The following is a 288,358-nucleotide window of genomic DNA, read 5'->3' on the forward strand; positions in this document are numbered from 1 at the left end:
TACAGCTCCAACATTGATTAAGATGTTAATTTGAATTTGCGGGCCTGTCTGTCATGACCCTACTGATTTTAGAATAGTTGCATCTTCTGACACTACGTGAGACTCAAATAATTCTGAAATTACAATTTTGCAAACTGAGTTTTAGACAGAATCAAGAAGAATATAAAAAGGTTTCATATTCAAAGAATCAAAAAGTACAATGCTGAATTATTTTCTTAGACTTCTGGTGTTTTGTAGAATCTCTCACCTGAAGAACCTCAGACATTCTGCTCCAAGGTCTATGCTACAGTTAAGCTGTCAGATATATGTACCATGCATGCCTTATGTCAATACTGTCTGATATACTTCAGCTTTCTTTTATCAGCTCCTCAATAGTTGGAACATGAACTTGCTACAATATGAATTACAGCTGCAAACCCATGCAGCAATGCTTCAGAGCACCAAAAGACTGCACCATTCCACTAGTCTCTGAAATTTCCTTTGGTCTCAGTCTGAGTAGGATTACCACTAGCCCAAAGAATGTCCAGCCAGGACATAACCACAACAATGGCGCCACATTGATTTTGAGCTGATAACCATGCTATCTGTGCTGGGGTATATTCAGAATGGACTGCTGAGTGAGGTGTTTGGTGCTGATGATATTAAGAATGTTAATGACATATTATATTTGGCATGAATACCAAGTGAGAGATAAACAAAGTGAACTGTATTGGAATTCTGGTGTCACAGGTGCACCTAAAACTCTTTTCTGATCAAATACGTTTACACATTTGCTTACACTGTTTTTTTTATATAGTAACAAACAGGAATCTACACTTTACCCATGAAATCTTGCTCCTCCTGATGTGCTTCAGAATATCTCTAGACCACAAATGAAGAATATTGTCAAATAAAAACAGAGAATGCTGAAAATACTCAGCAGGTTAGGCAGTGTGGAAAGAGAAAAAGGATGAAGGATCATTGACCAGGAATTTTAATCCAACAACCTTCATTTTTACTTCAGATTTCCAGCAATATTTCATGCTTTTTGAACACCTTGCTCTCATTGTTCAATACCCATGACCTCTGCTTTCCTTTCCTTCCATTCCCTTTCTCTTCTCTGTTTGTCTTCCTCCCTCTCTCTATTTTTCTTTCTTTTCTTCATTTCTCAGTCTCTTCCTCTACCCTCTCTCTTTGAGGGCTGATACTATATACAGGAAACCTTGAAAATGCAAACCTTAGTTTTTAAACCTGTACAGTTCCACGAATGAATTTTCCACATTGATTACAGTAAGTGCGGTGGGGAAACAAGACTGAACAGAGATTTACTTTACCAGCTGTCTGATATCACTACCAGGATATCCTGCTAATTGTAACAACAGGCAATAATAGTTACCAAAGCTGAGTAAATACTTATTATAGGATGTAAATGATTAATTCAACTGATGGGACATCTTTTCTTTTTTTGGAGATGATCATTGTTTGGCATTCAAGTAGCATGACTATTCCTTGTTTCATTTGCTGATGAGTTGTGAATGAAATTGAACATTGGGTAAATATTATTAAACATCCCCACTTCTGATCTTGTGATGGGGGCAGGTTACTGGTGAGGTAGCTGAAGATAATTGGGCCCTAGGACACTTCCCCCTAGAAACTCCTGCAGTAATATCCTGGGGCTGGGATGATTGATTCAATTTATCAGGGCTCCTTGATACCGTACTCATTTAAGTGCTGCCTTGATGTCAATGACAGTTACTTCCAAATCTCAACAAGTCAGCTGTTTTGTTCATGTTTGGGCCAAGGGTTTAATGAAGTCTGGAGCTGAATGATACTGATAAAACACATTCCAATCATTAATGAGCAGGTAAGGGCTGCATGATGGTACTTCTATCAGTTTGCTGATGATTGAAAGTAGACTCACAGTCCCAACACAGTAACTGGCTAGATAGGAATTATCCAGTTCTTTGCAGTCAGGACGTTTCCACATTTGTTGGGCAGATGCCTTTGTTGTAAGGGTAATGGAACAATTTGGATAGAAGCATGGCTGTTCTGGAGCACAAATCTTCAGCATGACACAAGTGATATTGTGTGGTCCCGGGGTCCTTACTGTATCCTGTGTTCTCAGCCATTTCTTGACATCACAGTGACTGAAGAGTGGCTTCTGTAATCGCAGTGACCACATGACTCAATATGGGAGGAGAACAGAACTTTGTTCTGATCTGCTGGTTGTGGGATTGCTTAGCTTTGTCTACTGCTTGTGGTTCTGCTGTTTCTTGTAGTCTTCTGCTGCAGCTTTCCCATGCTGGTACTTCTGTTTTAAATAAGATATCTTTATTAGTCACATGTACATTGAAACACACAGTGAAATGCATCCTTTGTGTAGAATGTTCTGGGGGCAGCCCACAAGTGTCGCCACACTTCTGGCGCTAACATAGCATGCCCACAACTTCTAACCCGTACGCCTTTGGAATGTAGGAGGAAACCGGGGCACTTGGAGGAAACCCATGCAGACACAAGAGGAGAACTAATGAACTTCTTACAGACAGTGGCCAGAATTGAACCTGGGTTGCTGGTGCTGTAATAGCATTACACTAACTGCTACACTACTGTGCCAGTGTTACTCCTGGCACTCCCATCTTCATTTGATTGGTCCCCTGGTTCAGTGAAAATGATAGAGTAAAGAAACGTCAGGCCATGATATTAGATAATATTTCTGCTGCTGATGGTCCACAGAACTTTGTGGGTACCCACTTCTGAGTTGCCTTGACTTATTGCATCCAACGCAGTGGTGGTGGTATTCAACCTAATTTACAGGTTTTTGCAATTTGCACATGTCTCATTCAATAGATAATACAGTCCTATAGTGGATATGCAGCAGAAGGTGATATTGCTGCCATACAGTGTCATATTCTGGAAAATGTACCAGAACTATGATCTTTATTGAACTTACAGGGTTTTACTCAAGTTATCAAGAATATCAATTATTTTAAGGAAAATGAACAGGGCTGATGAATAGTTTTATAATCTGCAAATTTATGAGGAAAAATAAATGTAATTTAAGTGTATTAATTTTTAAACAACTGCAGATGTTGCAGATCTGAAATATAAAACAGGAATTGCTGGAAGTAATCAGAAGGTTGAGCTGAAACAAGAACAGAGAATGCTGGGGATGCTCCACCAATCAGACAGCAGAGGGTGGGGTGGTTGGGCAAGGTTGGCGTTTTGGGCCAATGACCATTCTAGGTGCGGTGGGGGACGGGGAGGAGTTTTCGGCATGAAACATCAGCTGTTTCTCCCTGTGCAGGTGCTGCCTGGCCTGCTGAGTGTTTTCAGCACCTGCGGGTGTTTGCTTTTTAATCCTGAGTGAGTCCTAATGTAATTCAGCTTTTTGTTCCTCCACAGATGTTGCTTGTACTGCTGAGTTTTTGCAGCTTTCTTTATTTCAGATTTCCAGTAGCTTTTCTGTTCTGTACTGGACAGTTCCAGTATGTTTTTCTTTTGTTTCACTCTACTTACACCTCCTATAAACTGTTCAGCTGCCATTAACAAGACTTCTTCACTCTCCCTCAGTCGATACCAATCCACCATTTTCCCTTCATCTCCTCCTATCACAGACATCCTCTTTGTCCTCCCCACCCACCTCATTACTCTGCAACTTAAAGCGTGACTGCTATTGATATTTTCTGTTCCGAGGACCCGAAATATGAAGCAACAAGCGAGATGCTGAAGGGACTCAGTGGGTCAGGCAGCACCTGTAGAGGGAAATGGTCAGTCGACGTTTCAGGTTGAGACCCTTCATCTGGACAGCATTCCTCAGCGGATGCTGCCTGATCTGCTGAGTTCCTCCAGCATCTTATTTGTTGCTCCAGATTCCAGTATCTGCAGCCTCTTATTAACTCTGTTTCTCTCTCCACAGACCTGCCTGACCTTAATTTATTCTAGAATGTTGTGCTTTATTACAAACACACACACACACAAGCAGAAAAACAGAATATATGCAGGAAATAAAATAAAAACAGAAAATCCTGGAAATATTCAGCAGGTCAGGAAGCATCTATGGGAAGAGAAACAGAGTTGAGGTCTCAGCACAACTAGTTTTAATTGAGAGAATCCTGACGGTGGCACCCTGGAAGCTCCGCTAATTGTGTCCTGCAAAGCAGTTAACAAGTTTTAAAAAGCATGGTTGAATTGGTTAGATCTGACTTTGCACAGTTGCCAGAAAAGGCGGGCAGGGAATGCAATCGATGCCGGGAGCCAGGGGTTTCCGCCCTCGGCGGGGGCGTGGTTTGAGGGTGAAACTGACAAGCGAGCAGAAATTGACTACAAATCCCAGGTGTCCCCGGACGAGGCGGATGGAGAGGATAATTCTCCCCCTGTCGGAGGGAATGGGAACCTCAGCTCATCCAGAGCAGGTGTTGGCTCGTCCGCCTCCGACACTCTGCCAACAACCTCTCAGCCCCTCGTTTCCGTCTCAGTCCGGTGCTCGAGTTCAAGCGCCAGCGGCTCGGCGGGGAAGAGGGCGCGGGCTGACCCAGTGCAACCGGCTCCCCACCATCGGTCGCCACGGTGCAGGATGTTCCCTGCATTTTAATCCAGCAATGATCCCCGAGCAGCGCAATCATGTTGCCACCATCGAGAACATCCCAGCCGAAGCCATCAACGCATCGCCCCCCCTGCTGCAGAGGATAAGAAAAGTATTCACAAGGTAAGAAACCAAACCCCCCCCCCCCCCGCCCCTCTCAGAAAGAGTCCCGTCCAGCCGCAAAAGACCTCCCACTCCCCAAAATCTCTCTCAAAGAGACCGCAGTGAATCATGTAGCTGGTAACACTCACACTCAACAGCTGCTGTACCGGGCTCCCTCCGTCACCAACAGGGGAAAAAAGTTGTCGCCTCCTAATAATTATGAACATAGCTGTTCTTAATCTACCATCGCGCTCAGTTTTGTTTCACGATATTTAGTCACCGTGATCTGAAGAGACGCGTACACCTATGGTTATATTTCTTGGATATCCTGTTGCATCGATTTTAATTGAAATTACACAGACGAGTTAACAGTGTTTCAGCATCCCTTCGATATCTTCAACCCACTTCATATTATGCCAGTGATTAGGGATTGTTTGTGGGTACCGAGCGTGCTTCTATTGATCTAAGGTTTATGGAAATATGCTCATTTAAAAAAATATTACGTTGAGGAGAATTTCGGTCTTAGCTTGGACTTTCCTACTGTGAGATTATTTGAGGTTAGAATCGTGGGTGTATTTTTATATATATATACAATGTGCCCCTTTCAAGTCTGAGGGAGCGAAGCCGAAAGCCGGCGACGATCACTAACGCTCTTTGTGAGCTCTCTTTTCCCTTTCATCGCTGGCTGTGTGAGGGTGTACCGTGAGACAGGCGAGTGAGGCGGTGGAGGTACCCCCCATCTGAAATAAAAACCCCGGTCGAACTCGACCAAACACCCATCAGTATATCTTGCACTATTCCTGTAAATTCAAATCTCTTAAAACAAAAGGCAAATTATTTCAAAACAGGCGAAGCTCAGGTACAGACACAATATTCCCAGTCATTTCTTCATTACACTAAAATAGTCTTTCATTGTGAGTGCAATACCGTGCAATGATGTGGACATTGTCCAGTCCAGATTTTCTTTTGCATGTGTATTTGTCTAATATATTTTCAAGTCATTTGTCTAAACCAGATAAAAAAGTATCCATTTTGGTCATACCAAAAGGACTGTGTGAGGAACGTGCCGTGTATGATAGACTCCATTGTTCGCTGTAGTTATTGATGTATGGGAATTGAATTGATGGTTACAGTTACAACACATGAATAACTGAGAATTAAAGCATCATTCGAAAAGTCTTGATTTGTGCTTATACTGTCAATACAGTAGTTTTTCTACGTTTCTATTTTTCCATTTAAAAACTCTCTGATAACTGATCTATTATTTTAATAGAGAATTTGACATATGACTAAATAACAGGGTTGGGAAGAAATTGGAATAAACCAGTTGTCCTACAGGAACAGTACAAAATTTGTCTGCACTGAGCTGTTTCTATACTCCCTCCTGAAAGCACGTGATTTTTTAACGTTTCTATTCCAAATAAACAGTGATTTAAACAACTGGATATGGACTGGTATGAGCTAAAGTTCAACATTTAAATGAGTTTCCAGAAGCTGAGAATCTAGCTTGCAAAAACTTGTTCAGTCATTGGGCAGTAGGAGTTTTCATTCTTCAGGAATAAAGTTTTCCTCTGACTTGACAAACATAGCCTTCACCCCATTCAAAACCGGTAATATTGGTTACTTCAAGATTTGGGACCATTTCAGGATTTTGACACCAGCACTGTTGACTTTGGAATGAACTGTTGTCAGCAGTCCTGTTCAAGATTTCTGAACACCCAGGGCATCACATGGTTGATAAATCAAGTTTCAAATGGAGCTTGAAGTAATTAATTTTAATATGTTGCATTGTTTTCAGATAGCGAAGTGTAGTTAAAATTAGTAAACCACATTATTTGCATAGATCTGTTGTAACTGATGTGCTGTCGTGATCTTTTGAGGTTTGCATCCAATGATCAAGAATGACATTGCGTGCTCTTGTGTAGGAATAAATGACTATTTAACTTTTTTTTACCTTTCCATTAAAAATGCAGATTTGAAATGTATTTGCGATATGCTATTTCCCCTTGTGTTTTGGATAGTTCTCCATATTTTCATCCGCTTTTATGGTTGGAAGGATTCTTTTTGCCACCGAACACATACGCTTATTTGTTTTGCTGCAGATTTTGTCCAACCACTATGAGGCAGACTTGAGTAATATGGGGTGATCTGTACAACTGTCATCTTTACACAACCATGTTATTGCCTTCTATAGAAGAGCATTAGGTGTAAAAGGCTATCATGAGTGGGATTTAAACCTGACACTATTACTGCTGGATTGTGGGTATTAATGGTGCCAAGACCCCCGGTTTATCAATCTCAAAAGGGAGCAGTGGGTGTGACCAAGCTTCTTAGTCAAGAATTGTTCTTAATTGAATGAAATTTCCATAGACAGTTGTTAATACTCGGAAGGAAGCATGATGGAACAATAGATTTTTTTTTGATTTCTTTGCATATTGTTTCGTAACATAAATATACAGGCTCACAGCTTCCCTGGAACAATTTGTTGTATTCCTCAGTGAAGACTGTGACGTGTAATTAGACTTTTGCTTTAGGAAGTGAACGTATTTATACATTTTTTAAATTTCCTATGTATAGCAGGAAACTCGATACTTTGCTTGCATTTTTCATGGATAGGAAAAATAAATCCAAGTATGAACAGACAAATAGTATATAATTCTTTAAAAAGCTGAGAACAGTCACATTTGTAGAATCACTGACGTATGTGAAAAGGGCAACTGCATAAATGTGTTTATTAAGTTACTAAATCAAGTCTAGTTTCTTAGCATTAGGTCATTGAGGCAGTGTGTGTGAAAACTGAGGTAATTTGGTAATGCAGAAGTAAACTGCATGAATATGGATTCACTTTGAAACTTGTAGTTCTTTAATAGGGGAAAAATGTTTTCAGTCAGTATTGTTTATTCTTATGGTCCCAGATGTAGGAATAAAAATGAAATTTGCATATTATGATTCGCAGTGCTTTCTTGCAGTGACTAAATAATGTATAAATTTGGAATCCTGTATTAGGTTGTTGTAGCTGTATTAGGTCACCTATCCCCTGCCTGCGTGCACTCCTTCCCCCCCTCCCCCCCCCCCCCCCCCCAACCTTCCTATTCAGACCTGATGAAGGGTCTGGGCCCAAAACGTTGACTGTTTATTTCCCTCCATAGATGCTGCTTGACCTGCTGAGTTCCTCCAGCACTTCTTGCGTATCACTTAGGTTGCTGTGAGTTCAGTGCAAAATGTTCAGACTTGTTATGAACATAGGAACAGATTGTTCATCCTAAGAAACATAAGAAGCATATTTATAGAGAATCATACCATAGAGAAGTTGCTCCTTTGGTCCACCATGTCCATGACAACTATCAAGTACCCATCTGTACTAATGCCATTTGCTGTTAGTTGGTCTGTAGCCTTCTAGTGTTTCACCTTACAGACTTTTTTTGGTATTTACAGATATGATTTCAACTTTCTTGATTAGAAAGGCGTACAAAATGTCAACTTTGTGACACCCGTTACCAGTTGTTTAGAGTTCCTATGCAGTTTATCCTAAAATTATTCTTGGATAAACATTAACAATTTTTCTCTGAAAATATCACTGATCAATGACTGCAAAAATTTTCAGTGTCAGTGCAATGCCTTTGAGTAAAGAGCACACTATAGAGAATTGTGACTCCCATTAGTAAGTTTAACTGCATCTTGTCTCTTTAGATGGTGTATTGGTATCTCCCACCAGATTCTTACTATTTGTATGGTTGAACCACTTTCTATTCAATGGCTGTGCAGCTGGCTAAAAGTGCCATAATTGGCCACTTTTAAAGCCACTGTAGAATTCCTAGTTTACTCAGAACACTAACTGTAGAATGTTAATTGCCTACTCTGTGCTAGTTATTGCCTGGCAATTATGTCACTTGTTGGTTAGCGTGGTTTAGCTGCCATTCAACATTTCAAATCCATTTGAAAAGTTTTGAAGTAGTGGGTTTAGGCATTTTAAATATCAAACCATTTTTTTCTTCTTCCAGTTAGAATAGAGTATGGAGTATTGTTTGAATAATGTGCACATTGGGTTTGCAGTGCCCAGAGATTCCTGTAACATTGGGTTTTCCCACAATTGTTGTGTGATTTTAAAATCCAATTTGTTGGTGACATTCCATTTATTATTGGCAAATTTAAATGATGTGATAGATTTTTGATTATCAAAATTTGTGATGTGTATGGTATTGGTTACTGAGACTGTAGGGTGGCCAATTTCTGTTATGCAAAGTGCATGTGTGTGCCTCAAGCAATCTGTGGAAGGTTCAATTTACTGCAAATGTGCTTCATCATTAACATTTCATAAAGATTTCTCTATAGTTTTCTCAATATTTCATTACGCCATGTCTACTCCCTAATGACCTTGCCTCTTTCCCCTACCACAAGCAATAAAACATCAGAGATTGTATAAGTGCTGTTTTTGTTGGAATCTGAAATATTGAAAACTCTGGTTAATTTATGAAGTTACATTACACCTTGCACCTTAACTAATAGCAATGAGGAGGATACCAATTGGATTAGAGCAGAATTATTAAATGATAATACACTGAATTAAAATAATTATTAATTATGTTAAGTGAACTTAATGGAGCATGAAATAAATGGTAGAATGATGCAAGTTTCCTGTACGTTGCAAGAAGGCAGAAACTGATTTGCTTCGTGTCTGGGAAACATTTACCTTCCCTTAAAGAAATTAAAATGTATGGAATCCTTATTTTTTTTCTGTGTGCAGGTAAAAATGAGGAATGGCATCTGTGAAAAATATTGCTTGCTTGCCCCCAGTCCCCATCAGCTCATTTTTACGATACATAATTGCTCGCACTGGGAATCGGTATCAGTAATGAGTGGTTTGTCTGCTTCTGCTGCTGACTGCTGCTCTTTATTCTTGCTCCTTGCTTTGTGGCAGGCAGGAACTAGGAGGTAAAGGGCGGAGGCTAGTTCGAAATAAAAGTATAGGGTTACCCATATCCAGTCTCCTGCCAGTGTAAAATCAATACAGCCAGAAGCAGAGAGCACAATATTAGTAAAGGCTGGCAAATTCCTACTAAATGTGTGGGGAAAAATGCAGCCTTAAATTCTGATTACAGAATAATGTGCCTTCCATGTTAAAACTTGCACCATGCTGTTCGCTGTTTCTAAACGCTCATACCACACAGGATTTTCACAGTACAGCAGCTTCACTGGGAGTGTTTCATCATTTTTTATTATAAACGCTAATGACAAAAAGACAGTAAAAAAATTGGAAGGCAGGCGTTTAAGGGATTATCTGACGAGGGATAGTATCACTCGATCGATGCTTTTTTAATGATTATGCTTTTTATGTATAACAGAACGTTTTAATGACTTGGAGAAATACCATTCAATTTTTCGGTGACAGAAAATGGTCTGTCAAATTTACTGCAATGAAATTAATTTCTGGCTTCAGTTCTTTGAAGTGAGGGAAGTGCCGTTCAGTTTGCTCTTTGAGCACGGGACAATAGCGGGGAATGAGCCAGTTCCTAGTTAGCAAAGCATGTGATGAAGAGCAGCGGAGCCAACCCCCCTCACATTTGAATTTATTCGGGGATCTCTGTTATGTGACGGCGTGGAATGCGGGTGGGTGAAAGGAGCAGTAAACGTGCAGCTGCGGTTGAATGTTGCTGGTGCAGCGACTGCCAGCTGGCGGCCCCGTTTCATGCTGCTTTCTGTCCGTTGCAGAGCCATCTGCTGCAGTTTTAATGAATGGACCTTTTTTTCGCCCCGAACAATGGCTTCGGGGATGTGATCTGCATTCTAATGCAATCCACCGCTCAATAGGGACAAACCGTTCCACCTTTGTTGTGAACGTTAGAAGGGGAGGGAGAGAAGCTGCTTCTGGTGGAAGTTACAGGCATTGCTCTTCTTTTCCAGACTGGCGATATTTCCTTTACCGAGACAATCTGCAGTTTAAAACGCAGGAACGTTTTAAGAACTTATAGAGGGCGAAGAGATTAAATTGCAATGCAACGGGTCTTATCATTTAATATGCAGTTCAAGTGAGCCACATATTCTGTCCTTTTTATTTTGTTTATAAACTAATTTAATTCCGAAGGAGCACAAGTAAGGGTGAAACAATGCTCTGGATGTTCCCATTCATTAAAAAAACGGGCCCTGTGGTGGCACGGCCCTTTCGTGCTGATCTATCCAAGGTCACTTTTGGAATGGTGGCGTGGATTTTCAGCAGATATTTTCGCCTAATTTTAATTTGCTTCCTGTAGTATCGCAGGAGTGTGTGCTGTTCATAAAAGAGGAACTTCGATCTCTTTTTTTTTCCCTTCAGAGGATGCACACATCTATTGTGTTTCCCACGGCTATAAATGAACGAGACTTTCGAATCTGATGGTATCCTGAAATAAATACGAAGAGATGCCACTCTGTGACGGATGATTATTAAACATTGTTTTAAGCGGGAGGTCATTTAATAGGTGTCATGATAACTCAGTGTCAGGGTATTACGTACTCCCATTATTTCTGCTGCTGTGGGGATGCTCATCTCCGTCCATTTAGTTACTATCACAGATACTGGAATCCCCTTTATATTACTTCAATTATTATGGTCAACATTGTGATGACAAATAGTCTCTTTCACATAATTTTCAATTTTGTATGGTAGAGTATAAAAGATATTCCGGATGATATTGTATTGGGCTTAAAAAAAGATGTTTTCAGTTTTTGGAATAGGGTTTCACTTCCTGGGATAGGGATGAGAAAGGTGAAGAAATCTGTAAGGAAATTTCCATTAATGTTATTTTACTTAACAACAAACTGGCATTAGATATCCCCACAGAAACCATGACTTTTATGTCGTGTCTGTAACTGGAGAGAGAGAGAGAGAACCAGAGGAAAGCAGATGCCAAGAGATCTGGGAAGAAGTGACCCAAAGCTTAGTCAAAGAGGGGTGAATTTTAAAGAGGATTGGGCCTAGGTTGTTAGAGGAGAGAGGGATGTAAAAGGCATTCTCAGCATTGAAATCACTAAGTTCTGTTAAGATAAAAACAGGAAAATGCTGGAAATAGGAAATATTCAGCAGGTCAAGCAGCATCTGTGGAAAGAGAAACAGAGTTAACATTTTAGGTTGAAGACCATTCTCTTCAATGTGAAATGCTAACACGATGCCACTTGGCTTGCTGAATATTGCCAGACTATTCTGTTTTTGTTTCAGATTTCCAGCATCTGCAGGCTTTTGCTGTTTCAGTTCTGGTGAGATGCTGTAGGCCAGGATGAGTTTACAGTGATTGGGAAAGGCAAGACCATGACCATAAAAGCATTTGAAAACAAGTGTAGGTTATTCCTCCATGCAGTGGGTGAGCAGCATTCAATGTAGGTAAAGATATGGGAAATGGAGTTTTGAATGAACTGAAATTTAATCTCAGAGGATTAGAGGATGACAGGAGCACATTGGAATAATGGAGTCTGCACGTGGGAATGACTTGGATAAAGGTCTCAACGAGACTTGAAATTAGGTAGCTGATGTAAAGAAGGTGGAAAGAAGAGGCTTCTGTCATTGAGAAATTATAGCATGGATTGTTCCGTCTTATACTGTGCTAGATTGAAACATTGTGGCTTGGTTTTATCGAGTGAGCAATCGAGCTACAGAGACCAATAATTAAAATATAAGAAAGATAATAATGGTTGTATTTACATTTTGTCTTTTGTACAATGAAATAGCAGCAGCAACAACTTGCATTTATACAGGCTTTTTATGATAAAGTAGTATCTTAATGTATTTTCTCTGAAACTACTTAAAATAACGAATTATCTTTTAGTCTGGTGACGGTTGCTATTTGGAAAAATGCAGTAGACATTTTGTGCCAGCAATGTTCTACTAACAGTAGTTGGGCAAACAACCAGTCAACTTGTTTTCAGATTATTTAAGGGTTAAGTCTTGGCAGGACATAGGGAAACTTCCCAGCTGAACTGCCTGTTTTTCACTGAATGATGCAATAGAAATTTTAAGTTCCATCTGAACCAAAACAAGAGACAAGCAGGTTTATTGTCTTATCTGAAGAATGAACTCTTCTGCATTGGGTTGTCAGCATAATTAACAATTCAAAATTTTGTGAGGGGTTCAAACTATAACCTTCTGATCCAAATGAAGTCAAACCAAAAACAGGATATCCCAAATCCAGTCTTTGGCTGGAGAAGTTTCTTGCTCTCGCTGGGACAACTGAATTTGAATCCATTGGGTTAGTTGAAGGGGAAACTGACAAAAACCTCTGAAAACATGCATGTGCCCACATTAGGTTTTGATAAGATTTTTAATGAGCACTGACACCATGAATGCATTGCACTGGGCAAAGCTGGTGGGAATATTAGAAACCTTTTGAAACACAGCCACATTTTTAAAAAAAACAAGTTGAATCCACAGCAATCCAGGATAGAGCACTTGTAGAAGAAACTTGTAAAATAATAAGAAAGAGACTGGTCATAAGACTGAGCGAGGTGACAAATGGAGTGAGGATCACAGTTGTTTTCTAATCCATATAAATGGCCATGTTTCATAAGAAGGGGGAATATTGCTATGTTATGATAAGGGAGGAAGATTGCAAGTAATGTTAAAACAAATTCTTATAACTATATAATGAATGTGATGAAATAATCACAGGATGAGCAGAAGAAGTAGGAGTAATATGCAGAGAATTTGGCAAAATTATTAATAAAAACCAATAGACATTGGATAATGCAAGTAAGTTGTACGGAGGTCCTCTTAATGCTTTGCAAAGTACAAGTCAAATTATATTTAGCCAAGCCATATTGTGGCAACCATGCTACAGAGGATTAGCTACAACTTAACAGTATTGAACTCTATGACCTAGAAGAAGATAGGTTTAGTCCACAATACTTCAAAGTGAAACAAGAAATTATGACCAAGGAAAATTTAGGTTAGCAAAGAGGACATTTGAAAAGAACAATGCTCCATGTGTTTGTAAGAAATTCTTTAGTTAACATTTGGAACAAAATGAAGAATCCATTTACTTTAAATTGATTTTATACAGATTTGTAAATACATTTGTTAGATATTACACAGTAGTTTCAACCCTAAAAAAACATGGATGTTTGGAATCATCTAGTAGACAAAGGAAAAACAGGCTCAATCAAATTGCAGCTGATGTTGAGATGGGAAAGTTGAGGTGGGGTTGGAACTGTATGTGGTGCAGGCAGATTACAAAGGAGTAAATAGCTATTTCTTGCCTTTGGCTTTACTTAGATAGAAAATTACATACAGGAATTAAGTGGTACACTTCTATGTACCTCAACTTCTGAATATGTTTAAATGCAAATAATATTTTTATCTTTGCAGATAATTTTTTTGACTAAGATGTATTTGGAGAGTCCAAATTTACTCTTTTGGATAGCTACAATTGCTATCTCAAAACTACAAGCAGTAGATTCTCTTGTTCCTATGCCTTGGGGCCCAGAATGGAACCCAGATGATTTTTTTCATTCAATTTGGTGAGACATAGAATGTAATCTCTTTTACGGAGGATCCTAATGGAAACTTATTCAGATAGATTTAACTTGTGTTTTATCCATACCTGTGGTCCATTCTTCAATATTAATAATCTTAATGGTGATTACCACAAAATTATCTTCATTACAAGGAAAACTTTCAGAGAAACAACCTTGAAGTGTTTATTATTTAAGATGACTTTAAGTCCTTTCTTACTTATTTTACATTCATTAATCTTATTTTGACAGAAATACTCTTTCCCATACTGGAAATTACTTTTTTTCAGATAAATATCTCTGAAATAATTACTCTATGTGAATACATCTCCAAACCTGATCAAACTGCCGCCCAACATAACACAATGAAGATTGCAGGATATTTGTTCATGCATGTCATTAATCTGCTAAACTCATTAATAAACAATTGTGAATCTGTCCATTTCGTTCTTTTATATTTCTGCAATTGGGGCTCCATTTTTGTCCTGAATGAAGATTTTGATGTTTGAAAGGCAAAGGATTAGTTACTTTAATAAAGTACCTGAAGTATTTCTTTCATTGGTCATTCTAATTAATATATTTACAGGATTGCAAGATATCACAGAAGCTAACAAACTATTTGTTGAATTGATTCTGATATGTGAGTCAATTGTGAAGTGCAAATCCCCTTCCCTAAATCCAAACACCAAATTACTAATAATTTAACAACAACTTTTCTGAACTATTCATGGTTAAAAAGCATGTTCCTCTCGAATCACTGCTGGTCAGAAGCTGAATGTTCAAATGATAAAATAACACATTAGAAAAATACATTTGCACTGAGCTAATCAGGAAACAAGCTGAAATAGGGCAAGTTATTGGAGACTGGTTATTAATGCCAAAATATGGTCATATATATTTAACAATGCCCTGTAAACATTATACCTAACAAGTATATGGGGTGAGATTGGAGCTGAGAAAAGGACTTTGTAGCCCTTTCTCCTTTTGGACCTAGACTTGAATGTAACCAGATTAAGGGGAGAGGAAGTTTTCACTTGGATTTAATGATGCTCAATGAAATTTTGTTAGAGTTTGAAGCCATTTCCCAAAGGAGCAGGATGTAAAGTTAGCTGTTTAAAAAAACATGTTAAGTTTATATTTCATTAGGCATATAAATTCTTCTCTTTGCCAGATACACAGGATATCACAGAGGCTAACAAAATAACTATTTGTTTGAATCTGCTAGCTGAGCCAATTGTAAATGTGCCCTTGGAGTCACACAAAAATAAATAATTTAAAACAAAGATCAAAAAACTTTCAATATGTCAGATGGGACCATAGGATGCAATATTTTCAGAAATAAGAAAGATTGTTGTTCTTCAGTAGTTAGAGAGGTACAACATTTGCATCATTTGCAGATATCTAATTCCATGTCTTAATTTTGGGTATGAAACAAATGAAGATTTGTTTGGCTGCTTTTGCAAGATTTATTTGAAGAGGCTTGGAGGGTCTGCTTAATGCACTAAAACAAGTAGGCACACGTATTGCTAATTGTCAGTGCATTTCACCATCTTTGCTGCATATCAGGGAAAATAGCCTTGCTTAGGCTAATTATTACTTTAAATGGCTGATGATGCCCACAATATTGAATGATTGTTTTAACTATCATAAAAAATCACCAATTACTAGTTCCTCTGGGAGACCAGGGCCTAGAAATTGAATCTGAAAAAACATGTATTTATGCACTTGTAGGATTGAATTATGGGGTAAAATCAATTGCTAAATGTAATTAAGATCTTGTAGTGTGGATTGTGCACATTTGAATTATTGGATTGCACAGATGTGTGCTTGATGTGCACTAAACAAAGTAACTTGGCCACTGCCTGGTGTTGGATGCACTTTTCATGCCGTTGCTACCATATTGGATTATGCATGTGTTGTACTGGAAGCAGACATGCTCTGGCAGTACTTGAGTCCATGTTCTGGAGTCCTGTACCACAGTTTTTGATGGAGTCGGCTCAGTTGAAATGATGGAGCTGCTTTCTTTTTTTTAAAAAACATGGGTGAGGCCTACTAACCTTCTGAGTTTTCCTCCTCATGTGCTTCAATCCTCTTTCCAGGTGCCCACCTCTGCCATCACTATCTACATGTCATTGTCAGAGAAGCAAGGTGCCCTCTCTCATGCCTGTCTCACCAAAAGTTGCCCAGTGACTGACAACAGCAGGGTCAGTGAGCACTACCTCTTTAAGAGATCCAGCAATAACATCACACTGCATAGGTTTGTTCACTGTGAAATGCACAAAACTCGAAGTTAATCTGCACGGTTGTCTGTGAATGGGGGTGCTTATGAACAAAAAAAAGCCTTGGGCAGAAGGTGGTAACAAAAAAACTTTTCCCCTGTAGCACTGCAACAAACTGGCCTGGGTCCCTCATGTAAAGTCATTTGTTCCATGTTTCAAGTGAGAATGAATTTCTGCACAACATGTGTTTTTTTTTAAAAGAACATCTTAAATAAATCTACAGATATTTCATCAGAATGAAATGTGAAATACTGGAAAAACCTACCATTGTATTGTCACAGAATTCTGGCTATAACACAATAGGTTGCAGAAACATTTGTGCAAGTTGTATATTTCTGTTCACACTGTTTCAGCAATGGATTGCCATACAAAATTTCTCCGTTGTGTATAACTGAACAGTACAAAGCATTCAGCAGTTGTGCTATTCTGGGTTTTGATTGAGTTGGAAATGAGCATTTTGAGCTACGTAATAATGAGCTGATACATTCTAGTTTATAAGTGAATTTTTCCAGATAATATTGAAGCTTACTGATACCAACATATAATGGAGCTAGATTACTCCGCAAATATAGTACATAAATTTAATTAATGAAATTAAACCTCATGCTATGTTATGCACAATACATAATAAGGGAAAATATTGTTTAGCTCTGTGTGAAAAATCTTACAAATTCTTAATACGCAGTTTAAACAGGTTAATGTTGAAGTCATTGAGACTATGAATCATGCTGTTCTTATTCTTTTAATTTTGAGTTATGGCATGATCCTAGGCAGATGCATAGGCACAATGATATTTAAGGAGAGAATGAAAAGAACTAGAAGTGATGGCCGTTAAAGCAGACAGTTGCACATCTTCCCATCTCTTTCGCACTTTGACCACTGTGGTCCATTGTGGAACTGCCAGGTTTATGACACAATAGATGAAAATGTACACTATTATGCTATTTTACAAATGCTTGAAGCATCCTTTCTCGACTGCTTTCCTTGCACAAAAGCCATCTCCCTAGGTTGAACCTGTTGGCTGTGTGCCAGGGTGCACTTGATTAGCAATCAGTTTGGCAATTTGTCTCCAAATTGGGCTCCTCTCTTGGCCCTTCAGCTTTTCACTATCAAAGATAGCATTTTTGTTCTCATGTCTGCTTTGTCACTCTGAACAATCATACTACTCTTCTGCCAGCATCACATCCTGTCCTTTAATTGCAAGCTGCAGCTCCTTCAGAGCTGCTTCCCCATTAACTGGCACAGATTTCTAGACAAGCTTTTCTTGTGTTAAGGTCAATGCAAGTTAAAGGGCAAAAGTTTCATTGCGAATTTTGAGTTGCTCATTGACAGGCCAACATTATGCTTCAACACTTTTGTCAAACTTGAAGTTCCTATAGAAGTATATAAAGTTATGAGATGCATAGTTGGTGTAGATTGTCAGAGTCTTTTACCCAGGGTGAAAATGTCAAAGGGCATAGGTTTAAGGTGAGAGGGAGGAATGTTTAAAGGAGATTTGCGAGGCAGGTTTTTTTTACACAGAGAAGGGTAGGCGCCTGGAACTCTCTGCTAGAGGAGGTGATAGAAGCAAATACAAAAGCAATGTTTGAGAGCCATTTTGACGGACACATGTATAGGCAGGGAATAGAGAGAGATGGGCCATGTGCAGGCAGATGGGATTAGTTAAACTGGCATCGTGGTCAGTGCAGACATGGTTGATGTGTCTCTTTCTCTGTTGAAATGTTCAATAAGCTGATCTTATGGTGCTGAAAAATGAGGGAATCTACTTTGTTGCCTTGCCCCACTCCTGGCTCTCTGAATTACCCTTACCTTCTGCCTGTTATGTTCCCATGAATCTCTGCCTATCACCCACAACTCTCGTCATATTGTCATTAAGGATGGCTATATAGATAGCCTGTCTGGTAATAAAGCACATATAAAGGTCATGTAAACTTCTTCTCCAAGCCTACACTATCTCCTATGATGCATTTTACAGTTCATGTCATCACTTGCTTGAAAGTGCTATCATGTGTGTAGTGTGCTAATATATTTCCCTCCACCTCTCTAGTAATGTCTCTTTTTACCTTTTTACCTCAACAATCCCTTCCAGTTCTATGTCTCTGTGCTCACCTCTGTCCCCTAGGAAATGGTTTACTATTTATTCCCCAGATCTTCTCTCCAACCATCAGCAACTGCTTGGCCATTGAATTTAGACCTCTGTTAATTATTCCTAACCCTTTTACTAAACATTATTTTGCATTTTGGATTATTCTTATACGCGCAGCCCAAGTTCCGGAACCTTCAAGAATTTTAATCAGTGCTTCAAGGCTTTTGTAAGCTTCTTGTAACATGTTCAGAATAAAGACAGCAATCTCTGTTTTGCTTCTAGATTTATGAAACATCTCTGCAAAATCTCATTTTAGATTTCAGAAGTGATTGACTAGAACTTCAGATCTCATTTGAACTTAAAACTGTAATTTAATATACTTTATAAGAACAAACTAATGAATAGTTAAAATTATGTAATATGTGGTTATATTTACTCTCATAAGACAACCTTCGACTGCCTCTTAAAAATAAGATTGTAACTCTAAAATCTATGTTAATACTTTTGCAAATAACTTTTGAAGAGCACAGTAGTTCTTTGGTTCCTTTGATTTCTTATCACTGGAAGACCTATTTTAATATATGCTGTTCTTGGAAATGTTAAACATTTTTTTCTCTTTGTTAGGAGTTTAAAATTCTACAATTGCTTAGGATCATAGAGAATAATAGAAAAGTACAGCTCAGTGTTTGGCCTGTCACTCCTGTGCCAGCTTATGCAAAAGCTTGAGAGATTTTCCAATTTACTTTCTTCTTTCCAATATTTTTTCAATCTGTTTCCTGTGATCCAGATGGAATTGAACTTTTATATCTTGGAGATAAAAGTTACTGGTTCTTTTGGAGAATGGAGATGTAATTGGCAAATGAATTTCAACACAGATAAAAGTGAAGTATTTGGCTTTGACGAGAAGAGTAAAATGGTTACATATAACTTGGGAAATAAGATTATAAGTGGGGTAGTGCAATGAGAGGATCCAAGAGCAGAAGCTAGGAACACGGGTTAATCAGGCATTAATAAATGCAAACCAAGAAACAGGTGAATGAAAATGTAGAAAGGTACTGCTAATCTTATACTAATCAGGGTGTAATAATTACCAGCTGCTCTGGATGAGGAAAGAACAAAGGCATTGGAACCTGTACCTGCCATAAGGATTTCCCATCTTTTCGCTTAAAGCAGCCTGGAGTCCTGTCAGCCCATGCAAATTGGGATCAGCAAAGCAATTTCGAGGTCATAGGGTCTTAAAGAAGTACAGCACGGAAGCAGGCCCTTCGGCCCCACGAGTCCATGCTGACCAACTAGTAGAGTATATCTGTGCAGCTTCTGAAAATTGACACGTGTTCAGTGATATCACCAGCCACACTAGAGCAGGCCACTGTAAAAAAAGAAAATAATCTGTGGAGAAGTTCCATAGGATTACAGGCACCAATGCTCCTTTCAACATTCTCACCTACAACTGACCCTTTGGGGGTCATTCTCCCATATTCCCTGCCCCATTTTTGCCTGCTGCAATGGTGGCTTGTGTTGGAGACTTGCAATTTCCACTCTCCACTGCGCTGTTCCAAAAATGCTAATGATACTGTGAGAAAATGCTCTTTGAAAGTGGTACCCAGTAGGAGTGCTGATCAGTAAAGGCCATGATAATGGTTTGGGTCCTGGGAGTGTTCCATCAGGCAGTCATGGGATAAATCCACCTACCCCACAACTGGAAGAGATGGACACAGAAAAATCTGCCTAAGCCCTTCAGAGTTAAAATCTTTCGCACTCTGGTAATTCTTGTAATCATCATTCTCTTTTCTAATTAGGTTTTCATTGAGCTTTCTTCAAAATGGGATAATTAACAAGGAATCTTGCAATAGTATGAATGATAGGCTTCCTTTAAATAAGCAACACCCTAGCTGTGCTTGTGATGATGCAGTGTAGGCAATATAGTGGATCAAGTCAGTGCAAGTATAACACTTCCTACATTAGATACAGCATGAACAGCCTACTACGTTGTACAGGTGACCTTGAGACTTTTCATGAAAAAATAATGAATAAATGACACATTGATTTGCATTATGTTGAATCCAGAATATTTTAGCCATTTGCTTCTTCACTTTGCAGATTCAGTGTCGTATAAACAGCCAGTGTTGGCAGTATAATTTGATCTATATTATGAATAATCCAGAACAATTATCCCATTTATCCTGGAAATAGTTTTGAAGTGACCATTACTTCCTGATAACTTACAATATGTTATTGAAATCGGCATTAATCCCTCGCCTGAATTAATGGAGATTAATGTGTTTGTTGTTACATAATGATTGCTGTTTCACTTAAAGTGGTCAAGGAATGTACAAGGGTAATGATACTTGTCCCAAGGCATTTAACCTTGTATAGCAAAACTGTAACTGGGAACACATTGTACAGTAGTATTCTATGGTTGCTTACCCATAAAAGAGAAGTGCTCTCTATTACTCAGCGAATGAAAGACTCTAATTGTGCGCAAATGATCTCTGGAAATACTACCCTAGTCTCTAACAAGAACAAAGACTGAATTTACTAATGATGTGGTGATCTCACAGTTTCTTGATGCTCATTGCAGTCTCTCTTGTCTGCTGCATGAATTCTTCTTGTTTATCATCAAATCAACCAACCTCTGCACTGGAAGAAGTCCCTTGGGGGTACCCATGTTTTAAGCCTTTGAGAAATTGTAATGCATGCCACATTCCATCTGGAGGTACACAATTATAATGTAATATTATTCGTAGCACAGTGGTGAGTGCAAGTAAGCTTTTTGGTTCCTTATTGGCTATGGAATAAATGTTTGAAAAGTGAAAGTACTGATGGAACAAACTGCAAAATTCTTTCATGGCTACTCACTACTTATACAGTTTATAGAGAATAGTAGCATTATTTTATGGAAAAATGAGCTTTTGAGCACAGTTATTTACAATGCCAAGTACTGTCCCTTCAGCAGATGATGAAATTCACCACATATATGATATGCTGTTTGTTTAAAATTCCACAGCCTTGTGCAGCAATGTGCTCAAAGAAATATTGTTCAGAGCATTATAAAACCTCGTTAAATGGGAACAAGTTAAAATAAAAGTACTTGTTTCTTGTATGTAGCTTGGAAGTTATACAGATGGAGTCATGAAATGGGAAATGGCTTTTGTTCTCATAATCCTGAGAGATGCTCAGGACAAATCATCAGAGATTTATGTAACTCTATGGGGCCAGTAATAGAAATAAATTCTCAGACGGGAACAAACTGATCAACAAAAAGCAAAAGTCTACTGATGCTGCAAGTCTGAAATAAAAGCAGAAACTGCTGGAAATACTCAACAGGCCAGGCAGCATCAGCAGAAAAAGGAACAGGGTTAACATTTTGGGCCAACGTCCTTTCATCAGAACCTGAATACATTAGTTATTTGAAGAACCAGGGATGGAGGAGAAAGATGACCAGGTGTACGTTTAGCACACATGGTGTGTACATAACAACATAACTACCAGAATCTGCTATCTTTTTACGTTTCAAATTCCCAAGGTATTAGCAGTGGTATTTTCTCCCCCTCAGTTTTTGTTTTGGTTCATAACTTTGGGCAGAGTCAAATATTGCGTGTGTATTCTGTACAACTCGTTTTGATGGTGATATTGAATGATTGATTATAGCTCCAATACTGGCAGAAAAAAAATCAAGTTATAGATGGCACAGTGCTGTAGCAGATAGAGTTGCTACCTCACAGTTCCAGTGACTCGGGTTCAATCCTGACCTCTGGTGCTGTCCGTGTGGAGTTTGCATGCCCTCCCCGTGGGTTTCCCCAGGTGCTCTGGTTTCCTCCCACATTCCAAAGATGTGCAGTATTGTAGACTAATTGGCCATTGTGAATTGTTCCCAGTGTGTAGTTGAGTGGTAGATTCTGGAGGAAGTTGATGAGAATATAGGGTAAATGAAATGGGATTAATGTAATTAGGTGCTTGATGGCCGACACAGACTCAGTGGGTTGAGGGGCTGTTTCCCTGTGGTTTGACTCAATGCCTCTGTTTTATAACAAAGTGGAACAGGAATTTAACTTCATTTAAACCAATGGAGGAGTGATTAGTCTAAAACCTGTTTGTCGGATATTACTGCTGCAGAAATCTTGATTGGTTATCTTTATTATAACATCACTGCATTTTGAAGGTGTTTCTTTTTGTACAAAATATTGAAATGTTTGAAAGTGAATATTCTGTCTGTGGACTGATTATTAACAGATACTTTACAGCATATTATGTGCAGCATTTTTCAGGCGAAGGTTCCCTTCGAAGTTCTTTGACTTAAAATGTTTTTCTCTTTAGACACTGTCTGACCTGTGACGTATCTCCAGCATTTTCTGTTTTATTTCCTGTCAATGTAGCTGGGTTTTGATTGTGTTCATTTTGTTCAGGTTTTCTCTTTATTGATCACAATCTGTTTTCATATTCATATATGCCATTTAGTCTTACAAATGCTCATCATCAGAACAAGGGGATTATTAATCCTGACACCTGGATTTTGGACTTTCTGCTCTATGGGACACTTAAACTACTTGCTTCAGTTTTAAAAATTTCAATGTGTAAATCATTGAACAATCCTTGCTGCAGTACTTTTAAGGTACAAAATGCTGGCAAGAGCCTTCTCCCCTCCCCTCCACCAATATTTTATAAGAAAATGAACACTTTCCACAATTAACAGCTGCACCTTCAGAGACTTGAGTTTCACACTTTGAATTCCTTTCCTAAGTTGCTGCATGTCATCAACTCTGCTCAATAAAATGAGGAGAGATGTAAAACTTGTTGCAACTTACTGTCATCCATATTGGACTATTTCACAGGGTTGAGATCCACCATAAATAATAAAAAAAAAAGTGGAAATGCTGGAGATACTCAGCAGGTCAGGCAGCATCTGTGGTGGGAGAATCAGAGTTAACATTTCAGGTCCATGAACCTTCATTAGAACTACCTCTATTGTCTCTAGTTAGGGTATATTGTGGATTGGGTCCAGAGGAGTTCTGTACCAGGGCAACGACAGATGGAAAGATGGAAGTATGAACCACTGAGGTAATGTTTGAAGAAATAATGAATTGGCTATTTTGCCAAGAAGTTAAATGTCACATTATTTTCCATAAAGCAAAATCAGTAAATCTAAAAGTAACTACAAATAATCCTATATAATTGTTTCTGGAAAAACTGAATATTGTCTAGGTAAAATGGGGTGGAACTATAAAGCACAATGGAAAGGCGGACTAAAATGGTAATGTGCAATGGACCAATGCCAATTTCTACAGGGGTTTTGTGGGAGGAATTTTGTGCACAAGCCTTGCAGTTCTTGAATCTTCAGTGCAGTTATGCATAATAACCACATGAAGTGTCACTTGCAGAAGGCTAGCTAATCGGTGTGATCTCCCTCTACCTCGGGAGATTTCAGAGGAACATTTCTCAATGGGAGCCTTGGCTTCAAGAAATGGGGTTGAATCTGGTAATCCAAGCAGGGGTTATGGGAAGGACACCGAAGTAAGGATCCTGCTTCTCTGGCAGCCAGTCAGACTTAATGGTTTTGGAGGTGGACACTCAGGGGAAGCATTAAGGCAACTAGGGCCTTGCCCAAGAGGAACAATTTTACTTGCAATTTGCAGGGATATCTTTTCTGTTGGGACTATGCCACAGTCACCTTCAGAGACACACTCCCTGACAGTGGCTCTATTAAGAACTGCCTCTCTTCTTATAGTCGAATAAGTCTTTATCCACTGTTAAAGCCTACTTTCTCCTTGGAGGCCCAGGCTCTTTCTGCAGTGGATATGCATGCTTCAAAGTTGCACCGGCAACATCAAATGCAATGATTAATGCCACAGCGGTGTACCCAGTACTTTTGGTGCTGCCTGCAATCTATTTTCTACTTCCGTTCAGTCATAAAGCACATAATATTGAATTTCACTGGAAGCTCTAGAAACATGCCACCAATTGTGGGCCATCAATATTTGGATTTGTCTTCTAGTCTTTCATAGATTCTCAAGATCAGTTTGAATTGAATTGGCTTATTATTGTCACTTGTACCGAGGTACAGTGGAAAAACTTGATTTGCATACTGTTCATACAGATCAATTCATTACACAGTGCATTAAGGTAGCCCAAGGTAAAACAATACAGAATGCAGAGTAAAGTGTCACAGATACAGAGAAGGTGCAGTGCAGGTAGACAATAAGGTGCAAGGTCATAACGAGGTAGATTGTGGGGTCAAGAGTGCATCTTATAAGACTATTGAATGGTTCCTTGGTGTTATAACAGTCGTACAGAAGCTGTCCTTGAGCCTGGTGGTACATGCTTTCAGGCTTTTGTATCTTCTGCCTGATGGGAGAGGGGAGAAGAGAGAATGTCCTGAGAAGGTGGGGTCTTTGATTATGCTGGCTGTTTTACTGAGGCAGCAAGAAGTAAAAACAGAATCCATGGAGGGGAGGCTGGTTTCCATGATGTGCTGAGCTGTGTCCACAACTCTCTGCAGTTTCTTGCAGTTCAGAGCAGAGCAGCATCAATAAAAGTTGGTGAGTGTCAAGGGGGGCATGACAAATTTCTTTAGCCTCCTGAGGAAGTAGAGGCACTGGTGAACTTTCTTGGCTGTGGCATCTATGTGATTGGGCCAGGACAGGCTATTGTGATGTTCACTTGAAGCTCTCAACCCAACATGCCCTGGCTAGTGGAAACCGGGAGTCAGTTAATATATTGTGAGTCTTATCCATTACTTCCTCACCCTGATCTCACTAACCATACTCTTAAATTGCAGGCAGCAAGAATTTCTGTTCCAAAGTTATCACAATGCTCCTTAAGTATGCAGATAACGGTCTGATCTTATGATCAGAGTCAATCTACCATTTTTTAGCTCAAAGGTCTTAGTAAAAGATGTGCTAGCACTGGAGATGCTGCAGGTAAGATTAATCAGGATCTTGCCTGGGATGGGACATTTTGGTTATGAGGAGAAATGGGGAGTTTGGGTCTGTTTTCCTTGGACTGTAAGAGGTTAAGAGGGGACATGACTGAATTATATAAAATTGAGGGATATAGGTAGGGTAGACTGCAGGAAACTATTGCCCATATCAGAGGGAGATAAAATTAGAAGGGTAAGGGGTAAGATATTTAGAGGAGATCTGAGGGGAACCTTTTTCACCCACAGTGGTGAATACCTGGAATAATGAGCATTTGAATTACCTAGGCATAGAAAGCTATGGGCCAAGTGCTGGAAGATGGGATTAATTCAGTGGATGCCCACTGTTCGGCATAGATGTGGTGGGCCAAATGGCCAGTTTCCATGCTGTATGACTCTCCATAAGTCAACAGGAATGGAAACCAGGCAGACAAGAGGCTCAGTAGTGAAGTGTTAAGTTTTATTTTTGATTTCCTTGTTGGCCAAGAGAAGCAGCAGCACTCTCCAAGTCCCACAAGAAAATCCTTGCCCTCCCTGGGTTCAGCAGTAGAAGCAGCATCCTTCCACTTGATCTTAACTGGCCAAAGGGCTTCCTTGCACTGAAGCCAGGAAATGGCATTCTGATGTAGCCTGGCCAGTAGAATTGCTTAGTGCCCCCTGATACCACAGCCATGTGGGCAAGCTACTCGCTTTACTCCATTCTTTCTTGGGACTTGAAATGAGTTCCACCATTTCTTTTCTTCAGTGCAGTGAAGGAATGTTGGCCATATCTCCAACTTAAGTTATAAAGCTATTGGAATGACATGTTTTCACAGGTGGCAGCCTTATAAGAGTCCTCCGTGATGTTTTGAAGATGGCATGAGCTTTTCTTGAGGCTATTCGTCATTGTTTACTGTTTCTTTGGTTTGATTTAGCATCGTTTAAACTATAATACAGGCCTTGTCACTCTCCTCTTCCATCACTGTTATTTTCTTTGGTGGAAGCCTTCAGCCCTTGGGGTTTGGCTTCACTTCCAGTGAAATAATATAAAATAACAGTTTATAAAGTTACGTGAGGCATAGATAGGGTGGACAATCAGAATAATTTTCCCAGGGTAGAAATGTCAAGTACTACTGCATTTAAGGTGAGAGAGGGAAAGTTTTTTACACGGAAAGGAATGGGCTGCCAGGGGTAGTGGCGGAAGCAGATACATTAGTGGCTTTTAAGAGGCTTTTAGATAGACGCAGGAATGTGCAGGGAATGGAGGGATATGGATCGTGTACAGGCAGAAGAGATTTAGTTTAATTCGGCATTGTGTTGGGTGCAGACACAGTGGGCCGAAGGGCCTGTTCCTGTTCTATACTGTTCTATGTTCTGTCCGCAGAGTGAGAACAACTCTGAGGAATTGGTTTGCTAAGAGTTGAGGATAATAAGATAAGATACCTTTATTAGTCGCATGTACATTGAAACACACAATGAAATACATCTTTTGTGTAGAGTGCTCTGGGGGCAGCCCACAAGTGTCGCCATGCTTCCAGCGCCAACATAGCATGCCCACAATTTCCTAACCCGTATGCCTTTGGAATGTGGGAGGAAACCTGAGCACCCGGAGGAAACTTGTGCAGACACGGGGAGAACGTACAAACTCCTTACAGACAGTGGTCGGAATTGAACCTGGGTCACTGGTGCTGTAATAGCTTTATGGTGTGGCAACCTGAGTTTATTGTTACAATGGTGGAAACCAAACAACAACCTGTGGATCTCACACATACAGCTGAAGGCAGAAATTCAATAGCTCCTGGCAATGGTTTTTCTGCTCCTCTATAGGGTATTTTGTTGCAACCTTCTCCAGGACATCCAGCCAATTAGAAATTCCATAACTAATCCACATTCACAATGAAATTTCCCCAAGCAAGTTAGTTGACTGAAAAATATAAGGATATGACAAACCATAATTCCTGCTTAACAACCCCTGTCCTTCTCATTGGTTTTCCCACCCACTAATTGATGCTTTCACCTAATTTTGGTTTCTATTCAATGTGGTTTGACAAAGATTAGAGTGGGCGTGGTTGGCTGGCAGAGAGAGGAAAGCTGTTGCACACAACCAGCTGAATTTAATATTTGAAAGAAAATAGTCCTTGAATAAAAGTAGATAGCACAAACTATAAAATATCCCTTTTTATCTATCTGATTCTCAAGACATCAAAGCAACTATAAGAAATTTAGTTTGGAGTCTTACTGACTTCAAAGCTTGTACATCTATCTATTTCAGCTGCTCCCTCTCTGCAAACAAAGAACATTTTTACAAAGACATCTTTTTAAGTCTGTAACTAGCACAGATTAAGTTCTTTCGTGTTTAATACCAAGAATTAAATAACTAAACAATAAAACTCAGTGTACCGATCAAGTCCTTCAATTCTTTAATAATATTTTGAACAAAATGTTATGTATATAATTAGATTTATGACTTTGAATTTGTATGCTAACATTTTGTAGCACTGTATGTACTTTCAACTGATGTTTTGATTGTGTAGAATCGGATATCAGGAAACCATAATCAGTAGCCTTCAAAAAAATATTTCCAATCAACACTGTATGAAGGTTGCCTCAATAAACACAATTTGTCTTGCAGAGTGTTTGTTCGAGCTTTTGTTTCTCAGTTACTGTAAATTTACGTTTCCTTTAACTTTTTGTATACTTCCAGGAAATGTATCTCCCAAATCACAGTATAGCTTTTTTTATTGTTAGTAAAACAGTGTCAATATAAAAGACCCTGCTGTTGATGATTAGAATATGTAGAGGTGGAATAATCAGCCAGCATATGGCTGTTGAACAGAATCATTCCCACTGTAAACAGCAACCTGGACCATCTGTGCTATGCAGATTACCCATTAAGTCTCTTACCTTTTAAATATTTCTGTTTCCATTAGAAAACGGTCAGGAGAATTCAGGCAGAATACATAAAACATTCATATGGGGCTAAGGAGTAATAAGACAGAAAGGTTGCTCAAAAATGGTTTAGTGTGGCAGCAAAGTTGAAAGAACCCAGACTTCGGGATGTGAATCGGTGAAACGTCCCTCAACAAATTACAAGGATATTTACGATTATGTGCTGAGGAGGTGGGAATAGCTTCCCCTGTTATAATTTTTCTGGCTCTTACTTTCATTTTGATGTAATGGAATTTAAATCTAAATCATTGTTAGGACAGAGTAGAGCATGACTGTGAGTCCACCCTGGATACTCCTGTGAGGTACTAATGGACTTGGGAGTATGGACAAGGCTAAATGGTAACATTAAAAAAAATAAACATTGGCTTATGTGGCAGTAACTAGCTTCCCAAAGAGCTTGTCAGCATTGCCTTTTTCAAGAAGCCAAGTTGCACCCTTGAAAGTCTAGGCATCCACCAAATATATTTAAATATGATAATCACACCTGACCCTGGATTTTATTAGAAGGATTATAAATGAAGGTTGGGACTTTATTTTATACTCTGGGATCTACTAATAAACCTACTACAGGTAGCTATATTCTTTACCTGTTCTTTGTTTACATAATAAACGATTAATGTCTTAAACCTAAAATGTGCCCTGACATGATGTTGCACTGCTCCAAAGAGCACTCCTGGGGAGTGTACAGTAAATTGTAATAATCCAAGAGTAATTTAAAAGGATTTTTTTATCCCAAGTATGTTATTGAAAACTTATCTAGACTTTCAAAACATTGTCTGTGGGGACGTACTGACAGAGGATACAAATTGAAATGCCCATGAGCCAAGGCAGATGTGGTTTGTTGCATTTAGCCATGAAACTAAAGGAGCCATTTTCTTGTCTATTTTGGTATTAGACTCATAGAGCTATACAGCAGGGAAAATATGCCCTTTGGCCCAACTTATCCATGCTGACCAAGATGTCTGTCCAACCTAGTCTCATTTGTCTGCATTTGGCTCATAACCTTCTAAACCTTTTCCATCCATGTACCTGTCTGAATGGCTGTTAGATATTGTAGTTATACCCATCTCAACAATTTCCTCCGGCAGCTCTTTTCATATACCCACTATCATCTGTGTGGAAAAAGATTCCCCTCAGATCCCTTTTAAATATTTCCCCTCTCACCTTTGATCTATGTCCTAAAGTTTTAGACTTCCCTGCTCTGGCAAAATGATTGTGACCAACCACCTTATCTATGCCCCTCATGATTTTATATACCTCTATAAGGTTACCCCTCAGCCTCTTACACTCTAAGAAAAAAAGGCCCAGCCTCCTCTTATAACTCGAGCCCTCCTGACTTGGTTTATTTGTCTATATTGAGAACGTATTGAGTTTTCCCAAAACAGAAGCCCTGGTTGAACCAGGAGATTCAGTCTGCTGAGGGCTAGATCTGTCGTGTTCCAGAATCCTACAAGAAGTCCAGGTATGACCTACAGAAGGCCATCTTGAGAGCAAAATGGCAATTCCATGTGAGGTTAGAGACGCAGTCAGATGCATGACAGCTGTGGCAGAGTTTGCATGCCATTACTTCCTATAAGGCAAAACCTAACAGCATAAATGGAAGTGATTTTTCACTCCCCAATGAGCTCAATGTCTTTTATGCACCCTTTGAAAGGGAGAACACCACTACACCTGTGCGAACCCCACAGCATCTGGTGACCCTGTGATCTCTGTCTTGGAGGCTGATGTCAGAACATCCTTCAAGAGGTTGAACCCTCGCAAGGCATCAGGCCCCAACAGTGTACCTGGCTGGGTACTGAAAACATGCTGCATCCCATGGGTAGGATTAGCATAGGGGCCAAGTGCAGTCAGTGGGTTGGATGAAGCGTAATCCAGCCCAATGTAACAAATGGTAAAAACAATGATGACAGAGAAGCTGCTGGATTGTCAGGAAAAAAAAATCTAACTGGTTCATTAATTTCCTTCAGTGACCAAATCTTTCAGTCTTACCAATTTGCAACTTTAGACCCACTGTAATATGATTGACTCTTAACTGCTGAATGAAAGAGCACATGGATTTGTTGGTAGAAGGTATGCTGTATCTGTAATAGAGTTTTCATCTGGCTGTTTATTTCACTGATTCTTGGTTTATTGTCTTTGATATTGGTTGTTGATTGAAAATTTCAACAGGCAATATTTTGCCTGACTTTGCAGTACTCCCCCTCCCTTCCTTATGCCTTTGCCATAAAAACTGGCTTTCTAGAACTAACTTTAAAGCATTTTGAATGCAAAATAAGACTTCACTATTTAAAGTTAGAACTCAAGCGCTTTGTGGCTCTCACACAATAACAGTAGGAAGATATGATATGCTATGATTGGCTTCTTTCTAGTATTTGAAGCTGATTGTTTTAATTGGGTGCTTTAAACTTCCAACAAGCTTATGTACTCATCAGCTGGAACAAATGCCTATGTTTGAAGTTGAAGGGTTTGGCTTTATTGCAAAGATTCTTCCGATTGCCCACTGCGACTTTGCTGAAATATCTGAGGAAGACATGGTGGAAAAATGTGAACACACTTTATGGTCTTTTCCCAGGCTTTCTGAATATTTTTCTGCTAGAGATCTCCAGGCAATCAGAATAACCCAGATGGAATTCAATGATGCATATCGTTTTACTTTTAGATGCCTGCTGGCAATAACAATAGTTTGTCATATTTAGAAGAGATTGGTAGTAAAATTACAAATTATTTTAATAATAACTTACAAGGTTTTTCTGGTGAATGATCATTCTAGTTCTCCAAGCCTTATGATGACTGGGACCATATTTTCACTTGTTTTGAAATAGTTACATGCTGAAATGTAATCTTATGTACCCTGAAAATACACAGCCATTCCAGCTTTCTCCCACCGCAACTTTGTCGGGAGTGTGTGTTTTGTCTGAACCAAAAACTTCAAAGGTGCCCTGTTGAGTTTACCCCAAACATATTCACCATTGCTGGGATAGAAATGCTGAAACTTCCTGGCTGTTGTTGGACAATGAATCACTAGGTCGGATCATGCTCCTCACAATTTTCCTACTCCCTCTGAAGTAGTTTAATGGGAATCAAATTTGGTATTAACAATGATGACCATGATGCTTCTGATATTTAAAACAAAAGATCCAACTTATTTATGAAAGTCCTTCAGGGAAGAAAGTCCATCAGCCTTACACACTCTGATGTGGTTGAGATTAACTGTCCTCCAAATGGGCCCAATAAACCATCCAAACATAGTGCAGGATAAGTACTAGCCTTGCCATTTACATCCATGTACAAAGAATGAACTTAAAGAAAATATTTTCATGTCACCACAAGTCATCTGAATGTTCTGTGTCCTATTTACTGAGCTCTCTGTGTCTGGTGACGAAATTACTAATTTTCAACATCTCTCTGGTCAATGGCCATTTCTCCATATAACTCAGTCCCTGACCCTTGGTAAAATTCCCTTCTGCTCCCTCTCATCCTTGGGATTCTTTCTAATGTGTGGTGCTCAATATTAAATACAACACTCAGACCAAGGCCTGACTATGTCTTGGTGGTTTTAGCATAATTCCCATACTTTTGTACTCCATGCTTCTAATATTAAGTCAAGGATCCCTTTTTACAAAAGTAAAGTAGTGCAGGTGCTGGAAACCTGGACTAAATGTACAACATGTGGAAACACTGAAACATAAAAACTGGGAATACAAATAGGACATTTTGCCCTTTGAGCCTGTTCCACCATTCAGTATATTTATGGTTGATCATTCAAATTCAGTACCCTGCTCCAACCTTCTCTCTGCATTACCTTGATCTCTTTACCCTTTGGTACTGTATCTATTTCTGAGGTAGATATAATATATCTAATGATCATGGCTTCCACTGTCTTCTTTGGTAGAGAATTCTACAGGTTCACCATTCCTTGGGTGAAGAAATTTCTCCTCATTTCAGTCCTAAATGGCTTACATTGTATCCTTAGGCTGTGACTTCTCCTGGATCTGGACTTCCCTACCACTGGAAACATCTTTACTGCATCTAGTCTGTCCAGTTCAGTTAGGATTTTCAAAGTTTCATTGAGGTCCCCTCTCATTGATCTGTGGAGAGAGAAACTGAGTTAACATTTCAGGTCAATGACCTTTCATGAAAGCCATAACTTTTGTTTCTCTGACATCCTGAATACTTAAAGAATTTTCTGTCATTATTCAAAGGTCTCATAAGCCTTTCCAATGGCTTTTCCATCTGGTCCTGCCAACTTTAAAGATATGCACTTATACCCCCACATCTCTTTTTCTCCTGAGCTTCTTCAATATAATACTGTTTAGTTTACATTGCCTCTTACAATCTACTGCTTCACACTCACCTAAATATCACCTGTTCTTCGGCCCATTTCACTGGTCACATTCCATAATTAGAGTTACCAGAAAATGTCTCTCAGCCAATTTTGTATTCATGATGCCAATATGCCTTTAATCCTGTGGATTTAAAGATTGTTTATTCACCCTTGTAGTAAAGAATTGGCTCAGGCTAACTTCGTTGATTTTACAACAAAATGTATAATTTTGATCACTTGATACTGTGTGCCATGGAGATATGGATCTTCCACAGAAATGAATAAACAAAAGAAGAGACCAGATCTTATTAATAGATTTGGGACTTTTCATCACTGCATTATGCAACAGGGCATTCACATTCAGCTCGGATCTTGCACAGTTAACATTGTCGAATTTTAAGTAGCTTAAAGCAGAGGTCCCATGATCACTTAACCATGCAGAATTTATTCACTTGTGACCCTAAGTGACCAGAACAGAGTTTAGTGACCTTCACCACCCAGCTGGTGTGCTGGGAACTTGCAAGGGTGGTCTTCATTATGCTCCATTAACCTGCTGCTCTGCTTCCACAATTGAATGAATAAAAGTCAGTTTGGTTACTGTAGCATTCTAAGAAGTTCTGAAAATTTCAAAATAAAATAAGGCTCTTTATTTGAAGCTAGTGTCTTTTTTTTCTGACCACTATTTTGCCTGAATTGAATAGATGCAAAATTTTATTCCTTAAATAGCAGCATTTCTATTAATTTTGGGGGGGAAAATACTTTTGTAAGACAGTAGTTCATGACTGGGTGACACCATGGCCTGGCTTTTGTCCACTTTTTAGCCTTGATATTGGGCAACAAGTAACAAGTAACATAAGCTGCTGTTCTTTGGAATTTTCCTGTTTTTCCAAAAAAGGAATAATGGAGCTCCGGATACTATGCACCCAATCTGTAAACTCAGTTTAGAAATAAAGATGAGGTTCCAACTCACAAGCAGTCCATTCATCCCATCTTGTTTGTGCTTGCATTTATCCTCCATTATCCTCATTATCCAGTTTTCTCTTTTTTTGAGTGCTGATGAAAGGTCACCGACCTGAAATGTTAGCTCTTTCTCCCTCAACTGGTGCTGCTTGACTGGCTGAATATTACAACATACTCAATGATCTGACAGAGGAACGGGTGCTATTTTGGAGGCATGAAGGATTTTGGGAGTGTGGAAAGGAGCAATGAAAGCAGATTGAAGTGATGAGCAAAGCATAACCCAGGAGAGAGAATTGTTAATGATCTCAATCACCATGGGAGCAGGAAGGGAAGCTCTGCAGTCAGGTGGGAATAGAGTGAAAGAAACAGGAGGTGGGGTTCTTGGACAAGATGAGGTTGGTGAGGTACAAGGGGAAGCAGGGGAGGGTGTGAGTTATGGCCTATGATGTGGGGTTCCTGAGAAGAAGATTGGCTGGAGCATGGAACTTGTGGTAGAGGCAGCTGATGGAGTCTCGGTGACAGAGATCTGTGAGTTTCTTGCACTTGGAGGTGAGGGTGAAAGAGACAGTAGAGAGGTTTAAGAATATAGTTTATAGTAAAGAAACTGGTGGTTATATTTGCATTCCAGGATATCCTGGAATAATGAACCATGTTTTTGTGGAAGTGAGCAGTGTTCCATCGTGTTTTGAGGGAACACTGAAATCTAGAGGTGAAAAGCTAAAACATTTTAATGCTATACTTGCCCAAACACTAAATACCTTGGATGTCAGGGAACTGAGGTGGAAGCTGATTGGATGGAATGGACAATATTGCATTATCAATGGCATTGTATTTCATGTGAAACACCTCTTAGTCCTCAAGCTTAGTGCTGATGGCCTGGCCAATAATTATGCCAATACCGATACCAATTGAAAGCAGCTTACTTGCCAATGGCAATACTGAAGTATACGCACAAATTGGGTGCCGCATTATACTCCAAACATATTCAAGGTACTTTGGGATGGTCTGCGGCTGTGAAAGACGCTAAGTAAACACAAATTTTACTATCAAACTATAAGGCAGTTTTGCCCTCTGGTTCCAAGCTCACAAGAAACCATGGCTGAAATTAACTTTGCATTGGAAATCTCCTGTCATTCTAATGATCCGGCTGGATGTGATGTTGGTGACAGAAATAATCCACTCCATTGAACCATGCATTGTGAAAGGAAATATGTCTGCATGCTAAGGTTTGCTGTTTCTGTGTCATCACTTCGTGATTAGTTTTGTTTAATAAGGAGCCTGTTGGTAATGTGCCTTTTGAAGTATACCTTACAAGCAACCCAAATGTAGATCAATGAGGTCTTGGCTCAAATTCTAACCTATTTTTCATTCCTAAGAAACTATCCAGATGGATGAGTTAATGTGACAGCTAACAATCGCGAAACGTTTATGTTGCAATAATAATCATTACTACTGTAAATCTTTCCAGTTCCAAATGAAGTAATATTCTTTAAACTGGATGTACAGTCTTTGTTACAATATTTATTTATTCTTCCAGGGAATTATAGGCATTGCTGATGAGACCAGAACTGTTGCCCATCCTGAATTACCATTGAGAAAGTGGTTGCAAGTCAGGTTCTTGTAACACTGCTTTCACTGTGGTGAAGATGCTCCTGCCTTCCTGGTGGGCAGGGAATTCCAGGAATCTGACCAGTGACTATGAAGTATTCTATCAAGTTTTCTAGAGCAGACTAGTATGTGACTTATTGGGATCTTGAATTTGGTAACATCCTCTTCTCCTAAACAACAGGAAATGTTTTTTGGAAACTGTCACAAAAGCCGTTGTGAGTAGCTCCAGTGGACCTTTGAGAGAGGACTTGCAGCAGTCACAGTGTATCAGTGGTGAGAGGGTTAAAATATGAGTTACTCACCCCAGGATATACAGTTCCCAATCAGTTCTTGTAACCACTGGTATGTATGTGACTGGTCCAGTTGGATTATCTAATGGAAGATGACCCCAGGTTGACAATGGGAAACTTGGCAATAAATGCAATTGAATGTCAAGAGCAGGTGGTCAGGTTCTGACTGGTTGGAGATGGTCATTGCTTGTTACTTGTGTAATATTAATGATACATGTCATTAATGCTACACAAGTCTAAATGTTTTCCAGGTGTGGTTGCATGCAGGCATGAGTTGGTTCATCACCTGAGGACATGCTAATGGCACTGAATTGTACCAATGAACATCCTCACTATTGATCTTACAATGGGAGGAAGGTCATTGATGCAGCAGCTGAAGATAATTGGGTTCAGGACAGAGCATTGAGGAACTTCCACAATATCTTCTGTAGCTAATTGACCTCTGACAACCACAGAAATCTTCCTTAGTGCTGAGCGTGATTGCAATCAGAGGAGAGATTTCTCCTTGATTGTCATTGATTTCAGTGTTATCAAGATTCTCACCCAGGTCTTGATGAATGGGGCCATTTTGCCTCTGATTTTCAGCTCTTTTGTACATGCCTGGAGGACTGAAAAGAAGGATCAGCAGCATTGTGTTAGCAGATTTGTTATGGAAGTGTAAACATTTTGAAACAGTGCATTAATGTATTATTGGATTAATTTCATGATCTCATCTCATTATCCTTGTGTGCAAGTCATTTGTGCAGAGGTTTAGCTGCATGTTAACTGTTTTTATAGCTAACCAAAGTACTTTAAACGTTACTTACAACACAAATTTTGTATAAAATTGAATTGCTGAATAGAACTGATGGAAAGTTATTACTGAATTTATTGCATTAGCTTAATTATTACTGCCTGTTTGAGGCTTCTTACTACAAGGGCAGAAAGTGGACTTTTAACCGGAAAAATGAAGGTTCAACCTTTTTGTATAATTGTTGATCATTTGTGAAAGCCAGACAAAGACCCGACCTCCCACCACCAGTGAGCTGAAGTAGAGCAAGAACTTGGTCTCTCCCAAAGAAGATTTGATCAGGCTACATGGCTGGGCTATTAGTAGTGTTCCTTCTAGGATAGTGACAAAATTTCCTCTCCATGGGCTACATTGCTGACTTGAACCTCTACAACCATATTATAGCCCTAGTTCCAGTGAGGTCTCTTTATTGATGGAATACTGTTGGAGTGGGTATGCCCATCTGAAAGAGCACACTATGGAAATAATTGAAAAATGGTGTACGTCTGCTGTACAAGTAGAACACAAACTGCTTGTGTACCTACTCTGGAAAAACAATTGGATTAAGTGAGTGGTATTGATTGTTGTTCTGCTGGAATACATACACATCAGGTCTAGATTATTACTTCATGGTAGAGTTAAGGTAAATGATTTAGGGACCAGCTCCGAATGATGCAAGGATCGTAAAAGGAAAGTGCTAACATCATTATTAACTTTGGGTCTCACTTTTGAGATGTGCTGTTTGGGTGTGAGGTACATTCGCCATCCCAACAGTAGTTCAACAGGTCTCCAACTTTTTTTAAGAAAACATTAGAATCTTGCATACAGGCCCTCCCTGGGGTATAAATGCCCCACTAATGGACAGCCCACCAGTCCCTGCATATAAATGGGCATAAGGAGACTGGTGGGATAGATTTGCCAGTTGCTGCAGGGCTGCTGGCATCTTCTGCCCTGTGGGAATGGGGTATTTTCACATGCCTTCGGCCTCGATGACCCTCTTCCCTCCCGCCACACCAACCCCCCCCCCCCCCCCCCACCCCGAGCTGCAACAATTGAGTCAAGCTGGGAGTGATGAGCTCGATGAGTCAGTGAGGCCAGCTGGCAGCTGCTCTTCCCATGCCTGCTCACTCTCCCGTCACGGCTGTTTCTGTGATCCTCTCCCACACACTTTTTGTTCATTTCTGACGTAAGAAATAATTCAGCTTACGAACAGTTTTCAGGAATGGAATCCTGTGGTAACCCGGGAACTGCCTGAATGTGATTATGTGTTAAGCTTGCCTTGAGTGGATTTGAAATACCTTCATGCATAAAACAGGAACAAGCAATATTCTGAACTGATGTGAATTTATTCTTTCTTGATGTGAAAAAGCAGAGTTATGTTAATCCCCTGTGCCAAACAGAATGAACTGTGGCTGGTAAATTGCCTGATGGTAATGCTGCAGTAAATTGAAAATCAGTGTGCAGAATTGTGGAAGGAGATCATTTGGCCCATCAAGTCAAACGTTCCTATAATTGTGGACTACTGGAGCTATATGTAAGAGCACTCCTTCACTCTTGTTCCATGGTCTTGAAAATTCTTTGTTTTCAAATACTTTTCCAGCTCCATTTTTGAAGACAGTCACTTTTATTCTATGTTCCCTAGCTTTTGACTGCTCCCCAGTGGATATAGTTTATCTCTAGCTACTTAGTCTATACCCCACATTAGATTAGATTCTCTTAAACTCTGTTCCAAGGAGAACAATCCCATCTTCCCTAAACTATTCACCTAAAGAAAGTATGGAATCACCTCATCCTTGGGAACATTTTAGTAAATCTCTTTTGCATCTTATGTTAGGGGATTGTACATCCTAATGGAACTACTGCTTGTGCAACTAATAGTTTGGAGAAATCTCAAACACCTACTTTTGAGGTAGTAACCTAGGTATTCTAAAATCTCATTTAGAAACATTAACAATGTTTAAATAAATCTGAGGATTGGAGATAGGATAATGCAGTACTTCATAACTCTGAGGTAAGTGGAGTTATTGCCAGGTTTTTTTTGGACATCATTGTCCAAGAGAGCAGCCTAGTTAGAAATATAGATCCTTTTGAATGACTTAAATTATCATAATCACATTGTTTTGGGGTTAGTAATCCAGAAGCTTGAACTAATAATATAACTATAGCTATTTGAACCAAAATTTGAATGAAAGTAAAAGGTTGATATCACCATAAAGATCACAAAGGAATTGATTTGTCACAGAAGTCATTAGGCTCATTTGTATCATTTGGGGAAAGAACTCACCCTCGTGAGCTGGATGTCCATATGCACTAATGCCTTCAGGTTTTATTTCACTTTCGGAGTCTGGCTCTGTTGATATATGATTTTACGTAGCAAATATGTATAAAAACAAAACTGACATAGTACTTGCACATGAATTAAGTGAAGTTACAGCTGTAACGTGGGTGGATTTCCCTTCAAATCGAGCAATATTAAGGTAGTAAATGAAGGAAGAATGGATGGGGAGTCTGATTGCCATATCCCTGTTATTGACAGTGCTAGTCTATTTTCTTCCCCTCTGTCACAAGGAAATTTAATTCCCCTGGCCCTGAGTGGTCTCAGAGATGTCAGTGACAATGGGGAGAGAGAGTTGCCTGATTTACCTCTTGAATGTTTCTGTACTGCCATCCCATAAAGGACTGTTGGTGGTTCCTGCTAATCCTGGTCAAAAAAATGTTGGTGATGAAGGGCCTGGCAGAGGCTTTTCTCCCTCCCCTCAGAACTTTTCCTCCTTTGAATAGTCTATCTGCTTACACAACCATAATTTAAATATTGGTTAAAGTTGTCAGTGCCTTTTCCCTTGAAGTACCTTCTCACTAGGACCTGCCTTCCACTGACGGTGGAAGGGTGTTCAGCCTATTTACATCTAGTTTCCTTTTGTAGCCTCCTGCAATTGGCTTGGATTCCACAAAGTCTGGAACAGCACGTGATTTCTTGCCCACATTTCATTAAGTTGTACCAGCTGCTCACTCAATGTATGTTATTGAAGGTGAATATAGGAACCTACCCAGATTCAGTATTTGGTATTCGTTGTACTGGACCTACACTGCTATTTCCATCAACTGTGCGGAAACTGTACTGGTGAACAATGCCTCTTGTTACTTTTCTAGACGTTTGGAGTATGTAGTGGTGAGTGGCAGAATCTCAAAGGATAATAAACCCAGGAACTGCTGGAAAACTCAGCAAGTCGAGCAGCTTCTGTGGAGTGAGTTAATGTTTCAGTTTGATCTTTCATCAAGATGAGGAAAACATAAAACAAATTTTAAGTTGTGCAGAAAGGGAGGAGAGATGGAAAGTACAAAATGGGGAAGTGTGTGATTGGGTGGAGAATGGGGGAGACCGAATGACACAATTGGTGGTGGTACCGACTGAGAGAGGTGGTAAAGGTTAGTGAAATAACATAAGATATTTTATTATTCATTATTGGGATCTGTGTGTCTATTCCTGATTTCACTTGAGAAGTTTCACTCTTGAACTCTTGCAGTCATTCTGCTTAAGGTTCTCCCACAGCGCTTTTGGGGAGGGAGCTCTCGAAGTTAGACCAAATGATAAAAAACAACCTACAAATAATCAGTCAGGCTGATGCTGAACTTGCTGCTTAACCTGCAGGTGATGGCATTTCCTTAGAGGATGGGGGGGGGGGGGGGGTGTGTTGTCAGATGTTGTCATAGTCAAGTAACCAGAGTGTATTTTGTAGAAGGTACATACTGCAGCCACTGGTGGTGGAGAAAATGGATGCTTATCAATCAAGCAGGCTGCATTGCCCTGGGTGGTGTTGACCTTCAGAGTTGCTGGTGCTGCACTCATCCAGGTAAATGGAGAGTATTCCATTGTGTTCCTGATATGCCTTGTAGATAATGGAATGGCTTTGGGGGTATGATGAGGTCAGTCACTCTCTGCAGGATACCTATCTGAACTGCTCTTCTAGCAACTGTATTTATGGAACTGGTTTAGTCGAGTTTTTGGTCAGTGACTCCCAGCATGTTGATGGTGGGGAACTTACTGATGGGAATGCTATGGGATATCAAGAGTAGGAGGTTCGACAAATACTTTCTTGTTGCAGATGGTATTGCCTTTGTGCTGTAAATATTATTTAGCCCATGCCTGAATGTTGTCTAGATTTGGTTGGATGCAGGTATGCATTGCTTCTTTTGCTGAGGATTTAAGCATTGTCAGTGAAATTCTCCATTTGAGTTTATGATGGAAGGGAGGTCATTGATGAAGCGGTGATGTCCTGGGTCTGGGATGATTGATGTCTGACAACCGCAGCCTATCTTCCTTTGTGCATGGTGTGACTCCTACTGCTGGAATGATTTTCCCTTGATGCCCATTGACTTCAGTTTTATCGGGGCATTTTAGTGCCACACTCGGCCAAATTCGGCTTTAATTTCCTAGCTTATCTTTAGAAATCAGCTTTTTGGTTCATGTTGGGACCAAGGCTGTGATAAGGTCTGTAGTTGAGTGGTTCTGGCAAAACCAGACTGAGCATCGATGATAGGTTATTGCTACTTGATAGAACTGTTGATGATGGCTTCCGTTATTTTGGCGGTGATTTAAAAATAGACTAATTGGGTAGTAATTAACTGGATTAGATTTCTCCTGCTCTTTTTGAATGGGATGTACTTGCACAATATTCCACATTGTTGGGTAGATGCCAGTGCTGTAACAGCTTGGCTGGAGGCGATAGTTTGGCTAGTTCTGGAGCTGAGTGCTGCAGTCCAGTCCCGTGGCCTTTGCTGTATCCAGTGCCTCTCAGCCATTTCTTGACATCATGTGGAGTGAATTGAATTAGGGGAAGACTGGCTCTGTGATGGTGGGGATCTGACGACAAAGTTGAGATGGCTCATTGAAATTCATATGAGGCATTAATGTTTTTAGAGCACAAAACAAGCTGCTGTAGGAACTCAATGGGTCAGGCAGCATCTGTAGAGGTAAAGGGATGGTCATCATTTTGGGTCGAGACCCTGCCTCAGGATTCAGAGTGTAGAGGGAAGATGGCCAATATAAAGCAGTGAGAGGGAGGGGAGAGATGATGGCTGGTAGGTGATAGGTGGAATCAAGTGAGGTGGGATGATTGGCAGATGAATCCAGGTAAAGGGAGGCAGGAGGACAGGTAGGCCAAGGGAGAAGAAACCCATGTAGATAGATGTGTGGGTGATGGTTAGATGGGGAGGGTAATGAGTCTAAGTAATGAAAAAGGGGGGAAATGGAAAAGGTGAACCAAGGGAAAGAGAACCTCAGAGACACAAGAGATTGCAGATGTTGGAGTCTGGAGCAACAAATAATTTGTTGGAGGAACTCAGCGAGCCAAGCAGCATCAGTATGGGGAAAAGGAATTGTTGATGTATCAGGTCGAAACCCTTCATCAGGACAGGAGTGAAGCTAGGTTGACCGATTGGAGTGGGAAAGGAACATAGTGGGTGTGGGTTACTTGAGATTGGAAAGTTCAATGTCCATACCATTGGATGGTAGGTTATCCAAGCAGAATATGAGGTGTTGTTCTTCTAGTTTGCATTTGGCCTCACTGTGGCAGTGGAAAAGGTCGAGGGCAGACAGGTCAGCGTGAGAATGAGGAGGGGAATTTAAATGATGTGCAACTCCAAGCTCAAGATGGCTGTTGCAGACAGAGCATAGGTAGTCTATGCCTGGTCTCATCGATGTTGAGGAGGCCACATCAAGAGCACTGAATGGAATAGACGAGGTTGTAAGAGATTTCTGATTGGCCCATAGTGTAATTTTTATATTCACTGAACAAAATCATCTGGTCTGCTTATAAATGACTAAACAAAGTTGTATTCCATTTGAGGTATGTTGAGGCTGACTTACCTGATTTCACTTTTGATGTCATATCCATTATGCCAACTTTGGAACATGGGATTGACAGTTCAAGTAAAATGACCAATATTCTTATGTCAAATCAAGACATAATAAGGAACAGGTTGTGATTGAAAAGTTGCTTAAACTGCTCATGAATAAATAGATAGCTGGTGCTTGCATTTATATAACATTTGGAGGTTCAAAGCACTTTACACCCAGTGAAGTACTATACTAAAGTACTTCACTGGGTGTAAAGTGCTTTGAACCTCCAAATGTTATATAAGAACAGTGACTACACTACTGTTCTAATTCAACAGATGGACCAGTCAATGTATGCACAGCAAGTTCTTAAAGGAATTGTGTTATAGTGACATTGGTTGGGATGCATTGATAAGGACTTCCTAAAATAGTGTTGGACCAGCTTTTATGTGGCAATTGGAAAAATCCTAGCCTTCAGCTATTGGGTTTCTAGTCAAAATGTTGGTTTCTTTCCACTCATGTTGGTCAATGCCAGTTTGTTGGGGTGGTTAAAAGAAATATCCATTGTTGCTGGTGTTTCTCATCGGAATGATATTTGATGAAAACATTTTAGCTCTTTCTGTGATCTGGCAGATTCATGCACTTTATAGACAGCAAATGACCCATTGTTTAATATAATTGTTCAGCAGATATATGCTTTATGGATATGAGAAGGAAACTCTACCCTTTTTGGGAGTGTAGAGTGGTTCTGTGTATGGAAAGTCTCATCATTAGAGCAGATACAATGGAGACAAAGCAACTTGGAGAATGGAACATAGTCCTTGAAGGAAACAGGCTGGGTATCTGTGGGAGTTGCTGGGCTTATAGTGGATTTTGGTAGCTGGCCAATCTTCTGAGATGGAGTTGGTGTGGTTAAGAAAAAGGGAAGAGTCATATACGGACCATGTGAAAGTGAGAACGGAGCAGAAATCAGCAGCAAAGATGATTTTTTTTTAGTTCTACACAAATACAGGAAGCAACACCAATACAATCATAAATGTTATCAAGAAAGAGGGAGCCCGAAAAGGACTGATGCAAGGTATACAACACAAATCTAGAATGTAAACATAGTACAGCACAATAACTCACTCTGTAGCGCACAATGTCTGTGCCGACCATGGTGCCAAATTAAACTAAAATTATCTGCCTGCACATGATCCATATCCCTCCTTCCCCTGCATGTTCTAAATGACCCTTAAACATCACTATTGCGTCTGTTTCCACCACCACCCCTGGCAGCACATCCCAGACACCTACTACTCTCTCTGTAAAGAACTTAAAATGAGCTTGCCCCACACATCACCTTTAAACATTCCTCCTCTCAACTTAATAAAATAGGGGCGGCACGGTAGCATAGCGGTTAGTGCGACGCTATTACAGCGCCAGCGATCGGGGTTCGATTCCCGTCGCTGTCTGTAAGGAGTTTGTGCGTTCTCCCGTGTCTGCGTGGGTTTCCTCCGGGTGCTCCGGTTTCCTCCCACATTCTAAAGACGTACGGGTAGGTTAATTTGGGGGTTTAAAATGGACGGTGCGGATTCGTTGGGCCGGAAGGGCCTGTTACCATGCTGTAAATAGAATTTAAAAAAAATAATAATTTAATGCTATGTCCTCTCATGAAGATTAAGGCCTAGTTTAGGCATGTGCAGAATTCCGTAGTTTGACTTGAAGGAAGGGATCGTTGTTCAATATAAGAATGAGTTCAACCAGGTGACTGAGTGCAATGTTGGAAGAAAACTGGTTGGATCTCTGTTCGAGGAAGGAGTGAAGGAACCTCGGACCACCCTGGTGTGGGATGGAAGTATAGAGGGATTGGACGTCCATTGTGAAGGTGAACTGATGGGGACTAGGAAACTGGAAACTATCAAATGGCAGAAGGCATCAGAGGTATCACAAAAATATGTGAGGAAGGGCCTGAACCAGCAGAGAAAGAATAGTCAAATTAGGAAGAAATACATTGTGTGGGGCAGGAACAGGCTGAAACATTGGGTCTGCCTGGATAGTCTTGCTTGTGGATCTTGGGGAGGAAGTAGAAATGGGCTGTGCTGGGTTGGGGCTTATGAAACTGGGGGCTGTGAAGGGAAGATGTCCCAAAGAAATGAAGTCAGAGGCTCTGTGGGAGATGATGGCCTGGTGTTCTGATTACAGGCCCCGTCTGCTTAATCTCTCATTTTTTGACAAACCTGCCATTCCAGGAATCAATATGGTGAACCTTCACTGATCTCTCTCGCAGTATACAATTCCTTAGATAGAGAGACTAGACCTGTACACAGTATTCAAGATATCATCTCACTAGGGCTCTGCTTAGTTGGAGCAGATTGTCCCTACTTTTCTGGGAAAATTCATGTAATAATGGGCAACATGTCATTTGTCATTTTAATTTGTTGCTGAATCCACATATTAGCTTCCAGTGATTCAAGGGTACCCAGGTCCCTCAGAATGACATCTTTCAGGCTCTCCCTATTTATTATAAAAAATACTCTGCCTTTCTATCCTTATTATGCAAGAAGTCCATGGCAGTACATTATCTCTGATACCATGTGCTTCAATAATCTCTTGCGTTGAGGTCTTCTGAAATGTTTCACCCTTATTTATTTAGCTGTTACAACCACAAGAAATTCCCACAGATTTATCAAACATGATTTCCCTTTCACTAGTTTGTTTACTCTGTCTGCCCAGTCCTATCATTATTTGCCAAGTCCCCTGTGACCACTTCCTTAATGATAGTTTCCAGTATTTTCCCTGCTGCTGCTATCAGGCTAACTGGTCTATGGTTCTGCATCGTTTTTTTTTGTTCCTCCTTTCTGAACCAGTGAGTTACATTTGCTACCTTCTAATCTGTGGGAACCATTGTAGAATCTGTAGAATTTTGAAAGATGCCAACCAGTCATCCACTAACTCCATAGCACCTCCTACACAATCTGATGATTCAACTGATCAGATGCCAGTAATCTATCATCTTTCAATCCTGTTAATTTCTCCAATAATTTTCACTATTGCTAATTTCTTTGTGCTTTGTTTATTTTAAACCTGGAACCCTCCTCCATCTCCAGAAGGTTTTTTTTTGAGAAGGCAGACACAAAATATTTTAATTTCACTGCCATTTCCTTGCTCTCCAGTACAATTTCTCCTGTCTCATTCTGTTAGAGACTCATATTAAATTTTGCTACTCTTTTTAAATATCTGTTGAAGCTCAGACAGTCTGTTTTTGTTTTCCAGCAGTCTATTCATTTAAGAAAGAGCCATACAGAACAAGAATATTTTCACACTCTCAGTTTTCTTTTCAGATTTCCAGCTTCTGTAATACTTTGCTTTGGGATTTGTACAGCTGAATCTGAGCAAGATTTCAGTTTGTCCTTTTTTAACCGTCTATTCAGAGGCTCAGATCTTCCATAACTAGGGAGCACGGGCTGCTGAAGCCTGCTTTTTGGTGCAACCTTTCTCCAGGAAGCTGATGCCAGCTGTTCATTGAGCACCTACCAGTGCAAGCAATTTCTAAGTGAAACCTGCAAGCCTCTCTCCGACTTGGCACTGCTCCCAGTTTTCTGGCTGCAAAACTGCCATGGTGATTGAATATCTGTGATTGCTCCTGACATTCAGCAACATTCAAAAACACGCAAATACTGTTTTAAAAAATATCAAAGTAATATTGTATGTTTCAACATTGTTAAAACATCTCCAAACTCCGAGACCTGGGACTCAACACCTCCCTTTATGCTGGATCCTTGACTTGCTGACCAACAGACCACAATCAGTGAGGATTGGCAGCAATCCCTCCAGCACAATTATTCTTAACACTGGTGCCCCACAAGGCTGCATCCTCAGCCCTCTACTCTACTCCCTATACACTCAGAACTGCGTAGTGAGATTCTGCTCTAACTCCATCTACAAGTTTGCAGATGATACCACTGTAGTGGGACGTATCTCAAATAACAATGAGTTGGAGTACAGGAAGGAGATAGAGAGCCTAGTGACATGGTGTAGTGACAACAGCCTTTCCCTCAATGTCAGCAAAAGAACTGGTCATTCCATTCAGGAATGAGGGTGGTGCACATGCTCTTGTTTACATCAATGGTGCTGAGGTTGAGAGGGTTGATAGCTTCAAGTTCCTAGGAGTGAACATCACTAATAGCCTAACCTGGTCCAACCACATAGATGCCATGGCCAATCAAGCTCTCCAGCACCTCTACTTCCTCAGAAGCTAAAGAAATTTGGCATGTCCCCTTTGACCTTCACCAATTTTTATCGATGCACCATAGAAAGCATCCTATCTGAATACATCACAGCTTAGTACAGCACCCGCTCTGCCCATGACCGCAAGAAACATCAGAGAGTTATGGACACAGCTCAGCATATCACAGAAACCAACCTCCCCTCCATGGACTCTGTCCACACTTCTTGTTGCCTCGGTAAAGCAGCCAGTATAATCAAAGACCCCACCCACCTCAGACATTCTCTCTTCTCCCCTCTCCCATCAGGCAGTATAACTGAATTATTTGTCATTACTTTTGTCTTTTGAATTTAGTTCTGTGTAAGTAAAGAGAAAATCTAAAGTACAGTGGAGAAATACATGTACTGAAGATCGCTCACATTTTTTTTCTTTCTTGGCAGTAAAAATATAAAAGCACATCATCCACTGTTTCTGCACAAGTGCAATAATGTGAAATTGTACTCCCTGATATAACATCTTTCTATAAAAGAGGAATTATCTTAAAATGCTGTAATGTTCTATACAGTCCTTTATTGTATACTTTTAGCTATTTGAAGGAGCTGTTAACAATGCGATTTAAATATTAACACATTCACATCTTAATTTTAACTTAGGCCATTAGGTTCATTAGGCTTTTTCTATAAGCTGGTTTTATCTGTACAGTGCAAAACAATAGCTCATCAATTGAAATTGTCAAGTTTGTCCATGTAGTCTTGTACCTCCAGACTCCCATTAATAATTTCTTGTTTGTGTTGCGGAAAGAAATAAATTAGTTTGGATATCATGCCTCTTAACATTTCTGTCATTTGAGGTGAGCACTAAGGAAAGGTTGTAGACCATAGGCAAGGTTCCAGCTTATCAGCATGTGATCATAAATTTGTTCCTGATATTATTGCACAGGCAATTGATGCCAAATGTTATTAGCTTAAGTGTTTTGAGCAGCAGATTGAATATAGGAGGCAATTGAGAAGGGTGATGTTTCTTTGCTGCCAGTTTAACACCTTATCTAACAGTCAGCACTTCCAATAGTGCAACATCTTCTCAGTATTGACAGGAGTTGCAAACTCTGCCTGAATCTTTCATCATATGACTTCATTCACCAACCATCCTGCTCCCATGTTCTCTCGCATTTACTTAACTAATGCTCCTTGAGACCCACCACATTCCCACACCAAGTGGTAAGCAACACAATGAGATTTTTCTCCAGAATAAAGGGCAAGCAACCTTTGCTTCCATCTTCTATTTTTATAGTAAGAAAATTAAACAAATTTTGAATTGCTCGTTTGATTGTTTTCTTCTGTGTTGCTTGAAATTGTGTCCTGGAGATCAATTTTAATATTCTGAAGACTCAAAGATAATCTAGGATGGTTAGTAGTCCCACTATTGCCACCTTGTAATTGATACTTTTATGCTTCCCTTGAGTAAGTTGCAAGCCCATCTGAATGCTGGAAGGGAAATTTCATTAGCTCAATCGCTACAAAGAATGAAGGTGGAGTTCCAGGGGTACCCTTGGCACATCTTCTTGAGTGAAAGTCAACTTATGGAAAATGCAGATGGAATATTATCAGCATCATTTCATACCAGTGTTCAGTTCCTTTATGGGATGATACTCTCACTCAGACCATAATTGGAATTTCAGATTCTTAGATGTAAATTGATCTAAATTGTGTTAGTTGACAAACTTTGTGAACTTAAAGATAAGGTTAAGATGTAAACATTTGTTATAAGGCAAAGTTTGAAGACTCATGTCAAGGATGAATTTTTGATCTCAGAGTCAAAAACAGAGGTTTATTAAGGGTTAAATAAACTAACATGCTCACAGACAACACTGAGTCTACAGAAGATACAAAACACACATCAAACAGGGTGAACTCAACCTTATCTAATCTCTCCCTTTTCCAAACTCAGGTTACTATTTTATCACTTTTTTTTATCCATCCAGCAGTATAATTTCACACAGTCTTATATGCACTTTGCACCAATTCTCACCCTTCCTATCAAGAAGTTCCTGGCTATACACAATTATCGCAATCTGACGCCTTATGGTCTTGAAGTTGTACAGAAGACATTGTTATCTGGTGTCAATGAAATAACAATTTAGTCTCCAATCTGGAATGATAAAGTAAACCTAAATGTAAGCAGCATCCAGCTGGCTTCAAAGCAGTTGATAACTCTTGTACAGACATGGTAACAGACATTCAGTATTAGAATTTTGAATGTAATGCCGAAAAAAAAATGAAGCTTCATGTAAATGATTTTTGTTCAAAATACATTCCTTTATTTTTTTGATGTAGCTCTAACAATAGCTTCATTTTAGAAGCAAAATAATGCACATGACATGTTATTAAACTTGTTTTTTTGAGGTAAATTGAATAATATTTTGTTATACAAAGGTCAAGGAGTTAAATAATATCAGCTGATACCTTGTAAGCTTGCGTGAAAGTGATTATTTTCATAATCGCGTTGTATTTTTGGTTATGTATACAGTAGAGGATAGAAAGTAATTAGATAGCTGAAGAGAGTTGCTCCTAAATTCAACAAAGTCAGTGTGCCTTTTCAAAACCTCCAGTAAAAAAACAAGGATCTTCTGACAATGGTAATCCCATGAGATTGATTGCCATTTCTCTGTGCATCATTGAAATCTCAATCCACAGACATCTTTGCACAAAGGATTTGGGTCTCATTTAGAATGCTCCTTAAATATCTCCAGAGTACATACGTAAATGTGTAATAGAATAGACAGAAGACATGTTGGCCCCTCTGAATCACAGTGGGCCCAATGTCCCGCCTCACAGTTGGCTTGTAACAGCTGGCGTTGTTCCTGGTCCACAGGAGGATCTTTGGTTACAGTCTGCGCTGGTTGCTGAGCACAGCTTCTGATTCCAAACAAATCAGGGTAAATGACCCAAGGCTGCAACTCTGACTTTAAGCAGAGTGGCCCATACTGGTGACCCAGGTCCTTTTGTGCAAAGACGTCTTTGGGTTGAGATTTTAATGATGCACAGAGAAATGGCAATCAATCTCATGGGATTACCATTGTCAGAAGATCCTTCTGTGCTTTAATGAACGTTTTGAAAAGGCACACTGACTTTGTTGAACTTATGGGCAACTTCCTTCAGCTATCTATTTACTTTTTATCCTCTACTGTATACATAACTGAAAATACAATGCAATGATGAAAACAATTAATTCACACAAGTTTATATAAGGTATCACTTGATATGATCTAATTCCTTGACGCTTGTATGACAAAATATTACTCAATTTACCTCAAAACTACAAGTTGCACCATATGTCATGTGTATTATATTATTTTGCTTCAAAAATGAAAAACTTACCTGCTATGTGCCTGTGATGCTATTGCAAGTAAGTTTTTCATTACACCTGTGCATACATGTACTTGTGCATATGTCAATAAACGACTTTGAACATAGAACATAGAACATAGAACAGTACAGCACAGAACAGGACCTTCAGCCCACAATGTTGTGGCAATGTAGCTAATCACTCCTACCTATACAACGTTGACTTTGAAGCAGCATTTCAGGGTTGCAAGCAACATGCTCAGGAAATACAGGTGATTGTGCAGTGACATCACTTGTGCAGAATGGAATAAAGAAAATTATGCCCCAGTCATTGTGTTAATATTAATTCCACTAAAATATTTCAACCCTTGGCTACGTATGCAAGGTGAAAACTATTCTTGGTATTTGTAACTGGGGAGCTGTCAGCCATCTGTGTCATGGCAAAAAATGATTTGGCGGGCGGAGGGGACTTGTATTTCACCATTCCTATTGAAGGCATGGAAGTTGTACTGCTGGCTTCCCGCTCCAGGGAAGCGTGCTGTCTGTGTGAGTTTGCATGCTCTCTCAGTACCATGTGGATTTTGCCTGATGTTCTGGTTTCCTCTGACATCTCAAAATCATGCCGGTAGGTTAAATGGCCTCTGTAAGCTCCCCTTAATGTAGATAAGTTGCAAAGGAATTGAAGGGGAGTTAATGGGCATATGGGAGAGAATAAATTGCAGGGGTACAGGGAAATAGGTGAAGTGGGACTGGTGGGATTGCTCTACCAGCCAGTGGGTGAATGGCCACCTTGTGCAGTTTAATAAATGATGCCCACCATGATATACCGCCACCTCCCTGTCCCAAGAGTGACTACAGTTCACTAATACCTAATTATCTAATCAGCTTTATTTATAGGTACAACATATCTTCTGCATTGTATCAAGTTCCTGCTGTGATTTCTTTTCCCCTATGTTTTGATATAAATATTTGCTAAATAAACTGAATGATGGCATTGCAAAAATAAATCATCAGACAAACACAGCATCTCCTGGGAACAAACACGCTTGTGGGAGCTATGCCACCGAAAATGAAATAATAAAAGCTATATTTCAGGGATCACCTTAATATTAATTTCACTATAAAATATTTTAATACGACTGCATTTGTAAGGCAAAAGCTATTCATCAATGAAGCTGGACAAGAAATCTGAATTCAGAAGTTTACAGGAATGGCAGGGAAGGAGCAGCACACTTACTACTGAGGAACACAGAGTAACACTAGCTGGAGAATGATTTGCAGAGAGCCATGTGGAGTCATCCTTTTAATGGTCAGTGCATGTAAAAAAAAAAAGATGAAAGCCTTTCTTACTGCCCAAGGGATTAAAAATACATCAAGGAATAAATAGTATTGACATATACTGTTTGGTGTATGAGGACGCTTTTATTTTCAAATAAATGTATATATTTAAGCAGAACAGTGAACAAATTGGGAAATGTCTTATTAGGGGATATTATAGTCCAATGTTAGGCTCCATGATGGGGACTCTAATTGTCTTCCTGTGCATCTGCTGTGCCCTGCACTGTACAGACCATGTCGCATCCACCTGCTGACCTGGAGGTGGGACATGTTCAGACCAGGTGGAGGCTGAAGTCAAGGCAAATCTTTTGGGTGACACGTTAGTGGGGCCAATCAGGGAATGTTGGGATGCAAAACCTATCTGAGTTTAGCAGAATGGTGTTGAGTTGTACTGTTCCACATTTTGTACACTCTATCACAATTTCAAATACAGTGAAATGTAAACTAGGATAAAAAGTTACATTTCATGTTATAGACTATTTGCTTTTTTAAAAAATAATCAAACCAGATCAAATAAAATGTTTCCACTCATGCTATCATGAAAGTTCACTTAAAAGCACTGCAGTAACAGGTCACAAGTTACTAATTATACAGTTACATCAGGATGGCACAGGAAAACCCTGAAGGTGTAAGCGGGCAGTGAAGGTTCAGGAAAGATGGGGATCACTGGTGAAAAATATAACTTTTAAAAGCAAAACCAGATTGCTCAGCTTTAAATATTTGGAATTGGCTGGCAGGTGAAATGCAGTAGGACTGAAACAGCAACTTTTGGCATGTGGTTGAACACAGATTGTAAATACAGTTTATTAAAGCCGTAAACTAATTTTCATTAGAAGCATAGCAGTAGGCAGCAATTCCATTGCTTATTTTTTTAATGTGAGAAAGCAGAGTGCAGATGTTCAGGTTTTGATGGAAAATCAAGCAATATGTTCCTGCAGCTTTCCAGTAAGTGAAAGCTGTATCCACTCCATTAGCTTATCCTAAGAATATGATGGCACCTTTTGGCGAATGAAATCGGCATGACAACTCTCACAAAATATACCATCGCTTTGCTGTATTTCATGGTTTTTATTTAAAAATGCTCTTCTACTATTATCAATTGATGAATTGACTAAAACAATAATTTGTTACAATTATTGTGAATGAAACTTGACGTTTTTGAGTGACTCCCATACAATGGTATGTATTTTCACAGTGCAATTCTTTTCTTGAGACTTTAACATTGGTAAAGTTAATGGATAAAGACCTGGTATATGCATATCACATACCTTTTGTCTATAACTTTAGCTTAACCATTTAAAATGAGCATTATCTCTGTGTTAAAACAGTGAAGATGCCACTGGAAAACTAACATAGCAGATCATCTGTTGCACCAAGCTTGTTCAATGCCTGTGCCCTGGAACAGACTGTTCCTACCACTGTGCTCCTGGGTTTAGTTTTCCACGCGGAGGACAGTTCCCAACCTGCTGGCCAAGTCCAGGGTAGCTCAGTTTTGCCCCTATATGCACATGTACTATAGTATGGATGTAAAGATCCAGCACAGTGGGTATTTTAACTATAATGAAGTAGGAAACATATTAGAAATTATTTACATGTTCACTTCAGTGTTAGGAAAATGCGTCAAATAAGATGTCATAATTCAAAAATATCTTCTAAAGTATTATCCAACATCTCACTTTAAAAATCTTGTTTGTGATTCATATTCTGAAGAAAAATTGCCACAGCACCATTGTTTTTTCCTCATTCAGGGGATCTAGGAGTTGATAAGGATAGCTGCTCTTCTTACAGTGCTTGTGACACAACGTAGGTATCTGTGACACTTCAGCTGTTGGACAACAGCAGTACCATAATCGGAGCAGGTTTACAACCAGAATTTAGCCCCAGATATTCCTTGAATGTGTCCCTGTGTTGTTGGTATACAGAGCAGAAACCGCTTTGTAAATTCAGGAAATATCTCTTTACATGAAGGTTGAGGCAATGAATAGATTTTACCTAGAACTGTTGTGGAAAGGTGGATATTCTGCAAGAGGTTTTCTCCCCCCACCTAAATCCATTTCATGATGTTGCACATTTGTGTCAAACTGCAGTCAGCAAATATAAACTGGTGATAAAACCATTACAAAAAGAACTTACTATGCAATTTCATGACTGGGAGTAAGTATTTATGCAAAATAAATTGCCTTATGCAGCACAAATGTATTAACAGTGCTTTCTCTGCTACCCATCATGTGTCCAAATACCAGAACAGAAATAAAAAATATTAGTGTATTTATATTTTGCACTGACAAATAATATTACTAAAAGATAATTGGAGACAAGAGGGAGAATGCTGCTTCCATAAACATCAGATTGAAGAGAAACAGAAATGGTCCTGTTGAATAAATTCCTGAATTGTGATTACTTGGCAGGGTAAAATCAATATTTTTGTTGCTATTAAACCCAATTCTGAACAAAATTTGACATTTATGAATTACTCTATGCAATCGTACATCTTTTTGCAGAGTAAAATTTCTCTTCCACTGGTGTAATGAGTTTCTGAAACATCACATTAAATAGCACAACACCTATCATATCAGCAGATTGTTTTTAAAATTCATAAAATAAAGCAATTGGCTGGAGAACACACCACAATCCTCACAGAAGCCTGATGTATGTGAACTCCATTATATTAGAAAAGCAGTGTTAACACATTTTCTTAAATGGATTGTGCATTGAATTATCTACTGAAGGCTGTAGTGTTTAAATCGTGAAAGAGGGGACCTGGAGATAATCAGGCCATTCAGCTGTTGCTTGGAGTTTTAATTAGCATTCTTGCTTTCAACTCCAGAAGATGTGTGATCCTATACAATGGCCAGAGAAACTCTATTCCATTTTGTTGTCATTGCGAGACAACAGGAAAATTGTGGGTGTGGAGATGAGATCCCTTTGCGAGTGTTAGCAAGTTGATTTTTGCATTGCAATTTGCCGTGTTCAATTTGAATGGTGTGGCACCCTCTAGAGGGCAAGCAACTGCTTTGCATCCTAGCCAATCAGTTTGAAGAATTGCAATGAAGGGTTGCAAGAAGTTCAGTTAGATTGTCTAATTCAATGTCAAATCAGGTGCAGAAATGAAAAAGGCAGAGAGTTAAAGAATACTTGTATGAAGGGAAATGGAAAAAATAACTGTCAGATTACGTCACTGACAGTTATCTTTTCCTTGTGTCTATCTAGCAAAGTCAAGAATCCTTTGGTAGAAACAGTGGTGTTGATTTACTTGATGAATGGTGATGGTGCCATCAGCAACATGGTGATCTGGATGATCCTGCTGTGTGCTCTTCAACCATTAAAAACAGAATAGAATAAGATTCAGCACTTAAGCTCATTTTCAATGTTAGGCTGGTTATTTGTTAAGATATCTTTTATTAGCCACATATACATCAAAACACACAGTGAAATGATCTTTTGCATAGAGTGTTCTGGGGTAGCTCGCAAATGTCGCCACACTTCCGGCGCCAACATAGCATGCCCACAACTTCCTAACCCATACAGCTTTGGAATGTGGGAGGAAATTGGAGCACCCTGAGGAAACCCACGCAGACACGGGGAGAACGTACAAGCTCCTTACAGACAGTGGCCGGAATTGAACCCGGGTCGCTGGCGCTGTCATAGCATCATGCTAACTGCTATACTATCGTGCCTGTCCAGTAGTTAAGATATAACACTAAAAGTGAACTTGGACAAAATGTCAATGTCATAACAATGTTTACTTCACATCTGCTCTGCCAGAACAGGCTCTTCATACTACTCAGTGCATTTGAATGGTGGATGGTAAAATGCTGATTCCTCGAGGCAAATGGAGGATGGTTCTTCTTGGAAAGTAGCCGCTTGTTTTTTATGTATAATCGTATATCCATCATTTAATGAAGCTGCAGGAAGCCTTACTATTATATTGTCAGTAAATTCTGTCACAATTTTTTTATTAATCGATTCAGGTAATGGGTCTTGATAGTGGTTAATTTGCCCAAAACAAAGCTTCAATTTCAGAGGAAGAATAGGAAGTACACTACTAAAGGAAATAGAAATGGCAAATAGTGACTGACAGGCAAAGGAAGTTGAATGAGATGGTGAGTCATCCTGATGCTCTTCATACCAGGACAGTAAGAAAAAGTGGAAAATCTTCTTGGAGGGAATCTACAGAAATTAGTGCCTACCTCTCTCCCTCCTTTGCTCTCCCTAACCCTGCACAGAGTTTACATCATTAATCTTTAAATCTCCGATGCAGAAATGGAATTAGAATAAAACAAACCTTGCAACATTTACATGACTTGTGCGAGGAACACAATTACTGGGCCAAATTTTCTTTCGCCCATGACTCTGTGTGTGGTGGTGTGTGTGTGTGTGTGTAGTTGTGGTTAAAAAGCTGGTGGATTTGGTAATAGAAATGGTGGGAATCTGGATGTGATTTCCCAGAATCCAGCCAAGGCAAGCACTCATGAAAATTGCTCAAGTCATGTAGGTTTGTCATCAATTGTGTGCAGCCAGTTCAAATGCACACTGTTAAGTGGACTTTAATTGATCAAAGTGATTATATGCAGTACTGCTCTCTGCATGCTGACATTCATCAGAGTGATTGTGTGTAGCCAGATCAGTTTTGCAGGTGAAGAAAATTCACTGTCACTGCATTTCAAATAGACATAAAATAATGTAAAGCTGATTTGTTTTATTCTAATTAATTCCATTTCTGCATCAGAAATTTATAGATTAATGATGTAAACGACAATCATTTGGGAATAGAATGAACTTCATATGTATGTACAAATGACACATGGACTACATTAGTCTGAATGTATTTTGATATTTTATTGTCTATAGATCATAGTTCTCCTAACATCATATGAAAGATTTACAGAGGCAATTTAGCCAGGACTCTGCAGCAGAGTCAGATGAAATGGGAACAGGTCAAGAGGAAGGCAGACTGTGTGAAAAATAGACTTAGATGGATATCTTGAATAGAGAGGCTAATCAGTTGTAAGAAGGAAAAAAGAACACAGGCTTAGATTCTTTCTTTCTTTTATCTTTTTTTTTGAATCCCTTAATTGGGATCCAAACCTAGAATAAAAATATTCTTGTACATGTGGAAAGATTAGCATGGAGCAAAAAGGTCACTGATTTATTATTGACAAAATAAATTCAATTCCGTTAAATTGTTTATTATGATTTTCCAGGATATTTATCCATGTTTTATCTTTGCTTCTACCCAAAAGATTTGAAAATATGTGATCTTAATAATTTGCTGTATTAGTTTTGTCTTGGATGGGATTAATGTTATTATTTTAAGCATATCATAGAATCATTGTACAGGCTGTAATGAGGCAATTTAGTGCATCGTGTGACATCTCCTTGAAGAGCTAAACCCACTCCCCTGGTTTTTTCCCTGATCCCTGCAATCTTCTCCAGATCTCGGGCTAAATCTATTATGTTAATTTCATCAAAAACTCTATGAAGTTAGGCAAGCATTGTTTGTATAACTCATTATAAGAATAAAGTAAGGAAATCCTTTGTGATAGCCAAAGAAAGTAAAAGAAGAAGTCTTTACAATTCCAGTTGTAGTGTAGTTCTTTTATTGCTGAGTTAATGAGTAAATTTTGCACTGAAATTTTATTGTGAGAAAGCTCTTTATTTGGAATTAACTTCCCAAAAATAATTTAACATTGTTAAGCATCTACCACAATTGTATCAGAATTGTAGACATGCTGTCAGGTATAATCCAGATTAATTTCTGGGAGAGAGCTACCCATAGTCATAACTTCTGTGCCCTTCTAATGTTCATGGGTCAGAAGGCTGGACAGTACAAGATGGGTTTTTGTCTAAAAATTGTACTGCCATCAAAAGAGGTTATGTGTGCAGCAATTTTGGGCCAGTGTGATTGAGTATTTTCAGTTGATCAGAGACAGCCAGCATAGGTTGATAAAGGGTGAGGCACACAAAATCAAATGCTGCTGCAAGTTCATCAACTCGATGAAAGACACATTTTGGTCTGTCCAAACCTTGTTGGTCTTTCAGTGCCAGGAGGCATCTGCAAGCAAATATGACAGACTGGATATTGCAAGATGCAAGAACATATCCTGAGGGATGTACTGATGCTTGGTGCAGTAAATGCAAAGGCTCAGTGGGGAGAGAGTGCAGCCTAGGATCCTACTATTACTGGACATTGAGGGGCTGGGCCATGTGTAACAGTCTCTTATATGCAATGCTTGAGGAGGAAATGTTAGTGACATTAACCCGTTAGAAGGAATGTATTGAATTGCTGATACAGTGAATATAGAAAATGATATTCTGATTTATATTTACTGCATATTATATATTGGGGAGAAAAGGTTGAGTCATGTTTAACAAACCTATTTGAATATTTTGAGGAAAAGTAACTAGTGTGGTAGAAAATAACTTTTTGAAATGTGATTTAATTAGTCAAACTTGCATCTATGGATGTTACCTGTATATCCTTACAGAAGAATTTGGACAAGGCTCCACAAGAAAGTGTTTTAAACAAGTTGAGAGTACATTGAATTGGAAACCACCTACTGACTTGAATAGGGAGGTTGGAAACAGAAGACAGGTTTGTATTCATATTTGCAGAATGTTACCTAGTACTTCCTAATTATTTTTATTGGGGCACATATTTTTATTATCCCTTTGAAAGGCCTGAATTAAAGTATATTAATGCTTGCTGGTAATGCAGCAACATGCTATAGGAGCAGAACATTGCCAACAACCATTGATAGATTATATGAAGGACAAAACTGTGGTAGTTAACATTCAATGCAGGAAAGAATGACAGCTGCACAGAATTCTGCTTTCAACACATCTAGGAAAGTACATTCAATTCTGAAGGTGGAACTTGTTCATCAGAATGATATTGGGGTTAAAAATATTCAATGAGGAGGAAAGCCTCGATACATTAGACTTGTAATCCTCTGAATACACGCTTGGTCCAGTTAAGCTTCTGGTCAATGGAGTTTTGAGCAATGTTGATGTGATTAAATGCCAAGGATGGGTGGTTAAACTGTGTTTGGATGAGGTGGTCACTGCCTGGCACTTGTGGTGTTAATACTACTTGCCACTCATCAGCCTGCGTCTGAAGATTATGCTGTTTACAGGCATGGGTTGTTTAATTTATGAATGGAATGGAACATTGTGCCAGTATCAGTGAGCATCCCACCACTGAGCTCATGATGGAATGAAGATGAAGCAAATGAAGGCAGTTGGGCGGAGGTCACTAGCCTAAGGAGCTCCTGCAGTGATATGTTTGAGCTGAAGTGTTGTCCTCTTACAACCACAGCCACCTTCCTTTATACAAAATATGACTCAAATCAGAGAAGAGCTTATTACTTGATTTCCATTGAGTTATTTTTTTTTCGCCCAAGTGACCTTTGCTGCCACATTTTGTGAAATACTCCCTTGATATCAAGGGCAATCACTCTCAGTTCACCTCTGGAATCCAATTCTTTCCTCCATGTGAGAACCAATCTGAGATGAGGTCTGGAAACTTTTGGTCCTTGTGGAACCTCTTATCTCTGACCAGTAAGATGTTGAGATGTTTGTCATTAGACAAACACACTGCTACACAATGTAGAGCAATGGTTATTCTCTTTATTATACAGACAAGTGCTGAGTATGCTCAGAACTCTGCACAGGCATAAAGTGGAGACATGTACAGTATTTGTAAAAAGATAATGCAATGCATAAGCAGAACAATGACAATTTTGCACCCCTCCCTATGTTAAATTAAAGAATCGCTCTGTTCCTCTGTACTTTTATCACCGTTGCAAAGTTTCTATGATATAATGCTGTTTCAGCTCGTGCGATGGATAAACCCTGGTAATTTTTCAGATTGGAGGGGTTGACTGTTGCATTAACGGAGTTTGGTCAGTTTCTTCAGCCTTTTGATTGTCCATTTCGGTCCAACATTTGCTAGACACCAGATTGGACTTTGGATAGCCAGCTTTTATAGAAGTAGAACTAAGAATTTAAACACTGGGGAAATCTATCATAGGCCACAACAATCACAAGCACCAGAATAGATCAGCAAAATAAAAAAATCACATTTATTGTCATATGCACAAGTACATGTACGCACAGGTGCAATGGAAAAACTCATCAGCAGCAGCATCACAGGCACATAGCATCAGATACACGACATTTACAAGAAAAACATAAATTAACAACGTATCAATTCTACCCTGGTTACCAAGCCTACCCTCTGACTACCAGTCTTGCTTCCCACAATTCCTGGAAGCCAGTCCTTAAACCTTCTACCCATGGGCTTTGAATCCCTCTCTCCTGCACCTTTTATTGGTATTTGATATTGGTTTATTGTTGTTACTTGTACCGAGGTATAGTGAAAAACTTGTCTTGCATACCGATCGTACAGGTCAATTCATTACACAGTGCCGTTACATTGAGTTAGTACAGAGTCCATTGATGTAGTACAGGTAAAAACAATAACATTACAAAGTAAAGTGTCACAGCTACAGAGAAAGTGTAGTGCAATAAGGTGCAAAGCCACAACAAGGTAGATCGTGAGGTCAGGGTCCATCTCATCGTATAAGGGAACCGTTCAATAGTCTCATCACAATGGGGTAGAAGCTGTCCTTCAGTCTGGTGGAACATGCCCTCAGGCTCCCATATCTTCTACCTGATGGAAGAGGAGAGGTGAAATGGCAAAGCTTGTGAAAGAAAGGCATAAAGTTTGGCAGCACCGGAGCCGCAGCTAGCAGAGTTGCAACCTCACAGCTCCAGTGACCAGGGTTCAAGCCTGACCTCCAGTGTTGTTGATGTGGAGTTTGGACATTCTCCCATTGACTGTGTAGGTTTCCTCCAGATGGCCAGGTTTCTTCCTACAGCTCAAGATTTAGGAGGTTTATTGGCCACTATAAATTGCCCCTAGTGTATAGGTGTAGAAACTGGGGTATTGATGAGAATGTGGGGAGAATAAAATGAATTAAAGTAGGATTAGTGTAAATGGTTGCTTAATGGTTGGTGGGGACTCAGTGGGCCAAAGGGCCTGTTTCCATGCCATTTGATTCAATGATTGTATGATGTGTGACTGAATTTTCCAGTGACTGGGACTTGAACAAAACATGAGCAAACAGACTTACGTGCCTTTTGAGAAGCCAACAATTTCTAGGTAACTACAGCTTGTCTTGATGAATGTTTTGAATAATAAATTCAATTTGCATTCCCTGGGTGTGCCATTATTTACAGGCCCAACAGCCACTGTGTAATCACCTTGAGGTATTGATGCTGCCTCTCCAATGTGTCCCTCTCAGGACTTTGGTTATTAGTTGGCATGTAGAGCCACACCTTTTAATGTGAACCTTGCACCTGTTTTGATTTTTATCTCGCAGGAATTTCTTTCATCAAGCTGATACTTATTTTCAAGTACAAACATTTGTATCAGTTCCTGGTGCCCTAACCTCAAGAAAATATTTGTGACTGGCTCCTTTTAGAAATGACTATACTCAAGGCAAATCCACCTGGGGGAAGGGAAAATAAAGTGGCTGCAGGGGCAGCAGTAAGCAGGAATGTGTCTAACCAGTTCTGTGGATGACTTTCCTATACACAATAAATTCTATTTATTTAGACAACCTGAGAATTGTGGATCTAATTCATCACCATTGCCAAACAAACCTGTCCTAACAGCTCCATTAGATTTCAAAATAAGGCTATCAATTTAAATTGAATAAACTTCTGTTGATGTTAAAAGATAAATGAATTCCGTGCTTTTTTCTGTAGAAGTAATTTTCATCTTAAAGTTGAATCAAAGATCTAAATCCTATTAATAAAGTGTTCTCATGCATTTACAAGATTATGGACTGATAACAAAATTATGGACTGATAACAACTACAAAAGACACTCAATGTTTACCTGAAATACTGGAGTGGGAATGAGGCAGAAAAAAATAGCATCCATTAATTTGGCTGGGACAAAGATGTATCGTTCTAACTTGGGGTTTTTGACCCGAAACATTAGCTCTGCTTTTCTTCCCACAAAGGGAGCCTGGCCTGCTGAGTATTTCCTGCATTTTCTGTTTTCATTTCAGATTTACAGCATCTGCAGTTTTATTTTGATTTTTCACATATTGTTCAATGTGGTGTCCAGGAATGGGCTGGCACATTGTTTATATTTTATATCTTAGTTAGGTGAGTTTCCAGTCTTTGTTCTGCAGTGAGATAGGATGGAAGCTTGAGACCACATCTCTGAAGCTTTCTTTCAAACACTGGGATACTTTTAAGTCAGTAGCTATCATTTAAATAAACTTGCTAACTCTTTTATGCATAGTAAAATTCCACAAACCACAGTCAGATGAACTATTTAATCCATTTTTAATTTAGATTGGTTCAGGTACAGGAAGATTGCTTTGGATGTTGTTTTATTCATTCCTGGGATATGATTACCGTTGGCCTGGTGAGCATTTATTACCCATCCCTAGTTGCTCTAGGGAAGTTTATGACAACATTCTTTTATACCACTTCATCTGTATTTGAAAACATTCCCACAATGCTGCTGATTGTGGAATTCCAGGATATTTTTCCACTCTCAATATTAGTCCCCAGCAGAGATGCCAAATATTCAATGTCACGGTTCATGCTGGCTGCACTGGTGTTGATTTACAGGCAGTGCAAAGTTGGCCTGCTGCTTGCTTTGATCTTTGGGGGCTAATGATTTATTGCCCATTGTAACTATGACACAAAATTAGATAAATTAAAATACTCCTGGGGAGATGGGACTGATAACTGAAATAGTTCTGTTCAACCACCCTGACTATATGATTTGCTGATGAGAAATATAACTAAAAAGGCAACTTGGAGGAAGAAGGAAAGCTAGTAAATGATGTTAGCTGAATAATGTAATACGACAGCACTGTCAGACCACAATTCTCCTGATGGGAATGGTGAAATATTACCCCATTTCATAAAACCATCGAATCAGTTTGCTGGAAATCTATTAAACTAGACATTGTCATCTCATTGCTTCAGATGGAAAAGTGTTGAACAGAATACACAAAGGGAGTGTGATCCCAGTCCTTTTGATCATTATGACAAATACCATAAAATTAAAAATATAAAGCCTCCAGAAAGGATCTTTGACATGTCAATTGGCATCTGATAGGAAAGAAATAAATTAAGCCTGATGTTCATTTGCCTGGAAGTATTTAAAATGAACTTCAGGTGCCTTGATGTAATATGGTATCATGGTATGGCTGTCACATTGGCTGCACCAGCAGTTCTCACCAGTGGCAATGTAAAGATGTGTCTTGCCATTGAATGACTTGCCTAAATATTGAAGTACACATACTGTGTTAAAGTTTTCATCATTTCATGGGGGGGGGGGGGCAGTGTTAGTAATCTCACTGACTTTGTATATTTAAATCAAAAATAAGTTCTTTACATTATGGGCTGATTCTGAATATATTCAGATTTCAGGACTCCTCAGCCCATTGGTGCTGACGTCATTTTGGTATCAGAGTGATACAGCATGGAAACAAACTCTTTGGCCCACTAAATTCATGTTGACCATCAACCACCCATTGACATTAGTCCTGTATTAATCGCATTTTAAATTCACAGCTCATTCTCAGCAACCCTCTCCAGGTTCTACTATTCACGTATACACAAGGAGCAACTTGTAGTGGCCAATTAATCTACCAGTGCACATATCTTTAAGATGTTGGGGGAAAACTGCAGCACCCAGAGAAAACCCATGCGGTTACAGGGAGAGTGTACAAACTCCACACAGACGGCATCTGAGGTCAGGATTGAGCCATGGTCTCTCAGGCTGCCACTGTTCCACCCAATCCCATCGTCAATGCTTTTATTCATTAGTATTAATTATGCCAATACATGGGTGACTTCCCATCTTCTACATTCCATAAGTCTGCTGCATGTATTTAAATTTACTCTTAAAGTCAGTTCAACTATTACATCCGTGCTCTCTGAAATGCACTGCCAGCACTTCAGTAATTTCCTCCTGCTATATAATTCTTGTTGAACACTAGCTTCTGCTTTATCCACCACTAGCAAACACTTCTTCAGCTGTAAAGGTCCTAAGGACTAGAATTTCCTGCCACTCTCCTCCTTTAAGATCTTTCTTAAAGCCTGCCATGTTTATGAAAGTTTTGATCACACCTACGAATGTCAACTTTGTTGGTTTTGTTTAGTTATGCTCCTGTGAATTTTCTTACAACATTTTACTATGGTGCATTCAAGTTTAAATAATGTTTTGATATTTGGTATTGGTTTATTCTTGTCACTTGTACTGAGGTACAGCGAAAAACTTGTCTTGCATACCGTTCATACAGATCAATTCATTACACGGTGCACTGACATAGTACAGGGTAAAATCAGTAACAGAATACAGAGTAAAGTGTCACAGCTACAGAGGAAGAGGGTAGGCACGGTAGTGTAGTGGTTAGTGTAACGCTATTACAGCGCCCGCGACCCAGGTTCAACTCCGGCCACAGTCTGTAAGGAGTTTGTACATTCTCCTTGTGTCTGCGTGGGTTTCATCTGGGTGCTCCAGTTTCCTCCCACATTCCAAAGACGTATGGGTTAGGAGGTTGTGGGCATGCTATGTCGGTGCCAGAAATGAGGCAACACTTGCGGGCTGCCCCCAGAACACTCTATGCAAAAGACACACTTCACCGTGTGTTTCGATGTACATGTGACTAATAAAGATATCTTATGAGCACACTTTCCCCACAATGATATTGGACCTGTTCTGGTTCAGGTGTAACCCATCCAGTTTGTACAGGTCCCACCTCCCCCTGAAATGGTCCCAGTAACCCAGAAATCTGAAGCCTTCCTGGAGTTTGACAACATGTCATATGATTTACATGCTTATGTACATTGATCTTCCATTTAACTTTTTTAAAAAAAAATTACCACTTGCCTCTCAATGTTAAAGGAAAGTAGTAATTTTTGACTGGAAGAGTACTGAAACACTGGTACCAATTTCTAATATTCTCAGCGGCACCACAGGTTAAATAAGGGTAGGATCTTTCTGTTTCTTATGTAGGGTGTGGCATCCGGAGTTAATGTGATGCTCTTGTTGTTAACCAGTGTTTCACAAAGGTTCATCATAATTTCCTGGAGGATACCATGTGCTGTTTTAACCATATCTTGCTACTTTCAACAAATGATACACATACTCCCACATTTCTCTTTTCTTATTCCCTCTAATTTATGTTGCTGCATCTCATTCTTCCTACGAAACTGTACAGCTTCACACTTGTGAACCCTGTATTTTGCCTGCCACTGAGCTGCCCATTTTGGCAGCCTGTTCTATTTCTTCTTGAATGGTGTTACCATTCTCCTCATAGTTCTCCCTGTTTTCAAAACAGGTTCTCATTGATAAGAACCTGACATGAACTCGTGAATCAGAGAATAAATACGCTGCCAGAGAAGCATTGTCTCCAAGCCAGTAGGTAGCCACAATAATCTCATTTTAATGTGTTTATAATCATGCATCAACCCAAAGGATTACTCCCCTATTGAAAAGAGTGGAACTAATCTCAAACCTCTGCATTCTTAAAGAATTCTCAACAGTTACAGTTAAACCTTCTCCAAAAGAATTTCAGTTAATCCTCCACTTCCATCTCGGTAGTACCTCTTAACTGAACCCCTGCTTCAGTTGCCTACTGAAATCCTTATCTATACTTTGTTACCTCCTGACTTGACTATTCCAATGCAGTCCTTCCCAGTTTCTCATCTTCCAAGCTCCATGGTTTGTACTCTTCCAGATTTTTGGTGCTTGTATTAACTTGCTTCACCTGAGTCCTCCAATGAATCTCTGTCGGACTGGCTCCTGGTTCATCATTGCCTTGATTTCAAAGTTATCAACTTTATGTTCAATCCCTCCATTCCCATGCAGTTGACCTACATGCACACATACGTGGACACATAAGCTCGCACGGTCATTTTAGACCATAAGATAAGGAGCAGAATTAGGCCATTCGGCCCATCGAGACTGCTCTGCCATTTGATCATGGCCGATTTTCTTTTCCTTAACCCAGTTCTCCTGCCTTCTCCCCGTCACCCTTAACCCCCTTACCAATCAAGGCCCTGTCAATCTCTGCATTAAATATACACATTGACTTGGCCTCCACAGGTTTCTATGGCAACAAATTCCACAGATTCACCACACTCTGGCTGAAGAAATTCCTCCTCATCTTAGTTCTAAAGGGACATCCCTTTTATTCTGAGGCTGTGCCCTTATGTATATATCTTGTGTATGTTTCACTTCTTTAGACCTACCATTGACAGCCGTGCCTTCAACCAGTTTAACTCTAAATTCTGGAACTTAAGCCCTAAACTTTTCTCTGATTCCTGGAGTGAGAGGGTTGTCCTATCACGAGTGGTTAAAGGAACTAGATCTCCACTCTTTGAAGCTTAGAAAAATACAGAGTGATCTTATTGAAATGTACAACATCCTGAAGGGGCATAACAGTGTAGAAATAGAGATGTTTCCACTAGGGCGAGAATCATGAAAAAGGGGAGGAAGTTACAAGACTACGGGTGGTCATTTAAAATTGAGATGCATAGGAACATCTTCACCTAGAGGGTGATGAATCTGTAAAGTTCTCTACCCTGGAGCATTGTGGAGGCTAGATCATTGTTGGTACTTAAAGAGGAGGTAGATACATTTTTTGAAAGACCAGTGAATTGAGGGCTATAGGAAACCTGGAACAAAAGATGAGGCCTGGGGCAGATCAGCCGCGATCGTATCGAATAGGTCAGCAGGCTGGAGAGTCTATCACTGCCCCTATCGTCTATGTGTTCTTGAGTTCTTTCTCCTTTCTCTCCCTTTTCCTTTAAGATCCAAGCTTTTTGACGGAGGTTTTGGCTACCTGTCATTAATGCTATCTGCAGCTCAGTATCAATCTTGTTTGATTATGCTTGTGTGGAGCACATAACTACATTAAAAGTAGTTTAATTAAAACTACATTAACAACCTAACAATAGCAATAACATTTTACTTTTATTGTAATAAAAATCTGAAAAGCAGCAGATATATATTATGTAACATTAATATTGATAGTCACCTTGGTCACTTTATTAATATCCTTTGCTGCAGGTTAGTTAATTTTTTAGCCATTTTCATTTTTGATAGGTTCCTTTAACTTCAAGGAATACATGACTGTTTCAGGCAGGATTGCATTACAAAGGAAGCATTAGAGTGAGGACAGGGAAGAATTTGTCTGACTTGTGAATGAAGCACTTTCCCTTTTATCTACGGAATCTCCTGGCACAGGAACATCTATTAACAGTTCCGCTGAAAAGATAAATTATTGGTTGTCTTTCTTAAATCTAAGCTCTTTGTGGCCACGTGGGCTGTGTATGCCTGATGCAGGTTATTGCAGCTTCCATTTTTTTACAGTAACAGCTAGTTTGAAATCCCATTACCTTCCTCTGGTTATGTTCACTATTCATTATAATATTTAAATCAGGCTTGCTTGCACAGAGTAATTGGGAGTTTGTTTTAAATTACTACTGGCCAGCAGAGGTGGTGAACCTGGCAGAGAACAGGAGTGGTGCAGGCACATCTAACAATTTTTTTTCCCCCATGACTCAGCTGCCCACCTGCCTCATAACATCCCCCTCTCTCCATGTCTTTCCAATTGCCAGTCTGACTTCATCCCTCCACTCCTTCCCTTTCCCGTCCCACCAATCCTTAATTTTTATCAATCTGGCTAACTGCTGGGGAGGAAATGGAGTAAAAAAGAAAGGAAAAGAAATTTTGCTTATTAGGTTCAACACAGCTTTGGCTTTCCAAGGATTTCAGAGTTCCCATCTACCAACAGATATGATCACTCTGACTGCTCCTTCAGCCTCACTGCTTTGAACGGATTTGAAGGGGGAAAGGTTGAGGTGGAACACAATTGGGAAGATATGGGGAGAGGGAGATACTATGGGTGAGGTGGGTGGCTTAGACCGTGGAAGAAGTACTTGATGTAGCTGCCCCACTCTATCTCTCTGCCAAATTTACGGGGTTGTGGGGAGTGAATTCCACAAGCTCACAACTACTGTTGTTTTGTTCCTCCTTCTCCTCTCCCTAAATCTTTTGATTTTAATTGTTGACCTTCAAATACAATCTGCTGTTTTTATTTTATCTAACTTTTCCCAGCTTTCTTTTCAAGGAAAAAGAGGAATTTTAATTCTGTCTACCTGGGAGGAACCGAATGGCAGGACTAGAGAAGGTGCGTTTATCCACATTGGACTAACCACCCCAAATGCTCACCCCAGTGGGACCCTGCTTGTATTTTATCCAAGTTGCCTTATCAAGTGAAGAAAAGGTTGGGAGAATGAAGAAGCCCTTTAATCCAATGCAACACTTTTCTTTCTGAAAGCATGAGGGACAGGAATGACTGATTTGTTTTCACCTGGTATCCAACTACTGCATTTTGTCCATCCTGCTGTGTGTCCTACTATTAACTTGCAGATAAGATGTGGGGGTTTATTTTAACAATACTTGAGCTAATACTTACTGATGTGTATTAACATTACTGCCATGTTTTAGCATGTTTTATGTCACACTCTTGATGCCATTAGCTTACTTTAAGAGTTAACCACCTATTTTGCCATTGAGTGAAAATTTTCAACATCACTTCCTCTAAGGCTCTACAGAAACATTTATGAACTTAAGGTGTAGATATGACACCACCACTGAATTGTTCCTCAGTTTCAACCAATCTGAGTCACAATCTTTAACTCTTGATCTAGTTTGCTTTCATCAATTAAATCCATTTTGTATTACCTTCTATAATCATCTGCTATGTGAAGGACATTGGTAATGTAATGCTAATTAGTATCTATACAGTTCAGTCTAAATATGTGAAAAGGGAAAGGAACACAACCTAACTAAATTGCATAAGAATATTCCTTTCAAATTCTGAAACAAATATTGTATAAACCTTGTTTAAAACTGACAAAGAATGTAATCACAAATGGATAATTGTAATTTAATCTCTGATTGATGAATTGGAAACCCTGCTGCATGAGGAAGGTACCTATAATGCCAAGTGCTGATAGCAGCAGGTGTAGCAAAATCTTTTCCTTTTAAATTCCCAGAAGGTTTGAATCAAGATGACCTTAGATATGATTAAGAGTGTATCTGGAATTCTGTGACAAATCCTTCTCTTTGCACTCTTTATAATAAAACTTTGCAAAGTAGCCTCCAAAGCCATAAGTTGACTTTGACGAATTTGACATGCCCCATCTTTTCTCCTGGGTTTGCCGGTGAAACAATTCTATCTCCTACCTCTATGCTGTTGCAGGTGGAAAATTTTAACCGTAGTGGTAACTGGCCTTGATTTGCTGAATGGTTGGAAGAGCAGTTGGGAAAGAAAGCAACTTGAGCACATTGTTCAAATCACAAGCAGCCAGTGATTTATAATACAGTTGGATCAGCTTCCATGGAACCAAAATATACCACAAGCACTTCACCTTATTTGTTTAATGCAGAATGTATCAGTCAACTAAGCTGATAAAGTAACTTCTGTGGGCATGAAGTGGAAATGATTGTTCAGAAATTGCAATCGCATTGAAAGGATTATAATCAAATACTTCGCATGAGCACACCCAGGAGACATTTGTATGTATAAGTCAACAAGGCTTTTCTCCATAAATTCAGGTTGTTTAAATTCAATATGTTCTGATTAATAACGAACATCTAATTAGCATTCAAACTCTCAGGAAAGGAACTCTGCAGCAAATCACAGTGATGCAAACCAATAATTTGAAAACTTATGAAAAAGTAAAATGTTATCTTTGGTTTTATAGGAATGTTATCAAAGTAAAGAAATACATAATAAATTCTTTGTACATTATAAAACTCAACCATTCCTACAGTTGCATTCAATTGTTCAGTGGATGTAAGTTGAGCATAAATATAGCAATAGATGGATTAGAACTTTGTATTTTGGTTAGAACAAACTGCTTCCATTTAGTTGGGCACAACTTGACAAAGGAAGTGAGAGGCTTCTGGGTCATCTCATGATTCTATATGATCAGAGCTTCAATCATTCTGCTTGTACCACAGATGCAAGAAGGAATTTGGTTAGGCTGCTTGATGAGGGCAGAGTGCCTTTGATGGTAAGTGAGATGAAAGTCCCAGGTGAATTGAAATCAATCTCCTCTGGAGAGCCTGACTGTTCACCCATACATAATGTACATGGCCTCAAAAATCCTAACACATAAACATTAGCTATGTTGATTTTACAGGGTTGATCAATACTGTAATCATTTCAGTCTGATAAGGTATAATATGAATTACTAAGAACTTTATAGTACTCGTTCCTTGATTTTCCTTTCTTTGGGTATAAGTAGTCACTAATTGGTGACTTATTTTAGCCCTTGCCCATTTTTCTTACATTTTCTGCTCCTTAGTCTACCACAACTCACCTTTGCGTTGGATTTACAATTCTTTGTATGAAACTGTGGTGTTGGAATAACCCTTCGTGCACTGCAATAACATCTCTATACCAAGCATAAGTAGTACAAAAAGACTAGATTAATATAAATATTGAGGAGACTGTACTGTAAATTGAAGAATGTGCTGTCAGGGCAGCTCACTGGCCGTTACTAAACCTTAAAACAGCATTTGAGTGTTCCTTGCTTTGCTGATGCAGGGGGCAGCATTGAAATGTATTGCTCGCTTTGCATCACTCTGTGATTTCCTGCGTGCACAGGGTTTCTTTCACTAGCATCTGAATGCTGATTAGACTTTCAGTGTTAATCAGAGATTCACAGCGTGCTACTGTGTCTTTATAGCTTTTGTAGCTGTTAGGTCTGTGCCTGCATTTTTATTTCCTCCACCAGCTGCCTCGTCAAATTCCACTCTGTTTATTTCTTGAAGTTACTCTTTATAAGCTGTTTTATGAATTATTTTATGGCTTGTGACAGAAAATTCGACTTTACAACCAGGCTCAGTGGAGACAATTTACTTAGGAATCCTATTACAGTGATCATAATAAAAAAAAGTTCAGTGTTAGTCTTTTTATACTATTTCAAAAGCCACTGTAAATATTATTATGGTGTGAATCATAACCTGGATTATTTCTATGAGGAGACCTACACAATAACTTTTCAGCTTTATCATTTCATATCCTCCTTTATAACTGGGATCTATTATCCTTGCAAAGTCATAACAATGAAATGATTCCATTGCTGTTAAAATGGATCAGCTCCAGATTGCAAGGGTTTTCCATTGTGATTTGATTGGATCCATTATCATCCATTCATGAAGCTTCCTTTTAACTCCTTGCCCAGTTTTGTCTTGGCCTTGGGTCATTTATGCATAAAACAGGTTTATACAGTCAGGGCTGAGAACTTGCTTGAACAACCCCTGGACCTTTAATCAAAATTCTGCTTCTCTGGTGGCCTCTGAATATTCTATGCATGGACTTGACAGGAAATCCATGTGTTACATCGCTTATAATACTAAGGCAATTTATTTTGTAGACTCTAACCCATATGGGGATGGGTGGTTGCTGCATCATCAGGCTCCGCTTTTAGGAAATGAGGAGGTGGAACATAGAGGTGGTCAAGTACTGCCCCAAGTAATTTCCCCTTCCAATTCATCCAAATTCACCAAAATATCAAGGAGAGGTGCTTATGCGATAACATTAATCTTCTATTGCTTGGCAATTTTGTTTGTCTGGTCTGCTTTAAATCATATTTCAAAACAACCATTTTGGGGTGTTTAAGTGGTAATCCACTGGCACCAATGAAGAAATTGCTTTATATGAAGAAATGGGAAGCAACTTTTCTCAAACATTCTATTGGACATCTTCCCTATTGAAGCCACTGTCCAGAAGAACGATTGGAAACTGCAATAGATTTGTTGGAGGTTAATTCTGCTGGTATTCTCTTGCTTATCTGTGAAAAATTTGGCAATTCACAGGGTTTTTACAGCTAATCTGCTGAAATCATGGGAACTAAGAGGAAGACCTGCACTCTCCTAACTTATCCCTATTCATTAAGCAGATTGGTCTCGCCACCCCATATTCTCTTGCTTTCTGTTTCTCCTTTCCTTTCTCTCCATTCCTCTCTGTTCTTCTCTTTCCCTGTCTTCTAAATTGTTTCAACCATGTACCTCCTCCAAGACTCCGTCCTCCCTTCACCCTGGCTCTAAACATCTGACCACATCCTAACCTGCTTGATGGGTATATTGCATTGGCCTTGGATTTCATCTGTGTAATGCCACTGGTGATGTGCATGTGTGTGTATATGTATGTATGCTTGAAAGAAATGCAGTGGTACTGGGAGATTAATAGAGGAGGAGTGTTTTACTCATGTAGTCATTACTCAGGACCACAGACATCTCAAATTATCAGAATAAGGGAGAAATTATTCAGTTGAGTCGCTAGCAGAGATTTTGAGTTTGATTCATAAAATCTGCCCTGCTATATTTTGTTATTATCTTTGATTCTACATCACTTCTTGGGCCATGGTGGAACATTTTCTGGAGGCAAAGAATTATGCTGGTCAAGTCCTAGTACTGGAGAATTGTGTAGAGTCTGATCCAACAGAACGTATCATTTGGGCAAGTACCCAACAAGAAAATTGATGAGTGGGGAGTTGTGTTGCAATAACAGTATGAACAATGGGCCAGGTCAGTAATGAACTACATCATAGAAGCAAGCTATTTCTGCTTTCCAGTTTACTAATTTCATTTATCACAGCATTTACACTCATCTCATGTGTAGAAGCAGCCAGGCTCTAAAAGCTGCCATGCTGTTGCCCAGAAAGCCTTGAAAAAAGGCTAGATTTATTCAGGAACCTGTGGAGGTTGAAAAAAAACAGTGCAGAGCTGTTTAAAATCTCTTTTGAAAGCTCACACTTTGTGCAAGGAATCATGAACAAAGTATCAAAGAATTGCAGTCTTCGTTTCAATTGATAAATGCTATTAAAAGGACACTAATTATCAATTATGTCAAGAGTTTTGAGTTGTGACATCAGGAGTCACTTCTGTGAAGGCTTTCAGATATTAATGCAATTGTATAAATTAGACTCAGTTTTCATACCTGGCAGAATCCCAGCAAACAGATGCCTGAGTAGTTCATTTTATTTTTACTTTTTATTGATTTCTTATGGACCAACAGCAAAAGTCTTCTATCCACAAGCATAGGTCCCCTGCCTTGACTTCTCCCACCTTGCTGATGGCTGTGCTTCTGAGACCCACTTTCCTTAAGCACCATGGGTCAGAAGTGGCAGCCTGAACTTCCTGTCAAGTTAATTTCAATCACCAAATGAGGCCACTGTCACTGACTGACCATTGAACATAGGATATGTGTTTCCCTCATCCAGCATCCTGGCTGTCAGAGCCTTGAGCTTTGTCTCAAGCTAAAATCAGTACTTACAAGAGGGCCTTCATGAATTCCCAGGTATAATAATGCAAAATTTCTTGAAGGCATTTCAAGACAAATTAAACTACAATGAGAAAGACAAGGCACATGATTTCAGTGCCTCCTGCAAGTCCCCTCCAAGGCACACAACACTTTGAAAAAGAAATTTTCACGACCTTCATTGCCGATGCTAATTCCTGGAACTCTCTGTGCAACAGCAAGGCAGGAGTATCTTCAGTGTGTATCCAGTCGATGATTCACCACCACTTTCTCAGGGGCAATTGGGAACAGTCAGTAAATGTTGGACTTGAAAATGATGCCCAAAGCCCATGAATGAATAAAGTGACAATTAAATAATGCAAAGGTTGAGATAACAATTAGCCTGGTGCTCTCATGCTTCAACACTAAACTGATTGCTGGCTTACAATAAAATATTAGGCCTTGAAATTCCTGGCCCTTAAAATAAAAGTAATTGATCCCAGAGGGGATTAATTATCCTTCAAGAGCAAGTAAATTGCACCCTTGAGAACTAATAATAAACTAGTGACAATTAGTTCATCTGAGAAGTGCCACAGGGTCTGGTGGTTGGACGTAGTGGGGTGCAGTTCAATCACTCCAGTAATTTAAATGATTCCTCTTTTGGAACTGACTTTGTGAGTTCAGCTCTGGACTGGCAGTACCAGCAGAAAAATCTCTATTATCTCCAAGGGATGAGGCTTCATTTTCGAGACTGTTCTCCATTGTCCATGGGTAAGTCAAAAATTGGAGAACAGTCTTAAAAAGGGATTTGGATAGCTACAAAAGAAAATAATTTGCATGGCTATGGGAAAAGAGCAGGGGAATGGGACTGAGAGTTGTGCTGCACTGGAGCCTGCATAGAATTGAATTGGTCAGCTGTTACAAACCAGTAGAGATAGTGACTTGTGGAAATGACGTTGATGTAAGAGAAAAGAATCATACTCAATGAGCTCTAATTCCCCTCTAGTTCAGTGTCTTTGGTCATAATGCTATTAAATAGGCCTTTCTATTAGCCTGCAGTTGCCTACCACTTTATCCTGCAAGAGAGAGGGGAGTGTGTGTGTGTGTTTGTTGCAAAGTGTCAGTGTACTGCAGTAAATATGTACAAATTGTGGGATATGTGTGTTGAATGTAGGTATGGTGACAAGTGTGTCAGTATGCACTGAGACGTGTGTTAAGTATGTACTGTAAGTATAGACTGGGACTGCCATATTGTTAAGGGCTTAGATGGGGTGGAATTTGTTAAGTGCATTCAGGAAAGTTTCCTTGGGCAATATACAGAGGGCAAAGCTCGACCTACTCTTCAGTAATAGGGCAGGGCAAGTGACTAAGGTGACAGTGGGGGAGCACTTTGGGGTCAGTGATTGAAAGTTCTGTTAGTTTTAAAATAGTTATGGAATGGGACAGAACTGGTCCACAGGTTCAAGTTTTAAACTGGGGCAAGGTGAATTTTGATGGTATAAGACAAGAGCTTGCAAAGGTTGATTAGAGTACGTTGTTTGCGGGTAAAGGGACTGCAGGCAAGTGGGAGCCTTTTTAAGGTGAGATGGTGAGAGTTCAAGGTCTGCATGTTCCTGTTAGAGTGAAGGGCGAGGCTGGTAGGAGTAGGGAACCCTGGATGACAAGGGATACTGAGGTCCTGGCTAGGAAAAAAAGGAGGCATGGGTCAGGTACAGGTAGCTGGGATCAAGAGAATCCCTGGAGGGATGCACAAGTGCACTCAAGAAGGAAATGAGTAGGGCAAAAAGGGGGCATGAGAGAAGATTAAGGAAAATCCAATGAGATTTTATGAGTATATTAAGGGTTAAAGAGTAACTAGAGAGAATAGGGCCCCTCAAAAACCAAAGGGGACACCGTTGTGTGGAGCTGCAGGAGATGGGCAAGGTCCTGAATGAATATTTCTCCTCTGCTTTTACCGTGGAGAAGGACATGAAGATTTTGGAACTAGGGAAAGTAAATGGGGAGGTCTTGGGGATAGTCTGCATTACAGTAGAGGTTGTGCTGGATGTCTTATAAGGCACGAAGGGAGGCAAATCTCCAGGGTCTGAACATGTTTATCCAAGAACACTGGGGGTGGGGGGGCTAGAGAAGAAATTGTGGGAGCCCTGGCTGAGATATTTGTATCATCATTAACCATGGGTAAGGTGCTGGTGGAATGGAGGGTAGTGAATGTTGTGCCTTTTATTTAAGAAGGGTAGCAAAGAAAAACCTGGGAACTATAGACCAGTAAGTCTAACACCTGTGGTAGGTAAGTTACTGGAGAGGATTTTGAGGGATATGTACGTCTGGAAAGACAGGGGTCAATTAGGGGTGGTCAGCATGACTTCATGCATGGGAGATCATGTCTTATGAACTTGATTGAGTTTTTTGATGAGGTGCCCAAGAAAGTTGATGAGGGCAGAGTGGTAGATGTGGTTTATATGGACTTCAGTAAGGTGTTTGATGAGGTTTCATATGATAGGCTGCTCTGGAAGGTTAGATCGCATGGAATCCAGGGAGAGCTGACTAATTGGATACACAATGGGCTTGATGGTTGAAAGCAGAGGGTGATGGTGGAAGTTTGTTTCTTGGACTGGAGGCCCGTGACTAATGGTGTGCCTCAGGGGTCAGTGCTGGGCCCATTGTTGTTTGTCATCTATATCAATGATTTGGATAAAAATGCACAGGGCATAGTTAGTAAGTTTGCAGATGACACTAAAATAGGTAGTATAGTGGACAATAAAGAATGTTATCAAAAATTACAGGGGAATCTTGATCAGCTGAGTAAGTGGGCCAAGGAATGGCAAATGGAGTTTAATTTGGATAAATGCAAGGTGTTGCATTTTAGAAAGTCAAACCCAGGTAGGACTTCCATCGTGAACGGCAGGGCCGTGGGGAGTGTTGGAGAACAGAGAGACCTTGGCGTACGGGTGCATAGTTCGCTGAAAGTGGAGTCGCAGGTAGACAGGGTGGTGAAGAAGGCTTTTGCCATCCTGGCTTTCATAAGTCAGGGCACTGAATAATAAAGCTGGGAGGTCATGGTGCGGTTATACAGGACACTGGTGAGGCCGCACTTGGAGAATTGTGTTTAGTTTTGGTCGCCCTGCTCTAGGAAGGATATTATTAAACTGGAAAAAGTGCAGAAAAGATTTACAAGGATGCTGCCAGGACTTGAGGGACTGAGTCATAGGGAGAGGTTGGACTGGCTAGGACTTTATTCCTTAGAGCATAGGAGACCGAGAGGTGATCTTATAGAGGTGTATAAAATCATTAGGGCCATAGATAAGGTGAATGCACTCGGTCTTTTTCCCAGAGTTGGGGAATAAAGAACTAGAGGGCATAGGTTTAAGGTGAGAGGGGAAAGATTTAAGAGAAACTTGAGGGGCAACTTTTTTTGTACACAAAGGGTAGTATCTATGTAGAATCAGCTGCCAGAAGATGTAGTTAAGGCAGGTACAATAACAACTTTAAGGGATGGTTGGACAGGTACATGGATTGGAAAGGTTTAAAATGTTATGGGCCAAACACTGGCAAATGGGACTAGCTTGGATGGGGCATTTTGGTCAGCATGGAGCAGTTGGGCTGAAGGGCCTAGTTCCATGCTGTATGACTCGATGACTCTAGTTGTACAGTTGTTGGTGGATGGGACATATTGTTCAATGACATTGTCCACTCATGTGAGATCATTATTTATTTTGCTACAGCCAGGTTCTAAGAGGATCAATTGTTGTATTCAACTCTTCAGGCCCTTGAGAATGCAGAACATCTCTTGTGTCCATCTCTTCCACACAATAATATCCAGGTCAGCATCTGAGAAAAGGGGTACCTGTTCCTTTATCAGTTTCACCATTCTTCTACTCAGTCTTCCCTGAGACCCAAAACCATTTCCCCTAGTGGTTTGAGGAACCTTTAAGAAGTTCAGCCATGACATTCATTGGTCACAGATTCACTTAAATTATCCCCACCATTTGCACTGTTTAAATGTGTAAACCTGTGCATAGGCTGTCCACGTGTATTTTTTGTGTAAACAGCATGGGAAAAGCTGCCATGTGTTCCCAGTGTATTGACAGATTAGCCAAATATGAATGGGAAGAAGTTGATGTTCATATTTCAAGGTCTGAGGGAGCAGGATGGCACAAATTCGTGGGCCAGGGAGTTAACTGGAGGAAGCTGGAGCTCATGGGAACAGAGTTGGTCTTTTCTGAGTGATGAGTCTGCAGATTAAGGAATTACTGATGGTCTGTGGAGAATGGCTGGATATAAATGTCCTGAGGATCACAATCCATCTGACCTAACATTACTGGAAGGAGTCCAAGAAATCTTGCACTTTTCAGCTGCTCATGGTAGCCATGATAGGAATTGGGAATTGTTCCACATTCAGCCGACGGGTATGTACTGTTCTCTTAGGTTTGGCTATCTTCCAGAGCACTTGCACCCAGATGATCACATTGTTAAGGCAGGCTGGCAGTATTTTAATAATACATGCTATTGGGCAGCATAGAACAATAACTCAAATACCGTTTTGCAGAACACCTGCGCTCTGTCTGTAACCGCGACCTGCATCTTCCCACTGCCATTCATTTCAACTCCCCCTCCCACACTATCACTGATATGACAGTCCTCGGCCTCCTCCACTGCCAGCAGCATTCCAAGTGCAAACTGGAGGAACAGCACCTCATTTTCCGTCTTGGAACCTTGCAGCCTAATGGCATGAATATTGAATTCTCCCACTTTAGGTATCCCCAACCCCCACCCCCCATTCCCCACAAACCCCACCTCTTTTTCTCCCCCCCCCCACCCCCAACCATGCTGCTTCTCTTCCCTTTCCTAGCCTCCTTTTTTTCTTCTCTCTCCTTACCTTTGACCCATCCCCCAGTGGATCTGCTCTCCCCTCCTGCTCTGTGTCTGCCTATCACTATCTCTTGCTTGCATCTACCTATCACCACCCTGTGCCCACCCCACCTCCCCTCTTTTGTCCACCTATCACTGCTCTGCTTTCCCCTCCTATATATTGGGCTTCCCCTATCTTCCTATGTTCAGTCCTGAAGAAGGGTCCTGACCCAGAACGTTGACCGCCTGCTTTTCTCCATGGATGCTGCCTGGCCTGCTGAGTTCCTCCAGTATCATTGTGTTTTTCAACTCAAATAATCAGTCCATAATAGGGATAAATGAAAACATCTGCCAGGAGTTTGAGGAGGACACATAGGTTGGTTTAACCATGCTGTGGATTTACATTCTCTTGTGATTGATGTATGGAATTACCATATCCTCTGCAAACCTTCCAATGTGCGTCATTTTTTGTATCATTACCCTACAGCAATATTATATTGGGTTGTGTTAAGCATAAAAGGTGTTTAGTTGGCACCTGCATGCGTTGGTTGCACTGATGATGTATGCATTATAGAACATATTATGAATATCTTTTAAATATTTTTTTACACGTGGAGCTTACTGATTTCCTATTCCATTTTTACATTGGCCTAGAGAAATTACCCCTTTGGGAATTTCCTAGAAAATGATTAGGACAACAGATATGATGGTATTTTAAAGAGATCATACACTTTCCTTCACGTTAAAATGTGTCCTTATTAGCAAATGGGATTTTAGAATTGCATGAATACTTGAATCAGTAGGGAAGAACAGAATGCAGCTATAATCAAGAGCTGCAGATGATCCTGATTCAGGCTACTCTCCTCAAAAAAAAACTACTTGGACATGAGCTCTGTGCATTATTGTGCAGATCCTGGCAGCCTGGAGGCATTACTCCCTCTTTAGTTCCACATAATAGAAAGTTGACAACTTTGATTTATTGGTTTAAATTCCCCAAAGAAAATGTTAGGTTGAGTGCACCTTACAAATTATGTAGCACATGATTTTGAAAACTGCCATCTGTCAAGTTGGCTTTGAAAATTAATTTTGTACCTGAAAACATTTTCAAAACAAAACTTTTTTTGAACAAAAGTGTAGTTTTCAGGCAGAATAATTATGAGCGTCTCTACTTTTAGGCTGACATCTTTTACTGAGGCTATGGTTGTTATTGCAAAAGTAAATCTTGTCTAAGCGAAAAGCAAAAAAATCTTGCAGTTGTTGGAAATCTGAAATAAAACAAGAAATACTGGAAATACTCAGCAAGTCCAACAGCATCTGTGGAAGGAGAAATGGAGTTAACGCTTCGTCAATGCCCTTTCATCAGGACTGATGAAAGATCATCAACTTTAAGTGTTGACTCTGTTTCTCTATCCACTGATGCTGCCTGACCAGCTGAGTATTCCCAGCATTTATCGTTTTTCTTTTAAATGTTATCAAAAGCTGTAATTGTATAGTATCCTTTACAAAACCTTGAGTAATTTCAAGAAATGCTCATAGGTGTAATTCTTTCATAGGCAGTCCCTCACCTGCCTCAGTGGTTTCTTCATGAGGGCCATTCAGAATGTGGACCATTATGCCTCAAGTTGTACCTGATACTAATCTGATTGTAGCATTTTTAAAAGGTAACGGGGCAGTGTGGAAATGGAGAATTCTATTAGGTTATGAAAAAGGCAGAAAATATTACACTGTAAAACCCTGAATGAAACACAATTTTTGTCCTTGTGATATGGTATATGGCATTCATTAGAGAGAGAGAGTCCCAGTTGCATCTGCCTTTACTTCCATGAGACCAGCATATTACTAAATACTTGCCCTTCCTACTTGTGGAATCTATTGCAATAAATTAAAAAGCACTCTTCAGAGGTAAATAATAAAACAAAACTAAGCAAAATATGTGTGTGTTTGTGAATGTCTATGTATTTGCCTGTTCATGTGAGACACACACAGCCACTCTCTAAGCTGCAGGAAGCACTGCTAGGCAGTACCTGCAAAGGCTTCACGTACCACCTGCATCAAGTACTGAACAAAATTTGATTGGGTAGCAGGAGAACCTAAAGACGCATGTATTTACTCCTGTTAACTTCAATCATACTTGGTGGCTCTGTGAGACATGATCATGCTCTTGACAAATGGGAAGATACATTGCTCAGAACCATCTCAAAGTTTTTTATATTGCTTGAATCACTTTGAAAATCAAAAACAAACTGCAGGTGCTATAAGTCTGAAATAAAAATACAAAATGCTGGACACAATCAGCAGATCCAGGCAACATCTGTGGAAAGAGAAACAAAGTTAGCCTTTTCAGATCAAGGACCCTTTGTCAGAATTCAACTGAGTTAAGTATCCTCAACCTGAAATGTTAGTTCTCTTTCCACAGATGCTGTCTGGACTGCTGAGTGTTTCCAGCATGTTCTGTCTTTATTTGAATTACTTTGCTTATCATGAAGGGAAATTCAGAACCTTAAGATTCAGCCAAAGCTCCAAGGCTTCTAAATGGCTTGTGCACTCTTTCCTTTTAGATGCTATTCAGTGTTCAAAGGAAGTCTCAGCTAACCCTAGGATTGAGCCAAGGTCTGAGGTTGTACAGAAAGAGGGCTGGTGATTGGCAGATCGGAAATCCACGTGGAGCCAGGCGATAGAGAGGACAGAAGGCAACAAATGCTCATCCCATTCGAGTGTTTGATCGGGGCTTGAAAATGGGGATGTCAGGGTCATGGGTGAGAGAGGGGGTCAGTGGGTGGAAGTTCAACTGTGCCTGGTGTGGGTGTGGATTGAAGTGACGGAGAGGGAGGTGGCAGTCAGAGCTCTGATCCAGGCTGGATGATTGCTGGGTAGAGATGGCCAGTGACAAGAAGTTTAATCAGGCCAGGAAATGCATTTGGGAATCCAGTTGGGGCCTGGTCACAGTGTCAGCCAAGGGTCGTCATCTTGGAGGAGGGGTTCTGTGCAGTGGGACAGAGGGGGATTGGTGGTGAGGCCTAAGGAGAGCCGATAAGCAACTTAATTAAAGGAAACCTACCTGGATCAGATTCTCAGGGAGCCCCCCTCCCCTTTTAGGTTACAGTGTTGAATGTGCGACAGTACTATTGAAACAGGAGTAGTGAACAAACAGAAGCACCACAGAATAGCATGACCTGAATTCTGAAGGAACATTGCATAGGACATGACATTACTATACATTCATCTGATGCAGAAGTCCTATCAAGGGTTTGAGCATTTTGGATTTCCCAGTTGGTGTAATTTGACACAAAAGGTGGCCATCTTTTTCCAATCCAGATGTAACAGATTTCAATTTGCATAGTGCTAAAAACAATGTTTCATACTGAATTCTAGGTCAGCAGTCAATCAAAGTAGTATTATGTCCTGATGAATAAATTGATGATATATTTTGCATCTTCATGCTTAGTCTGTAACAGATTCTATAATGTTAGCCACGAGGAAGAGATGATGCATATTTATTGTCCATGACATTATGGTGAACCAGATTGTTATGGAAGGAGTGGCCCCTTCAGAATGCTGAAGATGTGCCTGGGGGTGGCATCATTTTGGAGTTGTCTGAAATGTGTTAAATATGGAGGTTGGTGAGATGGAAAGTGGGACAATCGTCTCATTGAGGTTCTGGGAGTGAAGGAAAGAAATGGGAACTTGTTACTTTCCAAAATACATCCAAAATATGAGGGATGATGGGTCCTGTTTGGCAGATGTGTAAGAAGTGTGCACATGATTTATTAATTGTTTCCTCCTCCTTCCAAAACTGAAGCCCACACATTTGGAAAAGATGGCTCCAGCACTTCTTAGTAGAAAACAAACTTGTATGTTTTGGAAGTTTAATTTATGGGCTCCTCCTCTCTTAGAAGATGGAGCATTCACCATGAGTTAAGTCACCACTGCAGGTCAAGAACTTTCCATTCACTGGTTACATTCAGAAGGGTGATGTAACAACATTTGCCTGAAAACACAATTCCTTTCAATTTACACTGCGATGGGACTCAGGCTGTGAAAGCAGTCTTTCTGACCGCTGATTGTTCTCTTTCAGATATGCTTATCAAAGACCTTGAAAGTGGCAAAAATGAGATTAGTTTTTGAACAGTTATTGTTACAGAAGCTTGTAAATCTTTTCAGTTTTACATCCACCTTAATTGTAAAAATGGCTCCCTCCGGGCCCTATCTGTGTTGCCACGCAATCCGTAAAAGAATTTGTCACTGGTCATTAACTTTACCCTAATACGCAGATCGCTTGTTCCTTCAGAGAGCTGCTGGTGTCGCTGGCACTGGGCCAGGTGCTATCATTGTTGATCTGTGGTATAGGCCTGACTAGCAAGTACTTGGTGGAGGACTTCCATGCCAACACTCCAGTGTTTCAGAGTTTTCTCAACTACATCCTCCTGTTCCTGGTTTACACAACCACGTTGGCAGTACGACAAGGTAGGCCACACTTAACTTCACAAGAACTTCCTCTTTTAACTGTAATGGGTGAAAAGAAAGATAATTCATCTGACATATTGTTGCAAATTGTGAAATTTTTCTGTATCAAATTTTAAAAGTTATAATGCACTCTGAAGCCAATTAATCAGTTGGTAGCAATTTTGAGATTGTGGAGTCTCCTTCTGGTTCTAATCAAGTGACCATTCCCATCGTTTTGTGTTAATTGAAAAAGCTCTGTTCAGTGTTACTAATGGCAAGCTAGCTTGGGGTGATGGTGGCAGAGTAGTAATTCAATGGACTTGCATATAGGTCTTCATGAAAATGCTATAAATACTCAGTGTGTTAGCCTGAACTGAAAGTGGTAATGTTTGTTAGCAGTTAACAATATCCCCTTATCAGATTGCCTCTGGGGACCTGCTACTATATCATTATTAGACACAGCATAATGTAAATGTCTTTCTTTGGGTTTGTGCTTGTCATTTTAAACTGATTTTCCTTCTTGAAAAGGTGGAGAATATAGAATGAATGACATATGGCTAGTGGGCCACAGTTATAGGCCTGTGCAGAGAAAAGAAGAGAGTTCTTGATTAGTATGTTTTTAAAAAAAGATGTTCTGGCATTAAATGAAGCTGTTGCATGTAAAGTGAAAGAGACGAGCACTACTCCTTTCTCACCTGGTTGGTTACCCTGGTCTGCTACCATGTAGACAAGATGGTGACCTAAAGGCAGCACTAGTGTCCATTTCTCTAACTTCTGGTAACCACTCCCCTCTGTCCCTTTTTTTCCCCTTATCCCACCAGCCCCCATCACCCCATTCCTTTTCGCCCTCCCCTGCCCTCTCGATCTGCCCATCACCCACACACTCCTCCCTGTTCCCCTCCTCGCCTCCTTCCCTTTATTCCATGGTCCACTGTCCTCTCCTATCAGATTCCATCTTCTTCAGCCCTTTATCACTCCCACTTATCACCTCCCAGCTTGCATCATTCCCACTCTCCCCCATCCTCACCTGCCTATCACCCCCCCCCCCAATCACCTGGATCCACCTACCTCCCACCAGCTCTTGCTCCACTCCTTCCCCTTCTCCCACCTTTTTATACTTGCTGTCTGCCCTCTTTCTTTCCAGCCCTGATGAAGAGTCTTGACCCGAAATGTCGACTGTCCATTTCCTTCCATAGATACTACCTGACCTGCTGAGTTCCACCAGCTCCTTTTATGTGTTGCTTCACATTTCCAGCATCTATAGTCTCTTGTGTCTCTAAGATAAGATAAGATTTCTTTATTGGTCACATGTACATCAAAACACACAGTGAAATGCATCTTTGCATGGAGTGTTCTGGAGGCAGCCTGCAAGTGTCACCATGCTTCCAGCACCAGCATAGCATGCCCACAAATTCCTAACCCGTACATTCAGTCCAGATCTCTGCATTCTTTTCACATGGGATTTACACCACTGCTTTCTCCAATGAACAGTGAAAAATAGTTGAACTTTAATTCACAATAACAAACAACCCGCATCCAATTCCTGCACACCATTCCCCACTACCCATTCTCCTGCACAGAACCAATCCACGCTCCCTCTACAGGTAATCAGTGGTAGTGACACAATTTAAAGGCTCAACAGCAGCAAAATGGAGACACAAGGGACTGCAGATGCTGTAATCTGGTGCAAGAGACAAACTGCTGGAGGAACTCAGTGGGTCAGGGTCTCAACCTGACATGTTGACCATCCCTTTGCCACAGATGGTGTCTGATTTACTGGAAGATTTGATCAATTTCAATCTGCCCAATCAACCAGCTGAAAGATGAGACTGTAAAGTTACCATTTGTAAGTGCTAGAATGGGACAGTGGATCAGAAATGGACTATTCAGTCTCTTGAGCCTGTTTCTGCTATTCAGTTGGATAATGGGTGACTTGTGCCCAAACTTTGTACACCCATCTTTGCTCCAAGTTCCTTGTGACCCTTGCCTAACAAAGTTCAAGCTGGTAATTCTTAATACTACACTTTTCAACTGAGATTAGGGGAAGGGGGTTCCAGATTTTTACAACCGTCTGTGTGAAGAAGTGATAGCTAGCATTAACCTTGAAAGCCCTTTTTCCTATTTTTCAGGCTATGTCCCCTAATTCTAGACTCCCCAGTTGGCAGAATAGTTTTTGTTTATTCTATCTACCCTGTTCCACTTAACGTCCTGAAAACTTTGATCATCTAGTTATAAAGAAATAAAACAGCCCTACCTTTATGTAATTCTCCAAATATCAGATTGGTAAATTTTAACTCAACATATCTCTTCCAAACAGTGCCCAGAACTGCTTACAGTTTTCCAGGTATGGCTTACCCCGGCCTGTGTACAGGTATGACATAACATTTACCCCCTTATCCTCCAGTCATCTGGATATAAAAACTGGCATTCCATTGGTCCTTTTGATTATTTGCTGCTATGTATTGAGGATATTTTAATGATCTATGTACATGGATTCCAAAGTTCCTTTTGATCCCCAATGCCTCTAACTTTTCATTTAGAAAGTACCCTGTTTTTTTTTCTCACAATTGCCTATTCACATTATCAATATATCTTCATTTAATGCTTTGATCTACGCTGCTTTAAGTATCTCCCAGATTTGTGTCATTGGTAAACCAATACTTGACATCTTATCCCACCTCCTGCTGTTTATAAACATGGTGACTGATTGCAGCTCACCATGGACTGCAGAATATTTCAGTTTTACCTCTGGTCAGTTTGAGTAAATACCCCTGTTTCTGCCTGAAAATCTTCTGCAGCTCAGGTTGGCTTTCTGAACCAAACTCTTTCCAAGCAATTTGCCTTCAATCCAATGTGCTTCAGCTGTCTGCTTCTCATGTAGGACTTTAGCAAATGCCTTCTGGAATTCTATGGGAATAACATCAATAGACGGGTCCCTGTACATTATTTTGCTCACTGTTTCAAAATATCAGTCAGGTTCAGGACTCCCTGAGTTTAAAAAAAATTCAAAATGATTGGTCACTTCATCCTCAATTATGGATTCTTGTAATTTCATGACAATATTGCCTAGAAATTGGATTGCGTGCACCTGTTTTTTTATGTACAAATGGCACATAAATCATGTTAACCCATATAAATATAGAAATACAGCCTGTAAGGAAACTGGACTGGTACTTCTATCTACTGGTCTGCTATTCACATTATGGCATCTGACATTTTGCTGGTACCAAACACATACTCTTTGGAGTATGCAAACAAAAACTCTTTGGAGTGAAGGAGGATGAGAGGTGACGATAGAGGTGTGCCAGATGATAAGAGACATAGATCGAGTGGACAGTCAGAGACTTTTTCTCAGGGTGAAAATGGCTAACATGAGGGGGCATAATTTTAAAGTGGTTGGAGGAAGGTATAAGGGGGATGTCAGAGGTAAGTTTTTTACACAGAGAGTAGTGAGTGTGTGGAACACACTGCCGGCAGAGGTTGTGGGGGCAGATATATTAGGGACATTTAAGAGACTCTTAGATAGGAACGTGAATGATAGAAAAATGGAGGGCTATGTGGGAGAGAAGGGTTAGATAGATCTTAGAGCAGGATATAATGTCAGCACAACGTCATGGGCCAAAGGGCCTGTATTGTGCTGTAATGTTGTATCTTCTATATCTGAAGATACGATTTTTTTTGTGGTACACCCATTTACACCCTTGCTAACAAAAACTGGTATTTTTGAGTACAACCTTTGCCTACAGTTGAAACGTCACAGACAACCAGGAGAATATTGCATTGTCATTATTTAAAGGAATATTCTGCTGACATCAACAGGTATAACCCTTTTCACTAGAGTTTAGCAACACTATGTCCACTTTGATCACTTTGCACTTAAATAGACTTTGATTTGTTTTTATTCTAATTGTGTTTTCTTGTAAAAAAAAAGGTGTATAATTTATGTTTAATTTATGTTTTCCTTGTGAATGCTGCTTATATGATGCTATGTGCCTGTGATGTTGCTACAAGTAAGTTTTTCATTGATTCTGTGCATACATATACCTGTGCATATGACAATAAACTCAACTTTGACTTCTGACTTTTTGAGACTTGACTGGGCAAGCCTCACAGGATATTGTAGACTGCCCAATCCCCTTTCTAAATTCATAGAGTGTACTTGCATTAATAGGGCGTGCCTTTTCTGGTATCTAGCTGCTGGCTTACATACACATTCAGTGAGTGCCTTGGTGCTGGCAGGCTGGCAGCACTCTGTCTACAGGTGCTCTTTTGGCAGTGACCATATAGGGCATTGGAGACTGGGGCAGGAGTCAAAAACTTGTTCTTCTGTGAAGAGAGAACTTCAAAGACCTGGATCCCTCCAAAATAGTGCACTTGCAAGCTCAGCTTTTAAAAGGCTGCTGTCACTAAGAGATGTGAAATACTGTGGGATATCCTACAGCCACATTCTGGTGCCTGGACTGCACATTCTATGGAGGTCAGGGTCATGTTAACTCTCAACAGCATCATCACAGGATCCAGTGGCCACAGCAGGCCCCTGCAGTGTCTCCTAATGTGCTGCTCACTGCTGTATCAGAGAGATCACGCAGGTACTGTATTCGCAGAGAGATGATTTTATCTCCCTTGATTTCAGTGAGGAACAGATGGCATCTCACCTGCATCCCACAAGTGGGAAAAAATCATTGATGGCACTCATGCCCCAGTAAGACCTCCCATTAATAACCCAGACCTCTTTCCCCAACAGAAGTAGCTTCCTTTCCATCAACATTTAATCAATGGCAGATCATTGGATATTTTCCCTGACGGCGAAAGACATTTTACTTGGAAGTAGAAATTAACTGCCAGACATTTTCCACACCTGGTATTGCCTGGAGGATTGGATCCTGGAAGATGAGAACTATTTCCATGGCTCCTGATACCAATTCATACTCCAACTCATAGCTGTTGAGCTCCACATTAATGAGGTTGTGCCTTGTGGCACCCAGCGGCAGTGGAGACTTCATCACTGTGTGCTGTTGCCTGTACCACCAAGCAATCTGAAGACAGCAGCAGGTGTTGGAGGGAGAGCAGTGTGCAGATCCAGCACCTGAGGGCATAAAGTGTGGGCTGCAGGGTAGCAGGAAGATAAAGATGGCCACTGGGGGATGAGCCAACAGAACACCAGCTTTCTCCCTTTCCTGTGCCTCATCCTCAGCACTAATAATGTGATTTGCTGCTGTCTAGTCTTCATGGGGAGTGTGCTTTTAAGGAATGGATACCTTCCTCTTCCTCAGACAGGCAAGCAATGAATTGTGGGCAGCTGCTTTTGACTGATGCATTGTAAAGACATGTATTGACTTGATGGTACAGTGAATGTAGAGAAAGCCACGTCCCAATTGTATTTACTGTGTGTGTGTGTGTATGTATGTGTATATATATGTGTGTGTATATATATATATATATATATATACATATGAAAATTTAAAAGACATCTGCTTTCAACTTCGTGAGATTCTGTTGGGAATGGCATAGGCCCTATTTTGGCAGGCTTCTGGGTGTAAACCATTTTAGTATTGCTTTAGATGGTTTTTTTTCTAGCAAGTTTCATGATTTGCTTGAGAAAAACCTGAGTAGACGTTTGCTCAAACACAGCACCAGTTTAGCACAACATAAAAGGATGAAATAAAACTCTTGGGTACTTGGTCTATAATTCCATCATTTATCTCTATGACCTTTCTAAAGTGTGTTCTGATTTGATGGTCCCTTGTATGTAGTTCCCTCTCCTGATAAAATGACTTGGTTTTCCCTTTAACTGCAGTGCCTAATGTACTATTTTTGTGTTTTTTCTTTCATTTGTTTTTGAACTACAGTATCCCACTACTGGAACCCCTTTTCCTCACTAACCCTCCAGCCACTTGTTCATCGCCATAATCTGCTTGTTCCTTTCCTATCAGATTCCATCATCTGCAGCCCTGTGTTGCTTCTACCTATCGCTTCCGTCATTATTTCTACTCTTCCCGTCCCTCACCTCTTTATACTGGCTATCTCCCCTCTATCTTTCAGTCCAGATGAAGGACCTCGACTGTCCATTTCCCTCCACAGATGCTGCCTGAACCGCAGAGTTCCTCCAGCGGTTTGTTTTTCCATATTCCAGTATCTGTAGTCTCTTGTGTGTCTTTGCTTACTCTTGCACTGTTTGCATGTGTTTCAGGTATTAATCCATAGACTTAAGCCCTTGAACTCCTAAAATCATCGTGGATTGCAAGGAATTGGCTTGATGGAATCAAACATTGCAGTTGTGATTGCTTACAGATTCATAAAATTAAATTGCTTATTACTAGTTGTATTTGTAATGGGACAATAAATATTTTTTATTTTGGGAGGAAATGGGTATGAAGTATATTCGTATTGAGGTGAAGTAGACAGGTGGAGAATATAGGGCAGTGAGGAGGAGGGGAGATGGATGGGGAAATAAGGAAGGGAGCGAAACAATTGGAGTGAAGGAAAGATCGTATGAGGTAATCTGAGGTGGCAGAGGAAATGAAGATGTCATGAAGGAGAGGTAGAAGTGGAGAAGGAGTAAGTAAAGGATGAAAAATGTTGTGGGAAGGTAGAGAACAGGGGGACTGGGAACATTTTCCCCAAACAGCAGTAGTTCTGGTTGGAGAAAAAAAAATCTTAAGTTCCTGAAATAGGCATGAGTGACCGAGTATTGCCAAAAGTGCTTGGCAGTGCTCTTGAAATTTTGATTATGTGATTGTGCATTGTTCAATCACATTAGATTTGCTGGAATTTTCAAATGCTATTGCATTTACCTTTTCAAGGTTGGATGCCGCTTAGATTTTCGTCCCATGTAGCTAGCATGCTTTAACAATTGATGCATTAAGCTCAGCATTTTATTGATGTTGCCTATTACGGATTCTGAACTAAATCACGAACAAAGCTAGTTTTCAATCCTGTTATTTTGCCTGGGACAAAATTGCAGTTATTGCTTTTTGCTAGACTTTCATGTGAATCCTTTCTTTTACATAACAAAGTGGAGGATTTTTGGAATTAGAATATCTGAGGAATTTTCAGCAGCAGTAGAAACAATATCAGGGATACTAAAGATTTTTTTTCCAATGTATACTAATTTTAGTCATGACAAGATGTGCCTTGTATTGAGATTTAAGCTATGAACTAGGGAATTCGACCTAATGATATGTAGCCAAGTATCTTAAGAAATGGTATGGGTGCTGGGCACTGGTGGCTCATCCACTGGGAATGTGGCTAGGGTACTTCACCTTAGCTCAGTTTAATTTGGAGGACGGGCCTAAATTTGGGATCTGGTGGAGGCCCAGGCTAATGACGATGTGTTCATCCTAGTTGGTTCAATAAGAACTAGGCGAAAACTGTTGGGTTTGTAACCTTTGTGTAGTCTTAATCATCTGTAAGAGGAACAGCTAGGTTGATGGTATCTGCAATGATGATGATGAGAAAGGCCCTAGGTCTGGATTAAGGTGGGACAGGATGTGAGAGTGTACACTGCAGAGACTCGCTCTGTATCTCCTGCTTCTGATCTCTGTCCACTCTCGTGACTGCAGCTGACTTGGGACACAAGGTAGTTAATGGAGACTGCCTCTCACCTTTTCACAATGAGATCCTGGTGCCTCCGTGACCCCAGGGGCATCCTCCAGTCCTCACCATTCAGGATGTTATACTTCATTGTCTATCGGATCCTGAAAAATCTTAGACAATGGGAGAGCAGTGCCTTTGCCTGGGGAAGGAAAGGGTCATAGTGTCATATAGCCTAGAAACAGGCCCTTCAGCCTATCATGTCCATGCCAGCCATTAAGTACCCATCCATACTAATCCAATTTACCAGCCCTTGGTCCATAACCTTTTATGCCTTGGCAATTCAAGTGCTTGTTTGGATACTAAGTGCTGTGAGGGTACCTGCCTCCACTGCCTTTTCAGGCAGTGTGTGTTAGATTGCAACCACCCTCTGGGAGAAAAAAATTCTCAGACCCCTCTAAAGCATTTACTCCTCACCTTAAACCTACACCCTCTTGAATTAGACACCTTCACCAATGGGACAAAGATTTCTACTAAATATCCCCCTTATAATTTTATATCCCTCTATTATGTTACCCCTTGGCCTCCCCTCCTTCAAGGATAACAAAACCGAGCCTATCCAATCTCATAACTGTAATGTTCCATCCCAGGCAACATCTGGGTGAATCTCCTTTGCACCCTTTCCAATGCATCCATGTCTTTTCTATAATGTGGAGAACAGAAATGCACACAATATTCCAGCTTAACCAAAATTTTTATAAAGTTGCTCTAGGTTCATTATTTGTTTCAAACCAGGGCCCTGTGTTATCTTTTATTAGGTGGATTAGGAAAATGCTTTAGTACCCATGTCTCATTGATCTCTGAGCTCCTTCAATGCTATGAGGGCTGAATGAAGTGTTCAAATGTCTGTGAGGCACCACATTGTACAGTGCCATTACTCATAAATGTACACACTCACAGCTTTGGCAAATACTACTGAATTTTGACACTTGAAATTTTCAAACCACATTGACTGGAAAGGATCAATGCTGCAACGTTGTTTGTCCTGACAGGATACTCTATAACTAAGGGGTAAATTGAGATGAGGCAAAATTTCAGCTTCAAGAGAGTTGTAACTCTTTGGAATACTCTACTCCCGAGGGCTGTGAATGCTCAGTCACTGAGTATTTTCACAAATTGAGATTGATAGATTTCTTTTATGCTCAAGTGATTGAGGAATACGGGTACAGGGTGGGAAAAGTGCTGAGATAGGTGATCACTAACCATCTTAAAGAGCAGAGCAGGGTCAAGGAACTGTGTGACCTCTTTCCTACTTAACGCTACATATCCCAATGAGTCTACCTGCACTCTATTTTTGAATGAAAAGTTGAATTTCTACTAAATAAGGCATTTTTTAGAAATTGCAAAATTTAATTCTCAAGGAAATTGCAATAATTGCTCTGTTATTCCATCCATACTTGGTAGCATGCTGTAGTAAGTTAATTTAGTCAATAAAACATGATATAGGAAATTACAGGACAATAGTCAAAACTCACTTAATAGAACAAGCAGATCCAATGATACAGCTGTTTTGAATGATGAAAACAGTGCATTTCATTAGGAATCTTGTGAATGTTCTTTGACTGTAAGAATATAAATTAAAAGAAATACTAAATAGGGGGAAATCTGCTTATTTAACATTCCCAGCAGGGAACTGCACACAGCCAAAGCAAATATCATAACTTCCAGTGTGTATGGTGCACTATTTTCCAATTTGAATGTAACATTGTGTGCAGCATGTGCCTGAATTTTCAATATTCATTCTCAGCTGGGGAGGAATTCCCTGCCTGGAATAGAAAATTAAGCTAGTACCCCTGTTGAACCATTTATTGAAGAACAATTCATCGTGGCTTTGCTGAGAATACCAACCACAAATTTGCTGCCTTCCCAACCTTGAGGTGTTTATGTTGAGTAACATATAATTAATGCTTAAATATTTTTGCAGGGGTTTGTTACATATAATTACAGCAGTATTTAATTATAAACTAAAAGCATATTTTGTAGGTTCAATTATCTTCCAGTTTTTGTGGTTGTGATCCATGTACCTGATCCCTTTCCTTTTTATGCTTTTGAAGTTGGAGAACCTGAGAGAAAAATGAAGCAAGGTTTGAGATCATGTGTAATGGAGACCGAGGTCAGTGTTGTCCTGAAGCTGGAATGCTCACAGCATTGAGAGATTGGAACATAATTTGCTCATTTTGCAGTAAGGTTGTTGCCTCAGTGGCAGTCTGTGGTTGCAGTTTGAGTATGGAATGTACAAAAGAAGTACAAAGGCAGCTGGCACATAAGAACACCACCAACCACAGGCTCTCCCCTTACTTGCACACCATTCTGATCTATACATATATTGTTATTCCTTCATTGTGGCTGGATCTATATCCTAGAACTCTGCCCAGCAACCCTATGGAACTGCCTTCACCACCAGCAACTGTGTGGTGGTTCACCACCACCTTGCCATGGGCAGTTAGGGTTGGGAAATAAATGGTAGCCCTACTAATGATGCCCAGATCACAAGCACTGCCTACATAAAGAAATTATCTTGCAATAGGTATGTTTATGTTTCTATTCTTCAGTCTATTCCAAGTTTGTATCCCAAGTAGCTGCTGCTTTGAATTTGATTAAAGTTTTTTTTTATGTTGCAAATACCTTTTACAACAAGGCAAATTGGCTTGTAAATCAATTGATGGTGGAAAATTGGATGGATCAGATAGCTTGTTCAGAGAGCCAGCATGGTGTGCCCTATTGATCTATCAAATGCCCACAGCAGATGTCCACCCAGCTGTGATCTCTGCAGCTCGCTCTTAAAGGAACACATTACAATACAAGCAGCACTCTTCCAGCTACAGAGTAGTGTTGCTACTTAATGACGGGATCCTGCAATGATTGGGAGGGAAAGGAATAAGTAATTTCTTCTCATTTCATTTTTAAGAAGGTGATGCCTTGTTCTGAACCTATGCTTTCTAGTTCTATGTACCACCACTATGGGAAATGACCTGTCAGCATTCACCTTACCAATCCCCCTCAGAACCTTGTATATTTCAATAGGATTACCTCTCAGTCTTCTATACTTAAATAAGCATAGGCCCAATTTGCTTAATCTTTTTTCAGATGTCAATCTTTTCATCCCAGGTTGGAATGAGTGCACTGCCTCCAATGTAAGCGTATCCTTTCTTAAATATGGAAACACAAGCTATGCTGAATCTTTTAGCTGTGGTCTTGCCAGTGCCTTGTAGAGTTGTTTTGCTGATTTTTCAACTGAACAGCAGCAGTTGTTTGTTGGTATTTTGAAAAGGAAGTTCTTGGCCATTGAAGCTAATTTCAATTTTATATCTACGATGCTACATTCTTAACCTCTTAGCTACAGAAGTTATCTGCTTCCATTTAGTGTGTCCTGATCTTCCATAGTTTTACACATGTATCATATTTTTCCATAAGTTGAATTTCTTGCACCATGATGATCTTTCAAGACTTGCTTTCTATTTACATATATATGGGAACATGAAGGTCACTTATGCCCAGCACTGACCAGCTGCAATCAACTTCATGCAGGGCCTGATGCCTTCGTAATCTATGATGTTCAGCTACTTGCTGGTTAAACTCATCGAGTCAGAAGAGCTGGATAAAATTTGAAACAATATATGTATTTTATGATATCAAATAATAAAATATAAAGTGTGATTAAACCAATCCAATACCTGAAGACAATCATAAACTGGATGCTATTTTTGTCTTTTAGTTAGCTTCAGTCAGCATTAATGGTTTAATTTTTATGGTTCCTTTGGGTCCTATGAAAAGTTATTTCTTTGTGACTAATATGCTCTAATTAGTGTTTTGAAAAAGCATCTTATTAATTTATTTGTTTAAAATGAAGATTTCACAATACTCGTGACCTAGAATGTGAGGCTGCATTAAAATGAACCACCCCTGCTTGTGGAGGTTAATGATAGATGCCCGAAACATTTTTTTTATTGCCTCACTGCTGTGGAGGCACAGTGATCTACTGATGTGTCACATAGTTGGTGAAGAAGGTGATGAGTGTGAAACTAAACCACACAGACCAGAAAGTTTCAATTTAATGACTTCTCATACAACACCTAGATGTTTAGTGGGTACTTAAGAGAAAGCATCATGATAGCTGCCTGGATAGCAGAGGATGACTTACAATATGTACTATATATGATAAGATATCTTTATTAGTAACATGTACATCGAAGCACACAGTGAAATGCATCTTTGCGTAGAGTGTTCTGGGGGCAGCCCACGTGTTGCTGCGCCTCTGGTGCCAACATACCATGCCCACAACTTCCTAACCCTTACGTCTTTGGAATGTGGGAAGAAACCGGAGCACCCAGAGGAAACCCATGCAAACATGGGGAGAATGTACAAACTCCTTACAGTGGCCAGAATTGAACCTGGGTCATTGGCGCTGTAAGAGCATTACGCTAACCGCTACACTACCGTGCCTGACCACACCAGATGGACATTGAAGTTGTGGAATCTATTTTAGTTCCAGTGTTTGGCAAAGTTAGAATATAGCACCTGTTAAATGTTGCAGGTATGGTCAATAGTACTCTTCCCTAAGCAATCATAATACAACTTTGTGTCCTCTCTCTGTGCCAGACTAGCCCTTTGAGCCTGCACCATTTAAATAGTGACCTCCTTTACACAACTGTAGAACTGTGACATGTTGCAAATATTTCTATACCTCCAACCTGAGAGCAAGCAGAGTTCAGTGCCACAGTTATCCTGATAGTCACTGATAACAGAATCATTGTTCTGATCTGAGGTTGAAGTTGCAGGTATAACAGATTTCAGTGAGGGTACCCCGATTGAAGCCCAATATCACACACATTGATTCTCACTGAGGTTTGGGTAAGAAAACTGTTCCCCAAGTACCCTTACTGAATAAGGCCTCCTGCTGAATGCCCAGATCCCCTTCTCCCTTTTCCAGCAGCTTCCCTGCTCAGCGTGTCCACTGCCCATTCTCCATGTCGTGTTCTACTCCAGAGGGAATGCCTTCAAATGCAGCTGTGTCCAAGAGAAATTTTAAACATAAAGCACTTGTTTAATCATATCAACCAGCAACCGATAATCCCTTTTAATAATGCAAGTGGGCGGGAGGGGGATTGGTTTCTTTCCTGTTGTTGAATGTTTGCCCTCCATTCGGTGGACCGATGTGCTCCTGAACAGGAGCATTGGAATTATATCAGTGTATCAACTATATCATGATCTGCCTGCTTACTTTAAGCAGACATTAACTATATGTCACACTCATCAATTTGGCATTTGGCATGATTTGCCTCACTAATGTTGCCAAACTCAACTTCTTGCCAGCAGACTGTGTTGAAACTACTCACTTATCTCAGTAACAGCCAATTGCATTTAGATACTTCCTATCAGTTTGAGAAGGACGTGAACCTTAGTTGCAGTGGTTAAAGTGCCCTAACCCTGAACACCACCCAATTCTTTTAAAACATTATGTTGAATGTATGCTCAAACAATGTTATTATTAAATGAAATTTTGAAGCCATGAGAGACAACAGGCATTTTATTCCAGATTAGCTCACAATGTATTCTAACCCAAATCTTGAGATAAAAGGCACTATACCATCTTGTCACAGACAATGATCTTGCCAAAATGAGATGAGCCTCTATTCTGATGACATGGTTTTAATTTTTCAGACATAAATTTTAAATGCACCAGTCCATTCTGTTCCTTTTATGCACTGGGTTTATAGAGTGCCTTCAAACTAATTTTTTGTGACATTTTAAAGTGTTAGATTGTGTTATCCCATTGAGTGCTCTATCATTTCAAATATTAGAAAAGCTTTACCAAGCTAAAAATAGACTGCATGAAGATGGAACCTACTTTTAATGAATGCTTACATTGGAGAAGGTCAATCCTGCATATAATGGAGAAATGATTGCCATGCGCTCCCACACTATTAAATGATCAGTTTGGGGGGATTTCATTCTAACAAGATGCACTTAATATGAGGTGTGAGTTGTAGGTGGGTACATCATTTGCACCTGACATGTAGCCATGTATTAGTCCTTATCGTCACTATTAGTGAGAAGTTTGATATACAGTGGAATGCAAAAGTTTGGGCACCCCTGGTCAAAATTTCTGTTGCTGTGAATAGCTAAGCGAGTAAAAGATGACCTGATTTCCAAAAGGCATAATGTTAAAGATGACACATTTCTTTAATATTTTAAGCAAGATTACTTTTTTACTTCCATCTTTTACAGTTTCAAAATAACAAAAAAGGAAAAGGGCCCGAAGCAAAAGTTTGGGCACCCTGCATGGTCAGTACTTAGTAACACCCCCTTTGGCAAGTAGCACAGCTTGTAAACGCTTACTGTAGACAGCTAAGAGTCTTTCAATTCTTGTTTGGGGGATTTTCACCCATTCTTCCTTGCAAAAGACTTCTAATTCTGTGAGATTCTTGTGCTGTCTTGCATGCACTGTTCTTTTGACGTCTATCCACAGATTTTCAATGATGTTTAGGTCGGGGGACCGTGAGGGCAATGGCAAAACCTTCAACTTGTACCTCTTGAGGTAGTCCATTGTGGATTTTGAGGTGTGTGTAGGGATAGTTATCCTGTTGTAGAAGCCATCCTCTTTTCATCTTCAGCTTTTTTACAGACGGTGTGATGTTTGCTTCCAGAATTTGCTGGTATTTAATTGAAGCCTACCAGTGAAATGTTCCCGGTGCCACTGGCTGCAACACAAGCCCAAAGCATGATCGATCCACCCCCGTGCTTAACAGTTGGAGAGGTGTTCTTTTCATGAAATTCTGCACCCATTTTTCTGCAATCTTTCCTGCGTCCTCACCACAAAATTTAGTGTCAGAAGTTTGCAAAGGAACACCTAAACAAGCCTGATGCATTTTGGAAACAAGTCCTGTGGACTGATGAAGTTAAAATAGAACTTTTTGGCCTCAATGAGCAAAGGTACGTTTGGAGAAAAAAGGGTGCAGAATTTCATGAAAAGAACACCTCTCCAACTGTTGAGCACGGGGGTGGATCGATCATGCTTTGGGCTTGGGTTGCAGCCAGTGGCACAGGGAACATTTCACTGGTCGAGGGAAGAATGAATTCAATTAAATACCAGCAAATTCTGGAAGCAAACATCACACTGTCTATATAAAAAAAAGCTGAAGATGAAAAGAGGATGGCTTTTACAACAGGATAACAATCCTACACACACCTCAAAATCCACAATGGACTACCTCAAGAGGCACAAGCTGAAGGTTTTGCCATGGCCCTCATGGTCCCCCGACCTAACCATCATCGAAAATCTGTGGATAGACCTCAAAAGAGCAGTGCATGCAAGATGGCCCAAGAATACCACAGAATTAGAAGTCTTTTGCAAGGAAGAATAGGTGAAAATCCCCCAAACAAGAATTGAAAGACTCTTAGCTGTCTACAGAAAGCGTTTGCAAGCTGTGATACTTGCCAAAGGGGGTGTTACTAAGTACTGACCATGCAGGGTGCCCAAACTTTTGCTTCGGGCCCTTTTCCTTTTTTGTTATTTTGAACCTGTAAAAGATGGAAATAAAAAAAAGTAATCTTGCTTAAGATATTAAAGAAATGTATCATCTTTAACTTTATGCCTTTTGGAAATCAGGTCGTCTTTTACTTGCTTAGCTATTCACAGCAACAGAAATTTTGACCAGGGGTGCCCAAATTTTTTCATGCCACTGTAATCTGAAAATGTTCACTTCAGATTTGCCTCAAGTGTGCACCTCAGCAAATCTCTTTGCTATTAGTAGGTAACTTTCTCAAGATTCTTTGCATCAGTGTGAGGAAAAAGCCATGCTGTAAAAATAAAAACAAGGCTTCATGAAGATCGTCTATTCAGTGACACCTCATATATAAATGTAAACTTTGTTGATTGACATCTTTCCACCACCTTGACAGGTCCTGTTTTTATTATGTGGATGAGTGCTCCTTGGGGAAAAAAAGTGCAGGTTTTCTCTCAGTTTTTAAACAACTTATGGTGGGATATGGAAGAATGTGCGTTATTGAGATGTTCTGTATTTCAATCATGTTTATTTATTAAATGATATCTTGACAGAAGTGTAAAATACTGATTTTATATTATTTAAGGTGACTTTAAGGGATTTATTTCTGATCATTTTCAAGTTCAGTGTTTGTAACCTAATCAATGGGTTACTGTCTCTGTGTCTGTGTTAATGAGGCCATTTTTTGTACAAACTGAACAACACTTTAATTGACTAAGACAGGCTTCCATTCAGCCATGGATACTTCATCTAGTCAATCTATCTGAAATGTTTATGACTGCATAGAAGCCAGAAACTGTAGATAGCAAGGGGCTCTATTTGCACCAATGCTACTTTACAGAACAAGAAAGCCTTTAACTATATGTCTGTTTCTCTGCACTAAAGGCTCCTCTTGCTAAATAATTTTTATTGAATTGCATGAGTAAAATAAAAGAGCATATTATCTGAATGGAGAGAGGGACTACAGAGCTCTGAAGATGCAGAAGGATCTGTGCGATTCAGTGCTTGATTCACAAAAGACTGGCGTGCAGGTACAGCAAATAATTAGGAAAGCTGACAGAATGTTGTTAATTATTTCTAGGAGAAATGGAATGCTAAAGTAGGGAGATTATGACAGCTATTGTTTCTGTTGTATGAGGCTGTGGTGAGATTTCATCTGGACTATTGAATATAGTTTTGGCCTCCTTGTTTAAGGAGGGATATTAATGTGTTGCAAGCAGTTCAGAGAAAATTTACTAGACCAATATTTGGAATGGGTTGGTTGTCTTAAGATGAAAGGTTAGACAAGCTAGGTTTGTATATGCTGGAGTTTAGAGGAGTGAGGGGACTTGATTGAAACATATAATAACCTGAGGGATCTTGACAGGATGGATATGGAGAAGATGTTTTCTCTTGTGGGAGAATCTAGAACTAGGGGTCACTGTTAAAAACAAGAGGTTACCTGTTTAAGACAAGGATGAGGTGACATTTTTCCTCCTGAGGATTGAGTCTTTGGAACACACAGGACACTGGAAGCAGAGTCTTTTGCATATTTTTAAGGCAAAGCTAGATAGATACTTGATAAACAAGGGTGTGAAAAAACGTGATGGGGTAGACGGAGATATGGAGTTGAGATTGGAATAAGGTCAGCCATGATCTTTTTAACTGGAGGATCGGGCTTGAAGGACTGAGTGGCATACTCTGCTCCTAATTCGTATTTTCATTCTACATTGCTGACATTGAAATTTTATGTTTTCACTCCAAAATTTTCTTTGGAGTGAAGATATAAACATTCAATATTTTCATTGAATGCTTGTGATACTTAGGAAATTTCCATGATTATTCTGTATTTCAAAACAATCTTTAAGGCTACAAGGGAAATATCAAGGAAATTCATTTTCAGTCACTTGTTCTAACTCAGTTTTAGTACCACATTGACATTGCTCTCTGCTTCTGCAATTTAGTTGTATTGAAGTAAATAGAACCAAAATTTGAAACAGAGTTTAACAAAGATACACATCTTCGGCATATGTGACTGAGAACTAATTTTTATTTACATTATTGTGCAAGCACCATGTTGTGTTTGAGTTATAGTTATTGTATTAAATAGAACATTGAGCACAAAACTCCGTGTTATCTTTTAATTTGTTCATTTCGTAGGATGTGGGTTCCATCAGGAAGGCCAGCATTTATTGCTACCTATCAGCTCTTGTGAATGTAAATGAAATAGTATGGAGCTGTTATGTTGGGGATATAAACTACCAGCTAATTCTGTATAGCTTTTCAAATGCAACATTAATTCTCTTGTTTAATCTTTTTGAATGCCTTATTATATATATTTTACTTATTTTGGACATTTGAAGGGGAGAGGTATTAGTGCTGGTAAATAAGAGCATAAGAAATGGATCACCTGACCTCTTAAGCCTGTTTTGTCATTCAACAAGAGCATGGCTAATCTACCTTAACACCATCTTCCCACCCTATCCAAATATTCTTGCCTCCTCTAATATCCAAAATTGTATCGATTTCAGTTTTGAATGAAATCACCGAGCCTCCAAGGTGGAGAATTCCAACCCCATTCAAGGCAGGGATTCGTCAATGATGATCATTATGGTTTTGTTAGGGGGAAGATCCTGTCTGATCAGTTTGATTTGAGGTTTTCAAAGAGGTAGCAAAATATATTGATAAGAGCAGTATGCCTGATGTAGTCTACATGGAGTCCAGTAAGGCCTTTGACAAGGTCCCACATAGGAAACTTGTCCAAAAAGTTAATGCCCCATGGGATCCAAGGCAATCTGGCAAATTGAATCCAAAGTTGTCTGTTACTAGAAGGGAGGGGTGATGGTAGTGGGTTGTTTTTATGATTGGATGCCTTTGGCCAGTGGTGTACCACAAGGATTAGTGCTAGGACCCATACTGTTAGAAAATTAACAATCTGAATAAGAATGTAGGAGTTATGGTTGGTAAATTCGAAATGACTCAGAAATTGGTTAGGATGTTGATAACGAAGAGCATAGTATTAGGCCAGAGGATAATATTGATCTGTTGGTAAGATGAACGGAGCAATGTTAGAGAGAAGTTAATCCTGATAAGTGTTTGGTGATGCACTTTGGAAGGACTACTACACTTGGAACATACACAATCAATGATAGGGCCCTAGGAGGTATTGAGGAGCAGAGGGACCTTGGTGTACGTCTAAGGATACCTGTAGGTGGTAGTACAGGTAGAAAAGGTGAAGACACAAAGGATACTTGCCTTCACAACTGGGGCATAGAATATAAGAGCAGGGAGGTACAACTACATAAAACATTGGTTAAGCCACAGCTGCAGAATTACATACAGTTCTAGTCACCACAGATTCTGAAGAACACGATTGCACTGGAGTGGATGCAGAGGAGAATCACCAGGATTTTGTCTGAATACCACTGTAATCCTTATCTAATGCTACTCTCCAACAGGCAAAGCTTGGTTCAGATGCAAAAGAAAGTATCCTTTAACGAGCCAAACCTCCAAGGTCAATTTCAACAGCATCAATATGACACTCTTCCACATCCCATGTCATCAGTTTTTCTATCTTCCTAGGCTAGGTTTCTTGCTGGTGTCGGACCTTGGTAGTTTTGTAGCTTGATTATAATTTTGTTTTAAAAGGCAACAGATGCATGTTATCAATATAAACTAGGATTGTTCTCCAACTTTTCCCCCATCACTCAAAGCAAAATATTCTTCAGGTATGCGCAAAAATAAAACCAAAGGGTCAGAACAAATGAAAGAAACTGTTTATTGCTATGAACCATAATGTTTAGTGAGGAACTTGGATTGTACAGTTCAATTGTTAAAATTGATATGAATAGTAGAGGTCCCTGTATCATTGCACTATCAAACCAGCAATGCAAATACAACCGGGGGTCTTTGAGGTTGAAAGACTTAATGGAACAGAATCTATGACATTCAGAGACAGATAAAATAAATACTTTGACACAACAGATCCCGTTGTCTATGTATATTTGTTACAGAGCATCATAAGGCACTTCAGACATGAGGAGAATGATCACATTGACAGCTTCTTAGACCACAAGGAGGAGGGTTGGCTTTCCATCCATGCCTGTCTAAGCTACAAGGAGTTTTATCATTCAGTAATTACCTTTCAAAGTAAAGTAGTCTTTATTTAATTTTGTGCCAGCAACTTGATTAGATTTATGACAGTTCTACATTGAATGAAGACCTTTTTTCAGTCAATGAATGCCAGGAATCTCTATGCTACTGTAAGTGGTGGTGTACTAAATGCAAATCTTGACATGAGAAAAATCCCAGTTGAGTTCTGCAGTGCTTTCAACCTGTGTGTGCATCTTCAGTACAGGTTGATGAGTTTGTTTATTGTCTTTCCTAGCTGCATGAAGCATCTGAACTGCTAACTGGGCTGAAACTTAAGAAGAACACAAAATAGTTACTATAATACTTTCTCCTAGTATTCACTAGAGAAGACCTGAGTAGTGCTCTTTCAAAAATGTTTACTCTAAGTAAAATGACACCTTTGACATTTCAGATAGAAGTTGCTGATAAGCTGAAAGGGTTTGCAAAAATAAATACCCAAAATTGAATAGTATTTATCCTAGAGTACCAAGAGGGACCAGGATGAGAAAGCTGAGGTATAGTTAGTAACCACAATAGAGTTGGTGAAAAAAGGAAGGTCTCAACAGAAGGAAACTAAAATAATTCAATGTCTGTTCAAAGAAGGGAGAATGTTTGCTGTTGTCATCAAAATAATTCCAAACTTTACTGAATATAGGATAGTTCATATAGAGGGTATTTGAATTTGATAAATGGGAACTGCAAGCCTTGCAATACCAAAGGTGATTTCTGTAGGCTGTAACAATGTACAGTAATTCCAGTGGCTGGGGTTGTTAATCGATCCTGTTTTGCTATCCATGGCCAAAATGCTAAATGGAGTAGAAGAACATTCTAAAGGCTAACCCAACTCTTCTATTGCATGACATGTGTGCATGACCTCCAGTCTTCAGTTTATCATGGTAATGGAATTAACCGATAGGAGCACTAGAACAGAAGATGCTCTATTTTCATAATTTTGCATTTTTATTCCAGATTTCAAGCACCCATCATGATTTGCTTTTGTAATAAGAGCACGCCTGATTTTTCAAATATTTTACACACCTCTGTCAAGTGATTAAGGAAACATGCCTTTGTGTTTAGAAACACTGAGAAGATATTCCACACTATTATCAAGGGTAACAATAAATTTAAGAAAGATTGTCCCCATTAGATCAATTTCTTATGAATTTAAACTCCCCTCTGGTGTATTGGAAAAAGTAGAGCAAGATATGTAAATGCATCCAATTGTGTTGCTAATAAAAATGAACAGAGATTTGTAGAGTAAGTGTGGTGCATGGCCAGAGGCAAAGTACTACGTGCAGTTTTCTCAAATTATTTTCTTATAAACTGATCCTATTGAAGTAGAATGTCATAAGTAAACATTTAACAGGAGAAGGAATGAAACAAAAAATGGAAGGTTTCTTTTGTGAGAAAGTCACAGCTATGTACCTTATCACAATAACTCCTAATGCAGCTCACCATTTTTGAGGATTGAAAAAATTTCTGTTAATCAAGAGGCATAATGTGTACAAGACAACATTTTATTTAATAATTTATACCATGTTTTGAAATGTGCATCTGCTGGGAACGTTTGTGTAATTTGTAGCGTTAAAACATGTGGCCAGATCAAATTAACTGTTTCAAAATTGTATATCTGAAACCACATTAAAACAAAATGTTATTAGAATTAGGATATGCTCTGGATCCCAGCTTGAAATAAGCTGTACTTGTATCAGGTAGCTGCTTAGGAATGTTACTAAGAGCTGTAAGAATAAGAATCGATAGCAGTAGGAAAAATGCTTACAGAGAGTGTTGTAAATACCCAAAGAGTCAGGCAGCATTTCTGGAGAGCAAAAAAGATAGCATTCCAGGTCTGACATAGTATTGCAGTGGGTTGTCAGATAATTGACAAGCGCATGTTTGTATCCTTGTAAGAAGGAAAGCAGAGGATAATACATATTGACAGTGATCAAAACACATCATGAAGTATGTAAGGGCAGGGATACCTGTTACATTATATATTACAGATAATAGACTTTACAGCACAGAAGGAATTAATTTGGCCAGTTCATTCCGAACTGGCTACATACAAAAGCAATCGAGCTAGTCCCACTCTACTCACCCCCAACTGCCCACTCTTCCCCATAGTCTTGAAAATATTTTCAGTTCAGATACTTATCCAGCTCCTCTTTGAATGGTGTAATTGAATCTGTCTCCACCACTATCCCTGGCAGTGCATTCCAGACTATAGCCACTTGCTGTTTAAAAAAAAATCCTCCTGCCACTTTTGGATCTTTTGCCTTCACATTCATTCTATGTCCCCTGGTCCAAAAGTTTATCTACTTGGTTTGTTCCTTCATGATTTAAATTGGTCTATCAGATCTCCTCTGTTTCAATGAGAATAAGTCCAGTTTCTTAACCTCAAAAGTCTTTCATCTCTGGAATCATTTTAGTACATCCCTTCTGCATCTTTTCCAAAGCCTTTGTATTTTCCCTAAAATCTCAACCCAGAACTGGACACAGTACCCAGATGTAGCCAAACCAATCTTCTATAAAAGTTCACTATGACTTCCTTCTATTTATAAGCCCAGGACCTGATATGATTTTTAACCATTTTTCAACTTCTTTTCCACTTTTAACAAACAATAAGATAAGATAAGATCTTTATTAGTCACAGGTACATCGAAACACACAGTGAAATACATCTTTTGCGTAGTGATTTTGGGGGGCAGCCTGCAAGTGTCGCCACGCTTCCAGCGCCAACATAGCATACCCATAACTTCCTACTCTGTATGTCTTTGGAATGTGGGAGGAAATTGGAGCACCCGGAGGAAACCCACACAGACACTGGGAGAACGTACAACCTCCTTACAGACAGTGGCCAGATTTGAACCCGGGTCACTGGCGCTGTAAAGCATTGTGCTAAGCACTATGCTACCGTGCACACAATCCCCTAGATCTCTCTGTTCATGTACCCACTTTAGATTGTGGCCTCTGGTTTATATTGCCTCTTTTCATTCATCCTATCAAAATGTAGCACTTCACATTTCTCAGCACATAGTTTTATTTGCTATCTATCCACCTGTTCCATCAGCCTGCCAGTATCTACCTGAAGTCTATCACTGTCTTCAGCGTTCATTACATCTCCAAGCTTTGCAAATTTAGAAAGTTGCTGTACAATCGTCCATATCATTAATATGTACTAAAAAAAACATTCGACCTAGTACCTATAACATCTTTCCTGCATCATTTTTTAGCCCATCTCAGTGACATCCATTACTAAGATTCCAGCAGTATCTTAAAGACTGGTGTAATTTACTGATTCTGTGCTTCAGCTGTGCCCTCAGCTTATGTGAGTAAGTTCCCTTTTTAGTCTCTGATCAGTCTCATCTCACCTCTTGCAACATTTTTTTTAAAAAATCTAGATCCTCTCCCATTTTTCTTACCACCATTAATAAGCTGATTGGCTTGTAATTCTCTGAACATGTTCCTATTTCCTTCCTTAATATATGACTAGTCATCTGCCAGTCCTCCGGCATGACAACTACTTCTAATGAATCGTTAAATATGTTTAATAGTGATTTAGTGCTGGGTAAGTTTCTTTTTTGACTGAGAAACAAAGCAACAGAATGGAGGTAGGATTGGACATATCTATCAACAAATGATATTTGTAGTGATTTTTGTGGGTCAGAAGGTGTAAGAATGCTCCCCCAACCCTTAATTCAGTCTTATGCTGCTGTAGGCTAGTCATCCAGAGTTGCACAATCGCACATATAGTAGACCTGCTGCCTCCCAGTTCCAGCAACCTGGTTCACTCTTCACCCTTGATGCTGTCTGGGTATCGTGTGCATGTTCTCTCAGTGATCATGTGGGTTTCAGATCCCAAAAATGTATGGGTTGGTAGGTTAATTGGCCTCACACTAAATTGGCCCAAAAGTGAGAGTGAGTGGTAGAATCTGGGTGTAGATGGTGGCAATATGGGGGGGGGGGGGGTGGAATAAATGGGACTAGTGTAGGTGAATGATTGATAATTGGTGTGGACTCAGTAGGCCAAAGGACCTGTTTCTGTGCTGTATGACTCTTTACTCTCTCTCTTTCACTCCCCCTCTCTCTCTTTCATTCCCTCCCTCTCTCCTTTCCCACCTATTTCTTCATGATCTTTGCCAAACCCACTTTTAAAACCTACCATCTTTGGCAAATACTGCAGTGCCAGTGCTCCCTTCACTTCCCTCCTTGGGGCATGTCAACCTAGCTCTTAACTAGCAAGGAAGCTAGAAATGCCAACAACATGCAATGCTAAATTATCAGGACCTCTGAATTCCTGAGATTTTTGGGTTGCTTCCTCTGTTCAAGTCATCCTTGCGTATAAGTGTTGAAGCCTATTCATCAGCTTCAGAAGCACAGCTCCAAATTGAGGTGATAATTCCTGCCATGGTCCCCTGATATATTTTGGCACTCCCTATCTTGCTGTAAGTAACCATAAATAATGGAGCACTAATCCCATTATGCTGTGTGCTTTGTCAGCTTGTTCCTTAAAGCCATGCATTTTTTGTAATGCACTACAGTGACTTTTCTGAACTGCCGATTGGTGTTTGATCAGACGCCTGTGCTATCTGCAGAAATCAGGGGTTCCTTATGGAGCTGTTCTAAAGAGTTGGACATCAGCCCAGATAAACCATTTTAGTCATGGCTAATAACAGACAGATAGAACAATGACTTATGATTCTTTTTATATTGGTGCATCAATTGATTCTGCTTCAACACCTTAATGAAGTCTGAAACCATAGTAATTTATTTTTGCAGCAATTTTTATTCCAATGTTTTAGTAGCTCTCTGCTTTTAAGTACTTGTTCTTCACTTTTCTGGTTACATTAATTGGCTGCTGGTTAGTAAATGAGATGCAAGTAGTGTAGAGTTTTGCTTCAATTAATGATAGAGGCAAGGAAGCCTTTGCATCCATCACCTGTTGTCAAGTCTGCTTATCAACAGTTACACAGGGTTGGAGCACTATTGACCAATTGGGCTGCAAGTAGATGATTACTATTAATGCAATGCATCACTGGAAAAGGGAAAATTTCTCTTGAGATGAGTTTACTTGAGCAAAGCTCAGGTTAGATTTGTACATTTATGTTGTCTTATACACAAAATATATGAAGGTACAATCCCCTGTACCTTCATATATTTTGTGTATAAGACAACATTGTAATGGATTTAAAAATCCCCTTCATTGTAGATATTTATAATGATACAGATTTCTTTTTAATGCTTTGTAACCTGGAGGAAAAAGTGAGTGATAACGGGGAACCAGAATCTTCCATGTTGTTGAGAGATGTAAACAAATTAAGAGCAGGAGTAGGCCACTCAACCCCTCCAGCTTGCTCTGCCATTTAATAAGATTATGGCTGATGTGGTTGCAATCTCAACTCGCATTCCTACCAAACTCCAGTACTTTCACTGCATTGCTTATCAAGAACAAATCTACCTTTGCCTTAAAAAGATTTAAAGATTCTGCCTACACTACCTTTTTGAGAAAGAGATCCATAGAAATATCGGCTTTGGAAAACATGGGGAATTTTAATTTCAAATTGTGGATTGTAAACATCTCAAACTAGATCCTGTTTTAACAGATGTGTCTCAGTAGGTGAGTAATTTTTCCCCTCTGCAGAGAGGATAGAGTACAAATGTAGGGAAGACCTGCTATGTCTGTGCAGGGTGTTAATCAAACAACACCTGGAATATTGCATACAGCTTTTTTTATTCTCCTTATTTAAGGATAATCATACTTGCATTGGGAGTGGTTAAGTCTCACTAGCTTTATCCCTTTATCCAGGAAAGGTTGGCCCATACTCATCAGAGTTTAGGTATAAGACAGCATTGTAATGGACTTAAAAATCCCCATCATTGTAGAGTATGGCTGTGCCCATACTTATCAGAGTTTAGAAAAATGAAAGATGCTCATGTAAGATTCTGAGGAGGATTGACAAGATGGATGCTGAATGGATGTTTTCCCATGTGTGGGAATCTAAAACTCTGGGGCATTGTTTCAGAACAAAAGGTCACCCATGTAAGATGGAGATGAGGAGGAAATTCTTCTTTGAGGTGTATGAATTTTTGGAATTTTCTACCGCAGGGAACTGTGGAGGCCAAATCATCGAATACAGGTTGGTCAAAGTTTATGGGCAACAGGCTGGTAAATTGGGCTGAGGCCTAGATCAGATGAGCCATGATCTAACTGAATGGCAGAGCAGGCTTGAGGGGCCGTATTGGCTTTCTCAAGCTCTTACTACTTACATTCTTATGATCTGCATATGTTAGTGGGGTGCAAGCCAGCATTTTAACTTGAATTTTATATTTTACACAAGGAAGCTGGGACTTCTAAGCCTTCTAAAGGAAGCAGATCTGTGAAGGTAAATTCCTTCATTGATATCCTTTGCTCTAACCGCTGTACCAGTCAGGATCACCTGGTGGCCAGCCATTTTAATTCCACCGTCCTTGGCCTGCTCTACTGCCAAATTGAGGTTAGATGCAGATTAGAGGAACAGCACCTCATATTCCAACTTGGTAGTCTCCATCCTGATGCCATGCACATCGATTTCCCGAAATTCCAGTAACCACTCCCCTCTGTCCCTTTTTTTTCCCTCTTATTCCACCATCCTCCATCATCCTATCTTTTTCCCCTCCCATGCCCTCTTGATCTGCCCACACATTTCTCCCACTGGTTCCCCTCCTCACCTCCTTCCCTTTATTCTATGTTCCACAGTCAGATTCCATCTTCTTCAGCCCTTTGTCATTTCCACCTATCACCTCCCAGCTTCTTACTTCATTCCCACTCTCCTCCCTCCCCCATCTGCCTATCATCCCCCTCACCTGGATCCACCAGCTCTTGTTCCACCTGATCCCCCCCCCCCTACCTTTTTATACTGGCTATCTCCCCTCTTTCTTTTCCTTCCTGATGAAGGGTCTGGACACAAAACGTCAACTGTTCATTTCCCTCCAAGGTGCTTACTGACCCACTGAGTTCCTCCATCTTTTCATGTGTTGCTCTGGTAAATTCCCTTTATTGTGCTACTTTTGGGCCAGGATCAGCAGAACATTCCAACATGCTAAACAAACTTGACTCTTAAAGAATGGACCTTCATTATCAGGTCATTTCCCTTTCCCAAGTGATTGACGTGAAACAATCCTGTATACCCTGATATCTCACGCATCTGTGACGATGAATTTACATCCAGCAGGCAATTTGGGCTGCTTGTCAAGTAGGAAATTCGTTGAGAGACACTTAAAGGTGTGCTGCCATTACTTCCTGCAGAATATGTAGGAAATGCATGCTTTCAGGTTTCCTGATTGAAATTCCTCTGACCCAATTCCAAATATCTTAGCCCTGGACTTGGACTTCCAGCATTGGGAAGTATTCCAGCATTGGTATATTACCATTCTGGGTACAAGTAAAGATGGCCTTCAGCTGAGAATATATTCTCTCATTCATCTCGAGGTTAGTTTTCACATATGGTCGCATTAATAATAGATTTGGTTTTAGATATGTAGAATAATAGATTTTCAGTATAGGACTATATACTGTAGGTGGTTGCTTGTTAGAAGCATTGGTTGAATTGTATAATACTCAAAGTAAATTTCTATCCAATAACTGGAAAACATGTGGGACCATATTCTGGATACATAGGTTAGTCAATTATCTGTTATTGAATACTCAAGTACTTTCCTGTATTGGTTAAGATAGCTACATTCTTTGTCAGAATACAAAAAAAAGAGTCAAATTTAAGGGGCTTTTAGAAAAAGGGCCTACAGTTTAAATGCTAAATAAAATTATTAAAAAAAATGATTTGAATTATTTGTAAATCGATGAAGCCTTTTTGTAGAATGTATTCAGCAAATTAAAAAAAAATCAAGAATTTTGATGTTACTTTAAAGTGAATATTTAAATTCTGTTAATTTTTATGAAATGCCAAATCTTTCTCTATCTCTTTTGTCGTAAATGGAGAATCTGTAACTTACTATTGCCAATACAAACACAACCAAAAACTAATCTGAAAGTGGATGAATCCATTTTAGCAGCTATAGAAGAATTTAAATGGAATTTTCCATTTCTTATTCAGAATGATCTATTTGCATTTTATTTGTAACTTTCTCTCCATTACTGAAATCCGAGGACCTGGAATAACCAAAATTCGCATTAATTTAAGTGCTTCCTTCAATGTTTTCATTCTAATATGATATGATTACACAGCAAGAAGATATTCCCTAAGCAAATCCTCAAAATGCTGGTAATCGGTTTAAAATACTTACCTTTATGTAACACAGTAGGTCTCCCATCCATCACTGTTTTTGCTTTTGGTGTTACTGTGCAGATAATGGGTACAATTTAGTTATTTTAAATTCTCAGATGTTTTACCGTTCTATAGCTACCTCTCTTCCTTAATAATGTTAGCCTTTTCAAAATTTTCTTAGGCCATCAGAGCTGCCAACAAATGCTAGTTAATAGACATCCATTGTACAGTCAGTATCATTTTCGAGAGTTGTTTTGTGTCATAAACATAAAGGGTAAAAGCTTTATTCATAGGCTGGTTCACAGAAGACAGCCTGCTGCTGTTGTCCAAATCCTTTGACCCATTATTATTTCTGCCAATCTGAGTCACTAATTTTCTCTACTGACTAGAGTTATGTCCCCTGGCAACCGGAGAAATAAAAACTTATTCATCATGAAGAAGACACAAGAGACTGCAAATGCTGAAATCTGGAGCAACAAACAATCTGCTGGAGGAACTCAGTGGGTCGGGCAGCATCTGTGGGAGGAAAGAAATTGTCGATGTTTCCGGTCCAAAGCCATTCCAACCTTTCCTCCAGTAGATTGTTTGTTGCTTCATCATAAAGAAATTGTCCTGCACCAAGAAAGGTGAGAATTGGCTACAAATACAACTGGGTAGTACAGTGGTGCAGCTATTAGAGCCACTGCTTTAAAGTTCCGGAGACCCGGGTTCAATCTTATTCTAGGGTGCTGTCTGCATGGAGTTTGCACAATCTCCCTGTTACTGCATGGGTTTCCTCTGGGTGCTCTAGTTTCCTCCCATATTCCAAAGATGTGCAGTTTGGTAGGTTAATTGGCCACTGTAAATTGTCCCCAGTGTGTAGGTGAGTGGTAGAATCTGGGGGGAGTTGTTGAGAATGTGGGGGGTGGGAATAAAAAAATTGGATTAATGGAGGATTAGTGTAAATGGATGGTTGGCACAGACAGTGGGCCAAAGGACCCATTTCCATGCTGCATCTCTCTATCATTAGCCCCCAATGCAATATAATGATAAAAACTGAAAATGACTGGCTGAAACTTCTAGGACATTGTGGCAGGAGTTCCTCAGGACAATAACCTGGGGCCTAAAACGTTCAGTTGATTCATCAATGACCTTCCATGCACCATATGGTCAAAGGTGTGGATGACTGCTGTTGACTGCACAATGTTCAATTTCATTTTCAACTTCTCAACAAATGAAGCAGTCCATGCCTGCATGCAGCAAGACCAAGACAACATTAAGGCATAGGCTGATAAGTGCTAAGTAACATTTTTGCCATAATTGCTAGGCGGTGACAATCTCAAATTAGAGAGAGTCTTACCTGCCCTTCATATGCAGAAGTGTTATTGTTACCAAATCTACTCAACTCAACATCCTCCACATTTGGTATTTACTTGTTCCATCACAGGTGCACCATCTACAAAATGTACTGTACTTATTCACTGTGCGTCTTTCAAACTCATGATCTCTACCATCTGTAAGGCCAAGCGCATCAGTTACATGGGAACAGCACTACCTGCAGGTTTCCCTCCAAGTCGCAGACCAACCTAACTTGCTAACATGTAACCATCATGGCATTGTGGCAGGTCAGAAGCTAACACGAGGGGGCCTACTGTAGCACATTCTGAGACCAGTTTCCATGATCAGTGTACTGTTAAAGCAGAAGTCACAAGGGTTTTGTAAATCTTCTGCTGCATGAGTAGTTGGGCACCCACGCACATACCTGTGCTCCACTAATACTCAAGCTAAGACCCAATTTCATCAACATTTCAATGAATTGAAGAATTGAAACACTGACTGTGTTTCTCTCTCCACTGATGATGCCTAGACTGCCGACTATTTCTTGCAATTTCTGCATTTTTTTTACATACAGAGTCATAGAGGTCATAGAGTAATACAGCACGGAAACAGGCCCTTTGGCTCAACTCATCCATGCCGACCAAGATGTTATCTAAGCTAATTCCATTTGCCAACTTTCCTATTAATGTACCTGGCAAAATGTTTTTTAAATGTTAAATATCGTTACATTTTTGATGAAGTTGGATTATGTAGCATATAAAAGATGACTCTGAGCAATTCAAATTCTGAGAAAAAGTAATGGAAAAAATGAAACTTAGCGCTCATTTATATATTGGGTTAGGCGATGATGCTTTTTATTGACTTGAACATGTGTTTTAAAATGATATCCTCAGTGCTACAATGATGAGGTACATTGCCTTTTTCAAGACAATAAGAAGATTACATAACATTTATCTAACTGTCAATTTTCTCCAAAGAATTCATCACTAATTGCAACTGGCATGCTCCATAATCGATGCAAATTTACTGTAATATTGCCACCACTCATGGCAATTAAAGCTCTTGTATTCCTTTGCCTTGCCATTTTGCTAATTATATACTTTTAGTATGAAATCACTTGAAACATAAATCCTCAAGGGAAGAAATGAACAATCAAAAAACATACCTAAATGACCCAAGCATGCCCACTGCTGCTTGCAACAATGGCACAAAAACAAACCAGTTAGGTGAGCTTGTGTGCTGAATTCAAGTCTGTCGGAAGAAAATGACCTTAAGATCTATGGTGTCCAAAAATGCACATTGATATGGCACTGCTTGATGGGGTGGGGGAAAAATTAAATAAAATTATGTTAGTGCTTTACTATTTACATCTGTAAGATTTAACAGTGAACTAATTATTTACAGAGACATATAAATACATATTCCTTTTCATATGGTCTACCATCAATCTACATTTGCTATGGTATTGGTGAATTGTTATCTTGATCACCACACCTGCCTTCATGGAGGGAGCCATCTGCCTCCTCTGTACTTTCATCCAGCGTTATATTTCCTTGTGCCCTTATCAATTTCTCTCTCTTCCTATGACCACTCTGTTAGAGCTGCAGGTCATGACTCTAGTTTTGCTGTACTTGTTAATTCTGGATTTCTTGACATCTCTCAAACCCAGCTGACAAGTGCTCTGTTTGGGCAGGGCCAGTGCACCCACAAAGTATGGATGGCTCCTGGATCTCTTCACTACCCATCACTGCAGTTCTGTCAAACACATCACCCCTCAGTCTGAGTGATACAATGCAGCCGGTGCCCATGATTGCTGGTGCATCATTGTGGCCGACAACCACAATAGGTAACCAGGCCTAGTTGACTCCATCGTCAATCTAGTATTTTATCTTCCCCATAACTTGGAGAGTCCATCCTGCATTGATGCCCAATGCCATTTATTCCGCCTCCACAAAAAATGTTTGAGATGCTTGGCCTATAATGCACCCTGACTTAAAATGGACTGATTATAATAATGCTGAATTACATACCACTCATGGGATTCTCAATTAATAAAGTGTCGTTGAATGTATTATCATTATTCAAGTGTGCAACAAACTCCATTCAACATATATTTTCATCTTTACATCCCCCTCTGCCACTCTGCCAAGACGTTTTCTCAAATTGAACCTCTTAAATTCAAGGCAAAAGAGGTCCACTGTGTTTTTCAACAGTTATCTTCTTTAAGGATATGCAGCCCTATGCAGATGCCTTATTCTGTGACAAATATAGCACTGGGCCACTTTGGGCATTGTCAAACCTGATGGCTCCTATAACATCCTTGGCAACAACAACTGTCAGTTTTGCAACCTTCTTGCATTTGGCACTCAAGTGATATTTTGGTTTCCTGTCAAACCTACCTGCATCATCCATGTGACTTGGTTGTGAGGAAGAAGACCATGCTGCCATTACCATTGTTTCCTGCCTGCACCACAGGATTGTGTTTTGACTTAAACTGTTTTCACATCTCTCAGTGCCACCTCCATATTGAAAATGCCATTGCTCCTATTCTGGAGAAGACATTTTGCAGGGGTAAGACAATTTTTTACACAAATTAAATCTAAAGTTCTCTCCTTCAAATGGTATGGATATTATCTTAGGTGGAGCTTTCAAGAATTGGGTCACCAGATTTGTATTAGGAAGAATATCAAAGAATATGGATCAAAGTTTGGTAACTGCATTTGAGATGCAGATTATCCCACACTTGAATGCTGAACAGCTGTCTCCTGTTTCTATGAATCTTCCTGTAAAAGTGGAACAGCTATGCCTTGGTTATTGCTTCATTGCCATAGTCCAATTAATTATTTTAGAATTTGCATTTAAATGTTACTAAACTAGATTATTTGGATTTTCCAGCTGAAGGACAAAAGAATTCCATTAGCATTGACTTAAATCTCCACTTAATATTCATTTTCATGATTTAAATAAGCACCTTTTTATTGGTAAAGATCAGATACATGTCAAAATGTAGAGGGCACTTAGGGGCATGGAATTGTTAAAAAATCTGTTTATCTCAACCTTGTAATATAAATAGAATGACTCAGCCTCCAGACTTCTATAAAATGCTACCCCCACAAGTTCATCAGAGATACAGTGGAAATCCTTTAATGCATTAAGGGAGGGTAATATATAGGAATGGGGAATATGAGGGAACATGTACAGTAAATTACTCTGGGTATCCAGACCAGCATTTACCTTGTGATGGTGCTTAGTGCCTGATGCAAACATTGTGTTCAGAAGTTATGTCTTGAAACATAACATGAGTCATAGAGCAATCCTGTTATGCTGACAGCAGTAAAAATTCCCCGTGCAAAACATGGCATACCTAAGCATTTATAAAATAACTGAAGATTTATTGGCTTGTTGTGCATTCTGCTTCTGATTTTTCAGTAAGTATCAGTTGAAATGTTTTCAGTTTGTTTTGTTGCAATGATATGAAAGGGAGAAAGTATGATGGCCATTACTTTGATGGTCTTGAATAGTACAGAAAACTTAGCTTTCTTCAGGTTTGGTGCACAGGTGAGAACACTTTGACTTTTTTTGGCCACTGCTATCCAAGGTGCTCTGTCACTATCCTTCAGTAGAAGGTAGAATTCTATTTGAAAAAGAGACTATTTACTTGCCAGGTTGCCTCAGTATAATTTGACCTCTGCTTCATTGAAAAGAAGTTGACACAAACATCTCTGCTCTTCCTTCTCCCCTTCAATAAAAGGGACAGCTTTGTGTCAGCAGAAAATTTTAAGAACTGCTGACATCTGATAACTTGCCAGATTTTCCTTTGTGTATATAGAAACATCAGCTGTTGTATCATAGCACATATGTTGCATTACACTTCAGATCCAACACCCACTTATCCCTTAGTGAATTGTGCAGACTTGCACTCAGAATATTAGATGAAGTATATTGTTATCAAGGCCAAGTTTTAAAAGGAAAAACACAAGAATATCATATCTTCCATTTAAAAAAAACGTAGCACTTTACTGGAGCGCCTGTTCGAATCTTTTCTCTGGAGATGATGATAACCAATATGAATACTAAGAAGACACAATATGTTGTTTCCATTGTGTCATTATTTTAGAAAAAAAGTGCATTGATAATATTTTTAAAAAACAAGACTGTCAGGAAATGCCAGATTTAAGCTTTGACTTGCCTTTTAAACAATAAACAAATTGAAACATGAGAAGGCCATCAAGCCCATTATTTCCACTTTGTATTCTCCAATTTCAGGTAACCTCCTCCCCCTCTGTCCCCTTCTCTCCCCTTCTGATTTACCCAGGTCCTTCCACGCACCCCCTTCTTTACAAACAAACCGCCCCCCATGAGTCCCCAATCAGCCAGTTTCTTCCTGCTCCCCCACCCCTTCACCCTTGTGATCCTCTCACTACTCCCCATCCCCTCCCCCCACTGTTATCAACTGCCCACCCTCCCTCACTTATTTGATTCCACTCTTCACCTTTCTTTTTTTTAATCAGATTCCATAATCTGCAGCCCTTTTTTTTTGTCTTCAATTATCACCTCGCAGCCTCTGTTTCTAACTCCATCCTTCCCTGTCCCACCTGGCTCCATCTGCCTAAGACCCTTCCTCACCTGGATCCACCCATCACTTGCCAGCTCTTGCTCCACCCTTTCCCTCCACCTTTTTATACTGGCTCTCTCCCCTCAACTCTTTCAGCTGAAGAGTCTCGACCCAAAACATTGACTGATCATTTCTCTCCGAAAATGCTGCCTCACCCGCTGAGTTCCATCAGTAGTTTGTTTTTTTTTTCGCTCCATTATTTCCACCAGCTGTGTATAGTTACTCCATCCGAAGTTTTTAATCTCATGAGAGAAAAAAATATTCATATATTTTGGTTCTCTGCCCCCCAGAGGAAGTTCAACAATACTCAGGCTTACTCATCTATCCTTACTTCAGTATTTATCATTGAATGGTTATTAACAATAAAAGAAGAAAATTGCATTAATAAAGTAAGTTATTGCAAATCACAAGCATTATCAAAATGCTTCACAGAAGGTTGTATCCTTAGCTCTGACTATATTTGCTCTGACACATTGCTTTCCACTTGCTCACTATATTATCTTATATTTTGTTCTTTCATTCTCAATTCTCTTTAGAAGGCATTGACTCTTTTTTGGGCTCAAGTTCCGGATGTTTCATGGTTACTTGGTTATTTATCCTGTCAGAGGACATCAAATATGACCAAAGAGAATGTTACAACTAAGTTTGATTCTGTCCTCAAGTGTTGGCCAATGCACATGGCAGAAAGGGAGCAAAGGCTGAACTTCCTCTCCTAATCTACAGGAACTGAAGGCAGTTACAGTCATTGAAGCACAGGTAATTCTGAACAAGGCAGGAGCCAAGCGTATAGTCTACAGGTCAGTGTCACCCAGCTAATCATGCAGTAAACCAGCTAGGCCAAATGAATTACTGCTTCTGTTGGAAATCTTGTATGGTATCCTGTGTGGGGAAAGGAAGATTCTATTCTCTCATCTTATTTGAGAAATGACAATTTATTGACTTGTTGCCTCAATCCTATATTTTGATAGGCGCAGTATATCTTAAGTTGAACAAACAATCTTCTGGGGGAGCTCAGCATGTTGAGCAGCGGGGGGGGGGGGGGGGGAGGGGGAGGGAGGAGAAGGAATTGTCAATGTTTTGGGTTGAAATCCTGCAAAAAAAACCCTGCGAAATGTTGACAATTCCTCCCCCCCACCCCCACAGATGCTGCTCGATCCGCAGAACTCCTCCAGCAGTTTGTTTGTTGCTGCAAATTCCAGCAGCTGCAGTCTCTTGTGTCTCCAGCATATTTTAAGTTGCTTGTTTACATCAACAAAATAACCCTGGAATTTTAAAGACTTGCACTGTATCTTCTGTTTATTTGTGAATCACCAGCAAAAACACATTCATTAATTCTGGAGTTGCTTTCAGAAATTAATCCTGAAGTTATCCTGATGTTTTTTGCGGAATTATATTTTTGAATGTGAGATGCTGAGACTCGCCTGAAATGGGTTTGATTATGCAATCAGACATAAGGCAATCAAATGCCAATCAAATGAGCAAAGTGCGTATAATTGGAAATAGAGAGCAGACTGAAGTGAAATGAGAAACATACTGTAGGCAAGCCATGATTTTAGGGACTGATGATAATTGTTACATGTTTCATGATGTTATCTGATTAACCTCTTAAATTTGTTAATTATTCTCATTTACTTTTTGATGCTGCTTTGTGTTGGTTGTTCAATGACCATTTTAAATAATGCTTCAAAGATTGCTTCAACCATTTTTGATATCACATTTGCAAAAAGAACCATTTTTAATTGGGATCTTTGCAATGCATCAATACTCATTGTTTCATGTTTTTTATACATATTATCTTTGTGGATTTCAGTTGTGGCTACATTTTTTGATATTTTAGCATTGTCCTTATTTTGGTCCATGAGATGTGAGCTATGGCTCAATCAGTAGCAATCTCAACTCTATCAAATGTTTGAGAGTTCCAACTAGAGTCTTGAGCATGAAAATGTAAAATGATGCTTCTGTGCAATTTCTGAGGCTGCACTATGAAACATTAAACCAAGGCCTTTCTGCTCTCGTACCTCATGGTATTATTTCAGGAAAGTGCAGGTTGGTTGTCCCCAATGCTTTGGTCAATACTTACTCCTATGTCAACAACAGAACAAAATATGCTATCAAGTCACTAGCACATTGCGGTTAATGGGGACTTGCTATATACAAATTGGCTGCCCCAATCTCACAACATTGAGTACATATTAAAAGTGTTTCATTACATAGTAAAGTGCTTTGAGGTGATCTGAAACTGTAAATGGTTCTATAAATGTAAGCTATATTTACAGGTGTTACAGCAAATTGCAGATGAAAACTTGGTTGCTAACTGGAATTTAAAAGAAAATTTACTAAGGAGCAAGCATTTTCTTTGTGGCTTACCTAGACCATTTGTAAATTTGTATGATGCATGTCTTCCATTCTCTAGCTTTCTTGTTCAGAAATTCATCTGTTGTTGGCAATGTTAATGCATTATTTAGTAAGTGCAGGGCGTTATACAGGCCATCCCTAGGTAATGAACAGGTTCTGGTTTTAACAGGTGTCCAGAAGTCGATTTTGTCCATAAGTCAGAACATACACAAAAATCACTCAATATGGTAAGCATAGCTCCACAGTATTGTAATGAATGGCATCAAAACCACAAGACTGATAAGAATGAACAATTACTAAAAATGGAGGGAGAAAGAGGAAGCTAGTTCTGCCATCTGGAGGAACAAAGACATGTACATACGTCGGACTTTTGAATTTAATAATATTACAGGACCTCATTGATATGTAAGGCTGTCCATAAGTTGGGCTTTCGTAACCTGGGGATTGCTTGTACTCTGAATCTTAAATTTCTTAGCTACTATATATCTCATTTAATTTTATCAACTGGGATTGAATTTCAGGACAAGTGATTGGTAGGTGGAATTTGTGTGCTGGCTGTTTCCTGATGTTTGTGAGTAACTGTAAAATTGGAGTTATCCTGTTCTCCTTTCCAGTGAGTCATGAGATGGGAGTGGAATCTCTGTTTGCGAGTTATCTGCTGTCCTGTGAATTACTTGAGCCATGAAGCTTGCCAGGACAGATATGGTGTTACCCAGACAGGTAGCTCCAAGATGAAGGAAACTCAGATGGTGAGAATGTTTGGAAATGTGCAGCTCTGAGTGCTATTGATGCTTAGTTGTGGAGTGTATTTGAGGCTTCTGAAATCATCAGATTTTTGGGCATTAAGGGAATCAAAGGATATGGGAAGTTTGAGACATACTAAATAGGAGCAGAAGTAGATCTTACAGCCCCTCATGCCTGCTGTGCCATTTCATAAGAATGTGTCTGATTTAATTGTAACTTCAATTTCACATTCCCGTCCACACCATAACTGTTCACCCACTTGCTTGAAAAGTATCAATCTACCTTTTCCTTAAAATAGTCAAAGATTCTGCTTCCAACACCCATTGAGAAAGAGAGTTCCAAACAATCATGATGCAAAGAATTTTTTTGCCTGATCTTTCTTACGTGGGCAATATCTTACCTTTTTAAACAGTGATCCCTGGTTCTAGATTCTCCCACAAGAGGAACCATCCTCTCCTCACTCTTCCAGTAAAGATCCCCCAGCATCTTATTTTTCAATCAAGTTCTCCTTCCCTTGTCAAAACGGAAGCTTACCCTGTTTAGCTTTTCCCCATAAGACAACCTACTTGTTCTACACATTGGTCCAGTAAACCTTCTTTGAAATGTTTCAAATACATTAACATCTTTTAAAATAATACAGGGAAAAAAACAGGAAAGTGGATTTGATGTAAAAGTTCAGCCATGATCTTAATTATTGGCCTACTAATTTCAAAGGGCCAAGTGGTTTACTCCTGCTCTTGTTTCTTCTGCCTTACGCAGAGAGTTGTGAGGAGGTAGAGTTCATTTTTGGGATTACTGCTGAGTCTAGAACTAAATCAACGTTCAAAGTTCGATTGAATTGGCAGGTGAAAGAAATGGGGTTTGAATGCAATTAAGAAAAGTGAGGAATAAAGTGATTAGAATTGTACATTGTCACAGAGGCTGATTCTGGCACAGACTGATCAGGCTGAATGGCTTCATCGTGAGAGTGCTTTTCTGCATGTAGTAGCTGGCAGTGACTGTGTTTGCAGGCTGGTTGGAGAGCAGATGTTGCAACTCAGGAGACAGATAGGTAACACTCAGCTTAGGTGACAGTGCAGCATATGTAATAATGTATCAGCGGGCTGTTTTTTATACATCAGCTGAAAGCTTTTCCACTGACTTGCATGGGGAAAAACAAAAATCTGACAGAGTGCAACCAAGCTGCTGATTTGCCATTGCTGGTTTTGCTTTGCTGTCTGTGAGGATTTCACGCTGGGGCCTGAGGGAGAGGAGAAAGAAGAAAAATGAGCAAATGGGATAACATAAATAAAATATTAAATATGACAAAACCCTGTATAGAATAAGTTAGGAAACACATCATGGGCAAATACATCATTCTTTCCCTCAGATTTGCAGATTATAAAGAACAGCAAGGAGATATGCTTTGCGTATGAGATATTGCAGTGCTACCTACATAATCAGACTGGCAATTGGTATCATTTTATTTAAATCAGGACTTTAACTGCACTTTGCTCACAAATGCAGTAATGTGGGTTCAACTGTTTCTGCGAAAGAGTCATGAGGTTGAATGTGAATTAGAATTGTTACTGTGCAATTTATTAGAAATATGGAGATAAATTGTTGCTAAGATATGCTTGGTGCCACCTGCCACAATGCCTTCAGGCATACTTTGTCTGCCAACCTGTTTGAGGCTGCATGGAAATAAAACACTTCTGCTAATACAGAAATGGAGCTTCATTATATACCTTCACACATAATCAGTATGCACATCTTATTAGTTAGACATCTGTCATGGCTTCTGTTTTCTGGAAAATGTTCAATGTTTGGTTATTTGAGTCAGGAATTGATAATTAAGTACTTAACAGTTGGAAATTTTTTTTTCCAGAAGAATTATTTCCCAGAAAGGAAAATTGATGAGGTTTCCAAATCTATAGATCCATGAAGTTGAATGTGCATGGAGATTGGGTATAAAAGGAAACTGAGGTAATGAGAGCTGCATAAAGCCTAGAGTAGAGAGTATAAAAAGTGCAGTGGTGAAAGTCAAAAGGAAATCAGGATGGCAAAGAGAAGGCATGAAAAATTAATACTGGAAAATCTGTGCAAAGTACAAGAGGATAACTAAGGATTATTAGAGACTAAAAAGGAAACCCATGTTTGGAAGTTATCCAGGTTGGTATTGTCTTTAATAAATACTTTTCATCAGTGTTCACAACAAAGTGGGAACCACAGATGTCATTGGAAATACTGGATGGATTAAACATTGTGTGAGAGGAATTGTTGATGGATTAGCCTTGTGGAATAAAAACAGAAAATGCTGAAAACAGGCAGGAAAGAGAAACAATCAATGATTTTCTTAAATTGGAAGATATGGATGAAATGTATGCAAAGCTGTTAAGAGAAGCAAAGGAGGAATCACAGAAACCCTAACCATCAATAAAAAATCCTCTCAGCTGCAGACATTGTGTTGGAGGATGGTTGACATTGTGCCGTTGCTTAAAAAGTGAGGAAGGGATAAACAGTGTAGTTACAGGCTGGGCAGCCGAACTTCAGGGATGAGAAAATCATTGGAAATTGTTGAGAGACAGTGGTAATCATCATTTTAGAAAGGCAAAGATAATTCAAGGTTAATCTTTATGGATTTTTAAAAGCAAGCAAGGGTTTGTAATAATTTAGTATTTTCAGGAAGTAACAAGAACAGTTACAGGGTGGGACAGCTGCCAGGGCTCCTGCCTCGTAGCGCCAGAGAGCTGGGCTCAATTCTGACCTGGGGATGTGGAGTTTGCCCATTTTCTCTGTGATCGCGTAGGTTTCCTTTGGCTGCTCCAGTTTCCTCCCACATCCCAAAGGCATATGGATAGGTAGGTTAATTGGCAACTAAGTTTCCCCTAATGTAGTTCAGTGGTAGAACTTGGAGAGAGTTGATAAGAATGTGTGGAGGATAAAAAAGGGATTAATATAAATGGGTAGTTGATTGCCTTCATGGACTCAGTGGGCCAAAAAGCCTTTTTCCCCGCTATGTCTTTAATGAAATTTTACCAAAAATGTAGGAACTTTAACTTGTTAGATGTAGAGTTAAGCAAGGCTTTTGACAAATTTCCATATGACAGACTAATCCAACAGTAAAATCTTATGGGATCCAATGCAAGTGGATAATTGAATCCAAAATTAGTTAATAACAGGAAACAAAGGTCACTGGATATTTGTATGACTGGGAGAATTTCCTGTTTTCTGAAGGGCTTGTACTAGGTCCCTTACTGAATTCAGGTGGTATGATATCGAACATAGAACTGTCAGCACAGGAACAGGCCCTTTGGCCCATGATGATGTGCCAAGCTAAGTAAGATAATGATACCTAATCCCTTCTGCCTGCACATGGTCCATATCCCTCCATCCCTGCATGTTCAGGTGCCTATCTAAGAGCCTCTGAAATACCTCTATTGTATCTGCCTCCACCACCACCCCTGGCAGCACATTCCAGGCACCCACCACTCTGTGTAAAAAAAAAAATAACTTGGCCCGCACATCCCCTTTGAACTTTCTGCCTCTCACCTTAAGTACATGTCCTCTAGTATTAGACATTTCAACCCTGGGAAAAAGATACCAGCTGTCTATTCTATATATGCCTCTTATTTTATAAACTTCTATTAGGTCTCCCCTCAACCTCCACCACACCAGAGAAAACAACCCTAGTCTGTCCAACCTCTCCTTGTAGCACATGCCTTCTAATCCAGGCATCTTCCTGATACCCTCTCCATAGCCTCCACATCCTTCCTATAATGGGGTTACCACAATTGAATACAATACTCCAGATGCAACCTAACCAGAGTTTATGTTACACCTTTATAAAACATAAATTCCTGACTCTTGAGCTCCATGCCTCAATTAATAAATGGAAGCATGCAATATGCCTTCTTTACCACCCTATCAACTTGTGCGGCCACTTTCTGGGAGCAATGGACTTGGACCTCAAGATTCTTCTACATTAATGCTGTTTAGAATCCTGTCGTTAACTGTGTACTATCCTTTTACATTTGATCTCCCTGATCTATGTTCCGCTTTGGCAATCTTCTACACTATCTACAGTGCCACCAATCTTTGTGTCATCTGAAAACCTACTAACTCATCCATCCATGTTTTTATCCAAGCCATTTCCACATGTCACAAACAACAGAGGTCCCATTACAGATCCCTGCAGAACACTGCTAATCACTGACCTCCAGCCAGGATAAGACCCATCGACCACTATCCGCTGTCTTCTATGGGTAAGCCAATTCTGAATCCAAATGGCCAAGTCACTGTGGATCCCATGCATCTTAATCTTCTGGATGAGTTGGTCAAGAGGGACCTTGTCGAATGCCTCACTAAGATCCATGTAGACAACATCTACAGCTCTGCCTTCATTACCTTCTCAAAAAACTCAAACAAGTCAGTAAGACATGAACGGCTCTGCACAAAGCTGACTGTCCCTAATTAGGCCATCCTTTACAAATGCTCATAAATGCTATCCCTAAGATTCCTCTCCAATAGCTTCCCTACCACTGACATGAGACTCACCAGTCTGGAGTTTCCAGGATTATCCATATTTCCCTTCTTGAACAAAGGAACAACATTAGCCACTCACCAGTCCTCTGGGACCTTGCCTGTGGCTAGAGAGGACACAAAAATCTTGGTCAAGGCCCCAGAAATCTGATCTCTTGCCTCTCTCAATAACCTGGGTATATCCCATCAGGACTTGTACACCTTAATATCCTTCAAGGTGTTTACATTTAATATAATGATTGATTGTGTGGCTTATAGTGAAGAAGATAGCAGTACACTCCTGGAGGTGCTGGAGGCTGGTCAGGTGGACAGAAAACTGATAGTTGAAATTGAGCTGGAGAAATATGAAATAGTCTTCATGGTGGGGGTGCAAAAAAAATTGGAAATGTATGGAACTGTGAAGAGTGAAAAATTAGAGAAGAAGAATGAATAAAATTGCAGAAACTGGAATCTGAAATGAAACTAGAAAACACTGGAAGAACTCTGCCACTCATCCGTGTCTGTGGAGAAATAATCCAGTTAATGGATTGGGTCAGCGACCTGAGTTCAGGTTCAGAGAAATCTTGGAGTGCCTGATCCCTGTAGTTGGTAGGACAAGTAGATAAGATTGTTTGGATGGAATATGGATTACTTTCCTTTATTGGTTTTGGTTTAGAATATAGTATCAGGTAGAAGTTGCTGGAGCAGTAATTCATAATATTGACTACTTTAAAGAGTAGTTCATAATATACTACTTTAAACAGTAATTACTTTAACAGTACTACTTTAAACAGTAATTCATAATATTGACTACTTTAAAGAGCTGTGGGGGCTAAGACTGAATATATTCAAGGACTGAGGTTATTTTCTTTGCCACAGAGGAGGCTAAAGTGCATAAAATATAAGAAACTTAGAATTGATAGGGAGAAGTTATTTCCAGTGAAGTCAAGAACCAGTGGACATAGACCTAGAGTAAAAGAATTCGTAGGGAGATGAGGAGATACCTTTGCACTCATCGGGTAATGGGGTGGTAGAGATATTCAGCATGAAAATAGGCCCTTCAGCCCAACTCATCCATGCTGACCAAGATGTCTGTCTGAGCTAGTCCCATGTGCCTGCATTTACCCTTATTCCTCTAAACCCCTTCTGTCCATGTATCTGTCTAAATGTCTTTTAAACTTTGTAATTGTACCCACCTCTACAGTTTCTGCCTGCAAAACAGTGTTTAAAAGTGGAGTATAGCTATAAACCTTCATGGCATTGAGACTGCACTTGTACTTTTACTTGAACTGCTGTAATCTGTAAGAGTAGAAACCATGACCTGAAAAGTGGTATAAAGCTTGATAATTCTTTGTATTGTCAGGATATATATATGATGAGTGTTGTGGGGAAAGGTTCTTTCGGATCTCAAAGGTAGAGGACACAGGACACAGTCTCTGGATTTTTAAAAAAGGAATTTATTTACAAAGACAAACGCGGGAACAGAATAAACGGGAACGGATGCACACTCACACACACGCACTCGGGTGATCGTGAAAAACGTGAGGGAAGTCGCAATAGGGGTGAAGTGCGCGTGTGCAAATGCAATATGGTGCCTGAACCCCCTGATTCTGGGCAAGCATCAGCTCTACGCTACTGGGAATCTACTTAAGATGCTCCTAAAGCCCTGTGGAAGTGCACACTCTTACCTCGGTCTGGTTTCAACCCCGGCAGCAATCACAAAGAGAAAGAGCCTTGCACGTGTGGCATCCTTTATCGTGCTGGAGAGCTGGGTGGAGCTAGCTCATGTAATTCAACAGGTCCAATGAGTCATGGCCAGGTACGAGAGGTGTGCATGGGGACCAATGGTCAAGGGTGTGTGCTAATGGGTGGGTGGAGCTAGACCTTGATTGACAGTGGTCTCACTTTCGACTAGCACTCGATGGTGTCACATGACAGCCATGACCTTTCACACTACAATGAGCCAAATAGCTTCCTTCTCTTCCTTTGCTGTTCATGATTCAGTGATTTGTTGGACACAGTTAAGAAGGGGTAAAAATCATTTTGAATCACTAAGTAGCTTGAAGAGAGAATTGCCAGACTGGATTGGTATGCAAATTAAAGACTATTCTGCCAATAAAACAGAAAAACATACAACTCAGATTCTGGAGTTGCATATGCTACTACAGAGGACGTTTAAAATGTGGCTACTCAGTGCATCAAATCCAACAGTGAAAAGCAAAATATTGTGGGTGCATGTTAGTTGTGAATTCAGTAAAAAGATATAAAAGCTTTATCCACAGTTTGAGCAAGGGCAAAACATTGAATATGTAGAGCTCATATTTAAAGGTAAATTGCAAGTTCTATCCAGAATTATTTAGAATTTTGTGTTGGAGGATGCACTTTCCCTACCTAATAATAAATATGTTACGGGGAAATTGGACATGTGCAGACTTTATATCATTAAGGGATACAGGGTTAGTTCAGGAAAGCGACGCTCTGAAAAAGGATCTTATTGAATGGTGAACTTGTATTTCAGAACAAGGATCCTTAGTTCACTTTGTAGTCTCACTCCATTTAAGTAATGATTTGCTTTTTTCATTTTTTCATAAAATGGATAAACTCACATGTTCCCACACTATAATTGAATTTACCCATTATTTCAGCCTATCTATATCCCTTTGCAAACTCTTTGTGTCTGCTTCACAGCTTGCTAATCTTTGTATTATCAGCACTCTTGCCATCAGTGGATTTGATGCCTTCAATCAAGTCATCATTTGGTTTCAGTTCTAGAGAGCAGCTTTGATCTGCGTTTCACAGCTTTTACGTAAACCTTTGTTTTTTCTCTCTCTACCAGCTCTCATTAATCTATCAGCTAGATGGCTCCGTAAACATCTAGTCTCCCTGGCCTTACCCTATCAGACCTATTTTCTTTGTTCTATTCATGCTCACCACCCCTCTCTGCAATTTAAAACTAACTTGTTTTCCCACTTTCCCATTTCTGATGAAGGTCTTCTAACTGAAACATCAACTTTATTTCTGTGACCTGCTGAGCTTTTCTAGCATTTTCTGTTTTTATTTCAGATTTCCATCATCTATAGGTCTTTTCTTGATTTTCAAATTGTCAGTTCTTTAAGCAATAACATTAGACAATGGCTCCAGATTTGGAAGCTCATCTGTTGCCTTACATAAGAAGAGGAAACACTCATGTTCATCAGTTTTGACTTAGCAACAAAGCCCCTGTTGAAATGTATACTGTCATTGTGTAAAATGTTCCCTCACAGATGTGTGTTGTCAGCAATTTTCTTCAAATTATATTTTTCATTCTAATAAAAAGAAACAGAATGAAGAATTGTGTTAGCTTCAAAGGAATAGACTGATGTGCTCTGCTTGTTTGTAATTGTCAATATTTGTTTTTCACAGTTATTTGTTGGTGTTTATAGATATGCATCTATTGACAGAGAAAGAAGAGAAAAATGCACTGACTGACTGTTAAGGAGGTTTGGGTTATTAGGATTGAAATGTCACAAATGTGAGAGCTAAAATAAATCAGAAATGAGGCAAGTGGTACCCTGGTTACGTCAGAAACATAAGCACGAAGCAGCTCATTTGGCCTTTTGAGCTGCTTTTGCTGTTCAATTGAAAAATGGTTGGTCTAAAGCTCAAATCAGTTTATGTTTCTTTGATCCTTATCCACTGATTCCTTTCCCTGATTGAAGTAAACGTGTTGATGTCAGTTTTGAACTTGCAATTGGACCAACATATACAGCCTTTTGAGAGAGACTATCCTCTGTATGAAGATGTACTCCTAATTTCATTCTAGATTTTCTGGTTCTGATTTTAAGATATTTTCTTTTCACTCTGGATTCTCTCATTACCAATTGGTTCACTTCTACTTTATAAAATTACTTCTCAATCTGCAGGATCCAAGGAAATATAGTGCAGATTTATGAAATCTGTCCTCATTATTTTTTTACCCTGGGACCATTCACGTGAATCTCTCCCCCTTCCTGATGAATGATGCCTAAGATCAGGATTCAGATGGGTTCTGGCTAAGGGTCCACATATACAACAGGTACTTGTCTTTGTCAAAGCCAATATTCCTTGACCTTTCCATTTGCTTCTTGCATCTGTGCACAAGTTTCTTCATAATTTGTGTACTCTCATATCCAAACTGCTTTGCTCCTCCACTTTTAGCTGAATGGAATACAGAAGTTCAAAGGCCACCTCTTGGTGATGTCTCCCTGGATGTCATGCTGGAGGGTGATGAGGGGTTAGTGTAATGTGGGAGGGGGTGTGTGAAGGATGAAAGGGACTTCTTCATCCAGCATTGCCCAGGGGAGACCTTGTTTAGTTAGCAATACTCAATGACACTATATGGTCTAAGATCACCTGATGTTGAAATCCTTTAATATGCATTGGTGACTTGTGCCTGGAAATGCCCAGTCAAATTTCCAGAACAACAAAAATAATTCCAGAAGATTGTCGTTGTGTTCACTCCAGGAAAATTCAAGTTTCAATTGCATACTGTTGGGTGAATAAAAGAGTTAAATGCAAATGAATTTCTAGACAAAGGTTCTTTGAAAGGGAGACATAAGATACTGCAGATGCTGGAATCTGGAACAACAAACCATGTGCTGGAGGAATTCAGCGGGTCATGTAGCATGACTGTTTCAGGCCCTGATTCAGGGTTTCGACCTGAAATGTCGACAATTTCTTTCCTCCCACAGATGCTGCTTGACCTGCTGAGTTCTTCCAGCACACCGTTTGCTTCTTTAAAAAGCAGGTGGAATTGTCTGGCTTCAACAATACTGTGCATTGTTCAGAGGCTATGTAGACCTACCAGTTCCAATTTGTTGTACGATGCATGTGCTCACTCTTATGGTGCAAGTCACCCGTGTCAGCTGCTGATGCCCACTAGAAGTATGCAGTGCGGCCAGACCCACACACCAATCAGTGTTCAATGCTGATTTAACAATAGTATTGCCAAATTGCAGTCCACTGTTAAATTCACATAGTTGAATACTGTTTGGGTTTTGTAAGGATCACCTGCTCCCTGACCCCCACCCCCAACAACCACTAACAATGCTAATTAAGTTGATCATCAATTACTTTCAGGCTGGTTGCTGATTGGTTTCTGTGGCTGCCGTGATGTTCTGAGGATCTGGTGCTCTTTAGAGTTTTTAAAGTTGCTGAAGTCTACATTGACGGGTATAGAAGGAGCTGAAGGAATTTTTGGTGACCTTAAGGCACAATCTGACTTCCCCTGAAAATGGATAAACTACTCCGTATTTCCCTGGCAGTACAGAATGATTGAAAGGATAAGCAGGAGACACTGCTGAATGAGAGTGGGGCAAAGCAGAGAGACTCACAGGAGACCACATCTTCCCAGAGTCTCCAAGAGCAATTCACCTCCCAGAACCTTGAGGAACTGTGTACAAAGTGTTTGTGCTTCACTAAGGAAATGCACAGTGAACTCTGCTACCTGCTGCAGATACAGCTTCAGAACAGGGGCAGGACCCCTGTATTGCTTGTTGCCAAGGTCACTTTAAGCATAAGCATTAATAAATGACTGAATATTAAAATAAAACAAAATGCTGAAAAACCGAGCAGGTCAGGCAACATCTGTAGAGGGAGAACAGCAGTTAACATTTCAGGTTGATGAACTTTCAGCTGGGGCTGAATATCAAAAGAGCTCCAACTATGAAGTATAAAAAGTTGTGCTGGAATTTGTTTAGAAACATCAAAATGAATGGAATTAAACACAATTAATGCAATCCAAGATAACTTAAGGAAAGAAACAAAACTCTAAATGAGTTTTCTGAATCTTCCAGGATGGTTATTATTATCACTTCAGTGCAAGAAACAAATAAATACTCTTTAGTAATCATTGTGTCTGGTTTTTATTACAAATAAATATTTGGATCGAGCAGTGCTTCAATATTCCTAACAATCTGCATGGATCAGACATCTCAGCACTTAGCCTTAGCTATACAGGGAGCAGGTGGAAGAGGAAGAGGAGGAGGGTGAGGGAGAGAACGCTAAAGAAGGAGAAAGCAAACTGGATGGCACTTTTCTAACTAGGGTGTCCATAAACAACTAATTTGACCAGAACAGTGAAAAGTAAGACTCCATTTCCCTAATCCCAAGATTTCGATGTTCTTTTGGCCATAAAGCAAAGAATTAAAAACGTATGCCATGTAAGTATTGAAAACCAAGTTTATAAGTCGAAACATATCAAATTGTATTCAACAGTCAATTCATCACTCTTGTGCATTTCCTGTGTACTTATCTTCTCTATGGCTTTGCCTTTCTTAGTGTCCCTAAACCTATCCCTAATGCATATGGCATCATAATTAATTATTTTCAAAACGGCTGATTGCCAAGTGATTTTCTGGGATAATGGGAGTTATTATCTTGAAGGGAAATTAGCTCCAGGTGAAGATTATTTTCTTTGCAATTGGCAATATTTATTGAATAAGGAAAATATTTGCTTGAAAGGGAACATTTGGTTTACTAAAGTTGTAATTACAGCCAAAGATGTGTTGAATATGATGAACCTTGTCCTTGTGAAACAAATACAATTTCTGTGGATTTAAGGAATTTCAATGTGCAGGAGTTTTCTTCCTTATCCTCAAAACTTTTTAGGAAGTTTGTGTAACCTTGGGGGTGGGGGGTGGGAGGAGGGGGAAGGCATTGTAATTAAACAGGAAGGCTGCATAGGTACAGAGTAATTATCTTCATCATTACATGGTCATGATAATTGCTTCTGCTGCTGTTTGACAGGGCAGTGAATTGTTTTGTAATTTCCAATACTGCCAGCTATTTTATTTAAATTGTTAATTATTTAATGGCATTAGACTATGGTCTTTCTTTAGAGTTGTCTGATTCTGGTGGAAAAAAAGCAGATATGATGCACGGAATAGCCTTGGTACTTGATATATAATTCTCCCAGTTTCTTATTTCAACTGCTTGTGAGCCTATAGTCAAATAACCGCTAAACAGATGTAAAACGTCTTAAAGTATTTTGTGGAAATAAACATTGTGCTGGAGTTAACAAGGTTGTTGAAAATGTCATCTTCAGAAACACTTCGCCAATAATCACATACGCAATATGTGAGTTGATGTTGCATTTCTTAACTACATCTGCATCAATGTGGAAATGGCTGGAGGCACAGGTTTTCAGAGCTGAACTCTTCGTCCTAGCTTTAAAATTGGCAAAACTGGACACTCAGTGTGAGGAGAAAGTTGCCTGGTGGAGCATGATCCACCTGAGGTTCCAGCCATTCATCTAACCTGGACCGCTAAAGATTTGGCTAAAAACTTGCATGTTTCAATTAAAATGACCTCTATTGTAAGTTGCAGCCTCCTGGTCAGATTTCTGAGGTAGTGTGGTACACATAAAAATAAAGAGTACTTCTCTGACTTCACATGCGAGCATGCACATCCAAGCAGAGATGGTACATTGCAAAATTACTTACTTTGTCTCAAATTCTGGGATCCCAATTCTTCCACGTTATAGTTGCTGTTCATGTGATAAAATGACCTGGAAGGGATCCATAGCACAATAAGGATGGATCATTTTATGGATTTGTACTTTCATTGGAGAGGTTTGTCTCATGGGAAGAAGATCAGAAAATTACATTTGCTGAAAATCTGAAATAAAACAGAAAATGCTGGAAATGCTCAGTGGTTCAGGCAGTGTCTGTGGGGGGGGAAAAAGGTAGTTAATGTTTCAGGTTCCGGACCCTTTGCCAAAATTGGGAAAGAGAAAAAAAACAAGTTAGTTTTCAATAGTAGAGAAGGTGCAGGGAGGGATAGGAATTTTTTTCTAATAGGATGGATCCAGATGGGTTAATTGGAGCAGTTGCAAGTGCATTATGCTTCTTTGTTGAACTAATGTGTTGTAAGTGGTGGGGCTGTGGGACATGCACAGCAGGCTAGGCTATATGAACAGAATAAGATAAACAGCCAAAATTATAACAGGTAGAAATGGCCAGTTGTGAATCAGATAGAAACAGAGAATGAGGTACCTAAATTTGGAGACTTCATTGTGGTCTCCTCAACATTGGAGAAGCCTAACACAGACCATGGGATTATTTTGTGGAGCACTTGCATTCAGTCCCCTGAGCTTGTGATTGCCTTTTACTTTAATTCACCATTCCATTCCTACTCTGACCTTCCTGCATGTTATAATGAAGCCCATGCTTCAGAAACAACACCTCATCTTCCATCTGGGCACATTGCAGCCTTCTGGACTCAACATGGATTTCTCCAACTTTAGATAACTCACCCTTTCTGTCTGTATCAGAACTGCCCATTTCTTATCCCACAGCCTCGCCATGTATATCAAAGACAAATAAGACTAATGTGCTTGTAACTAAACCATTTAACATGCCAGGATTCACCCTTCCTGAGATATTCCCTTTGCTCTACCAATCCTTTCCCCCCACCTTCTCTCAACCTGAAAACTAACTGGTTTTCCCCTCTTTCCCACGTATGAGAAATTCAGTGACCGTACATGTGACCGATCTATTCATTTAAGTTATTGTTGCAATATTGTGCATGCTGCATACCTGAATTTCCAATTTCTGCACCTGAGGGGAAAGGTTCCCTCCTGGGAATGTAAATGGGGAACATTTCTATTGTATCAAGAAGTAATTGTTGAGATCTGTTTTGTTCCCTCAGTTCTGTTACAGTATTTCCACTTGTTTTGGATTGACTGAAATTCCCACTTTATTTCATTAATATCTGTAGACATTTGGTTACCTTATCATATAAAGTGTTATCATCTCCATTTATTCAGAGCCAACATCTATCTACTTATTGACCCAAAGCCAACAGTTACATTTGTTTACATCTATGAGATACAAGGACCAAATTCCCTGAAGTAGTGCTCAGGGATCAGTTATTCAGCAGCAATGTCAAGGCTTGTGGAATCAAAAAGATATCAACTTGACATCCAATGCTCAATCCCATGGAAGAAGTGTTTCAGTCTTTTTTCAGTCACTTCAGTGTGCTTTTTGACCTTATTACACATTCCAAAATTATTTAAGTTGGTGCAAAGAGGTCTCATGATGAATTCCCCAAGCTGTTTTGCAATGCATTTCTTGATTCACTTACTGTTCATGTTAAACAAGCACAGAGAGTACAGCAGGCAGTTAGCTGAAGAGGACCACACTTAAAGGCAGCTTGCAAGATTTCTTGTTCTTCATGGGTGACTTTACCTTAACAAGCCACAGTGAAACTGATGGGATGAGATGGATTTCCAGTTTTATATCAACCCTCCTCCCCCCTCCCCACCCACCACCCCAAACATAGGCAGAGAGACACGTAGGCAGACCAAACAGACAGACTAAATACACGCACACGAACACACACATGAAATTAGAATCAGTGGTGGGTAAAATCAGCATTGTACCTGATCACTTTAGCCACCCAATGGATGGGTTAGGTGAACATGTCCACCTAACACTGCTTTTGGTAGACACTTCGGCACAGTGTTCAGAATAGGCATTTATGTAATAGGAGGTTTTCTTAAGATGGGAAGGAAGGATGGGGCCTTGGCACCTCAGGTGCTCAGAACAGGACAGGACTTATGCAGCATAACCCAGGCATGACAATTAGGACATGTGAGATACTGTATGTGCTAGCAGGGCCAACTTGTCTATGATTAAGCAGTAGAGCAGAAACAAATTTCTGGCATTTACAGGAGACTGCTCATTCAACATCCAGCACAGGGATAGGCCTGTCCATTGTGGTCACCATTCCACTGAATATGTAATTGTGTGCCACATTTGAAGTTACTGTCAGTGCTACTTGACATTTGAATGAGTTGTCTGCAAATTAATCTATCAAGCTGTTCACCACAAGTGTTTACTTTTAAACCTGAGTTAGTACTATTGTCACTTTCTCAATGGGAAAAGAGTAACAACTCGAGGTCGTAGTACTTCTAACAGGTTGCCAGACTCCTAAGGATGTCACTATTGATGGTTACACAAGAGATTGCAGATGCTGGGATCTGGAGCAACCAACAGTCTGCTGGAGGATCTTAGCAGGTCGAGCAGCATCTGAAGGAGGAAGGGAATTGTTAATGTTTTGGGTTGAAACCCTGCATCAGTGTTGAAGTCCTGAAGAAAGTTTTCAACCCGAAACGTCAACAATTCCTTTCCTCCTACAGATGCTGCTCAACTCATTGAGTTCCTCCGGCAGATTATATGTCACTATTGATGTTGGGTACCAAACAACTTGCCCAATTACTTTTGTACTGCTGCAACTAATCCTTACTCCATACAACCCAGTAACCCATATATTTACTGATTTGGCAACTATACGCATGGCCATTTTCCCCGTAGGTCAAATATTCTATCCACATGGATACCTACCATGATAACAAAGCTAGGGATAATTGTAATAGCCATTCTATGAACCTTTTCTGGAATATTTATATCAGCCAGCTCTGTCTTGGACAGGTACATGGATAGGAAAGGTTCAGAGGGATATGGGCCAAATGTGGACAAATGGGGCTAGCTTAGATGGGCACCTTGGTCGGCATGGACGAGTTGGGCTGAATGGCCTGCTTCCATGCTGTTTCTCTCTATGACTCTATCTAAAGGGATGATAACTGGACACTTTATTTCCAGAGGTCCAACCAAGACCTTGCATATCATGGCTCTTGTGTTTTTTATATTATGTTGTCTTTGCAATGCTCCCTACTCCTTGTTTTAGCTGGATGGTGCCTTTGGCAATGGCCATGCACCTTCAGGTACTCGGGTCGCTCTCCTGCTAAACAGGTTTCAAACCTATTTCAAACATGCTTTACACATAAAGACACAAGAGACTGCAGATGTGAAATGTCAACAATTCAAAGTTAAAGTCAAGTTTATTGTCATATTGCCAAGTACATGTATGCACAGGTGCAATGAAAATTTACTTGCACCAGCATCACAGGCACATAGCATCATATAATCAGCATTCACAAGAAGAAACATAAATTACACACAATTTTTACAAGAAAACAATTAGAACAAAAAAACAAAGTCCATTTTAGTGCAAAGTGGTCAAAGTGATCATAGTGTTGCTAAACTGTAGTGATTAGGGTTTTGCCGCTTGGTTCAAGAACCGAATGGTTGAAGGGAAGTAGCTGTTCCTGAACCTGGTGGTAAACCTCCCACAGATACTGCATAACCTGTTGAGGTCCTCCTGTTTGATGCTTTACATATTCTTGTATTAAATGTTCCCATGCATGGACATAGTATTTATCTAGATTAAATAATATTTGAGCAACGTGGGCCTATTCCTCCTTCAGATCTAGATCAATATTTAGCCCCTTTCAAGATTTCTAGCATAAGGAAAAATATTTGGTCTAAAAGTTCAAATTTACATGAAGTCACATGTAAAATGGTGCTGCAAAGGGAACTCATGTCAGCTTGATCCAGTGCTGCTGAGGGATGATTTAACCAGTACTCCTTGTGCACTCCAGAGAATCACAATCTTTTGCCATGTTTGCCTGTATTAACCGCATGTAACCTCATACGCTCTTTGTGAACAATGTATCAGCTGAATTACGTGTTATAAACAAGATGTGGAAGTAGAAGTAGCTGTTTGGCCACTCTTGACTACTTTGTCATTCACTAGGATCATAGATGACCTTTTACCTCTATGCCAATTTCTTCTACCAAATTCATATTTAAAAATCAATGGATCATTGGAATACACTGATTGGCTAGGACTTGCAATTGCAACATTTCCAGTTGAACAAAGTTTATTAAGAGCCTCAACCATGATGATACAAAGCTTATTTTGAGACTGTAACCACTGGACTAGACACTACATCTAGGGAAATATCATCCCCACATCTTTCCTGTTAAGCCCAAGCAGAATTTTGTATGTTTCAATTAAATTACTTCATTCTTCTACACCTAGGAGACTATTTAATCCCTCCTCATACAACAAACCTATCAGCCCAGAAATCAATCTTGTGAACCTGAATTGCATTCTCTCTGCTGCAAGTATATCCTCCTTTAACTGGGGAGAACCTATGTTCTCACTAGGCCCACATCTAATGAAAATAAGATCTCTCCAAACTTGTACTCACATCATTTGCAATAAAGGCCAGCATGCTTTTTGTCTTTTACGTGTTTTTACATTATATTCCATCTGCCAAACTTTTGCCTATTCAAGTTGTCTGTTCAAAAGCCCCCTGACGCCTTTCTGTATCCTCCTCACAGCCCACACTTGCCCCTGGTTTTGTATCATCATGGTTGAAACTCTTAACAAACTTTGCTCAACTAAAAATGTTGTAATTGCGAGTCATGCAACAGCTGAGGGTAAACCAGGTGTGAAGAATGCCAAGCAGGATATAGGATTGGGCACCCCACTTCTCCACCAATGACCAGGCAATCATGTTAGTAGAGGTAAACATCTAGATAGAAGTTCAGAATGCTCTGGCCCCTAAATAAGGGTCAGAATTCTGGTCCATTATTGCAGCTGAGCTAACCAGATCCATGTCATCTGCAGTAGACACGCCTGTGAAGGTGCAAGTAAGGTTTATTCCTTTAAGGCATCCATGAGAAGACTGCTTCCATTTATAGCAGCTGCCTTGTGTGTGGCCCATAAAGTTTTGTCACAGTATATCTGTTGTCCATGGGACATCAAGATCTTATATTTTTGGACTGAGAAAGCGGCCAGGTTAGACTTTGTGTAGGAACAGTGTGCTCATTTGTTTGAAGGGATAGGAATGACAACAAATGTGAAGGATAAATGTAATTGTTTCATTTAACACCTTTAATTAAGCTAATATTTTAATGGATTTAATTTTCTTTTTTTGATATTTTTTCACAACTTAATTTTTAACAATTTTAGTTTCAACAATTTATAATAGTTAACTTTCAGAAAATAATATTTTTGGATACAGATGATAGACAACTTGCGACACAAAATAAGCTGAGTACAGTATATTCCAAGGAACACAAGAATTTGGAACTATGGCTGACAGAGCATTTCTCCACTGGTGTATACCCCCTGGCCCCTCCCCCCCAAAAAAAAAACACACTCAACTGTGTCTGTAATTGACAGATTGATTTTTATGTTTTAGTCAACAACTCATTATGACTCTGCAATGTAACTCAGGATGGTAAAAGGTAAATTAGATGGACCCTGGCCTGCCCTGTCTCGCAACTAATGAATCCGATGTTTCCTTAACATTGAATGCTATCTGGTGTTTTTTTTAAAGCCGGAAATCCAATTTAGCTTCAGATTCAGTGCTGTAAACACTTTTGGTTCTATCACGAAAAACTAAATGCCTTTTATTCTCAGTAACAGAGCATTACTTTTATTTTCAATTAAGAGACCTTCAAAAAAAAAAGCTCCTTACAATAGTGAGCAGCAAACAGTTCTATTTCAGCATTTTTTTTCCAATCTCTTTTACTCCACCTCTTAGACTGCGGACAAATCTGGAGTGCTGGCCTGTGAAACTGCAGCTTCCTAAGGTCATGCAATTTTAATGAGACAAAGTCCTGAAGCTCTGTAAGCAGTAGTTTTATTTTTCATGTTTTGTAAATACATCTTTATGCTCAACCATGCGACAAATCCATCCATGAGTAAATGAATGAGCAATTCCTGTCCTTGTGTTTGTCTAGGACTCTGCAATCACTGTTCCTATTTACATGTGTGTTCTTTTGATTTGCTTCTCTTCCTCTTGATCCCTATTTTTAACCTGTGGATATTTGTATTCTTCTGTAGCTCCGTCAATTCATTTCCTACAAGATACATTTTTTTTTATTCGTACTTCGGCATGTGGGCATTTGTGGCAGAACCAGCATTGATTGCCCACCCCTAACTTCCCATAAGAAATAAGTGATGAGCCAATAGAGTCAGAGAAAGAGAACACAGATATACCTTCAGCCCACCGGGTCTGCGCTGGCCATCAACCACCCATTTTCACCAACCTTACATTAATCTAATTTTTTTTTATTCTCCCGACATTCTCCTCAACTCTCACCAGATTTTATCACTCACCTACACACTAAGGGTAATTTTACGGTGGCTAATTATCCTGCCAACCCACATGTTTTTGGGATGTGGGAGGAAACTGGAAAACCAAGAGGCCACCCACGTTGTTACAAGGAACACTTGAAAATTCCACACAGACAGCACTGGAGGTCAGGATTTAACCCAGGTCTCTGGTGCTGTGCTAGCAGCACCACTGCATACCCTTCTTGAACTGCTGTAGTCTGTCTTTTGTTAAGTATGGAGTTCTAGGGTTAAATATTAGTGACAATGAAAGACAGGTTCAGAATGGTTTGCAAGGGAACCTGTTTGGAAGGTCATCTTTAAGTGCTGGTGTGGAGTCCAGGCAAATGGAGAGGATTCCATCATGCTTCTGACTTAGAACATAGAACAGTGCAGCACAGGAACAGGCCCTTTGGCCCACGATGTTGTGCCAAACTAATTAAATGCCTAGCTAAACTAATCCCTTCTGCCTACACAATGTCCATATCCTTCTATTCTCTGTACATTCATGTGCCTATCTAAGAGCCTCTTCAACACTTCTATTGTATTTGCCTCCACTACCACATGTGCTTGTAGATAGGGGAAAGGCTGTGGGAGTGTAGGTGGTGGGGGAGGGGGGGTGGTGGTGGTGGTGGTGGTGGTTAATGATCAGGTAAGTTACTTGTTGCAGCCTCGGCCTTGCATGTAGTCACAGTGCTTATGTGACTGTTCAGTTGAGTTTCTTGTTACTGGTGACCCACAGGACACTAACGGTGGGGACTCAATGTTGGTAATGTCGTTTTATGTCAAGGGAAGCAGGTTATACTGTCTCTTGTTAAATGTGGTCATTTTCTGGCAAGCGTGTGGCAGAAATGTTACTTGACTTTTATCAGCTCATATCTGAATGTTATCTAGATCTTGCACGCAGACAAGGACTGTTTTGTTTTCAGAGAATTCACAAATGGAATTGAACGTTGTGCAATCATCAGTGAAATTCCCCACTTGATGAAAGAAAGCAAGTGAAGGTCTAGGGTCTTGGACATTGCTTGAGAAACTCCTAGAGTTATGTACGTTAACAGCATTTAAAAGACACTTGGACGGGTACATGGATAGGAAACGTTCATAGGGATGTGAGCCAAACACGAGCAAATGGGACTAGCTTAGATAGGTGTCTTGGTTGGCATGGACCAGTTGCGCCAAAGGGCCTGTTTCCATGTTGCATGACTCTATGTAATCAAGTGCTTTGCAAAGACAATCACTCCCTCATCTCCTCTGGAATTCAGCTCTTCTGCTGAACTCTAGAGCCAATTTGAGCAATTTTCCACATTGTCAGGCAGGTTCCAGTGCTCCCAGCTGCTTCTTGATATCATTTCCTCCTGAGATCTCCACCATCACAGAAGTTGGTCTCCAGCAATTCAAGGTAATTTGGCTAAAGATTGGCTTCTGTGCTGGTGGGTATATCAGGAAGAAGACAAGATGGATTATCTATTTGGCAATCCTGGCTGAATTTGGTTTGAATGCTTCTTTTTGCCGCTTGTGCGCTTGGCCCCACTTTCTTTGTGTCTCAGGATGTTCTTGGGACCTCATTCTCTCATATGTGTAATTGTTTACCACTATTTTTGACTAGATATGGCAGGATTGCAGTGTTTTGTTCAGATCCATGATTGTGGGGATGCTGTTTATTGTATGATGCTTTTACTGTTTATTGTGCACATAGTCCTTTGCTATAGCTTCACCAGGATTGGACCTTATGTTTAGGTAGGACTTCAGCTGCTTCTAGTACATGCTTCTGCATTCTTCATTTCATCAGTGGGCTCCATTGTCTTGATTGTTATAGTAGAGTGAATGACATACCGGGCCATGAGGTTACTGATTGTCATGGTGTGCATTTCTACTGCTGATGGCCCATTGTGCCTGTGGATGCCCAGTTCTGAGTCTTCTCTATTTAGCATGATGGTGGTGCCCTGCAATAGTTTTTGCTTGCCCTTTCCTATGTATTTATCTGTCTTGTCCAGAAATTCACTATTAGTGGATACTGCTAAATGCATTGTATATCCTTTCCAGAACAATGTAATCTGCCTCTGACACTAATTCCAGTGATGACCAGGGAATGAATTCTAGAAGCATAATGTGGTGAGCTGACTTGTTCACACAGCAAGTTTAGTGTTTCTGATCCTTCGCACATTTTCCTTTGTTCTTTTACGCTGAATTTAAACTCTTTTCCCTCTTCCTGCAATTTGATCTCTCCATGTAATTTCTTAACATGTGTGGCATCCATTTTGTTGAAAACCTTCATGGGAATAATAGCAGAGGTGTACAAACATTGACAAGATGACATACATTTGTATTCTTTACATGCTCAACAGGGCAATCTTCCAGTTAGCAAGAAAGCAACAATATTTCAACAAAGAAATCAGAAGTGCTGGCCCTAGAATTTGATCATAAATAGTGCAATACCATAATAATAGCATATAATATCTTTCATGTATAAAGTACAGATAATTCATCCCTTATAAAAATACTTAATCCACATGAACAATCAGGATAAGCTCTTCAGCCTTCATAATCTAACAATCATGCACTGTTCTATTTTGGACCTTCCTCAACTTAAGGGCTTACATTCTTTTCATTTTATTATTTTTTCCCTGTTATGCTCATGGTAAATCCATACGTATAGTCCTCATGGTTCCTGTACTGCCACTTCTTTATTTCTGTTTCTCCATCGTTATCTATCTCTTTGTTGCCTGCTCTTCCCCTTCTCTCCCTACAAGACATGCCAAGGCACAGAACAGCACACTATGGCTTTGAGATTCCAATGAACAGAAAGAAGTGCAGCTGGTCAGATATAAACATTGTGGACTGTAAATTTTGATTTGCAGCTTTGATTTTTCTGCAAAAATCATAGTAAAGATGTATGTTGTTGCCACATTAGTCATACTCCGAGCGCAGTGTTGCCAGTGTTTTCAATATACAGTACTGCAAGTAGAAACTCGGATGTTGCCTATGTTATTGTGTGACCATGTAAAACAGAGCTCCATGTCTGCTCACTGGACTCTCAATGCCAATTAGATTTATGCTCTTGTTATCAGGGAGGGAATTTCCTTCCTTGTATCATAATATACGGATTAATTGGTTGAGAATATTGGCACCTTCAGTGGTTTTTTTCAAAGATTCCTTTTGTGGTCATTTATTCTGAATTTATTTAGTTTTCTATGGTATGTTACGTCATCTCAGGCCATCCTAAAACTCTGCATGGCCAGTGAAGGATGGTCTTTGCTAGAATATGGTGGTCAATTTGCGCACAGTAAGATCCAATAAGTAATGATGTCATAATAGGAAAAAAAAACACAGATGCTGGAAATCTGAAATAAAAACAAAGTACCAGGAACTTTGGAGAAAGAAACCTTTCAGACTGAAGCATTGTTGATCTGAAATGTTAACTCTGTTTCTCTTTGCATAGATGCTGCCTGACCTGTTGAGTATTTCCAGTAATGTCATAATAGCCTGAAATATTGAGGGATAATATTTGGCCAAGTGTATTGTCTTAAAGCCTTTAACATGCACAAGTGAGAATAGTTGATTTCAATTTAATTTCTCATTTGAAAGATGCATTTCCTTCTTTTAGAGAAACCTTCCTTTAGTGCTATGTTGATCTGTCAATCCAGATTTAATACTCAAGTATTCTCAGTAGCATTTGAATCCACAATTTTCTGACTTGGAGGTGCTACCATTGAATCAGAACCGAGACCAAACCGAAAACAAATAGTTGGAGCTTGCTACATTTAACCATGTTTGTTTGGTCATGGTTGGCAACAATGACATTTAATCATAAATTCACAACTGGCAGTTCCACATCTAGCGTTTCATCTGTGTTAATGACTCCTCAGTAACAGCCAAAGATGCTTAATTTCCTTCCTGACATGTCAATTTGAGAATATATTGGTATTTGTAGAGCTAATGAGTCATAAGGCAAATGTAAATGAAGCACATGGCAAGTTATAAAAGGTTCTCTTGGAACATTGCCTGAAGTATTTCTGGAACAGTGTGATTAAGAAATTCATCCGACTCATCATATCTGAATAAATTAAGCTATAGAAATATAAAATCACAATCTTCTGTGTTATGTAGAATGTTTACCATGGTGTAATTAACTATGAGTTGAATTGGTTGAAAAGATGTCCCTTTCACAGTCCACAGAGCAGACTAGTTCTAGAGTAATAGTCTGACACCCTCTGACAGCTTCTGTGTACTCATTCTGTATTCGAAAGTAGCTGCAAGCACCTCTGGACAGATAATGATGGCTGTTTGTAATTTTGCAAAGATTACTTGCAAACTTGAGTCATTTATAGGAAGAAACTACATGTGTCTAACTTCCTTACAGCTTCTGGTATATTTAAATAGATTTTAATGAGGGTTGGAGCGAAAAGGTTATGACTGATCATACCTGTTGTTTATGACTCAGATCATACCTTTATTTTGCATCAAAGTCTTGTGTAAGCATATCTATTCATTAGGAAGATTCATATCTACCCCTTCTAAAAAGGAAATGACTCTACCTTGTCTATCATTCTGCTTGTCTTTAAAGTACTAGATTAGCTTTGTGGGAAAATGCATGCTGTTTCAATCATTCTTAAGTACAATTGGATATGAGAACATGCCAATGCTCCATTTACTAATTGTGGTCTATTTTGACATTTCTCTTGGGGAATCAGTTCCAATAACAGATTCCATTTTCTCAAGCATTTACCAAGAGCAGCCACCACAGAGAGGCTGTAAGTATCCAAGGTGATGGTGTGACTATTTTTTTAATTACTTGTGAATCTGAATGAATCTCTTTGTAAGAACCATCAAGAGAAGCCCTACTTTTGTCAGCAGTTGGTAGCAGCTGGAACAGCATGAGAAAAATCAACATAAAAATTTGAGTCACATTAACAGATGTTAGGACAGGTGATCAAAAGCTTGATTAAAGAGGTAGGCTTTGAGGAATGTCTAAAATGAAGAGAAAGACTATAGAATTGTAGAGGTTTAGGGAGCAACTCCAAAGCCTAGGGCATAAAAGGATATGTAGAGTAGCAATATAACCAGATGCAGGAGAACTACCTTGAATTGGGCTTGGAAGAAAGAATGTCTTGCTACAGAGGGATCAGAACAAAAGATCAAAGGAATTTCATTATGAAAAGGAAGGGAACAGTCTCATCTGGAGAAGGAGAATGTCAGCAAATTAGATTGAGGAAATAGGTTGACATTTGGTGGATTGAAACTGCAGTTGAAGACAAAAGGTTCAAGCAATATTCAGCATGTCAGGCAGCATCTGCAAAGAGAGAAAAGCAAAGTTGATACTTCAGATTAATAAACTTTCACTGGAACTTCCATTCATCTAAACCAATGTTTCTCCCCACAGATGCTGCCAAACTGCTGAGCATTTTCAGTTTTTATTTCAGATCTGTATATCCTGTAGTATTTTGATATTGGATCTGTTCACAATCCCAATTTCAGTCTGCTTTTATATTATAAATTGCTTATAAAGAGCTTATAATAAAGAGCTCTAATAAGGTCTAATAAAGAACTTATTTAAAGTGAACATGAATACATTTAACATGGGAAGTCCACTCTATTTTGGGAAGCAACCGACAATACGCCACCAGTGTTATACCCATAACATTTTTTTTGTTCTTTTCAATTTACGTGAAGGAATATTCTGTATTCTTGCAACTTTGGATACAAAGACCATATATCTCATCAGGTGTAATTGTGATGGTGATGGGAAACAGGTGGTAGAGCACGTTAAAGTTAAAGAAAGAAAAAGAAGGCATTGTGTATAATGAGCAGATAAATTATTATCAACAGTTGTCCTTCTGCACCTAAAGTGAAAATTCTTGAGTGGAGGAAAACTCTTGAGTGGTTAATTTTCCCTGGTTATGTCAGTCGAAGCTGTTTCCTCTCAAAAAATAAATCCTTCATTATTAATATGCATAATTGGAATTCTTTATCACAAAGTAATTTTACAAAGAAGAAAATATTTAAAGTTGCTTTGACCTTATTAATGCTTATATAGTTATTTCCTTTCCTTTTTATTTGGAAGGTTATCTAAATTTAATTTAAAAGTTCTTTAATGGAAAGGAGACATTTTCAGGTGATCTCTTTGATGCACAGGTCTTTGGCTGATTGTTCAATTTCATAAATTCAGAATCAGGTATGCTGGGAATTAGTGAAATGCTGACAATTTATTTTGATTAATGGTGGATCTAAAAGAAAGAAAACATGAAGATTAGATTTTAAAAAATGAACTCTAACCTCTGATACAAATAGGCTTAGTAGATGTGAAAGTAGTAGAATGTAGCACCCTAGCAGACTGAGATAATGTACCTTCATTCCGTATCTAAATTGTGCAGCTGCATATGAAAAAATAAATTTTCAGATCTAATTGAATTTTTGAAAAATGTATAAAAGCAGCTGTGTTCAGAATTTCCTTATTGGATATATTTATTTCAAGTTCTTGCAGTTTCTTTTTTCTATGTTTGTGATGATTTGCATACTCAAACAGGAACAAAAACATAATAGATCAAGCATCAGACAATCTGTGATATTGCTGAGGGCCATGAATGTTCAAATGCTAAATGTTTTCATTTTATGCTGTTTTTATATAATCAATACATTGATATTCTTCCACATAATTGAATACAAAATGTGATAGCCAAAAGAAAGGACACACATTTAGATGCTTACAAACATAGGCAAGGTATGTGCGAACATCTTGCTGTATTCACAGCTACATCTTTGCTGCTTTTATTGTAAATATACAGAAAATAAAAATGCCTTATTTTATAGATTCAATGCATTCTTTCTTTTCACCTAAATAGTTTTATCCTATTTCTTCATTTTGACGTATTGGGTTTGTAACCTCGTGTCTTTTTCCTTTGCATAGGAGAGGAAAATCTGTTGGCAATACTAAAAAGAAGATGGTGGAAATACATGATCTTGGGAGTAATAGATATAGAAGCCAACTATCTTGTAATAAAGGCATACCAGTATACAACCCTGACTAGCGTGCAGGTATGTGCCTAAAGGTTTGCTATCAATAATGCTTCAGCTGAAATCTAGACTTAGTGTCAAATGTTACCTGATAAAATAGCACTATGTCATTGTGTAATGGCTTTGTTTGCATGCTAATGGAATGGGATTGAATTCTGAGTTCAATGCCTGTGCTGGAATGTGGGAGGACAGATTACTTGCCGTTTATAGGACCAAACAGATTTTAATTTTATCAGCTACAACTGCTATGAAAACAGTCTCTTCCTCCACAGTTTATAGAGTTTAAAATGGAAGGATAATAAAGAAAGCATTGTCACAAATGTCTTTCTGGCAGCAAAGCTCCCAGCTTTACTGGGCTGATTTTCATGTTGTTAGTGCCCACTGTGCGTGTGATTGTGAGGCAGAATAACACAAGAAAGAAGGATGATGACCTGTAATCCTGGAAGTAGGTGGGAGCTCCATAACATAATGCTGTGAATAACATAAGGTTGTGAAAATGAGAAAATTATGGTTTTCACATAACGTTAACTCCTTTATTCCAGCTCATCATTAGGTGCTATTTCATTTCTGCAATGGATGTCCAGCTTTGCTAGTGTAAGAATCAAAGCCAGTTCTTCATATTTTATTTCATTTTATTGATTGCTTATGAGTCAGTGTGGTATTTTTCTTCCACGGCATTATCAATGACTCAGAATGGGTTCCTAAATGGGAATCCTTTTATGTGACCTTCTTAGAAGAAAAGGACATTGGGAAAGCAGGTTGTGGGCAGGTCAGGATGTGAAATGATACTCATTGCTTATTAATCTTTCACCCACATTTGCAACTGAAGGTTACCGGATGATTTTAAAGGGTGATTAAGGCAGGTAGAAACTCCAGTTCTAAAACTGGACATAAGCAGCGCCACACTTACATGAATGTACAGTTGGATTAAAACAGAGAATGCTGGAAATACTCAGCAGATCAGGCAGCATCTGTGGAAAGAGAAATTGAGTTAGCATTTCAGCCTTTGTTAAAACTGGGAAAGAGAGAAAACAAATTATTTTTAGGTTGCAACTCTCTTGCAATTCTATGGATCCAAACCAACGACACATTATTAAAATATAATTATTCTAAAAGCGCCCAAATTTGTTGCTGGTATATATGGCAGGATCCTTTGGAGCACTGATATACAGAGGGATCTTAAGTGCGCAAGTCCATAGTTTCCTGAAAGCTGCAACAGAAGTAGATAGGGTGGTAAAGAAAGCATACAGCATGCTTGCCTTCATTGGTTGGGGTGTTGAGTATAAAAGTTGAGAAGTCATGTTGCAGTGTATAAAAATTTTGGTCAGGCCACATTTGCAGTATTTTGTGCAGTTTTGGTCGCCACAGTACAGGAAGGAGTGGATCCTTTGGAGAGGGTGCAGATGAGGTTCACCAGGATGTTGCCTTATTAGAGGGTATTAGATATAAGGAGAGGTTGAACAAACTTGGATGGTTTTCTCTGGAGTGTTGGAGGCTGAGGGACGACCATTTTGAAATATATAAAATTATGAGAGGCATAGATAGGGTAGATAGAGCCTTTTCCCAAGGTGGAAATGTCAAATACTTTAAGGTGAGAGAGGGAAAGTTTAAAGGAGATTTATGTGGCTAGGTTTTTTTACACAGAGTGGTAGGTGCCCGGAATGTGCTGCCAAGGGAGGTGGTGGAAGCAGATACAATAGCAATATTTAAGAGGCATTTAGACAAGCACATGAAAAGGCAGTGAATTTAGTCATATTAGACCACATGCAGGCAGATGGGATTAGTTCCGATGGGTATCATGGCCGGCACAGACATTGTGGGCCAAAGGGCCTGTTCCTGTGCTATATTCCATGTTCTGTGTTGTAGTTCTTTTGTAATATTCCAAAAAAGAACATAGCACAGGAAGTGACATCAGCTTTCACATGACAGACAGAAAAATTGTGTCAGGCAAGCAAGAGTAAATCACACTGGCAAGTTCCCAATCAAGTTTCTGAGCGACACAGAACACCACAGAAACATTTATTATTGCACTTCACTTAGGCTGGAGTCACTTTACAATCATGTATTGGTGAAACGATCAAGGTAAGATAAGATAAGATTTCTTTATGAGTCACATGTACATCAAAACACACAGTGAAAGGCATCTTTTGCGTAGCGTGTTCGGGGGGCAGCCTGCAAGTGTCGCCACGCTTCCGGCGCCAACATAGCATGCCCACAACTTCCTAACCCGTACGTCTTTGGAATGTGAGGGGAAACTGGAACACCCAGAGGAAACCCATGCAGTCACGGGGAGAACGTACAAACTCCTTACAGACAGTGGCCGGAATTGGACCCGGGTCGCTGGTGCTGTAAACCGTTACGCTAACCGCTACACTACCATTGACTTCTTCATACTAGGTGGACTAAGATCCAAGGTTTGGTGATCATACACCCTCTGAATTATTGGGAAAATTTAGAGTCCTAGAGTTATACAGGGCAGAAATAGGCCCTCTATGTCCATGCTGACTATCAAATTGCCACCTACACTGATCCCATTTACCAGCACTTGGAGCATTACCTATGCTTTGTCTGTTCAAATGCTCATCCAGATCTGAGAAGTAAATTTTTCACTCAAAGGGGAATTGTTGTCTGGAATGAGCAGACATGGTGGAGGATGGAACAGTTAAAGACATTTAAGAGGCATGACTGAATAAGCAGGGTATAGAGGGATATGGAATTAATTCAGGGAAGTGGGATTAATATAGATAAGCACGATGGTTGGCACAGATGCAGTGGGCTGAAGGGCCTATTTCTATGCAGTACAACTCTATGACTTCTTAAACGTTATGAGATTAAACGTTAGGATCTTCCCACAGTGCAATCCAGATTTTTTTTCCTGGGAACCTGTCTAACCCTCTACCCCACCTTAAAACAATGTCATCTAATTTTAGACATCTCCATTATGGGTAAAAGTTTCTCACTATTCTCCTGATCTATGACCCTCATAATTTTATACACCTCTATCAGGTCCCCCCTCAGCATCCTGTGCTCCAAGGAAAACAAACCCAGCCTATCTAGTCTCTCCTCATAACTGAAATGTTTTATCCCTGGCAACATTCTAGTGAACCTCCCCATTCCCCTTCGAAGACAATCATGTCCTTCCTATCATGTGGTGACCAAAAATGCACACAGTACTTCAGCTGTGGCCACCATTAGTTTCCCTTGTGTCGAATCACTATGTTTAATCTTACTGCACAAATGTATTTGAGTTTTCAAATGAAACTCTTCTGAGTGTTAGTAAATGAAAGTAGCAAACTACTGCATTTTTTTAACGAAGAGTTAATGCTTTCCCTAAAGTTTTGACGGAAGCATTGTGGGAAAGTAATAAGGGATCACCAAGAATTCATGGATGGAGTATCAGAGAGTTCTTGGAAAGTTTTAGAACTGGAGGGGTTACAGTAATTGGAGGACTAAGGAGGTGGTATTTGACACTATTCTACAATCTATTGCTGGAGTGATTTCAAGCCATACATTTGTTATAGATTTCGTCACAATTTTTTTGTCTTATTTGTTAATCTATTTCTACATTGCAATTTATCATTTCATTAAATTAAAATTTGTCCTATGATATTTCACTTGGTTCTCTTGAAAGTAAAGAGAATGGAAGTTAATACAAAAAATTAAAGGAAGGTTTGGATTTATTCAGTCTTCTGATCCTTCAATGCGCTCAATATATTACAGCTGATGATGACACTTCACAAAATAGAAATTTGCTTCACTTCCTCAATAAATAGCATCAAAAACATCAACCATTGTAACATTTGGCCACACTGTTATGATAGTCCATGATTTGATCCACAGAGAATGAGGAATTGTGGATGTTTGCACTGTAGTAGTTAATGCTATTGCCCCTCAGCTCAGGGACCTGGGTTTTATCCTGACAAAACTCACTGTAAATGTAGAGTTTGCACATACTCTTTGTGATTCAGTATGTTCCTCTGGGTGCTCCAGTTTCCTTCCACATCCCAAAGATGTGCTGATAGATTAATTGAAGAAACGCTGTTGCCATAGTCATAGAAATTTGCCCTAGAGAAGGAGTCTATTCATCACATTGTATTATCTGAGTACATAAGCCAAGCAGATAAACATAAAGAATGCCAAGAAGAATTTGAGTAATTTTATAATATTTTAATCTGGAGTTTCAGTTTGTTTATATTTGTGTCGCCAGATACACCCAATCTTTTGCATTTTTGGTTTTCATTTTAACTTCCCAAACCACAGATCAGGTCTTGTTCTTTGCAGATTTTAGGAGTTGCTGATTCTTGTACTGGTTTCAATGTTGCATTGAGGATCATTTTTAGAATATTAGAGTATGAGCCTGCCTCATCTTGCTCCTGTTAGGATAACTTTAACAAAGGATTGTTATCACCCACTGCAGGCAAAACGGATGTTATTTTTTAACAACAATATCAATTAAAAATTTTGCATATTGCTGCTAAATCTGTTATTAGTCCATTACCAATATTCACACCCAGCAGCAGTATTGTAATTATCAAGCAGTGCTTTTTTTGTCTCCAAGAAGATTTTTATTCTGTTACTCAGGAAATAGTTCATAAGTAAAGGGGAAATGTGTAACTCTGTTTTGTAGGAAATTATTTACACTACTGTTTAAACTAGAATGGTTTATTTTTCTTTCTTTCTCAGCGTACACTCCCATATAGTCAAATAGCACAGAAACAGGCACTTCAGCCCACCGATTCCTCATCAACCATCAAATGCCCTTACCTCATTGTTTCTTGCTGTCCTTTTAGTCTGTCTTGCCATTCTAGAGCACTGATGCGATAATCAGACACCAGCAGCACAAACTGCCATTGACGTTGCATGCAAAATGACAAATTTCAGATTCTTTCTATGATTTACTTTTCTAAAAATGAACAGTTCTAAAATTACAGGGTTTGCATCTCAAAACACCTGCCACAGAGTAAGCAAATGTTTGAGATGATCAATGGGGTGTCAACCGAGTAGGCCTTTTTGCCTGGATGCTGTCAAACTTCTTGAATGTTGTTGGAGCTGCATGCATCCAGGCAAATGGAGAGTGTTCCTTTACACCAGATTTCTGCTTGGAAGGTAATGAAAGGGATTTGAAGCTGTTATAAGAAGATGAATTTAATGATCCAGAATTTACATCCCTTGAACTGCTTGTAATTGTAGTATTAATATAATTTCTTGATTTAGTTTTTGGTCAATGGTGACCCCCAGGTTGTTGATGTTGGTGAATTTAGCAATGTCGTTACCATGGAATGTCAGTAAGAAAAGGGAGATGGTCATTGCCTGTCACTTATGTGTCGTGGCTGTTAGTAGCTACTGATCCTATCCCTGAATGTTAGCTGACTCTTGCTGAACCTATTGACACAAGAATCAGCTCTTTTCTTTTTCGAAGTACCAAACAAGTTTTTTATTATCAGCATTGTTTTCTGTATCGTAATCTCCAACTCTTAATATCAATTGCCCTGCTTTGAATTAGGTGTTCTATCCTGTTTAGAGTCCAATATCACACACCTCGAAAATCTACTATTATTTATTACTTAACACTAATGATTTTACCAAAGTTGTTGCATTATCTTCACCTTTAAATTTCTTACATTTCATCTTCCTCTTCAATGTTCTACTGTGGGAATTCAGAACAAGGCACCGTTTAATGAACTGAAAACTGGCCTGTAATGTTTCTCACAGAAACCAGTGAGTTGCTCACTGCTAGACTGATATCTCAGTACATACTCCGTCCATGGCATGCATGGGTTCTTCTGCCACAGCTATCTGCCATGCAGTCACTCAACAGCTCACCCTGCTGAGAGCCAAGAGTGAGGTGAACTTATTAAGTATAGAGAGGTAGTCAACATCTGCTGGAAGGAATACTTTGAAAAGTTCCTTAACCATGACTCTGCCTGTGATAGGAGTGCTCTTGACTCCATTCCTCGGCAAACTATCCAGTCCAGCCTCACCACCAGCCTGACCAACAAGAAATCTAAACAGTCAAATGCCAACTGAAAAACAAGGATTTTGTCAGGAGCAGATGGTCTCCCTGCTGAAGTTCTAAAACACTTTGAAGGAGGACTTCCATCGCAAGTTCACAAACTCATCTCCCATGTATGAGAGGTTGAGGACAGGCTAAGGAATCTCCTGGATCCTATGATCATGACCCTTTTCTGGAAAGGGAATAAGTCTGAATGTGGTAACTATGGAGCGGTCTCCCAGTTGTCCATTACGTGGAAAGTCATTGCCAGGGTCCTGCTCACTCACTTCCATCCGATGGTTGAAGAGCTGCTCTCCAAATGACTTGGAAGGCACCAACTCTATGGTTGCTAAATTGATGTTGATGGCACAAGGATAGATAGGAGAGTAAGTTGTGAAGAGGACGAGGAGGATACAAAGTAATATAAATAGTTTACGTGAGTGGGCAAAGATCTGGAGTCTAATGTCTGAATAGGTGGCATAAGAGAGGCAACAAAATTCTTCTGCATATAAATGGTAAACAGGAAGTAAAAAGAGGTTGGACCAACCAAAATGCATGACAGGAGAAGCAAGGCTGAAGTTCTTGATGCATGTTTTGTATCAGTCTCTATCAACCTTTAGCATTGTCATGGACAAGGATAGGAGCAAAGAGGACAGGAAAATATTTAATTGGGGAAGAGCAAATTATGAGGCGATAAGGCTGGAACTTGCAAGTATGAATTGGGATGACATTTTTGAAGGGAAATATACTATGGAGATGTGGTCATTGTTCGGGGATCTCTTGCAGGATGTTAGGGATATACTTGTCCCAGTGGGGCAGAGAAAGAATGGCAGGGTGAAGGAACCATGGGTGACAAGAGAGGTGGAACAACTAGTTAGGAGGAAGAAGGCATCATACATAAGGTTTAGGAAGCTAGGATCAGATAGGTCTCTTGAGGAATATAGGGTAGGAAGGAAGGAACTTAAGAAGGGGCTGAAGAAAGCAAGAAGGGGACATGAAAAAGCCTTGGCGAGTAGGGTTAAGGAAAACCCCAAGGCATTTTTCACTTATGTGAAGAGCAGAAGGATGACGGGAGTAAATGTAGAACCAATTAGGGATAAAGGTGGGAAGATGTGCCTGGAAGCTGTGGAAGTGGGTGCGGTCCTCAATGAATACTTCTCTTCAGTATTCACCAAGGAGAGGGGACTTAATGACGCTGAGGACAGTGTTGGTAAGATTAATGTTCTAGAGCATGTATAATCAAGAAAGAGGATGTGTTGGAGCTGTTAGAAAATACTAGGACAGATAAGTTCCTGGGATCTGACTGAATATTCCCCAGGCTGCTCAGCGAGATGAGGGAGGAGACTGCTGAGCCTTTGGCGAGGATCTTTGAGTCTTTGTTGTCCACGGGAATGGTCCCGGAGGACTGGAGGGTGGCAAATGTTGTCCCCTTATTCAAAAAAGGTAGTAGGGATAGTCCAGGAATTATAGACCAGTGAGCCTTGCATCTGTTGTGGGCAAGCTGTTGGAAAGGATTCTTAGAGATAGAATCTATGGGCATTTAGAGAATGATGGTCTGTTCAGGGACAGCCAGCATGGCTTTGTGAAGGGCGGGTCATGTCTCACAAGCCTGATAGTGTTCTTTGAGGAGGTGACCAGAGAGATTGATGAGGGTAGTGCAGTAGATGTGGTCTACATGGATTTCACTTAGGCATTTGACAAGGTTCCACATGGTAGGCTTCTTCAGAAGGTCAGAGGGCATGGGATCCAGGGAAACTTGGCCGTGTAGATTCAAAATTGGCTTGCCTGTACAAAGCAGAGTGTTGTGGTGGAGGGAGTGCATTCAGATTGTTGGGCTGTGACTAGCAGTGTCCACAAGGAACGGTTCTGGGACCTCTGCTTTTCGTGATTTTTATTAATGACTTAGGTGAGGTGTTAGAAGGGTGGGTTGGCAAGTTTGCAGACGACACAAATGTTGGTGGTGTTGTGGATAGTGTAGAGGATTGTCGAAGATTGCAGAGGGAGATAGTGTAGAGGATTGTCGAAGATTGGTAGGATGCAGAGCTGGGCAGAGAAGTGGTCGATGGAGTTCAATCTGGAGAAGTGTGAGGTGGTACACTTTGCAAGGACAAACTCCAAAGCAGAGTACAAAGTTAATGGCAGGATTCTTGGTAGTGTGGAGGAGGAGAGGGATCTGGGGATCCATATCCACAGATCCCTGAAAGTTGCCTCACAGGTGGATAGGGTAGTTAAGAAAGCTTAAGGACGGATGTGGAAGTGTTGGAAAGGGTGCAGAGGAGATTTACCAGGGTGCTGCCTGGTTTAGAGAGTATGCATTATGAGGAGAGACTAAGGGAGCTAGGGCTTTACTCTTTGGAGAGAAGGAGGATGAGAGGAGACATGATAGAGGTGTACAAAATATTGAGAGGAATAGATAGAGTGGACAGCGAGCGCCTCTTTCTCAGGGCACCAATGCTCAATACAAGAGGGCATGGCTTTAAAGTAATGGGTGGGAACTTCAAGGGAGATATCAGAGGAAGCTATTTTACCCAGTGAGTGGTTTGTGCATGGAATGCGCTGCCGGGGCTGGTGGTGGAGGCTGATACGTTGGTCAAGTTCAACAGATTGTTCGATAAGGATATGGAGGAATTTCAAATAGAGAGATATGTGGGAGGAAGGGGTTAGATAGTCTCGCGCGAGGTTTAAAGGTCGGCACAACATTATGGGCTGAAGGGCCTGTATTGTGCTGTACTGTTCTATGTTCTATGTAAGAAGGAAAATGGTGCAATAGTCTCGTTAAAAGGGGAGGCAGTAGAAGTAATGAATGAGGTGAACATCGAGGGGGAGGACCTGATATATCCTGAATGAGTAGCTAAACCATCAGCCATCAGGTTAGGTCAATCTACATGAGTTCAAAGGCACTCTTGTTCCCTTGTTATCCTTATAATGTGCCTGTTGATATCAATATATGGCAGAGATAGGATATGGAGTGCAGGATCAGAACATTCACTCTGTGTGAGGAATGTCATCTGTACCCAACCAAATGTATACATTTCTTCTAACTAAAGTGCAGTTTTATCATTTAATACAGATTCAGCACTTGCAGTCCATTTACCTTCCCAAAATTCACTGCCAGAGTTAATTGGATTTATCTTAGGAGGTAAGTTGCATAAATTTGAGCGCCCGGTAAGTCTCCCTCACTCAAGCAAAAACCCAGCATTTGGACTTTGAGTTCTACAAGCCTCACAGGATTTTTTCATCCATTAAAGTCTGTAAAATTTTCTTATGTGCAAGGGTGCAGTGGTTGCTGCATCTAGTTAGCAGTTCAGTTATTACCTTCATCAGAAAAATGTCTCTTCTAAAATTTGCAGACCTCTCCATTGAACCATAGAACCATACGGCACAATACAGGCCCTTCGGCCCACCATGTTGTGCCGCCCTTCAAACCTAAGACTATCTAACCCCTTCCTCCCACATATCCCTCTAACTTAAATTCCTCCATATGCTTATCTGACAATCTCTTGAACTTGTCCAATGTATCAGCCTCCACCACCACCCCAGGCAGCGCATTCAATGCACCAACCACTCCCTGAGTGAGAAACCTCCCTCTGACATCACCCTTGAACTTCCCACCCAATACCTTCAAGCCATGTCCTCTTGTTTTGAGCATTGGCGCCCTGGGAAAGAGGCGCTGGCTGTCCACTCTATCTATTCCTCTCAATATCTTGTATACCTCAATCATGTCTCCCCTCATCCTCCTTTCCAATGAGAACAACCCTAGCTCCTTTAGTCTCTCCTCATAATCCATACTCTCTAGTCCAGGCAGCATCCTGGTAAATCTCCTCTGCACCCTTTCCAACACCTCCACATCCTTCCTATAATGAGGCGACCAGAACTGGACACAGTAGTCCAAGTGTGGCCTAACCAGAATTTTGTAAAGCTGCATTATCACTTCGCGGCTCTTAAACTCGATCCCCCAACTTATGAAAGCTAACATCCCATAAGCTTTCTTAACTACCCTATCAACCTGCGAGGCAACTTTCAGTGATCGGTGGATATGAACCCCCAGATCCCTCTGCTCCTCTACACTGCCCAGAATCCTGCCATTTACCTTGTACTCCGCCTTAGAGTTTGACCTTCCAAAGTGTACTACCTCATACTTCTCTGGATTGAACTCCATCTGCCACTTGTTAGCCCAGCTCTGCATCCTATCAATATCCCTCTGCAAGCTTCTACAGCCCTCCACATTATCCACAACACCACCAATCTTCGTGTCATCTGCAAACTTGCTAACCCAGCCTTCTACCCCCTCATCTAAGTCATTAATAAATATCACAAAAAGTAGAGGTCCCAGAACTGATCCCTGCGGGACACCACTAGTCACAGCCCTCCAATCCGAATGCACTCCCTCTACCACAACTCTCTGCTTTCTACAGGCAAGCCAATTCTGAATCCACATGGCCAAGCCTCCCTGGATCCCTTGGCCTCTGACCTTCTGAAGAAGCCTACCATGCAGAACCTTGTCAAATGCCTTACTAAAATCCACGTAGACCACATGGACTGCACTACCCTCATCAATCTTCCTGGTCACCTCCTCAAAGAACCCTATCAGGCTAGTGAGGCAAGATCTTCCCTTCACAAAGCCATGCTGGCTGTCCCTAATCAGTCCATGTTTCTCCAAATGCTCATAGATTGTAGAATCTTTTCCAACAGCTTACCTACCACGGACGTAAGGCTCACCGGTCTGTAATTCCCTGGACTATCCCTACTACCTTTTTGAATAAGGGGACAACATTCGCCACCCTCCAATCCTCCGGTACCATCCCCGTTGACAACGAGGACTCAAAATCCTAACCAACGATTCAGCAATCTCCTCCGCCTCACGAAGCAGCCTGGGGAATATTCCGTCAGGCCCTGGGGACTTATCTGTCCTAATATTTTCTAACAGCTCCAACACATCCTCTCTCTTGATATCTACATACTCTAGAACATTACCCTTACCAACACTGTCCTCAGCATCATTAAGACCCCTCTCCTTGGTGAATACTGAAGAGAAGTATTCATTGAGAACCTCACCCACTTCCACAGCTCCAGGCACATCCTCCCACCTTTGTCTTTAATCGGACCTACCTTTACCCTAGCCATCCTTCTGCTCTTTACGTACGAGGAAAAAAAGCCTTGAGATTCTCCTTAATCTTACTTGCCAAAGCCTTTTCATGTCCCCTTCTCGCTCTCCTCAGTTCCTTCCTTGCTACTCTATATTCCTCACGAGCCCTGTCTGATCCTTGCTGCCTACCTTATGTATGCTGCCCTCTTCTTCCTAACTAGTTGTTCCACCTCTCTCGTCACCCACGGTTCCTTCACCCTACCATTCCTTCTCTATCTCACCGGGACAAATTTCTCCCTAACATCCCGCAAAAAATCCCTGAACGTCGACCACATCTCCATCATACATTTCCCTTCAAAAATGTCACTCCAATTTACACTCCCAAGTTCTCACCTTATAGCCTCATAATTCGCCTTCCCCCAATTAAATATCTTCCCATCCTCTTTGCTCCTATCCCTGTCCATGAAAATTCGTAAGGTTATGGAGCAATGGTCACTGTCCCCCAAATGCTCACCCACTGATAGATCTAAAACTAGATCTAATATGGCATTCCCTCTAGTCGGCCTGTCAACATACTGCATCAGGAATTCGTCCTGGACACACTTAACAAACTGCGCCCCATCTAAACCTTTGGCACTAAGTAGCTGCCAATCAATACTTGGAAAGTTGAAGTCTCCCATTGTAATAACCCTGTTATTTTCGCATCTCTCCAAAAACTGCCTCCCAGTCTGCTCCTCAGTATCCCTACTGCTACTGGGGGGCCTATAGACTACTCCCAGGAGGGTAACTGCCCCTTTCTTATTCCTAACTTCCACCCATATTGACTCTATCTCCCTTTTCTGCAGCTGTAACAGTGTCCCTGACCAGTATCGCCACCCCTCCTCCTCTTCTCCCCCCACCATCCCTTTCAAAACACTGAAAACCAGGAATATTCAATATCCATTCCTGCCCCGATGTCAGCCATGTCTCTGTAATAGCCACAATATAACAGTCCCATGTACTTATCCAAGCTCTCAGTTCATCTCCCTTGTTCCTGATGCTTCTTGCATTCAAGTAAATACACTTTAGCCCATCCACCTTACTACTTTTGTAGCCTGTACTCTGCTTCTCCTTCCTCAAAGCCTCTTTACCTGTCAGATCTGACTTTTCCCCATCCCCTTCTTCCTCTGACCTACTCCTCCGGTTCCCGTCCCCCTCGCAATCTAGCTTAAATCCTCCTGAACCACGCTAGTAAACCTGGCCGCAAGGATATTGGCCCCCCCCTCAAGTTCGGGTGTAACGGTATACTCTCTTGTACTCTTTTTTGTACTCTCTTTTGTATACTCTCTTTTGTACTCTCGCAAACAGGATAGTGGACTTCTTGAAAAAGATTGGTTAGATGAAACTGGCGAGATTTTGAAAAGCACGTAGTAGCCTTGCAGTTGGTTCAAGCAAATCAAATGGACCTTTTGTTGCCATATTGGTCTGAAGCTGTGATCCTGATGAAGGTCAATCATTTGAACCATTAACTGTCCAGCTAACTGAGAATTTTCAGTATTTTTTGTTTTTATTTCAGATTTCCAGTTTCCATTTGCTTTTGTCTGGAACTAAAATGTTGATACACTGCCTTCTTCTTGTTTATCACTCCCTGCCTTAAATTAATTACATTCTCCTCTCTACAAAACAGAAGATCATAGATGAATTATTGAACGTTGAACTGATTCCATTTTGTATGTTAGCTCTGGACAAAGCTATGGATCAAAAATAGCCCAAGATATTGCAAATACTGGAAATCTGAAATAAAAACACAAATACTGGAAATTTTCAGTGTGCCAGTGCCTCTGTGGTCACTGATGGTGGTTTGTTTATTTGTTTGTTTATGGCACTGTGACAAGACTGTGTCATTAAACTGATTCTTTTTTTCTAGTTTATCTAGTTCTGGAAAGCATTCATTGCCACATATAAACTCTGAATTCTGTAGCCTTAATTGCAACCTACTAATTTTGTACTCTTCTGGTTTGCACTCATTGAAGATTTGTGTTAACTATTTGAGCGTTGCAGTCATTTAGTGATATCATTCAAGATGTTAATTGTTCTCAGCATGTCACAAAATACAGGATTGCTGCTCAAGCTTGGGAGAAGAATCGCTAACAAATTGGTAAATTGGTTTATTATTATCACATGTACTGAGGTACAGTGAAAAACTTTGTTCTGCATGCCATCAGTACAGGTCATTTCATTACAACAGTGTATTGAGGTAGTACAAGGGAAAACAATAACAGAATGCAGAATAAGGTGTGACAGCTACAGAGAAAGTGCAGTGCAGGTAGACAATAAGGGGTAAGGCCATAACAAGGTAGATTGTGAGGTCAAGAGTCCATCTTGTCGTATAAGGGAACCATTCAATAGTCTAATAACAGTGGGATAGAAGCTGCCCTTAAGCCTGGTGGATTGGGAGGTCAAGACTCCTTCAGTTCCTCTTCCCAACATTCTGCGCAAAAGGTGGTACTTTAGTCTCCCTTTTCTGATTTTGGTATTGCAGATGACTCCATACTCCCTTGTGCACACCTGGGAACAGAGGTCAAAACCTCTTCCTCTTGGTATGATGGCCCCAAAAGTTTTCCTAACCTTCCATAGTCACAATTGATCATCGTATAATAAAGCCCTTCACACCTTGGTTTCCTCCATTTAACTGGTCTTGTAAGGGGCATTCAGATGCATTGTCCCATGTAAAGACACATGAGCAATTCTGTGTGATGCATGAGTATTTTGATAATCACATGTGGACAAGTAACTCTATACAAAACAGTGCACAACTGGAGCTATTGACAATATCTTTCAGATAACTTAATCTTGAACTACAGCATCAACAGGCAACTGGTATTTCTTTTTTCAAAGCTTTTCTTCCTCCCCATTCCTAATGAATACCTACACGTGTGTATGTGTTTAAGTTTGCTCTCCTAATGCACATTATCTGATGCATTCAGACAGGTGGTCAACGCAACTTGTTCACATCTCCATGCACTCATCCTCATAACTTTTATCTACCATTTCTTCACCTTAGCAAAATACCCATATACCTTAAGATAGTTATTACTTCTATCATTTGGTCTCCAGAGCCTGAATTGAGAATCTGGAGCCTGAATCCAGAGTCTGGAAAACTCATTGGTCACCCACACATAGAACAGTACAGTACAGAACAGGCCCTTCAGCCCATAATGTTGTGCCAACCTAATTAAATTAGCGATCAGATGCCCAACTAAATGAATCCCTTCCGCCAAACTATCCATTTCCTTGCATTTCCCGCACATTCACGTGCCTACCTAAGAGCCTCTTGAATGCCCCTATTGTATTTGCCTCCATCACCACCCTAGGGAGCACAATCCAGGCACCCACCACTCTCTGTGTAAAAAAAAACTTGCCCCGCACATCTCCTTTGAACTTACCCCCTCTCACCTTAAATGCATGCCCTCTGGTATTTGTTACGTTTGTTCTTCATCAAGAGACAAACTTTGCTTGGGTTTAACACCTGAACATTTTATTAACCAACAACAGACTGGCTTGCTTTCCCTCTCTTTTTACAGCCACTTCCTGTTCCCCCATGTGACCCCTTGCACTGCCTACTGGGAACTGTAGTTCTTTATTATAACTACATAATAACACATCTTCCCCCTTTAAAGAAAAACAAACACAATACTTTGTCCTTATAAACCTGCCAAGAACCCTTGTCACTCAGCAGCTTTCAATCAGTCTCTGAGGTGATTTAATGGACCTTTTTGGTCTGGTACTTGTTTTCGCAGGTGTGTTGCTTTCATTTGCTGCATTACTATTGGTCTGTAGGTAAGGCATATTTCACATGAAGCATTGGTCCGGCTAATATCTTGGTTCATTCTTGGCCATTACATCACTTCACGTGTTCTACGTTTACATTTTTCCTCCCCAAGGTGCCCTTCGTGTATCTTCTGGAGCATCTCCTTGCGTAGTGACACTGGAATCACAAACCTGTTCCCTTTGAAGACCATATCTTTCACTACTGACAGTTCAGCTCTGCATGCCCAATAATCCTGAATACACATTGGACAGTCATCCTTTGCTGCTGGCCATCCTTTCCGTATTGTATCCTTGAGTACTTTCATTGTTTCATCTGCCTCTGCTGCTTTCCTAATCTGCTCTGTTCTATCCGGAGATACTGGAAGAGAGGTGATAATCATGTCAACATAGGCCTGTATATCTGCATTAACCTGTTGGTCACTCTTTTCTGTCTTGTTGACTGCTCGAGACAGAGCATCAGCAGCAAACATATATTTTCCCAATGTGTGGATCACCTTCACATCATATTTCTGCAGCATTATCAACATGCGCTGTATCCTCATGGGACAGTCATTCAGTGGTTTGGACATAATTGAGACCGGTGGTTTATGGTCTGTCTCCACTTCAATAGCTTGCCCATAGATGTACTGATGGAACCTTTCACATGCATATGCATTGGCGAGAAGCTCTTTCTCTATCTGTGCATAGTTGGCTTCTGCACTTGTTAAAGCCCTTGATGCATAGGCCACAGGTTGCCATATGCCATCATGCTGCTGCAGTAGGATAGATCCAAGCCCGTGCCAGGACGCATCAGCTGATATCCTGATACACCTTTCCGGATCATAAAACTTCAGCACGGGCTCTTCAGTTAGGACCCTTTTCAACGTCTGGAAACACTCTTCTTGCTCATGAGACCAAATCCATTCATTTTGTTGCTCAAGGAGTGACCTAAGTGGTGCTGACACTGTTGAAAGTCAAGGGATGAACTTAGCCAGGTAAGTCACCATCCCTAAGAAATGTCTCACCCCCTTTTTGTATTGGGGCCTCTCCATGTTTTCAATGGCTGACATCTTTCTTGGGTCAGGCTTCACTCCCTCTTAAGATATGACATCTCCTATGAAGATCAGTGTCTTAATACCAAACTCATATTTCTCTCTATTTAATTTAAAATTGACATTCCTTGTCACGTCAAGCACTTGTCTTAGTCGAGTATCATGTTCCTTCTTGGTGGACCCCCAAATGATGACATCATCCATCATGGTCTCGACACCAGGTATGCCCTCAAAAATCATGTAGATGGTTTTATGGTAGACTTCCGGTGCACATATGGCAGCTGAAGATAGCAATATCTTCCCTGTGGTGTGTTAAAAGTACACAGTCTCGAACTTGTCTCATCAAGCTTCATCTGCCAAAACCCAGACAACGCATTGAGCTTGCTACACCATTTGGCACCTGAAAACCGGGACATGATCTCCTTCCGTGTTGGCAATTTAAAATGCTCTCTCTTGATGACTTTATTGAGATCTCTTGGGTCTAGACATATCCGCAATGCTCCATTTTTCTTTTGCACAATGACCGGTGAACTCACCCAATCTGTTGGTTCTTCAATTTTCTGTATGACATCCATCCATTCCATGCATGCTAGTTCTTGTTTATCTCTAAGTTGAAATGGAACTTTCCTGCATGCATGGACAACAGGAGCCGCTGCCTCATCTATGTAAATTTTGTGTGCACCAGGTAAGCATCCAAGCCCCCCAAACACATCTGCATACTCTTCCGTGAGTGTTGTGTGGTTATCTTTGGTATGTGAAGCTACTATGAAAACTCTTTTCACTAGGTTGAGCTTTTCACATGCACTCAGAACTAATATTGGCTGTACTCTCTTTTCTACAATCAATAGCTATGATTTTAAGTCCTGCCCCCTGTGCTTAAAGGTCACCATACAGCCCCCTTTTACTGGAACTTTCACTCCAGTGTAGCCTGTCACTTTTAACTTCACAGGGTAAATCATACCCTTTACTGTGACAGTCTTACAAGCATCCATGGATAACAGATTCCCCTGAGCTCTGGTGTCAAGCTTGAATGGAATTACTGTCTCATTCTCAGTTACTGGAACATTCCATTCTGTTTTACTAGCAGCCACAGTGTGTACAGAATCCACAAAGAATTCCTTCATTTCCTCATCAACTGTGTGCACCTTTCCCTTGTTAGCCCCAGCTTTGCCGCACCTTGCAAAGTGATTCTTCTTCCCACAGCTATTGCAGGACTTCCCATAAGCAGGGCACATCTTTGGAATGTATCTACCTCCACATCTGCTGCATTTGCTGTTTGAGCCTTCCTCCATGCTTTGCTATTGCTTTCGGAAATGCCTTGTGTGCTGCTTCTTTGTTTTCACAGAATGCAATGTTGTGTCTGCCCTGTGCAGCTCCTTAGCTTGTGCTCGTGTGGTTCCTGCTGACCTATACATATTCACCACCTTTTCCAGGGTCAAATCTTCTTCACGCAACAGTCTTTCTCTGAGTCCATTATCTGGAATTCCACAAACTATTCTGTCTTCAACTAGTGAGTTTCTCAAATCTCCAAATTCACAAGACTCACTCAGTGTGTGAAGCTCAGCTAAGTATTGGTCGAAGCTAACACCTTGTTTCTGGTCACAGGAAAAAAAAATTATATCTCTCAAATGTGATGTTTTTACTTGGGATAAAATACTCTTCAATTTTTTCATCAAAGTGCCCAACTCAAAAGCTGTCTCATCAATTTGAAAGCTGTTATAGATGTCCAAAGCATCTTTGCCAATCACCTGCAGAAAAATAGATGCTTTCAATTTTTCATTGTTCCTCCCGCTCCACTGGCATCTAAATATATGTTGAATCGCTGTTTGAAGTGTTTCCAATTATCGGTTAGATTGCCAGTAAACTGCATAGGCGTGGGAGGACTTAGCTTATCCATAACGGGAACTCTCGGCCTCTCACCGGAATCTCTCTTGGTAAATCCGGTACTGCTAAACTTCAGGAACAGTGTGCTTCCTCATCATACTGGTCTTATTACAGCTTTTCTTTCGTACTCACTGAGTCTCTTTCTCAATTGCACACAGTATTCATCTACTCTCCCTGCTCAGACCTCACTCCAACTTCTGACACCATGTTATGTTTGTTCTTCATCAAGAGACAAACTTCGCATGGGTTTAACATCTGAACATTTTATTAACCAACAACAGACTGGCTTGCTTTCCCTCTCTTTTTACAGCCACTTCCTGTTCCCCTATGTGACCCCTTGCACTGCCTACTGGGAACTGTAGTTCTTTATTATAACTACATGATAACACAATATTAGACATTTCAACCCTGGGAAAAAGATACTGGTTGTCTACACTATCCATGCCTCTCATAATCTTATAAACCTCTATCAGATCTCCCCTCAGCCTCTGCCACTCCAGAGAAGACAACCCAAGTTTGTCCAACCTCTCCTTATAGCACATGCCCTCTAATCCAGGCATCACAGACTAAGTTTCGTGTGCATATATATTTTTTTGGCTTGACCTGGACCTGGTTCTGATCTGTTGCCCAGATTTGCTGACATGGTTCCTGCCCACAGTTAGTAATGAACTGACCTTGTGACCCCAGCTTCGAGCCAGAGTAGACCTCAATGCATATCCTGAGTCGCACCACTGGAATCTCTGACAGGCTTTGACAGAGGCATTTAGAGCTATTCAGATTTAAAAATTAAAATCATCAAAACAGTTTTTAAAAGCATTAAAAAGTACATTAGAATACTACAAAGCAATTAAAATACAGCAAGGTAAGATGAAATAAGCCAAGCACCAACCAGCATTTAATTTTCTCCTTGGGGTTGGTGATTGTTTCTATATCAGCTAGCTCTTCCTAGCATAAAGCTGAGGGGCTGGATGTGAAATGCACTTGACTCCTTTCTTTAGACAGTCTATGTGCAATGCTGAGCTCAACAACATTGCAGCCAGTCCAATGCAGCAATATCTGACCTGGTCTCAGACTTTCACTGTGCATCCTTCGATGGTTTCCACCAGCTGCTGATAGCTGGCAGTCCCCTCTGGCACTTCAAGTCAAGTTCAAGTTTATTCTCATGGGCAGACATACCCAGGGTATAAATGCCATGAAAATTAGCTTTTTGCTGCAGCAGCACACAAAACATGACAAACATAAATTATATAAACTTCAATTAACTTACATTATACATAATTTACATTATACATAACTTGCATAACAGAATAAATATAATGACATTAGTGCGAGTTGAGGGGAAATATAGTCCAAGATAGAATTAAGGTTTTTCAGGTCGGTTCAAGAACCCGATGGCAGTGGGGAAGAAACTGTTGCTGAACCTTGAGATGTGGGTTTGAATATCAGCAGCACAACTTAGAACAATTATCTTTTCTTTCTTACTGCTGCATGTATTTTCAATTTGACAAAAATATGTCAACATTTCTGGAAGTATTGATCTTGTGCTTAGAAATTGAGAGGCATTTTTAAAGGATCATTAATGGGGCACTGTCCAATTAGCATTTCATCTCAGGTCCCATCACTGCAAACTTAGTTGCACACACATTGCAGTACAGAATAGTCATCAGAGTCTGCAAGCCCCCTCCTTCTCATGCTCCACTATTGTGCAAGGCAGTAGGGAATTAAGTGTACAAGTCTGGGTGGCAGTGAGTGGAGTGCAGCAGTTGGAGATGATGGCTGAAGTGTTGGAGGTTGGAGGTGTGGAGGGAAAAATTTGGGGGGCAGGTGTTGAGATTCATTGAGATTCAGTGGTGGATTTTGTGGGGTCAGTGGGGTCTCAGGGAAAGGAGCAGCTGCTGGCAATTGATAGGGAGGTCAAGGATGGAGTTGGACTAGGAAGTCAGTAGAAAAGCCAGGGTGAGGGTTGACTGCTGGCGATTGGTTGGCATGAGGATCCAGAGCTGTGGAATACGCGAGGACTTGGGAGAGTACACACCTAAGGCAGGATCCCAGCCCCAGAATCCACAGCCTGGCATCTGCTCAGGCAAGTCCCTATTAAGTAATGATGAAGCAGGTCTCATGAACATTAAATCCTTCTTCTGCATGAGTGGCATGTTGGTGCATGTGTCAACCATTCCTCCAAGACATGGTAGTCAAGCATATGTTTGTTCTGGGGCATGGAGGCACAAGTTCCAGCTCCCCTGTGCATATCAGATGGGCACTTGTCAGACCTGGAGGGAAACCTATGGAATTTGGAATAAGTCCCCAGATTTCCCAACAGAAGGATTTTTCATTGAAATTGAATAGTGAAGCACACAGTAACATGGTACTGTGGGATCTGATCTATCACAACTTCTGTTTCTGTTGTGCTTCACCTAAAATAAAGGTAAGCAGCATAAATGGAGGCACAAATTACTTTCAGAGCAAATGGATATTTTTCTTTTCTAAAAAAAATGTGCTGGCAATCCCCAAACTGACCATGGTCTCAGAACATTCCAATCACCACAGGGACCTTCTACTAATTGCACTCATTTTTAGTCCTTCTTGGAGGCTCTGAAAATTAAACTGATGCTTATGGGCATAAAGCCCCTGAAAAGAATATTTCAAAGACTTTCAATTATAATTCTTTTCTAATTTACTGAAACAACTGCACCACTATATTAAATATTACTAATGCATGGTTTTGTTTATAGTTTAGTTGGAATTTAGTTCTCATCTTAGTGATTAACTGAAGGTCAGAAATACATGATTTGCTGTATCAAACACGACAATGATTTGTGACCTTGCTGTTTGCTTGAGATTATATAAAAATATTTCAGTGTAATAACAGAAAGTATGAGTATTTGCTTGGCGTTGTTTCTTTCTCAGCTATAAAATAGTTATTCACCCAGCCATGTTCTTAAATGTCCTTTTCATGAAATAGCATGTTTTCCGATTCACACATAAAGAAATATTTGTATTTGTGCGTTGCCTTTCATCACCTCAGGATATCCCGAAGTTCGTTATGGATAACTCTATTTTTTCAAGAGATGTCATTAGCGTAATGTTGGAATTATGGCAGCCAGTTTGGGGTAACAGATGATAATCAGGAAACCATTTGTACAGATTTTTTTATTTGGAAGTTGTACTTCTAATATCAAATTTCACTTAATAAGATCATTGAGTTCAATGCGAGAAAGTATGTGGTTATGAGCATTGGTAAGAGGAATCATAAAGGCAGACTATTATCTAGAGACACAAGAGACTGCAGATGCTGGAACCTTAAGCAAAAAGCAAACTGCTGGAGGAACTCAGAGGTTCAAGCTTGACCTACTGAGTTCCTCTGGACTATTCCTCTGGAGCAGGCTCAAGGACAACTTCTACCCAACTGTTATAAGACCATTGAATGGTTCCCTTATACAATGAGATTTAATTCTTGACCTCACAATCTACCTTGTTATGAACTTGCACCTTATTGCCTACCTGCAGTGAACTTCCCTGTAGCTGTGACACTTTATTCTGTATTGTTATTGTTTTTACCCTGTACTACCTCAATGCACTGTGCAATGAATTGATCTGTACAAATGGTATTCAAGACAAGTTTTTCACTGTACCCCGGTACAAGTGACAATAATAAACCAATACCAATACCACTATTGTCCACATTGAGAAAGATGGGCAATACAGAGGGATCTAGGTTTCTTGTACACAATGTAAGCTGACAGGTGCAGTAAATGGTTAGGAAGACAAGTGGCATATTTGCCTTTATTGCAAGAGGGGTAGAGTTTAGAAATAAGGAAGTGTTATGGCAATTGTGCAGAGCACTGGTGAGGCCACACCTGGAGAATTGTACACAATTTAAAATTGAGGTGCATCGGCACAATTTCTTGCAGAGGGCGGTGAATCCCTGGAATTCTCTACCTCAGAGGGTGTTAGAGGCTGGATCATTGGGAGTATTTAAAGAGGCAATAGGTACATTTTTGAAAGATCAGGGAATTGAGGACTATGAGGAACTAGCACAGAAGAGAAGATGAGGCCTGGGGAGATCAGCCATGATCATATTGAATAACAGGGCAGGCTTGAGTGGTGGAGTGGCCTACTCCTGCTTCTACTTTCTTACAGTCTTATGTTCAGCTCCTTTGATTGTTCAGTTTCATCTATGCTCCCACTACACCACTACAGGATCGAGTAACTAGGACTTTTAAACACCCTCATTGTTGTGATATAGGAAATGCAGCAGTCAGAGTGTGCACAGCAAGCTTCTACTGACAGCATATGATAGTCAGCTGTAGCAATCTTAGTTGAGGGATAACACATAATCTTAGAATCATGCAGCAGAGAAACAGGCCTTTCGGTGCCACTGAGTCCATGGTGACCATAAAGCACACATCTGTACTCATCCTACACTAATCCAGTTTTTATTCTCTCCATAATCCCATTATTTTGTGCCAGATTCTACTGCACATCTACACACCAGGGACAATTTACAGTGACCAGTTGATCTACTAACTGGCTTGTGATTGGGAGGAAACAAGAACACCCAGGTAAAACCCACATGGTCACAGGGAAAGGATGCAAGTCTCACACAGGCAGGACCAGAGGTCAGGACTGAACACAGGTTGCTGGAGCTGAGAGGCGTCAGCTCTACCAGCTGTGCCGCTGTGCTCCCTGGGCACCAGAGTCTGATCACTCTCCTCTTTCAAAACAAAATGTCATGGGACATTTAATCCAGTGAGTGAATAGAATCTCAGTTCAGCATCTCATCAAAATGACATACCTTTGACAGCATGGCAGTCTCTTGGTTCTGCACAGAAATATCAGCCTGGTTTATGTGTTGAAACCTCCAGTGTGAGATTGAATTCACAATCCTCTGACTCGGAGGTGTGGTGCCACACCCAAAGTTAGTCTGATCTTTCAAGCTCTGTTTCATGGAGTCTTTTATATCATCAAATCAAAACAGAATTCTAACAGATCTAACAGAATCCAAACAGATTTCATTCTTTCCACATTTGCACTGTAGGACAAAGGCTGCTTTGAGCTCAAAGAGGTAAATGGGCAAAAATATGCTTTGAAGAATCTGTGTCATGTGTAGTTGTGAAAAATTCCTCAGAGACAATTAAAATATAAGCTCTAAAGAATAACAAATGAGAAGTAATATCCCTCATGATCTTTTGGAGCCACACTTGTCACAGCCGAATGTTGGATCAGGATTCAAATGAACCTTTCAGCCTGACGGCATGAACATTAAATTCTCCCACTTTAAGTAATCTCCTCAACCCCGTCCCCCACCATGCCTCTTCTTTTCTTCCCTTTATTTTTTCTAATCCCCTTTTTTCCTTCTTACCTTTGACCCATCCCCCGGTGGATCTGCTCTCCCCTCCTCCCCTGCACCTGCCTATCACTATCTCTTACTTGCAAATACCTATCACCATCTTGTGCCCACCCCGCCTCCCCTCTTTTGTCCACCTATCACTCCTCTGCTTTTCCCTCTAATGTATTGGGCTTCCCCTTTTCCAATCTTCAGTCCTGAAGAAGGATCCTGACCCGAAACGTTGACGGCCTGCTTTTCTCCACGGATGCTGACTGGCCTGCTGAGTTCCTCCAGCATCGTGATGTTTTTCATTCAAATGAAAACACTTGGCAGTGCTCCTCAGGTTTCTAAGCCTTGAAGCAGAGGACACAGCTGATAAAACTGAGGCACTAAGGCCTCATTTCAGTTAATGTATTCCAACTCTAGCCCACTGGCTTATTGGTGAGGGGACTCCTTGGCAGCAGGAAACCTCAGCTGAGAGCCTGAAAATGCCACTGGCAGTTGGGTTAGTAGTAAGAGATGGGGTCGGGGTTGTTGGTTGGTGTAAACACCATTGCAAGGAGGGGACAAAGCAGGATGGTTGCATGTTTTCATGTATGGTCCAGGGTTACACTCTTGATCATTATGGAAAATAAGCAAACCTATAAAACAATGTTTCCACTTGTACCTCATGGGTTTTTGCTGCCCCACAATTTAACTTCTGTACTGTATGCATGCTGCTATTTGCTCAAAAGAGCAAGTTAATATTGGGACCCAGCTGAAAGGTAGCTGGACCTCAGGGTAAATCACCTTATTCCTATTTCTCCCCATGTTCCTTCCGCCAGAATTAGAGTTTACTTGGGAAGCTTCCAGTGAGATTTCAGCCCTTGTAAAAGAGTAATGGGGTGTTGGCGGCTGTTTTTGTGCTCTCATTGGGCAAAGCTCCTCACAGCTTTTCTGTGTTTGGAAGCTCAGCATTGTAAATAATCACTGTTGTGAAGTTTGTCTTGAGAACCTGCTTAAGGTTAACTGAAATTCATTTAGGTTCAGGTTAACTGAAATTTGTTTTAATTCAAAATTTAAACAAATGGAATCAGAAATTTTACAGCACAATAAGAAGCTAACGTGATAAAAGCATTTTTCATAATAATGAAAAGAGCTTTCACCTCTTAGCTGTTAAATAGATCCTATTTGAATAATTTAATATTAAACTATTAATACACTGACTGAGCATGAACATCAGAAATAAGTGATAACTATTAGAAATAGGAAAAGTGTGAAGAAACCAATCATTAACCTACAGTGTGATGTTGCATATATTCAGAAGCCAATTGAGAGCCGAGGTTCTCGTATATTTTTAATTCATTATATATAGGATTAGCATACTTTGTCAAAATTATGCTTTGATTTAACTATTATTTGAATGTGGAGCATAGGTCGTAGGTTGGTGTTTTCTGAGGGGTGAATTCTGAAGCTGCAAGGTTTTTTATTTCAATGGTGCATTTGGTTTCAAATGTCAGTATTACTGAAAGTGAATATAAGTAATCCCTCATGAATCATTAATAATAGCCTGCTTTTTCTTCCCATGACTTGCCACCAGTGTCTCTCCTCTTTTAAAGGTTGGGTTGCTGTACAAGAATAGGAGTTCAATCAAATGACAGTCTATATAAGTAGGGAATGACTATGAAGCATACATCTTCTGAATTTTATGTATTGGCAATAGCTTACAGAAGAATATGAGCAGACTTCAATTTCTTTCCAGATTTCAGTCATTTAACACTACATTTAGATTTCTGATTGGATATATTTTTTTTTCTATAGCAGCACCCAATTGTTTAGAACCCATTTGGTGTGTCATGAAATAGGTTTAAAAGATATTGACAATCCCTTTTTCTGTGCTCCATACCTCAGGTGGAGAAATCTCCCACAGAGCGTTGGCTTTTTCCATTGAAAGGCAAAAGTGGAAAAGTCTGTCGATTTACTATGAGCCCATTTCCTGCCGCTGTGCACACTGATTTCATTTCCATGATGTTAAAGTAACTCCTCAATTTAGGCATTTATTCAATTTTGCGGCATTTGCAAATTTTATGTTCAGTCATGTATTTACTTGTATAAGAATGGGTGCTGTGTGTGATATTTGTAAAACTTCTCTTCTAGTATTTGTCTCACCATCTTTTGGCAGCTATTATAAATAATTTCTTTAAACCCTTTTGTTAGTTCAAGGGGAATTCTCCAGATAGATTCATAGTTATATACAGAACAGACACAGGCCCTTCAGCCCAGCTTGTCCATGTCGACCTGGATGCCTATCTACACTAATCCCATTTGCCCGCATATCCCATATCCCTCTAAACCTTTCCTATTCATGCACCTGTCCAAATGTCTTTCAAATGTTGTAATTGTACCTGCCTTTACCACTACCTCTGGCAGCTTGTTCCCTGTACCCTTGTGCCCTCTGTGTGGAAAAAAACGCCCCTCAGATCCCCTTTAAGTCTCTCCTCTGTCACCTTAAACCTGTGTCCTCTAGCTTTAGACTCCCATACTCTAGAAAAAAATACTGTGACTATTTACCCTACCAATGCCACTCATAATTTTATAAACTTCTACAAGATCAGACCTCAGCCTCCTTTGCTCCAGGGAAAACAGTTCCAGCCTACCCAATCTCTCCTTATAACTCATGTCCTCCAGTCCAGGCAACATTCCTGTGAATCTTTTCTGCACCCTCTCTAGCTTAATCACACCCTTCCTATAGCGTGGCGACCAGAACTGCACACAATATTCCAAGTATAGCCTAACCAAGGATTTGTACAACTGTAACATGACATCCCAATTCCCATACTTAATGCCTCAGCTGATGAAGGCAAGTATCCACATGCTGCTTCATCACTCTGTCTACCTGTGTCACCACCTTCTATGCACTTATGACTATGTACTATAAATAGAATAAAAGCCAAAAATGATGAAAGGGGTAACTACATGAATCTTCATTGTTCTGGCAAAATTGTGATATAAATTTTACCAATTAGCAGTGGACTGCATTTAATTTGCTCTTTGAATAAATTTTACATTTTTATTCATTATGACAAATTTTAGAAAGCTATTTGATGTGGATTAATTGGGCTTGGATCTTCAATTGTTTTCACACAAATGAAGTACCAGCATTTAGGGCATTTAGTCTAGCAGTTTGGTAAGAAGGCTAAGTTTACTTTTCATAATTGGGATGAAATTTTGCTGTACGATATGAATAAAATATATCTTAATTAACTTGAATGAAATTCACTAAGCCGCTTGCTCATTTGCATCATGACACAACCACATGATGAAACACAAATTGGGTCTACCTTTAGGCAAAAACCTGTAATGAGAGGGAATAATTTTGCCTTCAATAAAAATTAAAATTGGGAGAAGTGATTTAAGAATGACTGAATATCAATATTATTCCCTTTACTCTATCTTCCAAAGTCAAAATTACTCCTAAGATATTTCATCTGAAACTAAAATTAAATTGCAGCCACATTGCTAGATCAATATGTGATTCATCTCTGAATTGCAGGTTATGGATGTGGTAGAATGAATTATTTATACATTCCCAGGTTTAGTGGTTGAGAGTAGCAATGTCCCTTGACATTGTTGAAGTGGAGCCCTGTTTGATCTTTTCAGTTTGAGTTGAGTTTTGGTTTGACACCTGGGCAAAATCAATACTTCAGAATTCAGCGTATACATATGTTATTTACTTAAGGATAATTCGTAGCTTTCAACATCCTTAAAGGCAAAGGTAAAAATTACTTGAAAGCTCTAAAGTGCCATCTATCTGTCTCCACTAACCATATGATTGCCTTTGTTACATTAATGGCCAAACGATCCATTTTGCTTAAATGGAAGGATCCAATACCCCCTACTACTTTTCGATGGTTCTCTCAAACTATATCATGTTTAAACTTGGAAAAAATTAGGAGTGGTACTGTTGATCCTTCGCTTAAACTTGAGGAAGTTTGGAGTCCATTTATTCAATATTTTCACATGATATAGATCCCCTTATAATAAACTTTCAATTTAGAGGAACGGAGTTGATGACATAATATTGCTCTGTTTCTATTGAGAAATTTTAGTCCAGTTTTTTTTTTCCGTTTTTTTAAATTTTTTTTCTTTAGCTTAGTTTGGTTTGATATATTGTTTATAATTTTTCTTATTGTTTTGGGGATTTTTTTCTTTCTTTCATATTTTGTAATAAATCTTTTTCTTTTATATTATATTCATTCACTAACAGATCGTTGGATCTACAGATTTTTTTTATACTTTATTGTTCCTTATGATTATCCATGTCATGATTGTTCTCCTGATCTCTTTGTATTACATGTATAAACATTAATATATTAATTTGTATTAATTTGAAAACTAATAAAAAGATTGAAAAAGAAAGAAAGAAAGCTCTAAAGTGTTGTGAGAGTGTTATTGTAAGAATCAATTATCTCAACTGTCACTCAATCCATGTAAATCCCTGAAGTAATTATTCTTGAAACTTTCCTCATTTACTCAGTTATTTCAGAGACCCAAAGTAATTTAAGATGTTTTTTATTTGTTTTGTATAATATAGTAAGGGCATCAAAATAAATCAAGTCATCTTACTGGCCAATTGACCTGGACAATGCACCAGTCATGGTTCATTGTAAAAAGGCCCCTCCTGTCTCAGGCAGCAGGATGCCTTTAACTGGTAAAAGCTGGATTCTGGGACAATTGTTTCCAAATTCCGGTTGCAACTTTGCAGTGTGTTAACGAAAGTTTGCCTGGGTTCCAGAAAAAAAAAACAATCCAAAGATGCAGGACTTCCCTCCACAATTGTTACTTGTTCCCCTGGGCTACCTCATGTTTACCTTGATGGCAGTTCATGCGGTCTGGTATATCAAAGGATACAGGACAAACCAGAGGGTAGTGGATTTGTGGTCAGCTTTTCTGCACGTCATTTTGTTCTGATCACTGCTTGAGCAGGAAAAGGAAGCAGATTTGAAAGCACATTTCAAAAGGCAATCGATACACAGTCGAGAAGAAAGATTTGTATTTATATAGCAATTATTTAATTGTGGTCTCCCTTTCACCATAGTTGATAGAGCGCCCAATTGTATCTGTTTTGTTTCCCACACCTCTATTTTCACCCCATCTCCCCAACACACCCCCACCCCCAAAACAAGGATAGGGTTCCTCTTGCCATCTTGTTGCACCTTGCTAGCCTCCACATTAGACAGATCATCTTCCATAAGTTACGCCCCCCTCCACGTGATGTCATCACTGGATGCATCTTCTCTTCCGGTCCCCTCCTCTTTCAGAGTCCAAAGGAGCCATTCCCCCACTGCCTGGTTCACTCCTTCATCTGCTCCAACATCCACTCCTCTTCTCAAGGTGCCATCTGATGCAACTGTAAGAGATGCAACACCTGCCCTTTCTACCTCTTCCCTTTCAAACATCCAGGGAGCCAAATGGGTGAAGCAGAGATTCAGTTGTACTTCTGCTTCAGTTTACTGATTATGGTGCTCGTGATGTGGTCTTCCCTACATAGGAATTGAGTGACCATTTCGCGAGGCACCACTGTTCATTTTGCAACTGTGACCCCAAGCTTCTAGTTGCCTGTCAGTTTAATTTTCCAGCCAACTCCCACTCTGATCTGTCTTGGGAACAGCGCCTCATTCTCTGACCAATGGTGTTACAGCCTCTAGTGCTTAACATTGAATTCAACAAGTTCACATAACCATCCCTTACAGCTTGTATCAGAACTAGTTAATTCTGATGAAATGTCTTCAATTCCTGTTTATCGCTCTCCACAGATGCCGTGAGGTACTTCAGCATCCTCTTGTTTTTCTTTCTTTCTTTTTCAATCTTTTTATTAATTTTCAGATTAGTACAAAATAATATATGTAACATTAGTAATTATACATATGGTGCTAAGGGATCAGGATAACAATCATATAACAGTTAAAATATATAATCACAAGGAGTAAAAAAGAAAGTAATCTAGACCTCCCTTTCTCTTATTAAGTGAACAAATACAAAAGGAAAGATTGAAAAGAAATGAAATTTAATTATATGAAAGAAGAACTCCCAAATCAAAACAAAATATTGATAATAAACCAAAAAAAAACAAAAACTTGAAAAAAAAACTGGACTGATATTTCTTCAATTAAAAAGAAAAACATTACTATGTCGTCAACTCCGCTCCTCTGCATTCAAGGGTTATTGAGAGGGATCTGAAAAAGGTCAACTTATATCATATGAAAATATTGAATAACTGGACTCCAAACTTCCTCAAATTTAAGCGAAGAATCAACAGTACCACTCCTAATTTTTTTCTAAGTTTAAACATGCTATAGTTTGAGAAAACCACTGAAAAGTGGTGGGAGGCATTGGATCCTTCCATTTGAACAGAATGGATCGCTTGGCCATTAATGTGACAAAGGCAATCATACGACAAGCAGAAGCAGATCAATGGCGAGATTCCATCATTGGTAACCCAAAAATTGCAGTAATAGGATGAGGTTGTAAATCAATATTCAATACAGCTGAAATAATGTTAAAAATATCTTTCCAATATTTTTCCAAAAGGGGACAGGACCAAAACGTATGTGTTAGGGAAGCCACCTTCAAATTACATCTGTCACATATAGGATTTATATGATGATAAAAATGGGCTAACTTGTCCTTGGACATATGGGTCCTGTGAACCACCTTAAACTGTATCAAAGAGTGTCTAGCACACATAGAAGATGTATCAACTAACTGAAGAATTTTATTCCATGTTTCTGTAGGTAAAAGTATCTGGAGTTCTCTTTCCCATTCATTCTTAATTTTATCAAGTTCCTCTGAACGTATTTTCATAATCCGATCATAAATTATCAGGCCCTTCTGATAAGGATAAAAACCTAAAATTTTTTCTGTAGTTTCAATTTTATATGGTGTCGGAAAAGAAGGTAAAGTAACTTTTAAAAAATTTCTAATCTGTAAATATCGAAAAAAATGTGATCTAGGCAGATTGTGTTTATTAGACAACTGTTCAAAAGATAAAAAACAGTTATCAATGAATAAATCTCGAAAACATGTTATACCCTTCATTTTCCATAAGGAAAAAGCTGAGTCAGTTCTAGATGGTTGAAAGAAAAAATTAGATTGAATAGGACTTGATAAATTAAATTTATTCAATCCAAAAAATTTATGAAATTGAAACCATATCCGTATTGTATGTTTAACTATTGGATTAGTCACTTGTTTACTCAATTTAGTAAGTGAAAAAGGGAATGAAGCTCCTAAAATAGAAATTAATGAAAATCCTTGCACTGATTCACACTCAAGGTGTACCCAACAGGGACAATGAGTTGGATTTAAATCTTGTGCCCAAAAAATTAAGTATCTGATATTAATTGCCAAATTGTAAAACCTAAAATTCGTCAAAGCCATACCACCATCCTTTTTTAATCTTTGTAAATATTTCTTACTTAACCTTGGGTTTTTATTCTGCCATATATATAAAAGAGTTTTGGAATCAGTAGTGTCGAAAAAGGATTTTGAAATAAAGGTTGGAATCGCCTGAAATAGATTCAAAAATGTTGGTAAAATATTCATCTTAACCGAATGAATTCGGCCAATCAATGATAAAGAGAATGGGGACCATTTAGTAAATAATTGTTTAATGTAATTAATTAAAGGTAAAAAGTTCACTTTAAATAAGTCCTTGTGTTTCTTGGTAATTTTACTACCCAGGTACGAAAAATAATCAGTCATTAATCTAAATGGTACTTGCTTATAAATTGGGACTTGCATGCTTAATGGAAAAAGTTCACTCTTATTAAGAGTTAATCTATAACCAGAGAAAACACTAAACTGAGCAAGTAGTGTTAATACTGCAGGGATAGATTTCTCCGGGTTAGAGATATAAAGTAACAGGTCATCTGCATAAAGAGATATCTTATGAGTCCCCTTTCCACGAGTAATACCAAATATGTTAGAAGAATCCTGAATGGCAATTGCCAAAGGTTCCAAAGCAATATTAAATAATAAAGGACTCAAAGGGCCATCCTCTTGTTTTACATCAGATTTCTACCATTTCTGCATTTTGTGTCTTCCAGTTCCAGCATTTCTTTTTCTCCTCCTTTTCTCATTCATCTCCTCCAGACTGATTATCGGAACTAACAAGCCTTTATTACCCTCATTCCGTAATTCTGATGAAAAGTGATTGACTTGAAACCTTAACTGTGTTTCTCTCACCACTGATGATGTTGAACGTGCTGAGTATTTTTAGCTATTTCTATTTTTATTTCTGACCATATTGTAATTTTCTTGGGTTACAGAGCAATTTCATATCATGATGAGGACATGCGTACATAGAACATCAACTGTAACTTGATTGCCAGAATTACTCTGTGTTTTGGTAAGATTATTATCAGTAGCACCTGGAACATCTGTTAAACAGACTTCCAGTGGTCTTAAAAGTAATGCAGCAGGATATATAAATAATTGGACAGAATAACACAGATTTCAAACATCATTATCTGAGACACCCAGGAAGGGAATCGTGAAGTCTGTATGTATATAGTCATATGGAATTTGCACTGAAAATTGTCCTTCATCAAAGCCATTGCTCATTTATTGTCAAGCATTTATATGGCAGTAATGGTTTACTTTGCCCTTTTTTGTGTTGCAGCTCTTAGATTGTTTTGTTATTCCAGTGGTCCTGTTGCTGTCTTGGTTTTTCCTGCTGGTGAGATACAAGGCTCTGCACTTCATTGGAGTCGGTGTGTGTCTGCTGGGGATGGGATGTATGGTGGGGGCGGATGTTCTTGTTGGGAGACATCAAGGAGCTGGTGAGTTACTTGTTACTTCCACCAACAGAAAATATAATGAACCACTTAGTAATATTATGTACAAACCACAAAGCATAGCTTCTTCATTGACATAAAGTTTTCAGATAGCTTTTCAATTGAGAAATTAAGACATTCCGGACACTTTTGTGTCAATAGAGTTAACAATTAGAAGGTTTGATTCACATTTTTTCTAGGCACAAGTGAAGTTTGTTAACCTCAGGAAGTTACTGAGCTTCATGGTTGAAGCTAATTAGATCTGTCCCTAGATGGTCTGTTTAGTGTATCAATGCTAAAAGATAGCATCACACACCACAGAAAGAAGCTGCTACATCAAGGACAGCTCTTTGAAAGGGGTAACCAATTAGTCCCTCTTCTCTGTTCTTTTCCTACAGCCCTGCAGTTTTATTTCTTTTGAAATATATTCCTACACAATTATCTAAAACAGCATAGAATTTGCAATACATTACATTTAATTGCCATTATAAAAAGTGGTTGTGAGTGCATGGAAATATTGTGCATATCGCATAAAAGGCACATCTGCCTGAGTGACGGAAAATCTAGATCTTTCGGTTGGGCTCCCACCTGACAATGGTCTTAAAACATATATCTATAATAATTTTGATACTTCTCATATTCAGATAAATTAATTTTTGGATATTGTATTTGTAGAAAATTCAAAACATAAACTATTATGGATAAATGAGAAATGGATAAAACTGACTTTGTATTACACGTACAATGTAGCATGTCACCATTTTACATATTGCAAAGCATATACAATTAATCCATTGCACTTTAAGCATTAGCAGCACCTTACTATTTTATTAATTACATAATGCCGCCATTTGTCAGTTTAATACTCAGTTCTCAATAGCTGATGCCATCAAGTAGTCTTTGAATCGTATAATCAACTAAAGCAATGTGCACATTAGATTATGCCTGATCATTGTTTGCTATATATGTATTTCATGCTTCAAGGTACTTAACAATATTAAAATGATAATGAAAAGCATGCTATTTATGTTAATGAGTCATGTTGTGATCAAACACTTGGTTTCATGTATGATTTAATTGTTTCCATAACGTACTACATAATGAAACTGGTGCTGAAATATTATTCTTCTTTGGATTGGCTGACACTACACTGTTAAGAAGAGTATTAAATCAGAATGTTTGTTATAGTAATGTATCAGAATCCCCTAAATAAAGATCCTACCCACCACTGTCTTTGTAATTTCAAACTCTGTTTGATGCTAATTTAACTTGTTTTGTTTAATTTGTTTAACTATATTGAAAAAAACACCCAGTTTTTGTTCTCTTGGTGATAATTAGTCTGAAACTGTTTTGTATAATTACTTTTTAGCACCCTTCTAGATCTCAGCTGTGCTTTATGCCAAAACAATACACAGTTTGGTTAATCAGTGAATACATTAATACTTTCTCCTCATTATTGTCTAAAAACGCACACTTATTATAATACGTATGTGCATTTGTTATCAGGACTAAGTTTATGATGATGCATTGAATTGGTGATACAAGGACAATAGAGTACTCCACAATTTTCCATATTAATCACAAAGGTCAAAAATTGTGGATAGTGTGATTTCTTACTTTACCTATACAATTTTGGTAGAACATACCCTTAGTAGGAACTTGAATTTATAAAATTAACTTGTAATATAAAATGCAACCTCTTCTCTAGCACAATTCCAAGGAAAGTGAGCTTTAATTCCTGTCTTTATAAAGATTAGGGATGTTACTGTTGTAGAGTGAAGCATTTCCTCTTCACTTTTGACATTGTTTCTTTGACCAAGCCACACATTTCAATCTGCATAACATTTTTATAGGAAGACAGGAAATCCAGCTGTGTACATAATGTGCTTATATGCATTTGCACTATGTTAGTGGAAGCTGATTGCTATTCTTGGCAAAAAATTTAGAAGAAAATATCTGATTCAGTGGAACTCAGAAGTCTGGTGTGTATGTATGTTTTTCATGTGTGCATGCACATGTATGTATGCATGTATGTATTTATGGTTTCTCTTGCAGGCTTCCTGTACTAAAAGATGTACAACTGGAGCCATAGCCAGTTGGAATCAGTGTTATGGGATGAAATGATGCTCTGGAACATTTCAGCTCACTTTTAACTTGTGCAAAATGCTGCTTTGGACTTGAGAACTGTCCTGGGGTGCTGGCACCACTGCACCTAGGTGAAGTGCAGCAAGGTCCTGTGGGATGGTGGGATGGCTTAAGGATGTAATGATGGCAAGTTTGGGGGAATGCCAGAGCTATCCCATGAATTCCTGGTTATCACAGAAAGAGACTATTTAACCCATGGTATGGGATCTAGTATTTTAAAAGAACTATCATCCTTGTCTTGTCATTGCTCTGGTCATTTCCCATGACTTATCAAATTACTGTTTTTTTTTCAAATGTTTTTAATTCCTTTTTGAAAACACTAATGAATCTGTTTTTCTGACATTATTTCAAGTGATGCATTCAGTTGTTGTGTTTCTCCACATGCCCATATTAAAACTGAAAGAACCCATTCTAGTTCCCCTCTGAGGAAAATTGTTTTGAGGACGAGTAAAGTCCCTGAACTTCCAAATACAAGCTAACAGCCCCCTCTTCAAAAATGCCCTTGTAACGTAGTGATTGTTTCTCTACAAGTTTGGTTTTCTCTGGACCTTAGCAGCACAGACCGCTTACTCAGAATGAGTTAATGACTCCATCCTCTCAATTTTCAGTCTGGCAAATTAACCAGTATATACCCTCTCAATAAAGGAGGGAAATTCAACCCTGTCTTCTCCAGTAGACTCCCTCCAATCAGCATAGTGATAATAAGTATCATGGAGGGTGCCATCAAGTGCCACTTACTCAACAATGACATTCTTGCTGTTCCTCAGTTTGGATGGTACCAGGATCACTTATCTCCAGAGTTTATTCCTCTCTTGGTCCAAAAATGAATGCATGTTGAATTCTAAAGGTGCAGTGAAGTGACCGTTCTTGGTTTTAGCCTTGGTTGCCTTTTATTTCAGGTTTGAGATGAAAGAATTGCAAGGTACCTCAGTATAAAAGCCAATCTACACCAGAATAAAATGCCTTTATAGTAATTTTCATTTGGTTTTAATCTTTATGATATTGAAGTATTTTCTTTACCAAATATTAATGCATGAGGACAGTATGATTCCTTTTAGAACATTGATAATGTACTTTTATACCTGTGAAAGAAATGGTGATTGCTATTTTTATTGAGAAATTGTTCTATCATATGTCTAAAACTAACTGCAATTGATTTTCTTCTGTCTCCTTTGGCCAGGTGATAATAAGCTGCTTGGAGACTTGCTAGTTTTGGCAGGAGCCACATTATATGGAATTTCCAATGTTTGTGAGGAATTTATTGTGAAGAACTTGAGCCGGGTGGAGTTTCTAGGAATGATTGGGCTGTTTGGGTCTTTCTTCAGCGGCATACAGCTGTGAGTTTTTTCTCATTCAATAAAAATGTGTTTATCAATTTAACTATCCACCAGATGTGATTGATTTATGAAAATGTAATTGCAGGCTTTTTGCCTAATAACTGTCAAGCAACTCACAGTATGAACTACATTGAAATGCTGCTTAGGGATGTGATGAGGTTCTAGATAAATTCAGGTCATTCTTTGAAAAAACATTTCAGAATATTTGCTTTTATACACATTAGGAAGCAATTTTCTACCTTCATTGTGTTCTGCACACCTGAATTTCTGATGTGTACTCCTAGCAATCAATGTTTCTTGCACAAAGCATTGGGAAATTGTTACATTTTTAGTGTAACAATATTTTTGTGCTCAGGTTGATGAATTTCATAATATTTTGAACTTTGATTGCCTGCTGTCCAATGTTAGCTGTTTCCTGTCAAGCACCATATTATTCAAGCTATTGGCATCTGATGTGAATTTCAGTCTTAATACTTTATCTCAAACATACCTGAGCTCTTTCAGTTTTAAATGGTGGTCTTGGCACTGGATAAATCTTCCTCCATGCATTTGACTCGCTGCTTGCATTTCTGAATCAAAAGGATATGAATTCAAATCCAGCTCCACTGCCTACTAATCAAGGCTGACAATCCAATGAAATACTGAGAGGGTGTCACATATGTCTAGTGCTGTCTTTCAGATGAGATTCTAAACAAACTGCCCTCTCAGGTGGTAATAACTTAGCATCTGCATTACTGTGATTGTTATTTATTTCAAAGTCAACATCAAAGAATCTCTGCCTGGATATTAGATCATTTTTAGATTGAGGTGCTAAACTTTAACCTGTGTGAAGTGATGCCGGTGGAGGTTGGCTACGATGTTTCATTGAGATTACTCCAAAGACTATCCAAACAGTTTTGAGCACACATTGTTGCCTTCGTCTCGTTAATCAGCAGTTCACAATGATTAGTAGTAGAATACTGTACACCAGCTGATCCATTCCTTCAATAATGGACATCAGGGTTCTAGCCCTGATAAAGCTTCTCACCATTAAGCCACAGCAGTGCTGTAGGTCTGTGTGTGTTGCTATTTCTTTTGGAATGGATGCAAGAATGACAGCTCAGGGTTTGCCTCGGTATAGATATAGACCTGAATGAAGTTGGCGGGGGGATGAAGTTGATGGGGGAGGTTTGGGGGGGGGGGGGAAGAGGGGTGAGCAGTTCATTTGTATTAGGGTTGCCAAGAGGGCCCACCAGGAAGAAATAAAACACAGGTGGCAGGACGCGACTGCAGAGGTTACTGTCTGAAGTAATTCATTCACAGGAAGAGTGCAGGACACAGTTTCATGACTTCACTGGCCATGTCAAGGATGATGGAAGGTTGGGAAATCACAGAATCTGTGATTGTGGTGTAAACAAGCAAACCTATTTAGCTTGGAGAAAAATTTCGGGTCATCCTGTCCCAGAGCAGAGCTGTAAAGGCACTTACCATGTGGCTCCAGCTCTTCTCACCTTTCTACCTGGAAGGTTTCCCAAGGTTTGAAAAAAAACAACTGACTTAGTTAAAAAAATTAATAGCTTGTTAAGTCAGGCGCAATATCTCCCTAAAAAGTATCAACGTACTTGATTTGTGAGAGTGAATCAGTCACCCAATTCCCTAATCTGCCCTCATTTAAGCCAGGAATAGCATGTGTTCATGTTTTAGCTTTTTAACCTCTCATCTGACTCAACAACTCAATTTTGGATTCAAATTATCTGGTCGGTGACAGTTAATGGAACAAGAAATATACTTCGCACCATTGACAGCACAATCAAATGTGAAGTTAGTGAACTACCTGGGACTCGGGGAGAGAGGAAGAATATCAGGGTAGCAGGTCCCTTTTCTAATTGCACTCCCCCCCACAACCCATACAGGGTGGAGACCTATGGGAGCTGCTGTAAATGTGACACTCTGTGCACACTTAAGCACAGTTGTTTTTTTTTGTTGAGTTGAGGACCTGTATAAAGACACATGAAGAAATCAGACAGAATTACTGTTTCCATATTCTATTTACATATAAAATCTTTGATGCTGTAATATCCTTCGATACATTTAAAAAATCCTGATGCAAATTCAGTTGTTGGTGATAATTTAGAGCTTGCTCTGATAGAAATGCCTAGTGATTTGTGCCATGTTAATTTCCTACACTTCCCTCCTGGGAAAGACTTGAAATAACTAAAATGAATGTTCTTCCCAGACTAAATTACTTATAGGCCTCCATGCGGCATTCAATACCTGCAAGTCTATTTCAAAACGATGAAAGAATTTAATTGTTTCTTTGAGGAATGGAAAAATCTGAAAATAATCCTAATGAATTGATGGCCCACAGATTGGCTGGAGCTTCTCGATTGTAGCTTGTGATATTGGATGTACTAGTTGTCACTTGGTAATGTTGCCACATTACCTTACAAATCAAATAGTAAAGAAATAAAAAGATGTCACCAAATGTTGGGTCACCAACTATGAAGCTCATTTTTTTTTACTATCCTAATCTTGAGGTATGCTGCTGCCATTTAACATAATTTAACCAATCATTCAGAGTAGTTTATACCTAAAACAAAGATTAACTTTTCAGTATTCTTTCACAGAGTATGAACAGCATTTATTGTCCATCCCCTTATTTGTCTCTGAACTGAGGAGGCAGCTGAGAATCAACCATTCCTTTCACAGATGCTGTTTAATCTTTTCATTATTTATGTTCTGATTTAGAATTGTAGTACTCATGACCATTTACCAGTATTACACTTTATGTCCCTATTCATCTGCAGGAGTTGCTGTCATGCATCTTCCGATCTTAAATTTATGACTTCTTGGTTTTAGGGTAATGACTGGACTGGGATTTAACATTATTCTCCTTTCTTCTCCATGATGGAATCAAAAACAATGCAATTAAGAAGCAGGTTGTTCCTACTGTCGCGCAGAAAATGAAACATGCCTATTAAAGGGAAACTGCCCAACATAGCTACTTGTCTGGTAGGTTCCTATGATTGCCTCAGTTGGCAATCTTCTGGAGTGGAACAACTACTAGCCTGGATGAGGAATTAGGGAAGCAGGTCAGGGTCCCACTAATCTATGGTGCAGCAATAAAATAATTCATGAACAAGATAATTGGAATATGGCCCTGAAAAAAAAGTTAATTAACTAAGTTCAGCAAGCCTTTTTTCCAACAATTTTTCTTATATTTTTCTATCCCCATGTGAAAGTCGATCCACGCTGTAATAAAGCAGACAACAACAGAGCCAAGGAGCGTACAATAAGTGCTTTACTATTTAACGCTAGTGGGAGCGAGGGATACAGAGAAAGAGTAAACAGTGTAACCTGAGCCCCACTCAATGATTTACATGTTTGTGTCCCTCCTTTTATACTTAACCTGAAGATGCCTATGTGCAGAGTTGCACATACTTGGGCAGTTGCTTACAGCAAACTTTAGCAAAACAAGATATGCCTTAAGCATTTCTTTGTTTCACCCAAGCACCTGCACATCTTGCAGTCATAAGTATAGTCACACCATGGTTGAAGCAATAACAGCTGTACATTATTAACCCTTACATTTCCAGTTACTTTTACACCCATGCAAGACATTGATGGATGAGAGACTTAGAGATCAAACAATGTCTTTGAATTGAAGTACTGTAATAACACATCATGTAAAATGGATTTTCATTAATTTTTATTACATTGCATGAAATAGGAAAGTAGAGCAGATTGTAAGTATTTTAAACTAATTTCTTTGAAATGACTGGATACACATTAACAATATATATGCCATCCTTTGAAAACCTAGGCTGAAAGTTATTAACTTTCTACTGCCAGTATTTTACTACTTGTATGGGGGAAGGAGAGCTGCTCTGGAAGCAACAGCTAATGCTCCAAAATACATTAGTTTTACCTAGGTTTAGACTAAAGTACTAAGAAAGAGCAACAAAATATGTTGGCATATTAGATAGGAGTTAAAGTGGATATTTGATTGGCAAATCATACTGGCTGCATAAATAAGTGAAAGGTCTGGAATTATCTGCCAATTCATTCATAGCAAAAACCTGCACTGATGTGTCAATATTTTGCTTGCTCCCAGGAGAATAAGGCCCTCTTTGTTAATGGCTAGGTGTTATTTAAATTCCACTGGCCTGTCTCCTGCATGCAATAGGCAAGCAGTGATTAAAAAAATTAGGAGTTGGGAAATTACTTACCACACAAAGCAAGTGATAGGTTTGATTTCTTTGGGTGGCACGGTACATTGGGTGGCATGGTAGTGTAGCGGTTAACGTAACACTATTACAGGGCCAGTGACCCAGGTTCAATTCCCACTGCTGTCTGTAAGGAGTTTGTATGTTCTCCCCGTCTCTGCTTGGGTTTCCTTCGGGTGCTCCAGTTTCCTCCCACATTCCAAAAGGCGTACAGGTTAGGAGCTGTGGGCATGCTATGTTGGCGCTGGAAGAGTGGCAACACTTGCGGGCTGCCCCTAGAACGTTCTCAGTAATGCAAAAAGATGCATTTCACTGTGTGTTTGGATGTACATGTGACTAATAAATAAATATCTTATCTTATTTATTGACATTCATATCTTAGTAAACAGTGAAGAGGATTTTGGGTAAGAATTTCCTTGTGGGGCCCAACAGAAGATCAACAACCAACATAATTAAACACTGAGGTTGCATTTTCAGCTTGACTAAACCTTTATACTCTGTTCTTAAACATTGAAGGAAAAAAATGCACAATTTTTGCTGACTTCTCTTTATTATACAGTGGGATTCCCTAGTCAAAAAGGAAAAGGAAGCATATATACGATTTAAGAAGCTGAATTCAGACTGGGCCTTTGAGGAAGCAGGAGAGAACGTAAAAAGGGAATCAGAAGGGCTAAAAGGGGCCATGAAATGTCCTTGGTGAGCAGGATTAAAAGGAATTCCAAGGCATTTTATACATATATTAAAAATAAGAGGTTCACAAGGGGGGAGGGTAGGATCACGCAATGACAAAGGAGGGAATTTATGCCTGGAGCCAAAGGAAATGGGTGAAAGTACTTCACATTGATGTTCACCAAGGAGAAGGATATGGAAGATAATGAGATCAGGGAGAGGAATGATGAAATTCTAGGGCATGTTGATATCAAGTAGGAGGAGGAGTTGGGTCTTTTGAAGAACATTAAGGTGGATGTCCCCAGAGCTTGATGGGATCCATACCAGGTTATTGAGAGAGGCAAGAGAGGAGATTGGTGGCATCTTGACAGAGATATTTGTATTGTCCCCCCCCCCCCCCAGCCACAGGCAAGGTCCCAGAGGACTGGAGAATAGCCAATGTTATTCCTTTGTTTAAGAAGGGTGATAGGGACAATCCAGGAAATTATAGGGGGTGGGCCTTACACCAATGGTAGGGAAATTATTGGATAAGATTCTTAGGGATAGGATCTACTCGCATGTGGAAAAGTATAGACTTATAGGGGATAAGTGCGGGGAAGGTCATGTCTTACAAACTTGATTGAGTTTTTTGAGGAAGTGACAAAGATTTGAATGAAAATGTAGGTGGGCTGATGAATAAGTTTGCAGATGACACAAAAATTGGTGGAGTTGTAGATAGTGAAGAAGATTGTCAAAGGATTAAGCAGGATATAGACCAGTTGGATTTGTGGGCAGAGAAATGGCAGATGGAGTTTAATCCGGACAAGTGTAAGGTGTTGCACTTTGGGAAGTCAGATGTAAAGGGAGAATATACAGTAAATGGCAGAACCATTAGTAGCATTGATATAACCTTTTTTAACTTTACTAGTCACATGTACATCGAAACACACAGTGAAATGAATCTTTTTGCGTGGAGTGTTCTGGGGGCAGCCCACAAGTATTGCCATGCTTCCGGCACCAACATAGCATGCCCACAACTTCCTAACCCGTACGTCTTTGGAATGTGGGAGGAAACTGGAGCACCCGGAGGAAACCCACGCAGACACAGGGAGAACGTACAAATTCCTTACAGACAGCGGCCGGAATTGAACCCGGGTCGCTGGCGCTGTAATAGTGTTATGCTAACCGCTGCAGGATCATGAGGTCCAAGTTCATAACTCCCTGAAAATGGTAACACAAGTAAATAAGGTGGTTAAGAAGGCATATGGCATACTTATCTTCATTGGTTGAGAAATGGAGTAAGGAAGTCAGGAAGTCATGTTGCAGCTGTATAAAATTTTGGTTAGGCCTCACCTGGAGTATTATTTCCAGTTCCGGTCATCACATTACAGGAAGGATGCAGTGGCTTTGGAGACAGTGCAGAAGAAGTTCAGCAGGATGTTTCCTGGATTAGAGGGTGTTAGCTATAAGGAGAGGTTGGACAAAGTTGGATTAGTTTCTCTGGAGCGTTGGAGGCTGAGGGGAAACCCAATCAAATTACATAAAATTGTGAGAGGCATAGACGGAGTAGATAGTCAGAACCTTTTTCTCAGGGTGTCACATACTGGATGGCATAGGTTTAGGGTGAGAAGGGGAAAGTTTAAAGGAGATTTATGAGGTAAGTTTCTTTACACAGGTGCTTGGAAGTGGTGAAACAAATATGATAGAAATGTTTAAGAGGCTTTTAGACAGGCACATGAACATAAAGCGATTGGAGAGATATAGACCACGTGCCGGCAGATGGGATTAATTTCGATTGGCCTCAGGGTCAGCACAGATATTGTAGGCCGAACGGCCTGTTCCTCTGCTTACTGTTCTATGTTCTGTGTTCTATGAACTATTGTCCCCTGTTCTTTAATGCCACATCTGCCATTTCCTCTTTTAAGTGCCTTGAAGTGTACGGTACATTTGATCAAATATGAACAGTTGTATTCTTGTGATTTGTAGATGACAGAAATACATCATACATTGTGTTTCCCTATTTGTGCCTTTGCAATGCAGCATGCCCTTATGTCCTTGACACCCAGCCTTCCCTTGGTGGTGGTGGTGCACAGTTACATTATAAATTTCTATCAGTATTCCTCCCTCCTCTGATGTCCCAGATGTTGACAACAGCATTGTACTTTAGTAGGTCTCTGAAGCAGCTGCAAGAATTCACTGCTGGTCTGCTGAGAAGCTAACAGAATAAAAAAAATCACACAAAGCGTAGGAAGAATTTAGCTGGTCAGGCAGCATCTATGGAGGGATATAGACAGCCAACATTTTGGGTCAAGACCCTTCAAATGGACTGAAAGAAAAAGGGAAGTAACTCGTATAAAAAGGTGGAAGGAAGGGGTGGAGCAAGAGCTGGCAGATGATAGGAGGATCCAGATGAGGGGGTGATAGGCAAGTGAGGGAGGGGGGCGAGTGGGAATAATGTCAGAAGCTGGGAGGTGATTGGTGGAAGTGACAGAGGGCTGTAGATGATGGAATCTGATAGGAGAGAAGTGAAAAAGGATAAAAGGGACCGAGGGGGAGCAGTTATTGGGAGTTTGAGAATTCGATGCTCGTGCCACCAGGTTGGAGACTGCCCAGGTGGAATATGAGGTGATGTTCCTCTAATTTGCATTTAGCCTCGACCTGGTAGTGGAAGAGGCCACGGAAAGACATGTCAGTGTGGGAATGGGAAGTGAAATTAAAAGGTGTGGCTATACTGGGATCTCAAATTTCCGGTAACCACTCCCTCTCGGTCCCTTTTCCCCTTTTTTTCTTTTCTCTCTCCATCTGATCCAACTGGCCCCCATCACCCTATCTCTTGCCCCTCCCCCACCCTCTCCATCTGCCCATCACTCACACACTCCTCTCACTAGTTCCCCTCCCCACATCCCTCCCTTTATTCCGTGCTCCACCAGATTTCATCATCTACAGCCCTCTGTCACTTCCACCTATCACCTTCCAGCTTCCTACATCATTCCCACTCTCCCCCGCCCCATCTGCCTATCACCCCCCTCACCTGGATCCACCTATCGCCTGCCAGCTCTTGCTCCACCCCTTCCCTTCACCTGTTTATACTGGCTACCTCCCCTCTTTCTATCCAGTCCAGATGAAGGGTCTCGACCCGAAACGTTGGCTCTCCATCTCCCTCCGTAGATGCTGCCTGACTCACTGAACTCCTCCAGCGCTTTGTGTGTTGCTCCAGACTCCAGCATCTGCAGTCTCTTGTGTCTCCAGAATACAAACATCAATAGCTTGAGAGTTCTGCCAACCATAGGATGGAACCTGATTGAAAGACTTAAGCTATCTCATCATGCTGCAGAAGAAACAGTCAGAATCAGGTGGAAAGTAGCTGAAGGAACTCCAGGAAGTAATATGAACATATTCCAACTGAAGTGTGGCAATGCCGCTTAGTTTTTGCCTATTCGGTTTTTGGGGTTTGGATGTCGTCAGCAACTGCCCATCTCTACTTATCCTTAAGAATGTGGTTGTTTTCCATCACCTTGAACTGTTGCAGGTCCTTCCTTTGAAGATCTTCCCATATTGCCTTAGGGAGGAAGTTCCAGGATTTAGACCGAGGCAAGATGGATGACCAGTGATACATCTCCAAGTCATAATGGTGTATGATTTAGAGGGAGCCTGCAGGTAGGTTGTTCCCAACCACTTGAAGGCTTTGACCCTCTTTGTGGTCGAGGTCACAGGTTTAGGAGGTGCTGTTGGAGTAGACTAGGCAAGTAACTGCAATACATTTTGTAGATGGTACACACTGCAGCTACAGTGCACTGCTGGTGAAGGGAACAGATGCGTAGAATGATGGATAGGGTTCCAATAAAGCAAATTATTTTTTTCCGTGAATGTTATTGGAGCTTGTGAATGTTATTGGAACACATTCGTGTAAGGAGAGTGTTCCATCACACTTCTGACTTGTCTTGATGATGGTGGAAAGGTTTTGAGCTGTCAGGCTAGTCACTTGCTGCAGGATGCCCAACTTCTGACTGGTTCTTGTAGGGATGCAGCATTTAAGTTACCAGACCAGCAACACAGAGGCCTGGATTAATTATCCAATGGCATGTATTCAAGTCCCCCACCAGAGTAGCTGTGGAATTTAAATTCAATTAATCATCTGAAATTTGGAAAACCAACAAAAATTAGTCATAGTAAGGATGACGACAAAATAAAACCTACCAGATTGTAATAAATATGCATTTTGCAGATGGATCCACTTTCACAAGTGGATGAAACCACTTGGTCTGGCTGCTATGTGCCTTCCCGCCCCATGTTAAATGACTCAGCTGCACTCTGAAATGGCCGAGCAAGCCACTCAAGGACTATTAGGAATGGGCAATAAGGTACCTTATGGGATGGGAAACTCACTGGTGGTGATCCCTTTGAACATCAAGAGTAGAAACTTTCTTGTCCCTTCCCCCATCTTGATGACCTGCCCATCTCCTCTCCTCCCCTCCCCCATCCTTTATTCCATGGTCCACTGCCCTCTCCTACCAGATTCCTCCTTCTTCAGCCTTTGGCCTCTTCTACCTATCACTTCTCAGCTTATTACATTCCCCCCCCCCCCCTTCCCCACCCACCTCCCTTCCCCTCTCACCTGGACTCACCTATCACTTGAACTGACCTATCCCCTGCCTGTGTGTACTCCTCCCCCTCCCCCCACCACCTTCTTATTCTGGCTTCTACCCTCTTCCATTCCAGTCCTGATGAAGGGTCTCAGCCTGAAACGTCGACTGTTTATTTCCCTTCATGGATGCTGCCTGACCTGCTGAGTTCCTCCAGCACTTTTTGTGTATTGCTCCAGATTCCAGCATCTGCAGAATTTCTTGTGTCTCTGGAGATGGTCACTGTCTGGAGCTTATAGGCGGCATGAATGTTACTTGCCACCAGCATATTGCCTGAATATTGGTTAGATCTTGTTGCATGTAGCCATGTGATGCTTCAGTTACTGAGGAGCTGAAAATGGAATTGATCACATCATGTAATCATTACTGAACCTCAACACTTATGGAAGGAAGCTTATTGATGAAACAGTTGAAGGTGGTTGGGTCTAGGACACCAAATGAGCAACATCTGAAATGGTATCCTGGGGCTGAGATGATTGGCCTCCAGCAACCACATCCATCTTTTATGCTGCAAGTATGGCTCCAAATATTGGATTGCTTTCCTCTTGGTGCCGATTGACCAGTTTTACCCCAGTTCCTCATTGTCAAGGACAGACATTGTCTACTCACCTCTGAAATTCAGCTCTTTGTTTGGATGACGTCTGGAGCAGAGTGGTCCTGGCACAGCCTAAACTTGATGAGTAGGTTATTAGTGCATAAGTGCTATTTGATAATAATGTTGATGAAAGTTTCCAACACTTTTGTCTGATGGAAGTTGAAGTTAGAGACCCAATCAGATGCACGACAGCTGTGGCAGGATTTGCATGCCATTACTTCCTATAAGGCGAAACCTAACAGCATAAATGGCAGTGATGCTTCACTCCCCAATGAGCTCAACATCTTTTATGCACGCTTTTAAAGGGAGAATAACACTAAACCTGTGTGAATCCCCACAGCATCTGGCAACCCTGTGATCTTTGTCTCGGAGGCCGATGTCAGAACATCCTTCAAGACGGGAACCCTTGCAAGGCATCAGGTACCGATGGTGTACCTGGCAGGGTACTGGAAATCTGTGCCGACCAACTGGCTGGAGTGTTCAAGGACATCTTCAGAGGTTCCCACCTGCTTCAAAAGGGCAGCAATCATACCAGTGCCCAAGAAGAGCAGGGTGAGCTGCCTCAACGACTATTGCCCAGTAACACTCACATTTACTGTGATGAAGTGCTTTGAGAGGTTGGTCATGGCAAAAATTAACTCCTGCCAAGCTCAATCAAATCCTTCCCATAGTGTGACAACTTTGACGACTCAAGAAGGCGGCATCCATCATTAAGGACCCTGACCACCTGGGACACGCCCTCTTCACATTACTACCATCGGGGAGGAGGTACAGGAGCCTGAAGACCCACATTCAACGTTTCAGGAACAGCTTCTTCCCCTCCACCATCAGATTTCTGAACGGTCCATGAACCCATGAACACTACCTCATTATTCCTCTTTAGCACTATTTATTTATTTTTGTAACTTATTGTCATTTTTATTTCTTAATATCTTGCACTGTACTGCTGCCACAAAACAACAAATTTGTCAGTGATAATGATATATGTCACTGATAATAAATCTGATTCTGGGGAAACTGTCATCAATAGTATTATGTGGTGAAATAGTGAATAGTATTAGTAATGGTGAAAGATTGCAGCATGCTGTTGTGCAGAGGGACTTAGGAGTGCTTGTGCATGAATCGCAAATTGTTGGTTTGCAGGTGCAACAGGTTATCAAGAAGGCAAATGGAATGTTGGCCTTCATTGCCAGGGGGATTGAATTCAAGAGCAGGGAAGTTATGCTGCAACATATAAAATTATGTAAGAGATAGATAAGATAGAGGCAGGAAGGTTGTTTCTACTGGTAGGTGAGACTAGAACTAGGGGACATAGCCTCAAGATTTGGGGGAATAGATTTAGGATGGAGATGAGGAGAAACTGCTTTTCCCAGAGAGTAATGAATCTGTGGAATTCTCTGCCCAGGGAAGCAGTAGAGGCTACCTCATTAAGTATATTTAAGACACAGTTAGGTAGATTTTTGCATAGTAGGGGAATTAAGGGTTTTGGGGAAAAGGCAGGTAGGTGGATCTGAGTCCAGGGCCAGATCAGCCATGATCTTACTGAATGGCGGAGCAGGCTTGACGGGCCAGATGGCCAACTCCTGCTCCTATTTCTTATATTCTTACAATAGTGGTTGTTATCCACATTGGATTTGTCCTGCTTTTTGTAAACAGGATATACCTGGGTAATTTTTCACATTGTCACATCAATACTAGTGTTGTAACTGTACTGGAACGATGACTAAAGGCATATCTAGTTCTGGAGTCTAACTCATCAGTAGTACATTTGGGATGTTGTCTTGTACTTTTGCTGCATCTAGTGTTGTAGGCCATTTCTGGATATCAATTTAATTGACTATAGACCGGTTTCTGTGAAGTGGGATCTCAGAGGAAAGTTGACATGAATCATCTCCTTTGCACTTCTGGCTCTGCATGATTGCAAACAATAAGTCTTATTTTTAACACTCACATGCTAGGCCCTGCCATCATTGCAGATGGGGATGTTCGGTCTGGTGATATATGTATGTTATTTACAACAAATAAATAGTTTGTTTGCATTGTCTTTAAAGTTCAAAAGTGTGCATATGGTCAAACTTGGTTAATGTTCCAATGTTGCATCAAGTGAGCCCTTACCCAATACACATTAGATAAGGCCTTAAGACACAGGAGCAGAATTAGGCTCTTTGGCCCATTGAGCCTGTTCTGCCATTCAATCATGACTGATTTATTTTTCCCTCTCAACCCCATTCTCCTGCCTTCTCCCCATAACCTTTGACACCCTTCCTAATCAAGAACATTTCAACCTCTGCTTCAAATGTACCCAATGACTTGGCCTCCACAGCCGCCTGTGGCAATGAATTCCACAGGTTTACCACTCTCTGGCTATAGAAATTCCTCCTCATCTCTGTTCTAAAGGGATGTCCTTTTATTCTGAGGCTGTGCTCTCTGGTCCTAGACTCTCACACTACTGTAAACATTCACTTTCTCCAGGCCCTTCAATATTTGGAGGGTTTCAATGAGATCCCACCTCATCCTTCTAAACTTCAGCGAGTACAGGCCTAGAACCATCACTCCTCATTTGTTAACCCTTTTATCCCTGGGATCATTCTCATAAACCTCCTCTGGACCCTCTCCAATGCCAGCATATCCTTCCTTAGATATGGGGCCCAAAACTGCTCACAATACTCCAAATGTGGTCTGACCAATGCCTTATAAAGCCTCAGCGTTACATCCTTGCTTTTATGTTCTAGTCCTCTTGAAATTAATATTGATATTGCCTGTGCATTGGAAGATTTCCCATCCATTGGAAAGCTCCCTGTACATTCAAATATCCTAGCTGTCTGGATGAGATCTGGAAATTACAAATATGCTACAAGACCCTACAGATTCTTGGTAAATAAAATGCTGGGTATTGTGTTTCATTTAAAGTAATTCAAGTGTTGTGTTTGTTGCCTCCATGAACCACTATAAAAGCCTCTGAGCTCCATGCAGGGTTAAGTGTGCTGAGTTCACAAGGCTCCCAACTATGTTGATGAAGGAGGAGTTACAGGAAAGTGGGGATATTGCTGGCATTGTGATCCATGTCTTCAGCCAAGAAAAAAGATCAGTGAAAACATTCTCAGGAACCAAAATATTTGAGAGCAGGAAGGCACTACCTCTGTGGCTGGCCTAGCTACTGGTTCTTTTTGGAGGTCTGCAAAGAAATCCAAAGACTTGTATTTCTGTAGCATCTTGCATGTCTTTTTCAGAACATCCTGGCAAACCTTTCAGCCAAGCTGGTCACTGTGGTAATGAAGGGAACCCAGTAGCCAATTGCATACAGCAGGCTTAAATAAATATCAATGTGATAATGTGCAGATAATCTGTATTTAAAAAATGTTGATTGAAGAATAAATATTAACCAGGGAGAATTCTCCTGTTGTTCTTTGAAATAGTGGCCATGGCACCTCCTGCATCCCCTTGAGAAATGAATGCCCAGCCTCCTGGTTCAGAGGTGAAAATGTTACTCATTGAGCTCCAGCTGATACCATTTAGGGCTTTCAGAGCACCAAGGCTCATGTTGCATGGCTAAATCCTGAAATCTAAATCCAGCTCAAATCTAAGCACCTTTTAATGAATTTGGTTGCTGATGCATTATATACAAAAAGCTGTATTATTTATTTTAACATACAGAAACTGAGTAATGATGCTTGCATTTCTGTTTGCATATTAATGTACAGTTAGGCTGAGCAGAACTTCCATAGTTGACCAAGTGTCTAATCAAGCTGTTCAGATTACTGCTGAGAAATAGCTTGGTTTCTTCCATACAGACATCAGATGTTTGTGATTACAATGTTATGGGGCCAGCACAAAATGTCTCGGTGCAGTTCTCAGTCTGCCAAGTCTCTGTTCCTTCATGCCATTCTGTAGAAAATTACCTGCATGACACTTTTGCTCAATACTTGATAACCAGTCTCTTGCAAGACGTATTCAAAGAATGATAAGTTTGCAAATATATTCTTTATACAAAGGGAACAAAGGGATTTCATGAGCAACAGAAGCATTTTCCATCATAATTTAAACTAGGAAAATTATATTAATTTGGTAATAAACTAAATCAGAAAAAAATACATTTTGAGATTATATTTGTGCATGATAACATGTATGACACAGCTGTTCATATCTGATCTCACCCGAAAATGTGAACATGGTTGATTCATTTGGTGTGGTCGCAAACCCATTAGGGAATACGTGTACTGGGGGAATGCAGCAAATGCAAGGAGGAAATATATGAGAATGAATAAATGTCTGCTGACTGCCCTTGGAACATCTTGGGAGCATTTTTGGTCCCTAAATATTTAGCACACAATTACAAAATTCAAGCATAGGAGATAAAGATAATCAAAGTGGGTCTATTGGAATAATATAGCGTTAGCAGTAAAATAGAACATATTTGGACTCTTTAGATGTGCCGGTTTTGATGGATGCTGAGTGACTGGATAACTGTTTAAATGCTTCAGTATTATTGTGGACCCTTGACCTTGCATAAACTCTGGTCTCTTAATGAGACTTGTACATAGTTTGTGCACAGACTCTGAGTCCTTGCAAAATGTCCTGCCTCTGTTGTTCAATTTTGAGCTCAGTGAACATTTATTGGACCTCATGGCTCTTTGCCTCTTAACGTGGGCTGTTCACATAATACCTGTTAAACATACATTCCATTAGGATCTTTACAGTCTCTGTAAAAAAAAAAAGCACTGGAAATATTATTTTCCAGTACAAAGTTACAGACGTCCAGATGACCTGCAGCTGAAGATCAGCAAAATATCAAGAGAAATGGTGTAACATCCTTCATTTAAAGGAAGCTCAATGGCAAGTCAGCCTGCCTCATTGTTAAGATTACAATGAAAATTGACAAAACAATTCAAAATTCAGATTGCTTAACAACATTATCATTCCTTTGTAATCCACTTTTTTCTGTTAGTTATTTGTTCCATTGCTACCTGTGTTTTGGAACTTGTGGAAGGAATGCTCTTGTTTCTGAGAGAATTGCTATATTATTCAATAGTCTCGTTTGCCATGTATAAAGCAATAATTTTGTTAATATTCATTCATATTTTTTAAGGATGTAATTATATAAAATTGCATGCTTTACATGAAAATACTATCAATCATAACAAAAATATTAACATAAAATTCTTTTGTAAGTCATCAAGCTACTCCAGTGTGAATTATAGTCAAAGTGGTGTGATGGTTTAATAATGCCATAAAAATATGGGGGAACTGTTTGGATTTGTCTCTTAATGAATCCATTGATGCTTTTCATGATTAGCAAGTATTTTAATTATATGTCAAGTTTATTTTAGAAATATATACGATGTATAAGGTCAAAAGTAGTTTCATGGATGGTTAAGTAAAGAATTTTCTGCTAAACATTGTTTCTTAACTAAGGCTAGATATTTTACAAATGAACATGTTCAATGATATCTCATGCAATAATGTTCAACAACAGAATAAAAATAGGTAAAATATTTTAATGCAGATATAATAGCTTATTGTACAGTTGGCTTTCATTTAGAATTGGATTCACTATATTTTTTAATATTGCAGTGTAACCGAAGATAGATTAGCCCAAGACTTGTGGTGAGGGATGAGCTTTTAAACATGAACATTTACCACTGACCCAAAATACAAAGTCTGAATACAAAGTCTGGACTTAACTGGCATTGTTTCCCCAAATGGGAGCTTGCAGTTCAGTGACAGTTTGTTACTCATCACAGGACCTTCCATGGGTTTGGGGTGGGGGGTAGGGGGGTGGGGTGGGGGGGGGGATGGTGGTGGGAGGAGAAGCAGAATGATCCCTGCCCAGAAAGAGCAGAAAAGCAGACATCAGCTAAGCTATACCCCCCCCCCCCCACCTCCACCACCCCCACCCCCAGCAGAGCTCAGCTGTGCAAAATGTCAAATGTTTGTCTGAAACATACAGAAACATTCATTCAGAAACATTGAAATACATTAAAAACTACTGACTGGGTTGAGTCTAGTAGCAGAACACTGGCACACTGAATGTTCCTCTGGATGTACCTCACATCCAGTCCTTAGCTTCACGCCAACTGTATATAATTTCTGGACATTTAAGGTGCTTTTAATTAAATACCCTTGAATATCAAAGGCAGTACAAAGGCCTTTGACAACAGCCAGCCAGAGCAAGGCCTTGAAATCAGCCACTTAAGCCCTAGATACTGCTGGTGACCAGCTCCACATCAGATGCAGACTCATGCATAGGGAGAGTCAGCTGATGGCTCTTAATTCAATGCAGGTCAGTGCAGGTAGTTGAGCACTGAAAGCAGCAAGTTAGTGCTGCAGACCAGGTCTATCAGACCCATTAAAACTAATTAAGATTATTAAAAGTTTATTTGTTTTAAATTAACAAAATATACATTTGTTGAAGTACTTCCAAACGATAAAAAAATCCAAATGAACAATAGTTATTTCAGTCCTACCATTGAAAGCAGTAGGTTAGCTGTCTCTGTGTAAGTTCTAACCTGGAGCAGGACTTCCATTCAGGTTGTTCACTATATGCTCTAAAGAATTGCTGCAAATAAATGCCAATAGTTCCCTACAAACTCCAGGCCACTAAACCACAGAAATAATTCCTAGATTAAAATTAGGCAACATGGTTTTATTTACAGCCTGTGATTTCATTTATGTTAAGTTAATTTCCTCCCTGTTTTTGTTTGTGAACACTGTCTAGTTTTTTCGTCATTTCAGAATCTTTATTATAGTCTTATTTATCAGGAAATTATTGGCAGGATATCACACAATGTGCTTTACACAAATATAACAAAGTTATTTTTGAAAAGTTTCCTGAAGCAATTCTACTGTTTATTGCATTTACACACGGGAATCCTACCTCTAATAAATGTTAGAAAACATGTCAAGTGTATTTAATTACCACAAGTGCTGATGTTCAATGATGCTTAAATATAATTAACTAAGTACCACTTACAGAACTATTTGTTGGATGTTTGTGGATCTGAATTACACTTCTAGGGGCAGGTATGAGGCAATTATCGTGTTGACTGAAGTGCAAAAGAAATGAATCATGTTAACTTTATTTTTATTGCAGGGCTATAATAGAACATAAGGAACTGTTAAAGGTGCCATGGGATTGGCAGATAGGTGAGAATTTATTTTTATCCTTTATTCATTCATTTTTGATGGGCAGGCTTTTAAAACATGAAAGCTAAATAACAAGAAAGGTTTATAGGTCGGAGGATATGATATGTGTACTCTGGTTCTCTGCTCTCTCCTTCTCAAACAAACAAATAATGCATATATTTACATGAGAGAAAGTAACGGATATGTAGAAGCTTTTAACAAGAGCGCAACTGCCTAGATATTCAATTGAACCCACTTTGGTGTTTTAAAATATGGCTACATTTAGCCCTAATGTTCAATCAGAACCCCTATATATTTTAAAAAAAACAAAATTGGCCAAAATTCAGTTTGAATCAGAGGCCTGTGCAATTCCTAATACATCTTGTGACCACACTTGTGCCTCTCCTGAAATGTTGCTGTGTAACATTAAGAATAAGATGTCAACCAAGTAGCAGGAACATACTCTTCAGCTGCCCTGGTAGAGATCGAAAGTGTAGGAGAGGTGGAGTCAACTTCGACAATCTTTGACAGGAATGTGTAAGCCAAAGAGGTACAAGCTAGGAGGAAGGTTCTGAGCATTTGGGAAAGTGGGTCCATGGGTGAGAGAAGGAAAATGATGAGAGGCAGGTAGAGTCTGGGATAAGGTGACTACAGTAGACTCTTCCAGGAGTGAGAATCCTCATACAATGGAGCAACCCTGAAAAGAGTTTAATGATTTCAAGATAAGTCAAGTTGATCTGGAGATCACTGTTTACACTTGATGAGTATATGTCCACACAGAATATGTTTTATTTATGTAGTGGCTTGAACTATTTAAAGAAAGTGCCACATCAGGAGATACAGCTATGTTGTAGCAAGCCATTAAACTGGAGCAGAGCATAACTGGAGCATAGATTCATTCATTTGTAAGATATATTCAGTGCAGATGGCCCTGCACAGCAGAGTGTGAGGGGCTTTGATGCCACATCAGGCCTCTCCCAACTGAATATTGATGGACTATGTTGGTGTTAAGGATGGGAGTATGCATTGGGGATTTATTTATTTTGCAGGATCCTTGCAAAAAACATCTTTCTGTTAAGGACTTGCTTTTATCTTGAGCAACCAATGCTTCCCTCCACCATTTAGCAGGGAGCTGAGCTACGGATACATACTAGGTTCATGACCAGGCTGCCTTCTTCTTCTGCTCCTTCAGGCTCTGCCTTATGAATCTCAAGCTCTGAGGCTCCTTCTTCTTTGTCTGGGTTAGTGCTGTCTTCATTGCCGATTGTGCATCATGCAGCTCATGGCAATGGCATTCCCATCTCTGCTTGAAACACACTGCAGAGCACCACCACCCCACACCACCTCCCCCCCCCCCCCCCAGACCCAGACTGACCCAGGCAATGAAATCTCACCCTGAGGAGATCAATGTTTCTCACTGCAGTCCTGGTACTTACGTGGCTGCCATTGTACTTGTGCTCGGTTGCTGTGGTTGGAGAGCTCACTGCTGTGAGGAACCACAGAAGTGGAGGCTAGCCCTTGTCTCTCAGGATCCATCTTTCCATGCAGTGCTACCATCGTAAATGGCCAGAAGTGCAGATCCTCTCAGGATGAAAAAATCCATTGTGCTTCCCTGAAACATGGCAATTACCACCAGGAAATTCTTCTTGTGATTCACAATTGTGGGAGTGGAGATGTATCCTGTTCATAAAATTATCTGGATTACTAAGGGGGGGCCCTTATAACCACATGAGTTCTATCATTGGCAGCCTGCATTTGTTAGAAGCCAGCACTACTGGCAAATCCCAGTCGCCAACTTGCCATTAGTTCCTCATTGAAATCAACACAGATGAAATCATCTCTCTGTGTATACAGTGCAAGTGTGATCTCTCTGGTGCAGTGGTGAGCAATAAATTGGGAGACGTGACAGAGGTCTGCTTGACTGCCTTGGGCAAGGTTGAGTGTCATCATGGTCTTTCTCTCCATGGAGGGAGCTGTCCAGGCACGAAAGCTTGGCTGAAGACCTTTATGCAAAATAACACAGATCTCAGGGATGACAGTCTTGGAAAACATTGCTTATTGGAGAGATTTAAGCAGGATGTGGGGTCTCTGAAGTCCTTCAGAGAACAAGCTCTTCACGGGTGTTTATGTATTTGTCCCCTGCCCAAGCTCTCCCACACGTCTCACCACCGAGCTACTGTTAACATAAGAACAGCCATAGCCATCATGATGCCTCCAGTAATGGAGTACTATCAGCAGTGTCAACACTGAGGCACCTATTGAATTGTGATCTCAGCCCCTGAATGCTGGATTAACCTCTCTGTTACTTTTCATGCACATTTTGATCTTTGCAAGGTGTTTGAGCACCCTGCAGTCACTTTGTAAGCTACTCATTCAGGTCCCATTAAATAGAAAAGCAAAATACTCCTGCCATCTGCTCCTAGTTCTTCTGAGACTGTTCCAAAACAGTTATAATGTGGAGCTTCCTGCTCCAATTTATATCAGAATGGATCGACACATGTATTATGGAAATGATAACATGCCTGATGCTGGGCAAATGTCATGCATACTATTGTGAATAGCACATGGAAGTGCCCAGTCTAATTTTCAATCTGGTCTAATGTGATTTTACCTTGAAATGATCTCAATTATCATGAATTCTGGGTAAGGTCTTACATGGGTCAACAGGATGGATGCAGGAAAGATGTGTCCCTTGGTTGAGGAGACTCAAGCCATGAATTGCAGTCTCAGAATAACGAGTGGGCCATTTAGACTGAGTAAAGAAATTTCTTCTCACCATAGTAGGTGACTCTTTGGAATTCTCTATGCTGGAGACCAGTGCAGGCCCAGTCACTGAGTTGATACTCAGCAGAGATCAGTAGATTTTTGGATATTGAGAGAATTATAGAAAATGGGGATAGTGCCAAAAACTGGAGCTGAGGTGGAAGATGAGCTCTGATCTCGAATGGTGGAGTAGGGTTGAAGGGTCTTATGTTCATATGTAACTTGCCACATTTGCATCTCTTGGATATCAGAGAATAAATGTAATGAGAAAGAGTAAAGATCTTGCATCATATGGAACAAATGTAATGAGAAAGAGTAAAGATCTTACTGAGGACAATGGCACTAAAGATTGAAGTGAAGCAGTAATCACTTACAAAACTATAAGCTGAATTCATTATTGCTTTGTCAATATTGGATGATGTCATTCCTAAGAAACAGGTGTTACATGATAACATTTTTTGGCCAATATCTTAATTTCTAATAGTGTCTTACAACAATAGCAACAAGTTGCTTTTAAATCTCCCAGGGTGCTTCACAGGAGCATTATTGAAAATTGTCAAAGAATATGATTAAGATATTTCTGGATTTAAAACGAGAAATAAAATTTATAGTTGTTCATCATATTGTTGATGTTCTCAATGAATTGCAGTTGAATCATTTTCTGTTTGTAATTAATCTTCCTGATTGCTAATTCTGAAAACCCTATGAAGTCTAACTAATTAACAAATAAGTTGAAATGCGTTCCTACATTTTTTTCTTCTTATATCAGTTTAGAGCTGAATTAATTCACTGTATCATGACGAATGACTTAGCTTTCAAACTGCTAACTTTGCAAAAATGGCAATGTTTTGACAGCTGTTTTTGGTCACTTGCAGTAGACATACAATATAGTATCACTGAAGTTCATGGAAGTAAATTTTGAAAGCTGCAGCTGCAGCCATATTCCATATTTATCACTTGCAAATGAGCATTAATTTCAACTCTGTTTTCTTTCAATATGATGATGTTCCATTCATAATTTACAGACTGATAATCATTTTTGGCCTAAACAACAAAAACATTATATATGTCCTTCCAATACAGTTGTTATTGTTAACTTTGTGCAAGGTCATGTTGATGGTTGGTTGTACAGTGTAGTTTAAAAAAAATAAGGTGAAATGGTAGTGAGAGAAAAAATGAGTTTTCATTCCTTTTTCCAATATCTACATGAAAATGCCACATAGCTGGTGTGTTATCAATGCTCCTGAGCAACATTAGTAAGATAAACTCATGATTGGCAGTGTAATGGATTCTGCCAGGTTGCCACATCGTCAAGGTGACACAATAGCTAATAGAAAATAATACTCAGTGGACATCCTTACATAACAGCTGTTTTCACCAATTCTATGAGTCAAATTGATGTAAGTACATCTCAGTTTGACATTGAATTTATTATTTTGTGCAAAAACATATGAACTACTTTGCCTTCTCTGACTTTTGCCAAAAATATGTTGAGTTTAGATACTTATGAGTTGATGGATGCACCCGAGGGATCAGAGTGCAGTGATACAGTATACTAGTACATTAATACCCTGTGTTTCAGAATGGCAGCATACAAGCTCATTCCATAGTTGCATGCTAAGCACATTTCCAATCTCATCAATGTTCACTTTTCCAGTCTTAACTATGTTGCCTGGAGAAAACATCAAATTACAAGCTGTTGAGTCTTTAATGGGGTAGGTGAGAAACACCAAAGGGTAGTCTCTTCCGGCAAGTCACATGCATATCCAGGATATCAGATCTGAAGCTGAATTGGCAAATATTTGGAGCAATATTGACTGCCTGCTAATACGTCATGAAGGGGAATATGAGGTCAAGGGAGATTCTAAGAACATGTAAGAAATTGTACAAGTAAGAGAACAAAATCTGTTCATAAAATCACTGCATTTGTGACATAACTTTTTCTTCTCAGTACTTGGAGTAAAAACTTAAGGGGAGGGGTAAAATTGTACCTTGATCTGGTCATCTGTTAGGAATAAGTAGATCAAGTTTCACTGGACTAGAGCTCATACCGCAAAGGCATTTGGTCTGCCCAATGCTATATTGATCTGAGTGATCTTTGAGCATTCCTATGTACCACTTTAGTACTATGTTAGGTTTCTGGATTGCTAAACTGAGTGTTAATTACTGCTTAGAGACCCAGATTTAAAATTGAAAAGAAACTGAGCAGAGAAAGCTCTGGGCATGCCCCATATGATTTTCCTCATCCTTTGTGGCTTAACTGACAATCCTAAGGAGAAGCAAAACAGAAGGGGACATGCCAACAGGACGATAGTTTTTTCTATGTTTTGGAGCCAGTCAATGCTCCTTCTGGCTCAACGGCATTGCTGCTAGTCACTCCAACTCGTACTCACTCATACCTGGTTGTGCCCGATCATTCCTGAGGAGGTCTGGAAGATCCGTGGGACATGCCAGTGTTAATTCCTGGAACAAAAACTGATCCATTCAGAAATAGACAGGAGATTCATGAGTATCTGAAAGAGAAAATAAGGCAGCATTTTATGTAAGTTTCCTTAATGGGTTCTACCATAATCTGATTTTCTGTTTCTAATTTCAGTCTAAGTACTTCTAATTCCTTTTGTATAAATACACCAAAGCCAAAAGAGGACAGTAACTATAAAATTATTATAAATCAGATCTGGACTAAATCAATTACTCAGTAAAGAGAGTTGTTCATGCTGGAAGTGGAGCAGATGCTAAGAAGCTGTTTTTTTAAAAATAAAGTTTGATGAAAAGAATGGCTCCAGGTTCAGCTCAAAATATCGGATAGCTCTTCCCATTTTGTACCAAGAGTTTCTTACTTTACAACATAGATAATCAAATTAGAAATTGTACTGATATGTGCGCCCATTCTCATTGTGGTCTGGATTGAGGTCACTTCTACGTACGAACTATCAGGTTGGCCTGAATACAAAATCATGTCAAAATACTGAAAACCTGTTGCACCACACAGTCTTCAAAGGGTTTATATATTATAAAATATAGCAATGGTAGTTTTTTTAAAATAATGAGGTCATACCTCTTCTGTCTGAAATTGTGGCTCAGATTTTTAGAGATTGTCTGTTGTCTTTTAATATATTTTAAAAAATCACTCAGAGATAAGTAAATATTCAGTGGCTCAGGAAGCATTTGTGGAGGGAAATGGACAGTCAATGTTTCGGGTTGACCCCCTTCATCTGGACTGAAAGATAGAGGGAAGATAACCAGTATATGAAGAGTCCCAACCTGAAACATTGACTGTCCATTTCCCTCCACATATGCTGCCCGACCCATTGTGTTCCTCCAGCTTTTTGTGTGTTGCTCCAGATTCCAGCATCTGCAGTCTCTCGTGTCTCCACAAGGAAATATTCATCCTGTTTTATCAAATGGATTCACATTGTAGGCCAATCAAACCAAAAATATGGACCACATAAAAAAAACTTTGAGGCTCATGAATGCTTCACTTCTGAGAAATTTCATTCTGTAAAATTAAAAATTATAATTACAATAAAATCATTTACTTTCCGTTTTCCTTTAAAATCCTTTCACCCCACAACAGAAGTGTTACCGTCAATTTTCTTTCAAAATCCTTTAAAGCTCCAAGAGAAGGGTTTTATACTGATATCGAAGGCATTGTCACATCTAAAAGTGAGCTTTGAGACAAAAAAATAAATTTACGCATGGATCCTATTTTTTTCTCTGTTGCTCAGTAAATAAATGGGTAAATGACATACTTGCTTCCTACCTATGCTTGTGCCTTCCCAGTAGAAAACACCATTTGCAAAAAAATGCTGTGTCAATTCTCCTGTTAAATAAGAGATATAATGAGAGGATATAATAAAACAGGAAATATTAGTGAAGCAGTGTGCTCCAAAGATAACTAAATAATGAGTCATAGCATTAATTATTGCAGCATGAAAAATGTTATTAGATACATCTTTAACTTTGAAAAGAAAAACTAATTTTTTTGCTCTCCCTCACTAAAACTAAAACAATTCCACTGAATTTTATAATCCATGTTCCAAGTTTGATGTCTTTACTCAAGTTGTTTTGTAAGCTAGACCTTTGGATGATGATCATTCATATAGGAAACACTGATTAAGCAGTGTGACAATGGGTCACAGACAGTTGTTGCTGCTTTCAAAGCTTTTGAAGCTGAATAAGTTGCATTTCCTTTTTTGTTTTAAAAAGAATCTGAATGTCTTTCTTACTCTCTTTTTCAGGGCTGCTGTATGTTGGCTTCAGTGCCTGTATGTTTGGTCTGTACAGCTTCATGCCTGTAGTCATTAAACGAAGCAGTGCCACTGCTGTCAACCTCTCCCTATTAACAGCAGATATTTACAGTCTGTTTTGTGGGTTATTCCTTTTCCACTACAAGGTAAGTTACTTCACTTTAATGTGTCATAAAGCAATGATATTTTGGGAGACATCATACAGGTTAACCTGAACTTTTACCAGGAAGAGTTGAGTGAATTGTGTACCTGATAGCTTCGCTGAAAATACAACAGAAAGGTTATTTTTCAGCTCAAAATTGTTGGTATTCTGTCAAATTTGTTTCACTAGAAATTGCAAAAGATTCCATTATCTGAAAGATAATTTGCCATGCTATAATGTAATAATGTAAATTAATGTCTTACCATTTCTGTTCAACTTAGCATTCTTGAGCTTGGTAATTGACTCTACAAACTGGAATACTGTGAGTCAAGTGACAAATTTATGCTGAAGGAGCCAAGCTCAGCTAAGGGACAATGCAATTAGTCTCACCATTCCCAATTTGGGAAGAACCAGCATGATCGACTGCTTACCTGCTTCAAAATGCTCTCTGGTGACATCTGCTGAAAATTACCCACATGTGGGTAACAAATGAGGACAGTCTGCTGAGCTTTTTTGAGAGAAACTTGCTTTGGTTGCTCATACAAATTGTTCATACGAGTATCTTCTGCCAGTTCTACTCATATTGCTATTGGTTTATTATTGTCACTTGTACTGAGGTACAGTGAAAAACTTGTCTTGCATATCAATCATACAGGTTAATTCATTATGCAGTGCAGTTACATTGAGTTAGTACAGAGTCCATTGATGTAGTCCTGGTAAAAACAATAACAATACAGAATAAAGTGTCACAGCTGCAGAGAAAGTGCAGTGCAATAAGGTGCAAGGTCACAACAAGGTAGATCATGAGGTCATAGTCCATCTCATTGTGTAAGGGAACCGTTCAATAGTCTTATCACAGTGGGGTAGAAACTGTCCTTAAGCCTGGTGGTACATGCCCTCAGGCTCCTGTATCTTCTACCTGATGGAAGAGGAGAGAAGAGAGAATGTCCTGGCTTTGATTATGCTGGCTGCTTCATTAAGACAACGAGAGGTAAAGACAGAGTCCAAGGAGGGGAGGCTGGTGTCCGTGATGCGCTGGGCTGTGTCCACGACTCTCTGCAGTTTCTTGCAGTCCTAGGCAGAGCAGGAGCAGTTGCCGTACCAAGCTGTGGTACATCCAGATAGGATGCTTTCTATGACGCATCGGTAAAAGTTGGTGAGAGTCAAAGGGGACAAACCAAATTTCTTTAGCCTCCTGAGGAAGTAGAGGCACTGGTGAGCTTTCTTGGCTGTGGCATCTACGTGATTTGACCAGGACAGGCTGTTGGTCATGTTCACTCCCAGGAACTTGAAGCTCTCAACCCTCTCGACATCAGCACCATTGATGTAGACAGGTGCATGTACACCGCCCCCTTTCCTGAAGTCAATGACCAGCTCTTTAGTTTTGTTGACATTTAGGGAAAGGTTGTTGCCATGACACTATTCCACTAAGCTCTCTATCTCCTTCCTGTACTCCGACTCATCGCTGTTTGAGATACGGCCTGCAACGGTGGTATCATCTGCAAACTTGTAGATGGAATTAGAGCAGAATATGGCCACACAGTCATGAGTGTATAGGGATAGAGCAGAGGGCTGAGGACGCAGCCTTGTGAGGCACCAGTGTTGAGAATAATCGTGCCGGAGGTATTGCTGCCTATCCTCACTGATTGTGGTCTGTTTGTTAGAAAGTCAAGGATCCAGTTACAGAGTCACATTTGAACATTTGCTTCCATTAAAGCCAATAGGCAGAAGTGAGCTCAACCATTGTCCAAAGCCCTTGCCTGGATTTAACTCTAATGATGAAAGGAGAAGTTGCCCCCATACTCTCTGCACTCATGAATTGAGTAAGACATCGCATGAGCCCAGAGCCTATGAAACTGTGAAAGTTTCATAGGACTGTGAAAGTCCTCTGTGAGGACTTCAACAGTGCAGACTTGATCAATGGTGATGGCCATCCCTTTCCACATCAGAAGTGCCCTGCTGGTCACATTAGACCAGGCTAATCAGTAGTTGTCAGGATGTGCACGCTTTCCTTATTTCCTTGGGTCAATTGTAAACAATGATCAATTGCTGTGATTAACCAGCAATTCAATTATCCTTTATGCCTACTGTAAATGTTATCACAAAAGTCTCTTAATGGATCCTATGGATATGGTAGTAATTTGTACCATTCTTTCCCCCCTCTCTCCCCCTTTCTCTACCCCCTCTCTCTCTCTCTCTCCCCTTCTCTTTCTCTCTCCACCTCTCTTTCTCTCTCTCCCCTCTTTCTCTGTCTCCCCTCTCTTTCTCCCTCTCCCCCCCTTTCTCCCTCCCCCCTCTCTCTCCCTCCCCCCACTCACTCCCTCCCCCTCTCTCTCCCTCCCCCTCCCTCTTCCTCCCCCTCCCTCTTCCTCCCCCTCCCTCTTCCTACCCCTCCCTCTTCCCCCCCTCTTCCCCCCCTCTTCCCCCCCTCTTCCCCCCCCCTCCCCCTCCCTCTTCCCCCTCCCTCTCCCCCTCCCTCTTCCCCCTCCCTCTTCCCCCCTCCCTCTTCCCCCCTCCCTCTTCCCCCCTCCCTCTTCCCCCCTCCCTCTTACCCCCTGCCTCTTCCCTCCCTGCCTCTTACCTCCCTCTCCCCCCTTCCCTCCTCCCCTCTTTCTCCCTCTCCCCCCTTTCTCCCTCTCCCCCTCCCTCTTCCCCCCTCTCTCTTCCCCCCTCCCTCTTCCCCCCTCCCTCTGCCTCACCTCTCTCTCCCTCACCTCTCTCTCCCTCACCTCCCTCTCCCTCACCTCCCTCTCTCTCTACCCCTGCTCTCTCTCTCTCCCCTTCTTTCTCTCTCCACCTTTCTCTCTCTCCCCCTTTTGTCTCCCCTCTCTTTCTCCCTCTCCCCCCTTTCTCCCTCTCCCCCTCCCTCTTCCTCCCCCTCCCTCTTCCCCCTCCCTCTTCTCTCTCTCTCTCTCTCTCTCTCTCTCTCTCTCTCTCTCTCTCTCTCTCTCTCTCTCTCTCTCTCTCTCTCTCTTCCTCTCTCTTCCTCCCTCTCTATCTCTCTCTCTCAAAGAATCAGGGCTTCATTTCCTTTGCATCTTTACAGATTTGAAAGGAAGATTTGCTTTAAAAATGACTTAGATTTTTGTGGGTTTATATTAGTAATGACTTCAAGGGCAGAAATCTGACAAATTTGAGATCGCTAATGAGAGTTGGAAAATTCCTACATTTACATTTGATCTGTATCAGGCACACATAATCCCATGGTGGCCATATATCTTGCAATATGCATTCTGTTATAGAGAAACAAAGGACTGCAGATGCTGGAATCTAGAGGCTACATTGGTGAGACCAAACGCAGACTAGGTGACCATTTTGCAGAAAGCCTGCGTTCTGTCCATAACCATGACCTACATCTCCCTGTTGCCAGTCACTTCAACTCCCGCTCCCACACGATAACAGATAAGTCAGTCCTCAGCCTCCTCCACTGCCAGGAGAATTCCAAGTGCAAACTGGAGGAACAGCACCTCATTTTCCGTCTTGGAACCTTGCAGCCTAATGGCATGAACATTGAATTCTCCCACTTTAAGTAATCCCTCCCCCTCCACACCCACAGTCCCCACTATCATGCGTCTTCTTTTCTTCCCTTTCCTAGCCTGTCTCTCTTTTTTCTACCCACTTTTTTTCTCTCCTTACCTTTGACCCATCCCCCAGTGGATCTGCTCTCCCCTCCTCCCCCGCACCTGCCTATCACTCTCTCTTACTTGCATCTACCTTTCACATCTTGTGCCTGCCCCGCCTCCCCTCTTGTGTCCACCTATCACTGCTCTGCTTTTCCCTCCTATATATTGGGCTTCCCCCTTTTCCTATCTTCAGTCCTGAAGAAGGGTCCTGACCCAAAACGTTGACCACCTGCTTTTCTCCACGGATGCTGCCTGGCCTGCTGAGTTCCTCCAGCATCATAGTGGTTTTCATGCATTATGTTATATTTGCCTTAACAATACAGTGGGTAGGGAGCACTGTTGAGTTCTTGGTGTGCACCATTACTGTGGGTGGAGCAGGTACTGATTTAAGTCATAAATAGTCTCCAATCTTTACCCAAGTGAGCTCACGAGACGAACCAACAGCACACCATAACTATTGAAATGACTCTGACCAAGATGATTCCTTGGAATTTGTGGAAATCCTGCCCCATCACAATTCTACCAGCATTACAGTGAAACATTGGATGCAAAGCAATAGCTTCATCTGTCCAGCAGACATTTCCTGGAGGTGAATGTTGAAAAGCAGTTTTCTGATGAAAAGTCATTACTTTTCCATTACTCTTCCATTAAAAACAGAGTAAAATACTACTCCATTTTACTGGCAATGCAGTAACTCTTGGAAAAATCCCACTGTCAGTGGAATTTTAAGCAACTAAGTAACTTAGAGCTCTGCTTGCTTCCAGTCTGTCACAGGTAGCAACTTGCTTTGAGTTGTGCTTGTTATATCAATAAATGAGGGACTTGTCATCACTTCATCAATCTGAAGCCAAAATCCAGTAACATTCAGGAGTTACTGCCCTTCCTATCAAAAGGAATTTATTCAGATGTCTTAGAAAATGGGTTTGTTTTGCACAAGTATGTCAAAAAAATTATCTTACGAACACATGGTGAACCTGTAATCAGAATGTCTGTAAATGTCAGCATTATTTTTCATATACCAATTGTATTGATCAATATGATTTCTGAACAAATATATAAAGTTGCAAGCAACAGCATTATTATTGTTTCCATATGTTGAATGATAAATCCTAAATAATAATTCAATCGCATTTTAAAAAACACTTTTTCAAATTCAAGTAAAATGGATCTAATACATTGGTGACATTGGGAAAAAAAAATAGCAGGATGATTTTAAAGCAATTACTGGCAATGAAGTAGCTTTTTGCCATGCAATGACAGTGCAGAGTGTCATTGGTAAATTGCACATGATTTCCCAAATAACAACATTCTGATTGTGGCCTGTCCTCTGGAGTACCATCACCAGTCCAGGTTGTGTTCCTGGAAGAGACAAATTGATCTGATCTGACAAGATTCTGTTGCATATGAAAGTTCCAAACATTCTCATACACATTCCAGTGGTTGTGGTAGAACGTGTTGCTGGGATCTGGAAGTCCTTTTTGATCTTTTAATCCCAAAATGCAGCAAGATAAAAGAAAACAGTTATCTTTGAAATGTCCAAAGAATGAAAACATAATCTATTAAAACTCACGGATGGGCAACATTTTTGAACAGTTTGTTAAAACAGTAAGTGTTGTAGAGACACAGCAATCCAACCTTATTGTAATCATCGAGTGATGATTACATTGCTTACTTACTCAGGATTGGCAGCTCAACAGGAGACTCTTTAGCCCGATATTTTCATTCTGTGAAAGGAGAGGGCAAATTCTATCCAAACTGTTAGGTTCAAGATGCTTTGAGAAATCTTTAAAGCATTAGAAGGAGTAATAAAAATCGAATACTGAACATAAAAATTCCACTGCATAATTTGAATAGTGGGGAGGGTTGAAATTTACCTCCAAAATTAGGCTATCTGATTATTATGGAAATAAACAGTTTCCAAATTGTTGTTTACACAGTAAGTAGCATCCCTTCATATAAAAGTTAAGAGCTGATTTAACTACAAAAATCTGACAAAATGTCCAACAAAACTTGTCTAACTAACCCTAATTTAACATATCTCCATGAATACTATTATTATTAGTGTCAGCAAAAAGTAGATTACAGTGATCTGTTGATTTATTAATGAGCACTGACTGTCAGATTCTGCCAATGGATTATATATTCCACTTAGGCAGACTATTCACTTAACAGTCACAAATTAAAGTGGCCATTAAAAACCTCCACAAAGCTATTACCATGCAGAGGGCTAAAAATTAGTTGGTGCCAGTGCTGCACAGATGGCCAATGATCTCCTTCTCAAGGGCCCTCTGCAGCTAACTTCTAAAAAAGAGTGAGGCCTTTGGCCAAAGAGATCATGCACAATGGATCAGACTGTAAGCATAAGTACTTATGAAGATAGAACATAAAACAATACAGCACAATACAGGCCCTTAGGCCTACAATGTTTTGCTGACCTTTAAACTTCGCCTAAAACCATCTAATCCCTTCCTCTCACATGTCCCTCTATTTTAAATTCCTCCATATGCTTATCTAGCAATCTCTTGAATTTGACCAATGTCCATGCCCCAACCACTCTCTGGGTAAAAAACCTTCCTCTGATATCTCCCTTGATCTTCCCACCCATTACTTTAAAACCATGCCCTCTAGTATTGAGCATTGGTGCCCTGGGAAAGAGGTGCTCGCTGTCCACTCTATCTATTCCTCTTAATATTTTGTACACCTTTATCATGTTTCCACTCATCCTCCTTCTGTCCAAAGAGTAGAGCCCTAGCTCCCTTAGTCTCTCCTCATAATGCATATTCTCTAAACCAGGCAGCACCCTGGTAAATCTCCTCTGCACCTTTTCCAATGCTTCCACATCCTTCCTTAAGCTTTCTTAACTACCCTATCCATCTGTGAGGCAACTTTCAGGGATCTGTGGATATGGATCCCCAGATCACTCTGCTCCTCCACACTACCAAGAATCCTGCCATTAACTTTGTACTCTGCCTTGAAGTTTGTCCTTCCAAAGTGTATCACCTCACACTTCTCCGGATTGAACTCCATCTGTCACTTCTCAGCCCAGCTCTGCATCCTACCAATCTTCGACAATCCTCTACACTATCCACAACACCACCAACATTTGTGTCGTCTGCAAACTTGTCAACCCACCCTTCTAACACCTCACCTAAGTCATTAATAAAAATCACGAAAAGCAGAGCTCCCAGAACCGTTCCTTGTGGACACTGCTAGTCACAGCCCAACAATCTGAATGCACTCCCTCCACCACAACACTCTGCTTTCTACAGGCAAGCCAATTTTGAATCCACATGGCCAAGCTTCCCTGGATCCCTTGCCCTCTGACCTTCTGAAGAAGCCTACCATGTGGAACCTTGTCAAATGCCTTACTAAAATCCATGTAGACTACATCTACTGTACTACCCTCATCAATTTGTCTGGTCACCTCCTCAAAGAACACTATCAGGCTTGTGAGACATGATCTGCCCTTCACAAAGCCATGCTGGCTATCCCTGATCAGACCATCATTCTATAAATGCCCATAGATCCTTTCCAACAGCTTGCCACCACAGACGTAAGGCTCACTGGTCTATAATTTCCTGGACTATCCCTACTACCTTTTTTGAATAAGGGGACAACATTTGCCACCCTCCAATCCTCCGGTACCATTCCCGTGGACAACGAAGACTCAAAGATCCTAGTCAGCAATCCCCTCCCTCACCTTGCGGAGCAGCCTGGGGAATATTCCGTCAGGCCCCGGGGACTTATCTGTCCTACTATTTTCTAACAGCTCCAACACATCCTCTTTCTTGATATCTACATGCTCTAGAACATTAACCTTACCAACACTGTCCTCAGCATCACCAACGCCCCTCTCCTTGGTGAATACTTAAGAGAAGTATTCATTGAGGACCTCACCCACTTCCACAGCTTCCAGGCACATCTTCCTACCTTTGTCTCTAATTGGTCCTACCTTTACTCTCGTCATCCTTCTGCTCTTCACATAAGTGAAAAAAGCCTTAGGATTCTTCTTAACCCTACTCTCCAAGGCCTTTTCATGTGCCCTTCTTGCTCTCTTCAGCCCCTTCTTAAGTTCCTTCCTTGCTACCCTATATTCCTCAAGAGACCTATTTGATCCTTGCTGCCTAAACCTTATGTATGATGCCTTCTTCCTCTTAACTAGATGTTCCTCCTCTCTTGTCACCCATGCTTCCTTCACCCTGCCATTCTTTCTCTGCCTCACTGGGACAAATTTATCCCTAACATCCTGCAAGAGATCCCTGAACAATTGCCACATCTCTATAGTACATTTCCCTTCAAAAATGTCATCCCAATTCACACTCGCAAGTTCTAGCTGTATAGCCTCATAATTTGTCCTTCCCCAATTAAATATGTTCCTGTCCTTTTTGCTCCTATCCTTGTCCGTGACAATGCTTAAATGTTAGGGAGTGGTGGTCACTGTCCACCAAATGCTCAACCACTGAAAGATCTGTCACCTGACCCGGTTCATTACCTAATACTAGATCTAATATGGCATTCCCTCTAGTCGGCCTGTCGACATACTGTGACAGGAATCTGTCCTGGACACACTTAACAAACTCTGCCCCGTCTAAACCTTTAGTACTAAGCAGGCGACAATCAATATTCGGGAAGTTGAAGTCTCCCATGATAACAACCCTGTTACTTTGCACCTTTCCAAAATCTGCCTCCCAATCTGCTCCTCAGTATCCTTGCTGCTAGCAGGGGGCCTATAAAATACTCCCAGTAGAGTAACTGCTCCTCTCTGTTTCTAAATTCCACCCATACTGCCTCTAGAGAGGACCCTGCTACATTGTCCACCCTTTCTGCAGCTGTAATCATATCCCTGACCTCCTCTTCTCACTTCCCCCCCCCCATCCCTTTTAAAACACTGAAATCCAGGAATGTTCAGTATCCATTCCTGCCCTGGTGACAGCCAAGTCTCTGCAAAAGCCACAATATCATAGTTCCGTATATTTATCCAAGCTCTCAGTTCATCACTCTTATTCCTGATGCTTCTTGCATTTAAGTAAATGCACTTTAGCCCATCCACCTTTCTACTTTTATACCCTATACTCTGCTTCTCCTTATCTCATGCAAAAAGCTTCTGGAGCACAGTAAGAGAAATATGCACAACACAGGTCTACTTCATGGGAAAGCAATTTCCTTTTTCATTTCTCCATCTTTTGAAAAGTTGTCATCACTGGCAAGGACAGCATTTATTGCCCATCCCTGTTTACTCTTGCGCAGTTGTTGGATGTGCCAACTTCTGGTGAAGGTACTGCCACTGTGCTATTGGGAATGGTGTTCCAGGAAGGCAAAGGAATAGTGATATGTATCCAAGTCACGATGCTATGGTATTCCCATGCTCCTGAATCTTTGATCTTCTTGGTGATTGGGGCTGAGATTTGGGAGTTGCTCTCAGAGTAGCATAGACAAGTAACTGCAGTGAATTTTGAAGATGATAAAAACAGCAGCCATAACGCATGAGTAGCGAGGGGAAATTAATGGTTAAGTTAGGTAGATGGCATTGACCTTCTTGACTGTCACTTGACCTCCCAGTGGCCACCCACTTCAATTCCACATCCCATTCCCATACAAACATGTCTATCCATGGCCTCCTCTACTGCCACGTTGAGGCCAGGCACAGGTTGGAGGAACAACACCTCATATTCCACCTTGGAAGTCTCCAACCTGATGGCCTGAACATCAATTTCTCTAACTTCTGGTAAACCCACCCCTTCTTTTTCTCCCCCCCCCCAACTCCTTTGTCTTCCCTTATTCCTATGGCTCCCTTCCCCTGCCTTGATGACCTGCCCATCTCCTCTCCTCTCCTCCCCCATCCTTTATTCCATGGTCCACTGCCCTCTCCTACCGATTCCTCCTTCTTTAGCCCTTGGCCTCATCTACCTATCACCTCTCAGCTTAATACATCTTCTGCCCCTTCCCCACCCACTACCTTCCTCATCTCACCTGGACTCGCCTCTCAGCTGGACTTGCCTATCCCCTGCCTGCATGTACTTCTCCCCCTCCACCCACCTTCTTATTCTGGCTTCTGCCCTCTTCCTTTCCAGTCCTGATGAAGGGTCTCGGCCCAAAACGTCGACTGTTTATTTCCCTCCATGGATGCCGCCTGACCTGCTGAGTTCCTCCAGCACTTTTTGTGTATTGCTCCAGATTCCAGCATCTGCAGAATTTCTTATGTCACTAGAGCTACGCGCATTCAGGCAATGGAGAATATTCCATCACACCTGACATGCCTTGTAGATGGCCACATAAACACTAATCCATGCAATAGAATGGTGAGGTCATATTTTTTCTAAATTGTGGAATAGCATTGTTATCAGTGATTTTCTCGCTTTATCAGTTCCTTTCTCTTATAGAGTCAGCACGGTAATAGGCCCTTTGGCCCTTCTGAGTCCGTGCTGAGCATCAACCACCCATTTACACTAATCTTATAGCAATCCTATTCTCCCTACATTCCCATCAACTCCCCCAAGGTTCTGCCATTGCCTGTGCATTCGGGGCAATTTATAGTGACCAATCTGTGAAGTGGGTTGTAAGTGGAGCACTTGGGGGAAACCTAAACAGGCACAGGAAAATGTGAAAACTCCACACAGGTAGCACTGGGGGTCAGGATTGGAATCCAGTCACAAGAGTTGTGAGGCAGCAGGTTTATGAATTGCACCACTGTGCCACCCATATTAGTAAATAGCTACTGGAGGAAAAAAAAACTACCAGTGTATCGAGTTAGCTTAGAAGTTAATTGCATATAATTTAGTTTTACAAGTCTCTGCTGGGGTTTTACCATCCACAAACAGCTTATAAAATTGAACTTAATTTTAAATTAAATAAAAACATTGATTTGAATCCTGCTGGCTGTGGCTTTCAGCCATTCAAACGGAAGCATGCCCTGGATTTACATTCGCACACTGTAAGAGGGGATCAGAGCTGTCAGTTTGTTCTGCTGCTGGACTCCCTGTCCAGTGGTGGGATACAGCCTTGATGGGTTGCTCCTGCATTATTTTGAGGAATCAGCATTGGCATCCTGCGATTTGAAACTGCATTGTTTGGGGATTCTAGACCTAATGATTAACAGGCAAAGGGGAAGTTGTTATTTTTAATTATTTTGCTTTATTTTGATAAATTTGGTTATCTTAAGGTGATTGTGTCCATTTTTAATTAACATTGTTGTATTTCAAATGTACTTTTTTTATTATGACATTTACAAAGCATTAAGATCTTTGACTGGTAAAATCTGGTTTGCCATCTGTCAAAATCTGGTTTACCATCTGTCAGTGCCTGTCAGATGCTTTGCAGGGATGGGGCATCTCTGCTACATCACCTCGGGCCTAGTCACCCTTTGGACCTCACCAGAGAGCAAGGGAGTGCTTGGGTAAGTGCTGGTGTGTGGCAACCAGAGGTGGTGATTGTAGGCAGTGGGACTGCTCCAATGTGATCTGACCCCCTGTGAATTGGTTCATATCAGTTTCATAATATTGGATAATTATTTCATATTCACATCATTTAACCATTTTCTTCCAGTTTAAAAAGAAAAGCTTGAAGTATCTTGTTTGAATGGGCACCTATTACTGGAATATTGTAATGAGGAAGGTTAAGTTAATTAGATGAGTGAATAAGACCAAAAGAAGTAGGTACAGCAGTAGGCCATTCAGCCCTTCGAGCCTGTTCCACCATTCAGTAGTATCATGGCTGATCTGACATTCCTGAAATCCACTTTACTGCCTCTTCCCCATAACCCTTGGTTCCTTTACTGATTAGAAAACTAACTATCTTAACCTTAAATATTCCCAAGGACTCTGCCCCACAGTTCTTTGTGGCAAGAGAACAGTGAAGTTTGATAAGATGAATTTAAGGTGCAAAGCAGAAATTCAAAAAGTGCAAAATCTCCTAGTACTCTCGATCCTCTGAGAGAAGGGATTCTTCCTCAGCTTGGTTGTAAATAGGTGAACACTTGTGCAGAGTGTATGCCTTCTGGCTGTGGACTATCTCATGAGAGGAAATATCTACTTGGCATTTATCCTGTCTATCTCCCTATGAACTTTATGTGTTTGAATAAGATAGCCTCCCATTCTTCTAAATTCCAATGAAAAGAGTCCCTGCCTGTCTAACTCTTCCTAGTAGAACAATCCCTCCATACCTGGGATCATCCTAGTGAACCTTTGCTGAAATGCCTCCAAATAAATAATATTTTTTCCTTAAATAGGTGAATCAAAACTGTTTGCACTTCTCTGGACGTGATCTCCCTAGTACCTTGTACAGTTACAGTGAAACTTTCCTACTTTGATACTCCAATCCAAGCCCTTTGAAACAAGAGACAAGATTTCCTATTTTGAAAGCAAGTGAATCCAGATTGCAGATCACTAATTGATAGGAGAATGCAAGATGATACTGAGAATTTAAGCAGCTCCAGCAATATTGAGATTAAAATTCAAACTCAAGAAATTATAGATGTTTTAAAATTCTTTTATTTGCAGCTGGTGTTTTGCTATCATTGCTATGTACTGGGTTGATTAATATTCAATGGCCACTTTGTATGCAATAGGGCAGCATAATGTTGATAAAAGATGAATGGTGACAACATGTGAATTGAAGGTGTGATATTTCATAACAAGTGTTGAGGGAGTTTTCAGCAGTTCATTTCTGAGAAGGAAACAATTCAATATGTTCTGCAGTTATTGCTTCAGAGGCACTCTAGTTTACAGTTTACTTGTGTGTTGTCTGAATTGGTTCATAACGTATAAATTGGAAGTCAATAATACATTTATGAATGCTGAAGAAGTAGTCATCTGATACAGCCACCAGCTCAGGAGCTCACGCTCCACCTCCTGATGCTCTGGGATTCTGTTTCCTCTTTTTTTAAACCAATAATGGGATGCAGTCCTTAACATCCCATCAATGCTTAATGATCAAACCAAATAGCCAATGGGAAGGCAATGAGGACCCTCCTTCAAGACTTATGTCAGTGCTTGAAGTGAAGAAACTTCTACAGTGCCCTTCCTTGGGCCACTACAGAATTGGAACCCAAATTCAAGTGAGGAATATTTGTATGTTTCCAATCCAGTTTGGAGTCTGACTTGAAGCTTGAAGATAGTGAAGTGCTTATGTGGTTGCAGTCCTTGTCCTTCCAGGTGGCAGAACCCACAGGTTTACCAGATGCTGTCAAGGAAGCCTTGCATATAGATGCCATTGTCTGTTAGTACATGCTACACTGAAGCCGCAGTGCACAGCAGTGAATGTTCAGGGTGGTTTATGGGGATAGGAATTATGCAGCCTGCTTTATACTGAGTAAAGTCAATCTTTCTTTTAGTGTGGGTGGAACAGCATTCATTCAGATATGATTCCTAGAGAAACAAAGGATTGCAGATGCTTGAATCTAGATGAAAAACATGATGATGCTGGAGGAACTCAGCAGGCCAGGCAGCATCCGGAGAAAAGCAGGCAGTCAACCCTGAAGAAAGGTCCTGACCCGAAATGTTGACCGCCTGCTTTTCTTCACAGATGCTGCCTGGCCAGATATGATTCCTATTTGGAGCCAATTTGGCAGAATGAGCTCTTCTCCAATGCAGTCCAGAAAACCTGCATGAGATAGAGGATCTTTTTGATTAACGAAGATCATGAGGGGTTTCCTATTGTTCAGTCCTTGTTTTTGTGCCTGATTTACACAGCGCTTTAGGTATATTTACGTAGTTCAATTTGACATGGCTGGTATCAAATCAGTGTTACACAGGACTGATGTCAATACCTGCTGGTTGTGAATAAGTCCAGGGTGTATACACAACGCCCATGGGAGCTATGCACAACCCATTCCAATTTAGGCTGACATTGTTTTCCTTTTATATGCCCAGAATATGAGTTCAGGATTATAGATCAAAGCCATCAATGGCTGCTTTTCATTTGTTCAAGACTGCTTAACAGATTTTGGGGCAGTTGGAATGGAATATAAATTAAATCAGCTGATGTGTACTCAATAAGCAATTTGTATTTGGAAGTAGTATATTTTGTTCAGAGTATTGTGCTACTGTAGACCTATTATTCTTGTATTTGTCTACACATCTGCCTCTCTTTCTCCAGCTGACTGTAATATACTCCCAGCCCTCATTTGAAGAGCTCTCTTACACATCCTTCCTCATTACTATAGTAATGGAGCCCTTCATCAATATTGCCACCTCCTTTTACATCTTTTACATCTCCCTCTGTTACACCTGAAGATTCTACATCCTGATATACTGAATAGGCAGTCCTGTCTTTTCAACCATATCTCTGTGATAACCTCACTATCATATCCCCATGTGTTGAGCAACACTCTCAGTTCATCTGCCTTACTACTAGTTGGATTCCTCGCATTAAGATAGATACATTTGGTCTTGCATTCGTCCCATGTGCTTTATCACTCCCACGTCTGCTCTGCCTACTAGACTGACCTTGTTTTCATTCAGTATTTTACTGCAACCCGCCCCCCCCCCACATCCCTCCAACTTTACATCTACTCTGTGCCCCATTCCCTTGAAAAATTTGCTTAAACCTACCCCAGTAGCACCAGCAAACCTCCCGGCAAGGATGTTGACTGCTTCCAGTTCAGGTGCAACCCATCTAGGTTGTGTGTACAGGTCCCACCTTCCCGAGAAAGGGTCCCAGTGATCCTGAACTCAAGTCCTCCATCCTACCCTAGCCCTTTAGCCACACATTCATCTGGAGCTCTCCTCCTATCCCTGTTGTCATAAAGGTTTTTGGAGAGGGTTGCTGGTGTAATTATATTCACATCTACATTTTTCTTAAACACACTGAACGGAAAAAACCTACTCTGTGATCACCATTAACTGTTTTCTACTCGAAAGATGGACGGTTGATTTTCCTGTTGTTTGCAGTAATATCAGTGGTAGTATCTTCAATTTCCATTGGCGATATTATTGTTATATTTGGCTGAACATCAAATGTAAACATTCATACAATATCCATACCATACAGAATCATTCAAGGTAATTCAGAGAAATCTAATCAGGCAAGTAACATTGACAGATTAGGAAGGTTGACTAATAGCTGGGGCAAAAGAAGATAGTCGCAAGGAAAAGAGAGAAAGGCAAAGGAAAATAGTGCAGGTGGCTAGGTAAATAAATATGAATGCCAAAGATGAAGTGGATGGAGTGGATGACATGTTTATGTCAGGAATATAACTTCAGAAATTGAATCCATTAGCATCTATTTTTCATATGCAAATTATGCATAAATGTGATTTTATGCAGGGTAGATCATACAATTCAGAATGAAGTTGCACTTTGAGACGAGGTGTTTTTTAATGGGCCAAGTAGCTGTTTTTTTTTGTGGCAGGACCTGAAATGCACTTATGGAACAATAAAATAGATTATGTGAATAAATATGAGTATTCTTTATTTTAATTGTGAATTGCATACACAAATTACAGAGGTTATTCTCCAGTCTGGGTTTTGATTTCAAGCTGTACTCCCATTCTCATTAGTCCATATGTTAATCTGTTCATCCAAGTACAGCACTGGCTATCAGCCAGTGTCAATTACATGCCCCTAATTCTTAACAGGGTAGGGGACTCTGACTGGCAAGTAATTACCCTGAGATATGATGGGTTTTTTTTTATTGCCAAGTTGGAATTATTTAAGTTTTAAAGAGTTCTCTGAGAGGAATATTTCAGTCTGTGAGGGTACTGCAGCTTACAATAAAATAAATTTAAATTCCAAATGCCAGTTGCTCAAATCTAATCTTTCCACCTATCACCCAGACTAGGCAAGTTCTTTATTTTGGTGTCATTATCACAGGAGTTACCTCCAAACTGTGGACACATCCATACATTTCTGGCATGAATTAATAGCCGTCTGCCAGAAACATGGTCCTTCAAGCCAATTCCCTTTTTCCTGTCATGTTGAACCCCTGCTAAAGCCACTGGAATTCTCGAGTACCACTCTGACTAAATGTGGTAACACAGATATATGGCATCAACCCTTTAAAATTTGTAGTTTGGATATTACACCTAATTGCTACTGCACCAACTGAACAGCTGAAATGGTGGTGTAGCGGTTAGCGTAACACTATTACATTGCCAGCGACCTGGGTTCAATTCCTGCCATTGTCTGTAAGGAGTTCGTACGTTCTCCCCGTGATTGCTTGGGTTTCCTCCGGGTGCTCCGGTTTCCTCCCACGTTCCAAAGACGTACAGGTTAGGAAGTTGTGGGCATGCTACATTGGTGCTGGAAGCGTGGCGACACTTGCGGGCTGCCCCCAGAGCATTCCACGCAAAGATGCATTTCACCGTGTGTTTTGATGTACATGTGACTAATAAAGATATCTCATCTTATCTAAATTTCCTGAAGTAATTTAGTGTTGAAACCAATAAAGGGAAATGCTTCTTCATGCTCTGCAGCTTCCCTTTCCTATTCTGAACTCCACAATGGGTTCAGCAGGCAACACAAAAGTACAACCCAGTGAGAGCAGCTTCGAGACATCCAGGTATACAAGCATGTGCACAGAAATCCCCAAATTGCTGGGCCTATTACTGGGAAATGTTAGCAATGTCACCAGTGTTTCCTCAGAAAAAAAACTGTTTATTGTGTTCACTTCTGGGCACCAGTCTTTAGTTAGGAAATGAAGGTCTCAAGGGGCAGGTGGGAGAGATTAACAGGAACAGAAATTAAAAAAAATACTGCAGATGCTGGAAATCTGAAACAAAAAGAGAAAATGCTGGAAGAACTCAACAGGGCATAACGTTATAGATTTATAAGGTCATACAGTATGGAAGCAGGCACTTCCATTGACTCACACTTGCCGATCGGGATGCCTTTTACGCTAATCCCATTTTCCTGCATTTGGTTCATATTGCTCTATCCTTTCCTATCCATGCACCTGTCCAAATGCTTTTTAAGTGCTGTGATTGTATCTGCTTCTACCACCTGGCAGCTTGTTCCATGTACCCAGCATCCTCTATGTGGAAAATCTTGCCCCTTAGATCTCCCTTAAATATTTCCCCTCTCAGCTTAAACCTATGTCCTTTAGTTTTAGTTTCCCCTTCCCTTGGAAAAAAGACTGTGACTATCTACTCTATCTATGCCCCTCATAATTTTATAAATCTCTACAAGGTCACCCATTGGTCTTCTGCGCTCCAGTGAGAATAATCCCAGTCTATCCAATCTCTCCTTGTAACTAAAGCCCTCCATTCCAGGAAAATCCTGGTGAATCTCTTTCGCATGCTTTCCTAATTCTACCACATGCTTTCTATAGTCTGGTGACCGGAACTGCACACAATATTCCAAGTGTGGCCCAACCAATGTCTTGTACAGCTACAACTCATGTACTCAATACCGCTACCTGTGAAGGCAAGTGAACTAAATGCCTTCTTAATTACCCTATCCACCTGTGTTGTCATTTTCAGGGAGCTATGAACTTGCACCTCAAGGTCTCTCTGTACATCAACACCTCTAAGGTCTCTGCCGTTTACTGTCAGGCAGCATCTGTGGAAAGAGGAACGAAGAAAGGTTGAAGCCGCGAAATGTTGACCGTTTCTCTTTCCATGGATGTTTTTGTTTACTGAAATTGCACCAGATCAGAGCGAGTTAAAAAAGGATTTGACAGAAATGATCACAATCAAGAACTGTTCTGATAGGACAAATAAAGGAGACGTAGTTTCCAGCAGCAGAGATGTTGGTAACCAGATTTAAGGTGATTGGCCAAAGAACCAGGGGCAACACGAGGAGGTAATGTTTTACACAGCAAACTGATGTGAACCACAATGCACTGCCTGAAAGGATGGTGAAAGCAATTTTGTAAGTAACATTCAAGTCAGTGCGGATTGAAAACAAAATACCTGTCTAGGGGCATTAAAACGGGGGAATAGGATTAATTCAGGAACTGAACCAAAGAACTGGTAAGGATGGGACCAAATAACTTTGTGATTCTTGTTCCATTTTATGATCATATCCATTGCAGACAAAGTGTTTTAGGGTTTTATTCATTTACGTAAATGTGACTAAACAAAACAAAGATATTTTGTGCCAAAGCGTGATATCGTGAATATTTAGATCCAGCCAACATTCTTTTAAAACAAGTGAATGATGAATGTGCCTCAGTTATCAAATCTAATATTAGCTTTTAGAAAGGACAAATAGATATTAGTGCCTAAATAAATATGTGAGTGAACACCTACATCATGAAAGTCACATCCTGCAAGATCTTACATCAATGAGTCAACTTTTTTTGAGACATCTGGCAACCTCAACCACGCTAGCTGGTACGAAAACTACTTATGAAAATTTCAAAACTTCATAATCATTGATGACCACCTAGATATATATCTGATTGTAACTAAACCCAAAGAATTAAGGCTGTGATCTGCCTGGAGAATGATCCAGCCAAAACAGATAACCTTACCATCAAAGAGTTCCATCAGTTCAATACTCCAGAAGCTAATGCTGAAAATTCAAATAAAAACTAGATTGCTTCTATTTGTAAGGGTAAAATCATATTAACTCTAGAACACTGTCAATCACCAGAATCTAATTTATCCAGTAGACTGGTTCCCCAAAATAGGTTCCTTGTCAACTAGACATTAAATGCCCCATATAAGTAAATTACCTATTTGCAGTGAAGTCAGACACTGACCTTAACTTAATAGTGTTTATATTGGAGCTGAATTACAGTCTCAAAACTGATTTGTTTTTAGAACCTGTGTTATTTTTGTTGAGCAGCTTCATCCGTTAATTGGTGCTGATCAAACTGCCAGGTACTCAGTGCGCTTTTTACTTGCTCGCACACTCAAGCTGTTGTGTTGTAATCATGGATTAGCACACTATGTTGCTTTTTCTCCTCTTTGATAATTTGTCAGGAAAAAAAGATTTTTTCATTCAGTCAGTGGTTATGGAATCCAGATTGAGGGCTGGTAAGATGAACTCAATTCAAAGTCAACTGAGTAAACTACACTGTTTATCAAGCTGACTTGGGCATTATTTTTACCCCTAGACTTAAAGCTGGATTGTAAACCCAGACAGGTTCATATTGAGAAGTGGGTTTGTCTATTAATTGGCATATTGTTGTTAAAATATCAGAACTCTGTTCTTACAGTAGAGTCACTGTAGGATGAGCATGAAAAGCTTGCAGGAAATGACATTAAAATGGCAGGGCTAATCAATGTTTCCTATTGCACAAATGTTCATATAATTTCAGGTCAAATCAGACTTTACCAAAGCCATTCAAACCACTTCAAATGCAATGGTGATTGTTTTCACTGGATTAGGTATAAATGAATTGTATTGTGCAGAGCTATTGTTTTGTCTCTTAATCTATGGTACTTTAAATATAAAGCCTTCTGCATGAAATGTTTGGGTTCAGATGCCACAATATTGTACTCCCAAAATAATTCACGTTTGTGTCACAATTCTTCCACTCTAATTATGATACACTGAGGAGCCTAGCAGAGGAGGGGCAAGGTGTGCTGGGGGAGGTGAATAGAGGGATGCGCAAGTTATAGTCTGGTTTCCTGGTGGATTTAAAGGGAGCATGGGAAGTGGGACTCTGGTGAGTGTGAAGGCAGCTCCAGAGATGGGCCCCAGTGTGCTTAAAAGGAGCTCCAGCATTGGGGCCTCAGTGTATTTTAAAGTGGCTCCAAAAATGGGCCTTGGTGTCTTTAAGGGAACGCAAGAAACAGAGCCCCAGTGGGTTTCAAGATGGTATGGAAAACAAGAGTCCCAGTAAGTCAGATGTTTATATTGGAGCTGAATTACAGTCTCAAAATTGATTTGTTTTTAAGAGCTTGTGTTATATTTGTTGAGTAGCTTCATACGTTAATCGGTGCTGATAAAACTGCCAGGTACTCAGTGCACCTTTTACATGCAGATGTAGAATTATTGGGATTTCTAAACAATTGGATAATGGATTATTGGAATTTTATGCTATATCTTTTGCAACTGGTGTTAGGTGAATTTCCTTGACATATTTTGATGCCATTTCCATTGAGATTGAAATTTTGCAAGCCAGGTCACACATAAAATTCTGATTGCTTCAGAATTTGGACTGCTTCTGTTTGTTATTTAAGTCGCGCAAAAATCTGTCCTGCAGTCTATGGTAAGAATTTACCAAATTTGCAAAGTCTGGATAAATTGTTTAATGGAGTGATATAACTACTGACTGTTTCTCTGCTGTTTGATTCCTTCTACCTAACTTGTGGGCTGAAGTAATCTTCCAATTTCTGTACTACAGAAGCAGGGCTGCCCCCAGAACACTCGATGCAAAAGATACATTTCATTGTATGTTTCGAGGTACATGTGACAAATGAAGATATCTTATCTTATCAAGATTAGTAAACGTGCAATAGGCTTCAAACTCAAATACTGTCAATAAAGTAACATTCTTAAGCTCATAAGATAGTGTTCTGAGGTTGCAAATGAGAATGTTATTTGCACTGAAAAACAAATAAATTCCTTCTTTTATATATATATAAAAAATCCTCAAGGCTGCCTATAAACCTTGATTGTGCTTGAGCCACCATTTTGTCACTCTTCCTGCCGAAACACTGATGGTGCTGCAATGAAAACTTTTCTGCAAAATACTCACTCCTACTTGCTCTGAGTAATAGTGTTTCTCTTTCTTTCACAGCATTGTTGACTACCATCACTGTTGCCAGTGCTAGACTCAAGTAAACACTTAGGCACCAATGGTTATCGAGATTTTGTTGTCCCAACTGTTTCCCTTCCCTGAGTTCGGAGTTCTCACCTTTTGTGTTTGATGCCATTAGTCATGGGTCCTCGGCGGGTTCATCAGAGATCGATCAAACCTTGCCATTTTTATTTTCTCTAGCTTTGATTAGCATTGTTTTTCATTATCTACCCCATCCTCTTTATCTGTCTTTGTGTACGTAAGCGTTTTCTGCAGCAGTAGTGGATTTCATGACTACTGCTTTAAGCAAGGTCTAGGAGAGATCAGGTGCTTGAGAACATGGGCTGATTCTTTATTGTAGACTGCTTATGCTTACATCACAAGTAAATGCTGTATGTCATTATGTCACATGCAACAATGAGATTTACATGTTTATATAAAATATACCACACATATGGCCCTTAACTCTAACCTGGACAATGATAAGATAAGATTTCTTTATTAGTCACATGTACATTGAAACACACAGTGAAATGCGTCTTTTGCGTAGAGTGTTCTGGGGGCAGCCTGCAAGTATCACCACACTTCCGTCGCCAACATAGCATACCCACAACTTCCTAACCCGTACGTCTTTGGAATGTGGGAGGAAACCGGAGCACGCAGGGGAAACCCACGCAGACACAGGGAGAACATACAAGCTCCTTACAGACAGTGGCCAGAATTGAACTCGGGCCACTGGCGCTGTAATAGTGTTCTGCTAACTGCTACACTACTGTGCCATATCTGAAGCAATGCAGAATGTACTGAGAAAAATGAGGCAGAGACCTGCTGGAAAAATGCAATTCATTTATTCAACTGTCTAACTGTTTGGTACATGTGCACATGGATTACACATTTACATCTTACATTTACACTGCTTTCACCTTTTTGCAAAGAAAGTAATTATACAGTATTTACAGATTTAAACTACTCGAAGTTTTTCAGAGTCTCCTTGATCTTCTTAAAGAAACATATGGTTGGAATTGCACCCACTTGACTTGAGGAAGGTATCCTGCTTGATTCAGTTCAGTAAAATCTTATGTCATGCCTTCCACAGTTCCACTATTTCAACTTCTGAAATACACTCATGGTCACATAGCTGTTCAATATTCTCAAATGTATTTTTTGCAAGAAACAGGTGATATATGTATACAGTTCTAATTTTGTCTCCTATTTTCACAAGATAACTCATTGTGCCACGTGCTTCAGCTATCACTCCAACATCCTATTTCCCAATGTCAGGTTTGCTAGGTGGTGTTAACACACAAATTCTTTCATGTTGTTTAAATTGATTCGCTTTTGAGTTGAATAATTTCATTTTAGTCTCAATGGCTTCTCTTCACACTCCCCTTAAGATTTGGCTGCACTAAACTCAATCATGTTCTGAATCTTCTACACATCAGTAATTCGACAGTTAATTTGACTTGCTGAGTTTGTAGGTTGGCAAGAATTGTGCTAGTCAATGTCATATTTTTACATTTCAGTGCTCTTATAATGTTTGTTGTTTCAGTGTTTCTTTAACAAGTTTGACTGATCATTTAATGTAAGATGATGAAGTGAAATAAGTATGTGTTTAATACCAAATGAAATTTTTTTAGAAATCTGTAGAAGCTGGAAATCCAAAATGAAAACAGAAAATTCTGGAAATGCTCTGCAATTCAGACCACATCTGTGGGAAGTGAAACAGATAACATTTCAGGTTGAAAACCTTCATTCAGAAACAGTTCTAATGAAGGGTCTCCAAACTGAAACATTAATTCTGTGTGTTTAATAACACTTGGCTCCATAAAATGCTAATTTAAAAATGAATTAAACTGAGGGCCATTATCAAAAACTTGTTCTCCTGATAATCCATAACGTGCAAAAATGGATCTCTATAAAGGAACTCTCTGTTGTGTGGGCGGTTTTGATTCATACCACTAGTTTTACTATCTACCTCCCAGAACCTCCTGCCTCAGGGTTACACAGAATAGAATACATTCAAACAGTTCAATTCAATTCTAACACTAAATTTAATAGGAGAAATTCTTCCTCCACTTGAATCTTCATGCATACAGGACCGTGAGAAGCTTTCATTAAATTGATTTTGTACTTGAGCTGATATGTACATAGGTACTTTGAACTGTAGTAACGGTGTAGATAACCATAAACATTTCTGTATACCTTTGCAACAGGATGCCTGAACATCTTTTCAGTCTGGTTTTCTTTTACCAGGCCAATTTTTTGCTCATCAATATGAGCCAATTAGTATAATCAATTACAACTATTAGCAGTCTAAAAGCAAAACAACTCCAGATACTGAAAATCTAAAATATTTTCTCTCTCTACAGATGTTGCCTGATCTGCTACAAATACTCAGCATTTGCAGAGCAAAACAGAGTTAATGTTTCAGATCAATGACCCTTCTTAAGAATTGGAAAACTGAAAATACAGCTGTGTTTTAAGTTGAGAAGGGAGAGAACAAAGGGGATGTCTGTGATAGGATGGAGACCAAGAGACACAAATGCTGTTGATTCCATCTGCGAAAAGCATGTTATGCTTGCTAATCACGGGTGATCTGTCAAGAGAAGGTGTAACTGGAGGGAGATGGATGAGGGCACAGAAAGGAAAAATTAACCTGGAACCGTGCAATGCAGAACACAACAGTTGCTGGAAATCTAAAATAAGGATGAATGTTGGAAATATCCAGCAGGTCAGGTAGTATTTATGGAGGGAGAAGAACTAAGTTGATATTACTTGTATCAGAACTGACGAGTTCTGACACAAACAGGTTTAGTTGGTTATCTGAAATTGTTGAATTGCATATTCAGTCCCATGAGCTGCAATGTGCCCAAAGGAAAAATGAAGTACTATTGCTTGATCTTCCATTGGGCTTGTTGGAACAGTGTAGGAGGTCAAAGACAGAAAGGTCAAGCAAGAGTAGAATGAAGAAATAAAGTGACAGGTTACTGGAAGCTCAGGGTGAGCCTTGAGGCCTGAGCATGCGCTTTCAGTAGTCTGTCAGTTTAATTCTCCATCCCATGCCCACTCTGACCTCTGTCCACTGACTGTTGTAACTCAGTAAGCATTTCAATTGCCCTGAAGTCTTAAGCCTTTCACCTGAGCATACTTCCAGGTTCACTGTACTTCGCATTAGTGGTACTTTAGTGAAACAACTTGAATATGTATCTTGGCCCTTAATTAAGTCATCCACTACCATTTCAATAAACATATCAATGCACTGTTCCTTTAAACAGGCCATTAGCATGAAGTCATTCTGCTTCCACCATTCTGCGAGTGAAATACAACTATATAGTGAAACACCCCAATCTCCATTTTTCATACTGGTTTCAGTACTGTGGAGATATTCTCAGTGTGACTTTTTGCTGTGAAAACTTCTCCGAGAATAAAACACAAGGTAGAATAACTTTGACTCACTACCTTTGCTTTAGACTCGTTTACTGAAGATATATGCCCGTTTCTCTGAGAATTAAAAAAAATTGCTCCTTTAAATTGGCATATTTATGGTGAATGGCTTCTGTTGCATACATAACAACAAATTGCTCCAGGCTCATTCACATGCTTTGGAATCTGCTTTGGAACTAAGGCCATTGCTATTGCTACAAGCCCAAAATTACTGTCATATCTGTATCTTGCATTACCGTCATACTTCTGAACACTATGGACAATATAATTTTGCAGTTCTAATGCCAGATTTTGTTTGTTAAATAATTTTGATTGAATTTGCTCCTCAACTAAACCACAAATTTGAAGTGGTGTACACAGTCTAAGCAGACAGCAATGTTGCAGTGTGGAGGCAGATCCTTAAGGATACAATATTGATCCCGATTCTTAGTTCCAAATTTGTCACTCTTCTTAATCTTTGACAGTTTAGAATTGAATTGATTCTGTAACTTTTGTACCACTGTGATAAATGTAACATCTTTTGCTTATGTACAATATGTTTCATAACCCTTTTTGATGATAGGAATGGCTTTCATGAGATCTCATCTCATAGCATTTTGTGCAGGTACATTCTCACTATCACCATCCATTTTTAATGTTATTTGCTCTTAAATTCCAAGCATTCAGTGGAAGAACTGAAAGGTCCTTACATCTGAGAATGTACCAAGGCTCCCAATGCCTTGTCCTTGGGCACTTCTGAAGTTTATTAGCAATGGGCCCAAGACTAAAACTGTCATGGCACTGCAGTACAGCCAGTAGAGTGCTGCCTCAAAGCTCCAGTGACCCACGTTCCTTCCTGGTACCTGGTGCTGTCTGTGTGGAGTTCGCATGTTTTCCCTGTGATGGCATGCGTTTCCTCTGAGTGTTCCAGTTTCCTCCCACATCCCAATGACGATCGGTGTGGTAGGTTAATTGGCCGATGCAAAATTGCCCCTGGTGTATGTGCCTTGGGATGTTGATGGGGATGTGGAGAGAATAGGTTACAGAGAAAATTAGTGAGGGAAGGGAATTGCTCCATGAGCTGGCAGAGAATGGACAGGCCAAATTAGTGCCACCTCTATCGTAAGGAAATATGGAACACGTAACTTGCCTCATGGCACAACAACCCAGTTGTGCACTATTATGGAGCACAGTTTCAACCAAGGTATCCACATCCCTGCTACTGATGGCCTGTATATTGAATATCGTTGCCTGTCTGGTAAATATAGCAGCCTGTATAGCATCCAGCTTCCCTGTTAATTTTTGTGCTCACTCGTGCAACTTCCTAAAAGGTACATTTTTCAGCATGTAGGCTATGAGACTACAGTCAGAGATGGGAATTCAAGTTGTTTGTTCTCCTCCCCCACATATAGGCCCTGAGGCTAAGCTGAAAGCTGTGGGGCCCAGGAATGAACCGATGAGTTTTAAGCAGTTGGATATTGAAGCCCTTGCCATTGGAAACAGTTCTGCTGGTGGGTGAAAGCACCAGCAAGTGGCAGGGAGCTGTGGACCTGTGTGGTCAATGGCTGGCAGTGAGAGGTTTGGGACTTGGAACCAGGAACCTTCAAGTGGGGTGAGCGCATGGAATGGGGGTGTGTGAAGCCTTTCTGCGAACTGGGGCAGGGAGGAGATGTTGGTAGTAGACTGGGAGGCAGTGGGGTGTCTGAGCATGATAATGATGGGTGGGGAGGGGGGGGGGAAGGACCATAGTTTCCGTCTGGGGCCAGCGGTATCATCTGCAGTAAGGCTTGGAGGAGGAGGGGAGAGGAGTGTCCATCCATGAATGAAGATTGTAGGAAACAGCTGCTGCAGTTAGGGCCAGGGTGGGCGTGATGTCTGTGATTCTGATTCACAAGAATGCCTTATAGACGTGAGACTTGCCTCCTGGCCTGGATCAGCTCCCATTGATTTTGTCTGATTTGTAGTCAGCATGCTCCCCAGTTCAAGTGTCTGCCTGAAGCTGCGGACCTGATCCTCATTACTTCTGTTGCAGCTCTGTCCACCTGCTTGAAAAAGCAGGTTATTGTCTGGATGCAATGAGTAAGAAGTGGGATCAATAGGAGTAACTGGCACCTATTATTCCAACTGGCTCTGCCGAGTTTCAACCTGTTCAAGCCAATTAAATTTGGGCTTTCCCTCTGTAGACGATAGCATTCTGATTTCTCATAACCCACATTAGGAATAGGCTTTTCAGCAAAATAATGAATTACTGTCAGGATATTTAACAAAGCAAAAATCAGAGGCCAAAGCGATGCACAGGGATTAATTAGAAGAAGACCCTTTTCAGACAAGTCGTTGTGAAAAAGTAGGAAAATGTACTGAATTAACACAAAAATATAATGATTGATTAAGCAGCTTTCAGTTCCAAATGGCCTGAGGGCAACATTTTGCATTTAACATATTCTTCAATTTATTCCAATTTGGTACAAAGAATAACTCAAAGTAAAATGAAGCATGTGGTTCATTGAGATTAACTAGAGAATGGTTCATGTTCAATTATCCAGATGAATTACCAGTGAAATATACTTTGTGGGAGTGGAGAGCTTGCATACTTGCAGGACATGATGCAAAATGTTTGAACAGAGCCTTTTCATTATGCAAATATAAAACACTGTATGATGTATTTCATTTGTTCTTGAACGTTAACCAAAAATCTATTCTTTTTCAAGTGTTTAGAACTGAATAGCTGGAATAGCAAAGCAATTCATTACTTTCTCAAGCTATATCCTAAATGAAAAAATGCAAGCATTTTATTATTACCATTGAACTGTTATTAATATTTTGATTAAAATTGTTGTTGCTTCCCATAGACTGTTAGTTTGTTTTCTTATATACACTAAGCTCCTTTGGGAGCTTATTGGATAGGTATAACACCCAGTAAGTAAGAATGAACAGAGCCTCACAATCCATCCAGGGACCCAATCAGTCCTTTCAGGTGAGCCAGAGATTCACCTGCACTTCCCTTAACATTATCTACTGCATTTGGTGCTCCAAGTGTGGCCTCCTCTGTATTAGTGAGACCAAACGCAGACTAGGTGACCGTTTCACAGAACACCTGCATTCTGTTCATAACTGCAGCCTGCATCTCGCCGTTACCAGTCACTTCAACTCCCTCTCCCACACTATCACTGATATGCCAGTCCTCAGCCTCCTCCACTACCAGGAGAATCCCAAGCACAAACTGGAGGAACAGCACCTCATTTTCCATCTTGGAACCTTGCAGCCTAATGGCATGAACATTGAATTCTCCCACTTTAGGTAATCCCCCCCACCACCACCATGCTTCTTCTTCCCTTTCCTAGCCTCCTTTTGTTTCCTCTCTCTTCTTACCTTTTACCCATCCCCTGGTGGATCTGCTTTCCCCTCCTCCCCCACATCTGCCTATCACTACCTCTTACCTGCATCTACCTATCAATACCCTGTTCCCACCCTGCCTCCCCTCTTGTGTCCACCTATTACTGCTCTGCTTTTCCCTCCTATATATTGGGCTTTCTCTTTTCCTATCTTCAGTCCTGAAGAAGGGTCCTGACCCGAAACGTTGACCGCCTGCTTTTCTCCATGGATGCTGCCTGGCCTGCTGAGTTCCTCCAGCATCATCGTGTTTTTCATCTGCAGTCCCTCGTTTCTCAGAACCTCACAGACCAGGGTTAGCACGTGTTTGAAGCTTTGAACATTGCTTAACCTGTTGATTTTGACCAGTATATCAGTTAAGATGCTCTAGTTTCAGCTCCTTTAAGGTATGATGAATTCGAATCAGGCATTATTCCTGAATTTCATTTCCTTCCATTGACTCTAATGGGAAGCAAAAGGTGATTGTAACCTTCATCTTCAATGTGTTTGTAAAGGTGGCAGCAAGTTAATGATGTGGACATTAGAGGGCAGACAATATGGTCCTGCCAGTTCTGCATATGAATGTTGGGCAAAGATAAATTCAGACAGCATTAGTAGCTCAGGGCTAAGTAGTCTATCAGCATACATTGTCCAGGAGAACAAGGTGGGCAGTTCTGTATGATGCTGGTGAGTGTTAAACTGTGGCCAACATGTCAATGCCTTCAGGAGAGAAAGGAAGGTGACTGAAGACATTGAGAAGTCTACTGACACCAACATTTTGTCTCTGATAACAAAAACAAAAATGTTGGGGATATTCAGCAGGTCAGACAGCATCTGTGGTGAGGGAAACAGAGTTAACATTTCAGGTCAATGACCCCCCCCCCTTCAGAAATGGAAACGTTTTAAATTGCAGAGAAGGGAAGGGGTACGTTAAAATATGTCTATGCCATTTAAAACATACTTGTTCTTTCACCTGGGAAGGTTCAATGACCTGAAATGTCAACTCTTTTTTTTTCTCCACAAATGCTGCCTGCCCAGTTGAGAATCCCCAGAATTTTCTGTTTTTATTTCAGATTTGCAGCTTCTGCAATATTTTGCTTTACATTTTGTTTTCTTGGGACTGTTAAATTCATATAATTTAAGCAGTGCATTTACATTTGAACAATGTCTTTAATTCTGCTTCGTCTAAGGATAGACAGTAATATTGTAGTTGCATTCTGTTTACAGGCATCCTATGAGTTTCAAGACCTGTCATGGGGGTCATGCAGAACAATGAAACAGTTCTACTGAATTTGGAACTGTTGGCAATGTAAATCTGTAGATGTGTCTTAATAACCCTATTGTGAAAACTGAGCAAAATATCAGAATTAAAGCAATACACAGAGATGAGTATGCACATTTGGAAGATTATTGGTCATTGATGACATTGAGTTGGTGGCAGAACAAAGAACCAATATTTAGGGCAGCTGTAATTATTTGACAGTCTTCTTGAAGAAATGCTTAAAAGGAAGCAAAATTCAATAGATTCAAAATGATAGATCTGAAATCAAACTAACTGGTACAAGTTATGAGACTGGCTGTAGCAATACAGTCAAAGTTCCATCATCAGTTTTACAGAATATAATTTTAAGGTTATCAAGAAGTAAACATCTGAAAAAGCAAACTCATTCTGTGTGGAAGTATGGAATTTATTGCGAATCTTCTGGATGAGGAAGTAATAAAATGAGTTTCTGCAATACTTATACAGGATTCACATTAGTATAATTTAAAAGTAATCCCATTTTTTTTTTCTTTGCAGTTTTCAGGACTCTACCTTCTGTCTTTTTTCACAATCATTCTGGGATTAATCTTATACTCTTCCACTTCCACATATGTGGCCCAAGATCCACGTGTATACAAGCAGTTCCGCAACCAAGCAGGTCCTGCAGTGGAGATACCAACCACTGGACAGCTGGAGCCATCAGTCACATATTCCAGCCTGGGACAGGAGACTGAGGAGGAGGCTCATGTCAGAGTTCCTTGAAGAGGCACAAAGGATGCTCCCTGGCATTTCAATGGGTTTTATTCTGCATTCCAGATTTTTTTTTTGTTTGTTTACATCACCGCATTTCCCCAATTTTTTGTTTATTACATTTTAATATTTATTTTTCAAGCCAAATTTCTAGAATTCTTTTTACTAATCATAGAGTTTAGTGAAATGTTATTTGAGACAATTGGGTTTAATGTGTCAGTTCACTGACTAAGAGTTTTTAAGTGGATTGCAATCAACTGATGGTTTAAAAAGTGCCATCTAAAGCATTTTTATAATATAGTCTATATATCACTACCACTGTAAGGGAATAAAGGGGATTTTAACTGAGTTTAAATATGCACTGTATTTTTTCTCATTTCCAGTCATTCCCATCTTTTTGCACATGAATGATTCCATGCTAAGGCCATCTAAGAAGTCATTTATAGGGTGATGTTATCTTTCTATTCAAAGCCCCATTATATGACCTCTGAACCTGTGTAATTCTAGAATGGGTTATTGTATAGTTTAGAATTTGCTAACTTGTGCTGTTAACATTTTGACAAGTTGTGTAGTACCTTTGTGTTGCTTTAACAATAGTAGTCTTCACAATTAGATTACAGTAAGTATGGACTGTACCCCATGGGTAGAAATCTACTGTTAAATAAGAAAAGAAAATAACATGAGACAGTTAAGCTTAGCACCACTACAAGAAAACAAACCAAAAACTGCACAGTTCAACCGAAAGAAGCCCTTTATCTTTTTGATATCTGCATGCTCTTTATGGACTGGCTGTGGCAATGTAATGCCTGTATGATGTTTTCAAATAAATGCTTTATGAAAGATAATATCACAACATAGATTCCTGTCTTGTACTTGCAATTAATCAGTCAGGAGTACTTTTTATGAAAAATATAGTACAACCATCATTTTTCAGTTTACTCTATTTATCTTGCAGCAGACTATAATTTACAACAATTAGTAAATAGATATGATCATGACAGTAATTAGGTTTTATACATTATTGCTAACTTGGAATATATTTTTATAGTTAATGTAATTGTGTGAAATATGAATAGTTACCTATATTGGCTGATGAACATTTTGTGTGCCTTTGCTAATAGCCTCAAAAATAGCAGTTTTTCTACCTGAGATTCACATTAAAAACCATTCCAATTGTATGCTCAGCCCTCTGTCAACTGTGCAAATAGAATTAATTGGTCCAGGATAGAAATACAAACACTCACCATTCCATTTTAAATGTAATCAGTATTACCAGAGCCAAAATTCATAGTAGCTTTTTTTTTTCCTATTTATTCCAAGCTCCATGAGAGAAATTCATGAAAAAAAAGATGAAGGAGAATTTATAGTTACTAAAAATATCCCAGTCAAAGATGCAAACAGAATTAATCAGCAAAGATTTGATGTAAATCAGATTAAACTGCAGGTTAGTCAGAAAGTCAAAGGATTTTACTTTAAGAAGTGATGCACATATTTTAATCGCTTTGCTTTCCATTTTAAGCAATGGCTCTATAGGTTTTGAATACCCTGGGATATTTTAAAATCTATGACTTTACTTTTACTCCCATTTTATTGCATATTTGCTGTGTTACTAACAGAAAAATTTATAAAAAGTAAATGAATTATTTGTCTAACATATCAAACAAATTTTAGAAACTGGACCACAACTAATAATTCTATTCCTGAAAGGAAGAATGAATTAGCATTTATATAGCAATTCTCACAATCTCAAAGTATCCAAAATGCATAGTGTCCAATGAAATGCTTTAGAAGTGTTATTAATGCTATAATGTAGGAAGAAACCGGGCAGTCAATTTGAGCATAACAGTAAGATGATGACCTGATAATCTGCTATATTTGGTGATGTCTGCTGAGGGATAAATATTCACCAAAGCTCCATATGAACTCCGCTGTTTTACCTTAAATAGTGCCAAGAGGTTATATGCATTATTCGTAGAAGACAAGTGCAGGTTTTGGTTTCAAATTTCATCCAAAAGATGACATCACCAATAGTGCAGCATTCCATCTCTCCTGCATTGAGGTTATGAATAGGTTGTGGGCTCAAATCCCTGAGTAGAACTTAAACCCACATTGTTTTGATTTGAGCTCAAAATTGGTACAACTGAATCTTTGCTTCTTGAAAGGTTATATTTTCGGTCAGCAAGATTAATATCAGTATTATCTTTATTGAGCGTGTACTGGTCTGACTGAACAGCAAATCCAAAACTTAGTGATTTGTAGCCACTTCAAGCTATTATTTCCACTAACATTTGCAATTATATCCATTTTCAGATAATGCATAACATTTTAGAATAAATTTAATTTTATTATAAGGTAATATAGAATATACTCAAATATGTTCAATTTGCCATCAAAAATCATCATAATTTAATAATTTAGGAAGAAAAACGGAAACAAACTAATGGATATCTACAGGAACTCTTAAGATCTTCAGAATGAAATAATCAGGTAACTGATTTATATTGAATATACAATTAGAATGATTGATAACTCAGAATCCAATGTAGATTATTGAATTCTTAACGTGCTGCTTGACTTTTAATTGTTTTGAAATTTAATTCACTACTAATTTTACTAGTGGAATCTTATGGTCACACAAGGCAAATTATGTGAACAGCGTTCTTTCTTTCTTCTCTGCCAATCAATAGATTATAAACCAGACAGTGCCTCAAGGAGTGAGACATGTAATAGAGTAAGTCAATGGAGGTGTGCTAGCACTAAATATGTTGTAAGAATATGCTTTCCAGAAGACCCCAGTGCAACTGGCTGGTCAGTTTACATTCACACATTTTTTTGCACACTTTGCCAAATATTCATTGTTTCCTTTTGATTTTCCCCAACACTGTTCCTTTTTTTTGACATGACTGTGGGATCAAGCTTGACTTCCACCTCCAGTAACAACTTAGTAGTGCTTCAAAGATATATTATAAATTATGAGCTAAATAAGTATGTATATGTATTTTACTTATATTTTAGAAGCCCATTTCATCTGCAAAATTCACTTGAGGAGCAAAGTTTAACAATGAAATATATTTTGCAGCTACTAACTGCATTAAAAAATGTAGTATTTTAACTGCACTTCAAGAGTAAATGAAAATGCAGAGTTTAGGAGATGTAAAATGTGCTACGATTTGCTGTAGCCTATTTTGCACTTTTCTTCAAAGTCAAAATTTAACCCAGAAGTGATGGATTCAAGCTTTATACCAAACAAGATCTAAGACAATAATCTAGCTGTGTGCTGAGTAATTTTGAATATTGTTAAGGTGGAAACAGAGAGATAGAACAGAAGAATATAGAACATAGAACAGTACAATGCAGGAACAGGCCCTTCAGCCCCCAATATCTGTGCCGAACATGATGCGAACTTAAACTGCACATCTACTTGCACATGGTAAATATCCCTCCATTCCTGCCTGTTTGTATACCTGTCTAAATGCCTCTCAAACATTGTTTTCATATCTGTTACCACCACCTCCCCTGGCAACGTGTTCCAGGCATTTATGACACCATGTAAAAAAAAAGCCTTATAAATCTCCTTTACTCTTTCCCCTCTCACCTTAAACCAGGTCCTCTAGTATTTGACATTTCCACCTTGGGGGAAAAGTAATCTCTGTCTACCCTATTTATGCCTCTTATAATCTTATATATTTCTATCAGGTTACCTCTCGGCCTCCAACACTCAACAAAAGACAATTCACGTTTGTTCAAACTCTCCTTATAGCTCATGCTCATTAATCCAGGTGAACCTCTTCTGCATCCTCTCTAAACCTCCACATCCTTCCTGTAATAGGGCGACCAGAACTGCACCTAAGTCCAGGCTCTAGGTTCATTTGCCTTATCCGTAAAGCTCCCTGCATTGAAATAAATACACTTAAGCCAATCAGCCCTACTGTGCTCATTAACCTGGATCCGCCTGTCCTTCCTTTCAGACTTAATTGATCTAACCTCGACCTTCCCCTCCTTCTTATGCAGGTCGCACCTGCCCTAAGGGAGCCCAATCATCCATATACCTGAAGCTCTCTCACCTGCACCTGCTCCTTAGCATTCAACAAAACTCTCTTCCTATTTCTTGCCTCACTAGCAAGTGGTACAGGGAATAGTCCTAAGATTAGTTGATAAACAAAGGAGTGAAACATTACTGTGATTAGATGGGAATGCAGAGATGAAGTTCTGGTTTTCCAATTCACACAAATATACAAATTAGGAAGAATTTGAAGACCAGAATAAAAAGGGAAGATTTTACAATCGTTATCTTGGGAGATTTGGATAACCCTCTCCCTACCTTGCCTGCAACCGTAACCTCATCCCTACTTTCAGTGCACGACTATATCTTCAGCCATACACTATTTTGATGAACAGATTGCCGGTGTTGTCAGCAGGGATGGATATCTTCTCCAATCAAAGGGTTACATTAGTGGTGAGCCCAACTGCTATCCACTTAATGAGGAAACAAACCTTTATGTTACTCTCTCATCTTTTGATTTGCACATATACTTTTGTATTTGTGTAGAGCCATCAATGTAACTATACAGGCCAAGATGCATCACAGGAGTGTTATTGTGGTCTCTGCAGGCTCTCTTGTTACTTGCCAGGAACACATGAATCTTTCCCTTTATTAAAGGTAGTCAACACTCAAATAATAGAAGTGGCTGGAACAACAATGTATCAAAAGTCATGGCACACATGATTTTTAAAATTGAGATTACAATCAGATTAGCCATGAATTTATTAAATGGTAAACCAAGTTTGAGTGACCTAGTGACCTACTCCTAATTTGTACATTTGTATAAATTTGAAGACTCAAATAAAAAGTGAAGAATTTTACAGTAGATCATATATATATCACAGATATGAGTCAAAATTCAACAGATGATGAGCCACTTCAGGATAACAAACATTTGATTAAAGAGGTAGCTTTTGACACCCAGGCAAGCGCATCTCACTAGAGTTAACTTTAAGACTACAGACTAACTAATGTGACATCTGTCACTTGCTGGAAAGAGCTCAGTACAAAATATTGAGCACATTCTGACTGGCACAAGTAATGAATGTCCTGCAGGGGTAGGGTTTGGCATAAAAGACTCCATGTTTATTTGATATAAAAGGAAAACTTCCTGATGCATTGTTTCCTAGACAAAGGTAGGGATCTGATCTCAGATCATTACATTTGATTGACCTGCAAGCAGCCCTTATGTGATCTTCTCAGGGCCCCACCTTCAACTCCTTGAGGTTCCTTCAACTACATCTGATTGTGTTATTCTTATTCCTCCATCTAGAGTAAATGATTTTAAATTTGAGTGTTGCTTGAAGGGTTGTCACCAGAAAAAATGTGAAAAAAATGTAACATTTAATTATGATCTATGGTCAGATAGTTTCATATAGTTTCTGATAATCAGTGCTATTTGCTGAGTGCCGCATTGTGAGTTCATCTGAGTTTCATCCAGGTCCAACAGCTGTGTGATACTCCAGCTTTGCTGAGTAAACATTGTGCCAGAGTCATGCTGTCATATTGCTATCTTAGGACCCATAGTTAAAAGCTTACGAGACTGCTGCCTATAACACCTGAGCTATTCTAATAAAGGCCTGCAAAATATTAAGGCACACAAAATTGGAGGAGGCACTGTATTTTACTCTCACTACTCAGCCCCCTGCCTAGCTGGTGCAGACTTCTTCACTGGTACCTCATCATCCACCAGAAGTGTTCATTCCCCTAACCACTAATACACAGTGGTTGTACAGTGTACCATCAGCAAAAAGTACTACAGTCACTAAACTACAGCAATAGTATCTCACAAACATGCAAGCTCTACAATCTGCAGGTTCCTCCCTACATTAGACATAATTCTGATTGGAAATATATCGCTTGTCATTCATTTTCACTGGGTTTAAATCTTAGGGCTCTCTACCCAATAGCATTGTGGGAGTACCTTCCCTCGGGACTGCAGCATCTCAAGAAAGCAGCTCACCACCATCTTCTTCAGGGCAATTACAGATGGACTATAAACACTGGCCTTGCCAATGATGCCCATATCTTGAAAAATTAATAACTAAATAAAAGGAACTAGATAAAATGGGCACACAGGAGATACAAAAAATTCCACAGATGCTGGAATCTGGAGCGATACACAAAAAGTGCTGGAGGAACTCAGCAGGTCAGGCAGCACCCATGGAGGGAAATAAACAGTCGACATTTCGGGCTGAGACCCTTCATCAGGACTGGAAAAGAAGAGGGCAGAAGCCAGGAAAAGAAGGTTGGAGGAGGGGGAGGAGCACACGCAGGCAGAACATAGGTGAGTTCAGGTGAGAGGGGGAAGGTAGGTGTGGGCGTAAGATTATCAGTGTTGATATGCTATGGAGTGAAGAGTTTTAGGAGAAGGGGAGCACAGCAGGGATGGTGATGGACCATCACTGCGATATGATGTGTGGAGTTGAGCAGAATGAGCAGAGCTGATGCTGCATTGTGCTGAGTAACTAATTGGCACACATAGCTTTGTAAGAAGTGTATAATAGTGTCAGGAGGGAAAGAAGTGGCTGGTCACTGACTAAAGTGATCTCACCAATCTTAAAATTTATATTCTACTCACATTAAGTCAAATATGCTGAAGGGTGGAATAGAAACATAATCTAAGCAGAATGAAGCATGTTCATTTTTACTGTTACTGGTCCAAAACTTGAAATGTTCAATGCTTTTAGCTGAAAGTAGAATTGTCAGCAGTAAATCAAGCAGCAGTGATAGTATGTAAGATTTGAAAAGATGAGAGATTAAGGTCAAGAGAACCACAGAGGTAATATGGTATTTGAAGCAGTCATAAGACGCAAACCGCTGGATTTTGAAACTACATACAAAATATAATTATATGTTATTAGTGAATGCTTCAATGATACTGCAGTGAATTTTGAGATAAAAACTGGAAGAGTTATTTGGCTTTTAAAATGCTTTCTTATATCTGCATTTCTCTATTGTTTAAATGGAACATACAGTACTTTCACATCAAATATAAGTTTGTTCCTATGTTTTCTTGTCACTTTACATACTGCTCCAGTCAATTTGATCATTGCACATCGCAAATCAGATGCAATGTAAGTGTTGCTTGAATTCTCCACCACCACCCCCAGAATTAAACACTTACCAAGACCACCTTCCTCCATTCTGTCCCCAGGCCAAGATGTTTTTTTTCAATTGTACTTTTTGCCATATCACAGCATTTCCATAGGAAATAGTTGCAGGCTGCAGGGCTTGGAATAACTGGCTGAAGTTCCAGACCTTCATGTTATGAATAGCATGTGCAACAACTAAAGTAAATTTAAAGGCAACTGTTTTATTGCTAATAACTTAAAAATATGCATTCTTGATAAGAAAAATAATAATAATGTTTGTAACTTTATTGGTGTGCTCAATTTAAATAGATAAGATGGAAAATTTGGATCCATGCAGCAAGTTTGGGTGTCTTTTCAGTTAGAGTATTAGCCACAACAATATTGCAATATTGACAAGGGCATTAGTTTCTGTACAAATCTACAGGGTTGTTGTAGCAGGCGCTGAAGAAATTGCCATGATGAAATGGTCAAAATCTGTGCACAAACTCATTAGTGCCAGGCTAGGGCATACTAATCTGAATTCCTCTTGGAATTCAGCGTGACTGGGAGAAACCTTGTTCAAAGCTTTGACTCCATTTTCTTTCCTTTTGCCAGGCAGCAACAGGCAGTGCAAGCACATGGCAGTGTGAGTGATGCTGACTTCCCTGTGGTATGTTTAGAGATGCCATTGATTGCATGCACATTCCTTTGCAGGCATGAATATCAACTCCATGACATTCAACAACTGAAAGGGATTCTCGTTCACTTACATGACAAAGGGTCTCAGACCTGAAACATTGAGTCTGTTTCTCTCTCCATAGATACTGCCTGATCTACTGAATACTTACTGCATTTGCTGCTTTTCTTTTATATTCAGGCTGTTTAGTTGTTAATATGATATGGTCTTACACCTAAAAAATGGTCACAATCCATGCCAATTTTTGCCTATCTTTTTCAGTAGAGACCAAGGACTCCTAAACATTAGAATAAAGGGACATTTTGGAAATTCTGTGAGTGATTATAGAAGAGTGTAGCTGGCAGCCAGACCGAATGTGAACCAAAGGTGTGGGGAAGGAAACCCTTTAGATTAAGTCAAGGGAATTTCAGAGATTAGGACCTATGATTTGGACTGGTCTTCTTTTGATTAGACTCTCAGTTTTAAGCTACACTGGGGAAAACTTGGAAGGTAAAAACATACACTGGTGGCTGAAGGAATGGTAGCAACAAGCACATTTTACAGGACTTTGATGGGCTGTCATTTCATGAGAAAGTGATGCATCATAATGGGAAGAGGACAAATGAACAGCTAATTCAGTAGACATGAAAGTAAAGAATCATCTAATGTAGGAAGGAAAAAGTTAATTTGAATTAATTTTTAAAGGGAAAATGGCTGAGGAAAAGGAATGAGATGTGTTAAAAGAACCGAGGTAAAAGGAATAGATTAACAACAGGATATTTCTAAAAAATTAGTTTGCAAAGGTGGAGATATTAAATCTCTACTTCTAAACTGAGAGAAAAATAAGCATCCCTATTTGGATAAGGTAGAGAAAGAGGTCTATGATGAATTATTTAAAGAAAGATGGGAGTTAAAAGGCTTGGTCTGCTGAGATCCGCACTGATGTACTGGCAGGTACATAAGTGAAAGGTTGATATCAGAGCGGAGGCAGTAGCACAGAGCAGCAGAGTGCTGGATCCAGGACAACAGCATTCCATGGAGTTCAAAAGAGCAGTGCCATCCTCTGCAGATTTCCCAGCTCTCAAGCTGGGAGTTGTGCCTGCTGAAGCCATGCCAGGTTAGCCTGCTGCAAGTTGAACAGGCCTATCAAAATCACTGGGAGAAATCAGCAGATAAAAATAAGTTAGGTGAAGGTGAAGTATGTTATTTGATTTAATGAAGGGAATTTGAATTTGAATTTTTAAGTGTGTGTGTGTGTGTGTGTGTGTGTGTGTGTGTGTGTGGTGTGTGTGTGTGTGTGTGTGTGTTTTAGTCTTCTAGTAGAAGACTAGTAGTGGACTGGGCTGAGCAGTTAGATCCATGTGGTGAGAAACTGGGACACCACATGGTGGCCGTCCTCCAGCAGTCAGGGTTCCCCAGTGCCAAAGGGAGCCAAGGGAGTGCCCCCTGGCTCCTGGCATCCCTCCTGAGGCATCAGGTGGAGATTACTGGCCAGTTGCAGGATACCTGCCTGAAGAGGGAAACAGAGATAGAGACCCTCCGGCAACGATGATGCATGCTGCAAGAGGCAGTTCAAACAGCTCAGACCCGGGCCAATGACCTTGAGGTTAGGGGTACCGAGGTCGCCTGCTGGCTGGTTCAGGCACAGCAGGTACAAGCCTCCCGCAGGGCTGGCTGGCAGCCAGATCCATTTAAAATCCGAGCCCTGGTCCGGCGCAGCACCAGACTGGATGCATGGCTGGGGGATGGGGATATATGGATGGATACGGACGATGAGGGGGCACCCAACGAGCAGGGGCTCCCTCACGCCCGCCCTCCCCCCTACCCACCCGGACCTCTGCATGTTCGACCCGTCACCATGCGGCCCCAGGTCCACCTCAGAGCGGAAGAGAATTAGGATGAGGTCCCTACAGGGGGAAATGCCCATGGTCCCTCCAAGACTACGGAGACCCGGGATTTCTCCATCAAGGAGCTAACCCAGCTGGCGGACTGGTACTGCCAGCACCCGGGCGAGCACCTGGCTATATGGCTGCTCCGACTGTGGGATGAGGGGGCCCCCAACGTGAGCCTCTCTCACCAGGAAGCGAGCGCCCTAGGGAGCTTGTCTGACCATCAGAACATTAACAATGCCCTGTGGGTGCCACATGGAGGGAGTGGGAGCAACACTACCCTGTGGGATCGGGTAGTGACCGCAGTGAGGGTCCGGTACCCTACCCTCCTCGAATGGGACTTATATGGGCAACCACAGTGGAGCACAGTCAGTGAGGGCACCAGGGTCGTCAGGGAATGGGCGCTGGTGGTCGGCATCTATGAGAGGCCCGGCGATCATAGGTTGTTAGAAAGCACCAGGGTGACCAGTGCACTAATGGGATACCTAGTCACCACCGCGTGCCCCGATTTGAGGCCAGTGGTCCTGCCCCTCATGGGACTGGCTAATGGGAAGACCGTGCAGGACGCCATCACCCTCCTGGAAGGGCTGGAGTTCTTGCAGCGGGGAAAGCCCACCCAGGTCTGCAAAGCAGAGACAAGGGCTGGGGACATGACCCCCCATCCCACGCACAAGCAGCTATACCTAGATCTGTTGCGCGCAGGGGTGGACCACGCCAGCATAGACGGGGTCCCGACCTCTGCCCTCCACGCGCGGTGGAAAGATCTCTGTGGGGGGAAGCTCGGCTGCGGGAAGATCCACAGCCACTCTGGGTCCAAGCCCGACACGGGGCGCCCCCAACCTCTGGACCACGTGGGCTGCCCCTGCAAATACTGATATTGCCTCTGCCCCTCCTCCCCCTAGCGCTCATGGCTCAGCTCCAGGACCTGCTGAGACAAGAAATAGACCATCTCCACCAGCAGACCCCCACTCCCCCCCCCCCCCCCACAGAATGAAAGCCAGGGGTCCTGGTGCATCTGTTCCACTGCCCTCTCCTGCCTAGGAGACCTGAGGCCACATATACCTGTTGTGATACACTGGGGAAAAGGGAACATGCAGAGGTGGATGGCACTCATCAACACAGGTACCCAACACACCATCATCCCGGGTAACCCCGCTGCATGAAAGGGGCCACAGATGCAGTTAGAGGGGTTGGGGGGGGGGGGGGGGGGCAGTTCTCTTTTGCCCGTGAGGGAAGTCAAGGTCCGCATGGCTGTTGGGAACCAACCTCCTCGAACTGTAGCTGTCTTAGTTGCAGGTTTGCCTGAATGCATACTGGGGATGAATGTCTTAAAGGGACAGTCCCTACACACCAACCGACGCAAGTTCACTTTTGGAGTCGCCCGTGCTATGGTGGTGGTCGGGGCGGCCAAATGGGAACAGGTTGTTGTTCCCCCCCTCCCTCCAAGGTCATCTGCAGTCGGCAGTATAGGGTGCCCAGGGGACATCAAGATATTACAGGGGCCGTTCAAGCCGTGCTGCGGAACAGAGTCATTAGGCTCACAACCTCCCCTTTTAATAGCCCCGTCTGGCCTGTCCACAAAAAGAATGGGACGTGGCGCATGACGGTGGACTACCGACACTTGAACAAGGCTGGCCCCCCTCGCTTCAACTCCCCCTAGGGGTGGCAGCCACCCATTACATTGGACCCCCTCAGAAGGGAGAAGTCGTTGCGCATCGTCCCGGGGACACTCATTGCGTTGTGATTCCGGGTCAAACTAACCTGTCCTGTCTCCATACCCAACACCTGACCCGCCGGGAATGAGTTTGTCTCCCTCCACCCACCCCCCCCCCCCACACAGGATGATGGCACTGCTCCACCCCCTCCTCCTGCTGACCGCGATGATTGGCGACATGTCTGCTCAGACCTTCCTCGAAATCACCTACGAATTCGCCAGCACCTCTAATATATTGAACTGTTGGATCTACCTCTGAACACCAGCACACGCCGCTGAAGCTCTGCCATTGATGACAATTCCCTTGGATACCTTGTCGAAATGAACTGTTTACATGGACTTTTTTTTCTCTCTGTTGCACGGGTTTGGTGTATCGGTTTTTTGAGGGGGCCGGATGGCCGTTCCCCACCACTTCCCCCACCACAGCAGCACATACCTTCCAAAGATTCCGAATGGGGTGGTTGTTTCAGTAGCTGGTATTTCCCTTCATACAATTTGACCTCCACGCGAATCCCGACCCTCAGAGCATCCCACAGTCGCTGAGTACGCCAAGGGAATGCTGGTGTAGGCTCCAGAAAGAGCACAGGTCCACCTTTTCAGTTGGTCATCGTGAGTGTGAGCGAGACTGGTATCCGGGTGCCTCCATGACCACTGCCAATGGTGCCACTAAGCTGGGACTCTCTGAACTCTGAACGGGACCCACTGGATTTGTGGTTACAGTACCTACCCTTGGCTTCCCATGGGCTGGTACAGTTGCTGTTTTCCAGTGTTTGTGGTGCCCTGAACCCACGCTCGATGAACAGGAGGAGCACCCGGTATAAAGCGGGTACAGGGACAGCAGGGCCATTGCGGAGGCGGAGAGGTTCTAGATGATAGTCTGCCTCCCACCCCCCGGTATTGCACAGCCAGACTATCCCGTGAGAAACGACGATGGCAGCAGAGCTGGCTGCCATCGGGCTGGTAGCCCAGTAGAATCGGACAGCCCTGGATGATCCACCTGCTGCAGATGGTGGTACATGTGCGGTGATTACTAAGGAGTACTGCACTCTTATCTCTGATAAATCCAGCAACCCCTCCAACCTGGCTGTTCACTTTAGGGACTCAGTGGCCAAAGTTCAGAACCCAGGGACCAGCTCCTCCAGCACGACACCTTATGGGGAAACAGGTGGTAGTTTGGGTCACTGGGGGATGTTGAGCAACTGTCACCCACTGGCCACTGCCCTCGTTTTAGTTGTTATAGTTTTTTGTGTATTCTGCTACCCTCGTAAGTTATTAGTACCACATTTTGATGCACATTTTTTCCTTAGTTGTAGCTCTCCCCTTGCTTGGTGGCTGATCTAACTTCTGAGGGGTGGAATGTAGTAGGAGAGCACATGGCTGTCATGTGACAGTAACGACACTGACCCCGCTGCTCGGAGGACAGCATTGCTCCTCGGATCAGAAGTGACACAACTGTCAATCAAGGTGTGGCTCCACCCCCCCATCAGGTGTGGGCAGAGGGATTGGCTTTAGAGAGGCACCTTTGTCCTTGAACCTGTCTGACCATTGGCCGTGGCAGGCACCTTTGTCCTTGACCTCCAAACCATTGGCTTGTCTAAATCACCTGGCCAGGCTCCACCCAGCCTCCCAGCACTATAAAGAATGTTGCAATCCACTGGTCTGTCTCTTTTGACTTCCCAAGGAATAGTGAGACAACGCTGCAGAGACCACTGGTAAGAGTGTGCACTACCATATGGTTTAGGAGCGTCTTATTCAGATTCCAGGGAGCGTTAGGGCCAATGCTTGTTTGGGTCAAGGTATTCAGGCATTGAAGTATTTATCCCTTGATAAGCTGTACCTTGTTTATTGTGTGTTTGTGTGTGTATCTCATCCTCGTTGTGACTCCCCCTCACATTCGTGGCCTCCTGTGTGCATGTGTGTGGGCGAGTGTGCATCTGGTCCCATTCTTTCTGTCTCTGCATTTGCCTTTATGATTAAACTATTTTTAAAATCCAAAGCCTGTGTCCAGTGCCCTCGATCTTTAGGATTCCAAAAGAACCTTTTCACACAATAGCAGCAAAGTGGCAAATGGAATTGAATGGAGAGAAGTGTGAGGAAGCAAAGCAAGGGAATGTGCAGAGTCACTGGTAGAAAGCTGCTAAATACGGAAGAACAGGGCAATCTTGGACTGCACATCCCCAAATATCAGAATATAGCACGACAATTAGACATGATGGTTAAAAATGAAAATGGGATTATCAGCTGAGTCACAGAATATTAGTGGGGAGATCACAAGATCACAAGACAAGGGAGCAGAAGTAGGCCATTCGGCCCATCGAGTCTGCTCCAAAGAAAAGGGAAAAAAAAAGAAATGAGAAATTAGAGGGGGGGGGCGCAAAAAAAACACGCTATTCTAACACCAATTTCCGGCCTTATCCTCATATCCCTTGATACCCCAACTATTTAGATATCTATCTATCTCTTCCTTAAATGCCTCCAATGATCTGGCCTCCACTGCTGTACGTGGCAAGGAATTCCACAAATTCACCACCATCTGGCTAAAGAAATTTCTCCTCATCTCTGTTTTAAACCTGTACACTCTAATTCTAAGATTGTGCCCTCTGGTCCTGGACTCACCCACCAAGGGTAACAGCTTGACCACATCTACTCTGTCCAGTCCTTTCAACATTTTAAATATCTCTATGAGGTCCCCTCTCATTCTCCTGTACTCCAGTGAGTACAGTCCAAGAGCTGACAAACGCTCATCATACGTAAGCCCTTTCATTCCGGGAATCATCCTCGTAAATCTCCTCTGAACCCTCTCCAACATCAGCACATCTTTCCTAAGATATGGGGCCCAAAACTGTGCACAGTATTCCAAATGAGGCCTCACTAGTGCCCCGTAGAGCCTCATCAACACTTCCTTACTTTTATACACTATACTTCTCGAAATGAATGCCAACATAGCATTCGCTTCCTTTACACTGATCCAACCTGGTGGTTAACCTTTAAAGTATCCTGCACGAGTACCCCCAAGTCCCTTTGTACTTCTGTGCTTTGAATTTTGTCTCCTTCCAGATAATAATCTGCCCGTTTATTTCTGTTTCCAATCCAATTGTCCAAGACAATAGTTAGGCCCCAGGCGGAATGCTATCTACAGTTCTGGTATTGCATTGTGGGAAGAATGAATCTAAAGAGGAGATTAAGAATTCTAGCCACAAGGATAGATTGGATAATGTAGGTGTGTTTTCTTTGTAAGTGAGGAGCCTGGCAATTGGAGCAATTTAATTGCATTGGAAAAAATATAAGGCATCTAGCTAGAGTATATGCAGCCTATTTCCCTTAAGAGAGCAGTCTAAAACTACGGACATACATTGAACATAATTGATAGCAGTACTTTAGGGGAGCTGAGGAATTTCTTCTGCAGCCCAGAGGATCAGGAAAGTTTGAAACCAACATTGAAAGAAGAGTAAAAGCAGGATCTCACATCATATATAACATGAACTCAGATATGTACATGAAGTTGCATAATTTACACAGTTATGGATCATGTCTGCTCAGTGAAATTCAGTTACTAGCTTGTCTTTATCTAACTTGATGCAATGAGTTGATTTGTTCCCTTCTGTGCCATGAATTACTGTGTTTCTTTGACTTATCTGAGATCTGCAGCTGAAGGAGTTCCACCATGATCCAACATTGTAGATGCCGGTCTAACTTCTGGTCCTTGTGACATACATGCACCTGCTGGAATTACAGTGGGAGTGTGCTAATGCAGCTGAAGACTTTCAACCCCATTTTCTTCAGATCTATTCATCCTGATTTTGTTGATTAATTCTTCTTCACCCTACCTGATCACCTTTCAGTTAGGAATGTTTTATGTTAGCGTGCAAAAGTTCCTCTTGATCATTCTTTATGGAATTCCTCTTGCCAGCTGAGAGTTGTCAGGCAAAGAAGCTCCTTTGGCATATCTGAAGAGAGTTGATGAGCAGCACCATGCTTTAGTTAGGATTGAACCATCAGGGTGGCTGTTTGTTGTATCATCAAAGGTGTCGGATCAAGAGGTGAGAAGCACAACTCAAAGATGCAATGTGCCTGCAAATAGGCACCAGTATATCATGATCAATAATATTGCCATGTTTTATGGAATTGAAGTATATAAACAATATAAATCTACCTTACTTCTTGAAGGCATATGCCCCCGGAATATGTACGTATATGAGATTGAGAATATGTTATGATGTTTTGTGCGAGTTTAACATTGTGCTGGGTTTATGTAGAATATTTTGAAGGAAACTATTTCTGACAATTCATGATTCATGTCACTGCTTAATGCTGGTTTCTTGCCAAAATCTCTTTAGTGTGCCATCTGTTTTCAAGTCCTACAGTGAGTGCACATAGTGTTTGGCATAATTCCTGTGTTTTGTCATGAATGGTGTGCTGGTGTCTTCTGGGAAAGGGAGTGGGTGGTTGAAATGTCAGATTGGAAAGACCTCATTACAGCCATTCTTAAAGCTGAAGGTCCTTTTAGCCATCTCTAACCTAAGGTTTTGGATGAATCTCAGAATCTGTTTCATTCTTTCAAATTGGATGACTTTGTAATTAACGTGCCATGAAATTTATTCTCTCATCCATGGCCAAGACTGAAAATTATCTGAAAAATGAGATTGAAGGCAACTGAATTAATTATTTATTCATGTAATATACTTAACCTTTAAATATATTAACTCTACAGTTTGCATTGCTTTTCAGAGGGATTGCTGCCATACTGAGTTTGCATCTTTCATGACATAAAGAGAGGATGGCAGAACGCTCCTGTGGAGAATAAGCAATGACACATACCATTGGGGCAGTTTCTGAGCTAGATATATAAGTAGGTCAACAGCATGGGAGGTAGTGCATTCCCTCTATCATTTTCCCTCGCCTTCCTTGTGCTCTGACAATGGTCCATTGTGTCAGCTGTCCTCAGTCATGTGTCCAGCACTTGTGAGAAGAGATCCAGTGAGGAGCAATGGTGAAGTGATTGATAAATATCATGAATCAATATGTTTGACTTACAAGAGGTGGAATGGTCAGTGTATCCATTCCCAGTGCATTCATCTTTTTGTAATTTGCAGGAACATAAATGATAATTTTCTAAATTGGAATGGATCTCACATTGGTACAAATAGATGTTAAAAATAATCTTTGTACTGATAAAAATTAGCAAATAATTGGTCTGTATATATTGTAGTTCTCTGGCGAGTTTAAAGTTTTCATATTGACGGAGCCTTTCCTGCATCTCTACCGAGAAGTAAGTTAGAAGTGAATCTATTTCAGGAGTAGATAACTGGGTGAATCTTGATAGTAATAAAAAAAGTATGATTTTAAAAATATTTGCCTCCTTTTATTTGTAACCACCATGGTGGAACAAAAGGCAGCTATCAGGGCTGGAAGTTTCTTAGATTCCTTTGATGTTATATGGTCTTACTGCTTTTACAATTTTAACTTCTTTGAACTAATAAATGACTCTTATCGATCTGCTTCATTGTTCTAATTACCGAAGAAATATATTTGTACAGGGTCTATTTGTCACCTCAGTGGTGATTCAAATATCATATCATCAAGGCCAAACTGAACATCTTTGTGGGGGAAGAAAGAATTATTTGCATTTATTTGCTGTATTTCATGTCACTTGTAAATATTTTATATTCATTGGAATATTTTTGCAGCGTAGTCATTGCTGCATTGAATGGAACACAGCATGCAACAAGCTCCCACAAACAGTAATGTGATAATGACCAGACAATCTGTTTTTTTTCCACCAGTGAATGTTTCAGCAAATAGTTGTTAGCCAGAGCACTGGAGACATATCCCCTGCACTTCTTCAAATAACACCATGGAATACTTTGTGTCTGCCCATCTAAAATGGGAGAAGACACCTTGTTTTCCTAGCTTATCAAAAAAGACAATGTCCCCAGCACCACACTGAAGTCAGCCTAGTTTATCGGGCAGAGGTCTATGGAACTTTTTATCTCAGATGCAAACGATAATCCAGGTTGCATTTGTGTCACCATGACTGTTCTTCCAAGATCCAGAAACCGCAGTGCTTGAACAATAGGCTTGCTGTCAGATTGTATTTCCACATGGAGATGCAGTATGTTTATATTAAATCAATGTCAAAACCAGACTCTACAAATGTACTTTAGAAAAGTGGCATGAAAGTTACCACTTTATTAGATAACATTTCCATTTCAAAAAGCTTTTATGGTTTGGTTTGACTTATTTGACCAAATGGTACCTGTATTGCAAAATAAAATTCACAATGTGTAAAATGTCTCTAATTATATTTAAAACCTTCAAGCCGGATAGAGTATACTCAGCTTCAACAGAGGAAATAAATGGAAACCAATTGCAGAAACCCCTGGGCTCATTTATTGTTTAAAAAGAGAAAATAATAACAGGATTGATCAGAATCAACATGGATTTATGAAAGGGAAGTCATGTTTGACAAAGGTGTTGGAATTTTCTGAGGTTGTAACTAGCACAATAGATAAAAGGGGGAATGTAAACTCAACGAACAACAGCTTATTTTTCATCTGGGCATGTTGTAGCCTGCAGGATTCAATAATCCAAATTCAAATAGTTCCGTCTTTCTTTCTGTTTGTGTCCATTTGGCCTGGCCATTTGTGTTTGCCATTCTTCTTTTCCTTTCATTCTTTCATTTGTATATTCTAGCCTGTTGGGCTCGTCTCAGTAGGCCAGACCATGCAACATCAATCAGACTTCACAACATGAGCGACACATTACACAGATGAAGGAGTTTGACTGTACATTCAGTGGCAACATCATTTCACCCTATGTCTGACAGTCCCTCTGTTGCATCCTCTGCCCTCCCCCACCTTCTCTGCTACTTAGCAAGAAACAAACTGCTGGAGGAACTCAGTGGCTCAAGCAGCATCTATGGAGGCAGAGGGATGGTCGGTGTTTCAGGTCGAGATCTGCATCAGGACTGAGAGTGTAGGGGAAGAGAACCAGTATAAACAGGAGAGAGGGAGGGGTGAGATAGGTGGAACCAAGTGAGGTGGAGGATAATATGCAGATAGAGACAGGTGGGGGAGGGTATAGGAAAGGTAAGCCTAGGGAGGCGGCCAAGGGAGATAAAGGTAAATTCCTCCCACTTTCTACATATCAAAGGTGTAGCCATGGGCACTCGCATGGGCCCCAGCTATGTCTGTCTTTTCATTGGCTCCATAGAACAGTCCTTGTTCCAAACCTACTCTGGCATCCCTCCCCAATACCTTATCCACTACATCGACAGCTGCATCGGTGCTGCCTCCTGCACTCATGGCGGAACTTGTCAATTTTATTACCCTAGCTGCAAACTTCTACCCTGCACTCAAATTCACTTGGCCTATTTTTGACACTCCTCTCCCTTTTCTGGATTCCTCTGTCTCCATCTCAGAAGACAAACTATCTACCAATATCTACTATAAACCCATTAAGTCCTACAGTTACCTTGACTACCTTGCACAAGTGTCGCTGTGTTTATTTTGTTGCTTATTTTTTGCACATATGTAAGTTATGTATAATTTATGTTAATTTATGTTTATGTTGACTAATTTTTGTCCTCATCTTGTGCTTCTGCTGCAAAAAGCTAATTTTCATGGCATTTCTACCCTGAGGATGTATGCCTTTGAAAATAAACTTGAACTTGAGCCATACCTCCTCCCACCCAGGCTCTTGTAAGGACACCATCCCTTTCTCTCAGTTTCTCTGCCTCCGCCACATCTGTTCTCAAAAAGCTATCACTTCCAGGATATGTCCTCCTTTTTCAGGATACGCAATTTCCCCTCTACAGTAGTAGATGGAGCCCTCTCTCACATTTCTTCCAAACCCCATCCCCCAGACAGAACAGAGATAGAGTTTTCTTGGTCCTTGCCTTTCAGCCCAACTTTTACCCCACTAGTATCTGCATCCAGCATATCACATTTTGCCATTTCTGCCAGCTGCAATGGGATTCCACCACCTTCCCATCTCCCCACCCCTTTCTGATTTCTTCAGGGACTACTCTCTGTGTGACTCCCTGGTGCACTCATCCCTTCCCACTCACCCCACCCCTGCAACCGTAAGAGGTGCAACATCTGTCCCTATACCTCCCCCCTCACCACTATCCAGGGACCTAAACAGCCCTTCCAGGTGAGGCAGGCATTCACGTGTATCTCTTCCAACTTCATCTATTGCACTTAGTGCTGTTGATATGGATGAGAGGATCATGTGCAATATATCCAAATTTTCTGATGATGACAAAATTAAGTGGCAGTGTATGCTCTGAGGAGACTGCAGAGAGGCTTCAAGGCTACAATTGACAAAGTCAATGGGCAAGATGTTTTTGTAGAAAAACATGGAAACCTGGAATATCTTTTAAACGATCAAAGATTGAATGGTGCTGTTCAGAAGGACCTGGTTGCCTTGTACATGAATCTCTGGAAAATAATTGCTGGCTTTGTTTGCAATACCCACATTCCAAGCATAAAAATGTATTGTCAATGTTAAATTCTCTCAGAGTACACATGTTTTTTTAATGTGGTTCTTGAACATACACACACACACAAAGAATAGAAACAAGGTAAGCTTTTGCAGAAGCCATCGTAATTAGCAACATTTGTGCAAATCTAAATTTAAACCATGACAGAGTGAATCTATCCACTCTTCCAAAAATATTCATTGAACATTTGTTTCACAGTTGCAATGAATTGACGTAAGAGTGACAATTATCCTGAGCTTCTGTGATCTGACTATAGACTAGGATGCTGGTAGCTGACCATTTCAAGAAAGTGACCAATTATTTAAATAATAGATTTGGGCAATTGACATCACATCCAGCTTGAAGTATAATTGTGGGACAGGATAAATGTTTAATATTTTGATGTAAAAAAATGTTGCATCAGCATAAACTCTATCACATTGCAGAACAACTTTGTGCACCAGATCAACTTTCCCTGAACATCTACCTACCTGACTGTGCCCCCATGTATCTCTCCCCCAATAACCTCGCTACTACCTTGTAAAATGCAAGCTATTCTATTTCATAGGAAGTTAACGTTATGAAAGACATATATTCTGATTTGCTATTGAAAATCAAAACACAAGATTTTGCAGATGCTTCAGTATTGTTCATGAAGCCTGCTCCCCAGCTAATGAAAATCCACATTTGCAACTTTATTATTAAGCACACCCATAGGAGAATATATAAATCAATAATAAAAGTGATGGAAAAATCAATGAATTGATTCTCATGAACTGGTTGTTGCAAAGTTCCTGTACCGTTTGTTTCTCATTACTAAGTCAGTCCTTTCAAATCACTACAACAACCAGAGGGATCAGCTCAGATGAATTGTTCTTACATAGTTCAGATGTTAACTGTTCTTTGGCTTGTTCTTCATCTAACACATGAACTAACCATTTGGGTCCTGGCCATCATTTACTCCCGTATATCCATTATTGACCAAAGCATTTATCTCTGGATTTTTTTGTAATTGAAATTTGTCACTAAAATGGTATTTCACAAGACAATGAAAACCAATGAAACCTTTGCAGGGCATACAATCTAAAATTCCTGTTTTACTAAGAGATTACTGTGATATCTTGGATTGCTCATCCCACTCCATGAACTGCTTCTCTTTCTCTCTGTCTCAGAGAGTGACATCCTTCTCTCTGCACTTTCCCATGCAATCACAGGAGATACAATACCTATTCTCTCATCTCCACCCTTCCCACCTTCCAGGGCACAAACAGTCCTTGCAGGTGAAGCATTGATTCACTTGCCCTTCTGCCAATCTGGTGTACTGCATTCAGTGCTCATGATTCAGATGGCTCTACATTGGAAAAAGCAAATGCAGAGTGGATGACGCTTTTCAGAACACCTCCATTCAGTCCACAAGGATGGCAAAGAACTCCCAGTCACCTGGCACTTTAATTCCCCATCTCACTGTGACCTTCCAGTCTTTGGCATCCTACAATCCCAATGTGAGCTTCAGGAACATCTCTTCATCTTCTGTCTTGGCATGTTGAAACCTTTGGAACTTAATACATCAGAATTGGCCCTTGACCAGTTCTGATGTAAGACCATCCACTTGTAACATTAACTCAGTTTTTCTCTCTTCTCTCTGCTGAATATTTCAGCATTCTCTTTTAATTAAGATTTCCAGCAACTGCATCTCACAGTTCCAGCATGTTTGTTTTTCTCTCCTTCTTTGCTCATTCATTTTTCCTCAATTTACACAGATCAGTTATAATTTGCAAACATACATTTGCTTCTCCTGGACGGCTACTGAAATCAAATGCATCATGCAGACAACTTGGTCTGCACCTTATCACAGACAATCACTTTGTTCTCTTCATCCTTTCCCCTTTCAGCAGCCTAAAACATGCTTGTTTTCTCACTTTTCCAGTCCTGATGATCAACTTGAAATCTTGACTTTGTCTTTCTCTCCATAGTTGCCACCTGATCTGCTAAGTAACCCCAGTGTTTCTGTTTTTATTTCAGATTTCCAGCACCTCCAATTGCTTTTCAATTAGGCTCAATGTCTACTTGGTCACAGTTACCCAAATGTTTACAACTGAAACCTCAGGGGTCTAAAATAAATACTTGTGCACTTGTATGCATGAAAACAGGTACAACAAAACCCAGTTTATTGGAATTGGTTTATTATTGTCACTTGTACTAAGGTGCAGTGAAAAACTTGCCTTGCATACCATTCATACAAATCACACAGAGTATTGAGGTAGTACAAGGTAAAACAATAACAGAGTGCAGAATAAAGTGTTACAGTTATGGAGAAAGTGCAGTGCAGGTAAACAATAAGGTGCAAGGTCATAAGAAGGTAGATTGTGAGGTCAAGGGTCCATCTTATCGTATTGTTAGTCAATCTTATCATTTAGTTAGACTATGCTCACAGATGGTCAGAGTTTTTAGGGCTTTTTGTTTAGGTAGGACTGGTGGCCACTTGAAATAAGAACAGGTACTCATTTGTACAAGTTCTGACTGCTATTCCCAGAACTTGAGCAGTTAGACCAGTAAAAAGGCTGGTCAAAAATGCTCAAATTGTCAAAATGTTGCATGCATTGTGGAGGTGATATGAGCAAGTGCTCCTCCAAGCTCCACAAGCCACAGCGAACTGCAAACTGTCCATTCTTACTCCCTGACAGTTGGCCTCCCCATGACATGACATACTTCTGAGCCTCGGTGCAGGTCCAGAAAGCTTTATCTTCCTGGACATCAGGGAGCCAAATCATAGCTCACCTATTTCCATGAGGTCTGTGGGCAAGTTTACCTACCATCTCCTTTCCAGAACCTCTTTATCAAATACGTAAAGAAACGCATCCCATTGTACTTGGTTGAGTAACCAAGTTGCAAAGAACTAAAGACCTTCTAATGAAAGGTCATTGACTTGAAATGTTGTCGCAGTTTCTCCCTCCACACCTGCTGAGTACTTCCAGCATTTTCTGCTTTTATTTCAGATTTCCAGCATTTGCAGTATTTCACTTTTGAGTTAAGCTACAGTGAAAAGCTCTGTAAACTGCAGACATATTTTGCTGGTGAGTCTGTATGTCCCACAGGACTTACCCATCTATTAATTTAAGATATGGTAGATTTTGGTTAAATTTACAGCAAACACGAGGAAATAGAAGGAGGATTTGTAAAATTGCTTTGGCTGAATTAAAATACTACACAACTGATTAACAAAATCAAGATGTTACAGCCCCAGTATTTAGCAGAAGGTTGTGGGGATGAAGGGAGTGGGGCTTGGAATGGGGACGTGGATATTGTTTCTCATTCGTGAATCCCAAGTAAACACGTTTTCCACAGGTCACACAGGTCATTCTGAGTTAAACAGCTGGACTGGATTAATGTTTTTCACCTGCATTTCTCAGCTGCACCAAACCAGATTAAAAGGTGGGCTATTGCTGGGAGGTCCTTTGTGCCAGGCCATAGTGAGGAAACACAGAGGAAGGAGAAAGGGAGGAAGTAAGGGATCTAAAAAGCTGATGAGCAGGCATTGGGAAAGGTTTATCATCATTTTGGGGTGTGGAAGGAAATGAGAGATGAGGCTGTTGCAAGGGAGATAAGAAGCCAGGGGGTTGGAGGGGTAGGGTGGGAGATCAGGTGCCAGTTTCATGAGGAAGGAAAGCAAAGACCAGTTTGGTGTGGACATCATGTCTTGATTGGACACCGTGGTTCAACATGGTGAGATCAAATCACTGAGGTTTCCGATCAGAGGAAGGAAAGTGCGTTTGCCTGAGGGGAAGCACACCTGTTCCCCCGGCCCACAAGCAATCTTTGAAATACATTTACTGTCTGGATCCTGCTGCCCTCTTCTTCCTTAAGTTGCTGAGTTGCCCGAGGCCATTTAGTGGAGATGTAATCTGAGTTATGCTGCCTCTTTATGTTATTGAAATAGCCCCTCAATTTCTCAGCAATTGTATTGTCTGGACATGCTTTGCACCAAAACCCTGAGATATGAAGGAATTTGACGTAGGTGAAGCAGAACAATAAAGAAAGGAATAGATGAGTTTGAATGAAGTATCTTGTAGAAAAAAAGTCAAAATATTAACAACAATTATTAAGCAATATCAAAAACATTTCAGTTGGACTTTACCTGAAAACATAAGTGAAATGAATCTTATGCATTAAATTGCAGCATCTACCAATGTCAGATTACAATATTTAATAAAATTCAAACCACTCTTCAACAAAATAGTGCATACATGTGTCTGGTTGACAGGAGAATCCTATAAAGTTCCATTTCCAGCTCTGTCATTAATTATCCAATGCCATTCATTGATATGCAACACTATAGATTTCAATACTTCGTTAAATTAGGTTTTATTCCATTTCATTTTCATTCATTCTTATTGTGTTTATTTCAAACTATTAATGAATAGTGAAGCACTGACCTGTTTCAAATTGGAAAGAACTTCTCTCAGGTTGTAGGTTGTGCAACACATTTAACTTCCAAATTCTTCTTGACCAGTAGAGAAATTTTATTTTGCACTGTACCTGTTCTGTTCCCTGTACTAGTTGTGGAATGTATACTATTATTGCTCCTAATAACATGCACAATTTAAACCCTGACTGTCTTTATTGAATCTCATAAAACTTTTGTTAAATATTTTCACTTGTATCTCAACATCATCATTTTGGCAATCAATAGAGATATCAATAGTGGATTAAAATTGATATTCACAACAACTGATAACATTTAGTCCAGTATGTTTGCTTTGTGGAGATATATCATGTGATGTGCTGTTCTGAGCAAGCTTTGCTTCAACAGCTCTGAGTTCATTATTGAATATGAATTATTGTAATTAGGCAGAGTTCATTGATTTCCAGTTTGCATTGTTCAGAAAATATCTTCAAGCACAGCATTGCTATTTATATATAGGTATTTCCAGAATTTCCTTCAGATTTGCACAGTTAGATTCTTATGGGAATATTTAGTTAAGTGCTTCATGGACAAGGAAAAGACTTAAGTTCTGTAGTTTAAGGAAAGGCAATTACAACAAAAATATGAAGCTCTATAACAAGTTGCACATTTTTTCTGAAGATTAAAAGGTGGCATAAAATTTGAATTACTCAAAAGTAGGAATAAGATCAAGTCTATGCAAACTCATTTGTGGTGAAGTCATTCACCATTCCATATACAATATAAAGTGTGAATATTTCATTCTATCTTACCTCTGGTGAGACTGTCCAATGGACTGTTAAAATTCTCAAGCCTAAATGGAGGTCCTTAGATGGAGCAAAGTGAATACTCTGGGTGCCGTAAAAGAAAGAAAAGGAAAAAGTGTAACAAGTATCACTTAGCATTATTTAAATTGATTGAATTGCTTTTTTAATTAAAAAAAACATACCATTGGATAGTCCTAAATGAAAACTTTTGTGCAGAGAAACAAACATATTTTAACTGAGCAGCCTCTTCCCAAGAAAATTTGGCATTTAATGTTTTAATTGCTGTGGTTAACTTAGGGAACTTGGAGCCACTAATACCCTCCGGAAGTATGGCAGGAATCCCATTTCTGCTCCTCCCATGATGCAATTGAAACTTGAACTTGCTTGTGTTCATCCTGTAGTTCTGAAGGCTCTGGAGATTTTAGTAGGATTGCCCATCGAGGTTGGCCTATGTTCCAGAAGGTTTCACATCTAAATGTCCCCAGCCCCACTACTGTCCACCCAACCATCCCCACACCCCCAACACTCTACGCTCTCACAATTGATCATTCACACATCCATCTTCAGGGCACACACCTTCCTTCACCAGTTAAAAAGCAGTGTCTTTACTAGCTTACTGGAGAATCCTCAGATTGTACCCTTTTATTCGTGACCTCAATGTTTTTGTAATTATTAAGTAGAAATCTTCAAAGAAAATGAAATCAAGGAACATTTTTCTTTTATCACATTGGTGACCTTCCCTGTGGTGGCTCACAACAGGATTCAAGACATGTATTTATAATTTGTGAAGATTCTACTATATCCTGGAAGATACTTAATGCTATTGCTACAGCAAGGCACAATGGCCATGATTCATTCACCACAAATGGCACCAGGTTGGTTGTAGAGTGGTAATTGTACATCAGTTGCTGCAAATGGGAGAGCGTAATTCCTTGTGCCAAGCAGCAACAGCTATCACTCATAAGCTAATGCATTCACACTTCTGGAACTATTATGTGGTGGCTGATGTGGATGCATCTACCTCCTACAGTCCCCATAGAACATAGAACATTACAGCACAGTACAGGCCCTTTGGCCCACAATGTTGTGCTATCATTTTATCCTGGTCTAATATCTATCTAACCCTTCCCTCCAACATAGTCCCCCATTTCTCTATCATTCATGTGTGTCAATAATTCAACTTAAATCATATCATCATGTCAATTGCACCAATTCAAAGGTCCACATCTTTGAAACAGAAACAATAATTTGTGTGTTTAAATGTGTACATAAATTAATGAGCTATTATTACATTTTGCAAATCACAATTTTAGAAACATCATTAATATTTCATAAAACGATCAGAGGAGTTGAAATAATGATGGTGAATTTTATAAACTGCATATAAACAACAGATAAGAAGTCAAAATACAACTATAGAGTGACTTGCAACAGTTAATAAGACTGAAGCATCTTTAAAAAGCATACTGGTTTAAATCACCTTCATAGATTTGAAGAATTTCTTACATACAAAGTAAATCTTTAGATAGTAAACATCTAGTCTCCATTTAAGCTAAGAACTTGCTATAACCACTCTATCCCCCCATCCCCTGTTCGCCCTCCACACTGCATGTTACAATATTGACCCAAAATTTCTGCAAACAGTTCATAGTTCCATATGGAGTTGCCAGCAATTATATCTGTAGCTGTGAAGAATCTCAGGACTCCAACTCAAATGTATGCATGTGATAAAATCCCAAACCTCTGCACAGCTGACTGGTGCTATGTTCAAACTGTTGAATCTTCATGATATCCAGCAGTGGAGTGGGAACTTTACCTCAACAATAAAGGTTCATGGCAATACTCTGTAAAACATGGATCACTTCCCATATCTCAAGAGTCACCTCTCAGCAAAGGCAGACATCAATAATGAAATTTAACATTTCCTTCAATGGGCTATCACAGCCTTTGGTTAACTGCAAGAAAAAAAAATAGATCAATACCTCAGACCCGGATCAAAACACATGGGAAGCAGTGACCCCAGCCATCCTATATACTTCTGAGACATGGACTACCTACTGCAGGCACCTCATGGAACATGAAAGGTACCATTTGCAATGTCTCCATAAGATCCCCCAAATTCACTGGAAGGATAAGTGAACTGATGTCAGTGTCCTCTCCCAGGCTAGCGTCATTAGCATTGTCCTCATTACACTTGTTTGGTTTCATTGGTCAGGCTACATCATTCACATGCCAACATCAGACTCTCGAAGCAGACAAATTATTCTGAGCTCTGTCATGGGAAGAAATGACCAGTTGGACAGAGAAAACAATTCAAAGACATGCTTAAAGCTTCTTGAAAAAATTCAACATCCCCACTGATGTTTGGAAACCTCAGGCTCACAAGTGCTTAAGGTGTTGAAGGAGCAGTGAGGATGATATTGAGAACCTCGTGTCCATGGTTTGGGAGTAGACAGAAGCCCTGTGTAAACAGTAGAAAGAGTGCAACACCACACAAATTACCCACCTACACAGGCAATGAAGCATCTCCTACCCCATCAGTGGAAGAGTCCACGGTTGCCACATGGGCCTGGTCAGTCACCTCAGAACCCAGAAAACTGGAGTGGAAGCAAGTGATCCTTGATCCTGAGGGACTGCCTAAGAGAGGGGGAAGCAATTGCACAGTTTCCCAGCGGTTACACCGGAAATCCTCAGTGAACTTTTGCCAGGTCAAGTTCTATTTGTTTGAGATTTTGAGGGAGGGAGCTAAGTTTCAGGAAGTTTGTACATAATTGTTTGATTTTTTTTGGCATTTCTAAATACGTTATTATTTTCTATTTTTGGAAAGTTTTAATAATTTTCAAACTTAATAGTATGATTAATTTTTAACACTTTTTAAATGTTTTTGCAAATTTACAAACGTCAGCCTAAGGGTGCAGCTTCACAGGTCAAAGCAGTTCTGTGGGTTGAACGATCAGAAGACCTTGCACTTCACAGGCCCTGCTGATCTGGTTGAAGGAGACTTCTTTGAGGAAGTTCCTGCAGAGGAGCCTTGAGAGGGAAGACCGAGAGTAAGTGAGTGGTGAATATCGCCAGCTAGTGCTCCGGGGAAATTCCATTACTGTTTCATACTTTTCAATTGGTCAGATTTCCTGTCCTTACCTGTCCTATTCAAAGATGAAATTAATGTTCTCACATTCAAGTTGCTTAAAGACCCTGGCATAATTGAATAATATCTTTACTGCTGTGGCTCCAGGGTAGATTGCCATGCGGCTGTGTACTGTGATAAGCCTGGAGCTGGCTAAATATTCCATCTTCCCAGACCTGACGTCATAGTGATAGGTTGTCCTATCAACTCCACAATCTTAAATGCTTGTTGGAGTCATAGAGTCATACAGCATGGAAACCGGGCCTTCAGCCCAACTCGTCCATGCTGACAGTGTTGCCCAGCAAGCTAGTCCCATCTGCCTGCATTTGGCCTATAGTCCTCTAAACCTCTCCTATCCATGTACTCATCTAGATGGCTTTTACTTCTTCCTAATATGCCCGCCTCATTCCAAATACGCACCATCCTTTGCGTGAAAAATCTGCCCCTGACATCCCTTTTAAACCACTTGCCTCTGACCTTAAACCTATGCCCTCTTGTTTTTAGCACCCACTCCCTGGGAAAAAGACGATATGCTTTCACCCTGCCTATGCCACTCATGATCTTGTATACCTCTATATAGGATCTCATATATTCACATGAAGAAGTGGAAACCAAACATCTGACTAGCTCTAGTTACCAATTATAATGCACCAATCCTCTTATTCACTACAAATGATTGTCAGACTAGCCTGTAAAAGGTATCAGTGTCATGATTCCACGTAGCACAGAAATGCAGGCTTGTAATGTGAGTAGCCAAACTCTAATCCTTCTTCTATTGTTGCCATGACAATAAAGCACAGCATACAGCACAAGTTCTGCAATGCTTTGAAATACAATTCTAAAATGGACTCATAGAGTCATACATCACGGAAGCAGGCTATTTGGCCCCCTATGTCCATGTTGACCAGTGGGCATCAATTCATATTAATCCCATCTTCCAATATGGGCCCATGGACTTCCATGCCAACGTGATTCAAGTGCTTGTCTGAACACTTCTTAAGTCAAAGTCAAAGTCGAGTTTATTGTCATATACACAAGTACATGTACACACAGGTGCAATGAAAAACTTACTTGCAGCAGCATCACAAGCACATAGCATCATATAAGCAGCATTCACAAAAAAAAACAGAAATTAAACTCAATTTTTACAAGCAAGAACACAATTAGAACAAAAAAAAAGTCAATTTCAGCGCAAAGTGATCAAAGTGGTCATAGTGTTGCTAAACTATGGTGATTAAGGTTGTGTCAGTAGGTTCAAGAACCGAATGGTTGAAGGGAAGTAGCTGTTCTTGAACCTGCTGGTGTGGAACTTCAGGCTTCTGTACTTCATGCCTGATCATAGCTGCAAGAAGATGACAAGGCCCAGATAGCGGGTATCTTTGATGATGGATAGTGCCTTCTTGAGGCATTGCCTCCTGTAGATACTATCACTGTGGGGTGAGATGTGCCCGTGATGTATTAGGTAGAGTCCACTACTCTCTGCAGCATTTTACATACCTGCACATTTGAATTGCTGTACCAGACCATTAAATGCTGTGCTTTGCTTCCACCACTCTCTTTGGCAGTTCATTCTCTTGGTGAAAAATGTCCCCCGCATATCCCCTCTAAATCTTTTACCACTTACCCTAATTCCATGCCCTCTAGCTTTATTCACCTCTGATAAGGGGAAATGATTCCTGGTCAATCCTATCTATACCACTCTTAATTTTACATACCTCAATCATGTCCTGACTTAACCTCTGCTCCAGGAAAACAGACATAGCCTCTCCAGTCTCTCCTCATAACTAAAATGCTCCAGTCCAGGTAACATCCTCTGCATCCTCTCCAGCACTATATCGCATCTTTCATTTAGTAGTCCAAATGAGGTCCAATCAATGAAGTTGAACAACATCCTTCCTGCTCTTGTATTCAACGCCCCAACTAATGAAGGCCAGTATTCAATATGCCTTCTTAACCATGTTGTTGACCTGAGTTGCCACCTTCAAAGATCTTTGGACTTGCACCCAAGGTCCCTTTTTTCCTCGACACTCCCTAAGACCCTACCATTCATTGTGTATGTCCTAGCCTCATAGTACTCCCAAAATGCATCACCTCACATTTATCAGGATTAAACTGCCATTTCTCAGTCCATTAGTTGTCATATTGAACTCTGCTACCTGGACGAGGCAGACTGCAGAATCCATCTGGTTTTCCCTTCAATGATGAGTTCTGTAATGGCTGAGCTAACTTCTCTGCCAGCTTCTATCAAAGCATTGATGTTGAAAATTACCATTTAGCAAACATATCTGGAAATTCAAAGCAATAACAAAGAATTTGAGCTTTGCAGTTGCCTTGCTATAGTGGGATGCTATTGATTTATTTTCTGCATAGGAAAAGAATGGCAGAATTTAAGTTATGAGGATGGAAGTTATGAATTTGAGCTCCCAATATATAGAATTTCAGAAATTGATGAATAAGCCAGAAGCAGGTGGAAAATCAGCATGACCTTTGTTACCGTCAGTTCCCAACTTCATGAATTATGATTACGGTGGAGCAAAGTTCATCATTAGGAATGTAAATTCTGAAAACTATTCACGTAAATTAGTTTTACTGAAACGCTAACTTTCCTATTAGTTTAAAACAAAGCCTGAAATGTAAAACCAAACAAATTGCAGTGAAAAATATTTTTATTTTAAGCTCTGATGTACTCATTTGCAAAGATTAGCAAGCAACATAGCAAAGTGCATTTCATCAAAAAGCATCACACATTTTTTGAAGATTATGAAGAAATCTGTTTTCTGCACAAATGGAACAAGCATCTTTAGAATGAGAGATCTGGAGTCACCACTTAAAGACATGTTACTTCAAATTTTCCTTTCACTTTGTTTTACACATTTTAAGTTGCATGTCTGCATTCAGTTCTTCATTCGCTAGAAGGATTAAGGAAGGGCAGTTAGTGATGAGGCACAAGTGTCATGGTGTCCATTTCCAGTACTTCACTACATGGCCAGGAAATTACAGGAGTGATGCACTAAGGGAGACTGAGATTTAACAGGGAGGGATCTGTTCTACTTTCAATTTGCAAACAATATCTAGAGGGGGCTGTGAAAAAAATCAAATCATGGTGTCCATTTCCAGTACTTCACTACATGGCCAGGAAATTACAGGAGTGATGCACTAAGGGAGACTGAGATTTAACAGGGAGGGATCTGTTCTACTTTCAATTTGCAAACAATATCTAGAGGGGGCTGTGAAAAAAATCAAAATCTAAAATGCCCTCATATTTTTTGATAGCAGACTGCTGTTTGTATTAGAACATATAGAAACTGAGACGGTGGGAAAATATGCAAACATGGCACCATCGATGTGGCTCATAGCATAACAGCTACACCAAAGAACTGTGTCCATTGCAGATGACACAAAGATTAGAGGTGTTGTGGATAGTGTAGAAGGTTGTCTTAGGTTACAACGGGATATAGACAGGATGCAGAGTTGGGCAGAGAAGAAGCAGATGGAGTTCAATCTGGAAAAGTGTGGTGATACACTTTCGAAGAAAGAACTTGAAGGTGGAGTACAAGGTTAGTGGCAGGATTCTTAGCAGTGTGGAGGAACAGAGGGATATTGGGGTCCAAGTCCATAGATCCCTCAAAGTTGCTGTGCAAGATGATAGGCTGATTAAGAAGGCATATGGTGTGCTGGCCTTCATTAGTCAGGGTATTGAGTTCTAGAGCCACAAGATAATGTTGCAGCTCCATAAAACGCTGGTTAGACCACACTTAGAGTATTATGCTCAGTTCTGGTCACCTCATTATAAGAAGGATGTGGAAGCTTTAGAGAGGGTGTAGAGCAGATTTACCAGGATACTGCCTGGATTAGAAAATATGTCTTATGAGGAAAGGTTGAGCGAGCTGGGACTTCTCTCTTTGGAGCAATGCAGAATGAGAGGTGACATGATAGAGATGTATAAGATTATGTGAGGCATAGATAGAGTGGACAGCCAGCACCTTTTCCCCAGGGCAGCAACCTGAGAACGTCTGTTTAAAGTCAGAGGAGGGAAGTTTAGGGGAGATGTCAGAGTTAGGATTTTTACACAGAGAGTGGTTGTGCCTGGAATGCACTGCCAGGGGTGGTCGTGGAGGCTGATGGAATGGAGAAATTTAAAAGGCATATGGATGAAAAAAAAATAGAGGGCTGTGGGCTGTGTCAGGGGGAAGGGTTGGATTGATCAAGGAGTAGGTATTTATAGAGGTCAGCACAACATTGTGGGCTGAAGGGCCCATACTGTGCTGTACTGTTCTATGTTCTATGTTCTATATTTAAACAAGCAGTTCATTAAATGCTTGAGCTGCTGTAAAAACAACCAATAATACAGGTGTGTAATGGTATGCTTGTTATTTTTTATAATGATAAGAAAAATAATATTCATAATAATTCTAAGACAATGTGCAATGGAGGTGTGGGGAGAATGGTGCAGTTGGATACCATATTGCTGGTACAGGGAAGAAACCTGCTCAAGTTATCAACATTAATGATATGAATTTCCAAACATGGATTGTGTCAACAATTAGAACTAAAATACTACACTGAAATGCAGATTCTATGGGAAGCTCATTATCTGAAAATGATTCATTCTCGATATTTGCTGCTCAGTTATTAAAAGTTAATTACTAACATTTTGAATTTGAATGTGTATTTTATTAATTAGCCACATGTTTTATGGCTGTAACATTGCTATTCCACTGACATTTATTAGCACTATTGCAGCATCAGAATACTCCAGGTTTCCCATTTGCTGCACAAAGCTCAGATGCATTCAGCAGTTTGTTTTCCAATGTTTGTGTGTTACGGCTATAAGTTCTGATTTGATGCCTGATCTGAAATTAGCTATTGTGGTTAAATTGCAATATATATAATTGGATTGAAACCAATAAAGATCTTTCATGTGAACAAGATGTTGTTAGTTCACTCATGAAGAAATTGGGAATAATTATTTGTTGTGTGTCAATTGCATTTTAATTGATGAAAATCTGGTGTGTTCTAAATCCTACTAGATTCTAAACCTCTGGTAATTACTATTTAGAATTTTAATTTTTATATTGTTTTTGCAAAGGCATTTGGAAGTCCTTTTTTTGTGTGGCATCTTAAAGTTAAATTTTGGAAGTGCTGGAGCACAACTTGAAAATTTTCAGTGCAACATTCAAAGTAACATTGGCCAGTAGCTTCATGGGCATGAAATTGTGAGAGAACTGAAAGAACATCGTAGTCCTCTATATTAGGCATTAATGAGGTTCCAATGGCTGGTAATATATTCACATGACCTGCTTTCCTCACGTAGATTACCTTAAACTGGCACATAAGCAATGGTTTTACATTCACAACGTTCCTGAGATCTGTGAATTTGGTCAGTTTCTTGTGGGGCTCATTGGTGTTAAAAAACTTTGTCCCCCTGTGTGACCATACCAACCAAAGCCTTCCAGACATTTCCCCATATAGCCCACTGCTCAAACTGAACTATCCTCTGTTGTTTCTCCTGTAGTACTTCATGGGAGCAGAGAAGTAAATTATTGGGCTCGTAATCCCCAGTTATGGACTACCAATCCAGAGATTATAGATCACATCACACCACAGCAGATGAAGAAATAATTTTTAAAAATGTGTACTAGTATTATATGGAAAGAAATTTACTAAGCTGCATATGATTCCAGACCTATTGATTCTTATTTGTTCAATAAATATCAGCCACACAATAGCAGAACAGGTTTGCATGAATTAAGGTCCAGAAGTGAAGTTTTGGATGGCCTCTATTTTACACAAAGTATGAAAGTTAGACTCTATCTTACACAAAGTATAAAAGTTAGGCTAATCAGAAATACATTGGAATAGTCAAGTTCAAATCTCACTAAGACATGGATGATGGTTTCGGCAACAGATGAGCTGAGGCAGAGTCAGAGTTGGTTGATGTTGCAGACAGGTAATTGTAGTATTGGCATGCACAGGTGGTACAAGTATGGCACCAAGATGGGAAGAGTCATTTTCAATTCCAGGCAGTTGCCAGGAAAAGGCATGGATGCGAATGCTAGGGAATGGATTTCTGGATGGTTTCTCTTCCCAATTTTTAGTTCTGATATATTTTTGCATGTCCAATTGTCGTACAACTTAGAGATAGCTGAGAGGATGAGAGAGGTGGCAGTGAGGTAATTGATGCTGTAATTTCAGATAATATAGCTGAGAGGGAATATTTAGATGAAAAGTAAGAAGGGGGTCAAGAATAGGCCCGGGGGGCACCAGCATTATTGGTGCAGACATAGGAAAAGAAGCCCATTGCTAGCATTTCTCTGGGTATGACTATACAGATAAGAAGAGAATCAGCCTAACATAATCCGTCTATTTGGATATGATAGAGAGACGTCAGAGGAGAATAAAGCAGTCTTTGTGTCAGAGGCTATGGTCAGCTTGAAAAGAACAAGGAGGGATAGATCACCTTTTGCACATTCATGGAAGGTCAGATCTAATTCAGCACTGGATCAGCAGGGCAAGCCTAATTCAAGGGCTGTAAGCAAGGGTTTCAGAATAAGATGGATATGAATTTGAGAGGCTTCAAGATATTCCAGGACTATGGAGAGAAAAGAGAAGTGGGAGATGGGGTACTAGTTAGCAAAGATGGTGGGTTTGAGGTCTTTTTAAGATAAGTGATAGGCCAGCTAACTTAAAGGAGAGGGAGATTAGTACCTGAGAAGTGAAAACCTTTAACAATATCAGGTAACCTGGAGGCCAGAAAGGTGAGTGGTTAATTAGTTAATGAGGATGAATTGAAAGGAGCATATATAAAGTGAGTCTGGAGGGACATGAGGGAAATTGGTCAGAGAACTGGTTTATAGGATTTTGGCGATGTGGTGCAGGGGGCTGGAGCATTCTGGCCTGAACTTCCAGAGAATTAGCAAAACTAAATAATGTTGAGGTAAAAATGTTGCAAAATATAATGCAACTATCATCTCTTCTCCCCCTCCTCTCACACTCCCACCATCTGAGCTGGAAGATCTGGTAAAGTTAATAATGGCATGTTCCAAAGATTGAACTCTTAGAAGAACATAATACAATGTTCATTACTACATTTTTTATTTGAATTGCACTCATAAATAATTTATGTTTATTGAGGGTTAACTGTGGCACTTTATATAATGCAATGCTGAATCTGTAACGTCAAGAATATTTAAGTCAATTTAAGCTAAACTTTCAGCAATGCATATTAAAAAAGTCAAAAAGCTAAATTTTTAGATATACAGTAGTGTGGTTCAATATTTGAACCAATTTGCGTTTTGAAATTCCCATATTTATGCTGAAAAATTTAAACATTGAAGGAAAGAAATTGGTAAATGTTACTGAACAACATATAACTTATGCAGCATCTCTGACATTATAAAAAGCCCAAAGTGCTCCACAATAATAGTAATAGACAAGATTTGACACAGAACCATGTCTTGGGGTAAAGCAGGTTTTAAGGAATATCTTAAAAGATGAAAGAGAGATAGCAGGTCTCAGGATAGAAATTGAGAGCTTAGGACCTTGGCTGCTAAAGGTGCAGCTGTCAATGATGGAGTAATACGGTACAGAGATGAGCAAATATCTAGAATTGGAGGAAAACTAATATCTTTGAAAGGTTATTGGGTTGGTTGACGTTATTGAGATATGGAGGGAAAAGACCATAGAGGGACTTGGAAGCAAGGGAAAGGATTTTAGGGTGGAAGCACTGCTAGATCAGAAGCTAGTGTAGGTCTGCAAAAGGGATGGGTGAACAGGGCTTGATGCAAATTAAGAATTAATTACCATATTCAGTTCCAGATATAACAAAAGCATGGATGAGGATTTCAGCAAAAATTGTGCTGAAATATTATAAGGATAAATATCGTAATGAAAGTGGAAACTGGTGCTCTTGGTGATGTTGCAGATATATGGGCCAAAGTTCATCTCAAGGTCAAATTTGCCGACAGCGTTGTTTAGTTACAGAGCCAGGGAGAGTGAAAGAGTAATGGCCAAAGAATGGACTTTAGGCAAAAAAAGCTTCAGTCTTTCCCATATTTGTAAGAAATTTAATGCTGGATGTTGGATGAGCAATCTCACAAATTCGAGGAAATGGAGAGGTGGTGGTTAGATAAGTGTGGAAAGATTGTGAGGTGGTGCGCTCCTTTTACAATTTACACTGGGTTTCTTTGTGCATCATATGAATGTTCTTAAGGTTCTCAGTGCCTCTGCAGCATATGATCATGGTCCCAGGCTTCCCAAGAGAAAACAAAAGTTTGCACTTTACAAGCAGGTTGTGAGAACATCTTTAAATTATCCCCTCTGTCTACTTGGTGATCTCTTCAAGTGACAGAGCTTGGAATATTGTGTTTGTTTTGGGAGTCTGGTATAGAGCTGATGTGAGAATAATGTGTTCTGCCCAACAGAATCAACTAAGTGATGGTCTTCATTCTGGGGGCATTGTCCTGAGAGGAGATGCTGATGTTGACTTACTTATATTCCCAGCATCTTTGGAAGATTTTGTTGAGACAGCTGCTGTAGGTAGTCCATGACTCAGAAACACACAGGAGTGTAGAGATCACTGGTGCTGTAGAGGACATTTTCAGCTGTTCCTTGAGGCACAGTAAACTTCACAATCTCAGAACACCTTATACTTTCAGATAAACATTCTCATCAAAGCAGCCCAATTGTTTTCAGTAGATGAACAATTGTCAATAATTAACGCTATGTGATTAAAGTGGTATTGTGAATTTGGTTAATTTAATTAGTTTGAACGTTGTTGTGTCCCATTGGGACAATGTTAATCATAAATAGAAAAAACATTGAAATTCTTCACAATGATTCACAATCTCCTTTGGCATTTCCATTTGTTGAATAATATTGGCACTGGAAAATATCTTTGGTGAAATGGTGCCAAAGGTTAACTTTAAAGCAATTACCACCAAAGTATCTCAGTACATAAGACTATTTCCAAAAATGGAACAACAGTACAATGAGTAGAGCTACTGCCTCTCAGTTTCTGTGACCTGGGACTCATCCTTACTTCTGGTACTGTCTACGTGGAGTATGCACATTCTCCCTGTGACTGTGTAGGTTTACTTCAGGTGCTCCAGTTTCCTCAAACATCTTAAAGACATGTGGGTTGGTAGGTTTATTGGACAGAGGAAGAGATTGCCAAGTAGACAGAGGGAATTATTTAAAGATGTTCTCACACTAGGGACAAGTGTGTAGGTGACTGGTAGAACCTAGGGGGAGTGGACGGAAATATGGGGAAAATAGATTATAGGAAAAATTCATAGGGGGAATGGGATTGCATTGTGAAACAGCAAAGATCTGATGGACAAAAATGGCCTGCTTCTACGGTGTCAATATAGGTATGAAAGGCCATTCTGTTTTGTACTGGAAACAAAACAACTGCTAAAGTCACTCAACAAAAGAATCCGAAAATAAGATAAGTTCCTTTACTCCATTTTGTCTAGACTAACTGAAAGGAACTGTCTTCCTGGTTCATAATTGGTAAGATTTTGTGCATGCAATGAACAGATGTGGGTAGAGCTCTGCCTCTCCCTATAGTAATGTAATCAATGTAATTGTGGCTCCACACACAGATCCCCATTGGCAGTGCAGCATAACACTGCTGCATTTCCTCTGTAGCATATTATTTTTTGCCTATTTATAGGCAAAACTTCATTTCCCACCTTGTATATATTTCTGTTTAGGAGTGGTTGATATCAGGAAGTCCAATACAGGTATATGGATACCTTCAAAATCATTCCCACCCTATTCTTATGTGGTAAAGGAAGTTTTACATTATGTTTAGCTTGCCATTAATAATTTAAGATTGGTATAGATGTCATCAAATGATGATGGTATAATTTGCAACTGCTGTCAATATTTTCTCCTTACATCATGTGTGGCTTCTTAAGCAATGGAGGTGCAGTATGTGCATAGTTAAAGAGCAAGGTAATACTCAGCACCTTCAGGATAGTGACAGGATTTATGCAAAGATTAGTTCGTTAATTCGTTCTCTCTAAGCTTCGAAGTTAGGGTCCTCTGACAAGAAGGTTTCAAACTATGATTGTAAGTTTAACAGATGAGTCCCCCAGAAACAACTAAATGAAAAATAAGTGTAATTTAAATTGGATTATTTACTAAAATCCCATGATTTATCTATTTCCATTTGAATAAAGAAATAACAAATGTTTAGATTACTCTGTTAACATAAATCTTGATATTGATCTCTTATTTGAATGGCACAGAAATCCCATTTTTCTTGGTTGTGTATGAGAGTCCAAAATGGAATTTGAACCTATTCAGGATATGAATTTGCTCATAAGTAGGCACAGAATTAGCAGTCTCATTAAAACCCAACGTCTTATAATCCCGTTCTCAATGCATCACAGCAGTAGAAATTCTCTTTAATCATCTTCAAACTACACCTGTACAATTTCCATGAAAAGTAATTCTCATTTGGAAAAAAATGGTAATTTTATATCTTATTAAATAACTGTCCCCGTTAAAGCTTCTTAACTTTACAAAAACATTTTTAATTTGGAATTTCATATTTTAAATACTTTTTGTAAATAATTTAAGGTTGGTAGTGTAGTGGTTAGTGTAATGCTACTACAGCGCCAGCGACCTGGGTTCATTTCTGGCTGCTGTCTATAAGGAGTTTGTACATTCTCCCCATGTCTGCGTAGCTTTCCTCTGGGTGCTCCAGTTTCCTCCCACATTCCAAAGATGTACGGGCCAGGAGGTTGTGACCATGCTATGTGGGTGCCGGAAGTGTGGCGACACTTGTGGGCTGCCCCCAGAACACTCTACACAAAAGATGAATTTCACTGTGTGGTTCGATGTACATGTGACTAATAAAGATATCTTATCTTATTGATATTATAATAACATATGTGTTATGTTTACTGCTAAGCGCTTAACAATTAAGACCTTAAGGTATTCTGGTGGACAATATAGAACTTTTTGAGCCAGCTTATAACCGAACAGAACAACTCACCTGTTTATTCCAGAACTCACTTAATTTCCAGCACATTGATTTGAGATATGGCCTGGATTTTGTCGAGCTGATAGGTTTGAGATACCAGTGCAAATGTGTGAGTTCTGAATTTTCTAGCCGTATTTTCTTAACTGCACTTGATTTTGTACACCTCATGGATTCTAGTAGTGAAGAACAAATAATCAGAAATGTGATTGAACTTGTACAGGGGAATCCACCCAAACGATTTGTGCTAGGCTAGACCTGAAACAGGAACATTCACTTAAATACAGAGGAACAGCAAAGGATGAAAGTAAGTTTTAATTAAATTATATTTTTTAGATTATTTTAATTGATGTAAACATTTTAAATGTTTTATTTCATTTTTAAATTTTTTTTAAATTGTCATCATTAACTTTATAAATAGCTTAAACATTTGTTAATTGTTTAGTCATGTATTTGAATGTTTGAAGTATTCAGAAACATTCAACTGCTCATTGGGGGTGGGGTCATGGGAACAAGGCAGTCAGCAAACAGTTTTTACGACATTTTCACTGATGGTGTTAGTTCTAGCACCGGGAGAACTTATGAGTAGAATGCCTTGCTATGACACTGGTATTCACCTTTGAGCTGGGGCTGGCTGTGTGCAGCATGTTGGCATCAAGAGATCTGAACCAGGTAAGTACAAGTCTCATGGGTCACAGTGAGCATGGGTGGATCACCACTGACTGCATTATATGAACTTGTGAAATTGAGGAGTAGGCTGTCTGCTCATTGTGCAAGCAGTGGAGTCAATTATCACCCCGTTTCTGTGTTATGAATTTTTCAGAAATCAGTTTACATGAAAATAAATTGAAGCTGAAGCTGTAAAAGGTCAGAAGCCTTAAAAATTCAGATTTGATTGTTGGTGGGAAGAAAAAGACTTGGTAAAAATGTATTGGAATACTAATGAGTAAATCACAGCCAATTATAAAAACTACAGGCACAGAGGAAGCTGTGGCTTCACGCAGAGCCCTGTGCTTTCATCCATATTCCCTGTCCTTCCTTTTTACACCGTTTTGATTTTCTTTGTCAAATAATTATCAGTTTACTTTTCTGTAATATTGTAGACCTTAGGGAATAAAGCTCAGTTCTGTCACATTCATGTTTGGGGCTCAATGAAGAGTGAATTTCACTATAAATACATGTCAGAATTATGCAGAGTTAATAGATCATCATTCCATTCAATGTGTAATGCTGATTTCATGCCAATGATGTCATTATGAAGTTCAACACCAGTAAATGCCCTCCCCTAACCTCATACAGCCGAATGTACATTTCAGTAACAGGAAGGATCCTTTCAAGTTACTAGCTGATGGATTGAGACACAAAAGACTGCAGGTGCTAGAATCTGGAGCAAAAACAATCTGCTGGAGGAACTCAGCAGGTCAAGCAGCATCGGTCCTGATGCCAGGTTTCGACCCGAAGCGTCAACCGTTTCTCTCCTCCCACAGATGCTGCTCAACCCGTTGAGTTCCTCCAGCAGATTGTTCGTTGCAGCTGATGGATTGACACTGGCTGTTGCTATTACTTTCTCCAAGTAGATAGATTTTTTAGATATCTTTATTAGTCACATGTACATCGAAACACACAGTGAAATACATCTTTTATGTAGACTATTCTGGGGGCAGCCCACACGTGTCGCCACACTGCCGGCGCCAACATAGCATGCCCATAATTCCTAACCCGTACATTTTTGGAATGTAGGAGGAAGCCAAGGCACCTGGAGGAAGCCCATGCAGACACGGGGAGAATGTACAAACTGTGATTTCTGCAGGTCATAAAGTCTACAGGGAGTGGTAAAATAGGTATTGCAGTATTCTGTCTACACATCAAGCTTTCTGCACAAACTAGTTCCTTTGGCTGTATTGGTAGGTGCAGCATAACTGGAATATAAGCAGACAATTTGTGGATCAGGACAAGCTGCTAGGAAAGGGGAGACAAGGAAGATGAAGGGGCTCCTGAGTAGGAGGCATTATCTGCCTGAGGTTTTCAGGAAGGGTATGTTGTGCAAAGAATCATTACTTCAGTAGACTTCTAGCTATTAAGATTGCCAACACTGTATCACAAGAATAAGGGGTAGGTTGTGGCCAGTGTTTTATTCAGATTTATCTATGTTGCTATAGACTTTTTTTTGCACATGTATCTCTTCTCCTGGGAACATGGTTGTTCATCCCAATGGTGCAGATTAGGAAACATTGTTCTTGGGGTAATTTCGAAAGAGCAGAACTCACACACAAGCTGACTACTTCACCTCAGCCTCTCAATTGACCACCACATGGTCTGGCCTAACACTGTCTCTCACCCACTCTCTCCAACTCCCTCTCACCGTCACCCCCATCCATCTCATGTCTGTCTCCTACTCACAGGGGTCCCTGCCATACCTTAGGTCAAGTGGCAGAAGGATTCAGAGCCCTTGTCTGCAATCCTGGACCATCAAGGCAGTTGAGCAAAGACACTCTAGACAATTAGGCAACAGGAGAACTTGAAGCCTGACACCGTGCAATCTCCCAAACGCATGATTATATCACCAGATGCTCTCTTTATGGTGTTCAGGTGGCATGGGCATTCATGGTCTGACCCCCATCCTTACAGAAAATCTGGCATCCCATTAAAAAAAGATTGTACAAGGTAGCCCGGTTCCCTTTTAGATGCAGGAAATCTCATACAAGATTTGATTGTTAGCAGTCTCAATCCTCATTGAAACCTGCAACCTGCTCCAGACAGCCATAACAAAGTAGGGATAGGAATGCATTGCCAGTGTTGCAAAGGTAACTGTGACAATGAATTTTAGTGAAGGTGGCTCCCTGCAGGCTTAAACTGAAGATATTTGTGACATCTTGTTGCTTTCTGCTCACTTTTGCATGAAGAGAGTCATTGACATACTCTATTCAAAGAAAACTCGGTGCATGTCTGTCAAGTACCTGCAGGACACTAGGACCCATACCTATGACCTGTTGTGATCCTATTATTATCAATATTCTTGGATTTACCAGTGCAGAAATAAGAATGGCTCCTTGCAGAGTGCTGTACATGGTTTTAACCGCTAAGTCTTGAGTGCTGTTTTTATTCAATGCCTGAGCATCAATCAATCTGCCTCAGCAGAAAGCAGTAGGCAGAGTGAGCATGTAGCTTCCCAAGGAGTGCAGGCTTTCCATGATACAGGATGCTATCCACTGCATGCTTACTGTTGTGCAAGCTCCGCTCATGTATCACAATCAGAATTCCACTCCAATAACGTGTGACTGTGCATGACAGTGGCTGAGAATCATGCTCAGTGTGCTGGTAGCTGTCACAATGCCTTCATTCTGCGGGACCCTCCTATCACAGCCTCCATGGATTTTTTTTTGAGGCAAATGAAAGAATTGGCAATAATGGCTCTCCGCTGAAGATGAGGCTTTTAATTCCAGTGCACATTTGGGCAACAAGATGTGACAAATGCCATGTTGCCACATAAATGTGATGGGGCATATCCTTGACTTCCTCAAACAACTTTTGCATCATCTGAACTGTTCTGGATGAACACTGCTCGACTTATCAAGATTCCTGTTTGCCTGCTATGTGTCATCATGAAAGCAATGACTTTGCCATTTGTTATGAAATGATTTGCTGAGGATCATGAGAAGAAGAAGCAGAAGGCAAAGGAAGAAAGAGGAGGAGGAGAAAGTAGAATGGGCTACTGGTGTCTCTGTGATCAGCTCATTAGACTGCAATACAAGAAAATACAATCCCATTTCTAACAGCAGCAGCCCCATCCAATTACAATTTCTTTGTTACAGGACATCACAACATCCACTTCCAACAATGCAAAAATAAAAATGATTGAAAAATAAATATTCCAAGCCAAATTTAGGAATAGAAATATTGGATAAAGTAAATCAATGAATGGCCCCTGTAGTTCTCTTACTGCCTGCCCTCCATATGCCTTAACTTTCTCTATGCTGTGCTTCATGGCTGCAGAATGGAAAAAGAACACAAGAAAGTATGAGGAAGAGTAGGCCACTAGGCACCTCAAGCATGCCTTCCATTTCAATATGGCTCATCTCTTTAAATACCTCCAATGATTTAGCCTTCAGAATCCCCCAGGTAGAGAAGTCAAGAGAAGAGATTCTTATGCACCTCAGTTTTAAATGACCACTCCCTTATTTTGTAACCATGTCCCTGTTGTGAGAAATCCACATGGCTGTCACGTGACAGTAACGACACTGACCCCCGCTGACCGGAGGACAGCATTGCTCCTCTGATCGGAAGTGATACTACTGTCAATCAAGGTGCGGCTCCACCCACCCCTCAGGTGTGGGAGTACCTTTTGCTTCTGAACTTACCTGACCACTCTGAACTTGTCTGACCAGTACCCTTTGTCTTTCAACCTGCCTGACCATTGGCTGTGGCATGAACCTTTGTCTTTGACTCCCACACCATTGACTCATTTAAATCACAACAGTGAGGCTCCACCCAGCCTCCTAGCACCATAAAAAGGGTTGCATCCACTAGCCCTTTCTCTTTTGACGACCCCAGGAGTAGTGAGACAATGCTGCAGAGATCATTGGTAAGAGTGCATTACCACACGGTCAGGGAGCGTTTCACTCAGACTCAGGAAGTGTTAAGGGCCAATGCTAGTGTGGGACACGCATTGAAGTGTTATATCCTGAAGTTGTGCATTGTTGTTGTGTGCTTGTTTGTATCAGTGTGTGTGTGAGTGTACTTTACCCCAGTTGCGACTTCCCTCTCGTGTTCGCGGTATCCTGCGTGTAAGTGAGAGTGTGTCTGTTCCCATCCATTCTGCCCCGCGTTTGCCTTTGTGATTAAACTAGTTTTGGTCTACAAAGCTCATGTTCAGAGTCCTTGATCCTTAAGACAGTAAAGAACGATTTCACACAACAGTCCCCTTGTTTGAGTCTCTTCCACTCATGGAAACATCTCAATGTCCACCCTGTCATGCCCCCTTATGGTCTTTTATGTTTCAACAAGATCACCCCTCTTTTTTCTAAACTCCAAATAATACAGATCCAATTTCTTCAACCACTCATGATAGGGCTACTCTCCCATCCCAGGAATGGGTCCAGTGAATATTGCACTATCTACAATGCTAATATCTCCTTCACACTAACATAAGGAGACCAGAACTGTACTCCAAATGTGGCCTCATCAACACCTGTACAATAGATATCTTCTTTATCAGTCACATATACATTGAAACACACTGAAATACATCTTTTGCGTGGAGTGTTCTGGGGGCTGCCCGCTAGTGTCACCACGCTTCCGGCACCAACATAAGCATGCTCACAACTTCCTAACTGGTATGTCTTTGGAATGTGGGAGGAAATCAGAGCACCCGGAGGAAACCCACACAGACATGGGGAGAACGTACAAACTCCTTACAGACAGCAGCTGGAATTGAAACCAGATCGCTGGCGCTGTAATAGCGTTATGCTAACTGCTACACTACTGTGCCTGCCTGTACAATGGTACAATGCTTGCTTATTTCTAAACTCCAAGTCCCTTGCAATAAACAAGAATGTACCATTTACCTTCCTAACTGCTTGCTTCACCTGCCTACTAATTCTTGGTGATTTACACAAAAGAGCACCTTAATCCCTTTGTACTACACTCATGTGCAAACTTTCTCAATTTAGATCATGGCAGGTGGAAGATTGTTGTCCTTGGAGGACAGGTAACTTGGAGGATGACATTAAACAGGTTTGGTTTAGAAAGCTCAACTTCAATTGTACCATCTCACTCTAAGATGCTAACAGGCTAATGGGGCCACTGGGGAGCGAGAGCTTGCATCATTAATGTTATCACCCTTAAAGAGGACAGCAAATCCACAAAGCCATTGCCGCTGACATGAAGCAATGCCGCAGCAATCCGAAAAATGTGTTGCAGGACAGGTCACTGCTCTGGTAAGAGACCTGGCCAACCCTTTTGAACTAATCTTGACAGCCAACCTGGCAGGTCTAAGTTTGCAAACCAACAACTGAACTTTCATGACTGAAATCTTAGCTTCCAGTTGCTTATGGCTTCTGCTTATGCTGTAGTAGAAGCTAAAATATTGCTTATCAGTTGCTGCATGGTTCTGGAAGTGTTATAATAGAGCTGGTTACCACTTTTTGCTGGAAATATTAGGCCCCGAGGCCTGCACAAAGCCACTTGCAAGGGTGCAGTAGGACTCTTCCCTACTTGTTACCGTTGCATGCAGGCCTACTGGCAAGAAATGTGTACTGTCTTCATTATACATATCCATCAACCTTTCTCTCTAGGCAGTTCCATCACATCCACATCTGAGGAGCCCCCTGAGTGACCTCATTCTCTGGAGTGCTGTTACCTTCAACTATTCTTGCCCCTGACCTGGCTTCAGCTACTCATACTCGATGTTTCACTCCTTGTAGATCCCACCTCTTAACTATCCTCGGAGTTGTGCAGTGTCAATATCTGAGCTGGCAGCTGCATGCAAAATCGTGTCAAAGTGTTTGTTTTCACACCTTCTCTGTTGCTCTTCCACCACTGCCTGGTCAGGTCTTAGTTCCTGTTTGTTTGAAAGAGGAAAGGAACTAGTGGAGATATGTGATGAAAGTAAACATTTACACTATATGTAAGACCATAAGACATAGGAGCAGAATTAGGCCATTCGGCCCATCGAGTCTGCTCCACCATTCGATCATGGCTGATTTATTTTTCCCTCTCAACCCCATTTTCCTGCCTTCTCCCCATAACTTTTGACACCCTCACTAATCAAGAAACTATCAACCTCTGCTTTAAATATACCCAATGACTTGGCCTCCACAGCCGTCTGTGGCAATGAATTCCACAGATTCAACACCCTCTGGATAAAGGAATTCCTCCTCATCTCTGTTCTAAAGGGACATCCTTCTATTCTGAGGCTGTGTCCTCTGCTTCTAGACTCTCCCGCTATTGGAAACATCCTCTCCACGTCCACTCTGTCCAAGCCTTTCAATATGCAGTAGATCTCAATGAGGTCCCCACCTCATCCTTCTAAACTCCAGCGAGTACAGGCCGAGAGCCATCAAACACTCCTCATATGTTAACCCTTTCATTCCCGGAATCATTCTTGTAAACCTCCTCTGAACCCTCTCCAATGCCAGCACATCCTTCCTTAGATATGGGGCCCAAAACTGCTCACAATATTCCAAATGTGGTCTGAACAATACCTTATAAAGCCTCAACATTACATCCTTGCTTTCATATTCTAGACCTCTCAAAGTGAATGCTAGCATTGCATTTGCCTTCCTTACTACCGACTCAACCTGCAAGTTAACCTTTAGGGAACTCTGCAGTAGGACTCCCAAGTCCCTTTGCACCGCTGATTTCTGAATTTGCTCCCCGTTTAGGAAATAGTCTATGCCTTTATTCCTTCTACCAAAATGCATGACCGTACACATACCTATGCTGTATTCCATCTGCCACTTCTTTGTCCATTCTCCCAACCTGTCCTTCTGCAGACTCCCTGCTTCCTCAACACTACCTGCCCCTCCACCTTTCTTTGTATCATCTGCAAACCAGTTCTAAATCAGAAAAGCTTGTGTGCTGAGGAGGAAATAGATTGCAAGGATGAGGATTAGCGATGAGGATACCTTTAATATCCATACTTCTGACCTTGATGTCCGCCACTGTAATGACATTTCAGTTACAGTAAGAACCATCTCCTTCATGGGTGTAATGTCATGCAGCTCTGTCTTTCCTCCAGCGAATGGCTGGTTCTGGCTCCAGCTGTGCGCCACCTTGTCCTACAAGGCAGCAAGAAATTTGTAAGTGGGTATCACACAATGTGTTTGGGAGGTTTGGCTCTCATTGTTGAGTAACTGTCACTTGTGCAACCTGTACATATTGGAGAAGCAGTCTGTAGCAGTGCTAAATATATGAGAGTGATATGATTCCTAAATATACTTCCTAATTAATAGTAACTGTTGCTAAGTCATTATTGGCAGTGTATGTATTAAGCAGTGGCTGAGGCTGGTGTGTAGATGATGGAACATGCTACCTGGAGGTGCATTCCCTGATTTTGACCCCCCCCCCCCCTCCAGGGTGGTTACCGAGCATCTTGCAGAAGCAACCAGGATCTCGGAACTTGACACCCAACATTGGCTGTTATGGCCTGGATTCTGACACAACTGAACAATTGATGGAGGGCTTCCTGGTACCTTGTCAGGCCAGTTACAGAAATTTGCATTTGCTGGTTTATTGTCTAATGGAGGGGTACACACATGCACCCAAAATGTTACGGGACAAACATGTGCACAAGCACCCATAACCTCATGGTGGTGTATTTTTTAAAATGTTTACAGTGGTGGGGGGAGTAAGAGGGAGAATGACTGTCCCTGTTTGCAACCATTCCCCCACTTCATCTTGCACACCCCTTACTCCTTCTCAGTGTAGTTGTGGGTGAGTTTTCGCTGTTGTGCAGTTAAAATAGCTCCGTTCTCTGTATATTTGACAAAGCATATGAGAATGTCTCATGGCCATGTCACATTTGCTTTTTCACATTATTTAACCAATATCTTCATGCATCTAACTGCTGAGAGATCAGGTATTGTCTTGTTAGTTTCTAGAGCATATCTTAAGTGGCTTCTTAAGTGAGCCACTGCAGCCAGCAATTTTCTCTCAATTGCATGAAGCATTTATGAGACCTTACTATTTGCCATTTGCAAAGGAATATGCTTTGGACATCTTGACAACATGGAAAGCATATATTGATTCAACTTCTTTCTGCCTTTGCAATAACCTGTGATAAAGCATGACCATGTACCCATCATCATTCATGCAACAGAAAATTACATTAAGTTTTTCCCCTCCTTGCTGTGAAGCGATCGCCATTTTAAGAATTCACTAATTAGGGAGGAGGTACAGGAACCTGAAGACCCACACTCAACAATTCAGGAACAGTTTCTTCCCCTCTGCCATTAGACTTCTGAATGGTTCATGAATCTTTGAACACTACCTCGTTATTCCTTTTCTTTTGCTTTTTTTGTACTCTTATTTATTTTGTAATTTGCAGTAATTTTATATCTTTGCACTGTTCTGCTGCCGCAAAATAACAAATTTCACATCGTGAAAGCCACTGATAATAAATCTGATTCTGAGGGGTAAGAAACAAAACACTTGAGAAACTTCAAAATACTCTGAATTTTGAAATATCTTTTAATTTTTTTTCTTTCAAAACCTTTTCTAGAGCCTTTCTGAATAACTATATCTTTCATTCATGGTGCCAATCTACTGATTTTTTGCCTTACGTTTTCCATGCTATCCTTTATCCTTCAACAATGGGGTCCTTGGAACTAAATGAGTTATTCCTATCATCGTCTGACTAATCTTAAACAAATTTAGTATCACTTTGCAAATTGATTGTGGCAACTGTCTACAAAAATACAGTAGCTGTGCTTTATAAGTAATTCATTATGAAACAGCTCTGTGTTTTCAGAATATACACTGCATTATATAAATTCAAGTTCTTGCCTTTTCCCTTTTATGTATTCATTGCCAGTCTTTATGAAGTACAAAATCCCATTAGGCTTTCTAGTTGAAAGATCTACTGCACTCACAGCCGATAATCCACAGGATAGATTTTGCATTTAGCTTTTTTCCAGCTGGAAGTAAAATATTGCTTTGGTGAAATACAAAGGTAACAAATTCACTGTGGAAGAATGAACATCTGATATAAATTTTGAAAATAAATATTTTCTTTACTCCTTCTAGTTGCTGTATTACAACTAGGCAGCAAAGAGAAACACCTATCCCTTGTATATGCGCCTCCAGATCTCTGTTTCTCTGTTGTATTTTGAGTACTATAGTTTGGGGAATACTTTCTTACACAGTTGTTATTTCCCCAGAGGACGCTATTTCCTATTTCAGTGATTCACCCACCTGCTTCCCAACGTTACCCACAACGTACACCTTGTAGCAGTTTCCTACATTTCTCCTCAGTTTGCCATGTTCCTAAGGCTCATTTGCAGGCCTCTTCCCTCTGACTCAGAACGTTGTCCATTCAAATCCCAGTGCAGGTTTGAGTGCAAAGCCTAAGCTGACATTTGAAGCCTGCACTGAGGAACTGCTGCACCATCAGATGTTAGAAATGGTAATAGATGGAGGTACCTTGGTTAAAATGGTATTGTGTGAATGACCGCAAACTACAATACTCTATTGCACATGAAACTCTTGACGTGAGTGGTAGAGCAGGCCTTAAGTGGAAAACTGACACAAGGCCTTTCCTCCTTGAGCTCTCTCCATTGCAGAGTGACAGTTGTATCTGAACCTTAACTGTGTGTCCCCTCAGTCTCCATCGTTCCAGAGAAAACAATCCAAATTTGTCCAAATGAGTAGTTCATTCATTTATATTGTTCCAGAGAGTTCCACATTTCTTTACATCATAAAAGGCCATTTAGCCCACTGTGTCTATACTAGCTCACAGAGCAGTCCTACTGCTAATTCCCCCACTAATTTCCCCACAATCTATTCTCCCCATGTTCCCATAAACTCCATCCAGCATTTGTCACTTACCTTCACACTAAAAGTAATTTGCAATGGCTGATTAACCAATAAATCAGCATGACTTTTGGCTGCAGAAGCAAACCAGAATAGCAGAGAGAAACCCATGCAGTTAAAGAGAGGACAAGCAAATTCCACACAGACACCACCCAAGATCAAGATTGAACCTGGGCTGCTGGAGCTTGAGGCAGCACCACTGGGCTGCCCTCCAGCAATTCTTCAGCATGGTTCTGAAACGAGCAAAAACAACAGTCTGCAAAATACTTCTTTCCTTGAGTTGAAGTTTCTTCCTTTTACTTTAAGTAAAAATGATTTTACTTTGTAACACGTCTCCTCAATGCTAATTAAAGAGGAATCCATATATGATGGCAATGGCAATGGACATGATTGTCTAAAGTAACTTATTTTGTTTTGGTGAAGACCTTGGAGCTGGTCCTATTATTTGCAACTTAATCAAAAACTTAACTGTGTGCATGATGGGTTCAGGTGGTCTTCTATTACCATCACATGCTCTCAAAGGAGTGGGATCTGGAATAACTCCAGGTAACAACACTTCTTACTGTGACAGAAGTAGACTGGGGAAAACAGAGGAATAAAAACAAACGAGTATCTGGATTTAGGAAATTTTCTCAATACTGCCAACTGCAGAGAAACATTCCATTTGAGAGACATAAATTTAACAGGAGAAGACAAGAGGTTGGTGAATTGTAGGTTCAATATAGAACAGTGTTGTGAAAACTCACAGAAGGCTGTGAGTTTCATGTAATTATGCCTGAAGAAATACTCAGAGACAGATTTGTACTTGGAATTACAGACTCAAAGGTGGGCAAATGATTGCTTTGAGAAACAAACCCGAATTTAGAGAAAATAGATGTGAATTTCCATGCAGCAGAAATCATAGAGGTACTACTTAAAAGTCTTTAGTGAGTCAACTGGACAGAATATAAGTGCAGTGTGTAAGTACAAGGAAATCCCCGGGGGGCAGAGGTGACAGTAGAAAGTGGCAAGCTAAGGATAAAGAAACCCCAAGTATTGGAACTGTGAGAGGAGAGAATTATGTCCAACTTCCAGGTAAATATGTAACAAATTGGAAAGAGCAAGAATTTTGCAAAAAAAAATGCCATGGAAAAAAGTCAACTGCACCTGAACAGTCAGAACAATTAATGAGGAACCAAGGACATCAGTTTTTGTTATCAGTGATGTCAATGCTTCTGATTTGCATGGTGAAGAGTGTATTACACGTAAATTAGAGTCAGGCAATTACTTGAGATTTCAATAAGATATGCAATCCCAATGCAAAGTAATTCTGCTTCAGGTATACAAGAAAGCAACCAAAGATTTCAAACTTTTTAAGGTAGAACCACAAGGTTGAAATTCTATCTCACGGTGAAACATAACTTTCTGCTAGAGAATGGGCATGGTGTTTGGTTCCATTGGGGGCTAAACATAAGCTTGTGATAAAATGACTATAAAATCTTTGTTGAGCAAAAAGGCATGTTTGAGCATGGATATTGTCAAAGTAATGACAATGTTGGAAGTAGTAGAACTATCTTCTGAAGTCATGACAAGTACAGTAATTAATTATAAGATGCTAATTAAGGAGTGTTTAATGCAGAAATGCTTTCACATATTTAATGATGGAATTGGATGACTTAAAGAAGAGTACGGAATCAGGCTTGATGAAACAGCAGATCCAGTGCAACATATTCCTTTTTAGGTACATAGTGGCTTTAAGCAATAATCTGAAAGAAAAGGTACACGGTCTGACAAATACAAACACCACCTGCTTAGATCACTTCAATGGTAACAATATATGAGAAGATAGATTATTGTGCACATGTTTAGATCCTAGCAACTTGAATAACAGTATTAAACAAGTGTGTTATGCACTGTATACTGTCAGGAATTTAGTTAAATGCCTACATTGTGCTAAAGTTTTTACATTCCAGATGTTCACACTGGATTTGGTACATGAGCTTAGATGAACTGTCTTAGACCTGTTTGCAGGCACCACTGGAAGTGAATGCCCATTTGGGATCACCTCTGCACCAGAGGTTTTCCAAAGGAAAATGCATTAGTTGATGGAAGGACATCAGGGAATAGAAGTCAATTCTGGTGATTTGAGTATTTAAATTTTAGAGCTGGAAAAAGTAATCCAAGATCATGGTAAACACTTAGGTGCATTTCTTCAAAGGGGCAATGAACTTGGAACACTGCGAAATACAGATATAGTGAAACTTCAGAGGCAGGAACTTGCTTTCATTAGAGAGATGATTTGAGGGAGTTTGTGTAGATCCAGCCAAAGTTAAAGCAGTCATGGAGATGCTTACACTGACAAATGTGGCAGGGATCCAGTATTTGTTGGGATTTATTCAGTATCTGAGTAAGTTTCTCCCTTATCTATCACACATGGCGAAATCACAGATTTAATGAGGAAAGATACAGGATGGTTCCAGGGAGAATTGTTAGACATGATACTAAAAAATCTTAAAATAGTACTTGTAAATTAAAAAATGCGGATACTGAAAATATGAAACGAAAACCCAAAATGCTGGAAACAGTCAGCAGATCTCAGACAGCATCTGTAAAAAGAGAAACAGAGTTAACATTTCAGGTGGAAGACTCTTTATCAGCACATTCCATGTCCACTGTCTTTGAAGAACTGTTTCTAGATGTTTATCATGATGGTTTCCAAACGGAAACACTAAATCTGTTCTCTTTCTGCAAATGCTGCCTCACCTGCTGATTGTTTCCAATATTTTCTGTTTGTATTAGTGGCCACTAGCTCATACTGGCATTTAGATATTATAACTTTCAGGAAAAGGTAATTCTACAACCTGATGCATCTCAGTTTGGGCCTACGTGACAAATTTCCAAATAATATTTGCTACATTTAGAATTCCGAGCATTCTAGCTTCTGATAATGGCCCACAATTTACATCCATAGAACTTGCAGTGTTTGCCAAGATGTGGAAATTCCAACACATGACTTCATCACCTCCAGATCCACAATCAGTTCGTAAAGTGGAGAGTGCACTCAAAATTATACTGACAGCATTCACAAAATCTAAGGAGTCCATAAATCTGAAACTTTAGTTTTGTTAAATTGCCATAATACACCACGTACAGAAAGAGTGATTAGCCATGTACAAAGCCTGATGAGTCAGCAGTGCAAAATACAACTTTCTATTGCGAGTACACTGCTTCAGCCTTGAAATATCTCTAAGGAAGACATGTGCATTGATCAGAAGGAGACAAACACTTGAGACTGATGACTAGTATGAAATGCAGGTCCCAAGTGGCTCAATGAATTGTCTACAATCTCCAAAGCAAGAAACATTATGCAAAGAAATTGTGAATCCTATGAATCTTGAGGTGTGTGGAGAAGGGAGAGCAATGGCACATCAGTTAGCATGGCTGCCTCTCAGCTCCAGGGAATTTGGGTTTGATCCCAAAGTTGGGTGCTGTATATGGGGAGCTTGCACATTCTTCGAATAACTGCATGAGGAAGATAAGGAAAGGGATGAATGGGATTACTATGCTGAGCACTGGTTTACCCCCAATGGGAGATATGATTTTGTCTCCATAGGAACTGTGCAGTGGTCACTCCTGCTGATGCTAATATGGACAGAGACATCTCCGCTCTACCATAGACCTGCCCTTTTGTTCCCTTCGCTCCTCTCTCCTTTCTCTGCAACTTAAAACTGATTTCAATTCTATCTTTTCTCAGTTTGAGGGCAGTTTTATCTGTTTCTTTGCTACTAACCACAAAATCAGGGTCAATAAATTCAGTGTTATACCTAGGTAGCATCTTAAAATTTTTCTCACTTTCTCCCATTCTTTTTACCTCTGTATTGAATGCCATCCTACATAATTGCAGTTACTCTCAGTCGACTAGGTTGGACAGGCCACATTTGTTTCCATGCCTGATACTCCCATAACAGATGCACCTTTCTGAGCTATTGTCACGGAAAGTGATTCTTTGAAAAAGCCTCCTTGAAGAAGTGTAACATCCCCACTCAGCCCTTGGGATCTCTGGTTCATGACTGTTCAAAATAGAAAAGGAGCATGCAGGATGGTATTGGGAACTCAAATCTATTCATTAAGAGCACACCATCTCACAAATTACCCATCCGTCTGCCCTGCCTGTGAAAGAGTTTGAGATTCCTGCATTGGTCTCAACAATGACCTCAAAACCCATAAAACCAGAATGGAAGTGTGTTATACTCGATTCTGAGAAGAAAAACATAATTCTGCTCAGTTGCAAATTTGTCTGCCTGTTATGTTTTATAACTAGCTATAAAGTCACAGAGTTCCTTCACTGGACTAAAAGCTTGCTCCTCCCATTGCATTAGCTGCAGAGAGCATTTTTCCTTCAACACAATCACTATCTCCTGGCAATATGCATGAAACAAATAATAGCCCTTTATGCTACTGAATCACTCCATATTGAAGTGGCCAGGAGTATGTAGAATTTGACCTATAAAGATGAAATTTGAAGTAGACTCTTAAGTACTTCTTTGTGCACCATGTCACAAACCACCCACCTGCCTGCTCAGTCAAACCCTCCTGTCCTATGCATGGCAGAGTCTGCAGGTCCTGAATTGATCTCATCTGCTATGTCAGAATCCATAGAACGTAGTGGAAACAAGTTAACATTTAATTTAGCTTGTCAGTTCTTCCTTGTTCCTTCTTCCATTAATTTTCTTTCTTCTTCGACTTTCTAAGGAGGTATTAAGACATTGCAGGAGAATTAGCTGGGTCAGCAACATTTTCTAAGTGGCTTTCTTTATGCATTAGCCTAATTGATGAGCATCCACAGGCTAATCATCCACAATGTTACATAAGTACGGCTTGAACTTAACCATTTTTATTTTTTGTTCTGTTCAGGATTTTGTTATCTTTTAATGATGTTGGGCAAAATTTACTACCTTTTGGTTATGAAAAAAACTTCACAAGATATATATACAGTAAGTTTTGAGTCTCGATAAAATGCCACCAAATCAAACTTGGTATTGGTAACATTAGAAGGACTAGTTCTGAATTTAACTTGAATGTTTCAACAAGATCTTTCATGAATGTATTTACAAACTTCTTTTGCCTTAAGACCATTTTCCACCTTGGTTTTTACTCTTGTGGCCTCATTCACCACCACAATACCATGGACCTGTGCATTCCACAGATTAGTGAGAAATCTATATGGCCATTTGAAATATTTTTAAAGCAAGATGAATGCCAAACCAAGTTTTTTCTGGTTGACATTTATTGTCAGCACATTGTTTTAATGGTGTAAAAATTATCTTCCAGATTTTTTTTGTTTTTGATCAGTTAAACCCAGTAAATTCAAGTCCTAACCATAAACAAAGCTATGGCTGTTCTCATCCAACTTTCACAATCACTTTCTTCCAAAGGGATCATTGAGTATTGATCAGGTTGGAAATTGTTCGTCAATTTCCTCTTGGCTGATTCAGGTGTATTGAAGCTAATTATAATGCCCCATCACTGCTAGGCTAAGATCCGATAACTCAGCGTTGACCAGAAATTGAACAACTATTCACTGCTGATCATACAGGGGAGTTTCTTCAACTGTTGTTCTTGTAAGAAGCCATTTAAGACTTCACCTGTTTGGGTTGGAAATCATGATATCCTTTCTAGAAATATAAATTACAACAAAATGCTATAAAGGTGATATTAACACAGTGTAACTGATTAGGAAAATGGGCAGAGGTGTATGTTGCCAGATATCTGTCTGCCTTCTTTAATTGTGTACATTGTAAAATAAGGTTCTGCAAGTAATTAAATGGCTTTGGTGAATGTAGTATAATCATTTATATCCATGGGCAGAAAATATAGTTTGAGAATTAGTCAGGTACTTGATTTGATTTAAATAGACATAGTGGGAAATTCAAGGAGTTGCTTTAAGGACACTTGTTTGCTATATTTATTCACTTATTCTCTTTATCATGTGGATTTTGATGTAACAATTTATCTTATGGAGTCATAGAGCATAAGAACAGGCCCATTAAAGTACCTATCTACCCTAATCCCATTTTATTCTCCCCACATTCCCATCATTTACTCCCAGA

General features: G+C 40.2%; 1 protein-coding gene across 1 annotated transcript; it reads left to right on the top strand.

Annotated features, from left to right (window-relative positions):
- Positions 1-4,332: 4,332 nt before the first annotated feature.
- Positions 4,333-233,379, top strand: slc35f1 (solute carrier family 35 member F1). Its single transcript, XM_052024786.1, has 8 exons — positions 4,333-4,684; positions 81,524-81,699; positions 143,575-143,702; positions 175,476-175,635; positions 178,955-179,111; positions 196,293-196,345; positions 203,329-203,483; positions 232,322-233,379. Exons 1-8 carry the CDS (start codon positions 4,365-4,367, stop codon positions 232,544-232,546), a joined length of 1,374 nt encoding a protein of 457 aa, XP_051880746.1. The 5' UTR covers positions 4,333-4,364; the 3' UTR covers positions 232,547-233,379.
- Positions 233,380-288,358: the final 54,979 nt, after the last annotated feature.

This window comes from Pristis pectinata, chromosome 10, assembly GCF_009764475.1.
Source record: "Pristis pectinata isolate sPriPec2 chromosome 10, sPriPec2.1.pri, whole genome shotgun sequence".
NCBI lineage: Eukaryota > Metazoa > Chordata > Chondrichthyes > Rhinopristiformes > Pristidae > Pristis > Pristis pectinata.

Bases quoted from the DNA above. Each gene is read 5' to 3' on its own strand.
- slc35f1 (XM_052024786.1), top strand. From the start codon at position 4,365: ATGGGAACCTCAGCTCATCCAGAGCAGGTGTTGGCTCGTCCGCCTCCG. The intron at 179,112-196,292 runs GTGAGTTTTTTC...TTTTTATTGCAG, and splicing joins TTCTTCAGCGGCATACAGCT to GGCTATAATAGAACATAAGG. The intron at 196,346-203,328 runs GTGAGAATTTAT...TCTCTTTTTCAG, and splicing joins GCCATGGGATTGGCAGATAG to GGCTGCTGTATGTTGGCTTC.